Source organism: Dipodomys merriami, unplaced genomic scaffold (assembly GCF_024711535.1).
Source record: "Dipodomys merriami isolate MVZ:Mamm:240054 unplaced genomic scaffold, mDipMer1.0.p SCAF_7, whole genome shotgun sequence".
Taxonomy (NCBI): domain Eukaryota; kingdom Metazoa; phylum Chordata; class Mammalia; order Rodentia; family Heteromyidae; genus Dipodomys; species Dipodomys merriami.
Genome location: NW_027206290.1, coordinates 49,839,642 through 50,127,999, shown reverse-complemented (window position 1 = coordinate 50,127,999; position 288,358 = coordinate 49,839,642). Strand labels below are relative to the sequence as shown.

Genomic DNA, 288,358 nt, shown 5'->3' with positions numbered 1-288,358 from the left:
GGCTGATGTGAAGTTTTCTCTGAGTCAAATAGGATTTCATAATAATAAAAATACTTAGATGAGGTCAGGCATGGCAGCTTGTGCCTGTAATACCAGTTGCTTGAAAGGTAGAAATCAGGATTTCAGTTCAAGGCAAAAAAAAATTAGGAAGATCCCATATCAACCAAAAGCTGGGCATGATGGCAGGTGCCCGTGGTCCCAGCTACTCAGGAGGCCATAGGTAGAAGGACTGGAGAAGCAGTTAGACCCTAGGAAAAACTCAAGACTCAACCTGAAAAATTACTACAGCAAAAATGGTTGGAAGCATATATAGCTGTAGTGGCAGTGCACCTACCTAGCGACTATAAGGCTGTGAGTTCAAACCCTAGTAACACCAAGAAAAGGAAGGAGGAGGAAAGCCCATGAGTGAATAAATTAAGCCTTGAATGAATAAACTAAGGGATAGCACCCAAGCCTACTACGGGAAGAAAGGAAAAAAGAAGAGAGAGAGAGAGAGAGAGAGAGAAGGGGGGAGGGAAAGACGGAGGGAGAGAGAGACAGAGACAGAGACAAAGAAAGAATAAAGACAGGGAGGAAGGGAGAGAAGGAAGGAGGGAAGGAGGCTCAGTCACATACCTGTCCCTCACTGACAAGCTCAGAGAATTGCTTGTCTAATGTGTATCTGTTCTTTGATGATCATGGTATTAAATATTTTTTAAATCCTCCTATTTTAAACAATAGAATTTCAGAGTGTTACAACATCTCATCCATTAACTCACTTAGGAAAACCATTCTTACTTGATAAATGGGGAGAATGAGGCACAGACATCTGAACTCCAAAGTCACTTCAAGAAATGAGTAGCACTCGGAAGTGGCGCTGTGGCTCAAGTGGTAGAGAGCTTGCCTTGAGCTGAAGAGCTGAGGGATAGCGCCCAGGCCCAGGCCCCACAACCAACAAAAGAAAGAAAGGAAAGAAAGAAAGAAAGAAAGAAAGAAAGAAAGAAAGAAAGAAAGAAAGAAAGAAAGAAAGAAAGAAAGAAAGAAAGGAAGGAAGGAAGGAAGGAAGGAAGGAAGGAAGGAAGGAAGGAAGGAAGGAAGGAAGGAAGGAAGGAAGGAAAGAAGGAAGGAAGGTGTAGCACTAAAACTAGTCTACTGCATAAGGTTAAAACAAACTATATACGTGAGTGGCTGCATAAGATTACATCACTCATAGGCATCTTACTTTATGCAAAAATATTCTCTGTGGTTAGGCAGTGGTGGTTCACACCTGTAATTTTAGCTACTCAGGAAGCTGAATTTCAGAGGATCACAGTTTGAAGCCAGCCTGGGCAAAAAGTTTACAAGATTTTATCTCCATATAACCAGCAAAAACAGAGACTAAAGTTACCACCCAAGTCAAAATGTATTTCCCTCATTTAGCATCATATGATTATGTATACAGAGAGCCTCATACCTACCTCACATACTACACAAAGGTTTAATCTCCTGGTCTACCTTCCAGCATAGGGAAGATTCTCCCTTCAGGCATTCTGGGGCTAGCACTACTGAAAACTCAGCTGTCTCATTCCTGAGGCAGCAAACAGAAGAAAAATGGATTGGGACATAGAGGAAATCCAGTCTGAAGTGCCTGCTATATCAGATGAGGGGGTGAATATAATCAAAAGCCGATTGTCAGGCTGGGAAGGTAGCTCAGTGGTAGAGTGCTTGCCTTGCATGCATGAGGCCTTGGGTTCAATTCCTCAGCACCACATAAACAGAAAAAGCCAGAAGTAGTGCTGTGGCTCAAGTGGTAGGGCACTAGCCTTGAGCTGAAAAGCTGAGGGACAGTGCCCAGGCCCAGTGTTCAGGCCCCATGACCAAAAAAAAAAAAAATCTGATTGTCTTGCTTAGGGTATTAATGTAGGCATCAGAAACAGAAAAATCCTTATGTATAAAACTACTAAAGGGGATGGGAATATGGCTTAGTAGTAGAGTTCTTGCTAGCATGCATGAAGCCCTATGGGTTCGATTCCTCTGTACCACATGAACAGAAAAAGCCTGAAGTGGTGCTGTGGCTCAAATGGTAGAGTGCTAGCCTTGAGAAAAGAAGCTCAGGGACAGTGCCAAGGCCCTGAGTTCAAGCCCCAGGAAAAGAAAAAAAAACTCTCTACTAGAAGTATTGTCATTTTTTTCCTTCTTGTTTAGATAATGCAGGCAGGAAAATCATCTTATTTCATTAAATCCAAGATGCCACTGATTTAAGACATATGACAAGGAAAGAAAATCAGCTGTCAAAATCTTAACCCAAGCCCACATACTGGTGGCTTACATCTGTAATCCAAGATGCTCAAGAAGCTGAGATCTTAGGATCACAGTTCTAAATAAGCCCAGGTAGAAAAGTTCATAAGACTCTTATATACATTTAGCTACCAAAAAAGTCAGAAGTGGAGCTGTGGCTAAAGTGGTAGAGTGCTAGCCTTGAACAAAAAAGTTCAGGGACAGTTCCCAGGCCCTGAGTTCAAGCCCCAGAACTGGTACACACACACACACACACACACACACACACACACACACACTGAACTCAGTGCCAAGATAGCATTAATTTTAAAATGTACCCTGAGTTCAAAAATTTTATAATGGAAAAAACAGTGTAACATAGAATAATATGCAATACAATAAGCCATTTAAAAAAATGTTTAAATCCATTGTTAGGGGCACAGCTCAAGTGGTACAGTGTCTGTCCTAGCAAGCACAAGGACCTGAGTTCAAACCCCAATACCTCCAAAAATAAAAACTAAAAGGAAGCATTCACCAATCAGAATCTAAAGCTATTCACCATAAAAGGGAAGGTCTGTATTCTTACAGTTAGAACTTTGTGGAATATTCAAAGGGATGTCCCATATAGGACAAACTAATCCTAAGGGATTTACAACATAATTTTAACAAATGACCAGATCAGCTTACCTACCTCAACCCTGTAAATGTACAGAACAAAATATGAGTTACAGAAAATCAGTTTTCTATTAAACTTCATATAAACTCAATTAAAAGTCATTTAAAACCAAATGTTCTTTATACAATTTTCTCCTTTTAATTTGATGTTATTAAATACTATCTAAAGTTCTTTGGAGAAGGCTTGCTATTTTCTCATTGTGGAAAACAAAACACTATAACCCTCTAAATTTTATTGAATTTAAATTTTATGTAGACAGATTCATTTTGTGTGTGTACATCCATCTTGGGGCTTGAACACAGGGTACTGTTACTGAGCTTTTGTGCTCGTGGCTAGCACTCGACCACTTGAGCCACAGCTCTCCTTCCAGTTTTTTTGGTGCTTAACTAGAGATAAGAGTCTTACAGACTTTCCTGCCCAGGCTGGGTTCGAACTTGAATCCTCAGATCTCAGCCTCCTAAGTAGTTAGGATTATCATCGTAAGCCACCAGCACCCAGCCAGATTCAAATTTTATTTGCCAATATACAGTTAAGTGTACAGACAGAACTACATTCTGACAGATGAATTGTCAGGTAATTCTGTCATTGTGTAAACATCAGAGTGTGCTCATATTAACCTAGATGGTGTAGGCTCATCACTTAAAATGGATTTTTAATGCAGTCAAGAGATGTATAGGGCTGCTGATACAATTCAGCATACTTTTTTACACTACACTTTTAAGTAAGTAGTACAAGTATACTCTAACATAATAAAACATTTAATATGCAGGCACCAGGGGTTCACAGCTGTAATCCTAGCTATTTGGGAAGATGAGATCAGAGGATGCTGGTTCAAAGCCAGCCCAGGGCTGGGTGCCTGTGGCTCACGCCTGTAATCCTAGCTACTCAGGAGGCTGAGACCTGAGGATCACGGTTCAAAGCCAGCCCCAGCAGAAAAGTCTGTGAGACTCTGATCTCCAAAAACAAAACAAAAAAAACACTAGAAAACTGGAAGTGGGGCTCAAGAGGTAGAGCACTTACCTTAAGCTGAAGAGCATAGGGACAGCGACCAAGGCCCCAAGTTCAAGCCCCACAACCAACAAAAACAAAAAAAACAAAAGCCAGTCCAAGCAGAAAAGTTCAAGAGATTCCATCTCCAATTAACCAGCAAAGAGCTGAGCTGGAGGTATGGCTCAAGTGGTAGAGTACCAGCTGAGCAAGCAAACCTAAGCAAGTGTAAGGCACTGAGTTCAAATTCTACTAATGGCACGCTCACAAAAAGTACAGAATAAATTCATGAACCAGTAACGTAGTTGTTTATTGTCACTATTAAGTATTATGGGGCTTAAGATTCCTAATACCATCACAAAAAACATATTATACACTATACACAACTGTATATGCTAATTCTTATAAGACTGATAGAAAAGTACTTTTATTTACTTCAGTTATCACCACAAAGGTATAGGGATTCCTTGAACTAAGATGTTACAATCACTACAAGGTGATGTATAGTGGCTACATCACTAGCTGATGAAGATTTTTCTGTTCCATTATAAGCTTATAGGATTACCCTTAAACATATGGGTAGTTGAACAAATATCAATCAGTGGCAAATGACTACAAACTAACAAGATCTGTAATAGTTTAAGTCACTAACAGATATGTAGGTCACACAAGAAAGGACAGCAGGTGAAAACAGACTGCTGCTCTAATCACCTGAGCATTGTGTTCTAATGTACACTCTTGCACTCAGTTCATAAAACTGCTTGGCTGAGTGTTCTGAACAGACCAATTTTAATCTTTTCAGTTTTTGGTTGTTTTTTTTGTTTTTGTTTTTTAGTTTTTCTGTTTTAAAAGTTGCCTAAGTCCATTTGTGAAGCCTCTGGAAATCACAGCAAGGGCCTCTAAGGAGAAACTCAGCATCCTTTATAGTCCCTCCCAGCCAGAGAGCATCTCTATACCTTCCTCAATTCTCTGGTCCAAAACTTGATCCAAGTCCTGTTGAGGGGGTGGGGGGCGACACGACACAGGACAGGACCATCCTCCTTCACTTCTATGTTGTGCAAACCCAGGATCTTACAAGGAGCTAGTGGAAGTGCTATTAATACAAAGGCACAGGGAATTAATGTCAAACACCCTAAGTGGCTTAGACAGACCCCTACTGGAATCTGATACTGCTGAAGGCGGAAAGGGGAAGTTCGGAAAGTCTTCAACTGACAAAATTCACAAGAGCCTTCTTTTAACCCCAATATCAACCATCTATCCACGTGCTAACTACTGAAAGAACCAAAGGAAAGCAGGTAGGTGGCTCAGAGTGGGGCATTTTACAGAAGAATGCTGTGCAACAGTTGGGCACCAGTAGATGCACTGGGGATCAGAGTCTTCCAGAGGAGGGGTAACGAGAAGGGTCTTTGGCAGGGATGCCCCCTCCCTCACCCCCGGTCTCGGCACACGGTCCTGCAGCTCGGGAGGATCTGGCACACCCTCAGGGCGCGGGAGGTACCAGGCCCCGCACGCCTCTACCCAGCCTTCAGTTTAACCCTTTCATGACGGAGAGCACAGCTTGTCTCACACACACACACACACACACACACACACACACACCTCCCCCGTGCCCCCCGACCACCCAGCGCACACCCCAGAGCGAAGACCACTGGGTAGGGACAGGACAGCGCGAAGCTCCTCCAGGACGCACGGGTTTCCATGGCCGCCTCGGGAAACCCTGGCGTGTCCAAGTTTGGTCCCCGAGGCCAGGCTTCCTCGAGGACCAAGGACCTGGAGGGTTAAGCGCCGCCCGGCCCCGCCTCGCCCGGGAGGATGACAGAAAACGCCGGGCACCACCACAGACTTACCGGAACCGGTGTCGGCACCCAGAGGAGTCCGCGCACCTGGACACGGCGCGGAGATGCGCACCCCGCGCGGGGCGGGACTGGGGGGACGCCGAGGGCCCGGGCCCGGCCGCCGGGACTCCCGACCGCCCCGGCGCCCCGCCCCGCTCACCTGGAGAGCGGGCGTCCCGGCTCGCCGCCCGCGCGCGGGTCGGAACCGCGGGTCCCGACTCGGGGGCCCTGCTCGCTCCCACCGGGTGTCCCGCCGGCCGCTCTTTGTGTCCCGCGCCCGCGGAGCCGCGCTCCTCAGGCCTCCCGGCGCCGACCCCTCCTCCTTCTACTCCTCCTCCCTCCCCTCCCTCTCCTTCTATTCCACCTCCTCCTCCTCCTCCTCCTCCTCAACCTCCTCCTCCTCGCAGCACCTCCCTGAGGGAGGGGGAGGAGCGAGGTCTGCCCGGGGGCGGGGCCTGATCCTGGGCGGGGCCTACATTTAGGGGCGGGGCCTGGTTTTAGAGGCGGGGCCCGGCCTCAGGGGAGGGGCTGGTCCCGGGAAGGGGCCCGGCCTCAGAGGAGGGGCTGGTCCCGGGGCGGGGCTGGTCCAGAGACGGGGCCTTGTCCAGGGGCCCAGCGAAGAGTCTAAGAAATGGTGATGGTGAAGTGAGACAACCACCACAGCCCTCTCCAAGTGCTGGGAAACTTTAGAGCCTCCAGGACTGGAGCTCATCTCTCTGATGTGCCCTGTGGTATTCAGCTATTCACAGCTCTTAGTCTAGCATCTTCTGGAAACAGTCAAGAAGTCACATCAGCAAGGGTAATATCCAGACTCGCAACTAAGAAAACTGGGAGCAAGAAGACTTAGTAACTTATATAAAATATTTAGCCAATCAAAGTGTTTTGCAGAAGTGAAGACACACACTCTCCAGATTACTAGACAGCAGTGACAATAGGGAGGCAAGGCGTTAGCCTTGAACGGAAAAAAGCCAAGCAAGAGCTCGAGAACCTGAGTTGAAGCCCCAGTACCCAGCAAAAAAAAAAAAAAAAAAAAAAAAAGACTAAGAAAAATCTGTCTCATCTGGGCATCTGGGGGCTCACAACTGTATTCCTAGCTATTCAGGGTGCTGAGATCCAGGGAAAAGTGGCAATGGGAGGCCAATCCAGAGAGAAAGTCCAAAAACTCCATCTCCAAAAATAACCAGCAAAATGTCAGGCTGGAGATGTGGCTCCAGTGGTAGATTATATGTCTGGCAAACACAAGGCCCTGAGTTCATCTCCATTACTATCAATTAAAAAAACATAGAATAATATTATATTATTATAAATGCTGAGGGAAAACAGGAAAGAAGGTTAAGATGTACAGGATTTTTGCCAGAACATTAAAGAGAGAATGGCCTTTATGTGAAAGTAGAAAGGAGATGAACAGGCCTAGGTAACAAGGGCAGGCCTCAGGTTGAAGCTGCAGGTGAGTTCAGGACTCTAAGGACTGCCCTGTGTAAGCTCCAGTGGGGGGAAGAGAGGGAAAGCCCTTACAGAGCCTTCTGCCCCAGTGAGGACATGGCTTCTACTCTGAGGGTGTAAAGAAGAAGAATCTTGTTTGTTGATTAGTGTAAGGGGGAGGGAGGGTTGTGGACTATTGGCTAATGTAATAATTGAATATAGTTATGGGGTTAGATGTAGTAATACACCTGTATTCACATGCAATATCAAATCAGGGGTAATTAGTATTTCCATGTCTTTATCATTTCTTATGCTTGGAGACCTTGAGTTATTTATAGAACATATAATAGTTTACTGCAAATTTAGGTTTGGCAAGATCACTCTAGCCACAGGTGAGACTAGGTAGAGGAGGAAGAACACAGGTAGGACTAAGGAGAACACTAAGAAGCTACAACAAGCCAGGGCCAGGGGCTCACGCTTATAATCCTAGCTACTCAGGAGGCTGAGATCTGAGGATCTCGCTTCAAAGCCAGCCTGGGCAGGAAAGTCCATGAGAGTCTTTTTTTTTTTTTTTTTTGTCAGTCGTGGGGCTTGAACTCTGGGCCTGGGCTCTGTCCCTCAGCTCTTCAGCTCAAGGCTAGCACTCTATCACTTGAGCGTCAGCCCCACTTCCGGCTTTTTCTGCTTTTGTGGTGCTGAGGAATTGAACCCAGGGTTTCATGCATGCAAGGCAAGAACTCTACCACTGAGCCACCTCCCCAGCCCCATATCTCCAATAATCCACCAGAAAACTAGAAGTGGTGCTGTGGCTCAAGTGGTAGAGTGCTAGCCTTGAGCTGGAGAGCTGAAGAAGCACCAGGCCTAGAGTTCAGGCTGCGCAACTGGCAAAAAAACAAAAAAAGAAAAGAAAAGAAGAAAGAAATCAAAAGTAAATCCTAGATTTTGACCAGGGTAACCATAACTATTTTTTTCTGTTATTATAAAGATGATATACAGAGGGGTTACAGTTACATAAAGTATGTAAAGAGCACCTTTCTTTTTGGACAATGCCACCCCTTCCCACACTCTCACCCAGTTTTTTCCCTTCCATCCCCACCCACAAGCTGTGTAGTTCATTTTCAACATAGTGTCTAGTGCCCTTTATCCTCTCAAAGACAAATAAATGAACAAACAATACAAATAGAAAAGAAAAGAAAAACAGCAACAAAGAAAAAGTAACTCTCGTTTTCATTTCCTGGAGTTCATTTCCATAGATATGATTTTATATGACCAGATGCACATAGGCACTGTACCTTTGTGTTCTACTACTAAGAGTATCCTCCTTTCAGCCATAACTATTAATTTTGTGCTGGACTCTTTCTCTGGGTGGTCACCTCATTTTAATCTTCCCCAATCCCAGGTCCTAATGGGAGGAAAGCAAAGCATGAAAGATTAAATAGCAAGCAGGGATCCATTCAACTGTCAGCACTAAGGTCTGACCCCAAAACCTGCATTGGCATTGGCTGGTCACTGAGCCAATATCTTGAATGTCCTCCACCCATGCTTTCCATGCTGGGTGTCACTGAGGTGTTAGTCATCTGCTTCTCTCAGCCTATCACCATGGAGCCACCGCCACCAACACTAGCAACTCTGGCCCTCACAGGCTACTTCTTATTCTCCAAGTTGTGTATCCATATTCCCCATTGTCATCGATTTCCTCCTCCACCTCCCCTGAAACCGGAAGTCCTGGAGCCAGTGACCCCACTGATTTCCCTTTAGACAAACCAAGTTGTTGATCTTCATTCCTCCTCCTTACTCCTAATGGTCCTGACTCTAGGGTATGAGTGCCTTTCATGCCTGTCCTCTCCACTCAGTGACCTTCTTCCCTAATACTCCTCTGAGGGCCTCCTTTCCCTTTTCTTTTTTTTTTTTTTTTTGGGGGGGGGGGTCGGGTCGTGGGGCCTGAACTCTGGGCCTGGGCGCTGTCCTCAGCTCTTCAGCTCAAGGCTAGCGTTCTACCACTTGAGCCACAGCGCTACTTTTGGCTTTTTTCTTTTTGCTTATGTGGTGCTGAGGAATCGAACCCAGGGCCTCATGCATGCAAGGCAAGCGCTCTACCACTGAGCCACCTTCCCAGCCCCCTCCTTTCCCTTTTCTTTTTTTCATTTTCAGAGTTCTAAGCTTTGCTTCCTGATCTCTTTGGATAATAGGATTGTCAAGGTAATTTAATTCTGGTCCCCTCTCTAAAGTCACAAACTTTAGGACATCTCAGTGTGTGTGTGTGTGTGTGCGCGCGCTTGAACTTATTTTTGAACTTATTTTTGAGATAAGATCTCCCTTTTTGCTTGGGTTGGCCTGTACCAGATCCCTCTACTTATAATTCCCACTATAGTTAGGATAACAAACACTACGGTGTCTAATTATTGTTGAAATAAGTTCTTGAAAACTTTTTGCTCAGCTGGACTTAAACCATGATCTTGGGGCTGGGAAGGTGGCTCAGTGGTATAGCACTTGCCTTGCATGCATGAGGCCCTGGGTTCAATTCCTCAGCACCACAGAAGCAGAAAAAAAAAAGCCAGAAGTGGCATTGTGGCTCAAGTGGTAGAGCGCTAGCCTTGAGCTGAAGAGCTGAGGGACAGCGCCCAAGCCCAGAGTTCAGGCCCACAACCGGACTCCCCCCCCCAAAAAAAAAAAACAACTTGAATGTTAAACCATGGTCTTTCTGATCTCAGTCTCTTGAGTAGCTAGCATTACATATTAACATGTAAAGTACTTCCTCGTTCTTTTGTTTGTCAGTTGTTGATTTAGGTTACTTTTTTTTTTTTTTAATAACCCAGTTTTTGTAAACCAGATTGGCCTAGGCTACAAAATCCTTCCAAGTACTGGGATTTCAGGCTTGGACCACCATGCCTTACTTACAATTCAGTATCTTGATATACTTCTCTATAATAATAATTATATCATTAAGTGATACGACTATATACAATACTATTCAATTTCTGTTCATCAAAAATTAACCAGGTGTTGGTAGCTCATGCCTGAAATCCTAGCTACCTCAGAGGCTAAGAATGAGAGGATCTAAAGTTTATGGCCAACTGAGGTAGAAAAGTTCATGAGATCCTTTAAAAACTAATAGCAGGGGGCTGGGAAGGTGGCTCAGTGGTAGAGCGTTTGCCTTGCATGTCTGAGGCCCTGGGTTCGATTCCTCAGCACCACATAAGCAAAAAGAAAAAAACTGGAATTGGCACTGTGGCCCAAGTGGTAGAGCACTAGCCTTGAGCTGAAGAGCTGAGGGACAGTGCCCAAGCCCAGAGTTCAGGCCCCATGACCGGACCAAAAACAACAACAACAACAACAAAAAACTAATAGCAGTGGCAAATACCTGTCATCCCAACAAAAACAAGAATTTTTTTTTTTTTGTCAGTCATGGGGCGGGCCTGAATTCTGGGGCTGGTCTTCAGTTCAAGGCTAGCACTCTACCACTTGAGCCACAGCACCACTTCCGGCGTTTTTCTGTTTATGTGGTGCTGAGGAATGGAACCCAGGGCGTATGCATGCAAGGCAAGAACTCCACCACTGAGCCACCTTCCCAGCCCCAAAGACGAGAATTTCAAAAATAGGCATAGTCCAGGCATATACCTTGGCAGGCAACAAGATTCCATCTTAAAAATAATAAGCAAAAGGCTGGGAATGTGGCTTAGTGGTAGTGCTTGCCTAGCATGCATAAACCCTGGGTTGGATTCCTCAGTACCACACAAACAGAAAAAGCCAAAAGTGGCTCTGTGGCTCAAGTGGTAAAGCACTAGCCTTGAGCAAAAGAAGCTCAGGGACAGTGCCTAGGCCCTGAGTTCAAGCCCCATAACTGACGAAAGTAATAATAATAATAATAATAATAATAATAATAATAATAATAATAATAAAGGCTAGAGGCATGGTGCTGATGGCGCATGCCTATAATCATAGCAACTCAAAAGGCTGAGATCTGAGGCATTGAGGCTCAGAGACAGCTTGGGCAGACAAATCTGAGAGAGTCTTTTTCCCCAATTAAGCAGGGGACTGTAGGTGTGGCTCCAGTAGTACAGTCCCAGCTGTGAGTGAAAATGCTGAATACTCAGGACCTTGGGTTCCATGTAAATAGGCAGGAATGGGTGCATGCCTGTGATCACTCAGGAGTCTGAGACGGAAGAATGGGGAGTGCAGGCTAGTCTGGACTACAAAGCAAATTCCAGGCCAATCCTGGCTATAGGTGTTTTTCCCAGTGAGATGAGTTTGCTGTACACAGCAGAGTTGCAATTTTTTAATATTCATTTGAACAATCTGCATCTTTTAATTGTAAAGATTAAACCATTTCCCTTTAGGGTTATTATTGAGAGGTATGTGTCCCTTATTTATCCTAGAGTTTTGCTGGTTTACTGAATAAATGGTATTTGATTCGTTTCTACTTCACATTTGTTTAGTTATTTTCCTAGTGAGACTTATTTATTTTCTGAGCTGTCATGCTTTCTTATACTTTTCTTCTACGTGTAGTATTCCTTTAAGTATACTCTGCAATGCTGGCTTAGTGGTCATGAATTGTTCAGTTTCTGTTTGTCATGGAAGGTCTTTATTTCTCTTTCAATTTTAGTGGATACTTTTGCTAGATGTACAGCTTGACAGATATTTTGTTTCAGGGCTTGAACTGTTTTTTTTCCTGCCAGTCCTGGGACTTGAACTGAAGGCCTCACATTCCTACTCAGGTTTTTCATTAACAGCCTAACACTTTACCACTTGAGTTTCAGGACCTGGAATATATCAATCCTTTATCTCCTTCTCTAGGTTTCTGCTGTTATATTAATTAAGTTTGCCTTTGTGTGAGACTTGGTGCTCAGCTTTATGTATTCTTTCTTAGTGTGTTGTCTTGCCTCTTTAATTATATTAAGATGTTGAGATGTTTTTTCTAATCCCGTCTACATGGGATCCTAAATGGCTCATGTACTTGGAAGTCCATTTCTTTCCCTATAATTGGAATTTTTCTACTATGATTTTATTAAATGTTATGTCTTTAGTCTGTATCTCTTTCCTCTTCCTCTTCCTCTCTTCTCCTTCCTTTTCTCCTCATTCTTCTTCATTCTTTCTTCTTCCCCATCTTCTTCCTTCTTCTTCTTCCTTTTCCTCCCCCTTTTCCTCCTTCTCCTCCCTTTTCCTCCTCCTCTTTCTTCTTTGAATTCAGGGGCTGGACACTGTCCCTGAACTTTTGTTCTCAAGACTACCACTGTACCATTTGGACCACAGATCCACTCACAGCTTTTTGGTAGTTGATTAGAGATATAAGTCTCACAATCTTCCTGCCTGGCCTGGCTTTGAACCACAATCCTCAGATCTTGGCCTTCCTAGTAGCTAGGATTACAGGCATGATCCACAGCTACACAGCTCTAGTCTCAATCTCTTCTAGTCTCAATCACAGATTCATAGGTTTGGTGTTCCAGAGGTCTTGGATGTTGTCACAGTGGCTTCTCTTTTTTTCTCTCTCCTTTGTTGCTATCTGAATGTAGTGATTCCTCAGTCTTGTCTTTGGTTCTCTTATTGTTTCTTCTGCCTGGCCTATTCTATTGTTGCTGATTTCCATTGAGTTCCTTATTTGATTTACAGAGCTTTTTGTTTCCAAGAATTCCATTTATTTGCCCGTTTGTTTCAGAATCTCTATGTCTTCCCTGAATTTCTTGTCTACTTTGTTGAATTTTCCATCCAAGTTGTTGATTTTCTTGCTCATGTCTTGAACTGACTACTTTATCTGTTCATGTGAAGCCACTTTGAAGTCATTGATAACTTGTGTGTGTGCCAGTAGTAGAGCTTGAACTCAGGACCTTGTACGCTCACCTAGCTTTCTTGCTCATGGCTGGTACTTGAGCCACACTCCCATTTTGCTGGTTAATCAGAGGTGGAGTCTTCTGGACTCTTCTACCCAGGCTATCATGTATCTCAGTATTCCAGGTCTCCCCATCCTGAGAGCTATGATTACAGACAGGAGCCATCAGTGCTCAGCTGATTGTGTGTGTGTGTGTGTGTGTGTGTGTGTGTGTGTGTGTGTGTGTGTGTGTGTGTGTGTGTCTGTGTCTATGTGCACATGCATGCACATGCCATTTCTAGGGTTTGAACTTGGGGCTGGGCACTGTCTCTGAGCTCTTTTGCTCAAGGTGAGTGCTCTACCACTTGAGCCACAGCTCCACTTCCAGCTTTTTGGTTGTTAATTAGATAAATCTCACAGACTTTCCTGCTGAGACTGGCTTCAAACTGTGATACTCAGGTCTCAGCCTCCTGAGTAGCTAGGATTTCAGGCATGAGCTACTAATGCCTAACTTCATTGATCATTTGTTGTTGGTGGTGGTGGTGGTCGTGGGGCTTGAACTCTGGGCTTGATGCTGTCCTTCATCTCTTCAGTTCAAGGCGAGTGCTCTACCACTTGAGCCACAGCACCACTTCAGGTTGTCTGGTGGTTAATTGGAGATAAGAGTATCTTGGATTTTCCTGCCTGAGGTTGGCTTTGAACTGCAATTCTGGGGCTGGGAAGATGGCTCAGTGGTAGAGTGCTTGCCTCGCATGCATGAGGCCCTGGGTTCAATTCCTTAGCCCCACATAAACAGAAAAGGCAGGAAGTGGCACTGTAGCTCAAATGGTAGAGCGCTAGCCTTGAGCTGAAGAGCTGAGGGTCAGTGCCCAGGCCCAGAGTTCAGGCCCCATGACCAAAAAAAAGAACTGCAATCCTCAGATCTCAGCCTCCTGAGTAGCTAGGATTACAGGTGTGAGTCACCAGCGCCTGACTCATTGATCATTTTTAAAACTAGAATTTTTTGGCATTTCAGCTGTTACATTACCTTGCTTGTTTTCACATTTCTTGTTTCTAAATTGAAACTTGTACATCTGTGAGGTGGATATTGCTTTCGACTTTATTTGGGAGACTTTTTAGTGAGCAGCCTTCTCTCGAGGACTGTACGTGCCACTCAGAGAGGAGGAAAAAAAAAACCATGTAATGGCAAGAACACTGTTTAGCCTGGTGCAGAATGAGGGCTGGTCAAAGGACAGTTGTCAGTTTTGGAGCTGCATTCATTTTAGGAGTGTCCCTTCTTTTGTGTACTCAAACCAGTCACTGGCCCCAGTGAGTTTTGTGTCCTGTAGTCTGGGAAGTTTCCACTTATTCTAGAGACCCCCCCCCATTTGCACATCCAAGATGGCAAATGTCTAAACCTGGGAGTGCACTGAAGTGTACTCAAGAATAGAAGAAAGCACAACAAGCACCAAGGTCACATGGATAGAGAAAGGTGACAGAACCCTGCAATTTCTCTATTCTGGTCTCAGCACTTATAGTTCCCACCTCCTAATAAATCACCTTGAGGGAGGAAAGAGACTGGGGAAATTGAGAGATTCATTGATCTGCCTACCCTGGGCCCAATGCACCGAGAACCAATATGGCCAACCATATGCAATAGAAAGGCAGTTCTGGAGGCTGAGCAATCTGCTGGCCAAGAGGGCAGGCTCAGAGCTGTTTCATACAGCTGTTCAAGCTGTGTTTTTATATGCTTGGGGGAAAACAAAAGTTTCAAGATACAGCATATATCAAATGAAATAATTCAAAATTAAGTCAGGAGCCTGTGGCTATATTCCTAGCTACTTGGGAGGCTGAGATCTGAGGATCTCAGCTCAAAGCCAGCCTGGGTAGAAGAGTCCCCATAAGACTCTTATCTCCAATTAGCCACTCAAAAACCAGAAGTGGAGCTGTGGCTCAAAGTGGTAGCCTTGAACAAAAGATCTCAGGGACAGCAGCATCCAGTCCTGAGTTCAAGCCCCACAACCAAAAAAAAAAAAAAAAAATCAACAAAATTAATACGTATAGGGGCTGGGAAGGTGGCTCAGTGGTGGAGTGCTTGTCTTATATGCATGAGGCCCTGGGTTCGATTCCTCAGCACCACATAAGCAGAAAAAGCTGGAAGTGGGGCTGACGCTCAAGTGGTAGAGTGCTAGCCTTGAGCTGAAGAGCTGAGGGACAGCGCCCAGGCCCAGCTTTCAGGCCCCATGACTGACCAAAAAAAAAAAAAAATGAATACGTATATCATATGATTTGTTTTGAGGTTTTCATTTTCAAATGGTTTTGAATGATTTTTATTTTCAGATTTTGATATCAATGTCTATTTTACTGTTTGGGGATTTTTCATTTTTTTTAAATTGGTGTGGGCCTGAACTCTGGGCCTGGATGCTGTCCCTCAGCTCTTCAGTTCAAGGCTAGTGCTCTACCACTTAAGCCACAGAACCAGTTCCAGCCTTTTCTGTTTTATGTGGTGCTGAGGAATCGAACCCAGGGCCTCATGCATGCGAGGCAAGCATTCTACCACTGAGCCACCTTCCCAGCCCCTATTTTAATGTTTAAGTAACATGTATTTCTAAAGTTGGGTTTTAATTGCTAAGCATGTAGGACCATATATCATGAGTCGCATCAACACGAATTCCAAGAATTGGAAACAAGAGGTTCTTACTATGTCCTGTGTGTGGTTGGTTCTTTCTCTCTCTCTCTTTTTTTTTTTTTTGTTTCTCTTAGTTTTCTGTATCCTGTGTCTTGTATATAAGTTTATTTGATCTGTAGAAATGGAAAGGGAATCACAGAAACAGCAGGACAAAGGATGAACTAATGCAGCATTGATACTCACTTGACACTACATTGGAAATGTACTCTACAACTTGTGGGAAGGGGAGTAGCAAGGGAGTAAGTGGGAAAAAATGAGGGTTGTGATAACAATGTTTAAAAACAAATGTACTAGGATTGGGAAAGTAGCTCAGTGGTAGAGTGCTTGCCTCCCAGGCATGAGGCCCTGGGTTCAATTTCTCAGCACCACATTAACAGAAAAAGCCAGAAGTGGTGCTGTGCCTCAGGTGATAGAGCACTAGCCTTGAGCTGAAGAGCTGAGGTACAGTACCCAGGCCAGAGTTCATGCCCCACGACCGACAAAAAAAATGTACTCATTACCTTCACTACCTTACTTATAACTGTAACCCCCTGCTCATCAAAAAAAATTTTTTTTAAAGGATGAAAGAAAAAAAAGAAAAAAAAAACTCCAACAAAAACTCAAGTATTTATGTTGTAACTAGGATGTAGTCCTTTCTTTACTGCAAGACCACAGAAACATGAAGTATGCTGCTAGTTAATAATATCTTCCTTAGGAAGTGGTGCTGCAGCTCAAGTGGTAGAGTGCTAGCTTTGAGCTGAAGAGCAGAAGGATAGCACCCACTCCCAGAGTTCAAGCCCCACGACCGGCAAAAAAAAAAAAAAAGAAAGAAAAAAAATAATATCTTCCTTGATGATCTGATTAAATAAAAATTGAAGGTAAAAAAAAGTTTGGGTTTTTTAAAATTACAAACTCTAAGACATTTGCCTTTACCATTATCTTCAAAATAGTACTAGTCCTTCAGAAAGCAAGAAGATTGCCATACTTTTTCACTTTCTCAGAAAGTTCATCATCACTTGTCAGTTCTGTGGTATGAGTTGTGCACAGATGGCCAAATACCAGAAATCAAATTCAGTATGTTACCTATTCCTGCAGCTTCATTTCACCACTGAAAACACAACTCTGCAACCAATAGCATATTGTTGATCTTAGGGCTTTTGTCTTAGCCAAGAATCAGTAAGAGACTGAATCAGTGTGTGCATGGGAGCTTCAATAGCACAGGGAATCTTCTGAGAGGTCCCATGCAGCCTCCAGGTCCTGTAAGCTATGTAAGAGCTGTTACACTGCTGTGAATTCAGTGCCAAGCGCATCCTGCTATGCATATGCACAAATACACGTATGTATATCCTGCCTGAATATTTATTGACTGATAGAATAGACCAACCCCTGCAAAGGCATTCCTATTATTGTCTCCTGTGTTAGTAAGTGCAAGCCACCATGACAACACACACAGGCTGGGTCATTTCAGCATCTGTGAGAGACTGGCTTTCTCACAATTCTGGAGGCTAGAAGTCCAAGATCAAGGTGCGGCCTCTCCTGGACTTGCAAAGGACTGCCTTCTCACTGTTTACTCACACAGCAGAGATGGCTGAATAAGAGCAATGATTCCCTGGCTAGTATCTTAAAGGAGATTCGCAGCCTCTCTCTGGCTATTTCTCTCTCTCTCATGTGGACATGTTTTAGCCCATCTGTTCTTCATGATGTTCTTACTCAGTCACCACTATATAACACATAACCACTGTCACTCACCCTTATTAACATGGTATCCTTACAGACACCCAACCACACACACACACATATACATATTACAATAACACACACCAGTCACATACCCTAATTAACATGGTATCACTATACACAGATAGCCAAGCACTCACATACACACACACTAACACACATATCACACAGGCTTATTAACATGGTAGACTGTACCCAGACACTCAAGTATACACACACATATACATGTAAACATGTATACACAGCCTACTACTTCACATTCCCCTTCACTCTGAGCCACACAACTCTAGACTTGTTCCTCACCACTCACTCACATACACCTACCACACACAGACCTCACTAGCATATACATACAGACCACAACTATCGCTGTGTGCACATATATTACATATAATCAACTCAACACTTACACCTCTGCACACACACATGTGCTCACATATCCCAAATCACATATGCACACAGCTTTCCTAAGTCAGTGAATTTTCTCTGGTCAATTGGGCCTTATGTTCACAGCCTTCTGTTCCTAGCCTTCTATCGACACAGCTGTGAATGGTCCATCTTAGCTGTCCTCATTTCATTTCTTTTTTTCTTAACATAGCAAATGACAATTTGTTTTAATTAATGTAAACAAAGGGAGAAAAGCACCATAGCCCATTCAAGTATTTTATATCCGTATGTAATTATTGTAAACAATTAGCCAGGTGCTGGTGGTTCACACCTGTAAACCTAGCTACTCAGGAGATCTGAGGATCATGGTTCAAAGCCAGCCAATATAGGAAAGCCTATCAGACTCTTATCTCTAGTCACAGAAAAACCCAGAAGCAGTGCTGTGGCTCAAGAGTACTAGCTATACTTGAACAAAAAGAGCTCAGAGGCTGCAATGCTTGGTAAGAAATGTATGCATTATCCTGCCAATGTAATTGTAACCCCTCTGTACAGTATGTTCTCAAATAAAATAAAATAAAATTTAAAAAAAAAAAAAGGAGCTCAGAGACAGTGCCCAGGTCTAGAGTTCAAGCCCCAGAACTAGCCCTCCCCACCAAATAACACAAAATAACAATTAGTGGACAAGAAAGATGTTTCCATAACTATCTTCCAAATGAAAAACAAGTAAAAAAAAAAAAAAGTCAAGCCAGGCCTTGGTGGCTTGCACCTGTAATCCTAGCTACTCAGGAGCCTGAGAGATCTGAGCATCTTGGGTCAAAGTCAGCCAGGGCAGAAAAGTCTGTGAGACTCTTCTTTATAATTAACCTTTGAGCTGTGGCTCAAAGTGGTAGAGTAACTAGCCTTGAGCAGAAAAGCTCATGGACAATGCCCAGGGTCTGAGTTCAAGCTCCACAACCAAAGAAGAAGGAGGAGGAGGAGGAGGAGGAGGAGGAGGAGGAGGAGGAGGAGGAGGAGGAGGAGGAGGAGGAGGAGGAGGAGGAGGAGGAGGACAAGGAGGATGAGGAGGACGAGGAGGACGAGGAGGAGGAGGAGGAGGAGAAGGCGGAGGAGGAAGAAAGGAAAGAAGGAAGGAAGGAAGGAAGGAAGGAAGAAGAAAGAAAGAAAGAAAGAAAGAAAGAAAGAAAGAAAGAAAGAAAGAAAGAAAGAAAGAAAGAAAGAAAGAGAAAAGACAAGAGTCATGTTGGCCTGGATCCTAGACACATTCACACACACCGTGGGTGATTCAAAAAAACACTGAAGTGAACTTTGGGGGTGTTGTGCTTGGATTCTGTAGCATCTCTCCATCATAGGCTTCCTAGGGAAGGGGCACCTTTCTGATGTGCACCCCTGGCTTGCTTAGGAGCCCAGCAGAGATATACATGCATTAAATGCACATATACTATTCATTTAGAACTGGTCCTCCATTTGAAAAAAAGTCTGTCTTGCTGGGTGCTGGTATCTTATACCTGTAATTGTAGCTACTCAGGAGGCTGAGATCTGAGACTTGTGGATCAAAGTCAGCCCAGACAAGAAAGTTCCTGACACTCTTATCTCCAATTAACTACCAAAAAGCTGGAAGTGGAGCTGTGGCTCAAGTAGTAGAGTGTGAGCTTTGAGCAAAAAAAGCTCAGGGACAGTTCCAGGCCAGGACTGGGTGTGAGCAGTGTGAATGCATGTGCACACGCGTGCACACATGCACACACACTAATCGAAATCTAAGTCTTGCATACACTCATTCAAATAAGAACAGATTAGATCTGACCTAAGAAGAGACTTTGCTGTATGGTGAGAAGGGGCTACTATTGCAATTGGGGAGGAGTCCTGCAATAGAGCAAACACTCAGACCATAAAATCTGCAGGGGCAGAAAAGAGGTTTTCTTTTATAGGTGAAGTCAACAGGCCAAAAGGAATGGCAAGCAGGTAATAGCCACTTGGAGCAAGGGCCCCAAGCTAAACCTGCTACAGAGAGACAGGCAGGGGTGCTACCTCCCTGAGGTTCACATTTCAGAGACAAGCTCTAGGGTTGTAAAACTGGCAGGAGGCTAATTTAGCTACTAAAAGGATTTATATCCTCCTCTGAGTAGAGTCCTTGTTGACTCAGTAGACGAAATTCAGTTAAGTTTCCGTCCACCAACCTCGATCTGGAGCTTTGATTTACCCCCTAGCTAGCACACAGCCCCTTCCCAAAGTGATTGAACCCTGAACCATCCCCTGAACACAATTATTTTTAGTCATGATTACATCTTCCAATAAAAGAAAATGCCTTTTGTGGCCAACCTTTGGGATGTCTGCACATTTGGGCTAGGCTGACCTGAACATTCTTCCTATATTAAAAGGCCACTCGGGGCTGGGAAGATGGCTCAGTAGTAGAGCGTTTGCCTTGCAATGCATGAGGCCCTGGGTTCGATTCCTCAGCACCACATAAGCAAAAAGAAAAAAAGCCAGAAGTGGCGCTGTGGCTCAAGTGGTAGAGTGCTAGCCTTGAGCTGAAGAGCTGAGGGACAGCGCCCAGGCCCAGAGTTCAGGCCCCACAACCGGACCCCCCCCCAAAAAAGGCCACTCTTCTCCTATGAATAATGACAGAACTCTTACTCATGGTCTTATGATGATCCTTTAAATAAAGTCTCTCCTTCCCCAAGCCCCGATGTACTTGTATGTGAATGCACAGAAACACACTGAGTAGAGGAGGGAAAGGGGTGCACAATGGAGCTCTCCCCCACAAGCCACCAATGGGGAACAGCACCCAGCTCCCTAAACAGAATCAGGAGTTGGTAAATTGAACCACCTACCAAAGGTATCAATCAAATTTGAAAAATTCTACAAGCTTTCAGTTCACAGTATAATTTTATGGGACTAGAGATGGTATTACAATAACAGGGTCAGGGAGAGGGGAAGCAAAGAAATGACCACCTGGGGGCTGGGAAGGTGGCTCAGTGGTAGAGCACTTGCCTTGCATGCTCGAGGCCCTGGGTTCGATTCCTCAGCACCACATAAGAAAAAAGCCGGAAGTGGTGCTGTGGCTCAAGTGGTAGAGTGCTAGCCTTGAGCTGAAGAGCTGAGGGACAGCGCCTAGGCCCAGAGTTCAGGCCCCACGACCGGACCAAAAAATAAAAAAATAAAAATAAAAAATGAAATGACCACCTGGATTCTTTACAGCTCCAGGGACAGTGGATTTCAGGTTCAAAGGCATCGTGAGGTCTGATCACTATAATCCTCATTAAACAGGAGTTTGAGGTCCAGAATGGCTAGAACAGCTACTGTACAGAAAAGCCCTCAAGATTCCATCTCCAATCAACCAGCAAGAAGTCAGATTGGAGATGTGGCTCAAGTGGTAGGGACCTCAGCATCAGCAAGCAGGCCCAGTGAATGTAAGACCTTGAATTCATACCCTAGGACTGGGGGGTAGGGGAGGGGAAGGAAGTGCTATGAAGTCAACCATGGCTGTGGTACTGTCCCTCAGAGCTGGCCAGTCTCCTCACGTGAGGAAGAAAGGCTGCCCAGTCCACTTAAGCAAGTTTGCTTGTTTGTTTGGACTATAGAGGACCCTTTATTTCTGGGACCTAGACTCTAGCATGTGGCATTTTGGTGTAGTACTTCCAGCTTTCTGCTGGAATCAATCAGCAAGAAGAAAAAATAATGATTATGAGGCCACAAAGTCTATGTTAGGGGTATAGTATGGCCACCCCAAAGCATTATCTTGGTCCTTCCAACTCCATCCCATGTTTGTGGCCATATATATATCCCACACCTCCCACCTATCTACAAATCCAAGAGCATCAATTTGGTGCTACCTTTTGCAGAGAACCAAAGAACCACCACTCACCTCACACTGAGGTTCCCAAAAGCAAACAACTGCTCACTGCAGGAGGTAGGGAAGCCCTGGCTATTAGGCCAATCAGCATCTTTTGAGGGTATGAGCTGGCCTTTCCCAGCTGCCTTGCCTAGCAGAGCAAGCCTCTGTTCTAGACCTCAGGAAGACTAGGACTTGTCAGAATGCAGTCCCTATCTGCTCAGGAGGGATGGTCAGGTAAGGACTGTGGCAAGTTGGAGCAATGAAAGGAAGTAGATGGTTTAAAAAAAAATAGCTTGACTGGGGGGCAAAAAGGGGCCCACTGAGTTTCTGTTCACTATGGCCTTTGATGGCTGCCTTCTCTAGGGACTTGTATGGCTACACAGTTAGAAATAGGTCTACTGTCTGTTCACAGATCAACAGTCCCATCTCAAGCCAGTAAGCAGACCAGGAGGGATGCACAGCTTCCCTTGTGTGTACTTTTTGATGGCTGGAGTTCCTTGGCTATCCACTCCCTTTACTACAACTGCCACCATCCTTGGGGGACCACCCCTAAATGTAGGATAGTGGAGGAAGACTCTTACTTTGCTGATGTCACAAAATACAAAGATAGACAAAGCTATAATCCCCATGGCCACACCCTGAATCAACTCAGCAATGCTTTCAAGATCACTTCAGGAAATCTAGGGGTCACCCTATAAGGCAGGACTCTGCGGATGACAAGCACCTGATTATCAGTAAGTCAGGAGTGCTGAGGGTTTACTCCAAATCAGTATGAGGGTCAGAAGGAACAGAGACAGTAAAGCACAAAGCAGTGGGAAAGTACAAGAAAAAACACCCTAGCTATACTTAGGAGGCTGTGATCTGATAATTGAGGTTCAAAGCCACCCTGGCAGGAAAGTCCATGAGATTTTTATGTCTAAAGAAATACTTAAAAAGCTGAAGTGGAGCTGTGGGTGATGGTAGTATGCTAGCCTTGAGCAAAGGAAGCTTAGGAATAGTACCCAGGCCCTCAGTTCAAATCCTATGACCAGCACAAAAAAAGGAAGGAAAGAAGGGAGGGAGGAAAGAGAGGGGAGGGAAGGAAAGAAGGAAGAAGGAAGGGAGGGAGGGAGGCAGGCAGGCAGGCAAAGGGTAATGGATAATTGCAGAAATTAACAGAAATTATTAAGTAGCAAACCTCTGGTATTGGCTCAGAAGAAACCCAGGCTCCCCCTGCTGTTGGCACTGCTTACAAATAGTTACTGTCTAAGTCAGAGTAACACTGGAGAACTAGGGGACACTGGAGAGGATGAGTGGAGAAGGGATACAGCTTGTCACAGTCGACATGCGGTCATACAGCCAGGAGCTGTCACCTTGTCCAAGCTTTGACAAGAGACTCAATGGTGATCGATTTAATCCCTTCTCAATCCCCAAAACATAAGCAGGATATGGAAGGGCCAGCCTTGTCCAGCCTGAGACCGCTGAAGGAGACAAGCAACAGAAGCTCTCATGTATATCTCCACCATAGGATCTCCAAGTCCAGCTAGAAGGGTTGAGCAGGCTTGCCAAGCTCAAACAGCCTTAACCATATTCATGGGCACTTCTGCTCTAGGAGGTCAAATGGAGGAGCAACCACTGACCTTAGTACTCACCATCCTGCCTTGGCTGCTTATTACACAAAACAACACTTAAAAGCTTATCAGATGGTAGATCCTCTCCTCTTGGACTCCAAAGAAGCTAGGGAAATCTGAGTCCAGAAGGATTCCAGAGATGTGGTTCCAGGAGTCAAGGAGAGCTCCAAGGTACAGACACACAGACCTCTTCCAGATCCCTTATCCCTGGATCTTCTGTGGCATTGAGCATCCTCGAGAAACTACTAAATGGGTCTAGATCTGAGAGCACCTCCAAACCTCTGTAATTTATACTCTGGAAACATTGGGCAGGACCTGCCAGAGGCTAAGACTGCTGAGGGCCAGCAGGAAGGGGCTGCAGCATGGAAGCACCACCTAGCCTGGGGGGACGGTCCTGTGGCCTGGCACAGGGTTGATCGGGAAAGGAGGGTGTGTGTGTGTGTGTGTGTGTGTGTGTGTGTGTGTGTGTGTGTGTGTGTGTGTGTGTGTGTGTGTGTGTGTGTGTGTGTGTGTGTGTGTGTGGACGGTCCTGTGGCCTGGCACAGGGTTGATCGGGAAAGGAGGGTGTGTGTGTGTGTGTGTGTGTGTGTGTGTGTGTGTGTGTGCGTGCGTGCGTGCGTGCGTGTGTGTGTGTGTGTGTGTGTGCTGAGGATGAATCCCAGGACCATGGACATGCTAGTGATCTACTACTGAGCTGCCCTAGGGGATTCCTTTCTTTTTCTTCAGGTGTGTGTGTGTGTGTGTGTGTGTGTGTGTGTGTGTGTGTGTGTGTGTGTGTGTGTGTGTGTGTGTGTGTGTGTGTGTGTGTGTGTGTGTGTGTGTGTGTGTGTGTGTGTGCTGAGGATGAATCCCAGGACCATGGACATGCTAGTGATCTACTACTGAGCTGCCCTAGGGGATTCCTTTCTTTTTCTTCAGGTCTTGGAGCTTGAACTGATGGCCTGGCCGCTGTCCCTGAGCCTCTTTGTGCTCAAAGCTAGCACTCTGCCACTTGAGCCACAGCATCCCTTTCATTTTTTGAGTTGTTAATTGGAGATCAGAGTCTCACCAACTTTCTTGCCCTGGCTTGGCTTCGAACCATGACCCTCAGATCCTCCTAAGTAGCTAAGATTACAGGCGTGAGCCACCAGTGCCCAGCTGCCCCAGGGGATATCTATGGAGAGCTACTGTAATCTGCAAGTCCTCTCTCTCAGAGTAGAAGAGGAAGTGCTTTTTGTGTGTATTTGTGCCAGTTCTTGAACTCAGGGCCTGGGCACTGCCCATGAACTTTTGTGCTCAAGACTTGCACTCTACCACTTGAGCCACAGCTTTCCTTCTGGCATTTTAGTGTTTGAGATAAGTCTCAAACACATGAACTTTCCTTCCTGGACTGGCTTCAAATCAAAATCCGCAGATTTCAGCCTCCTGAGTAGCTAGGATTATAGACATGAGCCATTGGTGCTCATCTGAGGAAGTGCCTCCCTAGAGTGTGAAATCCCATGATAAAATTCAGAGCAGGTTGGCATGTGTCTCTCGCTGAGCATGAGCATTCAAGGGAGCTGTGGCAAGAGTGCAAAGACATGGGTAGTTTGTACCTAGTAGTCATTGATAGGACAAGAAGTTGGCTTAGAGCCATTTAAATACCTTTTCCAAAAAACATCCTGAGAGAAAAAAGGGTGAGGGCCAGTGGTGCTGGGGCCAGCCTGAGAGCCAGAGTCAGTTAGAAATCCCTTGGAGAACAAGAACAAAAGAAGCTGAATCAGGAGGTTCAGAAAGAACCACTAGAGAGCTCCTTCCAGAATAGGATACAAAGCCATAGGCCAGACTGGAGATTGTGTAGCCAATTCATGACAGAAGCAGACTCCAGTCAAGTGAGTTTCCCAGTGACCTTTATCATCTTTCCCTGAAGTTAAAAGGAGGGGGCAAATATGGAAGGAAAGATGCAACCTCCATACAGGAAAGCTCTCATCAGTGATGGCTTTGAGGGGACCAGGCAAGATGCCAGTCATTGGAGTATGGGACATGGAATCAGCCAGAACACAGGCTCTGTTTTGGTGTGTTTTTTTTTTTTCTTTTTTTGGGTCTGGTCATGGGCCTTAACTGTGGGCCTGGGTGCTGTCCCTCAGCTCTTCAGCTCAAGGCTAGCACTCTACCACTTGAGCCACAGTGCCACTTCCGGCTTTTTTTTTTTTTTTGCTTATGTGGTGCTGAGGAATCGAACCCAGGGTCTCATGCATGCAAGGCAAGCGCTCTACCACTGAGCCACCTTCCCAGCCCCACAGGCTCTGTTATTTTAAAATACATATTAATTGTGCACATTAGTGAGTTTCACGGTGACATTTCCATATATGCACATACTGTGCTTGGATCAAATACACTCAATTACTCCCCCTCCACTTACACAACCCTAAGATCAGAACCTCTGCTTTGATTCCCACCTCCATAACTATTAAATAAAAATTTCAGGGGGCCAGAAGTAGAGTACGTTTTTCCATCTGTATAGAGTTTAAAAATTAGAGTTGCTGAGCTATTTGCAGAAGCTGGTATAGCAAATTAACCAAGTAGTACACTATAATTGCCTACATGATCCCCATTTTCTATACCTGCTGTGAGGTTATGTTGTTAGTTAGAACTCTCAGAATCTGGTTGATACTGAGAGCTTTTAGATTTGTGATGTGGGGTATGTGTGTGTGCGCATGCATGCACAATATTTGAATTTAGGGCCCTATAACTGCTTGGCTTACTGCTAGGCTGGCATCATATCACTTGGCCATGCCTCCAGTTTTTCTTCTTGCTGGTTAGTTTGGAGATGGAGTCTCTCCACTTTTCCTGTCCATGTTGGCCTAAAAACAAGGTTTTTCTGCTCTCAGTCCCTACCCCTGAGTATTTAGGATTACAGGTATGAGCCATTGACATCCAGCTTGTGTTTTAAATTTTTTATTGCTTAAATACTGCACTGAATTTTAAAATAGATTGGCATATGAGCCAATCCAGTGGGCTGGACACTTTGCTTTTTTTCTTGAGAACCAAGACTCTATCTTGGTTCTATTTTGCAGTAATCACATGGCAAATTTCAGTAAATGAGCAGAAAAGGTTAGTTTCGAAGGAAGCTTCCCTCACTGAATAGGTGGTAAAGGAATAGCATACAACCAAAGAGTTGATTAAATCTAAGTGCCATCTTTGGTTAACACTGCAGTTACATCAATGTTTCCTGTGAAGTTGTTCTCTGGTTTGTGTATCTGCCAACTTAGTGTTCCAAATATGATCCTTGGATATGAATTTGCTACATATACTCAAGTATCAAAGTCCCAGTGAGTCAAATGAAAATTACTGGCAGGGTTCAGTGGCTCACGTGTATAGTCTTATAGCAACTGAGAAGGCTGAAATTGTGAAATCATGGTTCAAGGCCAGACGAGACAAAAAGCAAAAAGGAAAAAATAACCTAAAGCAAAAATGGTATGACTCAAGTGGTAGATAGCCTGCCTATCAAGTGCAGGCTCTAAGTTGAGCTGAAACCAGAGTGCCATAAATAAATACCACTTTTATAAAAATGAAGTAACTAAAACAGAGCTACTTGTTGAATATGCCAGACATTGCAGTAATTAGATTTTTTTAAAGTACAGTGGTTTATTTTACTAACATAAATAAGAGAAATGATAAAGGGATATGTTAGCTGGGCACTGGTAGCTCACACCTGTAATCCTAGCTACTCAGGAGGCTGAGATCTGAGGATCACAGTTCAAAGCCAGCCTGGGCAAGAAAGTCCATGAGACCTATCTCCAATTAACCACCAGAAAACCAGAAGTGGTGTTGTGGCTCAAGTGGTAGAGTGCTGGCCTTGAGCTGAAGAGTTCAGGGACAGCGCCCAAGCCCTGCAACAACAAAAAAGGATATTGTTACTATGTAGCACAGTTTAGCTTGTTTCTTGGCTTTGAGAAAACACCTCTCTTCTTACCTTTGCTCTTACCTCTCCTGGGCTTTGTCTGCTGACAGTTGGGTGGACAAAGCAGTCACCTGCCCCATTGACAGGGATGATACTTACACTCTTTGGATAGCTCTTGCCAGTGAGATGAGAGGGCATAAAGCAGACTGAAGTAAATTGGAGATTGCTTCCTAAAGTTTCTATGGCAGAACACATACCCTTGCTATGTGGGACACCAAAATAAAACCTTTGAGTAACTAGCATACACTAACAATAAATAAATATCAGGAATGTAAAATAGGTCCTGTCGGGTAGGGTGAACCAAGAAGGTAAAAGAGGGTGAATATGGTCAAATACTTCATGTACATGTGTGAAAATGGAACAATGAAGCTAGTTGAGATTAGTTTAGGAAGGGGAAGAATGAAGATGAGTGACAGATGGGTCTGATCAAGGTAAATTATATGTATGTAAGGACATGTCAGAATGAAACCAACCACTTTTTTTTTTTTTTTTGTCGGTCAAGAGGCTTGAACTCTGGCTTGGGTGCTGTCCCTCAGCTCTTCAGCTCAAAGGCGAGTGCTCTACCACTTGAGCTACAGCGCCACTTCCGGTTTTCTAGTGGTTTATTGGAGATAGGAGGCTCATGGTCTTTTCTGCCCGGGCTGGCTTTGAACCGAGATCCTCAGATCTCAGCCTCCTGAGTAGCTAGGATTACAGGCATGAGCCACCAGTGCCCGGCCCAACCACCTTGTACAACTAATTGATGCTACTAAAAATGTGGGAGCAAAAACATTACTACTGCAATTCATTTTTTTCTTTTTGGCTGTGGCAAGGATCAAATCCAAAGCCTCACACATGCTAGACAAGTACATTAACACTGAGATTAGTCCCCAGCTGTACATAGAATTTTTCTTGCTCTCTTCTAGTTTCTATTTAAATTACTGCAGCTACTTTTGCGTTTTACTTTTATTCTTTGCAGTGCTGGGGATTATAATCAGGACCTTGTGCTTGTATCATTGAATTTCACCCCCCAGCCTACCTTGCCCTCTTTCTTTTTGTGGTAGATACTTTCAGCACTACACTCAGTAAGTAGCCTGCAGCATTTCTTACAAACTCCTTTGAAATAAAGGCACATTCCAAATTGTTCTATTTTTCATCCTATGGATAGTTACTGCTGGGGTTTTAAATGTACTCATGAGGGGCTGGGAAGGTGGCTCAGTGGTAGAGCGCTTGCCTTGCATGCTCGAAGCCCTGGGTTCAATTCCTCAGCACCACATAAGCAAAAAGAAAAAAAAAAAGCCAGAAGTGGTGCTGTGGCTCAAGTGGTAGAGTGCTAGCCTTGAGCTGAAGAGCTGAGGGACAGCGCCCAGGCCCAGAGTTCAGGCCCCACAACTGGACCCAAAAAAAATAAATGTACTCATGAAATATTTTTTGCTGGGCACCAAAGACTCACAGCTGCAATCCTAGCTATTCAGAAGGCTGACACCTAAATCTAAGGATTATGATTCAAAGCCAGCCTGGCTAGGAGTGTCTTTAAAACTCTTATCGACTACCAGCAAAAAGCTTCAAGTACAGCCATGGCTCAAGTGGCTGAGTGCCAGCCTTGAGTAAAAAAGCCCCCAGTTCAAGCCCCAATACCAGCACACCACACACAGAGAAGGGGGGTCGGGGGAGAGAGAGAGACAGGTTTTCTTTTCTCAGGGCCTCAAACTTTTGGTTAGCTTTTTTCTGCATGGACCAGCTTAGCTTTTTTTGTATGTGTTCTCAGAATTTGCTCACTGTGCAACAGCCTAGGTGTTTACCATGTCCACAAGGACCCCCAAGAGTCTTAACTGCAATGTTTGGAAAACCAAACATGCTTTCTATGGCCCTGACACGAGGGGAAAGCAGATGACAAAACATGATTGTTGTATCATTGTTTAGTTAAAAACGACTGTAACCAGGGCTGGGAAGGTGGCTCAAGTGGTAGAGCACTTGCCTTGCAATGCTTGAGGCCCTGGGTTCGATTCCCCAGCACCACATAAGCAAAAAGAAAAAAGCCAGAAGTGGCACTGTGGCTCAAGTGGTAGAGCGCTAGCCTTGAGCTGAAGAGCTGAGGGACAGCGCCCAGGCCCAGAGTTCAGGCCCCACAACCGGACCCAAAAAAAAAAAAAAAAAAAGGACTGTAACCAAAACCAGTGTTAGTAAGATCATAGTTCTATTCTAACATTTTCTCTCTTTTTTTTTTGGCCAATACTGGGGCTTGAACTCAGGGCCTATGCACTGTCCCTGAGCTTCTTTTGCTCAAGGCTAGCACTCACTTGAGCCACAGCACCACTTCTGGCTTTTTCTGTTCATGTGGTACTGAGGAATAGAACCCAGGGTTTCATGCGTGCTAGGCAAGCACTGTACCACTAGGCCACATTCCCAGCCCTATTCCAAACTTCCTAATATCCTCTTTAACATTCTGTTCAGGTTAGAAGCCACACAGTTCCTCCCTGAGGAAGAGTACAAACTGAATGGATTGCAATGCTGTTCTGTATATAATGCAAACTGTGAAGACAAGTCAATTTCTTCTAATTTTTTTTTTCTTTTTTTTGGTTGGTTGTGGGCTTGAACTTGGGGCCTGGGTGTTGTCCCTGAGCTCTTGTTGTTTTTCCTATTGGTTCTGGGGCATGAACTCAGGGCCAGGGCGCTTAGTGAGCATCTTCACTCAAGGCTACTTACTGCTCTCTACCACTTTGAGCCACAGTGTCACTTCTGGTTTTCTGGTAGTTAATTGGAGATGAGTCACATGGACTTTCCTGCTTGGGGTTGGCTTTGGACTGTGATCCTCAGACCTCAGCCTTATATATAGCTAGGATTACAGGCATAAGCCTCCAATGCCTGGCTTTTTTTTTGCCAAAGAAATCTCATTTAATACTCTCAAAGTGATAAAACCCCACACTTAGCACAAAGACTGTGATGCTACACACCTACATCATCCACCCAGTAGAACAGCTAAGACAACAAACATGTCAACTGCTCTGTTAGGAACATCATGAACACAGTTCTTGCCCAAATCCTCCAACTTTTTTTTTTTCTGTCAGTGGTGGGGCTTGAACTCTGGGCCTGAGCACTGTCCCTCAGCTCTTCAGCTCAAGGCTAGCGCTCTACCATTTGAGCTACAGCACCACTTCCTCAACAAATTTTAAATAGGCAAAATTTCCTACAGGGATTGTACCTGGAACTCTAAACACCAAGTATTCAGCTTCTTAGCAACAGCTTCTTGGATCACAATCATCATGCTCAATCAAATCAGAAGAAAACACAAAACAGACATGTGCATAAGGCAGAAAATCTGGTTCTTAGCTGTAGAAGACAAATAGTTTTAGGTTTACAGATTACCTTGAATTTCAGAATCTCAGCTATACATTTCCAAATAATTTATCTTATGTATGTACTTGGGCATTCATTTTTCTTTTGTTGAGAAAGGGTTTTGCTAAGCAGTCCATGCTGGCCTCAAACTCTGAAACTTTCTGCCCTCCACAACCCAAGGATTGAATTACAGATGTGTGTCACTGTACCTGGTCACTAATACTTTTTTTTTTTTTAATACAGCCTACCAAAAACAATGCAAGCAATAGTTCCCTTAGTCACTTTTAACCTTTATTAGCTACTCCACTTCAAGTTGTATCAGTGGAATTATAAGCCTATGTAGCCTAATTGTATTTGGAAATTGTTCTAGTTGTGAACTAATGCCTTGCTACAGAGCCATTAATTAATAAGCTGTAAGTGAGCCTTGAAGCAGATATAAAAGTCTGTAAAATAATTACTTGGTTCTGAAAAAAAAAAAAAAACTTTAAGGCAGATGGTAACTCTAAGAAGTACTCAAGTGTTAAAATGGTACCCTGAAACTAAGTTAATAATATCTGATTTTTTATTAGTTTCATCACATGGGAGGAACAACTCCATAAACAAAGATAGGGGTGGGGAGACTAGCTGGTTAGGCACACAGAGGCAACCTTCGTCTTACAAACCCACAGAAGGAAAATGACTTTTAGTCAAATGGCTTGTAGCAATTTTCTTTAGCAAACAGCCCAGTCCCTTTAACTCGATTATATGCCTTGGAAAAGATATCAAAAAATATTTCCATAGGACTTAAGAGACTATATGAAAGCCATGTGTTTGCTCTAGAAAGGTGTGAAAATGGCATGAAGAAGGAGTACCACATGTTGGTTTATTAGCTTTTTTTTTTCCTTTTTAAACTGGAAAAAATCTACTTGCCATATACACAGCACAGAAAGACATCCCACACTCCAAAGTCAGGCAGGAACATCAGATTCACAATAGAAAAGAATATACACACCCAGAGTAGCCAAAAATATGATTTATGTTTTAAAAATATTCAACGTTTCACTAGGAAACACCATGATTTCCTAAACTTAGCACTTATTTCAATATTAACTAGATTATGAATAACTATGTTTTAGAATATCTATTTATTTAAAAATATCTATTTCTAAGCCAAACACCTGCACTTGAATATACAGGGGTATGCTACCCTGCTTAGTATCCTGAAGCCAAGATACTAAAAAATTATTAAAATAATTTTATAAATCTCAAGTAATAGACTAACAAATACTACATTTCTTCAAGTTTGCTGGACCTCCTACTAAAAGTAACTTGTATTAATACAATCTGGATTTTCAGATATAAATACAAATCTTACAGTTGCATATCAAAAGCAAAGAGTTGGAGAACCTTTATAATATAGTCATTAAATCCGAAATCACACTATAATTAGAACTGGACCATAATACATAAAATGCCTTTCCTCAGTTCCAACCCTGTAAATTGACTGTAAACATTGTCATCAGCCTTTAAATGATTTAAACTGACAAGCTGACTTTGCAATCTATACTTTGTAAGAGGGTTGGTAATTCTAGCACAGAAGAAACCACATAGTGTGGAACAGGGGATGACATCACTGGCACACTTCCACTTCTGTTTATCCAGACTGTTGCTTTCAGCCCTGCATTGAGGCCTCCTTGAATATCCGTTTCTAATGTGTCACCAACCATCACACAGTCCCCAGGCTGTACTCCAAGAAGATCACAACAGTGATAAAATATGGAAGGTGCTGGCTTCTCCTCTTTCTGCTCTCCACCTACAACGATAGCATCAAAGTAGGATTGACAGGCACAAGCCTCTATCTTCTCTCTCTGTGTCTGCCTATCACCGTTTGTTAACAAGAGCAGGCGGACCTCTTTGCGCAGTTCAGTAAGCATGGCTTTGACATCTTCTGGTAGGGTCATATGCTGTAAACGTGTAGATTTCCAGAGAAAATAACATTCTTCCGCCAATTTCCTATTGTCAGCACCACCTTTTGTTTCCTGGATTGCCTCTTCCCAGTGTGAAGTCCTCAGATCTGTAATACATGTACTGTAAGGATGAAAACATTCTTTGCTGAGTTTAACTTGAACTTTATCACAGATGAGTTCAGCCTCTTCTTTAGAGTGGTATTTTGACTGTAAGAGCTTTATTACCTAAACAAAGAAAAAGAATTTGGTCAACACACTGTTTTTTGTTTTTCTTTTTAAAATTGTTATACAGGTGATATATGGAGAGGCTGCCATTTCATAAGTCAGGTAATGAATGAATGTATTTCTTTTTTGGACAAAACATACTGTTTATAACCATTACTTCCTGAGAAGCTGTGATGCTACAGTGGTTGACAGGCTCTGAAGCAGCTTCTAGTACCAGTACCACACCATTCCTCATGGGAACTGGCCTTGGCTTTAGAAACACCCAAACAAGGAGGTCTTGCCATCTCTAGACAACTCATTCCAGTAATTTTCTTCTTTTAACCAATTTCCAACCTAAGATGATCCTTCATACAGTTAATAACCAGACTTCAGTTATTTGACAGTTTTTGAGTCCACCACGTTTTTCTTTCCCTCCCTTCCTTCTTTCCTTTCCTCCTATCTCCTTCCTTCCCCCCTTCCCCTTTTCCCTCCCATTCTATTTTCTTCTTCTTCTTTTTTTTTTTTTTTGTTGGTCGTGGGGCTTGACCTCTGGGCCTGGGCGCTGTCCTTCAGCTCTTCAGCTCAAGGCGAGCACGCTACCACTTGAGCTACAGCGCCACTTCCGGTTTTCTGGTGGTTTACTGGAGATAGGAGTCTCACAGTCTTTCCTGCCCGAGCTGGCTTTGAACCATGATCCTCAGATCACAGCCTCCTGAGTAGCTAGGATTACAGGCGTGAGCCACCAGCGCCCGGCATATTTTCTTCTTTCTTTCTGTGTTGGTTGTGTCTCTGTTGAACTCAACTTGCAACTCTGGCTCTGCTTTCTTGCTCACTCTATGACTTGAGTCTTGAGTTCTCATCTTTTGCTGGCTAACTAGAGATAAGATTCTCTCAGATTTATCTTCCCAAACTGGCTTTGAACCATGACCCCCAGAACTCAGTGTCCAGAGTAGCTAGGATTATAGGTGTGAGCCACTGGCCCCTCCCTGCAAGTCTACTACCTTTCATCTTGATCATGAAGATATGACAGTAAAATTTGTGCTTATATTCAGTAAAAAACACTTGAAATTATTATTTAAAAACAATTGGTCATAAGCTTGAACTCAGGGCATGGGCGCTTTCCCTGAGCTCTTTTACTCAAGGCTAGCACTCTACCCTTTGAACCACAGTTCCACTTCTGGTTTTCTGGTAACTGGATATAGGAGTCTCATTGACTTTCTTGCCTGGGCTGGCTTTGAACTGCAATCCTCAGATCTCAGCCTCCTGAGTAGGTAGGATTACAGGAATGAGCCACCAATGCCTGGCTCACCTTAACTTTGGACAAACATTTAAATTCTTCCCCTCAAATAACATTAATCCATCTACTCTTTCCTTACCAACATTCATTTCACTGTTTTTCCTTTGAGTGCTAAAAACTGAAACTAGCACTTTGTGCATGTTGGTCAAGCACTCTATTGTTGAACTATATCCCCAGACCTATTTCACTAGTCTTAGCCATTTAGCCTGCCTTTTACATTTAACTAAAGACCCTAATATGGCATTGTTACTAAATGAACACATACTTTTAATCTTTGCTACAACTCTGCAGCAATAGAGGTTCAGAACTGTTAAAAACTTGCTAGAGCCATTAGAAGGGACAAAATAATGGCATTTACAGGGAAATGGATGAAACTAGAAAAAATCATTTTGAGGGGCTGGGAAGGTGGTTCAGTGGTAGAGCGCTTGCCTTGCATGCCTGAGGCCCTGGGTTCGATTCCTCAGCACCACATAAGCAAAAAGAAAAAAGCCGGAAGTGCCTCTGTGGCTCAAGTGGTAGAATGCTAGCCTTGAGCTGAAGAGCTGAAGGACAGCGCCCAGGCCCAGAGTTCAGGTCCCATGACCGGACCCAAAAAAAAAAAGAAGGAAAAAAAAATCATTTTGAATGAGGTAAACCAAGAGCAAAGAGACAAATGGCACATGATCTCCCTGATACGTGGATGTTAAATACAAAATGCAAGGAGATATGACAAAGTAAACAGGATTCAAGAAACTAAGGACCTCCACTCATTTTGTTGTATCATTACTAAATGACCCCATGTTGTTGGCCACATAAATGGTATATATGCACACATCTGAGGGAAACTAGGAGGAGGACACAGAATCAGAGGCAAACAGGGGAAAACATACAACAGAGGGGCCCATCAGCTGCACTGGGGAATTAAGCAACTCAAGGGCAGTGATAGGAGGGAGGGAATGAGAGGATAGCGGAAAGAAATGTACATACTCACCCAATGTGGAAGAAATAGCTGTATTGTCAAAGCTATAGAATTCACAAACTTTATAGACCAGGATAATGACAATTTGCTTCATGAAGGTTAGAATGTGTTTGTGACTTTACCTGAGTATCACAAACTCACAATACTGTGAAATTTATGTAATCACTTAACCACAATAAAAAATTATTTTAAAAAAGAAAATGGAGCTGGGCACTGATGGCTCACACCTGTAATCCTAGCTACTCAGGAGGCTGAGATCTGAGGATGGAGGTTCAAAGCCAGCCCGGGCAGGAGAGACCGTGAGACTCCTATCTCCAATAAACCACCAGAAAACCGGAAGTGGCGCTGTAGCTCAAGTGGTAGAGCGCTCGCCTTGAGCTGAAGAGCTGAGGGACAGCGCCCAGGCCCAGAGTTCAAGCCCACGACGGACAAAAAAAAAAAAAAAAAAAAAAAAAAAAAAAAGGCAGATCTGAAAGTTAAACCCATACACGCCTATTTCCAAAGCCCATACTGGGCCCTAGAGAATGCCCCCTTGTCTTTGGGGCATTATCTGGTAGAGAAGTCAGACATATAAACAGCACAAATGCTGGTTCAAGTCCTTAACAATGGAATGGATAAGAACTGAACTTATACCCAAAGGCATCTGGAAGAGTTACATAGGCAGAAAAAGTAAACCAGGGATCTGCCAACCAGAAATGGTGGGGATCAAATTGATCAACTCTACACAAAAGGCCAAAGGCCATGTGATGTAGATAAGGCAAGCTGAGCCAAGTCAAATGGAAGGTATATAAGGGAAGGTGCTAAGTAACAAAGCTGAGAAGACACCAGGAATCATCTTGTAAAGAGCCTTGCACCCTATCCTGTGATAGATCCTGCTTGAATTACCTTGGCAACTATTATTCCCAGATAAATCGATGGCTTTATACTGCAAGATCTTGGGGTTATGCTTTCAGGTTTATCCACAGAAGAATCCATGCACAAGACTGGGTAAATATCACAGCTTTCTTTTCCCTTTTTTTTTTTCTTGATGGTACTGGGGTTTGAACTCCAGGCCCTGGACTTGCTAGCCATGTACTCTACCACTTCCAGTCCTTTTTGCTTGATTATTGTTGGTCTTGCTTTTATAAATCAGTTTGAACCCTAATCCTTTCTTTTCCTTCCTTCTCTTTCTTCTTTCTTTCTTTCTCGGTCATGGGGCCTGAACGTTGTCCCTCAGCTCTTCAGCTCAAGGCTAGCACTCTACCACTTGGGCCAAAGCACCACTTCCAGCTTTTTCTGCTTATGTGGTGCTGAGGAATTGAACCCAGGGACTCATGCATGCAAGGCAAGTACTCTACCAATGAGCCACTTTCCCAGCCCCCAATCCTTTTATATGCTTCCCATATAGCTGAGATGACAGGCACTGTCATGCCCAGCTTGTGTGGGTAGTGTGTGTGCCCATGCTGGGGCTTGAACTCAGGCCCTGGATGTTATCCCTAAACTTCTTTTCCTCAATGCTAGCACACTATCACTTGAGCCACAGCTCCACATCCGGCAGTTTTTTGTAGTTTTAGTGGAATTAGAGTCTCATAGACTATTGGCTGGGGACGTGGCTTGGTGGTAGAATGCTTGCCTAGCATGCATGAAGCTCTGGGTTCCATTCCTCAGTGCTACATAAACAGAAAAAGCCAGAAGTGGCACTTGTAGCTCAAGTGGTAGAGTACTAACCTTGAGCAAAAGAAGCTCAGGGTCAGTGCCCAGGCTTGAGTTCAAGCCCCAGGACTGGCAAAAAAAAAAAGTCTCACAGACTTCCTGACAGAACTGGCTTAGATTTGCGACCCTCAGCCTCGATTACAGGCATGAATCAATGGTGCCTGGCTTATACCCAGCTTTTTACTGGTTGAGATTTTGCAAGCTTTTTGTCCAGGTTGGGCTAGTTTCAGCCTTCCAAGTATCTAAATCACAGGCACGAGCCAACCCTTCCTTCCTTCCTTCCCTTCCTTTTTTTGATACAGGTTCTTTCTATGGAATGAACAAGCCTCACCTCCTTAAGAAAGGTTTTTTTTGTTGTTTGTTGTTTTTTGTTGGTGGTGGTGGGGCTTGAACTCTGGGCCTGGGCACTGTCCCTCAGCTCTTCAGCTCAAGGCTAGCACTTTACCACTTGAGCCACTGCAGCCACTTCCAGCTTTTTCAGCTTATGTGGTGCTGAGGAATGGAACCTAGGGCCTCATGCATGCAAGGCAAACACTCTACCACTGAGCCACCTTCCCAGCCCGAAGGTATTTTTTTTTTTTTGGTCTGTCGTGGAGCTTGAACTCTGGGCCTGGGTGCTGTCCCTCAGCTCTTCAGCTCAAGGCGAGCGCTCTACCACTTGAACTACAGCGCCACTTCCGGTTTTCTGGTGGTTTTTATTGGAGATAAGAGTTTCACAGACTTTCCTGCCCAGGCTGGCTTTGAACCATGATCCTCAGATCTCAGCCTCCTGAGTAGCTAGGATTACAGGCATGAGCCACCAGTGCCCGGCTCGAAAGTATTTTTTTTAAACCTATTTGAACTAATCAGAAGATGCAATGGTTATTAGCTAAAGGAAAAGACATCAACCCTAAGAATCTTTAGATAATGGAAAAAATACTGATTTCTTTCAAATGAATAAACCATGTTTACAATTCCATGGTATGTCACTGACTTTGTTTTTAATTAGGGATTCGTGCTTGTTACAGGTGGCCCTACCTTCTGAGCCACTCCCCCTTTTCTATTACTTTAGTAAGGTTTTGCTTTTGCCTGTTGGCCTGGACCACAATCCTATTTATATTTCCCACATAGCAAAGGTTACTCAACTTTGTATTGGTTGAGATGGGGTCTCATATACTTTTTCCCATGGTCCTCAATTTTCACCCTCCCAAATAGCTAAGATTACAGGGAGCCACCACACCTGGCTGTCAGTCTTTTCTAACAGTATCAACTGAATTACTCTAAGCTATGACTGAAGGGCATTCTCAAGTTTCAGCAGCCCACTACTACACAGTAAAAGGACACAGGCCTCCAAGATACTGGATAGATAAACAGCGATCTTCCAATAATAACCCAATTTCCTGTTGTTATACTTGACAATATATTTACCACACTCTTGAGAAGCAGGATTAGCTTAAAGAAGAGATGTAAAGAGGTATGACATACTGCTCTCCAACTTTCAAAAATTTTTCCCTATTATATCCTTTCAATTAACTTTGCCATTAGTCTAATACCACTACTAATCACACAGCAACTAACTACAGATTGGTAATTAGATTTAATAGTAATACTTTTATGGAAAAGTTTATTGGTCATCCACATGTTAATGATCAGTTCAGAGACAGGAACTAAGTTGAATCAGTATACATTATTACAAACTCTCCTAGAACCTTCAATTGAGAGAATGGGCCTTTTTTTGGGGGGGTGGGGGCTAAGTTGTGGGGCTTGAACTCAGGGCTTGGGCACTGTCCCCTGAGCCTCTTTGTACTCAAGACTTACGTTCTAACACTTGAACCACAGGGTCACGTCTAGTATTTGAGTGGTTAAATGGAGATAAGAGTCTCACAGGGACTTTTCTGTCCAGGCTAGCTTCAAACTGTGATCCTTAGATCTCAGCCTCCTGGGTAGCTAAGATCACAGGTGTGAGCCACCAGCATCCAGCAAGAATGGGCCTTTTGATTGGATTGGATCTGGAGGAAAAAAAGATCTCTAACTTGGAGTTGTGAAGACATTTTTATAGTTGGGGCAAGAGGCTTAGAAAGGATTATGATAAATAGAGCCCATCAGGTACCAGAAAGCCTTTATAAACAATATAGGGCTTATAGGCTATGATTACAAGCACCAGCCACAGGCACCCTGCTTATGAAGATTTGAGACTTAGAATGTTTAAGGAACATAGTAGGGTACTTTTGGCTAGGTGTTGAGAAAGCTGTTACTTGAATTCAAATGGCTGATTTTTTTTTGGGGGGGGGGGGCGGGGGTCAGTCCTGGAGCCTGAAACTCTGGGCCTAGGTGCTGTCCCTCAGCTCTTCAGCTCAAGGCTAGCACTCTACCACTTGAGCCACAGCGCCACTTCAGGCTTTTCCGCTTATGTGGTGCTAAGGAAGTGAACCCAGGACCTCATGCATGCAAAGCAAGCACTGTACCACTGAGCCACCTTCCCAGCCCCTCATTTGGCTGATTTTAAAGCTTCTCTCAAGTCCTGGCCTACAGGAAGAACTGGCTTAGAACTACAATTCAATTCTAACACATTGGGCTTAGCTAGCTAAAAACACACTGGTAAATAGGTATTTTGGCAGCTAGAGATAGAAGAGGTAGTATATAACTCAGAAGTACCCTTAAGAACAAGGTTTAGAGTAAGAAAATGGAAGCAACAATCAGGAATATAGAAGGACTCAGGGAATTAAGACAGATTCAAAGTGCTGGGGGTGTAGCTGAGTGGTAGAGCCCTTTCATAGCATGGTAATGCCGTGTTCAAACCCCAGCATATACATACATACATACACACACACACACACACATACATACACACATCAGATTCAGATTCAAAGTATCCACTGACAGGGGCTGGGAAGGTGGCTCAATGGTAGAGTGCTTGCCTTGCATGCATGAGGCCTTGGGTTCGATTCCTCAGCACCACATAAGCAGAAAAAACTTGGGGTGGGACTGAGGCTCAAGTGGTAGAGGGCTAGTCTACAGCTGAAGAGCTGAAGGACAGCGCCCAGGCCCAGAGTTCAGGCACCACGACCGACAAAAAAAAATAGAAAAAAATAAAATCAAAGTATCCACTGACTTTAGCACTTTGGTTGGAAAGGGCCTAATAAATTCCAAGTCTACTGCATTCTAATGCTGATGACAGAAACTATCTGGCAATGAGCTGAAGAATAATAAACAAACATGGAGAAAATGGGTATTGATTTCTTCTAAAAACATGGCTGTGTAAAAGAGGTAAGTGATATCTACTGCAGGAAGCAAAGTACAAGAGAGGTGTCTGGGATTTTGTTTGCTTTTTGTGGCACTGGGGTTTGATCTTAGGACCTTACACTTGATAGGCAGGAATTCTTGAGCTGTGCCTCCAGCTCCATTTGCTTTCACATTAGGATCTTCCCAATTTTTTTCCTGATTGGCCTGGCCAAGAATCCTACTTTTGTACCTTATGTAGATGGAATGACAAATGTGTACCATGGTTCTCAGCCTCTTTTTTGTTGTTGTTGGTGGTGGTCATGGGTCTTGAACTCAGGGCCTGGGCACCATCCTTGAGCTTTTTTATTCAATGCTAGTGTTCTACCATTTTGAGCCACAGCTCCACTTCTGGCTTTTTTTGCCCTTGCTGGCTTTAAACCATAATCCTCAGATCTCAGCCTCCTGTGTAGCTAGGATTACAGGTGGTCTGGTCGTGGGGCCTGAACTCTGGGCCTGGGTGCTGTCCCTCAGCTCTTCAGCTCAAGGATAGTGCTCTACCACTTGAGCCACAGCGCCACTTCTGGCTTTTTCTGTTTATGTGGCACTGAGGAATCAAACCCAGGGCCTCATGCATCAAGGCAAGCACTCTGTCACTAAGCCACCTTCCCAGCCCCCGTTTTTTTTTTCTGTACAGGAGTTTGAACTCGGGGCCTTGTGCTTGCTAAGCAGCTCTCTTTTTGGGGAAGGGGAGGGGAGGCAGTGAGTGCCAGTACTGGAGCTGGAACTCAGAGAATCATATACTCTTGGCTTAGCTTTTTTTAATCAAGGCTTATCATCTATCACTTGAGCCATATGTCCACTTCTAGCTTTTTTTTTTGCCAGTCCTGGGGCCTGAACTCAGAGCCTGTCCACGAGTTTCTTCTGTTCAAGGCTAGCATTCTACCAGTTGAGTAACAGTGCTACTTCTGGCTTTTCCTGTTTATGTGGAATTCTGGAATCAAATCCAGGACTTCATGTTTGCAAGGCAAGCACTCTACCACTAAGCCACATTCCCAGCCCTGCATCTCCACTTCTGGCTTTTTTACTGGTTAACAGAAGTTAAGAGTCTCAGGGACTTTTCTGCTTGGGCTGGCTTTGATTAGCCATCCTCAGATCTCAGCCTGAATAGCTAGGATTACAGGCATGTGCTACCAGTGCTCAATTTAAGAAGATCTTAACACCTGAACCAAGCTGCCAGCCTTATTTTGCTATTTTTATACTCTACCATTTGTGGTTTTTTTTTTTTTTTTTGGAGGGGGGTCCGGTCGTGGGGCCTGAACTCTGGGCCTGGGTGCTGTCCCTCAGCTCTTCAGCTCAGGCTAGCGCTCTACCATTTGAGCCACAGCGCCACTTCCAGCTTTTTTCTTTTTGCTTATGTGGTGCTGAGGAATCGAACCCAGGGCCTCAGGCATGCAAGGCAAGAGCTCTACCACTGAGCCACCTTCCCAGCCCTTGTGGTTATTTTTGAAATAGGGTCTTGCTTTGTGCCCAGGCAGGCCTGCACTTGAATACTCCTCTCTAATTCCCAGAGTAGCTGGGATGACAAAACAAAACCATCTTGTTCAGCTATTGATTGAAATGGAATCTTGAGAACTTGTCTGGCCAGGCTGGCCTTGAACTTGAACGATCTCCACCTCTGCTTCCAAAGAAAATAGCTAGGATTATAGACCTGAACAACTTTTTTTTTTTTTTTTCCAGTCCTGGGGCTTGAACTCAGAGCCTGAGTACTGTTCATGAGTTTCTTTCGCTCAAGGCTAGCAGTCTACCACAGGGCCACTTCCGGCTTTTTCTGTTATGTGGTACTGAGGAATCAAACCCAGAGCTTCATGAAAGCTATGCCAGCACTCTACCACTAAGCCACATTCCCAGTCTAAAACTTTTTATTGGTTGAAATGGACAGCTCCTGGGCTGGCCTTGATCATTGATCCCTATCTAAGCCTCCAAAATAGCTAGGATTACTGTTGTGCCCACATTAATTTTTTTTAAATGTATGAGAATGCACCAAGAAAGGATGAAAGGACTGAAAATACTGGAATATAAAAATTACCTGATGAAGCATGAAGAATGGGACAGAGCTGGAAAGATTGGCTTTTGAAAGTGAGATTTTTCAGTGCTGGGTGTGTGGCTCAAGTGGTTGAGGACTTGCCTAGCAAACACAACACCCTGAGTTCAAACCCCAGTACTGCCAAACAAAACAACAAAACGAAATAAGACATCTGATAATCCTTTGAATTCTCCTTTAAGCTGAAGGCAGAGGAAGGAAAACGAGTGGATTAGGTGCTGGAGAGAATGGGGATATAAAGGAAGGTCTCCGGTAACACTGGAAAATACAGGAAAGAGGTTGCTGCTTAGCAAGAAATCTACCAAAGGTCTGACCACAGAAGGTACTGGAGGCAGAAACAAAAGAAACAGCTCTGGCTGGGAATGTGGCTTAGTGGTAGAGTGCTTGCGTAGCATGCACGAACCCTGAGTTCGATTCCTCAGTACCACACACACAGAAAAAGCCGGAAGTGGTGCTGTGGTTCAAGTGGTAGAGTGCTAGCCTTGAATAAATGTAGCTCAGGGACAGAGCCCAGGCTCTGAGTTCAAACCCAGGACTAGGGGAAAAAAAAAAAAAAGGAAGGAAGGAAATCAAGAAAGGAAGGAAGGAAGGGAGGGAGGGAGGGAGGGAAGGAGGGGAGGAGGGAGGGAGTGAAAAACGGCTCTGATACAGGGTTTTTAAGTCCAGGCTCGCTTTTCTGTTCTGTCATTTATTGTGTGAAAAATGGGTGCCTTGTCTAAATCTCCTCAGAGATCCACTCACGACCACGTGGTGGGGGACTCCATTCTCCCCCACTAGGTCCATCACTAAGCAGCGTGTGCGCACAGGCCCAGCAGGGGTCCAAGCCCACGGGTGCCCGACCGAGCGCCAACCACGGCGGGCCACCGTCTCCCAGCGTCTGGGGGCTGTGTCAGTCTGTGGACGGTGCCAGCGTGGCAGTTTTAAGGACATCCTTCCGGGTCCCCGGCACTGGATCGACCTTGACCCGCACCCTGGCTGGGCCTGGGCTCGGCGGCTGGGGAAGGCAAGCTCCTCGCCGGTCTGAGCCCCCACCCCGACCCCGCTCGCCCCTTGCCGGCGGGGCCTTCCTGGCACCGGCTAAGCTTCCGAGGGGTCCCAGGCCGAGGGCTGGAGCCGGGGCGCGCGCGGGCAGGGGACGGTTAGGAGTGAGCCGCAGGGCCGGAGGGCCCGAGGGCGCGGGGACGTTACCTCCAACATGCCTCTCCGGCTGGCCCCGGCCGTGTCGATGAGCGTGTTGTCCAGGTCAAAGAAAACGGCACGCACCCGGTTTAACCCCATCGCGCCGGGCCCCTCCCCGGGCCCCTCCCCGCCCCCCCGCCCCCGGCAAAGCAAAGAAGACGGGGGCGGAGCCGCAGCCAGACCCAGACCCGAACCTCCCGCCTCAGCAGCCGCCGGCACGGCGAAAACCGGAGGGGAGGAAAAAATAATCCGTGCAACTCTCGCGAGACGCGTCGATTCCTGATCGGTGGAGAGCAGACCTCTCGCGAGATTCTGGAACTCCCTGAAGTTCGTGGGAAGAGCGTGCCTACGTCACCAGCGGAGTTGCGCGCGGGGTTGACGTTGGGGTTTACGCTCTTTGGAGCTTTGGTCTCGTGGCCGTCGGCGGGCGAGGAGTTCGTCGGACTGCGTGCTGTCTGGAGAATGGCGGCGGCTGAGAAGCTGGCTTTTCAAATGCTCCTGAACAGCGGGCTACAGAGCTCTGTTTGCTAGGGTCGGAACTCTGCCTCCTTGTGTCTGGATATCTTCACTGCAGAAGAGCAGGCGTAAAACAACTGGCGCCCTACCAGTACTGTTTTACTTTCCTAGAGGGAGATAATTTTGTGTGTGTGTGTGTGTGTGTGTGTGTGTGTGTGTGTGTGTGTGTGTGTGTGTGTGTGTGTGTGTGTGTGTGTGTGTGTGTGTGTGTGTGTGTGTGTGTGTGTGTGTGTGTGTGTGTGTGTGTGTGTGTGTTATTATCCTGGGCCTTGAACTCAGGATCTGGCACTATCCCTGAGCGCCACCTACCTACCTTTTTTCCTTTCTTCCTTATTTCCTTCCTCCCTTCCTTCCTCCCTCCCTTCCTTCCTTCCTTTCTTCCTTCCTTCCTCTTTCCTTTCTTCCCTGAATCTCAAAGTGTCTGTTGGCTTCATCTTTTACCGGTTTTATTGGTTTTCTTGAAACCTTGCACCCAGATTTCGGCATCCATTTAATTGGATGTTTTTCTGCAAATAACATAGTAAGGGACCTAGACAGTGTATTGCACCCTCTCCCCCAGAACAGCAATAACAAGTTTTAGCTTCTGTTACTAGAGCAAGAATCTTGAAACTTGTCTTTTATGATCCCTATTGTGTAACTTAGGAAATTTTGGGTAGGTGGTTATCGGTAATCAGAAATGGTGGAAACTGGTAGATCAAGGTCGCAGGACAAATGAGGCTTATCACTTGAGCCTGTGACTTGAGGATTTGTCCCTTCTCTCCCCTCCCCTTCTTTCTCCCTTCCTTTTTGTGCCTGTTTTGGGGCTTAAACTCTGGGCCTTGCACTTTCCCTTAGGGTTTTTTGTTTGTTTGTTTTGGTCTGTTTGTGAGCTTGAACTCAGGGCCTGGGCACTGTTCTTGAGCTCCGTAGGGACTTTTCTGCTCATGCTGGTTTCAAACCCGTGATCTTCAGATCTCAGCCTCCTGAGTAGCTAGGGAGTTAAATTTTATTTCAGCATGGAAAAGGTTCTGTAACAGCCCCTAAGTTCAGAGTCTAGTTGGCTCACATGCTCCTTCTCACCACATGTATATAATACAGCTGAAAGCTATATTGATGCCAGTGCAAAGAAAATGAGAAACAAAAACCACTTGATTCTCTGCAGTCCACATTTACCTTATATGGTCATATTTTTGGCAGCTTTCAGAATCTGAATAGCTGGAGGTTCAGCCATGAGTAGCTGAGAATCAGTTGCTTGATTATACTTTGTTTACATTATATAGAGGTAGATCAAAAGCCACTTTGGGGCTGTCATTCAAGCATGGAGACAGCTTTGTATCAGACGTAACACACTAAAAGTATGGACAGTAAAACTTGTATCTTGGGCTGGGAAGGTGGCGCAGTGGTAGAGTGCTTGCCTCACATGCATGAGGCCCTAGGTTTGATTCCTCAGCACCACATAAGCAGAAAAAGCTGGAAGTGGCACTGTGGCTTTAGTGGTAGAGCACTAGCCTTAAGCTGAAGAACTGAGGGACAGTGCCCAGGCCCAGAGTTCAGGCCCCACAACCTGCCAAAAAAAACCCCAAAAAACAAAAAAAAAAAACCCCTCAAACAAGTTTAATTGTATCATGAAATACTCATTATCCTTATAGTCAATTTCAAAGTAACTAAAACTTCCAACCCAGAAACAAACCAAAACAGAAGAAAAAAATCCATAAAAAATTCTGTAAATAATGACAATCAAAAGCTTTCTGCTGATACACAGCAAATCAATTGTCACACATTATTTAGAATGAGATAAACTATCTTCAAACAGCATTTTTGAATAGGAAACCCCACTTTGAATTAAAACTCACTTTGAAATACACAAAATTAGATACAAGCCTCAAGCACAGTAACATTTTTTTATTAATTTATTGTTATAGAGGTGACATACAGAGGGATTACAATTACATGAGTCAGGTAATGAGTACATTTCCTTTTGGACAGAGTCTTTCTTCTGTTTCCTTACTCTCTCCCAGTCCCTCCCTGCCACCTCCATCCATGAGTTGTATAGTTCACTTTCATCAGTATTCTGTGAGTTACACTGCTATAATCTTCCCCTTCAAGTTCTGTACCCTCCCCCTAGCCCTTCTGAAGATACACACTTGAATAAACCATACATAAGGAAAAGAAGACAGAATCATAAAAAAAATAAAGACTATAAACTAAAAAAAGGGGAAAAAAAGAGAGGTCACTTGTTTTTATATCTTGGAGTTCGTTTCAATATGTATATTTTATGTACTATGCGGCACTTAGGCATTGCACCTTTGTGAGTAATTAAGTTTTACAAGTTATAAAATGCATAAGTAGATTATCTGATGATACTTTTGGTAGGTCATTAATTTCTAGGGGCTGAGGCTGTAGCTCATTGATAAAGTGCTTGCTTAGTAGGTATGAGATCCTGGATTCCATCACATAACAACACAAAAGGTAACAACCCAAGAGAACTAGGCTAAAGAACAAAGTTTTATCATAATATGTTAGTGACCAACAAAGACTAGGCACAACTTCAGTTGATTAAATGGAAATCTCTACGAAAAAAGACTTTATAATCACTGATGAAGCAATTGTCTTTTTTTTCCTTTGGTAGTACTGTATTTGAGTTCCTAACTTCATCCTGACAAGGAAGTTGCTGTCCCACTTGAGGCACAACCCAAGGTGAAGTCTGCCATTTCTAAAAAGTAGTAAAGATAGAGAGTATAAATCAGAGTATCTTTATTTTTAACATTTGAGCTATATTCCTAACCCTATTGTGTTTTATATTTCATTCTCGAGACACTATCTACCTAACTTGGCCTAGTTCAGCCTCAGACTTAAAATCTTCCTCTTGGGCTGGGAAGTTGGCTCAGTGGTAGAGCGCTTGCCTTGCATGCATGAGGCCCTGGGTTCGATTCCTCAGCACCACATAAGCAAAAAGCAAAAAACCGGAAGTGGCGCTGTGGCTCAAGTGGTAGAGCGCTAGCCTTGAGCTGAAGAGCTGAGGGACAACACTCAGGCCCAGAGTTCAGACCCCACGACCAGATCCCCCCCCAAAAAATAATAAAATAAAAAAAAATCTTTCTCTTTGCCTCCCATGTACCTGAGATTACAAATATTTTTGTGTTTTCTGTAATGGTCATGCATACTGCCTACTTAATTCCTGGGCTCCAGACTGTCTGCTTATTTTAGACTTATGTTTCTGTTAAAGGATGACTGACTGTGTGTGTGTGTGTGTGTGTGTGTGTGTGTGTGTGTGTGTGTGTGTGTGTGTGTGTGTGTGTGTGTGTGTGTGTGTGTGTGTGTGTGTGTGTGTGTGTGTGTGTGTCATGCATGTGAGGCAAGCACTCTACCACTGAGCCACTTTCCGTGTGTGTGTGTGTGTGTGTGTGTGTGTGTGTGTGTGTGTGTGTGCGTGTGCCTCATGCATGTGAGGCAAGCACTCTACCACTGAGCCACTTTTCCAGCCAGGATGACTGGCTCTTGAGCCTTGGCCTCAGGTCTATTTCTTGACTCTCTCTTAAAGCTGTCTCTGAGATACTGAGAGGAGAGCAACAGAATAGAACTTATCAGTAGACTAGTCACCAGATGGGAGGAATAAAGAAGTCACCATTGAGATACTCCCATCCAGGCTATGAATCAGAGCAAAGAACACAGGATTGGACAGTATCGTCTGTAATATTTAGAGGGAACTTGGGTAACTAGGAATAGGCCCCAAATGCTGACATAAAGTTTTAAATGAATACAAGTGCTTTTGTTTTCACTATAGCATAATTATTGATGGAAGACAACTATATTGGGAGCAATTTCATATGAAAAGCATCTTGGGGTATTGATTAACTTAACCCGTTATGCTTCAGGGTTCATATTAGCATAATCTAAACCAAATTATTAATCTTAAACTGAGAGTAGGATATAGTGGCTCTTTTGAATTTATATATTAGACCGTGTCTGGGCTCTGGCTATGTGGTCCCTGGTCAGGGTATAATGACTATGATGTGACATTAGAAGAAAGTATTTCTAGGACACTAAATTCCCATATCCTGTGATCACTGGCTGCCAATACTCTTGAGACTTGCCCCTGCTCAAAGGGGAAACCTTTTCACTCAGGAAGGTTATCCTTAACTCCCAATGATTGCCTCAATACTGCACTAATAATTGCCTCAATAGAATATAAAATATTGAACCCTGATGGGACTTGGCCTCAACTGCATTCTCTAGTGTGCTCTTCCCCCCCCCCCCTCTCCTTTTGTCAGTAATGGAATTCAGGGTCTTGAATTAAAAATTCAGGGCCTTGAGCTTGTTAGATAGGTGCTCTACTGCTTGTACTATCCCTAAGACCACATTTTTTTTTTTAAGCTCTGCCTCTGCCTGATTCTACTTCCCCTTACCCCTCTACAGGTTTTTCCTGAGGCCACTCCTCAGTAAATCATTTATACCAGGATTCCCATTTCATACTCTAGATGAGGGTTCTGGAAATCATAAGGAAAGATGAGGACTGATTTAATCTAGAGGAAAAGAATTTGGAGGAAATAGGATTTTTAAAAAACTGTCTTGGCTGGGAATGTAACTTAGCGGTAGAGTGCTTGCCTAGCAAGCATGAAGCCCTGGGTTCAGTTCCTAAGTACCACATACACAGAAAAAGCTGGAAGTGGAGCTGTGGCTCAAGTGGTAGAATGCCAGCCTTGAGCACAAAGAGACTCAGGGACAATGCCCAGGCCCTGAGTTCAAGTCCCAGAACTGGCAAAAAATAAAAATAAAAAACAAAAAAAAAATTAAGAGAGTTAGCCAGGTGCCAGTGGCTCATGACTAATCCTAGCTACTCAGGAGGCTGATATCTGAGGATTGCTGTTCAAAGCCAGCTGGGGCAGGAAAGGCTGTGAGACTCTTATTTCCAATTAACAATTAGAAAACCAGAAATAGTGCTGTGGCTCAAGAGGTAGAGCACTAGCCTTGAGCTGAAGAGCTGAGGGCCAGCACCCAGGCTCAGAGTTCAAACCCCACGACCAACACAACAAAAAAAGAGAGGATGAGATTTAAGTATCACGGTTCAAAGCCAGCCTAGGCAGAAAGGTTTGTGATATATTGTGACAAGTCTCATCTCCTATCAAAAAAGCTGGAGGAGCTATAGCTCAAGTAGTAGAGTGCTAGCCTTGAGCAAAAGGAGCTCAGGGACCTCGCCTATGCCCAGAGTTCAAGCCCCATGTGTGTGAGAGGTGTGGGGTATCCAGAAACAGGCTTACCTGGCGAGAGGGTGACTCATGATCAGCTTTTGTCCTGTAACCTCCAGCAGGCACTGTAAGGAGAACCTGGGAGCTGGGAAATTGTGGAATGTTTTAAGACTTAGAACATTAAGGAGGTTGGGAAGATGGCTCAGCGGTAGAGTGCTTGCCTTAGATGCATCAAGCCTGGGTTTGATTCCTCAGAAAAAAGCCTGATGTGGCCCTGTGGCTCAGGTGGTAGAGTGCTAGCCTTGAGCTGAAGAGCTGATGAGCTGAGGGATAGCACCCAGGGCCCCCCCCCCCAAAAAAAAGGGAGAGAGAGAACATTAAGGAGATAGCTATGTAATTCACTTTGGAGGAGTGGGCTTTTTGGGTTCTCTATCAGAGGAATCTCTAAAGCAATGTGATGCTGAAACCTACAACTTCATTTATATGGGAAATAATAGCAAGTCCAGACCATGGATGATCAGCACAAAAATTCTTAGAGAAATACAATAAAGTATAAGATAGAGAGACTATGAGAATAAAGGAGGGGGGTCAGTGTGGCAAAACCCTTCACTCAGATTCCAAATCTTAATATGAGCAAAAAAAAAATTATATTGGAGTAAAACCATGTGAATACAGTGTGAGTAGGAAACTTACCATGTGTCCTCATCTTTTAATAGGCACCACTTATCTTGATACAAATCATAGGAGAAGTCATATAAATGTAAATGATGTGGGAAAACTATTAGTCTCACAAGTGTTCAAAGCCAACATGACATCCTATGATGTAAATGGACCTTGTGAATGTAAGGTATATGCAAAAGCCTTTGATTTTCTCAGTTCCTTTTGAAACTCAGAAAGTAGAAAACCCTATGAAATAAAAGCAACGTGGAAAGGCTTTTATTTGTCCTAGGTCATTTCAAACACATGGAAGGACTTACATTGTAGAGAAATCTTACAAATTAAATAATGTGGTGAAGCTCTCATTGAAGACATGAGAACTTACTGGAGGGAAAAATTCAAGGAATGTATGAAAATCATAGTTTTTCCAATTCTCTTCAAAACCGTGAAAAAAATGTGGTAAAGCCTTCAGATATCGTCTCCCTTCAAGAAAATAGAAGAAATTATATGGAGAAAAATCCCGTCAAGGTCAATAATGTAAGGCCTTCAGATTTTTCATTTCACTTCAAATGCAGGTGAGAAGTCATGAATTAAAAACCCATGTAAAGCCTTCAGCTTTTTCAGTTGTTTTCAAAACATGAAAGGACTCACCCTGGAGAAACTTATGACTGTAATAAATGTATTAATACCTTCATAGAAAAACCTTGAAGGCACAGCCTACCACACACCTAGAATACATGATACAGAACATGGCTTCTGATATGTGATATAAAAATACATGGGATAATTCTATGCCTCCATCAGAAAGAATGACATTGCCCCATTTGTTAGGAAATTGAAAGACTTGGAAAAAATTATATTAAGTGAAGTAAGCCAGGCCCAAAGAAACATAGGTCCCATGGTTTCCCTTATTTGCAATAACTAGTATATGTCTGAGTCAAGCAGAAAAGGTCAGATAAGTTGATATTAAGGAAATGAACCCTAAAATATGTATTCAAATGTTTTTTTCTTTCTTGTGATTGTTTCTAACATATTTATAAGATGATTTTTTTGTTGCTTTGTATGTCCCTCCCCCACGGTATAACCCCTGCTTTCACTGTATTTGATGTTATAATTTGTGGAGGGGAAGGGAAAAAACAAAATATTTTAAATAGGGATACAGGTGGACCCATTGCAACAATGAGACGTACAAGTCATTATGTTGAAAATGAACTTTACAACTTTGGTGGTGGTGGGGGGATGGGATGGGAAGGGGAAACAAAGGAGGAGGCTATAATGCTTGATAAGAAATGTACTCATTATCTTGCCCATGTAATTGTAACCCCTCTGTACAGTATTTTCACAATAAAAAAATAATAAATACATGGGATAGCACATTCCTTCTGTCCTTCAAATCTTTTTAGCCATTTACTGTACTGTACTTCAGGCAGTGTATTTTTGTGTCAAATATAAAGATGGTATAGTTGGGCTGGGAAGTTGGCTCAGTGGTAGAGTGCTTTCCTTGCATGCATGAGGCCTGGGGTTCAATTCCTCAGCAACACATAAGCAGAAAAAACCAGAAGTGGCCTTAAGCTGAAGAGCTGAGGGACAGTACCCAGGCCCAAAGTTCAGCCTCCACGACCAAAAAAAAAAAAAAAAAGATGGTACAGTTAAGGATATAGTAAAAGAAAAAAGACGTAAGAAATGATATACCTGTGACAAGTCATGTATTTGTGATTTTGTGTGGAGTATATACATAGTAGAATGGATTCTACTAACTTTGTGAAACCATTTCCTTTCCTTGAGAATAAGTTAGCTTACTATTAGCTTTTTACTTTATATACTTTAGTTTTTAAATTTTTCATTTTTAAATAAACCAAGCAGTCGTAGAGAGGGGATTCAACAAGTCAGTTAATGAGTTCAGTGCTTCTTGATCAATGTCACCTCTTTCATAATTCTTACCTCATCTCTTTGGACTCCACCCATCCTCTCAATTTTCTTAAACTTTATTGTTTTTTTTTTTCAAGGGGGGCAGGGATTGAAACTCAAGGCCTGGGCATTGTCCCTGAGCTTTTGTGCTCAAGGCTAGTCCTTGGAGCTGGGAAGGTGGCTCAGTGGTAGAGCGCTTGCCTTGCAAGCCTGAGGCCCTGGGTTCGATTCCTCAGCACCATATAAGCAAGAAGAAAAAAGCCGGGAGTGGCACTGTGGCTCAAGTGGTAGAGCGCCAGCCCTGAGCTGAAGAGCTGAGGGACAGCGCCCAGGCCCAGAGTTCAGGCCCCACAACCGGACCAAAAAAAAAAAAAGAAAAAAGCCGAAAGTGGCGCTCTGGCTCAAGTGGTAGAGCACTAGCCTTGAGCTGAAGAACTGAGGGTGACAGCACTCAGGCCCAGAGTTCACGCCCCACACGACCAGCCCCACCCCCCCCCCCAAAAAAAGGCTAGTCCTCTACCATGTGAGCCACACCTCTACTTCCTGCTTTTCCTGCCCTGGATGGATTTGAACCAGTCGTCAGACCGCAGCCTCCTGACTAGCTAGGATTACAGCATGAGCCACTGGCACCCTTTGCTATTCTAGATTTTGCTTTAAGAATCTTTTAAGTATGCTATCATGGTTTGTACCATATCACAAAGAGTAGATAGCAATGAGTTAATCCCCTCTCCCATTTGGGGCCATAGAGAAACATTGCCTGGGTTATGCTGGAATGAACAGGGTTATTAGGTTTATCATGAACTTCTACTACCAAAGCAGTATTGTTTTATCTGAGTAATGAATGCCCCACCCTGTTGTAGGTTTAGCATGCTGTAGGTTATGTAGGTTATGTCATACCTCTTCTTAACTTTAGAGTAAGGCTTATTGCACAACATAGACTGTATATACTAATAGGCAGCAAAAAAAAATTTTTTTTGGGTCCAGTCGTGGGGCCTGAACTCTGGGCCTGGGCGCTGTCCCTCAGCTCTTCAGCTCAAGGCCAGTGCTCTACCACTTGAGCCACAGCACCACTCCTGGCTTTTTTCTTTTGCTTATGTGGTGCTGAGGAATCGAACCCAGGGCCTCATGAATGCAAGGCAAGCACTCTACCACTGAGCCACCTTCCCAGCCCCTAGGCAGCCAAATTTTTGCATTGAGATTAGTTTTAGAATTTTATACTATTTGAGGAACTCAAAATGCTCAAGAATTTTGGAAAGCAAACATGGTTCATTATTATTTTAGGTACTTCAGGAAAGTTGATTTTGAAATACTTATTGGTTGAGGTTACTGGTAAGTTAGAAACATAGTTTCAGACTGTAATTTATTTTCAGCAGAATAACTGATGATTTATTAATGAGGACTTAAAAGTTTACTTTTTTTTTTTTGGTCACAGGGGCTGAACTCTGGGCCTGAGCACTGTCCCTCAGCTCTTCAGCTCAAGGCTAGCACTCTACCACTTGAGCCACAGTGCCACTTCTGGCTTTTTCTTCCTGCTTATGTGGTGCCGAGGAATCGAACCCAGGGCCTCATGCATGTGAGGCAGGCAGGCACTCTACCACTGAGCCACCTTCCCAGCACCCAGTTTACCTCTGAATTCTATGAAATTTATTTTGAGTACTTTAATCTTTAGTTTTAGAGTTAAAGTACTTTAATCTTTTTTTGGGAGGGAGAGCTGGGCGCTGTCCCTGAGCTCATCAGCTCCCAGCAAGTGTTTTACCACTTGAGCCAAGCACCACTTCTGGTTTTCTAGTGGTTCACTGGAGATAAGAGTCTCATGGACTTTCCTGCCCAGGCTGGCTTTGAACCACAATCCCTATATCTCAGCCTCCTGAGTAGTTAAGATTACAGGCCTGAGCCACTGGGGCCAGCTAAGTACTTTAATCTTGAGCTTTTAGAATTATTGCTTAGGAAATACCATGAGGTCATTTATGAATATATTTGCTAAAGCTTTTAGAATTATTGCTTAGGAAATACCATGAGGTCATTTATGAATATATTTGCTAAAGCTTTTAGAATTATTGCTTAGGAAATACCATGAGGTCATTTATGAATATATTTGCTAAACAATGGTTAATAGATTCAGCAGCATTTTCTTTAGACTTTGTCTTTAGTTTTGCATATTAAAGCCTATTTGATTCAAAATGGAAATATAATTCATACTTTTCACATTTTTTTAATTTTTCTTTTTTCTTTTTGCCAGTTCTCGGCAAAAAGTTCTACCACCAAAGCTGTATTGTTTTATCTGAGTAATGAATGCCCCACCCTGTTGTAGGTTTAGCATGTTGTAGGTTATGTAGGTTATGTCATATCATACCTCTTCTTAACTTTAGAGTAAGGCTTATTGCATAACATAGACTGTATATACTAATAGGCAGACAAAATTTTTTTTTGGGGGGGGGCTGTCATGGGGCTTGAACTCTGGGCCTGGGCGCTGTTCGTCAGCTTTTCAGCTCAAGGCTAGTGTTCTACCACTTGAGCCACAGGGCCACTTCTGGCTTTTTCTGCTTATGTGGTGCTGAGGAATCTAACCCACAGCTTCTTGCATTCAAGGCAAGCACTCTCTCACTGAGCCACCTTCCCAGCCCTTATTTTATTTTTTAGTTATTACAAAGGTGATGTACACAGAGGTTATCATTTTGTAAGTTACATAATGCGTATATGTCTTGACAATGTCACCCTTCCTTCATTCTCTCCCAGTTTTTCCCTCCTGTCCCCCATGGTGTATATTTTCAACATAGTTTGTACTGAGTATCACTGCTACATTTGTAATCTCTATGTCCCTCCATTTTTGTGTCCCCTTTCCCTTCCTAAAAAAAAAAAAAAATGAATGAGACAAAAAAAAGAAAAAGAAAAAAACTTTCGTTTCCATTTTCTGTAATTAATTTCAATAAATATTATTTTATTTCCTTCTCATGCTGGCTTTGAATCCTGATCCTCAGATCTCAGCCTCCTGATTAGCTAGGACTACAGGTGTGAGCCACTTGTAGTCAGCTATTTTTACATCTTTTAAGCTTGAACAAGAAATTTGTATGTTTGTGGACAATTAGGAAAGTATTTGATGCGGGGTGCCACTGGCTCATGCCTGTAATCTTAGCTACTCAGGAGGCTGAGGTCTGGGGATTGCAGTTCAAAGCCAGCCTGGGCAGGAAAGTCCATGAGACTCTTATCTCAATAAACCACCAGAAAATGGGACGTGGTGCTGTGGCTCAAGTGGTAGAGTGCTAGCCTTAAGCTGAAAAGCTCAGGGACAGCAACCAGGCCCAGAATTTAAGCCCCACAACTGACCAAAAAAAAAGTATTTGGCTAAACTGGTTGCACAGAGTCTGAGACTGGTTCTTTTGGATAGAACTACATTGGATAAATCTACATAAAATTGTAGGATAAAGAAATACATTGGCCAGGTGCCAGTGGCTCATGCCTGTAATCAATCCTACCTATTCAGGAGGCTGAGATCTGAGGATTGCTGTTCAAAGCCACAGATACAGTCTTGCAGAATAATTGGCAACCAGACACTGGAGGTATTCAGCCAGAATCCAGTGAACAACCCTATTACATTCTCTAGTGATTCACTGAACCAAAGCTAAACACTACAGTTGTTGTTACGCTAAGTGGCCACAAGATGGAAGCAGCAGAGAATTTCTCCAACAGGCAGTTGAACAGAAAGTTCTAGTCCTATCTATTGTATATATGTTTGGAAATTTCACAATGAAATTCACCCTTGTATAGCTAATACCTGCTAATAAAAAATGAAAGAGAATTCTAGTCATTTCTACGGCTGTAATTCACACCTTTAGGTGTTATAAATAACTATATAGGGCTGGGAAGGTGGCTCAGTGGTAGAGTGCTTGCCTTGCATGCATGAGTCCTCAGCACCACATAAGCAGAAAAAGCCAGAAGTGGCGCTGTGGCTCAAGTGGTAGAGCGCTAGCCTTGAGCTGAAGAGTTGAGGGACAGCGTCCAGGCCCAGAGTTCAGGCCCCATGACCGGACCCCCCCCCAAAAAAAAGAGAGAAACAGAGGTCTGGGAATGTGCCTTAGTGGTAGAGTGCTTGTCTAGCATGCATGAAGCCCTAGTTTGACTTCCTCAGTACCACATAAACAGAAAAATCCACAAGTGGCACTGCGGCTCTAGTGGTAGAGTGCCAATATTGAGCACAGAGAGGCTCAGGGACAGTGCCCAGGCCCTGAGTTCAAGCCTCAGGATTTGCAAAAAGAAAAAACCAACAACAACAAAAAAGACACACACACACACACACACACACACACGCAAAAAGAAAAAACCAACAAAAAAAAGACACACACACACACACACACACACACACACACACACACACACACACACACACACACACACACACACACACACACACACACACACACACACAAAACCAACCAAACGGAGAAAGGGAGAGAGTAGAGAGGATAGGAGGGAAGGAATAGAGAAAGGAAGACAGGAAGACAAGACAGGAAGAAAGGAAGGAGGACGGAAGGAGTTTTAATAGGCCGTCTGTGGATTCTAAGACTTCTAACTCCAAGACCATAAAATATAATTAAAAATTTAGGTCCAGTTTCTTGTTTGAGTAGAATAAATAGCATGGGTGGCATATGTATCCATATCCCAAAGACCCTCTCAGACAAAAGGCAAGCCCAGGTTACTGTCCCAACTTTGCAAGTCACTAGAGTCTTCTCTTTTCATAGCTCTGTGCCTTAGAGCACATTTTGCTCTTAACATAATAGTAGAAGTTTATGACTGTTGGAGCCTTGCTTTATACCTTACTGGCTTTGTCTTAGTTTTATTAGTCTGTGGTTTCAGGCTGTGCCCTGGGGGCACTTCTGAAATATAATTGTGTGCTTGGGTGTATGTGGGTGTGAGTCTGCATTTTAATTGGTAATAATAACAGTTGATAATGATTATGATTGATATAACTGAGGTTGGTTTGAGGGTAAGGAAGTCAAATCACATGCTGTCAATGATGGAGCCATTTTAAAATATAGGAAAAGTGATTCAAAAGTCTATTCTGTTCTTTCTTTTTTTTTGGGGGGGGGGGTGGTCCGGTCGTGTGCCCTGAACTCAGGGCCTGGGCCCTGTCCATCAGCTCTTCAGCTCAAGGCTAGCACTCTACCACTTGAGCCACAGCGCCACTTCCGGCTTTTTTTCTTTTTGCTTATGTGGTGCTGGGGAATCGAACCCAGGGCCTCAGGCATGCAAGGCAAGCGCTCTACCACTGAGCCACTTTCCCAGCCCCTATTCTGTTCTTTATAATTACTACATTCTCATATTTTCCTTTTCTCCAAAACTTACTTCTCTTTTCTTCAACTCCTGCCCAACTCCTGCCTCTTACCCTTACCCTAGACATGCAAGTTTTTTTTTTTTTGTTTTTTTGTGGGTAGTGAGGCCTGAACTCTGGACCTGGGCGCTGTCCCTCAGCTCTTCAGCTCAAGGTTAGCGCTCTACCACCTGAGCCACAGCGCCACTTCTGGCTTTTTCTGCTTATGTGGAATCGGGCCTCATGCATGCAAGACAAGCACTCTACCACTGAACAACCTTCCCAGCCCAAGTTTTTAATTTGTAATCTACTTTGTTCTTTATAATTACTACATTCTCATATTCTCCCTTTCTCTAAAACTTACATCTCTTTTCTTCAACTCGTGCCCAACTCCTGCCTCTTATGCTAGGCATGTAATTTTTTAAGTGTCTTGTCTGATTCTCTGTTGCCTAGTTTCAACTCCACCCACAGCTCTCACTGAGGAGGGCCTACTACTGTATCCAACAACATGGTGGGAACCTCTGCTTAGGAGAAAATCCTAAGAAAACACTTCAAATAGGTGGGAAGGACTTTCCCATTTGCTTTCCTCTCCCTACATCTCCCACCTGATTCCTCTTGAAGTCTTCCCTTGAGCTAGGCTGAACAAAGTTGTGGAGGAGCTTTGTTGGTGACACTCTCCTCACCTAAGCTAAGCCTCAGGTCATTTTGGTGACTTTTATCAGCTCACATCCTACATTTTCCAGGACCCCTTTTTAAAGTAGGCTCTGTTCTGAGGTTGCTAGCAAGACCTTAAACAACTTTCTTGGAATGATATGGTAAAGACCATAGAATTTACATAATTTGAACCAGCAGGCTCATGGAAGAAGAGGAATTAGGATATTTGGAAAATCCAAATAGCAGAAGCTAATGGGAAATCTCTTTATGGTGCTTACAACCAGGATAGATTTTCTACTCTTATTCCTGGGCTCAAAATTCAAATCTAGTCAGTGTATTCTAAGCTCCTTAGAGGCTAAGGTAGGAGATTTACTTGAGATCAGTTTGCACAAAATAGTAAAACTCTATGTGTGTATGAGAGACACAAAAAGAGAGAAATTTGAATATACATATAATCTTTGTCATGACACTTTAGACTGTCATCAATGGTGAAAAGATGCCAAACAGACCAGACACTAGGCTACAACCTTCTATCTTCTCAAGCCTTTGCTGTTTTCCCTTGTAAAAGGCTCCCATCCACCTCCCCTGCCTAGGAATATTATTTAAGTGTGTACATCGAAGTCACTATCACAGTCATCATAGTATACCTTCTCCCAAAGTCTGACAACTCCTTGAAGTCAGAAGCCAGGATTATTAACTCCCTTTGTGTACTAGTGAGCTCCTGAATGACTGCTGATTATTGGGTAGAAGAAAGGATAAAAAGAGGGTGTGGGACTCTAGGTAAGTAGGAAATCTTTAATTATCAGGACTTACTTATTCTCAGATGAGAACAAGTAGCTCAAGAGGTAGTAAGAAAAAAATTTAGTATTATTTTTTATTGTAAAGATACTGTATAGAGGGGTTATAGTTACATGAGTACATTTTCTATTGAGCACTGTTACTTCCTCCTTTCTTTTCTTCCTGCCATCACTTCCCTCCCCATTGCCCCAACTCCTCCCTCCAACCCCCCAAGTTGTGAAGTTAGTTTTCAACATAGTGTCTTGTACATTTCATTGTTACAATGGGGCAACCTATATCCTTATTTCAGCATTTTGTTATTTCCCTTTCCCTCCCCAAATTAGAAAAATATATATACATGATGCAGGTTACCAGAATCAAATATAGTGAAAACAGGGGTTGTACCACAGGGGAAGAACATACAAAAGAAACAAAAAAATCACATAGTATATCATAAATAATTAGAAACAACAGCAAGAAAGAGAAAACCTCTTGTGTCCCTATTTTGGGGTTAATTTCTCTTAGCATCATCTTATATGGTCATAGCTTTTGGCCTTTTCTGCTTGTCTCAGACATATACTAGTTACTGCAGATAAGGAAACCATGGGACCTATGTTTCTTTGGGTCTGGTTTACTTCTCTTAATATAATTTTTTTCCAAGTCTTTCCACTTCCTAACAAATGGGGCAGTATCATTCTTTCTGATGGAGGCATAGAATTCCATTGTGGTGTATGTATGTATGTATGTATGTATGTATGTATGTATGTATGTATGTATGTATGTATGTATGTATGTATGTATATGTACACACACACACATACACACACACACACACACACACACACACACACACACACCACATTTTATCTACTGAGGGGCATATGGGTTGGTTCCATATCTTAGCTATAGTGAGTATGCTGCGATAAATATAGTTGTGCTGGTAGTTTTAGTATGGCCTTGTTTGTGATCATTGGGTAAATGCCCAAAAGTGGGACTGCTGGGTCATAGGAGCGCTAAAGGTAGTAGGAAAATTTTTTTTATCAGAGTAGCTGCTCAAGGCTGATTCCACTAGATCGGCTCAGACTTCTACATGACCATATGCGGCTTTCAAAATGATCTCTATCACCAAATTTCCTTCACCTTTTTTTTCTCCTGTTAGTTAAATGCCCTTAAGAAAATCACTGACATCTGCTCTGTTAATATGTCATTTGGGAAAGAGGTTGGATAGGGATTTTGGACCTGTGGCATCTCGGATCAACTCTGCTCCTATTTAGCTGGTCTTTCGTTCTTCTGTTCAACAAAGAAGCATTTGGGACTTACTAAATGTTATACATTTCAAAACACTGCAGAGGATACAGCAGTGAGCCAAAGACTGTGTCCTTTCCCTGCATGAGATTACATTCTAGCGAGGAATGACACATTAGTAGAATATGAGGCAAAGAGCAATTTACCCAGCCATCTGAATCTCTATTTCCAGTCTCTTTCTTAGCGGTAGAAGGTCTCCATCAGCTCTCATGGCATTTTTTTTAAAGCTTTCATTCTAGAATTATATTGATGAAGAGAAAATTATATATTCCATCTCATTCAAGGCAAAACAGTATTCAAAGTGCCCCAAGAGGTGCATGGTGGTAATGTTTGGATGGAACAAGTTCAGAATCTGCCCGGATAGATGGATGGAGAACATAATTAAAGTTCCACAAAATTGGTTCAGTGCTATGTACCAGACCCAGAATGATGCCTGACAACCACAAATGATTATTAAATACTGTCTGTTCAGTGTAGGAACCATTAGAGAAAGGGGAAGAGGACTAAATGGTGGCCAATGGGAAGTGAGCATTTCCTCACTGTGATTTAAGGCTTGAGTACAAAACTCTTTCCCTCTCTTCTGTTTTGGGAATACTGTTCTTTCTGTAATTCCCTCATCTTAGGGATTTGGATTCAGGCAAGATTTAGGCCTGGAGCCTAGAATAGAACTGTTGAATCATCTTTGTCCCACTTTCTTCTTCTTCTTCTTCTTTTTTTTTTTTTGGTTGTGGAGCTTGAACTCAGGACCTGGGCATTGTCCCATGCTTCTTTGTGCTCAATGTTAGCATTCTACCACTTGAACCACAGTGTCACTTCTGTTTTTTGAATGGTAAGTTGAAGATAAGCGTCTCATGGGGACATTTCTGCCTGGGCTGGCTTTGAACCCAAAGTCTCAGATCTCACCCTCCTGAGTAGCTAGGATTACATGTGAGACACCAGTGCCTGGCAAGACTTTCCTCTTTTAATCTCCCTTTTTCTTCCTCAGAGAGTAGAATATTTGCTTTGGGCACCCACCATGTCTTCCTTAATGCATTTGGGTCTAGGTTCAGAATTCAAAGGTACATAGCAACAGGCCATGACAATGTCAACTGCAAAAGACAGTAGAGATGTCTGGGGACTGTGGTGACCAAGAGAGTTGAGCCCTTTGGGGCCAAAGTCATGATTTACACGCAAGGACTGTGTGGGCAAAACAAACCTCATTTGTGGGTTCTCTAAACTAGTGGGCTGTCAGTATACAACATACATCATTGGAAACAAGAGAGAAAGACTTGTCAAGGCTGGGAAAGTGGCTCAATGGTATAGTGTTTGCCTTGCACGCATGAGGCTCTGGGTTTGATTCCTCAGCAATACATAAGCAGAAAAAGCCAGAAGTGGCACTGTGGCTGTAGTGGTAGCGTACTAGCCTTGAGCTGAAGAGCTGAGGGATAGCACCCAGGCCCAGAGTGCACGCCCCACGGCCAACCAAAAAAAAAGAAAGACTTGTCAACTTTTCACTCTTTTCTCTGCAGCTTCTCTTATAAGACCATATGACTGCTTAAATGGAAGGTAGGCAAGAAAGATCTGTCCAGTGGAAAACAGACTGTAGATTAATATCTAAGATAATATATTGTTATATTCACATTGAATTGGGTAGAAACTTTTCTTGGGCCAAATTCTGTAAAATTGCTGTTGCTGTAGAAGCACTATTAGAGGCTCATACAAAAGCTGTCTTTGTCTACTGTAAAGGGACAGTCTGGGTCAGGAAGATCAATTTCCTGATGAGTCAGTGAACAGTTCTGAGTGGAACTAATCAGGTTTGTGCTGTGTCATGCTTTCTTTATGATCCATAGTTCAGATATTTGACTTCTGACCCACTCGTCCTGACTTCCCCACCATTTTCTCCTCCCATTTTTCTGACATACATGTGCATATACACAGAGAACAATACATGGAAGAAGAAAACTACATTAAAGATAGGAAGGTTTAGAGCCTTCCTGGACAAGTCTGGAAATAGAGGAATATGTGAGAGGATGACAGCCTGGGAAAGGAATTTCATGCTCCCTGCCTGCAGAAAATCAAAGTCTCAAGAAAACAGCCCTAGGTAACAAACTAGCTCCCCAGCAGGGCAAATTCCTGCAGGATTAGAAGATAGGGAATATTCCCAGTACCCAATCTAGTTTTTGAGGCCCAAGACATAGGAAGGGTAACCAATCTGTATTTCTCTTAGGATCCCAATCATTGTTATTCCAGAAAGCACTGGGCCCTATTTCCAAACCTGTGTTAGGTCAGGCCTGTATTACCCATCATATATTAGTTAATGATATGCTGGTTTCAAGGGTTCAGAGAAATGAATTGTGATTTAGTCTGAGGCTAGTTACTCAAGAGGCTGAGATCTGAGGATTGCAGATTGAAGCCAGCTTCTGCAGGAAACCGCAAGACTCTTATCTCCAATAAATTATCAAAAATCTGGAAGTGGAGCTGTGGCTCAATTGGTAAAGTACTAGCCTTGAGGCCAAAAAAAAAAAAAAGAAGCTTAGGGATAGTGCCTAGGTCCTGAGTCAAGCCCCAGGACTCCCATAGACAGATAAGTAGGGGAGGGATTCTTAGGTACTAGTGCTCAAGCACAGCTTAAGACTTTGTGTTTTCACTCGTAGCTGCCACTCTATAGCTGGTATTTTACTTGAGCCATGCATGAAGCCCAGCTTCCCCCCCCCCCGAGTTATGGGGCTTGAATTCTGGGTCTGGGCACTATCCCTCAAACTCTTCAGCTCAAGGCAAGCGCTCTAGCACTTGAGCCACAGAGCCACTTCCAGTTTTCTGCTGGTTTATTGGAGATAAGAGTCTCATGGACTTGCCTGCACGGGCTGACTTTGAACCACGACCCTCAGATCTCAGCCTCCTGAGTAGCTAGGATTACAGGTGTGAGCCACTGGTGCCCAGCTGACAGCCCTTCTTTGTTTTTTTTTGCAGGCTAATTAGAGATGAAGTCTCTCAGCTTCAAACTGATTATCTGAGTCTAGGATGACTGATGTGAGCCACCAATATCCTGTTTCTTAGGGGCTTTTATGAAATTAAAGAGTGAAGTGAACAAACTACAGCTCAACTGTGAAATTCTTTCCACTTTTCTGGATGCTTGACACTTGCTGTTCTATAAAAAAGACTTTACGGAAACAACAGTGAGGACCCGAAGACCATTTTAGCTCTAAAGTAGCAATGGAATTAGTAAAATTAACTTTTCAGTAGAAAGCTAGCAGCAAGATTTGCTTGTAGGATGGATTTGAGGTAATAGAGTAATAGATAAAACTTGAGGTTTTACAGCGTGGTACTGGCACAAGAACAGGCCTGAGGATCAATGGAATAGGCTTGAAGGCCCAGAAATGAACCCACAGACCTACAGCCACCTAATCTTTGACAAGGGAGCTAAAAAATAGAAGAAAGACAGCCTCTTCAATAAATGGTGCTGGCAGAATTGGCTAAACACGGGTAGAAAACTAAAATTAAATCCCTATATATCACCCTGCACCAGAATCAACTCCAAATGGATCAAAGACCTCCAGGTAAAAGCAGATACCTTGAAAATATTACAAGAAGGAATAGGAGAAACACTAGGGCTTCTTGGTACAGGCTGAAACTTTCTTAATAAAGATCCAGAAGCACAACAAATCAAAGAAAGGCTGGACAAATGGGACTGCATTAAACTGCAGTGTTTCTTTCTTTTTTTTTTTTTTTTGGTCCGGCTGTGGGGCCTGAACTCTGGGCCCAGCTTTTCAGCTCAAGGCTAGCGCTCTACCACTTGAGCACAGCGCCACTTCCGGCTTTTTTCTTTTTTCTTATGTGGTGCTGAGGAATTGAACCCAAGGCCTCATGCATGTAAGGCAAGCGCTCTACCACTGAGCCACCTTCCCAGCCCCTAAACTGCAGAGCTTCTGCATGGCAAAGGACATAGCTAGCAAAATAAATCAAAACTCCATAGGTTAGGAGAAGATCTTCACCAGCCATAAAACTGACAATGGGGTCTATGAAGGTGGCTCAGTGGTAGAGTGTTTGCCTTGCATACATGAGGCCCTGGGTTCGATTCCTCAGTACCACATAAGCAGAAAAAGCTGGAAGTGGCGCTGTGACTCAAGTGGTAGAGCGCTAGTCTTGAGCTGAAGAGCTGAGGGACAGTGCCTAGGCCCAGAGTTCAGGCCCCACAACAAACAAAAAACAAAACGAAACAAAGCAAAACAAAAAACAGACAAGAGTCTTAGATCTAAAATATACCAACAGCTCAAGAAATTAAATTCCCCTAAAACAAACCCCCAAAGAAACAATCACCCCATTAAAATGTGGACTAAAGACCTTAAGAGAAACCTCTCTGAAGAGGGAATATGAATGGACAAGAGACACATGAAGAATTGCTCAACATCTCTGGTTATAAAAGAAACGAAAATCAAAACAACATTGAAATTCTACCTTCCACCAGTTAGAATGGCCATAATTAAGAAATCTAAAAATAACAGATACTGGTGGGGATGTGGCCAAAGGGGAACACTATTACACTGTTGGTGGGAGTGTAAACTTGTTCAAGTTCAACAACTCTGGAGGGGGTGTGGGGGTCCTCAAAAGACTATACATCTAAAGCTGTGCACCAGTAGCTCATACCTGTAATCCCAGCTACTTAGGAGGCTGAGATCTGAGAATTATGGTTCAAAGCCAGCCCGGCAGGAATGTCGGTGAGACTCTTATCTCTCCAATAAACTATTAGAAAACCGTAAGTGGCGCTGTGGCTCAAGTGGTAGAATGCTCACCTTGAGCTGAAGAGCTGAGGGATAGTGCCCAAGCCTAGAGTTCAAGCCCCACAACGGACAAAAAAAAAAAAAAAAAGACTACACATAGAGGTCCCCTATGACCCAGCAATCCCACTTCTGGGAATTTACCCAAATGACTAAAAACAAGGCCATACTAAAGCCACCAGTACGAGGATGTTCATTACAGCATTATTTACCATAGCCAAGACATGGAACCAACCCAAATGCCCCTCAGTAGCTGAATGGATCAAAAAAATGTGGTACATGGGCTGGGAAGGTGGCTCAGTGGTAGAGTGCTTGCCTTGCATGCATGAGGCCCTGGGTTCGATTCCTCAGCACCACATAAGCAGAAAAAAAAAGCCGGAAGTGGTGCTGTCACTCAAGTGGTAAAGCACTAGCCTTGAGCTGAAGGGCTGAGGGATAGTGCCCAGGCCCAGAGGTCAGGCCCCATGACTGGACCAAAAAAAAAAAAAATAAATAAATATGGGGGGTGGGGGAGGGGGAGGATGGGAAGGGATGGGAAGGGAAACAAAGGAGGAGGCTACAATGCTTGATAAGAAATGTACTCATTATCTTGCCCATGTAATTGTAACCCCTCTGTACAGTATTTTCACAATAAAAAAAGAAAATAAATAAAAAAGAAAATGTGGTACATGTACACAATGGAATTCTATGCTTCCATTAGAATAACATTGTTCCACTCATAAAGAAATGGAAAGACTTGGAAAAATTATATTAAGTGAAGTAAGCCAGACCCAAAGAAGAGTAGGTCACATTTGTAAGAACCAGAATATGTATATGATATTCTTTTTTTTTTTTTTTTGGTCATGGGGCTTGAACTCTGGGCCTGGGCGCTGTCCTTCAGCAATTCAGCTCAAGCGCTCTACCACTTGAGTCACAGCACCACTTTCAGTTTTCTGGTAGTTTTTATTGGAGATGAGAGTCTCACAGCCTTTCTTGCCTGGGCTAGCTTTGAACCACAATCCTCAGATCTCAGCCTCCTGAGTAGCTAGGATTACAGGTATGAGCCACCGGCACCAGCTGTATATGATATTCTTATCAGGGGTTCTCAATAACCCCTGCTTATTGCTTAGTGCATAGGACTATATATAATGAAGCACATTAACCTGAACTCCAACTTATGGAAACAAGAGGGTTCTTATTAAACCATATATGTAGTTTGTTCTTTTTTCTCTATTTTTTCTTCATGTCTCTTAGTTTTTTGTACCTTGTGTTTTGCATATTAGATAATACAATATGTAGAAGGGAAAGGGAATAATAGAAACAGCAGGACAATGGATGAACCACTGCAACATTTATACCTATTTAACACTATGTTGGATATGAACATACAACTTGGGGGGGGGTTGGGCAGGGTAGGTAAGTGAGAGATAATGAAGGATGGGGTAACAATGATTAAAAACAAATGTACTATTGCCTTACTTAAGTAATTGTAACCGCCCCCCCACCCCATTACCTTTTCAATTAAAAAAAAATTGATGTTTTAGACTTAAGCAACTTAGAAGGGCTGGGTTACCAGGTAAGGTCTGGAAGATTTGAAGGAATGCATTTTGGACACAATGAGTTTGAGATGCCTGTTAGACATTTAAGCAGAGAAGTCAAGTAGGCAATTGAATATGCAAGTCAGTATTTCCGAGGAAATATCTAGGTAGGAAATACAAATACATGAATATACCTAAAAATTAGGTTTAGAATACAATATTACTAACTTGAGATTTAAGTTGGAAATACGCAGTTGAATCGATAGCCTGTTATTCATGCTTTTGTTCAGGCTGGTTTTGTTTGTAGACAGCTACCAGTTACTTAATATACAGTCAGATCTTATGTAAACTTTACTGTTTACAGTTCATTTGTGTTCTAAAATGTTTTTTATATTTTAATTTTATTTTAAAGGGTACTATTTAACTCATCACTTTGCACTTACTAAAGCTCTTACTACTGGAGCTGCCTGCCACAAGAAGAAAAAAAAGTAGAAGGAGAAAGAGGAGGAGGAGGAGGAGAAGGAAGAAGAGGAAGTGGAGGAAGAAAAGGAAAATTATTATTTCAGTACAATTCCAATTCCATGTACAATACTAATTTTTTCTCCCCTAGAATCAGACTGCCAGAAATTTAGCTGTTATCATATATGAATGTCACCAAATGAAAATACATCAATATAAATGTTAACGAGCTGGAAAGATCAGTGCTTTAGCTCATCACTTTCCAGGACACTCCCACCAGGTATTGCAGGTTGTTTCTTGTTCTTGTAATTCTTTCCTACAGTCAGTTTTCCTGAAACCTATTCATTTGCCCCCAATGCCCGGGGGCAGGGTGGCTATAAGAGGCTTGGGAAACCACTACAGAAGCAAAACACAGTAAATCAGCTTCTGCTAGAACCCAGACACAGAGCCCAATCCTGAAAATGCACTTATAGATTTGTGTTTTCACTTGTTTCACTATTATCTTTTTATACTAATATGTTGTTTTCTTCACATATTAGACCTACCTCATATAGCATTATAGTTTAAAAATTTGCTGCAGGATGTATAACATATGTGTAAAGAGAATGCTGACTCTATTACTCTGGAATTTGGGATGGCTTTACTGCTTCCTTGGACACCAAACATAAAGGTTCTCTGTTCTAGGATATGCTTCAAATCATAAGTCATTTGACTGGCAGAATGTTAGGCCAAAATAAATAGTTGTTATAGTTACTCTCATGTCCTGGATCTGGACATGTCCTGGATATTTTCCATCGACAAGCACAATTCTGATCAGGATTACTGATTCTAGATCAGTTCACCAGAATTTGTGTTGTGGAACTTAGGTTTGGGTCTGTAAAATATATAAAATAGTGAAATAGGGCTGGGAAGATGGCTCAGTGGTAGAGCACTTGCCTTGCATGCCTGAGGCCCTGGGTTCGATTCCTCAGCACCACATAAGCAAAATGAAAAAAACCGGAAGTGGAGCTGTGACTCAAGTGGTAGAGCTCTAGTCTTGAGCTGAAAAGCTGAGGGACAGCGCCCAGGCCCAGAGTTCAGGCCCCACAACCGGACCCAAAAAAAAAAAAAAAAAAAAAGTGAAATAATCATTACGTTTTCTAGTATAGAAGAAAGTGACATGGGAAAGTTTACCATGTATTTAAATGTAAAAGGAAGGTTACTGAACAATGTGCTTTAGATGATCCCACTTTTTTTTTTTTTTGGCCATTCCTGGGGCTTGAACTCAGGGCCTGGGCACTGTCCCTGAGCTTCTTTTGCTCAAGTCTAGCACTCTACCACTTGCGCCACAGCACCACTTCTGGATTTTTCTGTTTATGTGATATTGAGAAGTCGAACCCAGGGCTTCATGCATGTTTAGGCAAACATTCTACCACTAAGCCACCTTCCCAGCCCTAATCCCAGCCAAAATGCTAAAATAAAAGATACCCAACTTGTTAAACTTAAAAATAGAATTTCCAGCAATTTTAATTGTCTAAATATTTCAAAATGAAATATGTCTATAATCAGATAGATTTGGTTTTTTTTTTTGTTTTTTTTTGGGTCCGGTCGTGGGGCCTGAACTCTGGGCCTGGATGCTGTCCCTCAGCTATTCAGCTCAAGGCTAGTGCTCTACCACTTGAGCCACAGTGCCACTTCCAGATTTTTTCTTTTTGCTTATGTGGTGCTAAGGAATCAAACCCAGGTCCTCAGGCATGTAAGGCAAGTGCTCTACTACTGAGCCACCTTCCCAGCCCAGATAAATTTGTTTTTAAAAATAAAATAGTTGATAGTGCAATAATGGTGTAAATATTTGTGGCCTTTCAAAACTCTTAGGTTGAAATCTTGATCCCCAAGGAGATGGTAATATACTATGGAACATCTGAAAGGAGATCATATCATGGGGGCAAATCATTTATTAAAAGATTTTAGCCAGGTGTTGGTGGCTCACGCCTGTAATCCCAGCTACTCAAGAGGATGAGATGTGAGGATCACGGTTCAAAGCCAGCCCATGCAGGAAAGTCTGTGAGACTCTTATTTCCAATTAGCTACCAGAAAACCAGAAGTGGTGTTGTGGCTCAAGTGGTAGAGTGCTCACCTTGAGCTGAAGAGCTGAGAGCCCAGGCTCAGAGTTCAAGACCCACGACCTACCAAAAAAAAAAAAAAAAAAAAAAAAAAAAAAAAAGCTTTTATAGTTGAGTGCCCATGGCTCACACCTGTAATCCTAGCTATTTAGGGGGCTGAGATTTGAGGATTATGGTTCAAAGCCAGCCTTGGCAGGAAAGTATGTGAGACTTTTATCTCCAATTAACCACCAGACCCTGAGTTCAGGCTCCATGACTGAAAAAAAAAAAAAAAAGTCTTTATAGAAGAGACCTAGGAAACACCTATTACCCTTCCACCAGGTAAGATTACAGTAAGGGAATAATGGGAAATGGATTCTTACCAGACACAAAATTCTACTGTGCCTTAGTCTGAGACTATTTAGCCTTTAGAATTTTGAGATTTATTTATTTTTTTTGTGGGGGAGGTCATTTGTGGGGCTTGAACTCAGGGCATGGGTGCCGCCCCTGAGCTCCTTTGCTCAAGGCTAGGTGCTCTACTACTTTGAAGCACAGTGCCACTTCCAGTTTCCTGGTGGTTAACTGGAGATCTCAGCTACTTGAATAGCTAGGATTACAGGCATGAGCCACTGGCGCCCGGCTGGGAGGTTAATTTTTTGAGCTCTAAGTATATTTTAGGTATGAGACCCTTGTCTGATGCATAGCTAGTAACAACCTTCTCCCAATTTGTGGGCTTTCTATTTATCTTGCTACCTACATCCTTTGCCAAGCAGAAACTCTTTCATGCAGTCCCATTTATCCAATCTTTGATTTGTTGGGATTCTAGATCTTTACTCAGGAAATTTTGACCTGTGCCTAGGAGCCCTAGTGTTTCCCCTACCCCTTCCTGTAATATTTTCATGGTATCTGGCCTTATATTGAGGTCTTTGATCCATTTAGGATTGATTCTGGTGCAGGGTGATATATAAGGATGTAGCTAAACATTCACATAGTGAGACCAAAGGAGTATATCCTTAGGAAAGGATCACAAAGGCTCAATAGCTATGTTCATATGATCATTTCCAATGATGTTTATTGAAACAGACTTCAAGAAATGGACACAAGAGGTCTTTTGTTACTTTGCTTTTATTTTCCTCCTTTGTTAATGTTACTGATTTCTGTGCCTTTTGTAAGTAAGTTTATCTTTTGAAGAAGGTAAGGGAGAACACAGAAATGGTGGGACAAAGGGTAAATAAATGCAGCAGTGATACTCACTAGACATGTTAACAATGAACTATACAACTTGTTGGGTGTGGGGGATTGGGAGGGAAAAACTGGGAGAAAATGAGGGAAGGGGTGATGTTCTAAAAGAAATACACACATTACACACATTACCTGACATATGTAACTGTAACCCCTCACCTTTCTAATAACAAAAAAAAATTCTCAGATCATAGGCCTCTTGAGTAGCTAGGATTACAGCACCACCAGGGCCCAGCTAGTAAATTTCTTTTATTTATAAGCCACACGGTCAATGGTATTTTGTTACAGTAGCTCAAAAACATGGAGACAAGGGGCTGGGAAGGTGGCTCAGTGGTAGAGCTCTTGCCTTGCATGCTCAAGGCCCTGGGTTCGATTCCTCAGCACCACATAAGTAGAAAAAAAAGCCGGAAGTGGCACTGTGGCTCAAGTGGTAGAGTGCTAGCCTTGAGCTGAAGAGCTGAGGGACAGTGCCCAGGCCCAGAGTTAGGCCCCACGACTGGACCCAAAAAAACAAAAAACAAAACATGGAGACAAAAAGCAATAGTACCAGAGTCAAAATAAGTTAAAAAAAAAGTCTAATTGTGATTTTCTTGTTTTTTTTTTTTTTTTGCATGCATTCCTCTCAGTTAAAATCATGTACTAGATGAGAGGAATAAATGAATATATATGACTCCTGACCTCTACAAACTAGCTAATATCTAATAAGCGGACAGAAACAATCCATCATGTCACAGTTGACAGCAGTTTCATTGATTCTCAATCAAGCACCTAAACCTTCTACACATGATGCTAGTAGCTTTGTGGGCCATACATGGATCACTTGTTGAACTCTTGCACAGTGGTGCTGGTTGTTAGGCATTGCCTTAGTTTTAGCAGCATCTCATTGCTGTTCACATAGTAGCCTTTAATTATCTGAGCAGTGTTTAAATATTTCTTTGCTCTTGAGTGATGAAAATACTTATATGAGGGGCTGGGAAGGTGGCTCAGTGGTAGAGCGCTTGCCTTGCATGCCTGAGGCCCTGGGTTCAATTCCTCAGCACCACATAAGCAAAAAGAAAAAAGCTGGAAGTGGCGCTGTGGCTCAAGTGGTAGAGCGCTAGCCTTGAGCTGAAGACCTGAGGGACAGCGCCCAGGCCCAGAGTTCAGGCCCCATGACCGGACCCAAAAAAAAAAGAAAATACTTATATGAGTTTCAGGAAAGATTAATCTCAATTTGAATAATATAGGATGGAAATCTTTACAGGGTGTGCCAGAAGGAGTGAATCTTTAGCCACAATCAGACAACCAGACATTTATGAAATGAAATCAAGGAAACTAAATGAAAAAAAAAAAAGAACAAGTACAGAACACTGGAAATACTAATTTTTAGAGGTCATGGCTTTAAAGTATAGGTATGTTTGAATTTTTGTTGTTGTTGGTCATGGGGCCTGAACTCTGTCTCTTAGCTCTTCAGCTCAAGGCTAGCACTCTACCACTTGAGCCACAGCATCATTTCCGGTTTTCTGGTGGATTATCGGCGATAAAGAGTTTCATGGACTTTCCTGCCGGGGCTGGCTTTGAACCTCGATCCTCAGATCTCAGCCTCCTGAGTAGCTAGGATTATAGGTGTGAGCCACCAGTGCCTGGCAAAGATGACTCTTTTTAAAAAAATTAATATATTGTTAGACTTTTAGACACAATTTTTAGGTACACTTTTTGAAATTTTGATGGTACTGGGGATTTGAAACAGATTTTCACATTTACCACTTAAACCACACCTCTAGTTCTTTTAGTTTGGTTTTCAGATACGGTCTATCTCTTTTGCCTAGGCCAACTTTATACCCTGATCTATCTGCCTCCATCTCCCAAGTATATAAGATAATAGGTATGTGCCATTACACACCTTGTTTTTTTCTTTTGTTTTGTGCCGCTACTGGGGCTTGACCTCTGAGACCTTAAAATCTCATGTGGCTTTTTCTATTCATGGCTGGTGCTCTAACACTTGAACCAAACTCTATTTCTGGCCTTTTTTGCTGGTTAATTGGAGACAAGAGTCTCTTAGATTTGTCTGCTTGGGCTATCTTCAAACCTCAACCCTCAGAACTTAGCCTCATAAATAACTAGGCTTACCAGTGTGAGCCACCAGCATTCAGATCAACATTTTTGTTGTTGTTGTTGTTTTTGCTATTGTATTGTTCCTTATTGTTGTTTCTGCAGCACTGGGGATTGCTAGACATGTACTCTACCACTTGAGGTACTCCTTCAGCTTCTGCCTTAGTTTTTGGAAAGGAATGTAATTGGAGTTTAAATTTAGTTTCCTGCTTGTTAGACAGGCACTCTAACTCTGCCTCCAATCCCATTTTTGCCAGTCTTTTTTTTTTTTAAAATTCAGTCTCATTTTGTGTCTAGGTGCACCTGGGCTGTGATCCTTCTGTCATAGGCTTCCTATTTTAACAGGGATGACAGGTAAGAACCACCTTGTGAAGCTACCTTCCATGCTGATATAATCTCTCTCTGACTTTTTGGCCTGGGCTGGCCTGGAACCACACTCTTCCAAATTTTAGCTTTCCACATAGCTTGTTGTACCTTCCCCTACATCCAGCTAATGGGTTGAAAAGAGGTCATGAGAACTTTTCTGCCTGGGATAGCCTCGAACTATGATTCTTCCATTCTCACCCTCTCAGGTGTGGGGACTGGTGCCTGGCTTACTTTATTTTTCAAATAGTCTTGTGGTCCCCCACCCCCGCAAAAAAAGGCTGGCATTGGCCCACTGGTTCCTACCTCTATATCTTTCATAGCTGGAATTATAGACAGTCATTATTAATGTCTAGCATTTATTTTTTTGTCAGTTGTGGGGCCTGAACTCTGGGCACTGTCCCTCAGCTCTTCAGCTCAAGGCTGGCACTCTACCACTTGAGCCACAGTACCACTTCTGCTTTTTCTGCTTCTGTGGTGCTGAGGAATCGAACCCAGGGCCTCAGGCATGCAAGGCAAGCACTCTACCTCTGAGCCACCTTCCCAGCCCCCGCCCCCTTTTTTTGGTCAATCGTGGGGCTTGAACTCTGGGCCTGAACGCTGTCTCTCAGCATGTCAGCTCAAGACTAGTACTCTACTACTTAAGCCACAGCACCACTTCTGGCTTTTTCCTGTTTATGTTGTACTAAGGAATAGAATCCAGGCCTCATGCATACGAGGCAAGCACTCTACCACTGAGCCACCTTCCCAGCCCTGGTTATATTTTCTAAAAGTTTGTAAATATATCCTGAATTAATTCTGAATTACTTAAGGATGGAATTATGTACATGACCTTTAGTATTTCCTTCAGAATATTTCACAATGGAGAGGGATGTGGTGGGCTTAAGAAGCTAGATTAAATGAGAGTTGGTAAGTAAAGGTATATACAGAGAGGAGATAAGTGGGGTATAAAATCATATTTTCTACTTTTTTGTATTCTTGAAAATGTCTATTAAGTACATAGTAAATTAAATTTTCATACAGTGCTCTGGGAAGAATCCAAGGGAATAAACTGGAAGAAGATAACACTGGAATCCCTGAGCTAGTGGGTCTTGAGTGTACTTGTCTAATTGTATAAGACTGAGCAAAGTTTAGGCATCTCTCTTTCTATTTTGCGGAACCGCTGAGGGGAATTGCACTAGATTATCCATGGTGAGGAAATAAAGCTCAATCCAATCCTGACTTTTCTGCATCACTTCCTACAAATAGACCGCAGCAAGTGAGTTATTCAAGTAGTGATAGCTGCAGCTTGGGTCAGAATTGGGCAGCAATTATTTCAGACTGAGGCATTATAAGATTTAAGATCACTAAGCTCAAATCCTGTGCGCAGCAGTGAAATTTGATAAGAGCATCTCATTTCTCAATGGCATAGCTTTGACAAGTGTATTGTTCTAGAATGTTCTGAACTCAGTAGTGACACCAGATTTCCAGCTTCTACAACATTTAGGATAATACCTTCTAGAGCAATCAACCAATCGTGGTTGAGATCACTCTGATTTGTAGATATATGGAGAAAGAAAAAGAGAAGAAAATATCTGGATTTCCCATAATTAGGTACATGGAGCTTGGCAGAGATGTCCCTAAGAGACATTGTGTGCTCCTCAACATTTTTTCACTTCTCCAGTTTTTGAATTGTTAACTGTCCCATATATATATACATATATATATTTATTTATTTTTGGTCAGTCATGGGGCTTGAACTCTGGACCTGGGCACTGTCCTTCAGCTCTTCAGCTCAAGGCTAGCACTCTTACCACTTGAGCCACAGAGGCACTTCCGGTTTTCTGGTGGTTTATTGGAGATAAGAGTCTCATGGGCTTTCCTGTCTAGGCTGGCTTTGAACCATGATCCTCAGATCTCAGCTTCCCGAGTAGCTAGGATTATAGGAGTGAGCCACTGGCACCCAGCTATACCATGTATTTTATGGAAACAACTCTATGATTCAGTGGTATTCCCACTGCCTTGTCCCTTGTGTAATCAATTGTGGGTAGGTTTCTTCTTGTTAAATTAAGATAATAATACCTTGCCTGTCTATCTCCCAGGTTGTTATAAAGATCCTGAGATAATATATGGAACTATAATTTTGTGAGCTATCAAAAGCTATGCAAAAATAAGGGATCATTATTACTGCAAGCAACTAAATTATGTGCATTATAAAGCCCCTTATTTTCCTTGATTGTATATTAACAATAAGTGTTCAATTAGAATTTAATAAAACTAGATAAGAAATGACTACAGAGAAGTTTAAGGTATAGTATATTATGAATTCTCTTGTTATATAGGAATTCCTGGGAATAAGAAAATCTTACCTACTTAATATTTGATAACTATATCCTTGGATGTATACTCATCAATTTAGGAGATAATACTTACTCTATACTCCATTAATGAAGTAGGAGAATCACAGTGCAAAGCCAACACATAAAGTACAAATGTGATCATTTATGTAAATCACTTAGTATAGTAAGAAGAACATAGTTAATGCTCTGCCCTGACAGAAAAATCTGAAATTCCTATTGTTGTACTCGGACTCGAGATCCCCCCCGAAGACCACCAGAGACCAAAATCAATGTAAGTGACAAGAGTCATTTATTACAAGCTTGAGCTTGGCGCACTCGGTAACTGGTGACTCTAAGAGGCCCTGAGCATAGAATCAGCACAGTTTTTATAGTATTGAACAAACAACTTTATTCTTTTAAAAATTTTTTATTTTATTGTAAAGATGCTGTACAGAGGGGTTAGTTACATGAGTAAGGTAATGAGTACATTACTTGTCAAACATTGGTACCTCCTCTTTTGTTTTACTCCTACTATCCCTTCCCTCCCCACTTCCTCCACCCCCACACCCCAAGTTGTAAAGTTCATTTCCAACATAATGTCTTTTTTTTTTTTGTCGGTCGTGGGACTTGATCCAACACAATGTCTTATGAGTATCGTTGTTGCAATGGGCCATCCTGTGTCCTTGTTTCATCATTTTGTTATCCCCCTTTCCTTCGCTAAATTAGATAAATGTGTATACAAAATGCAGGGTACCAAAATCAAATACAGTGACAACAGGGGATATATCATAGGGGCAAGAATGTATAAGAAACCAAAAGTATGTAAAAAATGAACTTTACAACTTTGGTGGGGGGGGGGGAGGATTGGGTGGGGGGCCAGGGAGGAGGATGGGATGGGAAGGGGAAACAAAGGAGGAGGCTACAATGCTTGGTAAGAAATGTACTCATTATCTTGCCCATGTAATTGTAACCCCTCTGTACAGTATTTTCACAATAAAAAAAAACCACATAAACACACACACACACACCACATACACAGATTTGGAATATTATATTAAACAGAGGAAATTATCACAAATAGTAAAAGTAGGTTAATATATTAAATCATAATATTGCTTGTACTATTTAAAAGTTTAGTCGAAATAAAATAGTCACGATATACTTGGATTTTTTTTTTTGGGGTCCGGTCGTGGGGCCTGAACTCTGGGCCTGGGCGCTGTCCCTCAGCTCTTCAGCTCAAGGCTAGTGCTCTACCACTTGAGCCACAGTGCCACTTCCGGCTTTTTGCTTATGTGGTGCTGAGGAATTGAACCCAGGGCCTCATGCATGCAAGACAAGTGCTCTACCACTGAGCCACTTTCCCAGCCCCTACTTGGATTCTTATAGATGAAGTAAATTGAAAATTAAGAAATAGAAGACATGAGAACCTTTGCAAGGAGTTTTACATAATAAACATTTTGAAACATGAAAAAAAAAGAAACCAAAAATATCACATACTACATTAAAAACAACAACGAAAAACCTCTTGTGTCCATATCTTAGGCTTCATTTTGCTTTTGTATGAAATTCTTACTGCTATTTAAAAAAATTTTTTTTTAATTGTGAAAATACCATAGACAACTGGGAAGGTGGCTCAGTGGTAGAGTGCTTGCCTTGCATGCCTGAGGGCCTGGGTTCGATTCCTCAGCACCACATAAGCAAAAAGAAAAAAGCTAGAAGTGGCGCTGTGGCTCAAGTGGTAGAGTGCTAGCCTTGAGCTGAAAAGCTGAGGGACAGCACCCAGGCCCAGAGTTCAGGCCCCATGACCGGACCCCCCCGCCCCCCCCAAAAAAGAAAATACTGTACAGAGTGGTTACAATTACATGGGCAAGGTAATAAGTACATTTTTTTTTTTTTTTTTTTGTCGGTCGTGGGGCTTGAACTATGGGCCTGGGCGCTGTCCCTCAGCTCTTCAGCTCAAGGAGAGCGCTCTACCACTTGAGCTACAGCGCCACTTCCGGTTTTCTGGTGGTTTATTGGAGATAGGAGTCTCACGGTCTCTCCTGCCCGGGCTGGCTTTGAACCGCGATCCTCAGATCTCAGCCTCCTGAGTAGCTAGGATTACAGGCGTGAGCCACCAGCGCCCAGCTATAAGTACATTTCTTACCAAGCATTGTTGCCTCCTCCTTTGTTTCCCCTTCCCATTTTCCCCCTCCCCCTCCCAAAGTTGTAAAGTTTGTTTTTCGACATAATGTCTTGTACATCTCATTGTTGCCATGGGTCCACCTGTATCCCTATTTAAACAATTTTGAACAAACAACTTTAAGGAACCTCTACATGAGAAATTATGATTGGTTAACACTGCTATTGATGTGCTATTGACGGGAATTGTCTGACTACTGGGGCACCATGTCCTGCATGGCCACCCAGTGTCTGATTGATGTATCTGTAGGAAATTCCTGAGGTTTTTCCAAGGATTATTTATGTCCCTAGTTGCCCGGGAATTGTTTTCCTTTTTGTCTCATTCTTAGGTCAGGCCCATGGTTATTTTCATGATTCATACCTCACAAGGTGGTTACTAGCTTGATATGGAGTCACTCAGGCCTTCGGCTCTTTATTCCTCCCTTTTTGACATGCACCTTAAGGGCCAATCATGGTCCTTATGAGCGCACAGCACATTTTCCATCGGGAACCAGTTGATACATTTTTTTTTTTTTTTTTTGGGTCCAGTTGTAGGGCCTGAACGCTGGGCCTGGGCGCTGTCCCTCAGCTCTTCAGCTCAAGGCTAGCGCTCTACCACTTGAGCCACAGCGCCACTTCCGGCTTTTTTCTTTTGCTTATGTGGTGCTGAGGAATCGAACCCAGGGCCTCATGCATACAAGGAAAGCACTCTACCACTGAGCTACCTTTCCCAGCCCTGATACTGAGTTTTTAAGACTATCAGCTGTACGGTGTTAATGCATTCTCTAACAAACATCACTAGCTGGTTTACAACACAAGGTCCGACTGTGAATACAAGCACCAGTATGATGATGGGGCCCAGTAAGGTGGATATTAAAGTGATTAACCAAGGAGAATAATTGAACCATGACTCAAACCAACCTTCCTGCTGTTTTTTGTTTTGCTAGTTCCTCTCTTACTTTAGCTAAGGATTCCTTTACCATTCCAGAATGATTAGCATAGAAGCAACATTCCCCAAGGGCAGCGCATAAGCTTCCTTGTAAGAATATTAGGTCTAGCCTGCGCCTGTTTTGTAATACTACCTCCACTAAGGAGTCATGCAACTTGTGAAGGTAGGCCATGGAGCTTTCTAAATTTCTGATATTCTCATCTATGGCAGCTCGGAGGCCAGGGTAAGAGGTCTTTTGGGTGATTAGGGACGCCACTCCAGTTCCCAATCTAACCAAGCCCACTAGGGCTCCAATTGTTACTGCTGTTATTATCTTTTAGTTTTTCAGGGTCAATAGATTGCTGCAGACATTTTTATCATCGTCTTCCTGTGAATGATAGATCAGTCGTGGGATAAGCTGTACCATAACACAAAAGCTGTTAGTCCTATTTAAGACTTCTAGATGGACACAGGGCGTGAGGCCAGTTGAGCATGCCCACCATGCATCTTGGGGAGGTAATAGATACCCTTCCTTTGAGGTCCACTCTTGGGTTTAGTTGCATAAGTGAATGTATTTAGTAGGTACTCGTCACACGCATAACCCTTGTCCTATAATTGCCTGTGGTGAGTTTTACTTCTTTTTGTTCCCATCTACATGATTTACTTGTTTTAGAGTTAGTCACATTCTGTACTACTGCAATTCCCTCATAAAATGGAGGCCTTATATCATAACACATCCAACAAGATTTTGTAATGTCAGGACGAGACTGATTGATCACATCATAAGTTTGGACTAACAACTGCCACAGGGAATCTTGTGGAAGGGGGATGCCTTCCCTGAGGGGGTCTGGCTCAGTTAATGGAGGAGAAATGGTTACTGTGTCCTCTGGCTGAAGAGGCTTTTCCTTCTTCTCTGCCTTGGGTTTTATGCTGGGGACTGGTTTTAAAAACGTGTTTGGGCCCACAGCTGAGGGAGCATAACTAGCGGTGGCCATTGTTGTAGAGTTAAGAGAATACCATCATGTGTCTCCCCCGGTCTGTGCAACCTCAGACCCCATGTTTTTCCCAATTCCCATCCCATAGCTTGTTTTCCCTTATCTGTGAACCGAACCTCCACTTGGGCCTCGGACTCCTGGGGTGCTCTAATTTCCCTTCGATGGACCAGTAGGCCCCTGACCAGTATGCCTCCCAATACTGGTTTTGTGAATGTAATAAGGTCTCCTCCTTTTCCTTCCCAATTCCCCGAGGTACTGGTTTCACAACCCCAATTTTTACAATAGAAATTTTCTGGTCCCCCACAGTTATGGATCCTTTCTTCCCCCGGGGCATACATACCAATGCCTCCATCTACATTCTACAAGCTTTTTTTTTTTTTTTTTTTTGGGGGGGGGTCTGGTCGTGGTGCCTGAACGCTGGGCCTGGGTGCTATCCCTCAGCTCTTCAGCTCAAGGCTAGCGCTCTACCACTTGAGCCATAGCACCACTTCTGGTTTTTTTCTTTTTGCTTATGTGGTGCTCAGGAATCGAACCCAGGCCCTCATGCATGCAAGGCAAGCACTCTACCACTGAGCCACCTTCCCAGCCCTACATTCTACAAGCTTTGAGCCTCCCCATACTCCGTCAGCCAAGCTGGCATAAGTTAAAAGTAAGTTTGCCTGGGAACCATAGGGACGGCCCCTCTTTCATGGCCAAGGAGAAACGTTTGCCCGTTACTTGATTGCTAACAGTCCAGGTCCAATTATATGGACCTATACTAACTACTATACTAATATAACTTCCAAGTAAGGCATGCAACCAATTCATAATTAAGTCTTTTTGCAGCTCAGTCTGAGCTTTAAAGGGCTGTCTCTGGAGTGAGACTTGCCACTCTGGGTCCTTGTTTGGTTCCACAAAGTTGCTATGGGGTCTGCAGGTTTTGCATGTGAATGGTGGATCCAAGTGATGATGCCGTCGATTTTGAGGGCAGTTGGAGTTGTCAAGATGACCACATAAGGTCCTTTCCACTGTGGCTCCAAGTTTTCCTGTTGGTGTCTTTTTACCAGGACCCAGTCCCCAGGGCACAAGTGATGTGGAATTGGTAGAGGGCTTGACTCGTACAGCACCCTCAGTCTAGGCCAGACAACAAGGTGGGCCCTCTGCAGGGCCCTGAGGGAGAACAAAAGTTCAGAACCATCATCCTCTCTTAAGTAATTGTTCTGACAGGTTAGGAATTATGGGTGGTGGCACGCCAAACATAATTTCATAAGGAGTGAGACCAATTTTAAAAGGGGAGTTGTGTACCCTATACAAGGCAAAGGGAAGGAGAGTTACCCAGTCACTGCCAGTCTCCATGGACAATTTGGTCAGGGTCTCTTTTAGAGTTCTATTCATTCTTTCTACCTGTCCTGAACTTTGGGGTCTATAAGCACAATGTAATTTCCAGTCTGCCCCAAGAACAGTTGCAAGTCCTTGACTCACCTTGGACACGAAGACTGGTTCATTATCAGATCCTATTATAATGGGAAAGCCAGATCTGGGTAAGATGTCCTCCAGTAACTTCTTAGCTACCACCTCTGCCATTTCACACTTTGTAGGAAAAGCTTCTACCCATCCTGAAAAGGTATCTATAAAAACTGGCAAATATTTATATCTGAACTTGCCAGGTTTTACTTCAGTAAAATCCACCTCCCAGTAGGCTCCTGGTCTATCCCCCTTACCTGACTGCCTGGTCCTATCTGGTTTTTTTCTGCATTGGTTAGCTGACATGCCTTACAGTCTCTGACAATCTGTTCTCTTTTAGCATGAGCATTTCTGATTTTGAGTCCGTATGTTTTACCAGATCTTGCATCTTCTTTGCACCCATGTGGTGCTCAGATGTAGCTTGAGCAATATTTTCTTCCCAATTGCTCTGGTAAGATTATGTTGCTCTTAGAGTCTTTCTACCAATCATCTAGGCACTGTGCCATTGGCAGTTGGTTGATCCACTTTAAGTCCTACTTGCTATACATAGGATTATCTGGGAGGGTTCTCACACAGCGGTCTGGGAGGTCAATCATTATCAGTTTCTTTGCAATGCTACTTCTCTGGTGGCCAGGATATTGCCTCGAGTCACTGCATCTTTAAGCTTTGATGTCCAGGGCAATGAACAATGACTAATTTCTTAGGCAACCAGGGCGGTGATCAAGGCCAAGATTTCATCCTTATTTTTAATAGTTTTTCCTTCAGCTGTCAACAGTCCCCCCTCCTTGTAAATAGCCCCCCCCTGCACATGAGCCATCGCAAATGCTATCAGTTATCGGTATACATGGTCAGCTTTTTTGTCCTTTCCCAGTGTTAGAGCTTGGGTCAGGGCAACTAATTTGGCTCTCTGGGCCGGCATACCTACTGGTAGAGGTTCGGCCTAGATTACATCAGTCTCAGTCACTACCGCCGCGCCCGCATACCTCTGTCCTTGGTGAACAAAGCTACTTCCACCTGTAAACCGCACAAGTTCGGCGTCCCGTAGTGGCTAGTCTTTTAAGTCCTCTCGGATACTATGGGCTTGTGCCAGAATCTCTGAACAATCATGCAGTGGTGTTTCCAGGTCCGGATCTGGTAGCAGGGTCGTGGGATTGAGAGCCGAAGGAGTCTGAAAGTTGATTCTAAGAGGGTTGAGTAGCAGGCCTTGGTAATGGGTAAGTTGGGCATTGCTGAGCCATCGATCTGGTGGTTAACACACCTTCAATAGTGTGAGGAGAGGTCACATACAGCTTCTAACCCACTGTCAGTTTGTCTGCATCTTTTACCATTAGGGCAGTGGCGGCTATCATTCTTAGGCACAGTGGCCATCCTGCTGCCACTGGGTTTAACTTTTTTGACAGATAGGGCACCGGCCTTCTCCATGGGTCCAAATATTGGGTTAGGACTCCTTTCACTACTCCCTTGTGCTCATCTACATACAGATATAAAGGTTTAGTGACATCAGGCAGTCCCAATGCTGGAGCTGTTAACAAGGCAGTTTTTATCTGGTGAATGCTCGCTCAGCTTCTTCTGTCCATAAGAATGGTTGTTTTTCCTTGGTGGCCTCATAAAGGGGTTTAGCCAACTCAGCAAACCCAGGGATCCACAGATGGCAAAAGCTGGCTGACCCCAAAAACTCCCTCACTTGATGCTGGGACTGGGGTCTCAGGATTTTGAAGACAGTTTCTTTTCTTGCCCTCGTGAGCCACCACTGCCCCCCTTTTTAGTAGATAGCCCAAATAGGTTACCTCTGATTTGCAGATTTGAGCTTTCTTGGCTGATGCTCGGTAGCCGAGGCTGCCTAAAGTCTGGAGCAAGTCCTCCATTCCTTGGATACATTCTTTTTTAGTTTTAGCTGCAATTAATAAGTCATCCACGTATTGTAACAGAGTCAAGCCAGGGTGGCTCCCCTAAACTCACCCAAGTCCTCATGGAGAGCTTCATCAAAGAATGTAGGTGAGTTTTTAAATCTTTGAGGAAGTCTTGTCCAGGTTAGCTGTCTGTTGATGCCCTTTTTGATGTCTGTCCATTCGAAGGCGAAGAGATTCTGACTCTTAGCACTAAGGGAAGGCTGAAGAAGACATCTTTTAAATCCAAGACTGTATACCACTGTCTATTGGGAGGTAGGGTGCTCAGGAGGGTGTAAGGGTTAGGTACGGTAGGATGAATATCCATTACTCTTTTGTTGACCTCCCTTAAGTCTTGTACTGGCCTATATTCATCGGAGTGGGTCTTGCGGACTGGTAGCAGGGGAGTGTTCCATGCCGACTGGCAAGGTCGCAGTATACCTAGTTCCAACAGGTGCCTGATGTGGGGTGTTATCTCCACCCGAGCTTCCATGGACATAGGGTACTGACGGACCCTGGCTGGGTCAGCCCCTGGCTTTACATCTGAGAAGAGGGCTCGTCAATGCTATGGTAGTCCCACTCCTCCAGTCTCCGCCCATGCCTCCGGATACCTTTCCAGCCAATATGTGATTTCTTGATCAGGGCTGGGGCTGTTGATGTAACCAACATTCTTCTTCCAAAGCCAAGGTCAGCACTTGTATCGGTTTTCCTTGGGTGTCCGACACCTGGGGACCTTCTGGGTAAAAGTGAATCTGGGCCCTGACCTTAGTTAACAAGTCTCTTCCCAATAGGGGGTAGGGGCTTTCTGGAATGACTAAGAATGAGTGAGACACTCGTCCTGTCCCAAGGTCCACTGTCCTTTCAGTAGTCCATAGGTATTGTTTGATCCCTGTGACCCCTTGTACCCAGGAGGTTTTGGCTGAAAGTTTTCCTTGAGGTTTCGTTAAGACCGAATACTGGGCCCCCGTATCCACCAGGAACTTTACTGGAATCCCCTCCACCTTAAGAGTTACCCTGGGTTCAGGGAGGGGAGCCAAACCCTGACATCCCTATTCATTACCAGTGGGACTACCAGCCATTAGTGTTGAGGACCTCCTGGACTGCCACTGCTTTGACTGTTGCTCCCTTCTCTTAGGGCGTTCCTTGGTCTAATGGCCTGCTTCTTGGCAGTAAGAACACTGATCTCTGCGTAGACCTCGATCATTGGGATGCCGTAAGGTTTTTCCTTTTCTTTCTAGTCCTGCCCCGCTTCCTTCCATGGCTACAGTCAACACCCTGGTCAGTTCCTTGGTTGCCCTCAGCTGCCTCTCCTCTGGGGCATCTCTGTTATTGTAGAGCTATTCTTAGTAACTCTTGAATATTTTCCTTTCCAAATCCTCTAACTTTTGTAACTTTTTCTTAATGTTGGGCGCTGCCTGATTTACAAAAGCCATTACTACTGTTGTCTGATTTTCTGGTGCTTCTGGATTCATAGGAGTATATTGTCTAAATGCTTAGTCTTTCTAAATAACTGGAGGGTGACTTATCCTTTCCTTGTAAGACCATTTATACCTTAGCCAAATTGGTAGGTTTGTGGGCTGCTGCCCTGAGACCTGCCAATAGAGTCTGGCAATAGAACTGTAGCCTCCCCCTACCTTCTGCTGTGTTGTAATCCCAGCCATCACCCAAAGGTCTGGTCAGTGGAAAACACGAATTAATTAAATCAGGATTAACAGTGGTCTGCCCATCGTCCCCCGGGACCAACTTTCTAGCCTCTGTATGAATCCTTTCTCTTTCTTCTGTGGTAAACAAGACCTGGAGTAACTGTTGACAGTCGTCCCAGGTTGGCTGGTGTGTGAACATCACACTGTCTAGGAGAGAAATCAAATCTTTGGAATTATCAGAAAACTTTGCATTTTGTGTTTTCCAATTATATAAGTCACTCGTGGAGAAGGGCCAAGACTGAAGTTGGGGGTCTCCTGTTTTATCCGGTGTCAGGGAGTTGCGCGCAGGCAGCTCTCTGAATACAGCCACGAGTTCTCCCTGCTGGTCCTTCCAAGTTATTGCTGAATACTCCAGGCTCCTTGTCCCCCTCCCCTCCACCGCTTCCCCTTCTTCTAGGTCCAGAGAGGGTGGAGGAGGTAGCAGTGAAGGGTAGGGAGGGAGGTCAGAGTCTAACGAAAGAAGGAGATTCTCATTCCCTTCCTGCAGAAAGGGGTACGGGGGAGCTGAGGGATCAGCCCACTTAGCCTTTCTTAATGCTAAAATCCTGTTTTTATAGACAGGAGGGGGCAAAAAAGGGGACAGCCAAATGGGGGTTCCTGCACCAAATTCTGCCATACCAGAATATAGGGAATCTGATCAGGGTGTCCTGCTCTGTCTGGGAGAAAGACACTATGTTTAATTTTCTAAATGGTATTTAAGTCAAAGGTTCCTTCGGGGGGCCATCCAACATGGAAAGTAGGCCACTCCGATCTGCAAAATGTAATTCGTTTTTCTTTTTAACATCAACACCTAAATTGTTTGCTCTTTCCTTAACATCATTGAAATTAGTTGTCAGAAGGGTAAGAGGGGTGCTCTGGGTCTGACCCATTTCGGCATACAACGATCCACACACGAAACAAAGAACAAGGAGAGAAACAATTACAAAAGTTACAGAATGAAGAAAACAAGACCCATCCATCTGTTGCCTTCAGGAGACCCACCTCTCAGCCAAACATACAAACAAACTCAGAGTGAAGGGGTGGAAAAGGATCTACCAATCAAACGCCCCCAGTAAGAAAGCAGGTGTAGCTATCCTGATATCTGACAAAATAAACTTTTCATTAAAATCAGTACAGAAAGACAAGGACGGACACTACATATTAATAAAGGGAACAATCCAAGAGGAGGATATAACCATCATCAACTTATATACCCCAAATATTGGTGCACCCAGATATGTCAAACAAATGCTCTCAAACTTACAGAATAAAATAGATCCCAATACGATAATACTAGGAGACTTTAACACACCACTCTCACCAAAGGACAGGTCTACCAACCAGAGGATTGGCAAAGAAGCTACCGAATTAAGAGAGGCCATACTTCAAGCGGAATTAACTGACATCTACCGAGTATTTCACCCTAAAACAACACAGTACACATTCTTCTCAGCAGCTCACGGAACTTTCTCCAAAATAGACCATATCATAGTTCATGCAAGGAACTTAAGCAAATACAAAGGGATCGACATAATCCCCTGTATCCTATCTGACCACAGTGGAATCAAGCTAGCTCTCAATAACAAAGCATACCGCAGAAATTTCTCCAATACATGGAAATTGAACAGCACACTCCTTAACAATGCCTGGATAACAGAAGAGATCAGAGAAGAAATAAAGCACTTCCTACAACTCAATGAAAATGAAAACACCTCACAAAGAAACTTGTGGGACACAGCAAAAGCAGTCCTGAGGGGCAAATTTATTGCCCTCAGTGCCCACATCAAGAGAATGGAGACAGACCAAGTAAATAACCTCATGTTGCAATTAAAACAGCTAGAAAAACAGGAAAAAATGGAACCTAAAGCTACTAGAAGAAGCCAGATAACCAAATTAAAAGCAGAGATTAACCAATTAGAAAATCAGAAAACCATAACCAAAATAAACCAAACAAAAAGCTGGTTCTTTGAAAAAATAAACAAAATTGATGGCCCATTGGCTAGATTAATTAAAAAAAGAAGAGAGGAAACCCATATTAATAGGATTAGGGATGCCACGGGAAACATCACCACACGTACCCAAGATATCCAAACAATTCTAACAGACTACTTTCAAAAGCTATACTCTCTAAAGGAAGAAAATCGGGCAGAAATGGATGCATTTTTAGAGAAATACAAGTTGCCCAAACTGAGCAAAGAAGAAGTTAACCAATTAAATAAGCCAATATCCTATAATGAGATACAGGAAGCTATCAAAAGTCTTCCAACAAAAAAAAGCCCAGGACCAGATGGATTCACAGCAGAATTCTATAAGACCTTTAAACAAGAACTAATACCCATACTCCTCAAGCTCTTCAGAGAAACAGAGAAGGAAGGAGCTATCCCAAACTCATTCTACGAAGCCAATATCACACTCATCCCCAAACCAGGCAAAGACCCAACCAAAAAGGAGAATTATAGGCCAATCTCCTTGATGAACACAGATGCAAAGATCCTTAACAAGATTCTAGCTAACAGAATCCAGAAACACATAAAAAAAATAATTCACTATGACCAGGTAGGCTTCATCCCAGAGACACAGGGATGGTTTAACATACGTAAGTCAATAAATGTAATCCAACATATCAACAGAGCCAAGGTCAAGAATCACATGATTATCGCTACAGATGCAGAAAAGGCCTTTGACAAAATTCAACATTCATTCATGCTAAAAGCTCTGGAGAAAATAGGAATAGAAGGAACATTTCTAAAAACAATAAAAGCCATTTATGACAGACCAATAGCCAATATTATACTTAATGGGGAAAAGCTACAACCAATTCTCCTAAAATCAGGAACAAGGCAAGGATGCCCACTGTCTCCACTCCTCTTCAATATAGTCCTAGAACCCTTAGCCAGGGCAATAAGGCAAGAAAAAGATATTAAAGGGATCCTCATAGGAAAAGAAGAAGTTAAACTATCCCTTTTTGCAGACGACATGATACTATACCTCCACGATCCCAAAAACTCCATCCCCAAACTCTTAGAAATCATAAATCACTTTGGCAAAATAGCAGGATACAAAATAAACCCACAAAAATCAGTTGCCTTCCTATACACTGATAATGTACAGGAAGAGAGGGAAATAAAGGGAGCAACCCCATTCACAATAACCTCCCGAAAAATAAAATATTTAGGAATTAACCTAACCAAAGATGTAAAAGAACTATTTAATGAGAACTATAAAAAGTTAAAGAAAGAAATTGCAGAAGACACTAGGAAATGGAAAGACCTCCCATGCTCCTGGATAGGCCGACTTAATATAGTAAAGATGGTAATACTTCCAAAACTAATATACAAATTCAACGCAATTCCTATTAAAATCCCAATGACGTACATCACTGAAATACAGAAAACAGTCCAAAAATTCATATGGAACAACAAAAGACCTAGAATAGCCAAAACAATTCTAGGGGATAAAGACAATATGGGAGGGCTATCCATGCCGAACTTCAAACTCTACTACAGAGCTATAATAACAAAGACAGCATGGTACTGGCACAAAAACAGACCCGAAGACCAATGGAACAGAATAGAAGATCCAGAAATAAATCCACAGGCCTACAGCCAGCTGATATTCGACAAAGGAGCCAAAGACATACAATGGAAGAAACACAGCCTCTTCAACCGCTGGTGCTGGGAAAACTGGGCAGCCACATGCAGAAAACTAAAAGTGGACCCCAGCCTATCACCATGCACCAACATCAACTCAAAATGGATTAAAGACCTTAACATTAAACCTGAATCTCTGAAACTACTGCAGGACAGAGTAGGAGAGACACTTGAACTAATAGGCACAGGAAGGAACTTCCTGAACAGAGTCCCAGGGTCACAACAAATTGGAGAGAGACTCGACAAATGGGACTACCTTAAAATAAAAAGCTTCTGCACAGATAAAGCTATCGCAACCAAGCTAGAAAGACAACCAACTAATTGGGAAAAAATATTTACCAGCAATATATCAGACAAGGGGTTAACATCCTGTATATACAGGGAACTCAAGAAACTAATCCCTCCCAAACCCAACACACCAATTACTAAATGGGCAAGGGAACTAAAGAGGGACTTCTCAAATGAAGAAATAAAAATGGCAAAGAAACACATGAGGAAATGTTCATCATCCCTGGTGGTGAAGGAAATGCAAATAAAGACAACCCTGAGATACCACCTTACCCCAGTCAGAATGTCCCACATCCACAAATCAGCCAACGACAAATGCTGGAGGGGATGTGGAGAACGAGGAACGCTATTACACTGCTGGTGGGAATGTACACTCATACAACCACTTTGGAAAGCAGTCTGGAGGGTCCTTAGAAAGCTAAAGATTGACCTCCCTTACGACCCAGTCATACCACTTCTAGGCATCTACCCTGAACAACAGGAACCAATATACAAGGACACGTGCACCTCCATGTTTATTGCAGCACTGTTCGCAATAGCTAGGATATGGAAACAACCTAGATGCCCCACCACAGATGAATGGATCCAAAAATTGTGGTATCTATACACAATGGAATATTATGCAGCCATTAGAAATGACAAAATAATGGCATTTGCAGGGAAATGGATGGAGCTAGAAGGAATCATGTTGAGCGAGGTAAGCCAAGAACGAAGAGACAAACAGTACATGGTCTCCCTGATAAGTGGATGATGAATCCAAAATGTTAGGTGATATGACAAAACTAACAGGACTTAAGAAACAAAGAACTCCCACTCATCTGGTTGAACCACTACTAAATATCCCCATGCTGCTGATCACATATATGGTATATAACATATGAGCACCGTTATATATTACAGACTGTGATAGACAATTTGCTCCAGGAAAGTTAGAATGAACTTGTGACTTTAAATGAGCATCATTATTCCACAATACTGTGAATTTCCGGAAATTAAGTAATCACTTAATCACGATCAAAAAAAAAAAAAAAAAAAGAACCTTGGGGAAGGGAGGGAGGGAGGGGATGGTAGGGGGAAAACAATGGAGGGGGTAACAATGTTCAAGAGGAAGTGGAAGTGTACTCATTACCTCACTCATGTAACTGTAACCCTCTGTATAGTATCTCTACAATAAAAAAAATTAAAAAAAAAAAAAAAAAAAAAAAAAGTTACAGAATGAAACAATCAGTGTTTTCAGGGATTAAGAATGCAACGACAACCTAGAGTGTTCCAAGGAGAAAAGTATGGGTTGGCGGCCTATCTAAAATCCCAAAGGGGTGAATGGAGACACATGGTGAAGGTGTTTTGGCAGTGTCATCCAGCAAAAGACTACCAGACTCCAGCTTTGCCGGAGTCCTAAATCAAATTTTGCCCAGGCGGCGGAAGACAAGAGCACCTAAGGAAAAAATAATTCTTGTTAGACAAAAATGGCAATTTTTAAAGTGAAAGTAAGGATTTAAAGGCCAGTTTCCTCCAGGCATTCGCATCAGGATGATTCTGAGAGGAGAAATGTTCCAAGAATTCCAAAATATATACACACACAAACACTGAGACCAAACACATTTACAGCATGCGCGCTGTAGACTGTTGGACAGAAAGTGCCGGACAGGTGTACAAGTGTGGAGACTGCATCTGTCGGAGATGGTTACAAGACTAAGCCTTTGTGTCTGTTTACAAAAATATCTGGTTAGTAAAAAAGTTGTCATTTTGGTAAACTGTCCTGGGCTATTGTCTAAATAGTCTTAAAAAACCAACGGGGCCAAAGCCTGCCAAGCCTATGTAATGTATCCTTAAAAAGTCTGTGCACGAGGTGTGACAGTCCCTTGGAACCACTGAAAAGACCCTGCTGCTGCCTTAGCCTGACAGTCACCTGGAGGAAGTCTACATCGTTACTCTGACCACCTCCACTGTGGAAAAAGTAGACCGAACTGCCTGATTCCATCACCTAAGACTGCTTCCCGGTGGAAAGCTGCTAAAACTAAGATCTTGTGGAACATTCTTTTGGTGATATCCAGTAACCCTCTCTACTTCCATAGTGGATATTGGGGGCAAAGATATCACTGGCCTGCCTTAGGCACTTCAGGGTCATAGGCTAGTTTGGCTCTGGTATGGTAACCACCTGCTTCCTCCCAGAGCAGGTTAAAGATAAAGGAGAGTTTTATTTATTTATTTATTTTAATCAATGGAAGTAGTAAGAGAAATGAGACCTACCCCTATTCTTTTTTTTTTTTTTTTTGGGTCCGGTTGTGGGGTCTGAACTCTGGGCCTGGGCACTGTCCCTCAGCTCTTCAGCTCAAGGCTAGTGCTCTACCACTTGAACCACAGCGCCACTTCCGGCTTTTTTCTTTTTGCTTATGTGGTGCTGTTCGAACCCAGGGCCTCATGCATGCAAGGCAAGTGCTCTACCACTGAACCACCTCAGCCCCCTAGCCCTACTCTTATCCTTAAAATCTAGCAAGCTTCTGCATCTCAGTGGTGCCTTGCGGCTGTTCTGAGATAACTTGGTTCTGCAAGCCAAAGGAAAAATGGACAGTTTTAAACTCTAGCCACAAAGAAGCTCAAGGAATTGTAAAGAGGAGGGTAGTAAAGAAAGCCTTGGGAAAGGAATTGGGGAAAAATTGGTATCCTCTGGATAAAAAATGATTTAAAAAGTAAGGATTGTCTTAAAATGTTTGTAAAGAAGACAAACCTCAGAAAGTTTAAGTATGTAGCAAATAGCATGAGTATGTCTTAAAATTGGAGCTTACGAGTACAGCTGGTATAAAATTAAGTTAGCTGTGATATATGGAGTCAGGACTGGTGGAGGAAAATATAAGGGCCTTTGGTACTGTTAAGTTTGTTACTCACAATCAGACCTTGTATACTCAACAGACTGGTGTCCTTCCTAAAAGAGAATCAACACAGTCCAACTATTAGTACAGAAATCCCAATACCAAACTATAAATATAGAAGACTGTGCTAATTAGGAACCATGATTGGTTCCTTAGTTACCAAAGAAAGGAGGGGAATGAGAGACCAAAAATAAGTTTAGCAGTAATTTCCGACAAAACTAAAACATCTGTCATCTGTTACTAGAAAGTAAGTGTTAGATCCTGCACCAAGGCAAGATAACAGTAAGAATTATCAAGGGATCAGTCTGCCTGGACCAGTCCAGGAATTTGGGCAGTCTCTCCCCCAAACTCTGTTGAGAAAACATTTAGGACAAGACATAATTCAGCATTCCTGTGGTTAGCCCCACTTATCCAACCAATGATGTATGATTTAACCTATCCTGTAACTGCTAAGCTAGAAAGTCCCTGCCCTTATTGGAAATGATCATACTTCTAACCAATGAGCTTGAGACATCCTTCCTCCCACTACATACTCAATAAAATCCCCGCTGGACAAGGGATCGGGGCTCACAACTCTGACTCACTGCATCGGTGACCATTGTGAGTCCAAGCTCGAGCTTACAAATAAATGACTCTTTTGCTGTTTACATTGGTCATGGTCTCTGGGGGTCGCTCGGGGGTCTCGAGTTCGACTCTGTAACACTATTTCCAATTAACAAGCAAAAAGCTAGAAGTAGAGGGATGGCTCAAGTGGTAGAGTCCCAGATATAAGCAGAAAAAGCTGAGCAAAACTGTGAGGCCCTCAGTTTAAACCTCAGTACTGGCACGCGTGCACGCGCAAGCACACACGCACACACGCACACACACACATCTTTTTATAATCTCAATTTCATAATAATAATAGAAATTCAGTTTAATGAAGCATAACTAATTGGAAGATTAGACAGAAGTCTGCATACTAAAGCCCACAGAACAAACCTCTACCACTTACTTTTTTCTGGCCTACAAACTAAGAATCATTTTGACATTTAAAATTTTTTTTAAGTGAAAAGGAGCTGGGAATATAGTTCAGGGGTAGAGCCCTTTCCTTACATGTGTGAGGCCCAAGATTCAATTACCAGCACCACAAATAATAAGGTAAGTTAACATAAAAAGAATATTTTATGATGTGATAATTACAGCATTCAAATTTCAGCATTCACTTATTGTAACACAGCCACACCTTTGTTTATGTTCTGTTATGGTTACAAAAGCAGTTGTGGGAGAGTCCATATAGTCAAAAAGAAAACTTTGCCTCACCCTAGGCTAGATGATTCAAAGGGATAGGAAAGGGCTGGGGAGGTGGCTCAGTGGTAGAATGCTTGCCTACCACATGCATGAGGCCTTGGGTTCAATTCCTCAGTACCATATAAGCAGAAAAAGCCACAAGTGGTACTGTGGCTCAAATGGTAGAGTGCTAGCCTTGAGCTGAAGTGCTGAGGGACAGCGCCCAGGCCCAGAGTTCAGACCTTCATGACTGACAAAAACAAAAACAAAAACAAAAAGAAAAAAAAGCGATAAGAAAACAAAAACTCTAATTTCTATCTATCTTTTAGGATAAATAAACCTGTATTATAGCCTCAAGTGATACAATATAATAAGAAAAAGTCAGGTAGGATTTTAGCATGCAATGACTTATTAAAATTAAAAGCTTATTTATAAAATAAATAAATTAGAAGATTAAAATAGAATAAACAGACCTGAATCCTTTACAAATGTTCCAGTTTGCTCAATGATGGCAGCAGGGAAAAGAGAATAGGGTATAAAATCTTTCTCTGGTTGACATACAATAGAAATTATCTCTGGGTAGAGGGGAAAAGGGAATTTATTGGAAAGAGGGTTTTTGAGGTGTTTCATAATTGAAGAACAAAGGATAGTGACCTTTTGAAATAAAAGAAAAGTGGGGAGCTTCTATCAGAAGGAGATTCTTAGCTTTCTTTCAGGATACTGCAAGACAGTAGTAGTCTTCCATTTGTTTCCAATTTTGGACCAAAAAAAAAATGGATAGACTCAGTACTGTGACCAGAATCCCACCATTGAAATAGAAAAGGAACAAAAAACAGATAAGAAGGAAGAGAGTAGGACACTGTTGGCTCATGTCTGTAATCTTAGCTACTCAAGAGGCTGAGATCTGAGGATCATGATTCGAAGCCAGCCTGGGCAGGAAAGTCTTTTATCTCCAATTAACTATCAAAAAGCTGGAAGTGGAGCTGTGGCTCAAGTGGTAGAGCACTAGCCTTGAGCAAAAAAGTTCAGGGATAACACGACGATGGCTGGGAAGGTGGCTCAGTGGTAGAACGCTTGCCTTGCATGCCTGAGGCCCTGGGTTCGATTCCTCAGTACCATATAAGCAAAAAGAAAAAAAGCCGGAAGTGGCGCTGTGGCTCAAGTGGTAGAGTGCTAGCCTTGAGCTGAAGAGCTGAGGGACAGCGCCTAGGCTCAGAGTCACACACACACACACACACACACACACACACACACACACACACACACACACACACGCACACACGATTCAAGGATATCAGGCAAACAAAAACCAATAGATGTGTTCACAGGGATCTTGTCCAGAAAAATGGGCTAAAATTCCAATTTCAGCACCAGATGGTTGAATGTCAATGCACTGTGCTTCATTTAGAGATACTTCCTCTGCATATTACATAAAAGAACAATTAGCTCCATCTGCCATGAAATTATTCACTGATGTACAGTGCTTAAGCTTTACTTCCTGAATGACTGTGTGTGTTGGTATTAGTGTTTGAATTCAGGGCCTAGATGCTGTGTCTGAGCTCTTTAACTCAAGGCTAGAACTTTACCACTTGAGCTACATCTTCACTTCTAGCTTTTTTTTTGTTTTTTTTTGTTTTTGGAGTAGTTTATTAGAGACAAGAGTCTCACAGAGTTTCCTGCCCAAGCTGGCTTTGAACTGTTATCCTCAGATCTCAGACAAAAAGGAAAAAAAAAGAAAAAAGAAAAAGAAAGAAAAATTAAAGATACAGGTTTAAACCGTAGTACCACCAAATAAGCTGATGAAAGAACTGCATCCACTGGATGAGGGGTTTGCAATATATAATCCAGGTGGGTACTATGGACATTATTGGCATAGCTTCTCTGTCACTGTTTTGTTTACTTGACAGCTTGTGCTGTCATGTCTGGAGTTAAAGGCTCTGCCACTCTCTCTCAATGGCTATTTGTGTTTGGACACCTTAGCCAAGCCATGTGCAGCAGGTGTGGCTGGAGTTCTGCCTGTATCTCCTTGACTACTACTATCAGTGTTGACTGCTAAAGTGACAAAATACTGAAGAACTTATGCCCTCCCCCTAAAGGCGGCCTCCAGCCACTACTGATTGATGAATATGGGGATACATCATTGCTTCTTGGGGGATGGCAGATAACTCCATAGGCCTCTTACTTGGCATATCCTACCAGGGGACCACACTGAAAGTAGGCTTGCTTAGCTCTGTCTCCTGCTCCACCTTGTTTCTCTTGTTCCCTTACAGATTTCTTCTGAGAGCACAACTCTAATAAATTGCTTGAACCAGAATCTATCCATAAAATCCTCTTATCCAAATTGGAGAGCTTAGTCACACTGAAACAGAATCATGTCTGTGATACTACTACTATGAACTTAAGTACCACTTAATATTTTACCATTGTTCAAAACCTGAAATGGCTTAGATTATTCAAAGAGGAAAAGCCAGTTTCTTGTTTTGTGGTCAGTACTGGGGTATGATCTGAGAGCCTCCCATTTGACCACTTTGACAGCTCATTTCCCCCCAAACCCCCACCTCCCAATCCTGGGGCTTGAACTCATGGCCTAAGTGCTGTTCCAGAGCTTTTTTTTTTGTTGGTTGTGGGGCTTGAACTCTGGGCCTGGGTGCTGTTCCTCAGCTATTCAGCTCAAGGTAGCGCTCTACTACTTGAGCCACATCACTACTTCTGGTTTTCTAGTGGTTTATTAGAGATAAGAGTCTCATAGACTTTCTGCCCAGGCTGGCAATCCTCCTGAGTAGCCTCCTGAGTAGCTAGAATTACAGGTGTGAGCCACTGGTGCCTGGCTTCCCTGAGGTTTTTTGCTCAAGGCTAGCACTCTACCATTTGAACCACAATTCTACTTTCAGACTTATGGTCATTAATTGGAGATGAGTATCACAAACTTCTTGGTTTGGCTGGGTTAAAACTGTGATCTTCAGATCTTAGTCTCCTGAGTAGGTAGGCTTATAGGCATGAGTCACTGAGGCCCAGCTAGGGGTTTCATTTTGTTTTGCTCAAAGTTGGTCTGATGCCTACACTTGAATTGTAATTCTCTGATCACTGTTGCTCAAGTAGCCAGAAATACAGCTTGAACCACTATACCTCCCATGGAAAAGTTAACTTCTTATTATGGTCTACAGTACATAGTACAGTCTCTCATTCTTTCCTTTGTCCTTTATCATTTTATTTTGTGTGTAATTGCCACATTGATCTCCTTGAATGACCTGCCTTAGGGCCTTCACACTTGCTGTTGCTATGTTTGGGATAATCTTCCTCCTGGTAATCATGTCTTCTTTCTTTAAATCACCTCCCTAGGGGTCTTCTATGACTCTTCTAAGTAGTAAGTAGTACGTGTTATGTGACCTCATGTCACGCAATGAGTTCAATAATATAAATCTAATGTCATAAATAAGCTGGGCACAGTGACATGCACCTGTAGTCCCAACTACTTGGGAAGCTGAGGCAGAAGGATTACTTAAGCCCAGGTATTTGAGATCAGTTGGGGCAACACAGTGAGACCTTGTTTCAAAAACAAACAAAAAATAAGTAATTTCATGTTAATCAAGCTGATGAAATAGCAAGCCCAAAGCTGGGCTCTGGTGGCTCACACTTGTAATCCTAGCTATTCAGGAGGCTGAGATCTGAGGATTGTGGTTCAAAGCCAGCCCAGGCAGAAAAGTCCATGAGACTCTGATCTCCAATAAAACCACTAGAAAACCGGAAGTGGCACTGTGGATCAAGAGGTAGAGCGCTTACCTTGAGCTGAAGAGAGCAGGGACAGCACCCAGGCCCAGAGTTCAAGCCCCACAACCAACAAAAAAACCCCCAAAAAACAAACCTCCCCCCCCAAAAAAACACAATAGCAAGCCCACTCCACTTTCATTCTTATGCTGTTCCAACTTTCTTTTTAGTACTATTATGTACACTTCCTATAGCATCTGTATACTGATGCTTCAAAAGTAAGAAATTCATTGTATACTAATGTGTTAAGAACAGAACTTGTTCCATAGTAGGTCCTCAGGAAATATTTAAAAATTGAATTCTTTGCACTGAAGCCAGTGATATTTTGAAACACACATCTGGCCAGATCACTCGTTTAAAACTCTTAAATTGTTGATTTGCATTATTTTCATAAGTTAAGAATCTTAGCTGGGTGCTGCTGGCTCCGGCTTGTAATCCTCAGGAGGCTGATACTTGGGGATCATGATTCAAAGCCATCCCAAGCAAGAAACTCTGTGTGAGAACTACCAAAACGCCAGAAATGGAGCTGTGGCTCAAAGTGGCAGAGTGCTAGCCTTGAATACAAAAGCTCAGGGACAGTGCCTAGACCCTTAGTTCAAGCCCCAGGACTGGCAAGAAAAAAAAAAAATCCTTACCACAGCCTCTAACACCATGCTTGGTGGGTTCTGATTTAGCTCTTTAGACTTATCTCATAGTTCCTTCTTGTTTCAGTCCCTAGGATTCTGTTAGTTCCATCTCAAGGTCTGTATATGCTCTGCCTTGCTTTTCTCTCATTTCTGGGACTTTCCTGCCTGGCTGGCTTTAAACTGCAATCCTCAGACCTTAGCCGCCTGAGTAGCTAGGATTATAGGCATGAGCTACCAGGGTTCAGCCATTTTTTAATCTTGGTACCTGTATTAGGTTAGGTCTCATATATTTTGTGCTTTTATGGTAGAACTTTGGTATCATCAGTAATACTTTTTGGATCATGAAATTATTTTTTTGTGATTGTCTCCCTAACCAGACAGTCTCATAAAACAAAATGAACCCCTCAACTCTCTAATTTTTTTCCCATTAAATCCCTAGCACTTAAGATTCTGGCATACAGGGCTGGGAAGGCGGCTCAGTGGTAGAGTGCTCTTTTCCCTACTGGGGCTTAGGACTTTTGGCTTTTTTAAAAATCTGTTTTGCTCCAGATTGGCACTCTACCACTTAAGCCATGCCTCCACTTCCAGCTTTTTGCTGGTTAATTGGAGGTAAGTCTTGAGGATTTATCTGGCCTGAGCTGGATCCAAATTAAGAGTCTCAGATCTCAGTTTCCTGAATAGCTAGGAGTATAGCTGCAAGTAACTAGAGTCTCGCTAATTTCCTAGTTTTAATTATTCATTATAAGTAAAATGATAGCAATCGGTAAAAGCAAGTGATTGATAATACAGAAGAAAAATAACATATTACAATATATTTAACACATCATATGTATAATATAAAATAAATACATATGTAGCCTAATGCAAAAAGCAAGTGATTGATAATACAGGAGAAGAAAAATAATATATATTACAATATATTTAACACATCATATGTATAATATAAAATAAATATATATGTAGCCTAATGCAAAAAGCAAGTGATTGATAATACAGGAGAAGAAAAATAATATATATTACAATATATTTAACACATCATATGTATAATATAAAATAAATATATGTAGCCTAATGCAATTATATATGCATAACATATATTCATACGCATATATACTTATTCTACATGGGCACATTTCTATAGGTTTGAAAGGAGTTCACCAAAAATTAAAAAAATGCTAACATCACACACACACACACACACACACACACACACACACACACACACACACACACACACACACACACACACACACCACCCCATTACTAATAAAACTATTTGACTGGAAAGTAATAGCCTATTTTAAATGGTTGAACTAATATTTCCAGAGATCTGTAGAAAATGAAACAAAGACAACTGGATTTTGTATAAACCAAAGCAATGAGTCTTAGCTATTAACAATTTTTTAATTTATTAATACCATTAAACTATGAAAGATTTGTTATGAAAAGACCAAAGATGTAGAAATCTACCTCATTTCCCTAACTGAGTAAATATTTACAAAATTTTCATTCAGCTATTAATATGTCCCCAGAGTTGCCAATGCACAGACCTGGGCGCATCCACGTGTCAGAATATTCCATAAAGATCTGAGAACACAAATTTTTGACAAGAAGAAACTTTTAATAAGCAGGGAAAGATTGCTCACAAGATAAGTCAGGGTGACTTTTTTTTTTTTTTTTTTTTTTTTGGCTATGGGGCTTGAACTCTGGGCTTGGGTGCTGTCCCTGCACTCTTCAGCTCAAGTCGAGCACTCTATCGCTTGAGCCACTGTGCCATTTCTGGTTTTCTAGTGGTTTTATTGGAGATAAGAGTCTCACGGACTTTCCTGTCCGGGCAGGCTTTGAAGCTCGATCCTCAGATCTCAGCCTCCTGAGTAGCTAGGATTACAGACGTGAGCCACCGGCACCCAGCTATCAGGGTGACATCTTAAGTTAGGAACTCTTTGTAATGACAAATGTCATGACATACTTTGCGACATTCTTGGCAGCATTCAAATCACCTATGACATTATGGACAAGTGGAATAGTTCCTCCCCACCCCCAAAGAGATGACAAATTATGAGAGGAAGTTAAATTCAGAGTTCTAAAATGGTTCTATACTGCTCTATGTTAAAGTATATCTTCATACTAAAAACCCCAAAGCCAATATAGAAATTGGCTTGGTTGGATACTGGACACTTCACCTATACTTTTCTTGAAATATCAAAGGAAGCTGGGTGTAGTGGGTCTTGTGTAAAGTTTCAACACTAGGCTGAGGCATGATGGTTATTTGAGCTCACTTTGAGCCAGCCTGAGCCCCATCCTCAAAAAAGAAAAAAAAAAAAAGTAAAGCAGCCTGGTATTAACAAAATGTAGAATTCAGGGTCAGAAAAATCTGAGGTCAGGTTTTAGTTTCTCCAGCTACTAGTTTTATTACCTTGGGCAGGTCACACTCTTCATGAACTTCAATGCCTTTTTCAGGTAAATAGGCATAATAATATCTGGTAAGTCTAATAATATCTGCTGTGTAAAAAGCAGATAATAACTGTTAGTTTCCTTACATTCCCCCCACCCCAAATAAATACTGCAAAATATGTTTAGCTGCATGAGCCAAAATAATTTAGTTAAGTAGTAAACTGAAAAGGGCAAGAGAGTCTAGTATTTTTCAGATAATCTTACATATTAAACAATTAGTATGTAATAACCATTGGGTTTACTAGCATAATTCAGGCACCACATTAATAGCTAAACAGATCCTCTCTTCAAATAGGTCTTTAATTTTGTCTTGAGTTGATTGAGCAGAATATGTCGTTAATTCTTGTCTTCAGATCATAACATAGTATAATCTGTTAGGAAGATCAAGCTTTTCCTGGGCTCAAGTAAAAGTGTTAATGCTTACTCTGGGTCCAGGAAAAACCAGTGATATAGGCAGAGATATAGTGAAAGGTTAAAGAATGTCTCTTAAGGCTGATGAGTATACTTCTTGTCTCTTGAACAACCAGTATTAGTGCCAAATCACCGCTCCCCATGAACTAGTAATATTGAGCACGTCTTTGATATCTTCGAGGGTGTGTGCATCGTGCTAACTACCATAGAAGACTTTAAAGATAGGATCTTAACGTGGAATCTGTGGGCTTCATCAGAGGTTTCCGGAACCTACAGTCTGTATATGGAATTGCGTTTAAGTGCATCTTGTGCGTTTTTCTCAAGAGGCTGCTTAATTTTCTCTCATTAGTCTTCTCTAGCCTTGTTATGCAGTTTTGAGGTCTAGCCTACAAAATACGTATCTACCACTGTTTCCTGTAGAGCCTTACTTCAATCTTTCATTACCTGGTGTCTATTTGAGTCCATCTACTGCACTAAGAAGGCAAGACAGCTTGGCAAGAGCAGGCTTTGGAATTTTCCAGCGCCTCGAACCTGGTGGGTCTGGGACAGATACTTTGGGATGATACTGCCCATCGGTCTTCAATTTTTTTTTTTAATTTAAATTAAAGTTTGAGACAGGTGTCTGTGTTGTGCAGGCTTGGAACCCTGGGGCTCTGGCGATCCCCCTGACTCACCCAGCCGAGTGGCGGGGATTCCACTGTGCGCGACCACCTGCCAGATAAAACCCTTTCGTCCCACCCAAGTATCCCCAGGAAGTCACTTCCAAGGTCCGACTTGGGGCAACTCACTCGGGCCCACCTTTTCCCCCACAGCCGGCGCGAACCCTAGCCCACTCACCCAAGACCACCCGCAGGACGCTCCCAGACACCCTGCGGGGGAAGCCACCAAGGCCTCGCGCACGGAACTCACCGTTCCTGCTCGACCAGGAAAGGAAGGGCGAGGCGGGTCCGAGCGCCGGAGCTGGCCGTCTCGGGCTAGCCGGGGTAGGGCAAGCCTGGCCGAACGTCTCGCAGGGAAGCCCGCCAGAGTGCGGCCGCAGCTCGCGCGGCAGCCCCGCCGGCGGCCACAACTGCTTCCGGGTGAGGGGTCACCGGCCCGGGGCCCCGCCCCCTCACCCTCCGCCCCTGTGCCGCCGCCGCCCGGACTGAGGCTCATCCCGGGTAGCGTTTGTGCGGTCTCGCCCGCGCCGCGGAGAGCAGACCGGTGTGACTGCCTAGCCCTCTGAGGGTGCGGGGACTCACTGTCTCCATTCAGCACCCCCTGGTTGGCGGCCTGGAACCGCGTCTGCCCGACGCCGCGCCCCTCTTCCGAAGCTTCCCCTCCCGGCGGGCCGGCGGCGGTCCGGCCCTTCCCGGGCGGCGCTGCTGCCACCGACCGCCTCAGAGACAGGTGAGGGCCGCGCCTCGGTCTGCCGGCGGGAGTCGGGAACTGGGGCCTCGGCTCAGCCTGCGCGGTCCGGGAGACCCCTGCGGTCTCCGACCTGGCTGCGCTGGGGTTGCCCCGAGCCGGATCACCCCCCCCCCCTCCCCCGACCCCCGGCGGACTCCTGGCCCGGGTCGCCTCGGCCTGCTGCATTCTCGGACCTCTTCTGTCCGCACTCGTCCTCCGCCCAGGGGAAGGTGTTGCTCCCGTTGTGGGGCACCTAGTTGTCCCTCGGTCCCCGAGTCTCGCGGTATTCCTGGCAGCACCCTCCTTGGGTTTGGGAGGAGCACCCCGGGGGATAGAGTGAGACCCGTGGAAGGAGTAGCTGGGGAATCCCCCGCCTCGTCCCCCGGTCTCGCTGCCTTCTGCACCCAAACTGAAGCGCGGGCTTCACCCGCTTGCTTGGAAGGTCGGGTTCATCCTTGACTAACACGGAGCTTTATTCCCACCCTTGTCAGGCCTGCTCTCCCTTTGCTCTGTGTACCCAGCAGGAAACAGGAGGATCTAAGGAGGACCCGAGGGAAAAAAAAAGTTTGCTTTATTTGATGTCCATCGTAGGAGATGCTTGCTAAGACCCTGCCTGGTTAGGGTAACACTCTCTATCCTGCACTTTTATCTGTTTGTATAATTCCCTTTCTTTGCTTTTCTTCCCATTTAGTGACTCAGCGTTTCTGTCATAAACAGAAAAAGTGTAGATTGTTGGACTTAAAACACTATGTAAGGATAACAGAGTGGCTAGAGTGGGAAGAGATGTAATATAGAATGAGGAGATGGAGAGCAAGGTATAGATAAGTAAATTCTTAAATTGTGTTTAGTATTCTTTTCAACGTAACGTCTTATATATTTGAATGGGAATGTGCAAATTTTTTTTTTGAGAAAGCAATGTGTGGCAGGTAGAGTTTACTCTACCTAGACTCAAGTATTGAGGAATTCTACCTATTTAATCAACATCATGCTTATTTTAACAAATACAGACATGATGACCTAGTGTTATACAAAGTAAGAAATTTGGAAAGTGTGATTCATTTAGGAAGTTAGATCATTCACTTTGTGAATCATTGATTTGGATCTTTAAAACTGTGGTAATGAAAGCTGTTTCTGTCTGTATAATTAAATGCCCATACTCATATAAGTGGTGCAAGTTTTGTTGTATTTGTTGCTTGAAGGTTAAGTATGGTAAAGAAATAAAAATTGACAATTTTAATACTGATTGGGTTTATAATAGTTACAAGTGGATTGTTGTGATTTTAACCACCCCTTTTTGTTACTAGATGTTGGAGATTAGAAGCAAAATAAATGTCAGTGGAAAAGGAGAACTACCATCACTAAGGTATGAAAAAGCTTACTGAAAGAATTGGTCCTATAAAAAAAGTCTTCATAATTTTGCCTGTCTATCCTTAAAAATGTAGAATGAGGTTGGGAGAGGTAGAAAATGCCAGTCTGTAATTCTAGCTTCTTGGGAGGCTGGGATTGCAGTTCAAGGCCAGTCTAGACCAAAAATTCCCAAGACTCCATCTCAGACAGTAAAAGCTGGGCACTGTGGTATGCACCTGTTGTCCCAGCTATGTGGGAAGCGTAAATAGCAGGATCATGGTGCAGGTGGGCCTGAGCCTACATTTGAAACCCTTTTAGAAAAAGTTGGAAAAAAAAAGTTTCTGGTGTGGCTCAAGTAGTAGAACACCTGCCTAGCAAGTGTAAAGGCCTCAAGTTCAAATGGAACGATACTTCTATGGAGGTTATGATTTACTTTTGCAATGGGCTAATTTTAAACTAGTAATATTTTTTTATTGCTAAAATATAATTCGATCACTTTTGGCTTTCAAAATGCTAGGCAAAATGATTTTGAAACAGAGTTCTTTATACTCAGTTTGATTTTTTTCTTTCAGTATCTAGCTTGTTTTATCTTGATTTATAGTCATAAAGCACTTTAGTTGATAGCAAATTTATCCTATATATCTTGTTTATGATATTCCTTTGATTCTTTGACTAAATTTTGGGATTTCTTTTTTTTACTTTGCATATTCCCTTTTTTTTTTTTTTTTTTTTTTAAAGTTGGTTATGGCACTTGAACTCTGGGCCTGAGTGCTTTCCCTGCGCTCTTCAGCTCCTAAGGCTAGTACTCTACCTCTTGAGCCACAGCACCACTTCCAGCTTTTTCTGTTTATGTGGTATTGAGGAATCGAACCTGGGGCTTTTGCATGCTAGGCAAGCACTCCACCACTAAGCCACATTTGCAGCCCTGCATATCCGCTTTAATATTCAGAGTGTTCCCTAATGTTTCTTTTGATTTTAGTCCCGCTGATAGGAAACTTAAGAAACTTGATCCAGGCACTTGTGGCTCTTGCCTGTAATTCTAGCTACTCAGGAAGCTGAGATCTGAGGATCTCCGTTCAAAGCCAGCCCTGTCAGGAAAGTCTGTGAGACTCTAATCTCTAATGAACCACCAGAAGAATGGAAGTGGCGCTGTGGCTCAAGTGGTAGAGTGCTAGCCTTGAGCTGAAGAGCTGAGGGACAGCACCCAGGCCCAGAGTTCAAACCTCACGATCAGGGAGGGGAAAAAAAAAGAAACTTGAGGTTTAGTTTTCTGTGAACAGAGATCCCTTTTGGAAAATCCTGTATGGAAAACACCATGACTGATAGTCTTAATAGGTAAATATGCAAGGGAAACCTTAGGCCAGCACTTAATCATTTCCATACAAAGAAAAAAAGAGATGCAGAAAATATATTTGGCACAGTATCTCTTTACAAGCAAAAACAAGTTTTTTACTAGAAATGAATTTAGTAGGAGAGGAAGCAATTTCTTGCAAAGCTGTAGGTGAATTGTTTACCTTGTTCCTAAGAGTGAAAAAACAGAGTTGATGAGGTATAAGAAAAAAAAGTTCTCCTTGCTGCCTTTTGGGAATGTTGATGAAGATTAACTTAAAAGAAAAGAAAATTCTTCTTTTTCTTTTTATCTAAGGAGCACTATCCATTGCACCTACAAAAGAGAGGCCATTTCATAGTCTTTTCCTTTTAGGTAGTTGCTTTCTCTCTGGAAAATCTGAAAAAAGAAATGATCTTAACTGGGGAAATGTACTACCTTATCCAGTTTGCAAATAACCTTTATTTAAAACCCAGTATTTCAAATTTCAAAAGAATTGAGCAAAATTTAACTTGAGAGTAAAATAATTTAGTACTTCTCTTCATTTTTCCTTCTAAGACAATAGCTAGATATCTTTGGACTTTGAGCACTGTTTGGAGGGTCTAGCCAAGGAACACAGCTCTTCTAAGAACTTTAAAGAACCATTCTCCACTATTTGAGAAGGTTGTTCTTTTTTACTGAGTTTGCAGTTTTAGGAGGGACATACGTCGAATGGTGAGAGGACACCCACTTAGCCAGCCAGATCAGCTGAATCAACTTTGGTGGTGGTCAAGAGGGTTACAGATGTCACAGCTGGATCACCCTCACATCTTTGTGAAGAAATATTTTGGAGGTTCTTTTTTTTTTTGTCTTGGCATGGTCCTTTGCATTTTGTCTTTTAAAACCTTTTGCCTACAATGAATTAAACTAGATTTGGAAGGAGTCAGACATTAGACTAAAAACTGAGTTCATCATACGCTGTTTTCAATAGATATTTGTGAGACTTTTTTTTTTGCTTAGTTGTAGGGTTTGAACTCAGGGCCAGGGCACTATCCCTGAGCTCTTTTGTTCAAGGCTGGTGCTCTACCACTTAGAGCTACAGCTCCATTTCTAGTTTTCTGGTGGTTAATTGGAGATAAGAGTCTCATGGACTTTCCTACCCAGGCTGATTTTGAACCATGATCCTTAGATCTCAGCTTCCTATTGAATAGCTAGGATTACAAGCATGAGCCACTAGTGTCTGGTATTTGTGGGACATTTTAAGATGTTAAAGCACTGAAAAAGAGAATAATATATGAAGAAAGATCTTTCCATCACAAACTTGTAGCTTTCTTTACCCCCCAGCTCCTAATTCAGTCAATCATTATTATTTCTTGTGTGTCTTTCTCCAGTTATTGTACAGTCGTATCTGTTTAGAAGTATCCCTTACCTTTCATTCTTTATTTATTTTATTTTATTTTATTTTTGGTTGGTCATGGGGCTTGAACTCGGTTTGGGTGCTGTCCCTGCGCTCTTCAGCTCAAGGCGAGCTCTCTACTGCCTGAGCCACAGCGCCTCTTCCGGTTTTCTATTGGTTTATTGGAGATAAGAGTCTCACAGACTTGGCTTCGAGGTCTAGCTTTGAACCTCAATTCTCAGATCTCTGCCTCCTGAGTAACTAGGATTACAGGTGTGCGCCACCAGTGCCCGGCTCATTTTTTTTGTTGTTGTTGGTTCTAGGATTTGAACTCAGTATGTTGAGTGTTAGGTTGACTTATTTGTTCTGGGCTGACCTGTATTACTTTAGCAATGCCTCCAGCCCAGATGCTACTACTTAGACACTAGCCTAGTTGGAGTTGCTAGTTAATTGGAGTCTCCTCAACTTTTTGCCTTGGCTGTCTTTAGATCTCAGCCTCCAAAGTACCTAGGATTACAGGCTTGAGCCTCTGAGAGATATTTCTATTATTAGTGTTTGTTTTTTTTTAAACAGTCTGGATATTCTACCTGGTGTAAAATATTTATTTTTCATGATCTACCATTCTGTATTAACAGACATTTAGATTATTTCCAGCTTTCTTCAAATGCTGTTTGCATTGAATACAAAACTTGTCTACAGTAGTTTATAAGAATGTATATGGAGTGTGTGTGTGTGTGTGTGTGTGTGTATGTATATGGAGTGTGTGTGTGTGTGTGTGTGTATGCGCGCGCGCGCGTGCGCGCGCGCGCACTGGTCCTGGGGCTTGACTCAGGGCCTAGGTGCTGTCCTTGACCTTTTTTTGCTTAAAGCTAGCACTCTACCACTTGAGTCACAGCTCCACTTGCAGCTTTTGTGGTGCTTAATTGGAGATAAGAGGGTCATAGACTTTCCTGCTTGGGCTACTTTCTCAGCCTTCTGAATAGCTAGGATTATAGGCATGAGCCACCAATGACCAGCCTGGAGTTGGTTTTTGAATATGTGACTCAGATGGAATATAAGTTGAGATAACTATAAAGATTTATTTCAGTTCTATAAAGAACTTTATTTTATAATAGAAGCTAACTTTCTTAGGCTTATATAACAATAAATTCTATTTATTTATTTGTTTGTTTGTTTATTTATAATACTGGCTTTGACCTCAGCCTGTGCCTCCTAGCCAGGTGCTCTCTCATTTGAGCTACTTCTTCTCAGCTTAATTGCCTTAGTTTTTTTTCCAAGTAGGGATCTCCTTTTTGCCTGGGCCAGTTTAGACCTTGATCCTCTCATTTTTACATCTTGTGTAGCTAAAATGACAGGTTTGTACCACCACACCATATTTTTATTGGTTGAGATGACAAGTTTCTGTCTGAACTGGCCCCTAACCACAATCCTCCCAATTTTACCTTCCCATCCAGCTAGGATTGCAAATGTAAGCCATTGTGTCCCCACTTATTTTTGTCTGTCTATTCATCTTTTTATTAAAAATATTGTGAGTTGGATGTGGAGGTATATAGCTGTAATCCCAGTACTTGGGAGGCTTTAGGATAGAGAATTCAAGGCCAGTTTGGGCTATATAGCACATAGTGCTATGAGCATGAGCCACTAAATTTTAATTTTGATGTTACAGAGATTCATCATGGCCGAGAGGAGGTTTGGGATTATTCTTTCTTTTGAAATGAGAGACTAGAAAAAATAAATGCTGACAGGCTCAAGTATGATGAAGCTGTAACTGTGAGTGGCAGTTTCCCTGGCTGGTGCCCACGATCTATTTTGAGTCCTTGTCAGAAGCTTGCCTTACAAAACCTACCACATAACCATAATCTGGCCTGGCCCTGCTGGAAGTCAGGAAGCTCTGTGGTTTAGGGAAAGTGGCAGCCACAGAAGAGGGAATTTATAAAGACCATTTGCCTTCAGAAAATTAAGTTTTTAGAAGAAAAAAAAATCTGTTTAGTGTGTTTATATCCTGGCATCCAGGTCGTCTTATTTGTTTAATATTGAGGCTTTTGTTTTCCTTTAGCAGGATAATTAAGACAAACTTAGAAGGAAAGTTGTTGTTGTTTTTTTTTTTGAAAATGCCAACAAGGAGTATCATAGGATTGTGCCAATATTGATACTGTGTTCTGGTTACATGAAGGTGCTTGGCAAGAGTCAAACATTTATTTTTCACTGTTTGCCAGTGGCTCATGCCTGTAATCCTACCTACTCAGGAGGCTGAGATCTGAGGATTGCAGTTCAAAGCCAGCCTGGGCAGGAAAGTATGGCGCTGTGGCTGAGCTGAAGAGCTCAGGGACAGTGCCCAGGCCCAGAGTTCAAGCCCCATGACCAACAAACAACAACAACAACAACACCCCCCGAAAAAAAACCAACAAAAAACAAACATTTATTTTTCAATGGGGGAAAACATTCCTGTTGTCATAGGGAGGTCATGCTTATAGTTGATATAATGCAATTGAGAGACCTTCATACTTACACTGAGATCTTGAAATGATAGGCTCTTTTTCAGAATTATTTGGAATTTGGAAAAAAATAATTTAAAGCTAGTGGAGTTGTTGAAGTAGTAGCATGTCTACCTAGGAAGCACAAGGCCTTGAGTTCAAATTCCAGTACTGCCCCTAAAAAGATAATTTCATTTCCTCCCAAATTCTCATTCTGCTTTTCCCATAGAAGTATGGAGTATCATGTACAGTGTCGTGAAGTTATATCTTTAAACTGTTGGGTTATTATCAGCTGCTATCTCCCAGCATTGTCATCTCCCTGTATCATGTGGAGCCTCATGAAAACCATGTTTTCTATATTTAGTGAATGAAACACTTGAGTTTAAAGTTCTTTGGCTTATCTCTTAGGCTAGAAAGCTGTTAAAGAATTTAGTGTCTTTCCCTTTGACCAAGGTTCATGTCACCTCATTTAATTACAGCTGTGTGTTATAGTTCTGTTTTTTCTTTGCCTTTCTTTTCTTTTCTTCTTTAATTCAGCATGCAGAGTTAACTTATAGACACAAGCCTGCAGATAGTTTTTCTGTCTTTTGGTTTAGAAGAGTTTGTTATCCCAGAGAATTTAGTTGTCTTTGACTTCCTTAGAAAGTGGGATTGTTATTTTATGATGCTAACAATATGAGGAGAATTTTTTCTCCTCATGCTAGGAGTCAATGTGAGGAGAAAAACAGTATTTTTAAAATTTCTTCTTGCATGTCTTTATCTATTTATTCCTATTATACCTTAGCAATCTCAGCTTTTCCCTCCTAGAAAAACAAAACAAAAACAAGGGTAGTCAGGGAATGGTTAAAAGGTTAGGAAGAACTTTATAATACATATCAAGTTGTTTCTGTTTTCTGAAAAGTAGAATATTAAGCCTTCTGTTAAAGGATTATAAATTATCTTTTTCTTTTTTCCTCTTAGAATCCTGTATGTAGCTTGGTGCTGCTTTATTATAAACACCAAATTTTTAAGTAGTATTAATGTAACATACTTTACTGTTTAGGAAACATAATTAAAAAATTTATTGAGATTTAGTGATTATATAAGTTTCACAATATTGTGGAATAGTGATCCTTAGCTAAAGTCACAAAAACACTTTAACCTTCACAAGGCGAATTGTCATTATCATGGTCTATAAAGCTTGTGAACTCTACAAACTTTGACAGTACAACTGTTTTTTCCAAATTGGGTGATACATACATTTCTTTCCTTTTGCTTAGTGTAAGCTGTTTCCTCTTTCTCTCTCATTCCCTCCCTCCCATCGCTGCCCTTGAGTTGCTTAGTTCAGTTTCATCAATGTCCAGTGCAGCTGATGGACCCAACTTTTGTCCCTCTTCTGTATTTCATCACCTTAAGAAACATAATTTTTAATCTACTTGTTCTGAGCATTTTGTAATTCTACCTCACTTTTCAAGTAGGAACACTTTAATGGCTAGGGATTAGAGTATATTGTCTATAGAGGGTCAGGATCTTAATATGCTAATTTTCTTGTTAAATAATTTATTTCTAACAACAGAGTGAGTACAATAAGTAAGCATACATATTGTTGCTATTTTTATTCATTTATTTTAATTTTGTTTTATTATTGTTTGTTAACACTAGTGTTTTGAACTTAATCTCACGCTTGCTTCTTATTACTGGTCACTAGTGCTCAACCACTTGAGCCATGGCTCCAGCTTTGCTTTTTGTGAGATAATTGGAAATGGGAGCTTTTCCTCTAGAACTCAGCTTTCCTAATCGTTAGGATTATAGGCATGAGCCTGTGCATATGTCTGTACTATAGGGTTTGAACTCAGGGCTGATCTCTGTCTCTTAGCTTATTCTGATTCAAGACTGGCATTCTTCCACTTAAGCCATACCTCCACTTCTTTTTGGTGTTTAATTGGAGCTAAGAGTCTCACAGACTTTTTTGCCTGGGCTGGCTTTGAACTGCCAACCTCAGATTTCAGCCTCCTAAGTAATTAAAATTATAGGTGTCAGCTATTGGTACCCAGCTATTCATTTAGTTAAATTAAGAAGGCCAGATAAATGGCTGGGAATGTGACTTAGTAGCAGAGTGCTTGCCTAGCATGTATGAAGCTCTGGGTTCGATTCCTCAGTACCACATAAACAGAAAAAGCTGGAAATGGCGCTGTGGCTAAAGTGGTAGAGTGCTAGCCTTGAGCAAAAGACACTCAGGCTGCTTAGGCCCTGAGTTCAAGTTCCAGGACTGGAAAAAAAAATCCAGATAACTGACCCAAAGATTGTAAGACTAAAATGATACAAACGTGTGTGTGTGTGTGTGTGTGTGTGTGTGTGTGTGTGTGTGTGTGTGTGTGTGTGTGTGTGTGTGTGTGTGTGTGTGTGTGTGTGTGTGTGTGTGTGTGTGTGTGTGTGTGTGTGTGTGTGTGTGTGTGTGTGTGTGTGTGCCAGTCCTGGAGCTTGAACTCAGGGTCTGGTGCTGTCCCTGTGCTAGATTGTAAGACTAAAATGATACAAACGTGTGTGTGTGTGTGTGTGTGTGTGTGTGTGTGTGTGTGTGTGTGTGTGTGTGTGTGTGTGTGTGTGTGTGTGTGTGTGTGTGTGTGCCAGTCCTGGAGCTTGAACTCAGGGTCTGGTGCTGTCCCTGTGCTTTTTTGCTTGTACTCTACCACTTGAGCCACAATTCCAGTTTTGGCTTTTTGGCAATTAATTGGAGATAGGAGTTTTCATGGGCTTTCCTGCCCAGGCTGGTTTTGAACTGAAATACTCAAATGACAGTCTCCTGAGTAGCTAGGATTATATGTATGAGCCACCAACAACCTGCACGAATTTCAGTTTAAATTAGATTCTCTCTCCTCCTCCTCTTGGTGATGTTACATGTAAATGGTTAAAGAGGTCATTATCTTGTTGTTTTGCTAAATTCACCTTTTGCAGTCCACTCAAAGGTGTGTGTGTGTGTGTGTGTGTGTGTGTGTGTGTGTGTGTGTGTGTGTGTGTGTGTGTGGTGTTGGGGATTTATAACTTGGGAGCCTTGTGTTTCTAGGCAAGTGCTCTCCTTTGAGACATACCTCCATGACCCCTTGGCAGTACCAGAGTTTGAACTCAGAGTCTTGAGTCTTCAGCTTGCTACACAGGCATTCTACCTCTTGAGCCATTCCCCTAACCCCTTTTACTTTATTTGTTAGATAGAGTCTTCTGGTTTTTGCCTGGGTAAGTCTTGGACTGTGATTCTTTTGTCTACAACTTCTTTGTAGTTGAGATTACAAGTATGACCACCATCCTTAGCTTGTGATTGAGATGGATTACCACTAACTTTTTGCTGATGCTGTCTGCAAACCAAAATCCTCCTGATCTCTACCTACTAAATAGCTGGGATTATAGAAATGAGCATTGTGTGTAGTTGCCTACCACTTAACTTTTTAAATTCTGGTAAAATTTAGACATTTACCATGTTGACTTTTTTTTTTTCTTTTTTAGATATATACCCAGACTGACTTTGAACTTGCAATCTTCCTTCTTCAACCTCCCTAGTGCTGGGGTTACTGGTGTCACATGTGTATTACCCTGCCCAGCTATTTTTTTAACTGTGATAAAATTTATACAAATAAAATTATAATTTAAATCCTTTTTATTTATATCTGATGCTGGAGTTCAACCTGGGGCCTGGTACATCCTAGGCAAGCCACTGTGCTATACTTTATTTTAACTAAGTTTAATAACAGTAAGTTTATTCACACTGTTCTGCTGGGCAACTTTTACTACCATCTAACTCCAGAATTTTTTTTGTGTATATTCTGGTGTTGGGGCTTGAACTCAGGGCCTTGAACTCTCACTTGACTTTCTATTGCCTACCTGTGGGCCTCCCCCTTGCTCAGGTGTTTTTCCACTTGAGCCATACCTGTAGTTCTGCTTTTATGTTGTTTTATTGGAATCTCTTGGATTTGTCTGCCTGGACTGGCTTTGAACTGTTGATCCTCAGAGCTCAGCCTCCTAAGATTATAGATATGAACCACTGGTGCTTAGCTTTCAGAACTTTTTCATCCCTTCAAATTGAAACTGCCAATTGAACAATAACTCTTCCTAAGTCCTTGATAGTCACTTAATTTTGTTTTTAAATTTTGTCTCTCTGACTTTTAACTATTCTAGATACTGCATTTGGAAATTTTAATTAAGCAATTGGTGTTTTCTTTCTTTTTTTTGCAGTCATGGGGCTTGAACTCAGGGCCTGGACTCTGTCCCTGAGCTCTTCAGCTCAAGACTACTACCAGTTGAGCCACAGTGCCACTTCTGGTTTTCTGGTGGTTTATTTGAGATAAGAGTCTCACAGACTTTCCTGCCCAGGTTGGCTTTGAACTTCTATCCTCACATCTCAGCCTCCTGAGTAGCTAGGATTACAGGCCTGAATCACTGGCGCTGGGCTTAGTTCTGGCTTTTTCTTTGTTAACTGTTGGTAAGTTACTCAGATTTGTCTACACTGGCTGGCTTTGAACCTCAGTCCTCAGATGTCATCCTCCTGAGTAGCTGTAGATATGAGCCACTGACTTTTTTTGGGGGTGTGTATGTGTGAAACTTAGCACTTAGTAAACAGATGTTCTTTTGCTTGAGCCATACTGTCCATTTTACTCTGGTTATATTTAAGGTAGGTTCTCAGTATTTGCCTGGGTCATTATGGATCATGATCCTCCTATTTATGCTTCCCACTGTAGCTAGGATGCTACATCCAGCCTTTAATGTTGAGATAGGGCTTTTGTACATTTGTGAAGTCTGGCTTCAAATCACAATCCTCACAATCTCTGCTTCCCTCAGTAGCTAGGATTACAGGTATAAGGCAGTACTACCTGGTTCCAGAGATTTTTCAAGTTCTTTTTTTTCAGATTTTTATTTTTAACCAATTCATAATATAAATTAACATGTCAGTTAGCTTATTTTGAGCAAAATAGTTTGTGAGATATAGAAAAACATAAAAATAGTTGTGAGAGGGCTGGGAAGGTGGCTCAGTGGTAGAGCGCTTGCCTTGCATGCTCAAGGCCCTGGGTTCGATTCCTCAGCACCACATAAGCAAAAAGAAAAAAGCTGGAAGTGGCGCTGTGGCTCAAGTGGTAGAGCGCTAGCCTTGAGCTGAAGAGCTGAGGGACAGGGCCCAGGCCCAGAGTTCAGGCCCCATGACCAGACACACACACACACAAAAAAATAGTTGTGAGAATAAAATGAGCCCCAGTATTCTCTCTACTAGGCCAGGAAGTTGCTCATTGCAGTTACAAGTTTCCTCAAAAAAATCCTTTAGTGACAATTCCTCTCCTCTAGATAATCATATTTCCAAGTTACATACTACTCTCATTTGGAGCCATTCCCCTCATAATCAGTGTAAGTCTTCTTTTTTCTTTTCTTTTCTTTTATTTTTTTGCCAGTCCTGGTGCCTCAACTCAGGACCTGGGCACTGTCCTTGAGCTTCTTTTGCTCAAGGCTAGCACTCTACCACTTGGGCTGCTGTACCACTTCTGGCTTTTTCCGTTTATGTGGTACTGAGGAATCAAATCCAGGGCTTCATGCATGCTAGGCAAACACTCTACCACTAAACTGCATTCCTAGCCCAATGTAAGTATTCTTAATCAATATGTTGTTTACTTTTGAAAAAATAGCACTATCAACTTTTTGTGTTAGGATTGGTTTATATTTGTGTCTATATCATACATACATTATTTTTATTTTTGTGATGCTTGGTGATTAAACCCTGGGTATGTGTATGCTAGGCAAGTACTGTACTGTTGAGCTACATCCCCAGCCTAGGCTATTATAAAAGAATTCCTACATCTCAGTAGTTTAATACAAGTGAAGTGTTGTTTTTTTTTTTTTTTTAACCCCTCACATTCATGTCTGCTGTGAATTGGAAAGCAGTGATGGAGACTGGTCTGTTCCATAGGACTCCAGTTTCTTTCATCTAGTGATTCTGTCAGCCCCTGAATACTCAGTCTTTCACTGAGTCCTTTGTGTATAGCTGGTAGATGTTAGGGCACAGAGAGAATGTGGTAGATAGTTGGAAGATGTGATGACCACTTTTGCCCACATTCTTATGATCAGGACTCTAGTGAGATGGCCGCACTTAACTGCAAGGAAGGATGTGAAATAGAGTAGCTATGAGGTTTAGACAGAAAAGGGGAACATCTTGGTGAACTATAAGTCAGTCTCTGCCCAAGTTTGGGTAAATTCAGATTGAAACCTGAACAAGCACATCTCATGAAAGAAAGTCCCAAAGGCTTGGGGATTTTGGCAACAGAAAAATGTTTTTCCATTATGTTTTGAATTATAATTTACAGCTTCAAACCTATATCCTTCTCACAGTCTTGGAAATCAGCAGCTTGCTGGGAACTACTTTGCCCCCTTTTTGTGTTAGACTTAGTTTTTGTATGCTCAGTTCCTCTCTCCTTTGATTTTTTCCCCTTTATTTGATGAAGCATGTCTTCTGTTAGTGTATTGACAAAAGTTATAAAATTGGTAAAATTTTGAGGCATTTTATGCCTTGAAATGGTTTTAGTTGTCAAGTATGAAAATGGAATGGTTGATTGGGCATAGGTCACTTAAAAGTTATCAATAATTTTCCTTCATGAGTTTTCTTTCTGTTTTCAGAATTACTTCTGTTTCCAGCATTTTTGTAAATTTTTCTTTTTTTTTTTTTTTTTTTGTCGGTCATGGGGGCTGAACTCTGGGCCTAGGTGCTGTCCCTCAGCTCTTCAGCTCAAGGCTAGCGCTCTACCACTTGAGCCACAGCGCCACTTCCGGCTTTTTTCTTTTTGCTTATGTGGTGCTGAGGAATTGAACCCAGGGCCTCATGCATGCAAGACAAGCACTCCACCACTGAGCCACCTTCCCAGCCCCTGTAAATTCTTTTATGTGACTTAACTTTCTCACTTTTGGAAAATCCTCTTTGTTCCCAGTGTTTGAAATTCATTGTGTTAACTCAGTATGATATAGCTTGGTGTGAACTCAAGACTTGTTGAATACTTTGTGCCAATTCAGTCCAGCAATTCATTTCTTTAAGTTAAGATTTCTTTTTTTTTTTGTCGGTCATGGGGCTTGAACTCAGGGCCTGGGCACTATCCCTGCGTTCTTCAGCTCAAGGTGAGCGTTCTACCGCTTGAGCCACTGTGCCATTTCCAGTTTTCTAGTGGTTTATTGGAGATAAGAGTCTCACGGACTTTCCTGCCTGTGCTGGCTTTGAACCGTGATCCTCAGATCTCAGCCTCCTAAGTAGTTAGGATTATAGGTGTGAGCCACTGGTGCCTGGTTTTCTTTATCAAGAAGTTATTTGGATTTCCTTTTCTTCTCTCACCTTTCTTATACCTTCCTTTTTTTGAGAAAGGGTCCTGGGTAACCAAGGCCAGCTTCAAACTTGGAATTCTCTTGCTTCATCAGACTCTTGAGTTCTGGGATTATAGTCATGTGCCATTGTACCTTGCCCTGGATTTCTTTCTTTTTTTTTTTTTTTTTTTTAGTTACTGAATCTTTACCCAGTCTTGATCCTTCTAGACTGATAACTTTTGTTTTTGGTTTTTTTTTGGTCGGTTGTGGGGCTTGAACTCTGGGCCTGGGCGTTGTCCCTCAGCTCTTGTCCCTCAGCTCTTCAGCTCAAGGCCAGCACTCTACCACTTGAGCTACAGCGCCATTCCGGTTTTCTGGTGGTTTATTGGAGATATGAGTCTCACGGTCTCTCCTGCCCGGGCTGGCTTTGAACCGCGATCCTCAGATCTCAGCCTCCTGAGTAGCTAGGATTATAGGCATGAGCCACCAGCGCCCGACTTCTAGACTGATAACTTTTATACTTACCTTTCTGTCTTATTTCCATCTATATTTTTGTTTCTTCTGCTAAAATTGACTTGTATATGCTTGGCAAGTACTCTACTCATAGCCCCTTTTTGTTTTTTGTGTTCTATGGTATTTCAACTTTTCTGAGTTCCTTAAAATTACTTTTTAAGGGGGCTGGGAAGGTGGCTCAGTGGTAGAGTGCTTGCCTTGCATTTTTGAGGCCCTGGGTTCGATTCCTCAGCACCACATAAGCAAAAAGAAAAAAGCTGGAAGTGGCGCTGTGGCTCAAGTGGTAGGGTGCTAGCCTTGAGCTGAAGAGCTGAGGGACAGCGTCCAGGCCCAGAGTTCAGGCCCCATGACCGGACCCCCCAAAACAAAATTACTTTTTAAGACTTGAGGTAGAATTTACCTACCATGAAATTTACTCCTTTTAAGTCACAATTACTAATATGGTTTTTAGTATATTCACAAAGTTGTACATCCAATACCACTATCTAATTCCAGAACATTCTTATTGTTCCCGAAGAAACCTCAACGTTTTTTACCCTTTTCCTCTCCCTTCCTAGCCACTGGAAAGCACTAATTCACTTTCCTGTCTCTATGGATATTTCACATAAATGTAATTGCATGATATGTAGCCTTTGTTTCTGGCTCTATTTTGTTAACATAATATTTTCAAGGTTTATCTTTATGACATGAGATACTGTATTACTCCTTTTTTGGCTGAATGTATATTCCTTTGTCTAGATATAGTATGTCTGTTTATTTGCTCATCAGTTTGTGGACATTTGGATTGTTTCTACTTTTGGCTGTTTTGAGTAATGCTGCTGGGAACATTCATGTACAGATTTTAGTATGGACATAAGTTTTCATTTTTCCTGAGTTTATTCTTTGGAGTAGAATTCCTGAATTCTGTAATCCGAATGTTTATAAGCCTACCATTCTGTGTGTGTGTGTGTGTGTGTGTGTGTGTGTGTGTGTGTGTGTGTGTGTGTGTGTGTGTGTGTGTGTGTGTGTGTGTGTGTGTGCACGTGTGCACACGCTCTGGTGTGTGTGCGCTGGTGTGTGTGCGCTGGTACTGGGATTTGAACTCAGAGCCTGTATGCTGTCCTTGAGCTTCTTTTTGCTCAGTGCTAGTGCTCAACCACTTGAGCCACAGGTCCACTTTGCTTTTGGTGGTTAATTGGGGATAAGAGTCTCGTAGACTTTACTGCCCCAGCTGGCTTCAAATCTGGTGGTGCTTGTTTGGTTTATTCCAACTGTTTTGGTAGATCAAGGTCTAGTTGCATGCTAGGGCAGGAAGTCAGCCCTGTTTCAAAAATAACCAGCTCTAAAAAGGGCTGAAGGCACAGCTCAGTGGTAGAGCTCTTGCCTGTTAAGTGTGAGTTCAAACCCCAGTACTGCCAAAAACTTAAAAATATAAATAAATAATCTCATAGAGCTCCTTAGTGTTCATTTATGAAATAATTTAGTTAGCAAGGAGGGAAATACAAACATTGGCATACCATCTCATGAAGAAAGGAAATGGAAAGATGATCAGTTGTTCTGGGTATATTAGAATAGTGTGTTCAAAATATGAGGTTTTGTTTTTGTGTTGGTACTGGGTCTTGAACTCAGAGCCTTGTGCTCTTGCTTGGCTTTTTTGCTCAAGGCTCTTGTACCACACCTCCATTTCTAGTTTTTTTTTTTTCCTTCCTGCTAGTTAATTGGAGAGAAGAGTCTCAGATTTGTCTGCCTAGGCTGCTTTGAACTGCTATCCTCAGATGTCAGCCTTCTGAGTAGCTAGAATTATAGGTGTGAATCCCTAGTACCTGGCAATATGAGACTTTAAAAAGTTTTATCAGTTTTTAGGATAATAATGTGGAAGTAGAAGGATGATAATGTAGTAATATCTTTTATAGGCATTATACTTCATACAATATGAGTTGGTTAATAGACATTATAGGTTCTAACATTTTTCAATAAGGGTTTTGTGTCTACCTTTCAAAGACCTGCAGTTTTGTCTCATACATTTTTTTTTCATTTTAGAGTTTATGTCACTTCTTGTGTTCTTTTTGGTAGGTTTAAAAAAAAGAACGATTCATCCATTTTATGTAATAGTCTCATTTGCAGAGTTGATGTCTTCAGGTGTAAGCTATTCTTTCTCCCTTTTCACTTCTTTTCCTTTTTTTTTTTTTTGGTCAGTCATGGGGCTTGGGTGCTATCCCTTAGCTCTTCAGCTCAAGGTGAGCGCCACAGCACCACTTCTGGATTTCTAGTGGTTTATTGGAGATAAGAGTCTCATGGGCTGGCTTTGAATCGTGATCCTCAGATCTCAGCCTCCAGAGTAGCTAGTATTACAGGCGTGAGCCACCAGCACCTGGCTTTTTTTTTTTTTTTTGGTTGGTTGGTCATGGGGCTTGAACTTTGGCCTAAGTGCTGTTCCTCCGCTCTTCAGCTCAACACTAGCGCTTCACTTGAGCCACAGCGCCACTTCTGGTTTTCTGGTGGTTTATTGAAGATAAAGAGTTTCACGGCATTTCCTGCTTGGGCTGGCTCTGAACTGTGATCCTCTTATCTCAGCCTCTTGAGTGGCTAGGATTACAGGTGTGATCCACTGGCACATAGCTCCTTTTCCATTTTGACTCAGATTTGGGCCATTCTTTCTTTTGCCCACAATATTTGAATGTATACGTAAATTACATGTCTTAGTTGTGTGTGATTATTTGTGTGTGCATGTATGTATGTATGTATGTATGTATGTATGTATGTATGTATGTGTGCATTTTTATGGTGTTAGGGATCAAACCTAGGGCTTTAAATAATGCTAGGCAATCATTCTACCATTGAGCTGCATCCTCAGCCTTTTTTTTTTTCTTTTAGTATTGAGTTTTGTTTTTTTTTAGTATTGAGGTTTTGTAATTACAATTCCCATGCCTTTGTTCATCTACTCATCTATGTTTTTCATATTGTTACTTTTCCTCATATACAAGCTTTCAAACATAAAGAAAATTTTATTAAGTGAAGCTTTCAAATATATAGAAATATTTAAAGAGATGTACTGTTGTGAACACCTGTGAACCTTCTAGAATCCACATGGAATTTTATCTTCATTATTGCCTTTTTTTTTGGTGGGGGCAGGGAGTAGGTGGTCCATCATGGAGCTTGAACTCAGGGCCTGGCACTGTCCCTGAGTTCTTTTGCTCAAGGTTAGTGCACTACCATTTTGAGCCACTTTTGATTTCTCTGGTGGTTAGTTGGAAATAAGAATCTTAAGGACTTACCTGCCCAGGCGGGCTTCAGGTCTCAGTCTCCTGAGTATCTGGGATTATAGGCGTAAGCCACTGGCGCCTGGCTCACTTGGAATTTTTGGTAGTTAATTGAAGAGTCTCAGAGACTTTCCTGACTGGACTGGCTTTTAACTTCAGCCTCAGATCTCAGACCCCTGAGATTACTTGCATGTGCTACTGGCACTCACCTTGTTGCTTTCTTGTGTTTTTATTTTTGTTATTGTTGTTTTTTGGTGTTAGTCCTTGTACTTGAACTCAGAACCTAGGCACTGTCCCCGAGCTTTTGTGCTTAAGGCTAGTGCTTTATTACTTCGAGCCATAGCTCCATTTGCCTTTTTGCTGTTAATTGGAAGTAAGAGACTTTCTTGTTTGGGCTGGCTTTGAACCACAATCCTGAGATCTCAGTCAATTAATAGGATTACAGGTATAATTGTTACTGCATTTCTAAGCTTTTTTTTTTTTTTTGTGGGGGGAGGGGGTCAGTTGTGGACTTGAAATTGGGCCTGGGCACTGTCTGTGAGCTTTTTTTTTCAAGGTTAGCACTCTACTACTTTGAGCCACAGCACCACTTCTGGTTTTCTGGTGATTAATTGGAGATAAAGAGTCTCATGGACTTTCCATTCTGGGCTGGCTTCAAACTTTAACCTTCAGATATCTCAGCCTTGTGAGTAGCTAGTAGTATAGGTGTGAGCCACCAGCACCCAACTGGTTACTGCATTTTTAGTAGCAAGTATCAGTAATTCCTGCCTTAAGTGTTTCAGCATGCACATCATTGAGTAGAATTTAATGTTTATGTAGATAACTTTTTTCTTTGGGGAAAAATTCACATTGTAGACAGATTTCTTTGAACTGTTTTTCCTTCAGACTCAGTTGTGTTCTCTTGAGGGGACTGAAAACCATGGTTAGATTACAGTCTTTAAACTTGTTTATTTATTTGTATTTTCTTTGAATGCCATAAATAGCTTATAGATTACCCCCCCCTTTTTTTTTTCCAGAGGAGAGAGCATTACTGGAGTTTGTACTCAATTTCTTGAATGTGGTGGCTAAACATCCACTCTACCCATATGCCGTACCTCCAGCTCTAAATCTTTGCTTTCTGTTTTTGTATTTATTATGTAAATCCTTTATAGTAAGATGATGATCATCAAAAACATTTTAATTTTTTCCAGATTGTTTCAGGCTTCAGTAAAAATTCTCAGCATGTCTAGTGATAACATGCAGTACATGTAGAAGGAAGTAATCTGAAGATATGTTTGTTTAGTTAAAAAACATTAAATTGTTTCTGGGGTCGGTTGTGATGGTATATAACTATAATCCCAGCTACTTGAAAGGTAGAGACTAAAGGATCATGATTCAAGGCCAGTCTGGTTAAAAAATAGGTTAGCAAGATGTTATCTCAAAAAATCAAATCGGAGGCAAAAGTAGAAGATGCATGGTTCAAGGTCATCCAGTAAGAGTGCACAATCCTACCTAAATAAACCCCTAAAACAATAAGAAATGTAGCTCAAATTTGGCTCTGATTTAAATCGCAGTAAATGTGTCCACCCCCCATTTTTTTTCTTCTTCTGGGCATGGTGGTATAAATGGCTCTAAAATAGAATGAAAGAAAAAGGAAAGAAAGAAAGGACTAGGCATGTAGCTCAGTGATAAGCCCTTGCTTTCCTTAGCTGCCAAAATCCTGGGTTCAATAAGTAAGACGGTGTTACTTCTCCATAGATGAAAAAACTAAGGCTTGTGGGAAGGGCAACACAGCAAGATATATGTAATTAATTGAACTAAAATCTTTTCATTTTAAATTTTGCCCAGTGATGACAACTTCAGTCACATTAAGCCTACAGTTAGGTGCCATTCTAGATGCTGGGATTTGTTTATGAGTACTTATCAAATGTTTATTATACAGACCAGCATTAACTATATTAACAGCTTTAATGCAAAAACACAGTATTTTGGACTCTCCATGATATAAAGGACCTGTGTCTGTCAGAGTTCAGGGTAAGCAAAGAAGTACGTGTGTTATATTTAGAATATGACATACTGATAACTACATGCACATTCAGTTCTTAAAAAGTGAACAGTATGGTAATGTCACTTTCAATGTGGAAAGGGCTTATATACCATATGAGGAGCTCATTGTAGAAGAGAAAGCCGTGTGTGTGTGTGTGTGTGTGTGTGTATGTGTGTGTGTGTGTGTGTGTGTGTGTGTGTATGTGTGTATGTGTGTATGTTTGTATATATTATAGAAGGCTTATTTATGTTCCATACAATCCTGAAAGTACTTCCTGTTTTTTCTTAAGTAGGCAATTAATAACAAAAACATCTGGAAAAATTAGCTTGTTACTAAGCTTTTGGACTTGATGAAAAAAATGCAGGCAGTTTTCCCCCCTTTTGAAGTGATTGGATTTATTACTTAGTTATGCCAGTGTTGGGCTTGGCCACTTTCTGAATGCAAGCAGTTATGTTTTCGTCAGTTCATGTACAGTTTAGCTCTTGATTGTTTCTACTAAGGAATAGATAAGAGAGAGTAAGATATTCCTGAAGAACATATTGGTGAGGAAACCTCTATGAGGCAGAAACTTACTATAAGTCCTTTATGACCAGAAACTGGGAATAATCTATTCAGTGTTGCCTTTGAGTGTCTCTGTCTTTGTTTTTTGTTATTTTGTTGAAAAGTGGTTTTCATTTGGCTGTGCTAGGAATCTTATATGCTTTAAGTTTCTCCTGGCACTGCTAGAAAATGTTCTGGTTACTAGAAAATAGATTACCTAGAAACTGGAAATATTTTCTAATATTGAAAAAAATGACTGCCTATAGAGTGCAAATAATTATTTTTAAAAGCACTGTATTGTTCTTTGGGTGCTGGTAGCTCACGCCTGTGATCCTAGAGCTACTTGGGAGGCTGCATTCTGAGGAACATTGTTCTAAGCCAGCCCAGGCATGAATGTCTGTGAGACTTTTTTTTTTTTTTTGCCAGTCATGGGGCCTGAACTCTAGGTCTGGGTGTTGTCCCTCATCTCTTCAGCTCAAGGCTAGTGCTCTACCACTTGAGCCACAGCGCCCACTTCCAGCTTTTTCTGCTTATGTGGTGCTGAGGAATTGAACCCAGGGCCTCATGTATGCAAAGCAAGCACTCTACCACTGAGCCACCTTCACAGCCTGAGACTCTTACTTTTAATTAACCACTGAAAAGTCAGAAGAGAAGCTGTGACTCAACTGGTAGAACACTATCCTTGAGCACAAAAGCTCAAGGACAATAATTGGCTCTGTGGCTCAAGTGGTAGAGCATTTACCTTGAGCTGAAGAGCTGAGGGACAGCGCCCAGGCCCAGAGTTCAAGCCCCACGACTGGCAAAAAAAAAAAAAAAAAAAAAAAAAAAAAAAGGTCAAGGACAGCACCCAAACTCTGAGTTCAACCCCAGGACTAGCACCAAAGGAAAACAAAAGCATAACAACAACAAAATTGGTATTGTTCTTTGGATATTCTTCATATGCCACTGGGGAAGGGGAAGGACATGACCAGTCTATCATGTAAATACCTCAGTGTCTTTGTAGGTTGGGCAGAAAGGACAAGGAAGAGGTACAGGAAAGTTTTCCTCTGTCCTTTTCCTATCACCATTCTGTTAAGGGTGACTACTCTAGAGCTTGTTGGAATGGTTTTGTTTTAAGGCAGTTTTAAGAGAGGCTAATTTTTTTTACATATATTTGTTCGCTTGGGGTATCCTGTAAAGTCTAAGGCTTAGGTAGTGTTAGTTGAGGAAGAAGGGGAATGAATTATGGGGTAAAGAGAAAAAGAAAAGAATTGCATTCAGAAGAATGTCATCAGCAGTGATTTCAGATAGCATTTCCTATTTGAGTAGCATATGTTCATAATTGAATGTGATTCACTTTAAGTCCTGTTTTTTTGTGTTAGATCTGATATTTTTTGCATTTTAAAATTTCTCTTAATGAAGGAACTATGAAAGGAAGTGTACCTACATGATGTAAATCAAGAAGAAACAAATCTTATCCTATCAAAACACTATTTTAACTACTGACATTTTTCTAGCCAAATCTGTTTTTTTTTTCCTTTGTTTTTGCATGACCACAATTTTGTCTTCTATTTCTGTGAAATGTCTTTCAGCATGTTCTTTTTTTTGGGGGGGGGGCGGTCTGGTCTAGGGGCCTGAACTCTGGGCCTGGGCGCTATCCCTCAGCTCTTCAGCTCAAGGCTAGCGCTCTACCACTTGAGCCACAGTGCCACTTCCGGCTTTTTTCTTTTTGCTTATGTGGTGCTAAGGAATCGAACCCAGGGCCTCAGGCATGCAAGGCAAGTGCTCTACCACTGAGCCATCTTCCCAGCCCTTCAGCATGTTCTTAAAAAGCCAAAGGACAAATACTGGATGACATCACATTTCATTGACTAATTTAACACTCTAGTCCAAAAAGGAATTTTGTATCACATGTTGTTCTTTTTCTCAATGTATGGCTAATATTTGTATACATCATTACTATTAAGAAAGCGAATAATTTAATAGTTGTACAGAAGCCCAGGAGTATTCAAGACTTCTGAGAAACCTCTTCTGTACTTTTGGAGAAACTGAGCTGATTTGTGATAGGGACTTAGAAGTTGATGCTTTTACATGTGCATTTTCATTTGTTTGCTTCCATTTAAATGAGTTCATTAAAATTTTAAAATTATTATAAAGGTGATGTACAGAGGGGTTAGTTATAGTTACATAAGTCAGGTAAAGAGTACCTTTTTCATGTTTTTTTTGTACTTTTTTATTGTAAAAATACTGTACAGAGGGGTTACAGTTACATGAGCAAGGTAATGAGTACATTTCCTATCAAGCATTGTTGCCTCCTCCTTCGTTTTCCTCCTACCATCCCTTCCCTCACCACCCTTCCCCCGCCCCACCAAAGTTGTAAAGTTCATTTTAAACATAGTGTCTTGTACATCTCATTGTTACAATGGGTCAACCTGTATCCCTATTTAAGGATTTTGTTTTTCCTTTTCCCCTCCCCAAATTAGAGAAGTGTATATACAAGATGCAGGGCACTGACATCAAATACAGTGAAAAATGGGTTATACTGTGGGAGAGAAACATACAAAGAAACAAAAAAAAATCACATGGTACATTATAAATACGTTAGAAACAATAGCAAGAAAGAAAAAAATATTTGTGACCCTATTTTGGTGTTCATTTCACTTAACATCATCTTATATGGTCATATGTACATAGCTTTTGACCTTTGCTGCTTGTCCTAGACATGTACTAGTTATTGCAAATAAGGGAAACCATGGGACCTATGTTTCTTTGGGCCTGGCTTACTTCACTTAATATAATTTTTTCCAAGTCTTTCCATTTCCTAACAAATGTGATGTCATTCTTTCTGATGGAGGCATAGAATTCCATTGTATATAGATATGCCAGATTTTCTTGATCCATTCATCTACTGAGGGGCATCTGGGTTGGTTCCATATCTTAGCTATGGTGAATAATGCTGTGATAAACATAGTTGTGCTGGAAACTCTAGTATGGTCTTTTTGTGATCATTCGGGTAAATGCCCAAAAGTGGGATTGCTGGGTCATAAATCTTTTGAGGAACCTCCATACTTTCCAAAGTGGTTGAACAAGTTTATACTCCCACCAACAATGCAGTAGGGTTCCCTTTTGGCCACACCCCCTTCAGTATCTAAGGGTACCTTTTTTTTTTTTTTGGACAATGTCACCCCAAATAGGTTCTTTTTTTTTTTTTGGGTCCGGTCGTGGGGCCTGAACTCTGGGCCTGGGCACTGTCCCTCAGCTCTTCAGCTCAAGGCTAGCGCTCTACACTTGAGCCACAGCGCCACTTCTGGCTTTTTTTTCTTTTTGCTTATGTGGTACTGAGGAATCGAACCCAGGGCCTCAGGCATGCAAGGCAAGCGCTCTACCCCTGAGCCACCTTCCCAGCCCCAAATAGGTTCATTTTTAAATGATGGTATCCAAATATATTTTCTGAGGTGAAAAGTGATAAACCATGGTTAATAAACGTAATAAACTATCTCTGGGTAATTAAGAAATGTTGGGTAGATGGGAATGACCTGAATTTTCACTGGATTAAAAAACATTTTGGTGGAGTGATGATTTTATTTGCTTGAACTGAATAAATTCCAGTACAGAAAATCACTTATAGTTTTAATGTACTTTTAAAGTTTTAATATACTTTTAAAGTTTTACAGTTTTAATATACCATTTAGCAATATTCCAGCCCAGTTATAGGAATCTTTAATCTCAGGTACCATATGTTGTCACATAATCTTTTATCATCCTCTTTGTTTTATCGTCACAAACGAGTTTGTCCTCTTTTATAAAAATGTATCATTTTGATAAAATAGTAGTTATTGTAATAGATCCACACAGAGATGTTCTTTTTGTTGTTGGTGGTGGTGGTCATGGGGCTTGAACTCTGGTCCTGGGTGCTGTCCTTCAGCTCAAGGCTAGCATTCTACCACTTGAACCAAAGTGCCACCTCTGGTTTTCTGGTGGTTAATTGGAGACAAGAGTCTCATAGACTTTCCTGCCCGGGCTGGCCTTTAACTGTGATCCTCAGCTCTCAGCCTCCTGAGTATCGAGGCTTACAGGTGTGAGCCACCGGTGCTGGCTTACAGATATGTTCTTAATCATTTGATTAAATCACTTTTGTTCATCCCTCTATCTGGTAATAGCAGGCACTCACATTTATTACATAGACATGATTGGTTATTATTAGGCATTGAATAACAAACTTTTATTTTTTTTTATGTGGTTGTGATTTATTTATTTTGTTGCTTGTCCTGGCCACTGTTCCTGAGCTTTTTTTGCTTAAGGCTAGCACTCTACCATTTGAGCCACAGTTCCACTTTTAGCATTTTGATAGTTTATTGGAGACAAGAGTCTTACAGAGGGGCTGGGAAGGTGGCTCAATGGTAGAGTGCTTGCTTTACACGCATGAGGCCCTGGTTTCAATTCTTCAGCACCACCACATAAGCAGAAAAAGCCGGAAGTGGCACCGTGGCTCAAGTGGGAGAGCGCTAGCCTTGAGCTGAAGAGCTGAGGGACAGCGCCCAGGCCCAGAGTTCAGGCCCCACGGACCCGTTAAAAAAAAAAAAAAGTCTTACAGACTTTCTGCCAGAGCTGGCTTCAAACTGAGATTCTCAGATGTCAGCTTCCTGAGCAGTTAGGATTACAGTCACTGGAGCCTTTGTAGAGTAGTTTTTTTAAGATGACACCAAAAATCAATTAGCATGTTTAATTTTAAAGCTCAGTATTAAAAAATGAATATGTTTTTCTAAAACTTTAGGCTAAGTAACTTTTTTGATGTTTCTTTCACTCAAATTGAAATAGATTTTAGAAATAACTATTAATTTTAGTTATTGACTACAATAACTGCTAACTTCAGTTTTCTAAGGCTAATATACTCATAGATTGCTGTGGATGAAATAATGAAGTTTTTAGGAGGCGTACTAATTATTGTAGTTAAATATTAATTTTGTTGTTGTTGTTGGTTGTAGGGCTAGAAATCAGGGCTTAAGTGCTGAGCTCTTTTGCTCAAGACTAGTGCTTTCCCACTTTGAACCATAGCTCTACTTCCAGTTTTTTGAATGGTTAATTAGAGGTAAGAGTCTCTTGGGGTCTTTTCTGCCCAGGCTGGCTTTGAGCCATGATCCTCAGATCCCAGCCTCCTGAGTAGGTAGGATTAGAGGCATGAGCCACCAGTGCCTGACAATATTTAAAAATTTACTGGAAAATTTGATAGTGGGAAATGATATTTGGTCACTAATTTCTCTAAGGAAAAATATAGGTGAATGTATAAAAAAGCCTTAAAATGCTACAAAAACAGCTGGGCACCTATAATCTTTCCTACTCAGGAGGCTGAGATCTGAGGATCATAATTTGAAGCTAGCCTAGGTAGTAAAGTCCATGAGATACTTACATCTCCAATTAACCTCTGAAATACCCAGAAATGGAGCTGTGACTTTAGTGGTAGAGCAGTGGCCTAGAGCACAAAAGCTCAGGTTCAGCTCTCAAGGCCCGAGTTTAAGCCCCAGTGTGAGTACACACAAAAAAAGCCAAAAAGAGAAACATCCTAAATTACAGTATTTCTTTTCATTTCAGGGCTGAACACAGAGTGAAATCATTTTCAGAGGTAAAAGACTGTTAAGAATACAAGATGGGGACTCCTGGTTCTGGAAGGAAAAGAACACCCATGAAAGATCGATTTTCTGCAGAAGATGAAGCTTTGAGTAACATTGCCAGAGAGGTATGTCTGGTAAACTCCCTATCATTGCACAGTAAGATTATCATATAAATGTGAGAGTGGCAGAGATAGATATTCATACATTTTGAGCTAGCTTTAGAATGCTTACTGTGAACCAGATGCTAGGGCTGACCTCTTTCATACTGTGTTAAAATAAAATACATAGTTAGATATTGAACTAAGCTGAAATTAATTTGCATTACATTTTTGTCCATTCAGTTCAAGTATTGTTCATATGTACTGAAATGTCTAATTCCTCTTCAAAATTTAAGTGTAAGATAATTAGAATGTTGGAGATACAATAAACTATATTGCAGAAACGGTCATTTTATAATTTGAAGTCCCCTGAGGATCTGTGTAAATATTGACAGTCTTACTTTGTTCAGCCTGACTTTGCTCATGGCTCTTTTGTTCCTTGCTGGCACTTTACCACTTGAGTAGTATTACCAGTTCTGATTTTTTGTTGTGTAATTAGAGATGAGGATTTGTCTTCCCCAGGCTTACTTCAAACCTAGAACCTCATGTCTTACCTCTTGATTAGGTAGGATGATAGTTTTGAGCCACCAGATTTTTGTTGTTGTTGTTGTCAGTCATGGAGCTTGAATTCTAGTCCTGGGCACTGTAGCACCTGATTTTTTTTTTTTTTTTGGGTCAGGTCGTGGGGCCTGAACTCTGGGCCTGGGAGCCCAGATTTTTTTTTTTTTTTTTTTTTTTTTTTTTTTTTTTAGGAAAAAAAATGCTAGCATCTCCTAGGCTCGTTTTGTACTGTCATTAAGTATGTAGTTCTTCCCCCTTTTAATATAATGCTTCTTTTACAAAACTGGATAGGATTCCAACCTGCTGTTTCATTGAGTATTTACTTGTGCATGCTAAGCAAGAACTCTTTTGATACTGAGCTATCTCTCCAGCCTATTGTTCTAAACATTTTACCTAAGGTAATTTAGTCTTGTAAAATTCTGAGATTTATTTTATTATTATCTCTGTCTCACAGATGAAGCAACTGTTACACAGACAACTTCCCCTAGGTTACTTAATGAGGAAGTATCAAAGCTTGGGTTCAAACACATAAAGTCTGGCTCTAGAGAATGTGCCACACTGTTTAAACACTCAGTCTTCTATAACTCAAGTCCTCCAATAGTTTGCTTTTTGGTAATTTTTCATGACTTTTTCCATCTTCATTCTAACAAGAATCTTGAGTTAGGTAGAGCAGATATTATTAACCTTATGTACAGTTGAGAGAGAACAAATGAAGCTAAGACATAATTATCTACAAGGTATCAGAACCCAGACTCAAAGTCAGCCATTTTTGACACACACACACACACACACACACACACACACACACACACACACACACTCACACAGACAGAGACACACACACACACAGACACACACACACATGCACACACACACACATTTTTTTTTGGTACCAGTTTTGGTGCTTCAACTCAGGGCCTGGGGACTGTCTCTGAATTTTTTTTGCTCAAGGCTAGTGTTCTACCACTTGAGCTACAGCTCCACCTTTTTTTTTTGTCATAATGTTTGAACTCTGTCTGGGAGCACTGTCCCTGAACACTTTTTGCTCAAGGCTAGATCTCTACCACTTTGATCCACAGCTCTACATCTGGTTTTCTGGTGGTTAGTTAGAGATAAGAGTCTCACAGACTTTCTTAAGACCCTTCTGGCTTTGAACCGTGGTCCTCTTATCTCAGATTCCTGAGTAGCTAGGATTATAGTGTGAGCCACCAGCACCTAGCTAACACTATTTTTATCCCACTTTTCCATAGTGCTTCCAGACCCTTTGGACTCTGGAGATAAACAAGTATGATTTGAATTACAGCTCTGCTAGTTACTAGTAGAGTAATTTTGTTAAGTGATTTTTCTGGATTTCAGTATCTATATCTGTAAATCTCCCTACCTCACAAGCTTATTTGATGATTAAAGGGTGGTAATGCAAGTGGGTCTCTACAGTTAGGTTTACAGCAGACTGTTTATTGCTTATTAAAAAGTAAACATGGAAGATGGGTATGAGGCACATAAACTTTGGAGGCTAAGGGAGGAGATTTTGAGTTTGAGGACAACCTGGGTTACAACCTGTGTCAAAACAAAAACCAGAAAGTAGAAATAGAAAGAGGTGGTGGAAAGGTAACTAGATCTTTTCTTTTCTTTCTTTCTTTCTTTTTTAATTTTTTGTTGGTCGTGGGGCCTGAACTCAGGGCTTTGGCACTATCCCTCAGCTCTTCAGCTGAAGGCTAGTGCTCTACCACTTGAGCTACAGCACTACTTCCGGCTTTTTCTGCTTTTGTGGTGCTGAGGAATTGAACCCAGGGCCTCATGCATGCAAGGCAAGCACTGTACCACTGAGCCACCTTCCCAGCCCCTAACTAGATCTTTTCTTTTCTTTTTTTTTAAACTAGATCTTTTCTAAAATAAGTTTTTTCTTTTCTTTTTCTCCCTTCCTTCCTTCCTTCCTTCCTTCCTTCCTTCCTTCCTTCCTTCCTTCCTTCCTTCCTTCCTTCCTTTCTTTTTTCTTTCCTTCTTTCTTTCCTTCTTTCTTCCTTTTGTGCTTGGATTTGGACTCAGAGCTTTGCATTTCCTAGGTGTGTGCTTTAGCTCTTGAGCCATGCCTTTAACTCTTTGCTCTGCTTATTTTTGAGTTAGGGTCTTGCTTTTTGCCCAGGCTGGCCTGGACTGTGGTGTCCCCTATTTATGTTTCACATGTAGCTAAGATGACAAATGTGTGCTGTCACATGGGATATTGCAAACGTGTGTGTGTGTGTGTGTGTGTGTGTGTGTGTGTGTGTATTCTGGCACTGGGCTTGAACTTGGGGCCTTAGTGCTGACCTTGAGTCTTTTTTGTTAAGGCTAGTGCTTTAATATTTGAGGCATAGCTCTACTGGGGAATATTGCAAACTTTATGCCTGGGTTAATCTCTAATTGCAGTCCCCCTACTCTAGCTCCTAAGCTAGGATTCTAGGCTTAAGTCACCAGCACCAAGATTAAAAACCCAGTTTTTTAATATATATTGTTCTCAAACACCAAAATCTCTCAGGGATCTCAATCAATATACAAATTCTGAGATCTTATTCCATATTTGTATAACTGAATCTGGACTGAGCTCAGAAAATTAAATTTCCTTCTTTCACTCTTTCTTTCTGTCTCTTTCTAGGAATTTTGGTGGCCAGTCAGGTTTGGGAATCATAAATCAAAATATATAGATGATCCTATCCTGGATGGTAAATTTGAGGCCTCACACTTGCAAGGCAGGAACTTTTGCTGCTGATTCATGCCTCCACCCATATTTTTGCTGTTTTTTATTTGTTTGTTTGTTTTTTTGGGTCCAGTCATGGGGCCTGAACTCTGGGCCTGGGTGCTGTCCCTCAGCTCTTCAGCTAGCACTCTGCCACTTGAGCCACAGCGCCACTTCTGGCTTTTTTTTTCTTTCTTTTTTTCTGCTTACGTGGTGCTGAGGAATGAACTCAGGGCCTCATGCATGCAAGGCAAGCACTCTACCACTGAGCCACCTTCCCAGCCTTGCTGGTTGTTTTTGAGATAGGGTTTGATTCCTACCTGGGGTGTGTGTCTGGGTGTGATCACCTTCTGTCATAACTAGAATAACAGGTATGTGCCACTGCCTTGAACTGCCTTCCTCCAAATCTCAGCCACTAGTGCCTGATTATTGTTAGATTTCACTTTTTCTTTTCTTTTTTTTTTTTGTCGGTTGTAGGGTTTGAACTCTGGGCCTGGACACTGTCCCTCAACTCTTCAGCTCAAGGCTAGCACTCTACCATTTGAGCTATAGCGCCACTTCTGGTTTTCTGGTGGTTTATTGGAGATGAGAGTTTCGCAGACTTTTCTGCCTGGGCTGGCTTTGAACTGTGCTCCTCAGATCTCAGCTTCCTGAGTAGCTAGGATTACAGGCGTGAACCACTGGCGCCCGACTCTTTTTCAATAGTTTTAAAACATTAGAGGAAATAAGTTCAGTAATTTTAATTATTCTTTCTGATTCCTTCTCTTTTCTTTAATGTTTTTTAACCATTCACATACCATCTGGTGGGTTAGTTAATGTTTTCTTGATAATAGTAAATACTTGATAAATACTTAGGAGAAACAATTTAAAAGAGAAAGGATTTTGGCTTATGATTTCAGAAATCTTAGTCAGTGTTGTCAGGCTTCATTCCTTTTAGGCCCATGGCAAGGCAGAACTTTATGGATGAAGAGCATGGCTGAGGGAAGCTATTTACCTTGGTGGCAGCCACGAAGCCAGAGTGAGGATGGGGCCAGTGACAAACTGTATCTTTCCAGGGTGTAGCTTCTGTGATCCACTCCTCTTGACTAAACCATACCACCTAGCCTCTGCCACTTCCCAGTAATACCATCATATTACAGATCTGTTAAGGAATAATCTGTTGATTAAATTCCTACCCTCAGAATCAAATCACTTTGCAAAACCCAGTTGTTATGTGTTAGCCAAGCCTTCAATACAGCAGTCTTCTCAGAGTCAAACCATATACTGACCACTCACTGTATGGTAGGCATTCATTGTGGGGCCATCATTTTTGCCAAAACATACTGCTTTATGTCAGAAACAAAAATGGACAAAACCTCCTGTAATGATGAAGATGACAAACAGCTTAATATATAAAAACTTTTTTCTTTAGTTAAATCTCAAGAATTTTTTGGTCTTTCCTTACTTCATGTTGCTTTTTGAAGTGGACAAAATATACCAGTGTTTCTTTTGCTTTTTGTTGAGTGTTTGGTTTCCATGCTTTTCAAGTTAGCTCAAAAGGAAACAATCAGATGGGTGCTGGTGGCTCACCCGTAATCCTAACTATTTAGGAGACTGAGATCTGAGAATTGTGGTTTGAAGTCAGTTTGGGCAGACAAATTTGAGAGACTTTTGTGGAGGTATGGCTCAAATGATAGAGTGCCAGCTATCATGAGAAAACTGAGAGTAGGAAGCCTTGAGTTCAAGCCCCAGTATGGGCAAAACAAACAGAATAAGGAAAAGAAACAAAAGATAAATATATTCCACAAACTTGATAATTTGCATGCAAAATCATGGATTAGAGCGCATTTTTTAGATTGTTGTAGGATATACATAAAATTTGCCATCTTATGAATGAATTAAGAAAATAAGATGTATGTGTACCATGGAATATTACTCAGCCATAAGAATTAAATTATTAATTTGCAGAAAAATGAATGGAACTGGAGATCATCATGTTTAGCAAGATTAGCCAAGCTCAAAAAGGAAAATATGCATGTTTTTGCTAATCTGTGGAATCTAGAACTAACATAGCTATATTCATGTATGTATGTGTATATATATATGTATCAATATATATTTATGCTTATATATCAATAGATATATCTATAGAAAGCAGTCTTTAGAGATATATATCAATATATAAAGTATATTTATATCTCGATATATACTTAGGCTATAGATCTATAAATAGAAAGAAAAAGTGATTATAATAGAGATTGGAGGTCAAGGAGGAGAAGAGAAAGAATGATGGAGCATGTATATATAAAAATATATTCTGGCCGGGCGCCTGTAATCCTAGCTACTCAGGAGGCTGAGATCCAGCCTGGGCAGGAAAGTCCGTGAGACTCTTATCTCCAATAAACCACTAGAAAACTGGAAGTGGCGCTGTGGGTCAAGTGGTAGAGTGCTTGCCTTGAGCTGAAGAGCACAGGGACAGCGCCCAAGCCCAGAGTACAAGCCCCTCTACCGACCAAAAAAAAAAAAAAAAAATATATATATATATATATATATATGTATATATATATATATATTCTGTTTGAAAATGATATAAGGAAAAACTTTGAAGGATGTTAATATGAGTATGGGATAATAGGGAAAAAGCATGAGAGGATTTATAAGAATAAAAAAGAATATGCATTTGTGAAATATAATTGTGAAACCCCTTTGTAGAATTAATATAAACAAACAAACGGATAGGAAAGTAAAACAGGCCCAGTTCAGGGGCAGGTATGTGAGAGGGCCAATGGAGTGGATGAATAAGGGTAAATATGGTTGAAGAACTTTATATGCATGTATGAAAACAGAATAATGAAACATTTTGAAATTATTTATGATGGAGAAAGGGTCAATGAGGGAGAGTGGTGGAGGGAGTGAGATTGATTAAACATGTTATCCACACAAATGTAAAGGTCACAATGTAAACCCTTTGTACAACAAATATATGCTAATAAAAATGCTTAGAGAAAAAAATTACTATTTTAACCAGTAAGTAATACTGTTCTGTGGCATTTAGTTGTATATATGTTGTGCAACCATTACTACCATCCATCTCCAGAGTTCTTTTCATCTTGCAAAACTCTAGTGCATTTTTAAACAGTGTTGAAATATTTGAAGGATGCTTGGTGAAGGCTGGAATGTGGGTGGATTTAGAAACCCTCCACATCTGTAATAGGCATGCTGCTGCTTTGGTAGGAGTGCTGAAGGTTTCACAACTTTTGGAAGGGTAGTGGGTGTTAGAATTATCAGTAAGTACACTAGCATGTGAAAAGACCAGTTTGAAGACTCGTTGAATTTCAGTAAAAATTATCTGAAAATAAATATATGGTGTGTCAAATTGGGGACATTAAGGCAGTTAGCCTCTCTGTCAGAGAAGTAAGATGAGGAAGAATGAAAGCCAGTCATGCTGCCTTACCACAGTCACTTTGGTGAATATTATTTATGCTGAGTAGTCCTATGAAAAGAAATCAAACCTTTTGAAGGGCAAATGGTCTTCATTGAAGCCTGCATTATTACAGTTTTTTGTGTTAGAGCTGAAATTGGGAATAAACATGTTTTATGCACATTACTTCAAATGGAAGTCATTGAAATGTTGAGTTTGGACAATTATCTTAAATCTAAAGAATGAATGTCTGACATAAAACTGATCATCTTTTTTTTTGATTGGGGGGGTGGTCTGGTCGTGGGGCCTGAACTCTGGGCCTGGGCGCTGTCCCTCAGCTCTTCACCTCAAGGCTAGCGCTCTACCACTTGAGTCACAGTGCCACTTCCGGCTTTTTTTTTTCTGCTTATATGGTGCTGAGGAATTGAACCCAGGGCCTCATACATGCAAGGCAAGCGCTCTACCACTGAGCCACCTTCCCAGCCCCTGATCATCTTTTTTAAGTGTATAATTCATTGGCTTTAATTACATTCATATTGTTGTGTTATCATCATCACTGTTGGGTTCAAAAATCTTTTTATCTCACCCAGAAATTCCAGCCATTTAGCATAGCTTCTCCTTGTTCCCTCTCTCAGCCCCTTGTAAACTTTCATCTAGTATATCCTAGATGTTTAATGTAAATAATATTGCACAATATTTATCTTTCAAGTGAGGCTTATTTCACTTAGTGTAATGACTTCAAGAGTCATCCATACTGTACCATGAGTACTCCTTTGGCAGCATTGGGGTTTGAACTTAGGGCACAATGCTTGCTAGGCAGATATTCTACCACATGATGTGCTTCTAGTACTCTTTTTTTCTTTTAAATTATTATTTTTTATAGCTTAATGATATTCCATATTTGGGTATGTATATATGTGTGGCTTGAACTCAGGACCTTGAGTTCTTGCTCAGCCTTTTCCACTTGGATCTGGTGTTCTACCACTTAAGCCATACTTCTAGTTATGGTTTTTTTGCTTTGAGATTTGTCTACCCCAGTTGGTTTTGAACCTAGATTATCAGTTCTAGCCTTTGAGTAGCTAGGATTATAGATTTGAGCCATCAGCTAACAGTCCATTTTTTGTTGTTCATATGTCCATATATTAGTTCATACTTGGTAGATTTCAGTTTGTTTTCTCAGAAGATAATAGCCATTCTAGTAATCTAAGACAATCAAAATTTTAACAGGCTGAGGAGAGAATTGTACTTATTTTAAAAGATGTTTCCCCTTATATTACAGCTTTATGAAGCAATAATCATAAGTTTGTCAGGGCTAATGGTATTCCCATAGTAATTTCACTAGTCTGAATAGTTCACTTTTTAGGTTGTGATAAATTAAGAATAAAAATTTGACAAGGGTAAGAGTTTTTAAAAATACAAAGAATAAACAGCAATAATTATGAATATTAATACCATCTTTCATTTTAGAATATAGTTTTTTATAAAAAATTTAAATTTCATTAGCTCAACAACTACTGTTTTGTGCAGTGCTTTGCTACATTTGAAGGATACAGAGTGAACAAGATTAACATAGTCATTGTCTTTGTGGAACTTAGATTTCGAAGGGGAAATAGCCACCAAACAAATAATTACACAATGGACAAGTTCCTCAAATTTTGAATACATTTAATAAAGTAATTTCTTTTTGTTTTGAAAATGTCACAGTCACTAACATTCTTAGAATCGAGGAAATACAGATATGCTTATTTATAACTGTTAAGTATTTTGGGAGACGAGTACAAAGTTTTATTAAAGAGTATGCCACAGGAACTTGATATATTTGAGCGGTTTGGAAAGGCATCTTTGAGTACCCTTTGATGTGCTCTTGAAAGATGAATGAACTACTTAAGGAAATGGAGTTTATTAATATAGGGAAGAGCTTTCCAGCCAGGATAAAACTTTTTGAGAAGAGCTTTCCAGCTAGAGGATAAAAATTTTTGATAAGCTTTTGAGGCTGAAGAAGTATGGAAAGCTAAAGGACTAACAATAGCTAGTATTTTATATAGTTCTTACTATGTATCCACTTCAAATGAATTTAATCCTTATGTAGACTCTATTTAGGGTTTTGACCTGTGTACTGAAAGCAATGAGGAAACATTAAGGTTTTATGTAGGCGTGACGTGGTCTGATTTGTAGTTTAGAAGGAACTTAATATAGGTTGTATGAGTATATTGCATTAGTAGTTGCAAGGAAGTGAGTCATGGATCATAGATGATTGAGGCTTGTGTAGGGTGCTGGCAATAATGGTGATTAGATTAGAGAGGTAAGAAGTTGATAGTGGAGGGTTGATAGCAAAGGAGGGATGGCTTATACATCTAAATGAATAAGAGGGAACATTAGAATGGAGGAGGGAATACTATCAATGTATGTCGGCATATATCTATGTATGGTGCCTATGAGATATCTAAATGAAGATTTTGAAAATGAGGTTTGCGAGCTCAAAGGAAAAGTTTAGGCTGTAGGTAAGCATTTGAAACTTGTTAACATGTAAAAATAATGCAGCTCATTTTGGTAAGTATGGATGTAATCAACTAGAGAGGAAAATGATAGAGTTGGAGGAAATCATTTCTTGGAGGAGCCCTAAAGAGCTCCAGGATTTCAATGTCAAATCTAGAATATTTTGTACTTCTAACATTTTTTGAATATTTTACATATTTAGTTCAGTTTGTTCTGTGGACATTGGATTTGTCTATAAAAGTTAGTTCCACAAGAGACAGAATTACCCTTATTTAAAATTTAAAAGTGCTCTCCCTGCTGGTACTTTAAACTTCATTAACAGGAGACAGGAGTCATTGTTTTCAGTTATGAAAAAAATGTATGTAGCACTTGTGTGTATTTCTGCTTAACTTGTTGACAAGGTCTTATAGACCAGTGCAATAAAAAAGTCTTCTTTTGCAATCCAGAACTTATTGTGTGTATATATATATATATATATATATATATATATATATATATATAATTTGTTTATTTATTTATTTGTCTGTCATGGGGCTTGAACTCAGGGCTTGGGCGCTGTCCCTACGCTCTTCAGCTCAAGGCGAGTGCTCTACTGCTTGAGCCCCAGCGCCACTTCCTGTATTCTAGTGGTTTATTGGAGATAAGAGTCTCATAGACTTTCCTGCCCAGGCTGGCTTTGAACCACGATCCTCAGATCTCAACCTCCTGAGTAGCTAGGATTACAGGCGTGAAATATGTATATGTGTGTGTGTGTGTGTGTGTGTGTATATATATATATATATATATATATATATATATATATATAATTGTAAAGATACTATACAGAGGAGTTACAGTTACATGAGTACATTAATAAGTACATTTCCTATCGAGCATTGTTACCCCCTCCTTTGTTTCTCCCCCTACTATCCCTTCCCTCTCCACCTCCCCAACTCCTCCCTCCCCTGCCCCTGAAGTTGTAAAGTTCGTTTTCAACATAGTGACTTGTACTTCTCATTGTTAGTGGGTCAACCTGTATCCTGTTTCAGCATTTTGATATTTCAATATTTACTATCTGACTTTTTTTTTTTTTTTCCAATCCTGGGGCTTGAACACAGGGCCAGGGCTCTATTCCTGAGCCTCTCTGTGCTCAAGGTTAGCACAATCTTACCACTTGAGCCACAGTGCTACTTCTGGCTTTTTTGTATATATGTGGTACTGAGAAATCTAACCCAGGGTTTCCTGCATGCTAGGCAAGCATTCTACCACTAAGCCACATTCCCAGCCCTCCAGAACTTATTGTTCAGTATGAGTTTTGATAAATGAAGCCAGGAATATGGTGATACCTAAAATGGTTAAAGAGATGGGGATCATGATAGCCACTAGGTTTGTTTCTAGGAGTTGGTCAACTCTTTTAAAGACAAAAAAGAAAACAAAAAGATTTTTTCCATTTCTATCTAGTTAAATTTTTTTCCTCATGGTATTTATTAGCCAAATCCTCTGAAAGAAAATCTATATTTGTTCTAGTTTTAGTCACTTATATTTTCTTCAAATGTTATTAGTTTAGGACCTTAGCCAACTCCTGTTGAGTACAGGACTTTTCCTGACTTTTCCTTTTGCCCACTCAATCTAAGGTAGAGCAAGTGGGAGAGGTGGCTGAGACACAACTCCATCTCCAGTCCTCTGGAACCCTGAACAGCCTGGCTCTGGTCACTAGTTTGAGGTAGCCAAAGTGACTCCTGCTATTTCACTGTTTCTTGATTTTTTTTTTTGGAATGAAGGAAGGAATGTTGTGTTCCAAGACTTGGTTTTGTCTGTTTGACTAAAGCTTTTGCTGTTATGATTATTGCTATAACTATGACTGTTTGGAAAGGCATTCAGGTAGCAGATTATCTTTAACATAAATGTGATGTCATTGCTGACAGAGTCCTTTTGCTACCAAAAAAGACATTATTGTTATATTTATTTTACTAGAACTTTGACTTATATTTTCCCCTTTGGTTTGATATTATTTGCTTGTGTTCAGACCTCAGTTTTTAACTTTACATTTCCTTTCTCATCCCAAAAGAATATTTTTTTGCTGTCAAAAAGTCTTTGAATAGAAGGAAGATCTAATTGTCAGGCATCATGAAATGACTAGTCAAAATTTCTACATTTTATCTACTAACATGTTGGCATTTATGTTCAGAAAAATTTAAATATTTGTTTTCAAGTACTGAAAGCTTTAAACAAGTTACAAGATTTAATAAAAGAAAAATGGTATCTGAGATTTTTTTTATTAAAGGAAGTTGTTAGGAAATGAAGCAATAGTTTTTGTTAATTTGGAAATCATGGTAACAAAATAAATATTATGTTAGTCTTTCTCTTGGCCTGAGAGTTATAGAAAGATGAACAAAATTAAACATAGTAAATTCGGAGTCCTAGCTACTCGAATTAGTGTTTTTCTTGAGTGTTTCAGAGGGGGGAGAGGAAGCTGGGGCTTGAACTTGGGGCCTCATATTCTCACTTGGCTTATTTGCTCAAGGCTGACATTCTACCACTTGAGCCACACCTCCATTTATTAGTGATTCAGTTAAAAAATTTTTTGATTTCAAATTTCTTGATGTTAAAACATAGTCTAAGCTGGGCACTGGTGGCTCATGCCTGTAATTCTAGCTATTGCAGAATATTAAGAGATGAAAATCTAGAAGGAATGAGTGTTTAGTGATTTTAGAAATTCAGAAAAGAGAAAAGAGATAAATGTAGAATACGTGTTTTTTCTATCATGTGAGCTGCTTTGGAGCAGCGATATAATACCTTACTCTGTATTTTTAGCTCCTAAGTAATCAATTACATATATAGACTCTTGTAAACATTGCCTGATTCTTTTGTTATAAGATTTAGGCATAAATGTAACAATGTGGAAAAAAAGCAATATTGTTGTCATCAGAGGGTAATCTGAATTAGAGTTAGAAGATTTTTATGTTTTATGTGGTACATCATGTTATTTCCTCATTTTATTTATTTGATACTCTGCTCATGGCCTGAAATTCGTTTGTTGTTTTTTAGTACACACTAAAGCATGAAAGTTATTATGGCAGAAGGATTTTCTTTTTCTTTTTTCTTTTTGCCAGTCTTGGGGCTTGAACTCAGGGACTAGGCACTGTCCCTGAGCTTCTTTTGCTCAAAGCTAGCACTCTACCTCTTGAGCCACTGCACCACTTCTGGCTTTTTCTGTCTGTGTGGTACTGAGGAATCGAACCCAGGGCTTTAAGCATGTTAGGCAAGTACTCTACCACTAAGCCACATTCCCAGCCCAGGATATAGTTTTAATACAAAGTAAGAAACCTATGATAGAGGCATAGACATATACTATTACTAGCATTATTCTGTGAAAGAAGGGATGGGGAAAATCATCACAGGAGGTAACATTTCAGAGAAAGGAAGGGGAGCAATGGCTCAAGTCATAGATCACCAGCTTTGAATGGAAAATGCTAAGGAACAGTGTCCAGGCTCAGAGTTTAAGCCCCATCACTGACGACAAAAACAATTAAAAAAAAAAAGAAAGAAAAAAGAAAAGAATTGGAAAAAGCAGAGAAATCCTAGAATAAGTGGTGTTTGAGAAATACTCAAAAGAATTGACATTATATGGAGGCTGAATATTGGCAATACCCAAAATGAAATGCCAGCTGGTTCTAACATATATTTGATTGTTTTTTTTGTCCAGTCGTGGGGCCTGAACTCTGGGCCTGGACGTTGTCCCTCAGCTCTTCAGCTCAAGGCTAGCGCTCTACCACTTGAGCCACAGCACCACTTCTGTTTTTTTTCTTTTTTGCTTATGTGGTGCTGAGGAATCGAACCCAGGGCCTCATGCATGCAAGGCAAGTGCTCTACCACTGAGCCACCTTCCCAGCCCCTAACTTATATATTTGAATAGATTGGCAAAGAAATGCTGGAGAAAGAACAGTGTGTAATGAGCTAAGTAAATCTGTAACATGTATAGTTAAGGTAAGCAGTTAGAGATAATGGCTAGATTTGAGATTTTGTTGTAGAAGTTGGCTGACAAAGTCAGTCAAACTTAGTAATGTATGATATCTTTTCTCTTTATCCCCCTTTGGAAGTTATATTTTGTTTTCTTATCCTTAAATATAGTATATAGATTGTTTTGTTTTGTAAAGCTGAGTTTTATATTACTTTCAGGCGGAGGCAAGGCTAGCAGCAAAACGGGCTGCCCGAGCAGAAGCAAGAGATATACGTATGAGAGAACTGGAACGACAACAAAAAGAGGTAATGTGGAGGAATAACTGTGATCCCATATATGTCTCCCTCTAACCATACTGTCTACAATGTGAATCTGTGGAAACACCTTCATAGGTGGCTTTTAACAAGCCACTGTAGGAAAGCAAAGTAAATGTAATGCTTGTTTTTATTTTTTGTTTTTTTTTCTGAGTTGGGTTTGGGGCTTGAACTCAGGACCTGGGCACTGTCCCTGAGCTCTTTTTGCTCAAGGCTAGCGTTCTACCACTTTGAGCCACAGTGCTACTTCTGGTTTTCTGGGGGTTAATTAGAGATAAGAGTCTCAAGACTTTCCTGCCTGGACTGGCTTTTAACGGTGATCCTCAGATCTCAGCCTCCTGAGTAGCTAGGATTATAGGTGTGACCCACCAGTGCCTGGCGCATAATGCTTATTTTAAATAACAGTGAACACATATATAAAATTCTTCCTATATATTTTGTTATAAATTGTTACATTGTTATAAATGCTTTACTTATATTAGCTAAAGTAGTTTTAGAGACAGCAAAACTACTTAGCATAACCCTAAATTTCCTAGAATTTGGATTATACTACTGATATGGCAAAATATTGTAAAGATATATACTATATATATACATATATATGTATAGATACATATACATACATATATATACACATATATATCTATATCTCTCTATATATAATATAAGATATATACTATAAGGCTTTGGTGGCTCATGCCTGTTATCCTAGCTACTCAAGAAACAGATCTAAGGATTGTGGGTCGAAGCCAGACTAGGCAGAAAAGTCACTGTGAGACTCTTATGTCCAATTAACTACTTAAAAACTGGAAGTGGTGCTGTAGCTCAAAGTGGTAGAACCTTGAGCAAAAAGAGTTCAGGGGCAGAGCTGAGGCCCTGAGTTCAAGCCCCACAACTGACAAAAGAAAAAAGAAAAAAAAGCTCAAGGACAGTGCCCAGGGCCCGAGTTCAGGCCTCATGACTGGCACAAGAAATAAAAATAAAAATTAAAAAATGTATACTATATAGTTACATATAATATACACATGGAATATAAACTACATAAGTAGATATTTATATAATACGATATGCATTCTATATAAATTTATATTGAATACAGTTTATTGAATTTGTATGTATGTGTATGTATGTGTGCATCAGAGAGATAGACTGACAGACAATGGGAGTGGGAAGGAAATCCCCAGAATGAACTAAGTCTTTTTTTCAGTGCACCATCTATTTCTACTCTGAAAGCCATTGGATCTATATGGGATCCAGTATGTGCTTGCTCACTCGCCCTCCCTCCCTTCCTTCCTTCCTTCCTTCCTTCCGTCTCTTTTTTCTTTCTCTCTTTCTCTTTCTCTCTCTTTCTCTCTTTCTTTCTTGTTGGTTATGGGGCTTGAATTCTGGGCCTGGATGCTGTTCCTCAGCTCTTCAGCTCAAGGCTAGCACTCTACCACTTGAGCCACAGCACCACTTCTGGTTTTCTGGTGGTTTGTTGGAGGTAAGAGTCTCATGGACTTTCCTGCCTGGACTGGCTTTGAACTGCAATCCTCAGATCTCAGCCTCCTGAGTAGTTAGGATTACAGGTGTGAGCCATCAGCACCTGGCTGCTTTTTCTTTTTAAATATACTAGTTTTTATGAAGACAGGAGAGGAAGGAATTAAAAAATGGTATATGAAAAGAATGAAATATTAAATAATATAGAAAGATTGAACAAGGGCACAAAAACTAAAGTCCTCAACTTGTAATCTTGAGTTCCAGCTGTCCTCCTTCAAAATGATCAACTTGAGGTTATTTTTTTGTTTTGTTTTGTTTTGTTTTGTTTTTTTGCTGGTCTGGGCTGGAATTCAGGGCCTGGGCACTCTCCCTGAGTGTTTTCAGCTTGAGGCTAGTGCTCTACCACTGGAACCACAGCCCACTTCTGATATGCATATGTGTGCGTGTGTGCGTGCGTGCGTGCGTGTGTGTGTGTGTGTGTGTGTGTGTGTGTGTGTGTGAGAGAGAGAGAGGGTGGGGGAGAGAAGGGAGAGAGAGATTGAGATTACTTGGAGATTAAGATTATTTGGAGATAAGATTCTCACATACTTACCTGCCCAGGCTGGCTTTGAACCCCAATCGTCAGGTTCAGCCTCCTCAGTAGCTAGGATTACAGGTGTGAACCACTGGTGCCCAGGTTAACAATTTGGTAAGTGTTGTTGTGAATACTTTGTATACTGTCATGTTTATGATATGAAATGAATTCCACTTGCAATGTTACATTCCCCACTGTGAATCCTTCATTCCTGTGTGGCAATATATATTGTGACTTTTCTGGCTTGAGTGAAGCAGAACTGGATTTTTGAATGGGAAATCTTGATAGGATATGTTCAAATCAAGGCAGGAACATCACAATGAACTTCAGCTTAGCTGAAACTTATTATAATTTTGAAGCATATTTAGTAATGTAAAAAAATATTTATGTGGGCTGGGATATAGCTCAGTGGCAAAGCGCTTGCCTAGCAAGTGCAACGTCCTGGGTTCGATCCCCAGTACCGAAAAAAAAAAAAAAAAAGAAAAAAATATTTATGTAAGAAAATGGAAGACAAAACCCTATTTTATGTTTACAAATTTAAAAAAGGATCAAAAACTACTAGAAAGAAGTGATTACTACTAATACTTTTGTTGGTTTTAATTTCCTCATGCTTTTCTGTAGTTTATTGATTTTTATTATATTTTATTATCAGAAAGCAGCAAAAGTGTTTAAGTAGTAGATATATGGAAATTGGACTGATAAAAGTGAAATACTCTCTTTTTTCCCTTCTTTCCAACATTAACTTGGCCTGAAACTTCTCATTAAAGTATTTACCTTAAATATAGTTTCAGATATTTAATTTAGTTCTTGGCTTATAATGTAAATGTTGCCATCCATTGTCTTTAACTTATAAAAAGTAAATGAGATGGTTCTATTTGTGGTCTTCTAAATTTCAGAGAATAATGTATCTTTTTATTATTGAACATACTTAGCCCAGTCTTTCCCTACATTTTAGAAGTGTGGCTTTGAGTGACCTACCATTGTTCTCTAGAGCAAATGTGTATTACTAAATTTAAGAATTTTTTATAATATGTAATATGTTGAAAACCATTTTCTGAAACCTTTGCATTTATAGACCTCTCATCCTTCCTTTGACCGGAAATGGGGGCAGATTCAGAAGTGGCTGGTAGGCCAGGAATGCCTATCTTGCATGTTGTGATAAGTTGCTGAAATAATGTAATTTTGAAGTAAATATTGACTAACAGTTTGTGAACTAGGAGTGTTTGGCTTGTGTGAACTTAAAGTTCAGAGTGTATCTATCTTGTATTGTACAAATGTGTACTTGGAGTCCATCCATTTGGACTCCAAATTTGGATCCATCCCATCTGTTGGGATCAGAAGCCCTTGCTGATAGAGATTGAGTAAATAAATATGTTGTTTTCTTTTTATGGATTTATTCTTTTCTTCTTCAATTCCTACCTTCCCCTTCATCCTTCCTCCTTTGTATTTTTTTGGTAGTACTCGTGTTTGAACTCAGCCTTTTGTTTTTTGGAAAGATGTTCTACTGCTGAGTCAGAAGAGCCCTTTTTGTGCTGCTTATTTTTAAGATAGGTCTCACTTCCTGCCCGAGTGTGTGTCTGCCTATTTTTGGACTCATAGCTAGGATGACAGGCATGTTTCACCATGCCCCCTTGTAGATGGAATTACAGGCACATTTTACCTTTCCTGGTCTATTTTATTGAATTAACATCTTGTGGACTTTTCTCTGTGGGCTGGCCTAGAATCACAGTCCTCCAGTTCTCCACCTCTCACGAAGCACGGATAACAGGTTCATTTCCCTGTGGCTGGCTATGGGTTGAGAAGGCCTTAGGATCTTTTCTGCCCCATTAGGCTTCAAACTTGAATTCTTCTGTTCTTCAGAATTACAGTTGTGAGCCATAGGGTACCTGGCCTTTCTTTCCATTAAGAAAAAAAAGAGAGAGGGAAGGGGGAGGGAGAGGAGAGAGAGAGAGAGACCTCCAAGGAACAGAGACCATAGAGATGATCTAAGTTATCCATTTCTCTTACTATTTCAATTCTGTCAACTCCTTCATAAGTCCTTTACTAGCACAACCTAATTTTTAGCTATAAAAGCAAATTGTAAACTAATAGAATGTTATTGTGGATAAATCTTAAATTTGAATCAACTTATTTCAAAGTTGATAAGTTCTTTAACTTCCTAATTGCAGGATTTTTTTTAAAATTTATTTTATTTTATTTGTGAACATACTGTACAGAGGGGTTACAATTACATGGGCAGGATAATGGGTACATTTCTTACCTAATTGCAGGATTTTGAACTTAGTATGTGACTAGATGTAGGAAGTAGAGTATGAAACCTTAAAATCTGTGCAAACATTTGAAATTATCTATTTTTTAGGGGAAATCTCCACAAATATTTTTATTACCAGATTCCCAAAAGGTTAAGAACCATTTGTCTTAATTGCTGTTGAACAAGCAGCTCATGAGCTACTCTAGGAAGGGAATAACCAGGGTTAAGATATTTATGACAGTGGTAATGCTTAAATTTGAGATTTTGTCATAGTTGTCATAATGATAACATTTTAGGAAAGAGAAAAAGATGCTTGGTAACTTAAAATTAAGTGATTCTTCATGTAAATGTTGCTTTGGAGTAAAATTTGTTTTATGTAACAGGAGTATATTATTGATGATACATTAAGAGTATTTTCTGTAAGAGAAATCACTTGAAACCTAGTGGTGGTTCAGTCATTTCTCTTATTAGCCACATAGAAGGATTATATTGGGAGGATTGTAATTTGAGGCCAGCCTGGACAGAAATGAGACCCCCCTTTTCAACTAAAGGTATAGTAGTGCACATCCGTTATCCTAGAAATGATGGGAGCCTGAAATAGGCAGATAAGCAGCTTCAGCATGAACCCAGCTAGGACTGGAGACCTTTAATTAAATATTTTTTTGAGTGTTTCTAACATAATAAAAATTGGTTTTGAGCTTGATTTATTATTTTGCATGAACATGTATTTTTCAAATTTCTGTTCAGAATGATAGACATTAACATGTATAGATAATTAAATTAAAATTGACTAAAATTAAATATAATTTAGTTTCTCAGTTGCACTTCCAGCATTTCAAGTGCTCAATAGTCGTATGTAGTTAGTGGAGCACCATAGTAGAGAGAGCGCATATAAGGGATATTTCTGTTGTCACAGAAAGTGCTATTGGACAGCTTATTTATGACTTGTTTCAGCTAGGTGACTCACATGGAATTTACATTTTACTGCCGTAGTCTACTGAAGTCTTCTTAGGCCAAATACTCACATTGAAATTAAAAGCTGTTTAATGTATATCAGCATTTAATAAGGTATTTTAATTTAGAATTTTTTTTTAAACACAAGAATTTTTTTTAGTGGTATTGGGGCTTGAACTCAGGGTTTTGTACTTACTAGTTAAGCTCTCAGTCTTTTTTTTTTTTTTTTTGTCAGTCATAGAGCTTGAACTCTGGGCCGGGCCTGGGCCTGGGCCTGGGCACTGTCCCTGAGCTCTTCAGCTCAAGGTGAGCACTCTACCACGTGAGCCACAGTGCCACTTCTGGTTTTCTGGTGGTTTATTGGAGAGTTTCATGGACTTTCCTGCTGGGCCTGGCTTTGAACTGTGATCCTCAGATCTAGCCTCCTGAGTAGCTAGGATTTTAGGTGTCAGCCACCAGCACCCGGCTCAGTCTTTGTTTTTTAAACAAACTTACATAACTTTAAATATATATATATATATATATATATATATATATATATATAAAAATTATGTTCTTTTTCTTTTTTTTTCTTTTTGGCTTGAACTCAGGATCGGGGTGCTGTCCCTGAGCTTCTTTTGCTTAAGGCTAGCACTCTACCAGTTGAGCTACAGTGCCAGTTGGAGCTTTTTCTGAGTAGCTTATTGAAGATAAGAGTTTCACAGACTTTCCTGCCCAGGCTGGTTTTGAACTGCGATCCTCAGATCTCAGCCTCTTGAGTAGCTAGGATTACAAGTGTGAGCCACAGGTGCCCAACTCAAAATATGCATTCCCTCTTAGTAGTTGTATTATATTAACAACAGTTAAGTCTCATTCCTTAGTAGTTCTATTAACTTCCTAGAACGGTGGGACAAAAAAAGTTTTTTTTTTAATGAGCACAAAATTTTAACTTTTTTTGTAGCAATATATAATTTTCTTAAATACATCTATTACAATGTAACCATTTCCTGCCTTGCATAAATTAACATTCACAGAGAAAGGAAGACATATGCATCATAGCATGTTGCTAAGGGCTGTGGCTGGTTGTTGCCATGGGATCTCTAATGGCTTGTGAGAACAAAATTGAAGACTTTGACAGCTCAGATAAGCACAACACCTGAAGCAGCTAAACATGACTTTTCTATCATGTATTATTAGCACCTGGACTAGAAGCCTTTAGAGTACTGGTTTCTCTTAAGATTCCTGGTAGTGTGATAATAAAGAGTATCTGTGTGTGTCTGGAGCTTTATTTCAGACTAAGATCTAATATATATAACTGGTAAAACAGTCTTATCTAAGTATCAGTCTGTGGTGTTGGGAGAGAAGCATCACATGAAGGAAGAGGCAGGCAAAAAGACAAGTTATTTTAATTGAAAACAGCTGGGCAAGTAGAAACTTCTTTGCTAATGTTATATCTAGTGTTCAGCTATAATGATAAATAATCAATAAAAAGCTGAAAATGCTTTTTTTTTTTTTTTACAAAATAAGCATTTACCTTTTATTTTGGCTGTATTGGGGTTTGAACTTGGCCTTGTGTTTGCTAGACAGGCAGTCTACAAATGTACCAAGCATCTACATTTAATGCGGAGCTCAATATCTGTTAAGCATAATGGTTTATTTTTATCTTGGTATATTGTACCTTCTTGGATGGATATATATATATATATATATATATATATATATATATATATATATGTACACACACACACACACATAAAATACAATCATTGCTCAGCCATACATACAACTGGTAAAATAAAAACATTGTGAGGGGCTGGGAAGGTAGCTCAGTGGTAGAGTGCTTGCCTTGGATGCATGAGGTCCTGGGTTCGATTCCTCAGCACCACATAAGCAGAAAAAGCCGGAAGTGGTGCTGTGGCTCAAGTGGTAGAGCGCTAGTCTTGAGCTGTAGACCTGAGGGGTAGTGCCCAGACCCAGAGTTTAGGCCCCACAACCGGCAAAAAAACAAAACATTGTGAATTATTTCTACTTTCTTTCTAACCAAAGCATGCAAGTGCTTTTTGAAGCTGTCTGTACATACTTGTTCTAAAAAATGTATATTGCCATGCTGCTGAGTATTCTTGTTTCCTTGTTCAGAGGAGTAGCTGTCTGTTCATTGATTAACTTTGCGTGAATTTTCTCCTTTCTCAGGAAGAATCGGAAAGGGCCAGGTATTCCCACCGGTCTAGTCATCATCGTCCTTATCTGGTTTGTAATAACCTATAAACTTGCCCCTACTATTTTTCCTCATTGACTTGTGAAACCACTCACAAACTTTTACTATTGTTTTATTTTTATTTTTATCAGGGAGTTCAGGATACATTGTCCATTCGAAGTCTTGGCAGCCACTGGGTTGGTATTTGTTTAAAAACTTCAATAGCAAAGCTTATATGTGTGAGCTTTCTTCAGAATCAACAGTACCTGAACAATTGGACAGTGCTTATTTTTTGGCTTTATGAAAAATGTAGAAAATAGTCCCAAAGATATTTATTTGGGAAGTGATGATTTTCTCTAATTATTAAAATCTTGAATATTTTCATTTATTATGTTCATTCTCTTTTTATATTGAAGGACCTTTGATTTCAGAACAATCACAAAATAATAAGATTGATTTTATAGAATAACAGCTGCTTTGTTCTAATTTAGATTTACACTATATTAATATCTTTAAAAGCTTAATAAATAAGTAATTTGGGGGCTTTCTTGATGAATTACAATTTTATTATATGGAAAGATTGAATTATTGATTTGAAAAATTCTTTGCTTGTTATATGCATTGGAATTATGCTTTGATGTTTTGAGTAACATTTTATTGAATATTCTAGTTTTTAGCATAGCTTGTTATTTAAAGATAAAAGAGAATTTGCTTTTTAAAGGCTTACATATTGTGATTTCTCTCTGTCTCTTTCTCTCTCACACTGTCTTTCTCTCTCTCTCTTTTTCTCTTTTTGGTGCCAGTCCTGGGGTTTGAACTTAGGGGTTGAGCATTCTCCCTGAGCTTTTTTGCTCAAAATTAGCAGTCTACCATTTACCCCACTACTCCACTTCTAGCTTTTTGGTCCTTAATTGGAGATAAGAATCTCACAGACTTTACTGCTTAGGCTGGCTTCAAACCATGATTCTTAGAACTCAGCCTCGAGTAGCTAGGATTACAGAAGTGAGCCACTGCACTTGGTGATTTCTCATTTCTTAAAAAAATCATTCATTAAACTTTAAAGCAATATTTTTTTTCCGACCATGGGACTTGAATTCAGGGCTGGAGCATCGTCCCTGAGTTTTTTGCTCAAGGTTAGTACTCTACCACTATGAGCCATGACTCCACTTCCATTCTTTTTTTTTTTTTTTTTGGTCTGTCGGTCGTGGGGCTTGAACTCTGGGCTTGGGCACTATCCCTCAGCTCTTCAGCACAAGGCAAGCGCTCTACCACTTGAGCCACAGCGCCACTTCTGGTTTTCTGGTGGTTTATTGGAGGTAAGATTCTCACTTGACTTTCCTCCCAGGGCTGGCTTTGAACTGTAATCCTCAGATCTCAGCCACCTGAGTAGGTAGGATTAATTACAGGCGTGAGCCGCTGATGCCTGGCTGTGTGGAGTCTTTTGAGGAACCTCCATACTGCATTCCAGAGTGGTTGAACAAGTTTATAGTCCCACCAACAATGCAGTAGGGTTCCCTTTTGGCCACATCCCCTCCAACATCTATTGTTATTAGATTTCTTGATTATAGCGATTCTAACTGCTGGGGTGAGGTGGAATCTCAATGTTGTTTTGATTTCCATTTCTTTTATGGCTAGAGAAGTTGAGCATTTCTTCATGTGTCTATTGACCATTCTTATTTCCTCATCAAAGAAATTTCTCTTTAAGTCTTTAGCCCACTTATCAATCAGGCAGTTGTTTCTTTGAGGATTAACTAAAGAAGTGAAGGGCCTCTATGATGAAAACTTTAAAATCCTGAAAAAGGAAATTAAAGCAGAACTAAGGAAGTGGAAAACCTCCCAGGCTCCTGGATTAGGAGGATTAACATCGTGAAAATGGCAATATTGCCAAAGGCTATCTACAAATTCAATGTGATACCTATCAATATCCCAACCTCATTCTTCAATGAAATAGAAGAAGCAACCTCAAAATTCATATGGAACAATAAAAGGCCCCAAATAGCAAAAACAATTCTTAGCAGAAAGAACAGTGCTGGAGGAATATCAGTACCAAACTTCAAACTCTACTACAAAGCCATAGTAATCAAAACAGCTTGATACTGGTATAAGAGCAGACCTGAGGACCCAGAAATAAATCCACAGACCTATAGCCACCTAATCTTCGATAAGGGAGCCAAAAAAATAGAATGGAAGAAAGACAGCCTCTTCAGTAAATGGTGCTGGGAAAATTGGTTAACTACTTGTAGAAAACTAAAGCTAGATTCTTATATATCACCCTACACCAGAATCAACTCCAAATGGATCAAAGACCTCGAAGTCAAAGCAGACACCCTGAAAACATTATAAGGATTAGGAGAAATTCTAGAGCTCCTTGGCACAGGCCAGAATTTTCCAAATTTTCTTAATAAAGACCCAGAAACAAAAAATCAAAGAAAGGTTGGACAAATTGGATTGCATGAAACTGCAGAGCTTCTGCATGGCAAAGGACATAGCTAGCAAGATCAATAGAAAGCCTATGGATTGGGAGAGGATCTTCACTAGCCATACAATGGACAAGGGTCTCATCTAAAATATTCTTAGAACTCAAAAAATTAAATCCCCCATCTTTGCCTCTTAGCCTCCTGAGTATTGTGTTTCTCTTTCTGTCTCTCTCCCCATCTTTCTCCTCCCCCACTTCCCCTCCCTCTCCCCCTCTCCTCCTCTTTCCCTCTCCCTCTCTCCCTCTCCCTCCCTCTCTTCTTCTCTCCATCTCTCTCTCTCCCTCCCTCACCCTTCCCTCTCTCCTTTATTCTCCCCCCTCTCTCTACCCTCCTTCCCTTTTCCCCCTTTTCCTCTTACCCCTCTTACCCTGCTCTTGTTAGGGTGTGAAAGGCTTAAGATGTAGCCAGTATAGAACACTTGTCTTGTATGTGCCTGGCCCAGATTCCATCCCTGTACTACAAAAAGAAAAAGATGAGTATGAGAACTTGAAGATTAATAAGTTTTGCACCCTATAAGATAGTATTTTACTATCTGTGAGTTTATGTATTAAACATACTAAAGATGTTTAGGCTTTGCTAGAAGTAAAGCTAAAAGCTTACTGTTAACATTATTTCAAAGAAATACTGTTGTTAATTTTTAAGTACTTACCAAGACTCTTTGTTTGTGTACCAGGGTTTGGACTTGAATAGGCTAAACATACTCTACCACTGAATTATATCCTTAGCCCCTGATTAATTGCTTTTTGAAATAACATTATCCTTTCCATTAAGCTGAATTTTAAGTCAATTTATCCTCAGTAAAAATGATGGATTAATATATTGTTCTAAAATTTTTTACATTTAAACATGTAATTATAAGGTTCTATTATTTGCTAGTTACTTTTAATTTAATTTTTTTGTGCTCTTGGTTGGCTGTTTTTGCTCAAGGCTGGCACTCTACCACTTGAGCCATACTTTCACTTCCTGTCTTAAAATTTTTTTATGATCTATGTATTAAAAGTTATTAAACAAGCTGGGTGCTAGTGGCTTACGCCTGTAATCATAGCTATTCAGAAAGTTGAGATCTGAGGATCACAGTTTGAAGCCAGTCCTGGCAGGAAAGTCCATAAGACTCTTAACTCCAGTTAACCACCAGGAAACTGGAAATGGATCTGTAGCTCAAAGTGGTAGAGCATCAACTTTGAGCAAAAAGAAAAGCTCAGGGACAGCTCCCAGGCCCAGTTCAAGCCCCATGACTAACTAAAAAAAAGTCCTTCAACATTCAGAACATTTATTTGGTATATGAGCAATAGTGGTATCTGGCTATTAATCAAATACATTTATGGTTTTATGACTTATTTTTAGTGTGTTGGATTTTCCTTTTGTCTAGTTAGCATTTAGTATTACTTTGTTGAAAGTAACTTGCCAGACACTATTTGGGCTACAAACATTTCCTTAAAGAATAAAATGCTAAGTATATTTTAGATATGAGACCCTTGTCCATTGTATGGCTAGTGAAGATCTTCTCCCAATCCGTGGGCTTTCTATTGATCTTGCTAGCTATGTCCTTTGCCATGCAGAAGCTCTGCAACTTCATGCAATCCCATTTGTCCAACCTTTCTTTGATTTGTTGTGTTTCCGGGTCTCTATTAAGAAAATTTCAGCCTGCGCCAAGGAGACTTAGGGTTTCTCCTATTCCATCCTGTAATGTTTTCAGAGTGTCTGCTTTGACTCCGAGGTCTTTGATCCATTTGGAGTTGATTCTGGTGCAGGGTGATATATAAGGATCTAGCTTTAGTTTTCTACAAGTAGTTAACCAATTTTGCCAGCACCATTTACTGAAGAGACTGTCTTTCTTCCATGCTATTTTTTTAGCTCCCTTATCAAAGATTAGATGGCTATAGGTCTGTAGGTTCATTTCTGGGTTTTCAATTCTATTCCATTGGTCCTGAGGTCTGTTCTTGTGCCAGTACCAAGCTGTTTTGATTACTATGGCTTTATAGTAGAGTTTGAAAAAATTAAATCCCCCAACAACAAATCCTCAAAGAAACAACTGCCCAATAATAAGTGGGCTAAAGACTTAAAGAGAAACTTCTCTGAAGAAGAAAGAAGGATGGCCAATAGACACATGAAGAAATGCTCAACCTCCCTAGCCATAAAAGAAATGCAAATCAAAACAACATTGAGATACCACCTCACCCCAGTTAGAATGGCAAAAATCAAGAACTCTAATAACAACAGATGCTGGAGGGGATGTGGACAGAAGGGAACCTTACTTCATTGTTGGTGGGAGTGTAAACTTGTTCAACCACTTTGGAAAGTAGTATGGAGGTTCCTCAAAAGACTCCACATAGAGCTCCCCTATGACCCAGCAGTCCCACTTTTGGGCATTTACCCAAATGTTTACAAACAAGACCACACTAAAGCTACCAGCACAACTATGTTTATTGCAGCATTATTTACCATAGCTAAGATCTGGAACCAACCCAGATGCCCCTCAGTAGATGAATGGATCAAGAAAATGTGGTATATATACACAATGGAATTCTATGCCTCCATCAGAAAGAATGGCATTGCCCCATTTGTTAGGAAATGGAAAGACTTGGAAAAACTTATATTAAGTGAAGTAAGCCAAGCCCAAAGAAACATAGGTCCCATGATTTCCCTTATTTGCAATATCTAGTATATGTATGAGTCAAGCAGAAAAGGTCAGATAAGGTGATGTTAGGAAAATGAACCCTAAGATATATATTTTAAATGTTTTTTTTCTTTCATGCATTTGTTTCTAACGCAATTATAAGATTCTTTGTTGCTTTGTATGTCCCTCCCCCACAGTATAATCCCTGCTATCACTGTATTTGATGTCGGTATAATTTGTAGAGGGGAAGGGGAAAAACAAGTCCTTTAAATAAGGATACAGGTGGACCTGTTGCAACAATGAGAAGTACAAGTTGTCATGTCAAAAACAAACTTTACAACTGCGGGGCGGGGGTGGGGGTGGGGGGGGAGGATTAGGTGGGGGGGAAGGGAGGATGGGAAGGGTAAACAAAGGAGGAGGCTACAATCCTTCATAAGAAATGTACTCACTATCTTGCCCCTGTAATTGTAACCCCTCTGTACAGTATTTTCACAATAAAAAAAAAAAGAATAAAATGCTATACTTACCTCAAGTGATTTTTACAGCTGGGTAAGAAAAGAGTGAGGAGTAAAAGAAAAATCTCAAAGTCACTATCTGCCTATTTGCAGGTGACTATAGAGGTGAGATTGATCCCTGCTCTATTGACAAAGCCTCTTAACTCAAAAGAATATGATGAGCCGTGCACTCGTGGCTCATGCCTGTAATCCTAGCTATTCAGGAGACTGAGATCTAAAGATCACAATTTGAAGCCAGCCAGAAAAGTTTGTGAGACTTACTCCCGAAAAAGCTGGAAGTGGAGCTGTAGCTCAAATGGTAGAGTACCCAGCCTTAAGCTAAAACAAAACAAAACCACACAAAAAACTAAGAGACAGCACCCAGGCCCTGAGTTCAAGCCCCAGCACTAGTATTTTAAAAACAACAACAAAAGACTTATGAATTGGTATAAAGAATAAATTGATTTTCTGCGAGGAAAATGCAGCAATAATAACAGAATGGGGTCTTATCAATATCAAGTTTTAATACTTATATCGATTATGTGAATTTTTTGGGTAATTTTACCAGGAACTATATACACCAAGTAACTACACCAAGAAAATAAGAAGGTGGTGGTCGGGGATGCTCAGTGGGAATAAGTGAGGTGAATTTGATCAGAGTATATTATATGCATGTGTGGAACTATGATAATGTAACCCAGTTGTGCAGCAAATATATACAAATAAAAATGTACAACAAAAGAAATAGCTTTTTTTTTTTTAAAAAACATCTTACAAATGCTTGGTCACTGGCTTGTATACTGAAAGAGAAGACATTAAGGTAGAGTACTAAAATTAGAAAATAATGAAATGGTTTTGAATCACAGTGAGGACAATTTTTCTTTTTGGCCAGTCCTGGGGCTTGAATCCTGCCTGGGCTGAGGCACTATCCCTGAGCTTCATTTGCTCAAGGCAAGTACTCTACCACCTGAGGCACACTGCCACTTCTGGCTTTTTTTGAGTAGTTTATTGGAGATAAGAGTCTCATGGAGCTTCCTGCCCGGGTTGGCTTTGAACTGTGATCCTCAGATCTCAGCCTCCTGAGTAGCTAGGATAATAGGCATGAGCCACCAGCTGTTTCTTTTTGGCAGAGATTTTTAAAAAACTGATTATCTATCTATCTATCTATCTATCTATCTATCTATCTATCTATCTATCTATCTATCTATCTATCTATCTCTATTTTGTCTGTTTCCATCCATCAATCTAGTTGCTACTTATGTGGTATTTCTATCTATCTCCATCCATCAATCTAGTTGCTATTTATATGGTATTAATATAATGATATTAATATAATTTTGACATGTAATTTTTAAAACATACTTATAATTTTTATTTTGTTATCTACTATACTGTTTTAATTTCTGAAGAGCTCATCAAAGGATATTCCTGGGACACATTGGAGCAGAGCCAGTATACCCAAAAGGAGAGATGTGATGGTGTGTAGTGAAGAAAAATGTATTGAGTTTTACGCACTTATTGTTGATTTTCAGTGTCCTTGATGATTGTTTAACAGGCACAGTCTACTAAAAACTGACACTTTCTAGACTTTATGGCTTGCATGTTGTACTTTACTTTTTTTTCTTCATATTCTAGGGCTTTCACGGAAAGCTTCATGTTTGTTAGTTAGGTGCTCAACCACTTGAGCCATTCTGTCAACTACTTTTTTTTTTTTCCTGTTTTGTTTCCCTGTGAATACCTTTAGGCAAATTTGTTAGAGTTAATTTTTTTTTTCATGTCTTTCTTTTTTGTTGCCAGTATTGGGGCTTGAACTCAGGGCATGGGTGCTGGTCCCGAGCTTTTTTGCTCAAGACTGAGACTATACCACTGTGATCTTTCTACTTGTGTTTCCCTGTATTGCTGGGAATGACAGCTGTGTATCACTGTGCCTAGTCTTTGTGCTTCTTTAGTAGCTGTTCTACCATGCCTAGCCATTGAGCTAGATTGAGTTTTGTCCCATCACACCCCTTTACTAGCCTGCAATTCCTTTTCCTCTTCCAAGGAAGTGGCCCTATTTTGATTCTGCAATTATTCTCTTTAAAGTTTTATTGTGTTATTTGTTCTTGCCTCATTGGCTGTGTATTCTCTTTTTTCTAATTGTGGAAAGTGATGATGCAGAATAACATCTAGTGACATCTTTGATTATAGAATATTTAGAGTGTTTTGTGCTACAGTGTACTAAGATGTTACAGTAATCTTTTAATTTTTAAGTTTTTTTGTTGATACTACATTTGAACTCAGGGTCCACATTTAGTAGGCAAGCGTTTTACTACTTAGGCAGTACTTCCAGTTCATATTAATACTGGAAAAAAAAAAGGAGGGGTAAGATTGGAGACATACCAGTGTTTTTTAGAGGATTCTTGCTATGATGCTCAGGCTGGTCTCAAACTTGAAAATTCTTCTCTCAGCCTCCAGAGTAGCAGGAACTATAGGTATAGACCACCATGTCCGACACTCTATGTAAAGTTTTATTTATTCATCTCATTCATTCATTTCATTCATTCACTTATTCAGTATTGGGGCTCCAACCCAGGACCTATGCAGGTGCTTTACCACTTGAGCCATGCCCCCAGCCCTCCCATGCAGGTTTTTTTTTGTTGTTGTTGGTGGTGGTGGTCATGGGGCCTGAACTCTGGACCTGGGCACTGTCCCTCAGCTCTACAGCTCAAGGCTAGTGCTCTACCACTAGAGCCACAGCTCCACTTCCTGCTTTTTCTGCTTATGTGGTGCTGAGGAATCGAACCCAAGGCAAGCACTGAGCCACCTTCCCAGCCCCCTCACATGCAGTTTAAACATACAGTTTAGTAATAATTAATAATAGGAAGGAGTAGGAAGAAGCATTTTTATTTCAAATTTAATAGCTTTTGTGATTAATGGTTTTTGCATTTAAAGTAGTGCTATATTTTTAATAATTGCAAATGTTCTTTTTATTTGTATCCTGACTTTGGAAATAAAATCAACTTTTGCATTTTTCTGAATTCCAATATGATAATCTCAAGGATAGATCAAGAGTTTCATCATTTGTATGTAGTGCATGACTTTAAGCATGGACTTTTACCTATTGTTGCTAATCAGATTATGACTAACTTTATTCATGGGTTTTGTTACAGTTTTTGGAGGCAAATGTGTGGCTAATAAGGCAACAACTATTGTTTTGTAATTTTTTATTGTGATTAAGTGATTACATAAATTTGACAGTATTGTGAGATAGTGATACTTAAAGTCAAACACATTCGAACTTTCATGGGGCAGATTGTCTTTAATCGTGGTCTATAAAATTTGTGAATTCTGTGAGCTTTGACAATACAGTTATTTCTTCCACATAGGGTGGTGATATCTACAATTCTTTCCTTTTACTCAGTGTCAGCTGTACCCTCTTTTTCTCTCATTCTTGTTTTGCAATTTTGGCATAATTTATGATTTGGATAATTTCCCTTTAGAATTTTAGAATCAGAGCTGAAGATGTGGCTTAGTGGTAGAGTGCTTTACCTAACATGTGTGTGGCTGCAGATTTGATCCCCAGCACTAGTAGTGAAAATCCCCCCAAATCCCCAGCAAAACTTTAAAATGGAAAGAAGTCTAATGTAAGAGCTAGAACTTCAGGGTTAGATGAATTATTTGCTTACCTGGTAGAGTGCTTTACCTAACATGTGTGTGGCTGCAGGTTTGATCCCCAGCACTAGTAGTGAAAATCCCCAAAAATCCCCAGCAAAACTTTAAAATGGATAGAAGTCTAATGTAAGAGCTAGAACTTCAGGGTTAGATGAATTATTTGCTTACCTGTTTAAAAATAAGTTTGGTAGTAATATCTTTTCCTGTGGTGCTGAGCCACCCAGCTGACATATGCCCCTTCCCTCTCTTCTCTTCTCTTTCCCTATCTCTCTTGTCTCTCCCTTTTTCTTTTTGCTACTGTTGAGGTTGAACTCAGGGTATGGGTGCTGTCCCTAACCTTTTTGCTCAAGGCTGGTACTCAACCATTTGAGCTACAACTCCACTTCTAGGCTTTTGCTGTTTAATTGGAGAGTTGTCTTTTGGACTTTGCTGCCTGGGCTGGCTTCGAACTTCAATCTTCAGATCTCAGTTTCCTTGGTAGCTAGGATTAGAGTCATGAGTCACCAACATGTAGTTCTTTTCTTTTTTGAGAGCCATGTTTCTGCTACAGCAGCACATGTGGTTTCATGTTATATGTTACAAGCTAGCAGGTGTGAGGTGGCTAGACAAAATATGTATGGTGACATGTATAGCGATAGCTGACACTTGAGACATCATTGATGTCTCAACATTTTGGCTTGATTTGGCATGTTATATTTGTGAAGAAAGTTAAGCAGTAGCCTGTGGGGTTTTTTTGTGTGAATATTATATTAGTATATTGCCACTGTTTGTAAAATGTTTACAGTTATTTATGAAATGAAACACATATTAGACTAGGTGTAGTAGTGCACACATGTGTGTAATCAGGAGTGATAGAAGGGCCAGCCCTGAGGAAAAATATGAGACCTTATCTGAAAAAAACTAAAGCAAAAAGGAGGGTTGGAGGTGTAACTCAGTGGTAAAGTACCTGCCTAGTAAGTGCAGAGTCCTGAGTTCAAACTTCAATACTTAAAAAATATAAAAGGAAAAAAAGAAAAACAAATTTTAAGGAACAGCAAATGTTAATTTTCATGATTTAGCTATGCATGTGTAATGGTTTTTCTAGAACAGGGAGTCTGTTATTGCTTGGGCTATTGATAGGCTACTTTTATAGGTGTATATTCTCTTCAGGTGAGCATTACATACCCATTTTGGATCTCTTGCATACCAGTTAATCTGTTTAGCAGTATTACTACTTTTTGTCTTTTTATACACATGACTTTCTACTCCTAGAACTTAGGCATTTAGACAATCTTCCAAAGACCCTTCTAGAAGATATTATTCAGTAATTCTACTGCTACACTTGACAGACCATACCATGTCTTATGATTTCTTCCGCATCAGAACATACTGTAGGACCTCTAACTTGAGGAGTATCATCTTAGATAGTAAAATGCTCTATGTTCATGTTCTTTATTTTCTCAATCTTGCTTTTGACATGTAGATAAGAAGACTATAGGAGATACAGACTCACTTATCTGAAACTTCATAAAGGAGATAAGGGATTTTAGTAGGATATAGGGCAAAGGTCCACACAAACATCATCTGGTTCTAAGTCCAAATGAGTTTTTTTGTTTTGTTTTGTTTTTTGTTTTTAAGCTGTCCAGACACTAAGCTGGCATGGGAGAATGATGTGTAGAGAGCTCACATAAATTGACTATGCAAGTGCAATGAATTACTTACTAAACAGTGGGAAATGGATTGCATGTAGACTATCTCAAACAATCCTGTATGTGTAATTTTAAGATGAATTTTATTTTAAAAAATTGCACTGTGTGATCATTAACTTAAACTATTTACTTCTAGAATCATTCCTCTTACAGTTCCTCTTATGGGAAGAAGAGATATTCTGGTTCACCTAAAGACCCATTGGTTAGTTCTGTTGTGTCTTGTATCATGGTTGTTACTTTTAGTTAACTTAATAAATTATGACTGCTTCAGTGTACTTTTAAGGCATCATTGAAACTCTGTATGCTGAAAATGACTGATAAGAACCTTACTAAAATAATTTGGTTCTATTTGCAGATTCAGTAGCAAATTAACATATGCTAACCCTAAAAGCTAGTTAAATTAGTAAGGTCTCTTGAAAAGCTCATCATTTATGAACTGTCCTTGATTGAATAGATTCAGTGAAATTTTTTATTTAGGACCATGGAATGTATTTTCTGATAGAAACAATAAAGTATATAAGGGTAGAATTGTATGGGATAGTATACAGAGCCTTGTGCTTGCAAGGCAGCACTTTGCCATTTGAGATTCTCCCCTCCACCCCCAGCCCCTTAAACTCCTTAAACTCCTGGCTCTTCCTTCTGAGTTACAGCTGGGATTTCTGGTGTGAATCACCTCCACCACTGGCCACTTAACAGCAGACTCAATATAATGTAATGAACGGTTGAATAATATGCTTTTTATTCCAGTCACCTTGCTGTTTACTTCTGTGGGACACAAATGCTATGAAATACTGTGGACACTAGCAATACCTTCTTCCTGCTCTATTGCCACAGTACTGGCAGTATAGTCCCAAGGTCCCTATTAATTCAGGATTTCTGTGAGAGAAATGTGTAGGGGGTGGTGGAAGCGGGGGGTGACTGTTAGTAGAAGGGATGAGGGAAGAAGGGATATAACTGAGGGAAGAGATCTTGGCAGATGAGGTATTAGGAATTGTGAAGAAAGATGAATCATGGTGCCTAGCTGAGAGTGTGAATGGGCAATTCTGTAGGAAGTCAAGGCCAAGAGTAGTAGAAGGGTAGTAGTTAGGAGTATCCTTGATTACAGTGTCAGTAGTGGAGACTTACATTTTTAATCTTGAATGAAAAAAGGATGGCAGAGAAGCTGGGAAGAAGTTTTATAGGTGATTGCTTTTATTCAGGTAACCACATTTATTCAGGTAACCACATTTATTCAGGTAACCACATTTATATGGAATGGTCTGCCTTAGTTTATAGCTCAAACTGTATTTAATGCCTTCCTTTTTTCCTCTTCTCATAATCTAATTTGACCAATTTCTTTTGACAATAGTACTGAGAAATTTGGTAACAAATAATTCTAATCATTTTTGTAGCTTTGCCAAATGGATTATAAAAATAGTAATTCTTTAGTTGTCTTAGATTCTTAATTAGGGCATGAGAATAAATCACCTATTTCCATTTCATTTTATCTGAATGCTTGTCTTATTTATTTTTGTCAGTCGTGGGCTTGAACTGTGGGCCTGGGTGCTGTTCTTGAGCTCTTCAGCTCAAGGCAAGTACTCTACCACTTGAGCCATAGCTCCACTTTTGATTTTCTGGTGGTTAATTGGAGATAAGAGTCTCACAGACTTTCCTGCACGGGCTGGTTTTGAACCGTGATCATCAGATCTCAGCCTCCTGAGTAGCTAGGGTTATAGGTATGAATCCTCAGTGCCTGGTTGGCTTGTCTTTTTTTTTTTTTTTTTTGGTCCGGTCGTGGGGCCTGAACTCTGGGCCTGGGTGCTGTCCCTCAGCTCTTCAGCTCAAGGCTAGCGCTCTACCACTTGAGCTACAGCGCCACTTCCGGCTTTTTTCTTTTTGCTTATGTGGTGCTGAGGAATCGAACCCAGGGCCTTGAGCATGCAAGGCAAGCGCTCTACCACTGAGCCACCTTCCCAGCCCGGTTTGTCTTATTTTTTAAAGTAGTAAAAGTTAGTAATGACTTGATTTGAATCAGTTTAATTTTAATTCAAGTCTTTCTTAACTTGAAAGAGTGGTTACTTTTAACTTTTTGTTTAGTATGATCCCATTGCTTTAAAAACATTGTTTTGAAGTTCAAGGTCCTTGGTCATTGTAATATTTGAATTAGTATATTCAAATTTCACTTTGTATGCTGCTAGGTCAAAACCATTTAATCTGAGAAAACTATTTATTTTTGCTTTTTGCAGAGTGGCCTCTACTATGACCAGAGAAACTATAGCAGTCTTAAACATAGTAAACCTACCTCTACCTACTTCACTCGGGTTTGTCAGAAGTTTTTTGACTTCATGTGTCTTACCCACTTTTTAGCACATTTCTAATCCCTCGTTTTACATTTTGACTGCTTGTAACTAATCTGTGAATGATGGTGTGTATGTTGGTTTTAGGTAACTGAATTCATGTAGTCTATGTGAGTATGCCTCTAAACAGTGGCAACTATTGAATAACCATGTTTGTAAATGAGTACTTTAAAAACAAAATCTATTTTTTTGCCAGTCCCCGGGCTTGAACTCAGGGGCTGGGCACTGACCTGAGCTTCTTTTGCTCCAGGCAAGTACTCTACCACTTGAGCCACAGTGCCACTTGTGGCCTTTTCTGTTTATGTGGTGCTGAGGAATCAAACCCAAAGCTTAATGCATGCAAAGCAAACACTCTACCACATTCCCAGCCCCTAAAAACAAAATCTTAAAGAAAAGATTTAAGCATAAAAAACCTGGGGTTTGAGGTAGGGCTCGGGTTGTAGAACATCAGCCAATGAGTGGAAGTAAGCATTAGATACCCAGTTGAGTCCAGATTGGGACCAAAAAAACTCAGAAAACAAAAAACAAAACAAAAACCCAAAAAAACACTCAAAGAATTTCATAGTTAACATCATAACATCACATCTGCATTTTCTTTATCACATAATTTATTTGTCTGTTCCTTTAGCTATCAATCCATCTTTTAATTTAAAAAAAACCTAATTACTATTAGAGATGTTTTACTCTGTAGCCCAAGCTGGCCTCAAATTTGTGATCCTCCAGCCTCTGCCTCCCAAGTGCTGAGAGGCATGTGCCAACATACCTGGCTTTCATCTTTTTTTTTTTTTTAATGTATTTCAAAATAAGTTGTAGGAATCGAGCAATACACTTCATGACCAGTACCCTTTATTTAATTATAGAAACTTGTTTTTTCAAGGCATTTCACATACATTTGAAGCATAATTATAGTTATTTTAATTACTTAAAATAAGTTAGGGCTTAGGGTATAATACAAAGTGATAGTAATAGTACTTATGTACCTCATGTTAGGTCATGGGTTCAGTCTCCAGCACTGGAAATAAAGATTAATTTACACTTCTCTTTTTAATTTTTATTTTTCAAGGTTAGTGTTTTACTACTACCATACCTTTACTTTCAGCTTTTTTGGTGGTTAATTGGATATAAGTGTCTCATGGACGTTTCCTGTTTGGTCTGGTTTCTAACCATGAACCTGAGTAGTAGCTAGGGCTACAGATGTTAGCCTCCAATGCGCTAGGCTGCCATGGTGCTTTTTTATTTATTTATTTTTTGGGTCCGGTTGTGGGGCCTGAACTATGGGCCTGGGTGCTGTCCCTCAGCTCTTCAGCCCAAGACTAGCACTCTACCACTTGAGTCACAGCGCCACTTCCGGCTTTTTTCTTATGTGGTGCTGAGGAATCGAACCCAGGGCCTCGAGCATACAAGGCAAGTGCTCTACCACTGAGCCACCTTTCCAGCCCCCCATGTTGCTTTTTTAAAAACAAATATTTTTAGACAAAAAAAATACAGTTAAAGAAAACCCAAACAGGGCTGGGATGTAGCTCAGTGGCAAAGCGCTTGCCTAGCAAGTGCAACGTCCTGGGTTCGATCCCCAGTACCAAAAAAAAAGAAAAGACAAAAAAAAAATACAGTTAAAAAAAATAAAAAAATATATTAGGTTCACACTTCACATTCTAATAATAATCTTCAAGGACTAATAGACTATAGACACATTGTTAGAAGACTGTTCCAAATGTTTTTCTCCCTTACAGAAGTCATTTAAGAAAGTTTCTAATGACTTTTTAAAAAAAATTCCTGTGTTAACTACCTGAAGACTTAAAAACTACAGGAAGCCCTTAGAAGTTGCTGATGAATTATGGTCTTTCTTCATGATGAGACCAGGTTTTTTTTTTTTGTTTTTCTTTTTTTGCTTATTTATTTTGTTTTGCCTTTTTTCTTTCCAGTCTTCTTCCTTGTATAATGATCCTTTGGCGACATCTAAGAGTAACAGGGTTAGTATATTTTGAGAAGTTGGCTTCAGATTTGGCTTCAGAGTACCACTTTTTCTTAATAATTCACTTTTTTCATAGGCTTCCCCAACTACAAATTCTGGTCTGCTGAGAAGTACCAGTCTGGTTTGTATTTTCCTCTTTCAGTGTGTGTACTGCTGATGGGATAACTGTCATAGCGCTAATAACACTGTGGCTTGACAGCTTTCCTTCAGAATAGTCAAGGTCAGAGGCCTTTAATGTCATGTAAATTGCAGAATGTGCTACCTATATTCAAAATACAAAATTTCAGGGCATTAAAAATAAGCATGTTTTTTTGCACTAAGGCAGCAACTGCTGACTATTGATAGTCTTTGTTTAGAATCTATTTGGAAACCTACAGAAAAGGTAGAATGCCTTCACATTCACTTACTCACCATGAAGGAGATGGCATATTTTTTGGAGGGTCAGCTAATGATCTTGGTCATGTGCCGTCTAGAAAAGCAAAAGCAATAGCTTGTGCAATGTGTGAGTTGTTAGTTGCTTTCAAGGTCTTTGTTGTGTTGTATCTATGCCATTAGACTAGAACTCTGAAATTATATAACTTGATTTCATTGCAACAATGGGCAAAAAATGTGTTCTGTACCTGTTTCCATTCCTGTTCTTTTTCTTCTTTGAAAAGAATAAATTCTCCTAGTTTTATAACACAGTTTTATAACACAGTTTTCTGTAATAAGTAATGAGGCTGATACAGCAATTTGTGTCACTGTTACAGCCTTAGAATCTTTACTTTGGGAAACTTAAAAAATATAGCTCTTTCCTATCATCCTAGCTACTCAGGAGGCTGAGCTCTGAGGATTGAGATTCAAAGTCAGCCCAGGCAGAAAAATTTGAGAGACTTTTTTTTTTTTTTTTTTTTTGTGCTGTTTCTGAAGTATGAACTAGGGCTTTGTGCTCTCCCTTGACTTTTTCAGTCAAGGCTGGCGCTCTACCACTTGATCCATAGCCTCACTTTTGACTTGTTGCTTGTTAATTGGAGATAAGAGTCTCATAGACTTTCTGCCCTGGCTTAATTTGAACTTCAGTCCTCAGATTTTATCCTTTTGAATAGCTAGGATTAGAGGCACAAGTTACTGGTCCTTGGGGATTTTTTAAAAAAATGTAACTGTGTACTGCAAAAAAAAAAATGTTAAGGGTATTTTCCAAACACTCTTGATACTGAATAGGTAAATGGTATTTCTTTTGTTCTTCAGGCGTCATTGTATGATGGTGGATTATATAAACCTTATGGTTCTCGAACTGTAAGTCTACTTTGGGATGTTGCGAAAAGTGGGGAGATGTAAGGGTAACAGCTTACTTACAAAGATAAATGATAACCATGCTTCAGGGTATCCCCTTACTCTTGAGTGATATCAGGGAGATCATGTAGAGGTAGTTAACTACAGTTTGAGAGTTGGGGTCGTTAGGTGTGGAGTCATTAATGTGTTCCCAAAAAGGGAATTGTTATAAATCCTTTCTTCTTGGAAATTTTATAGCCATCTGAATACAGTTATTATTCATCAAGAACAAGTTCAGCACGAAGTAGTCCTGTGGTGAGCTGTCTACTTTCTTTGCATCCTTAATAGAAGCTTTTAGTTGTTCTCATTGATTTGTACTCACAGTTTAGAATATTCAAGATGTGGTGTTTTCTCACTGTATTGTGCATGGAGTATGATGCTTTTTAACGCACAAAATCAAGTACTAATTTGTTTTAACTGGTATTCTTGTATGAATGCAACTTAGTACATATTTTTTTCCTTGCTGGTCTTGGGATTTGAATTCAGGGCCTGAGTCCTGTTCCTGAGCTGCTTTTGCTCAGGGTTAACACAGTATTCTACCATTTGAGCCGCAGCTCCACTTCGTACTTTTGGTAGTTTATCGGAGATAAGAGTCTCATGGACTTGAATCCTGCCTGGGCTGGATTCAATCCATGATCTTCAGATCTCACCCTCCTAAGTAGCCAGGATTATAGGTAAGTCACTGGCCCTGGCTACATAATTTCTCAAATACATCTTGAGCCAAGTGATTAGACAATTTTTAAAATTTTCTGTTGTTACTTGTGTAAAATAGCTCATCTTTTCTGATGTTAAGGTTTGGTTGGCCATTGTGGGTTTGTCTCTTTATCTTCCTGATCTGTGCCAGTTCACCAGCCTACCAGCATTTCTATCAGTGAACTGGCAAAAGACATAAAACAAACTTTAAAAAAATGGTTATGTAGAAGATAGTACTGAGACAATTCTAATTTGGAGTATTAAAATACATTATTCAATTTTTAACAACTAATACAGTTCAAGGTAAAAATTCTCACATCAGTCCCAAAATGGAACTTCTGAACACAAGTGGGCTCATATTAGGTACATACTGCTCCTCAATATATGCTTTTTTCTTTTTCTTTTAATTTTGGGAGTACTAGGGTTCAAACTCAGGACCTTATGCTTTTTAGGCAGATGCTTTACTACTTGAGCCATGCTCTGAGTCTGTTTTGCTTTAGATTTTGAATAGAGGCTTGCATTTTTTGTCCAAATTGGTTTGGACTTTGATCCTCCTATTTATGCTTCCAAGGTAGCTGGGTTAACATGTACAAACCACTGCACCCAGCTGCTTTTTTTCTTTTTTAAAATTGGTACTGCAGGATCTCATCCTTGTTAGAAAAGTGTTCTAGTTTTGAGCTAGACCTTCAGTCCTTTTGGGGGCTGATTTATCTGTTTGTCTGTCCATCCTGAGACTTGACTTGTTGCTTGGGCACTGTGCCTTACCATTTTTGTGCAAGGCTGGTGCTTGAGCCACAGCTCTACTTCTGGCTTTTTGGTGGTTAATTGGTGATAAGAGCCTCATGCAGTTTCCTCCCCAGGCTGGCTTTGAACCTGGATCCTCAGATCTCAATCCTTTTAGTACTTAAGATTGAATGCATGAGTCACTGGCACCTGTTTAGGAAAGGTTCTTGCTTCCTACCTGATTCATGATCCTCTTACTTTTCACTTCTCTCTATATCTCGGATTACAGCGTGTGCCACCAAAACCATCATTTAAAAAAAAAAATATGGTTGTAGGTCTTCGGATTGGGCACTGTCCCTGAGCTCTTCATCTCAAGGCTAGTACTCTACCACTTGAGCCACAGTACCAGTTCTGGTTTTCTGGTGGTTAATTGGAGATAAGAGTCTCATGGATGTTTCTGTCCAGACTGGCTTTGAACCATGATCCTTGGGTCTCAGCATCCTGAGTAGCTAGGATTTCAGGCATGAGCCACTGGCACCTGGCAAAACTATCATATTTTGTTGAGATGGGTTGGGTGGACTTTGCGTGAGCTGGTGTGAAACTTTGATAACCTCAATCTCAGCCCCAGGCATAGCTGAAATGACAAGTGTGTACCCGTGTATCCAGCTATTGGTTAAGAAAGAATTCTCCCTAGGCTGACCTTGAAGTATGATTCTCCCAATCTCAACTTCTGAAGTAGCTAGATTTATAGGTACAAGCCACTGGCAACTAGCTCCAGCTTATTTTTTAATTAAGATGAGGGTCTCATGGGTGTCTTGATCACCACATCTATCAATTGTTTTTTCTGTATATCAGTACATGGAGATCTATTTCATTCTTTTTTTTTTTTTTTTTTTTACATTAAAGTAATTTTTTTTTGTTTGGTCGTGGGGCTTGAACTCTGGCCTGGGTGCTGTCCCTCAGCTCTTCAGCTCAAGGCTAGTGCTCTACCACTTGAGCCACAGCACCACTTTTGGCTTTTTTCCCCCTGCTTATGTGGTACTGAGGAATCGAACCCAAGGCCTCATGCATGCAAGGCAAGTACTCTACCACTAAGCCACCTTCCCAGCTCCTAAAATAATTTTTAACTCTTTCCTTCTTTCTTTCCTTCTTTCTTTCTTTCTTTCTTTCTTTCTTTCTTTCTTTCTTTCTTTCTTTCTTTCTTTCTTTCTTTCTTTCTTTTTCTTTCTTTCTTTCTTTCTTTTTCTTTCTTTCTCTTTCTTTCTTTCTTTCTTTCTTTCTTTCTTTCTTTCTTTCTTTCTTTCTTTCTTTCTTTCTTTCTTTCTTTCTTTTCTTCCTTCCTTCCTTCCTCCCTCTCTCTCTTTCTCTCTCCCTCTCCCTCCCCCCCCCCTCTCTCTCTCTCTCACACACACACACACACACACACACACACACACACACACACACATACATCTTTGGGAGGCTAGGCAGTACTGGGACTTAAATTCTGGGTCTTACTCTTGCTAGGCAGGAGCTCTAGCCACTTCAGTCACACCGTCAGGATTTTTTTTTAAATTTTAATTTTTTGCTTTTATTTTCAACTAGGGTGTTGTGCTTTTTGCCTATGCTGGTTTCAGTCTGAAACCTACCTCTGCTTTTCATTTAGGGATTACAGATGTATGCCATCACTCTTGACTAGTGATAAGTTTTTAGTCAAGTATAGTTCCTTGTTCTTTTGAACTAGCTAGATCCTATTTCATTTGCACATTGGGGCTACTGTCTCAGTGATGCCAGAATGGTTTCTTAGTGATGTCACAATGAAGATAAACTACATCTACCAAAGATGAGACTTCTGCTTGTAAAATAGGAAGAAATCTGCTCAATATAGGGTGATACTAGAAACATTTCCACTAGCTGCATAGGAATGAATAAAGGGATATCCAGATCATCACTTCAGTGTCTTTGCTGGTAGGAAATTCTATCTTTAATTCAAACTATTTCATTTAAATTTTTAAAGAAAAATATTTCCCCAAATAAAGCATTAAATGTATTTATTGACTCCTCATGGGATTCCGAAGATCTGGAGATCTGAAAAGCATAACCTTGATAGACAGTTTTGGTTTATTCATGCTCTCCCCTTGTATTTAACTTAAAAAATAAAGGTCTGCTTTATTCTTCGTGCATTTTGGAAGTGCCTTTTGATATTTAATGTTAGTTTGTTCTACTTTGTAGTAGCTTTTTAATTAATTAATTTTTTTGGGGTCCGGTGGTGGGGCCTGAACTCTGGGCCTGGGGGCTGTCCTTCAGCTCTTCACTCAAGGCTAGTGCTCTACCACTTGAGCCACAGCGCCGCCTCCAGCTTTTTTCTTTTTTCTTATGTGGTGCTGAGGAATTGGACCCAGGGCCTCATGCATGCAAGACAAGCACTCTACCACTGAGCCACCTTCCCAGCCCAGCTTTTTAATTTAATAGTACATAGCACATTGGGCCAATCATAATGCTTGTATAGAGTGTTTTGTTTTAGGTGCTTACAGTCAGATAAAACCTAAAGTGAAATTGAATCATTTTTTGTTATCTGCATTTAATATCTATAGTTTATCGACGATGACACCGAAAGCATTGTTTCTTCTGATCGTGCCAGCCATGGGCGAAGGGAGAGTGTGGTGAGCGTAGTTTGCATGCAAACAAATATGACAACTTTTAAAGTGACAACAATGAAATCTACTGGAAAATAAAATTTGTGCTTGATAAAATGAGCATTTTCCTTAAATTTATGTGAATACTTTGCTTTATAATGTTACGTTGAGACTATGGGTCTTATTCTTGTAGATGTCTCATATACAAGTCATTTATTGAAACTTGTCTATGTTTTATTCTCCATAGCTGTTATGCAATGCATTTTAGTGTGTATTTCATTAAACAAAAATATCTCAAGCAAAAATACTTTATCATTAATTCATAATTATGGAATACAAATCATGTTGCCAGATACTTCTGTATGTGGTATTTAATCATATATATATATATATATATATATATATATATATTTTTTTTTTTTTTGGGTCCGGTCGTGGGCCTGAACTCTGGGCCTGGGTGCTGTCCCTCAGCTCTTAAGCTTAAGACTAGCGCTCTACCACTTGAGCCACAGCGCCACTTCCGGCTTTTTTCTTCTTGCTTATGTGGTGCTGAGGAATCGAACCCAGGGCCTCAAGCATGCAAGGCAAGCGCTCTGCCACTGAGCCACCTTCCCAGCCCTTTAATCAATATTTAACTGTTAAGATCAGTGAACTTTTTAAGTTACTGAGGGCTCAGTTAAACAAATCTAGTTCATTCATCCAATTTTTATTCCTCATTTCTTTTATGAAGCTGGAACTTTCACATTGGCTTGATGACATCTATTATATTTAAGAAAATGATCTGAAAATAACATTGTAAAGCTTACATGTGTCAACTTGGAGCTAGACAAAGCATTCTTTCTGTGAGGTGGTAATTACATCCAGAAAAACGATCTATTTAATACAGTTCTTGTTACTAGGAAGATTGTAAAGAGAAATGGAACACCAAATGCTTGTGTGGGATTTATTGGCAAATTTCACTTATTTTATTAAAGCAGATGTGGTCCCTCAGTCAGACAATTGGTGTTCATGCTACTGAAGGAAAGAAAATAAGCCATAACACCTGAAAGCACTTTAGAAAAGTAAATTGGTGCTTGGGCTTGCATCCACTTCTATGGTGGTTCTTTTAATATTTACCATGGAGATATTAAGGCTGTCTAATTTATAGGTAGGCCTAATAGATGAATTCAGTGAATTATAGAAAATACCTAAAGCAGTTCTGACATATTAGCCCCATATACATGTGTATATATATATATATATTGGTATGTAAATATCTGTTATAGTATTATTGTGAATAAAAATGATTATTTGATTTTATTAGTCATTAACAAAACTTCATAGGTCTACTTTGTCTTTACTTATGAGTTTCTGAATCACCCTCTCCTCCAGGAGAAGCAAGGTAAACAGTCAACTGAGTGAAATAAAGAATAATTGGTTGATGAGATAAAATTTGCTTTATTAATTTGCTAGGTACTGTGTTTAGTATTTTGAGGCACTGAGTGCTAGGAATAGTGTGTTATACCACAGAGAGCAAACTGTTTGTGTGCGCATGTGCCCCTTTGGGTGGAGTAGTCGGGGCCAGAAATCTCTGAGCTGCTCCCTAAAATATGAGGAGCCAGCTGGTTTTTGTTGTTGTTGTTGTTATTTGTTTGTTTGTTTGGTAGTGGTGGAGGGGAAGGTATAAAGAAAGAGCTTTCCAGAGCAGTGTCCACGTCTGAGTCAGGAAATAGCTGGCAAGTTGGGTGAACCAAAAAGAGATGAGTGGGTTTTTTTTTTTCCTTTGTATTTTGTATATTTCCTGATCTTGAGGAATATAAAAAAGGGTGGAAATTAGCTATCACTAGAATTGATAGCTATAATGAATAAACTTTATGAAATATAGTAGAGGTATTAGGTAGCTACAATCTTGGAAACTGCCAGTTAAGAATGTGTGAGATTTGCTTGCCCTTAGCCAGTAAATTACCTCTATTGTGTGGAATTGTAGTTTACATAAACAAGTGCTTTAAGGGAGCTGTGATTTCACTTAAGAAACTTTTTTTTTTTTTTTGGTAACTTTTGAGTAGATTAATTATAAAGTTTCTTTGTTTCATAATACTTTTATCATACATGAAATTAAAACATTTTTTTCTGTTTGGGCCAATGTTCTTTTCTTCTGTCTTCTATTAACTTTTAAAGTGGTTTTTTGTTTTTGTTTTTTCTGACTAGAAGGTTTCTGCTGCTGACTATTTTAGTCGTTCGAATCGTAGGGGGAGTGTTGTCTCTGAGGTGGATGATGCCAGTATCCCAGACTTGACCAGTGTGAGTCCATTGCATGGAGTGATTATGTTGTCTTAGGCTGTGACTAACAACTAATAGAGTAGCTGTTAAAATTCAGGCACTGAATTTACTCCCTAGGAAAGTTGTTTTTCAAATCTAATATCTTGTCATGGATTGAATTAAGGGCTCTGTTTACTTATTAAATTGGAAGGCTGATTCTCTAATCATTCTTTTGAAATATTGTCTGTTTAGCCTGCTTATCTTCTTCTTAGCATGGATATAGACAATTGAATTTATTCTATATATCCAGCATATATATTATATAAATATATATAAGATTATGTGTTATATAAATACATATATTTATTCTATAAACATTCTCTATTTTAATATGTATGTTCTATCCATGATGTCTGAATTAATAGATGTTCTATTTATAATTATTTCTTGGAAATTAAGTAAGTTACACAGAAACTAAAATGTTGACAGTTCTTTTAGTTTCTTCTTGTCTCTACTAAGTAAATATAACTCTTTAGTGTAAGCAAAAGATGCTTTAGGACAGGGCTTCAAAATCTTCCTGTTATTTTATAGCCCGTATGACACTCACTGGCTTTTATATTTTTGGGGGGGTCTGGTTGTGGGGCCTGAACTCTGGGCCTGGGCGCTGTTCCTCAGCTCTTCAGCTCAAGGCTAGCACTCTACCACTTGAGCCACAATGCCACTTCCGGCTTTTTTTTTTTTTTTCTGCTTATATGGTGCTGAGGAATGGAACCCAGGGCCTCAAGCATGCAAGCACTGAACCACCTTCCCAGCCCCTGGCTTTTATATTTTTAAGTGGCTGTACAAGTGCATATGTAATATCCTTTTTTTTGCCTCTTGGCAAAGTTTAAAAATATTTGCTAGGCCCCTTTCTAAAGCAAATTAAAAAAAATAAAAAACAAACGTGTTTCTTGGGATTAGAGGCATGGCTCAGGTAGTAGAGTGCCAGCCAGTGAGTGAAACCATCATATACTGGTTCAAGTCCTGGTCTCGGACAAAAAAAAAAAACCCAAAACCCAGGTATATGTTTTGTAGAGTATGCTATAATTCAGCTCACTATAGACATGTTAAAAGGAGATGCGAGCCAGGCACTGGTAACTGACGCCTTCAATCCTAGCTACTTATGAAGCTGACATCTGAAGGTTGTGGTTCAAAGCCAGTCCAGGCAGGAAAGTTTGTGAAACTTTTACCCCCAGTTAACAACCAAAAAGCTGGAAGTGAAACTAGCTCAAGTAGTAGGGCCCCAACCTTGAGCAAAAACGTTCAAGGCCCAGGCCCTAAGTTCAAGCCCCAGGACTGGTACAAAAAATATTGGTAGAAGCCGGGTGCTGGTGGCTCACACCTGTAATCCTAGCTACTCAGGAGGCTGAGATCTGAGGATCTCGTTCAAAGCCAGGCTAGGCAAGAAAGTCTGTGAGACTCTTACTTCCAGTGGACCACCAGAAAACTGGAAGTGGCACTGTAGCTCAAAGTGGTAGAGTGCTAGTCTTGAACTGAAGAGCTGAGGAACAGAGCCCAGGCCCAGAGTTCAAGCCCCATGACCCATCTCTCTGTCTTAACAATTTTTAATTGTTATTTAAAAGGTGATGTACAGAAGGATCTCTATCTTTTAAACATATGTTAGAAATCTGTTTTTTTTTTATGTAAAACATTCTGATTTTAAATTACTGACAGTAAATTTCTTTTTGGTGGGGCACAGTTCTACTTCCTGCTTTTTTGGTCATTCAAAAGTCTCATAGAAGAGCCGGGCACAGGTAGCTTACAGCTGTAATACTAGCTACTCAGGAGGCTGAGATCTGAGGATCATAGTTCAAAGCCAGCCCAAGCAGGAGACTCTTATCTCCAATAAACCACTAGAAAACTGGAAGTTGCACTGTGGCTCAAGTGGTAGAATGCTGGCCTTGAGCTGAAGGGTGCAGGGACAGCACCCAAGCCCAGAGTTCAAGACCAACGACTGACCAAAAAAAAAAAAGTCTCATAGACTTTTTTGTCCTGGCTGGCTTCAAATCATGATCTTCAAATTTCAGCCTCCTAAGTAGGTAGGATTACAGGCCTAAACTAAAATTTAGAGTTTTTGTTCTACCACATTGTAGACCAAATATATATTTATAGTCTTGATAGTTAATAACTTCTGAGCTAGTAGGTGTTAAAAACGATGCTCTGATTCTGCAAACAGTCCAGAATTTATAGTTTTCTTTTTTTTTTTTTCCCTTTTTTGTCGGTCGCGGGGCTTGAAATCTGGGCCTGGGTGCTGTCCCTGCTCTCTTCAGCTCAAGGCAAGCACTCTACCACTTGAGCTACAACGCCAATTCCAGTTTTCTATTGGTTTATTGGAGAGAAGAATCTCACAGACTTTGCTGCCCAGATCCTCAGATCTCAGCCTCCTGAGTAGCTAGTATTACAGGCATGAGCCACCGGTACCCGGCTTATAATTTTCTTAGTCACTTAATTTTTTCTTTATTAGTTATATATGTATACTTTGTGTCCAACTAGAATAAAGAAAAAGAATGTAAGTATGCTAACAAAATTTGTTGATTAATAATAATTGATTTTTGGATAGACTCATCAACCAGTTTTTCTTTAGGCAGTTATTAAATTGATTATTCTCATCCCTCTGTGACTAGGTAATCAGATTTTCTATTTTTTCAAAAAATTGTTTTTGAATAACATTGCCATGCCATCACTGACTGAACATCCTTAATCAAAAAATCCAAAACCTGACATGATGTAAAATCTGGAAAATTTGAGTACTGACATGATGTCACAGTGGAAAATCCCAACAGTTGTCATGTGATAGGTTCCTGTAAAAACTCAGACACACTAAAAATTAACATAGAAAATTAACCTTTAGCCTGTGTGGATTGGATGTGTATATGAAATATAAATTTCATGTTAGACTTGAATCTCATTTGCAAGGTATTTTATTATGTATATTATAGTATCTTTAAATCTTAAAATGTCTGAAATCTGAAACTCATCTGGTCCCAAGCATTTCAGATAAGGGGTCTGTCTGTCTGTCTGTCTGTCTGTCTGTCTGTCATCTATCTATCTATCTATCTATCTATCTATCTATCTATCTATCTATCTATCTATCTATCTTTCTATCAAGTAATTGCTAGAATAGGATTTAATGACTGCCTTGAACAGACTGCATCACAAATACTACACTATAAATACTTTTGGTATACAAAAGTACACTTTTATACTCTAAACATAGTTGAATTTTAATAAGTTTTATCACAATCTCCCACAAACTTTTTCAGTCATTATGAACATTAGTTTGTTACCTTAATTCATCTTTGTCAATCTCTTGGATTCCTTGGACTGTTTACAGTATAGCGTTTTACTTTACAAAGCTGTTCAAAAGTGACAACTGAAGAAGTCTCTGGCCAAGTCACTGCAACCAAAATAACTGTACTGCGGCATACTGCTGCTGTAGGCTTTTTTTTTCCTCTCCTGTCTTAACAATCCCGAGGTTTGGCGCATGATCAGTTTGAGTTGCGACAATTGGGCCATGTCAAAATATAGTGAAACAAGATAGAATCAACATTGTTACGTCTGACTTCACTGGTGTAACCTTGGAAATACAAGATTATTCCATGGTGATGGTCTACTAGTAAGTGGGTGAGTTTGAAGTTCAGTTTTATAAGAGTCAGGTATGAAGAAAGATTTTAAATAGACTTAGAAGAATATTTTAACTTTGAATACTTCTTGCTTTTCTTTTTTAGGTTTTTAAATTTTATTTCTTATTTTTAATTATTATAAAGACTATAATTGTTGTTATAAATTTTATTATAAATAGTTGTTATAAATTTCATAATTGCTATTTTAAAAGGGTTCGTTTTCTTTTTAACACTTTGGCAGAAAAGACTTGAAAAATATGAGGAAAATAAGCCAGTTCATTAAGATACAGTATTTCTTTTATTATAAAATATAACAGATTACATAAAGACAATGCATTTTACTAGTAGAAATTTGAGGGAGAACTATTACCTTTTATAACAATAATTGCCATATTAAAACATATATTTGGTTGGTTGTTGTAAAACATTTCATATATTATTAAAAAATCCAAATAGAGCGATTTCTTTTAGGGAGGGTATAGCAAGAAAGCAAAAACAAAAGTTAAAATCTAAAATTAGTGTTTATATTACTGATATAGTATTTAACAGATGTTTTTAAAAAGATTATCTGGATGATGAATATGGGTAATAAGATCACTACAAAGTTTCAAATACAAGGAAGTTAGGATCAAGTGATGATCAGAACAGAGCCAGAAGTAATGACATTTCATGTTGTATCTATTAATTAAACATTTCCTCATCTCTTCTCTAGGTTGGGTTGGGAAAGCAGGTCTAGTAATTGGAACCTGGATATGTATTTTTATTTAGTTAAATCTCTTTATAGCTATTGAGATAGCTACACATACTAGAGTTCATAAAACTGATGTTTCGATTCATCTGAGGCATTTAGTAATTGTTCAACATTCAGCAAAGTCTTTTCACCTCTGAGTTTTCACCTTATTTATAATAAAGTCAGAAGAGTTTTGGAGCAAATTTTTAATATATCCTTTTCTTTCTTGATAAACTATCTGAAAAAAAAACAATTAAAAAAAAACCAAGACCTATTAGCAGGAGATAAATTAACTATAGCATGTCAAGATACCATGTTACTATGAAGCTATAAAAATAAATTAGGTAGCAGATTCATTTTTTCATTTATCTAATAGAGTTTTAAGTCCTATATGGTAGGTGTGCTATACTTGGCACTAGAAATATAGAAAAGAGCCCATATACATACATAGGGCTTATATTAGACCAGACAGTAAGCAAATGAATAAATACTATATTGTAAGGGAATAATACATGATAGGACCAAATCTCAAATGCTTTCTTAAAACTTTGAGACTTTGAATGTACGTAGGTTCCTAGTGTTTAGGATATTTTAAAGACTTTGGAGTTGGTTGCCTTTGGTAATCAGAGGAAACAGTATGGCATGGTAGGGAAAGAGGCCTATTTTTCATAACCTTTTTGTGTTGTTTGCATTTTTTTTTGTTCTTGGTAGGGAGACCATGTGTATGTACACCCCTTAACAAAAAACAAAAATCCTTTAATGACGTGAGGAAAAAATGATTTGTGTCTTGTAGTATAACCTGAACTTTTTTTGGCCATAAAAAGTACTAACTAGTTTTATTGATGTGTTTTATGTCCTAGTAATGTTAAAAATGTATTTTTTGGCTTTTGGTTTATTTTTATTAGATTTTTTCTTTGATATGTGCATGCTTTTTTGTATTGACATTTGCAGTGTTGAAACTGAAGCTTATATACAGTATTCTTTAATGTATAGAAATCTGAAAGTGCTTAGTGCTTATCTTCCTTTGAATATAAATTCCTGACATTTTCTCTTTGTGTCTTAACTTTTATTTCAGTTTTACTGTTTACTTTTAGGTTTCAAACATCATTGAACTTGGAGAACTCAAATGAGATTTTTTTCAACCCTTACAAAAAATGAACATGCTAATAAATATTTTTGCTAATTTTTAAAATCTCTATTCCTTTCTAGTTGGATGAAAAATCTGACAAACAGTATGCTGAAAATTACACAAGGGTGAGTATATAAATTCCTGAGGAAATTAAGTTCTTAAGGCCACTTAAGCTTACATTTTGTTCATTCTTTTATTTTACTGCAATTGGTCTGATACAGCTACTCTTCATCTATTTCCTGTCCTTGACCCCTCAAAATTCCTTGGAAGTTAAATCACATGAAGCCCTGGGAAGAGAAATGGTTGCATTTTATTTCACTGAATGTCACTTTTTTAGCTTTTGATTACTTTTTTTCTTTCATTTTCATTCCTCTAAAAGTTGATCTTGACAAGTCGTATGACACTGAAAATTAAATGTCTGTGATTACAATCTCAGGTGTTTGTTTTTCCTTTTATAAATAAATTATTTCTTGAGATCAAATGTCTCCTGGGAGTGACGTTATTTTATTGGCAGTACTTGAGTTTGAACTCAGAGCCTTGAGCTCAGGCAGGTGCTGTATTGCTCAGCCATGCCTCTGGCTAGGAATTGCTTTTATGGTAGTGGTCATTTTTTTTTTTTCTAAAAGTAGCCTTAGGGAAGTCAGGAAAATGATTTGTCTTAATTAGTTTTATACTCTAGAACATGCAACTAAAATATAATGCAAGACAACACTGTAAACATATGTAAGTTTAAATTTTCTGGTAGCAACACTAAAAGCTAAATTTAAATAATATTTTACCCAGATGTCCAAATATTTCAACATAAAACCAATGTGAGAAATTATTAGTGAGATTTTTCAATTTTTGTCCACACTAAGCCTTTGATATATATTTTATACTTAAATCTCAATTTGGACTAGCCACATTACAATTGTTCAGTAGCACTAGTTCATTGGACAGCACAGATCTCTGTTGTTTGTTAACAATTAGCATGATTTAGTGACGAGTAGTCTAAATTCACAGTGGTATGCAGAGTCGTTGCTCTTAGCTGCAACCAGAATCTCTAAAGGATTAAAAAAAGAATTTAGGAATTTTTATGAACTAGGGACATCTGATTTTAAAGTTGTAAAACTTTTCTAGGCTAATCTGATGTACTCATTAGAGTACTGTTGGAAATAGCAATGATAAACTTAGAAAATAAACTCCCACAGAAACTCCTTGGTTATTTTGAATTCTAGCTTCTAATAAAACATTTGAGTTAATGAAATTCTGCTTCCTTGCCATGGGCCTTTCTCTGAATGCTTCCGACCCCCAAACCAATCTAATTGTCCATCAATTGCATTTGGTGGCTTCTTGATCACACTGTTAATTAGTTTCTATATTGAAATTTTACATCTGGTCCTAACAACCTGCCCTTATTTTTAGTTTCATAGCAAACGTTTTTAATGAAACAAAAATCTCAGAAGTGTCTTATTTCTTCTAGCCATCATCTCGAAATTCTGCCTCAGCAACAACCCCGCTAAGTGGAAATTCATCCAGACGAGGAAGTGGGGATACCAGCAGCTTAATAGACCCAGACACCTCATTAAGTGAATTGCGGGTAAACCTGAGTTTTCATTTGTGTTTGAAAGTCTTTTGGTCTCTTTGTAGTTTATAAGGAGATTCTTAACAAATGAGACTTCCTAGGAACAAGGAGTATGATTTCTTCAAAGAAATGGTCAATGTAGCTCATCAATTACTCTCAGGTGTTTTAGAACCTGAAAGAAATTAAGTAATTCTTTTTATTTTCCCCTAAAAATATGATGGTATTGGAACAAGTTTTGCCAAAGCCAAAATGTTTTTGTTATGTATGTAAAAGTAACTCAGAATTAATTTGCTGTATTTTAAATGGAAAATACAGAGATTTACAAATAGAGACTGTAGGATTATTAGCCTTTGAGTCATTACAATATTATTTACCTGTATACAGTTATCAGTTTTTCATAATAATAGTAGAAGAATATTTGAGTTAAGAGAGACACCTTAGATAGTGAAAAGACTTATTAGTTTTAGTTGAGTCACTATCCTTCTTAACTCCTTCATCTGGGAGATAAAAATGTAAAAAATAGGGCTGGGAAGGTGGCTCAGTGGTAGAGTGCATGCCTTGCAAGCATGAGGCCCTGGGTTCGATTCCTCAGCACCACATAAACAGAAAAAGCCGGAAGTGGCACTGTGGCTCCAGTGGTAGAGCACTAGCCTTGAGCTGAAGAGCTGAGGGACAGCACCCAGACCCAGAGTTCAGGCCCCATGACCGGCAAAAAAAAAAAAAAAAAGTAAAAAATATTCTTTGATGTCTTTAATTGCTGAGCCTGCTAAGGAATTGGGTGAAGGGTAATAGAGAAACTGCATTCCTTTCTTCCTCTATTCTTGTTTATTGAAAACTTGCCATCTAGAGAGATAGGTAGCAAAACATACTCTGGCCTTTAGAAGACCACTATCTCATAGAAAATACATTGTTTCAGTATTAAAACCAAGTGATTTTATATGATGTTAGGACCAAGAATAAAACTGAGTTAATTGGATGAGGATTTGAAAAAGTGACAGAGAAGGAGAGTTGACTTAAGCCAGCATGGCCATAGCTTTGAAAATGTCACTTTAAGCCAGCATGGCCATAGCTTTGAAAATGTCAGTATCCATTGTGTTATTGTGTACCAGGCATAAGTGCTGGGGGTACAGAGTTGGGTAAGGCAAAATCTTGCCTTTAGGTGCTACATTCTTTTTTGGATTGGGGGGGGTGGCGGAGAGGGATCATGGGTTTTGAACTCAGGGCTTGGGCACTGTTCTTGAGCTCTTTTGTTGAAAGCTAGAGCTCTACCACTTTGAACGACAGTGCCACTCTGGTGGTTAGTTGGAGATAAGAGTCTCACACATACCTTCCTTCCTGGGCTGACTTTGAACCTTGATCCTCAGGTCTCAGCCTCCTGAGTAGCTAGGATTACAGGTGTGAGCTACCAGTGCCCACCTTAGGTGCTACATTCTTGTGGAACAAAAGGACATCATTCCTTGAAAGAAGTGAAGTTTTTGTGATCCAGCATCTGGCTCCTGATAGGTCCTTTGAAAATATCTTTTGCTGAAATGAATGTATAAAAGACAAATTTAACAGGGTGGGATAGGGAAGACACAGTGCCAAAAATATATGTGATTTACTTTTAATAATTGATCCTGCATATAATTGCAGAATCATATTCAGGGCCACATAGCAGTTACATTTCCACCTACAGTAAAGATCCAGAATTGACCTTCCATAACTGTGATGGACACCAGGGAAACAATATTTTCTATTTAAAATCTGATTTCTTCCACTTTTCTCCGAGAGGATTATGGTAAGATATGGTTTTATCACATTTAAATGGTGTCATCTGGATAAAATATCTTATTTGACATTATATTCAAAATTTTTGTATTTGGCTTCTCTTTCCCAAATTGTGGTCAGTAACAGAAGATTAACTTGCTGCATATATGTGTATTACAGCTTTTGCCACTTATATATGGATCAGCAAAATTTTCTTCTAACTTTCAATGTATTTTACTAGTTGTAGAGGGTGAAGTATTATGCTAGATTTTTAAAAAATTTTTCAAGTAATATGTTAAAATACGTTATTTACCATTTTTCAATATTTAGCCCTGCTCTCATTTGCTAATGTTGTTTTCAACAGAATTTAATGGCAAAAAAAAAATATTGACATTAGGTTGTTTACCTTCTTCAGTCCCATTATGATCTACTCTATTTGTTCCTTTCAGTGGTTTGGAGAGGTAGTTACATTTTGTACTTCGATGTATCATCAAGTCTGGAGTGTACGAAAGCATGTCTTTTCATCTGAATCTTTTAAGTCTTAACTTACATTTATGCATTGTTTATGCAATGGTTCGTTCCTATGTCCTGCAGGATATCTATGACCTGAAGGACCAGATACAGGATGTAGAAGGGAGATACATGCAGGGGCTTAAAGAATTAAAGGTACAGGGCCCATCTTGCAACTCACGCATGCTGTGTATGCAGAACGTTGGTAATGGTGGTTTCACGAGTTTTATTAATGTACTGCACATAGCTTTACTAACAGCATTTGTCTTTCAAGCATGTGCTTAACCTGCAAAACATAGGAAAGATGAACTTTCAATATCTGCTTATATTTAAATGTTTAGTATTATCCTTTTTTTTTTTTTTTTGTCCCTGTCCTGGGGCTTGAACTCAGGGACTGGACATTATCCCTTAGCTATTTTGCTCGATGCTAGTAGCACTCTACCACATGAGTCACAGCACCAACTTCTGGCTTTTTGGTAGTTAATTGGAGATAAATGTCTCATGGACTTTCCTGTCCAGGCTGGCTTTGAGCTGTAATTCTCAGATCTTAGCCTCCTCAGTAATTACAATTATAGGTGTGAGCCACCATTGTCTGGCTTTATTTTTAATGAAGAATTTTTAATGAGGGATGTTGATAACTTCTCTTTTTTATGCAAACCCAGGCTGAATTGGTTTTCTTTAGTACATACTCTGTTCTTTCTTCCCATCATTTAAAGAAAAGTTCATAGCGAAACATTAAGAATTTTTTAAGGACACTTTAGTACAGTCACTTAGAAACCAGAGATAGAATAAGGCTGAAATAATGGTGAAATTAATTGAGAAAAGACTAATAAAGAGATGTGTTAAAAGAATGCTACTTTCTTTGTTTTTTTCTTTTGTGCCAGTACTGGGGCTTGAACTCAGATACTCATACCCTTCCTTGGCTTTTTTACTCAAGGCTGGCACTCTTAACTCTTGAGCTGCACTTGAGCCACTTCCAGCCATTTCTAGTTAATTAGATATGAGTCTCATAGATTTGTTTTTCCTAGGCTGGCTTCAAACCACAGTCCTCAGTTCTCAGCTACTGAGTATAGGGTTACAGGCGTGAGCCACCAGTTCCCAGCATGATTTTTGTTTTTAATACTCAGTAGAACATAATGATAGGTTACCATCCTTCCTGTCCCTGAGTTGAAAGTAGCTCAGTTACCAGTCACTTGATGTACAGTGTAAGTGCTGGTATCTCATTCTTTACATGTACAGTTAACTCAGCTAGGTTTTGAGATGTTGAGAACAAGAACAATATTTTATCCATCTACAAAGTAAATGATCACAAAACTACAAAGTAGATGACTAGTTTTAGTCATCTACAAAGTCAGTTTTGTACTGACTAGTTTTAGTTAAAACCTTCCAGACAATGTTCTTTTTAAATATTGCTATTTCTTTAATTCTAGAACACTAGGAGTAAGAAAATGGCTTTAAGTAATCCCAGGAAGAATTGTTGAGAGAAGAGAAGAGGTTATGGACTATGAGTGTAAATCTTATGAGTTGTCTAATAGATGAAGTGACCGTGGTGTGTGTGTGTGTGTGTGTGTGTCTGTGTGTATGTGTGTGGACTATGAGTGTAAATCTTATGAGTTGTCTAATAGATGAAGTGACTGTGGTGTGTGTGTGTGTGTGTGTGTGTGTGTGTGTGTGTGTGTGTGTGTGTGTGTGGACTATGAGTGTAAATCTTATGAGTTGTCTAATAGATGAAGTGACCGTGGTGTGTGTGTGTGTGTGTGTGTGTGCGCGCGCGCATGCACGCGTGAGTGTGTGTGCCAGTCCTGGGCTTGAATTTAGGGCCTGACTGCTGTCCTGCAGCATATTTGCTCAAGGCTAGCACTCTGCCACTTGAGCCACAGCTTTACTTCCAGCTTTTTGATGGTTAGTTGGTGATAAAGAGGCTCAGTAGGCTTTCCTGCCTGGGCTAGCTTTGAATTGCAGTCCTCAGATTTCAGCCTCCTGAGTAGCTAGGATTATAGGTTTGGGTCAATGGTACCCAGTGAAGTATCTACCCTTTACAAAGTGCCAAGAATAAAGTAAGGATGCTTATGAGCTACTAGCTTATGAACTAAGAGAGAATTTCACCCCACTATTGTGAAGGTATTTTTTGAATATATGGCACTATACACAGCTTAAACTAACTCAGTGGTTTCAAAACTTTGGTGTGTACCAGGATCATTTGGAGCTTTTCAGAATAGAGATTACTGGGTTCTACCTCCAGATTTTCTGACTGAGGGAGTCATTGAGGGGATTGAATATTTGCATGTCTACCCAGTTCACAATTAATGTTCTTGGCTGCTGATCCATAACCCACACTGAAAATCAGTGCCTTACTAGAACTTAAATAAAATTGATTCCATATGGATATCAATACACGATCTTCCCACCTATAACCTTCTGTGAACTGTGAAGCTGATTACAGGTATGAGTCATTTGCACCCAGCTAATGTCTCCCTTAAAAAAAAAAAATCAATTGTGGGGCTTGAACTCAGGGCCTCAGCACTTTCTCTGAGCTTTTTGCTCAAGGCTAGCGCTCTACCACTTTGTGCCACAGCTCCATTTCTGGCATTCAAGTGGCTAATTATAGGTAAGAGTCTCATGGACTGTCCTGCCTGAGCTGACTTTGGACTAGCTAGGATTACAGTGTAAGCCAACCAGAACTTGACAGTAGCTCCCTTTTTTAATAGTTTTTTTTTTTTTGGGGGGGGGGGCCCGGTTGTGGGGCCTGAACTCTGGGCCTGGGCGCTGTCCCTCAGCTCTTCAGCTCAAGGCTAGCACTCTACCACTTGCGCCACAGCGCCACTTCCGGCTTTTTTCTTTTTGTTTATGTGGTGCTGAGGAATCGAACCCAGGGCCTCATGCATGCAAGACAAGCACTCTACCACTGAGCCACCTTCCCAGCCCTTTAATAGTCTTTTTAAAAAATTGCTTACTTTTTCTTTTCTTTTCTTTTTTTTGATGGTACTGGGTTTGAAACCACAGCCTTTCACTTATTAGGCATGTGCTCTACCATTTTAGCCCTTTTTGGTTTTGTTTTCTGTCTCTCTGTTTCTTTTTCTCTGTTTCTGTCTTTCTCCATTTCTGTCTCTCTTTCACACCCACACCAACACATTTGAACTTGTAGCCTTGCTTGGCTCTACCACTTTCAACTATGTTTATGCCCAGACTGGCCCAGAGCACAGCCCTCCTATTTCCCCTATGGCTGGGATGACAAAGTGTGTGCCAGCATGCCCATCTTTCCTTAAATTGGTTGAAATGGGGAACTTTGTGCCTGATGGTCTGGCTTCAAACCACAGTCCTCCCAATTTTTGCTTTCCAAATAGCTAGGATTATATAGGTGAGCCACCATGTCTTAACCTGTATTGATCACTTACTAAAAAATGGCTAAAATTTGAATAAAATTAGAAGACACGTTTACACATTGACATTAGCATATACTGAAAACAGAAACCTAGGAAGTGGCAAAATTCAAATGACTATTTTTGTGTAGTAAGAGGCCCCGTTTTGTTGCATCATTGCATAAAAACACCAGGTGTTTTGTTGTTACAAACAATGAATGTAGATTTTCTGACGCTTAGAAGTGGTTTTCTCTTCATCTCTCAGAGCTACATTACTGCTTGATTTTGTTTTCTTGGGAGCAAATAGGGAATGTATTTCGTCTCTCTGTTTTATGTGCATGTAACTAAACAAGGAATTCTTAAAACACCTATATTTTGTGAATGCAATATTAATGTGTTTGTGCCAATGCTATGATTTTCTGTTATATGTACACAATAAACATATCTTAGATTTCAAGCTAATGATTTTCTCATTTAGGAGTCCTTGTCTGAAGTGGAAGAGAAATACAAGAAAGCCATGGTTTCTAATGCACAGTTGGACAATGAAAAGAACAATCTGATCTACCAGGTAGACACCCTCAAGGATGTTATTGAAGAACAAGAGGAACAGATGGCAGAATTTTATAGAGAAAATGAGGAAAAATCAAAGGTAATTAATTGCTCATTATGTACCATGCCATTTTATTAGGTCAGAAAAATAAAAGCCTGCCATGTAAATAGTGATGTGGTTAATGAAGGATTGCTACTTTTGGAGGATATTCCAGTAAAATTTTTATTTTCTGAAGAAACCTTATATTCTTTTCACTTTTGGGGGGAGTAGAGTAGAGTGCAATTCAAGTTTTAGCTTTTATTTTCTGATCAAATTGGGATATTTTCCTTGAATAGCTTACCTTTTCTTCTTATAAGTGCATGGAGCTACAACACAACTCCAGAAATACTTAATGAGTCTAAGCTGATTTATTTTTTTCTGTGAACTTCTAAATGGTTCAAAAGACTCACTTTCTAAATAACTGGACAGAAGCTTTAAACATTTACTTAAAAATAACAGTTTATATTCATTGGTCAGAAATTGACAGATTTTCTTTAGAGGTTAAAAAGCTTTGTTAAAATGCACAGTTCAAAAATAAAAGCCACTGCTAAGGACCTGATTTTGCTATTGGACAACTGTAGAAAACAAACTGGGTTCTTAAAAGTTTCTTGAGGGCGGAAGTGGTGCTGTAGCTCAAGCGGTAGAGTGCTCGCCTTGAGCTGAAGAGCACAAGGACAGCGCCCAAGCCCAGAGTTCAAGCCCCAGGACAACAACAAAAAAAAAGTTTCTTGAGGGCTGCATATGTGGCTTAAGACATAAAGTACTAGTCCTAAGGGAAAAATCCACATGAGTGCATGAGGTCCTGTGTTCAAACCCTGACTCTGTTCCAAAAAAAAATAATTAAAATTGACAATTAAAATTGTTAATATCAGTCTAAAGAGAGGACAAATGTATTGCTTCTATAATGCCACTATACAAGCAAAAAAGAATTGAGGTACTATGTATTGATAAATTGCTAGAAACAATTGGCACTTGTACATAACAAAGGGAGAGAGATGTCATTTATACAATCTCCCTCAGGCATTAATACTCTTTAGTAGTCATAGTGATTTCTTTCTTTATGGACTAAATGGACTGAAATGCTCATTCTAGTTTTGATCATTCCAAGAAGTATTAGAAAGTATTTGATGGGAGTTTGGAGGAGGAATAAATAGGCAAAACATAGATAATCTTTAGCAAAGTAAAATTATTCTGTAGCATACAATAATGGAAGAAACATGTTATACATTTGTTGAAAACCTTAGAATATGCACAAGGAGAGTAAACCATAAGGTAAACTGTGACCTTTCGGTGATAATGATGTCACTGTAGCTTCACTGATTGAAACCAATGTACCACTCTGTTATGGGGTATTGGTAGTAGGAAAAACTGCATGTGTGGGAGTTCAGGAAGCATATGGGAACTCTGTACCATCTACCTAGTTTTTCAGTGAATTTAAAACTGCTTTTTATTTTATTTTATTTTTAAATTTTTTATTGAGATTAGGTGATTACATAAATTTCACATATTTCACAGTAGTGTGGAATAGTGATACTTAAAGTCACAAACATATTTTAACCTTCTAAAACTGCGTTTTGAAAAGCATATTTTTAAGTGTTAGGTTAAGAGGACTTGGGTCTAGATAGATAAAAACAAGGCCTCTTCAGTGTTTTTATGTTGGATCCTTAGTAATCCATTGAAGAAGGCCATGATTTTTGGTAAGTTATTCTTGCATTCCATCAGTAATTTTTGAGGATTTTGAGCCATTATACTTTGCTTCCTCTTAAGGATTTTTTTCTGTCTAGCCACACCATTTCATATCTATTTCAGAAAATGTCATGTTAATTTATGGTCAAAATTAAAATGAGTTATCTTCCTGCTTCTCAAATACCCTTTTTATTGTGCTGGAACTCAGGCTCTGGACACTATCCTTCAGTTTGTTTGCTAAAAGCTGTTGCTCTACTACTTGAGCCACAGTTCCATGTCTAGCTTTTTGGTGGTTAATTGGAAATAAAGAGTTTCATAGACTTTCTGCCTGAGCTGCCATTGAACCACTACTCTCAGAGTTAAGCCTCCTGAGTAGCTAGGATTACAGGCATGAGTGACCAGCACCTAGTTGCATTAAAAAAAAATAAATACCTTTGATTAGCTCTTTTACTGAATTAATTCTTCTTTTTATCATTTGCTAAAATATAGAGAAATATTAGTATGTCTAGGGATTTTTTTTCCTTTTCAGTAAGCTTTTAAAATTCTCTGGAAATGTAGTTCAGGTACTATATAGTACCTATTGATAAAATAGTGGGTCTAGCCAGCCTACTTTTACCTTGCAGTCTCTTGTTTGAAACTTCATGTTCATTGTCACAGATATACAAAGATGTCAGGCACTTGATGTTTTTCATTGTAGCAGTAGATGGTAAGAGTAGAGAACTAGGTCCATTCAGTAACATCAACAATACTAATTTTGTTCAAAATATCTTTAGTGCTTCTTACTGGAATTATAATAACTGCAATTTTGGGGGTGAGGGGAGCAGTCCTGGGGCTTGAACTCAGGGCCTGGGCACTGTCCTCTCTTTTGCTCAAGGCTAGTACTCTTATCACTTGAGTCATAGTACCACTTCTGGCTTTTTCTGTTTATGTGGTACTAAGGAATGGAACCCAGGGCTTCATGCATGCTAGGCAAGCACTCTACCACTAAGCCACATCCCCAGCCCTAATAATTGCATTTTTAAACATTGTTTTCCTATCTACTTCAGGGACTGGGAATGCCTTAAACATACTATTCTTTCTTAATAGTTACTTGTATGGGTAGGGAACTAGCTTATCTAGCATTTAAAATACTTTATTATGGGCTTTACACATACAAAAAATATACAAAGGAATATAATGGATCCTCATAAACTCATCACTTGCCTCCAACTGTTGTCAACCATAGTCAATTTTGAGATGACAACTGCATGCTGCCATACCTAGCCATTGATTGAGTTGGCCTCCAACAGTGATCCCCCAGTCTCTGCTTCTCAGATCGAAGCAGAGCCATTGTACCTGACTTCTCTTTTTAGAAGTTGAGTCAAATGATCATTTTACACCTGAAGAATTAGGACTGACTTCTTCATATTACATATTTAGTCACTGTTAAATTTCTGATAGCTTTGGAATGTTATAGACCAGTTTTCTTTTTGTATTTGTTTTTGTTTTTGCCAGTCTGGGGCTTGAACTCAGGACCTGGGCACTGTCTCTGAGCTTCTTTTGCTCAAGGCTAGCACTCTACCGTTTGAGCTGCAGCACCACTTCTGGCCTTTTCTGTTTATGTGGTACTGAGTAATTGAATCCAGGGCTTCATCCATGCTAAGCAAGCACTCCTTCCACTAAGCTACATTTCCATTCCTGTTTTGTTTTTTTAAAATGAAATCAGAACTTGTCCCGATGGCATATATTATAATCCTAGCACTCAGGATGGCAGAGGCAGGCAGATTATGAGTCTGAGGCCAGCCTGCGCTACACAGTGAGACCTTGTCTATAAATAAGCAAGTATAAGTATGTATCAAATAAGTAATCAAATCAGGTAAATTCCCTACGTTGAGATTAGATGCTATCTCTTTTAAGACCTCTCAATTGGCAGGTACTTTTTTGTCTTGCGATTTATATGTATTAATGATTCTGAATTACTTGTATCAACAGGTATACAGTCTTAGAGATTTTGTTATTTTCATCCCCATGACATCTTTCTGATGTTCCTTTGTCTTCTTTAGTTGCTGCAAATAGGCTATCATGTACAGAGGTTTGATCAAATGTTACCGTAGCCTTTTGGGCAAGTCTGCTTATGAGGAGCTGTCTTCTTTTGGGAGGCTCATGTGCCTGGCATTTCTTTATGTTTCAGTATCTGGATAGGTCCTGTAATTGGTTAGAGATCACAGAATAGGATGTTCTGATTTTTACTATTACTGATTTATTTAACCTTATTTTAATATCTTAAAGTGTTTATTAAGATGCAGTTATATATCATACAACTGAGCCATTTAGTTTTAGCATATTCACTGAAGTGCCCATCTTTCACCACCACAGACACCTTTAGAATATTTTCCTTACCTCAGAAGGGAAACCAAATACTCTTTAGCTAGCATATTCCTATCCTTTTGTCTCTTATTCACAAGTAACCACTGATCTATTGTGACTGAGTAGATTTCCTTATTCTAGACATCCGTATCAATGGAATTATATGTAGTCTTTTGTGATCACTGTGTTTCACTTAACGTAGTGATTTCAAAGTTCATAATATGCTCGGACTATCAGTACTACATTCCCTCTTGTAATGTATTAATATACTATGGTTTAGATCTCCATATTTGTACTGATGGGCATCTGGTTTATGTCTTCCTTTTGGCTACTATGAATATTGCCATAAACAGGTGCACAATTTTTTAATATAAATACAGTGTTGTCCTTTTTCTTAAGTATGTACTTGTTACAAGTTCATATATTTAACACATGTTAGGTTTAGGTCAGATGTTTAAGGTTTAGATTGTGTTTAGGTCACATGTTTAACTTTGTTTCTAGTAGTGTATGTAGGTTCTGATTTCTCCATACTTAATTCTACTCATTCTAGTGGATGTGGTTTTGATATTTGCATCTTACTGATAAACTAATGATTTTGAGTATCTTTTGGGCTTTTGGGTAAAATTTGTGCAACATCTATTTGGATCTTTTGCCTATTATTAATTGGATTATTTGTCTTCATTATTGAGTAGTAAGACTTTATATATTCTATATGTAAGTCCCTTATTAAATACATAATTTACAATATTTTTCCATCTTCTAGGTTGTCTTTCTTACCTTCCTATGCTTTGTTTTTTTAGTCCATCTTTATTGAGAAACTTGCTCATCTCTTATTACTCACATAGTTTACATAGAAAAGGCAAAATAAAGACTTGATTCTTTGATTTTAAGTTTCAAAATAAGGAATTGTTTAGTATCCTTTCATAATGACTAATTATTTTATTCTCTTATACATACATGGAATTGTAGCCTCTTTGTACAACTACTTAGTAGTAATAATTTTTAAAATGTGCTGAAACACCAAATGTTTGAATCCATGTGTCAGGTAATGAGTACAGTGCATCTTGATCAATGCCATACCTTCTGTTGTTCTCCCTCAGTTTCCCTCTTTCATCCCAACCCACAGGCTCAGTGCATTTTTAATGCTCAAATTGTCTCATATCTGTCAAATTTGAGCCTCTTTAGGATGATTCTCAATTATTTTGGACCAGTAATTAATAGCTTTCTTATAGAAAGGAATTTTCTGCTTCAGACCTTTAATTGGTCATTTGTACAAGGAAGCCCTTTCTCTTAGTAAGGCATTGTGTGTGCCAGGGATGTTCTTTGTTGCTGAGTTGGTCATGTTATAGATCTTTCCAGTGGATATACCTAGGAAACACATATTTTTAATGACAAAATATTACGATAGTTGCAGTTCCTGTTAGGACTCTAGGGATTTTACTTAACCTCCTCTGTGTTAAATCTGTATATTTTTTCCCACACTGTAATTCTTAGTTCTCAGAGTCAGTAGGGATGATAGCAATTACATTCTATTCTCACTGCTTTTTTCTACAGCACTTAAAATAACAATACCAGGATTGGCATCGATATAATTACTGAACATAATTGAAAGGGTTTGGTTTGGCTTATTTTTTTCTTTCACCAGTGGCTCTGTATAGCCAAACTATTGTTTAAAAAAGTTACTTGAAATAGTTTCTTTGTGTTTATGCCACTAACTGGATATATAGCTAGCTTCACTGCATTTTACCTCCAATATGTAGGAATTACTTTTAAATTTTTTTGTTTTTATTTTTTATTGTGGTAAAGATTGTACAATATAAAATTTACATTTTAAAGGGAACAGTTCAGTAGTGATAATCTGTGTCTTTGTGTTATTTTGCATCAAATCTCTAGAACTTTTTATTTTGCAAAACGAAGCTTTAAGCTGTGCACTGGTGATTTATGCCTATAATCCTAGGTACTAAGGAGAATGAGATCTGAGGATCACAGTTCAAAGCCAGCCCAGGCAGGAAAGTCCATGAGACTCTAAATCTCCAATTTACCACCAAAAAGCTGGAAGTGGAACTGTTGCTCATGTGGCATAGCACAAGCCTTGAGCAAAGAAGCTCAAGGATGGTACCCAGGCCCTGAATTGAAGCCCTAGTACTGGGACCAAAAACAAACAAAATGAAAACTAGTTTCTATTAAAATGTTCACTGTTTGTCTCTTTCCTTCTTCCCAGTACCCTGTTCTAGATATTCTACTTTTTGTCTGAATTTGTCTACTACAAGTACTTAATAAGTAGAATTACATAATATTTGTCATTTTGTCACTGGCTCATGTTACTTAGCATAATATCCTTAAGCATGGTCATCCACGGGGAAGCATGTGACAAGCTAGGATCACAGGTATAAGCCACATGGCTATTTGTTTTGTTGAGAGTCTCTTGTTCTGTATCTCACTTGGGCTTTAGTCTTCAGAGAGCTAGGATTACAGGTGTGTACCATCATACTCTGCACTCCATTCTTTTTTTAAATTTTAAATATAGGTTCTCATTCTATAGCCCTAGCTGGACTTGAACTCACTCAAGAGGCCTTTTTTGTTGTTGTTGTTGTTGTGGGGCTTGAACTCTGGACCTGCGCACTGTCCCTCAGCTCTTCAGCTCAAGGCGAGTGCTCTACCACTTTGAGCCACAGCACCACGTTTGTTTTTCTGGTGGTTAATTGGAGATAAGAGTCTCACAGACATTCCTGCCCAGGCTGGTTTTGAACAGCGATCCTCAACTTCCTAAGTAGTTAGGATTGCAGGCGTGAGCCACTGGCACCCAGCCCTTTCTTTTGATAGACATTAGATTTGTTTTAAAATCTAACTTTGTCTTGAAATTATGTAAAGTAGGTAGATCTTAAATCAGCAGAGAAATATATGAAAAATCCTTATTTCTTCCTTTCTTCTAGAAAATGATCTTTTAGTTGTACAAAGATGTCATTTACCAAAGCAGTTTATGAATATAGTACATATTGATCAATGTCACCCCCTTCAATATTCTCACACTCCTTTGACCCACTCCTTCCATTACTTCTCTCAATTTTGTGAATTCTAGACAATTCTTCCCCACCTCTTCCCTTCATTTATCTGCCCCTCTCTCCTTGTCCCCACTCCCCTTCTTGCATCTACGCATTTCTTGATGTTGATTTTGTTGAGCTTTAACCTAGTCCTTCTAAAGGATGATACTATTTGAGCTTTCCATAGTCTATTATACTTCAGTTAATTCATTTGTAACAATTTGATTACCGCCTAACGTTTTCGTGTATAATAGGTACATTTCATCTACCACAAATGAGGGAAACCATGCAGCCTTTATTTCTGTGGGTCTGGCTATATTTTTTTTCTATTTTTTAAATCTAAGAAGATGTATTAGCCATCTTAATTAACATGTAGAGAGCACTTAATGTACATCTATAGTATTTATAGCTCTCCTTTCTTAGAAAATAGTAGTCCTGGGGCTTGAACTCAGGGTTTGGTGCTGTCCCTGAGCTGCTTTCACTTAAGGCAAGTGTTCTTTCATTTGAGCCACAGCACTACTTCCAGCTTTTTTGAATAGTTTATTGGAGACAAGAATCTCACAGAGTTTCTTGCCCAAGCTGGGACCCAGCTTTCCACCTTGATTTTTATTATCTTCAGATTGTATAGTACATCTGATGTAAGACATTTTTGTCATTTCTTTTTTTTTTGGGGGGGGGGTCCAGCCGTGGGGCCTGAACTCTGGGCCTGGGCGCTGTCTCTCAGCTCTTCAGCTCACGCCTAGCGCTCTACCACCTGAGCCACAGCGTCACTTCCAGCTTTTTTCTTTTTGCTTATGTGGTGCTGAGGAATCGAACCCAGGGCCTCATGCATGGAAGGCAAGCGCTCTACCACTGAGCCACCGTCCCAGCCCCTTTTGTCATTTCTTTTAACCACTGCATAGTTAATCACTGTCATCTTGTGGACGCTTTGTTGTTCTAATTTCAATTCATAAACATTAAAATAATTTGTTTTTTATTTTTATTTTTATTGTGAAAATACTGTACAGAGGGGTTACAATTACATGGGCAAGATAATGAGTACATTTCTTATCAAGCATTGTAGCCTCCTCCTTTGTTTCCATCCTCCCCCACCCAACCCTCCTCCCCCTCGCCCCACCAAAGTTGTAAAGTTCGTTTTCAACATACGACTTGTATGTCTTATTGTTGCAATGGGTCCACCTGTATCCCTATTTAAACGATTTGTTTTTTCCCTTCCCCCTTAAAAGTACTTTTAACAATAAATTCTAGCTACTTGGCAGGTGGATATGGGAGTATCACAGTTCAAGACCAAACTGTACTTAAAAGTTTATGAGATTCCTTCTCAACCAGTGTCCTATCCTGGTCTCATGTGCCTACGTTTTCAGATACTGGAGAGGCACAATGGTTATGTGCAGTAGTTCATAGCTGTCATTCCCAGCAACACAGCAAAGCACACTGGGAAGGTCATACATAGCTCAGGCTGGCCCAGGCATAAAACAGGATCCTACCTTGCAAGTAACCATTACATTTTTCATTACATTTTTCTGTTAACTGTCTATTTCTTTAGGTGGTTTTTTCATGTAGCATATTTTTTTTTGTTTCCAATTTTAAAGGATTCTCTATATGGATAAGTAGTGACATTTTGTTTATGAAAATAAATTTAAATTTTTTGCAAATTGTCATCTCTATTTTTACTTTGTGCTGTCTTTTGCTATTCAAAAGCTTTAATTTTTATGTAGTTTAACTATTGCCTCAATTCTTTGTCTTGCTTGTAGAGTTTTGAGTCATTTCAAATACCTCCCCCTACTCTTTGGCTACTCTTTTTTTTTTTTAAGTGCCTGTAGAGTTTGTTTTCCCTTCCCTTGCAGTTTCTTATCTTCACCATATGAGATGAAACCTTTAAAGCTTTTTTGTTTTTTGTTTTGTTTTTGGTCATGGGGCTTGAACTCTGGGCCTGAGTGTTGTCCCTCAGCTCTTCAGCTCAAGGTGAATGCTCTACCACTTGAGCCACAGCACTACTTCTGGTTTTCTGGTCGTTTATTGAAGATAAAAGTCCCACAGACTTTCCTGCCCAGGCTGGCTTTGAGCTGTGATCTCAGATCTCAGCCTCCTGAGTAGCTAGGATTACAGGCATGAGCCACTGGTTCCCTATGAAAACTTTATATAAAGTTTTTTAATCTTCCTATTGGATGTTTAGTTTTAGGTTATTCTAAGTCAGCAGTCTAGGCATATTTCTGAAAGTCATTCTTGATCTCTGTGTTTTATTGCAAATACTCAAATTTGTTGTATGCTGTGAACTGTATAAAAGATGTCATTTCTTTAACAGGAGTTGGAAAGGCAGAAACACATGTGTAGTGTGCTGCAGCACAAGATGGATGAACTTAAAGAAGGCCTTCGGCAAAGAGACGAACTTATTGAGGTATGTGAGCTGAAGGAATACTTAGTTCTGAAAATAAATGAGTTGGATAGGATGAAGGCATATGTCTTAGGAGAAGAAAGCTGAAGTGCTGCAAAGGGATTGCTTATGTTCACATTTGGCTGCCTCCTAAAATTTTTCCAACAAATCTAAAGTCAGATTTTAAAAATTTATTCTTATACAAAGCCAGAAGTGGTGCTGTGGCTCAAGTGATAGAGCGCTTGCCTTGAGCTGAACAGCTGAAGGATAGCACCCAGGCCCAGAGTTCAGGCCCCACAACCGACAAAAAAATAAATGAATAAATAAAATAAAAATAAAAATTTATACTTATAAACCCTATGAACAGTTCTTCCTTTAATAGTAGAAATAAGTCCACTCTTTCTGAAAGAAATCTTAAAATGTAGACAAATGGAAAATGCCAGAAAAGCATTCTTCAGAACCTAATGAATTCTATTTTTGGGGAGAATTCTGCAGAAGTAAGAATTCTGATCTTCTCAGGAAAAAACATTTCTGAAGTCAAGGGAGAGATCCTGAGTTAAAACTGTGATACTGGTATAAACACATGCATGCACACACGTACACACACACATTCTTCCAAAAAAGAAACATTTCTGAGGTAGCTAATCTATAAAAGAAGAAATTGTCCAGGTCCATCCCTTGTATATAGAAGTTGCAAGTTTCTACTATGGAGGAACTCCATGTGGGACAATATTGGCAACATCTTAGTAGGTAGAGGCACAGTCCAGCAAGAACTTTGAAAACACTTGTCCTTTCAGACTTACCACTTTCTGTGTATGTGTTCTTTAAATGTGGCTTTTCCTCTTGAAGTGTTTTATAGATAAGAGGTCCAGGGGTATCCTGCCCGTATTTAATGTTGATTATAGGTTAGTAATATCAGCAAGATCAGCTCTTAATGATCCAGGAGAGATACCACACTTACTACACTTGTTCTCATTTCTGGTGATTTAGACTCTTGGCTTTCCTTCTCTCCATCCTATTCCCTTCTCTTCCTCTTTCTTTCTTTCCCCTTAGACTTTCCTTAATCTGTGTGTGTAAATGACTTTGAGAATTACTTAGTAGAGGAAAAGAAATAGAAGGCCATCTTCTTTTGTGGATTTTTCTCCTCTTCTTCTTCCTCTTTGTTTTTTTGGCAGTACCAAGGTTTGAACTCAGCCTATGCTTTCTAAGCAGGTGCTGTATCATGTGAGTCACGCCTTCAACCCTTTTTCTTTATTTTATATATTTCAGTTGGACCTGTACCATGATCTCCCTATTTATATTTCTAGTGTAGCTGGGGTAACAGATGTGTACCACTATACCCATACTTTATTGTTGAAATATGGGGTCTTGTAAACATCTTGCCTGAATTGGTTTGGAACTACAGTCTTTGCCCCCTGAGTAGCTAAGATAACAGGCATGAACCATTTGTGCCATTTTTAAAAGGAATTAGCTACAATTTGTGGATTCTAAATGCAGATGTAGATAAGATTATGGATTTGTGAGATTATAAATGAATTAGTTCTCCTAGTTTTTGCATGTTGTTTGGGAGCATATTATCCAGATAAATTCTGTATTCTGTTGCTATTTTTTTTTTTTTTTTTGGGTCCGGTCGGGGGGCCTGAACTCTGGGCCTGGGCGCTGTCCCTCAGCTCTTCAGCTCAAGGCTAGCGCTCTACCACTTGAGCCACAGCACCACTTCCAGCTTTTTTCTTATGTGGTGCTGAGGAATCGAACCCAGGGCCTCGAGCATGCAAGGCAAGTGCTCTACCACTGAGCCACCTTCCCAGCCCCTTCTGTTGCTATTTAATAACAATGTGAAATACTTTTTTTTGTCCTTTAATCTTTTTTGTGTCAATTTCCAATCAGAATTAAGGTATATACCTTCCCACTTTTATGATTTCAAAAATAATAAAAATGCTCTGGGAGCTGCTTCTCAATTTCAATAGCCTATTTCAAGCTGGTTAGCTGTTTTTAATTGCATATTACATTTAGAGGATAATAATGTTGTTTTCTATAATTTATTTTTCTTTTTTGCCAATCCTGGGGCATGGCCTGTCCCTGAGCCTCTCTGTGCTCAAGGCTAGCACTCTACCATTTGAGCCATAGTACCACTTCTGGCTATTTATGTTTATGTGGTACGGAGGAATTGAACCCAGGGCTTCATGCAGGCTAGGCAAGCACTCTGCCACTAAGCCACATTCCCAGCCCTGTTTTCTATAATTTGTCACTGTGGTTTCTGTGGTTTCTGTGGTTTTAGGCCTTTTTTGGCCTGAATTTGCAACGAATATCTTTTCAGATGTTATTATCTGTAAAACCTTGAGTATGACAAGTAATGCTTTTGGTCTCTAGAAGATTTGTGTGGGAAGGCAGACAAAGTAATGTATTGGGAGGGAACCTATTACACAGGTATAAATTAATCAGCATTACTTCATCAGAAGAGTTGAGAATTACTGAAAATTAAGTTCTGGTTTTTCTAAAAAGTGATGTTTCCTTTATAATTCATGATGTTCTAGCTTCTGTTAACAAAATCAAAAGTTCTCAAGCTGAGTTGTATCTATTTTATTTCTGATTTAGAGAAATAAAATAAAAACTATTACTACTTCACTGTGGTAAAAGGTAATTTGTTTATATATTTAGAAAGAAAAAAAAAATCAACCATTGGGTTGGAGACAAGGTTCAGCCAGTGAGCAGAAGTTTCAGGTATCTAATTCAAGACCTGGTCTCAGACATAAAAAGGAAAGAAAACAAAGTTATCTGGCTGCCTTGTTGCCACATAACTGTGATTGGAGCAATCATTTATTCCCAACTTTCTGCCCTGCCCTCGCCTCCCTTCCACTCCTCCCTTTCTCCCTTTCTTCCCCTCCTCTCTTACCTCCTTTTTAGTTTTAGTTTTTTTTAAATTTTGTTGTGATGCTGAGGATCAAACTCAAGGCCTTTCATATACCTAGCACACATTCTGCAAATGCACCATGTCTCCTGGCCCACCTTCCACCTTTGACTACTTTTATGCTGGGGCAAATGAAGAAGATTCAAATAGATAATATCTTTCCTTTAGCATACCACTCTTACCCTTTCTGTTTGTCAATGATTTTTCCCTTTTTTAAGAGTTTATCACCTTTATTTTTGCTCTGTTTTCCTCACTCTAACTTCCTCCCTGTTTTCTTTTGCTTTCAATTACTTTTCCTCCCGTCTTCTGCAGGAGAATCAGCATATGCAGCAGAAAATAGACACCATGACAAAAGAGGTGTTTGACCTCCAGGAGACACTTCTTTGGAAAGATAAAAAAATTGGGGTATGAGATAAATTGAGCTTTTGAAGCTTATTAATGAGGAATAAGGAATAGACCAATAAAATTTGACTCACAGATTCCCAAAAATTTGTTCTTGAGTAGACAATGTAAATATGACCAAAAGCAAAGATAATTTGATGGGAAAACCAGACATCATGCTGGGAAATAGTTTTTCTTTCTATCTGACAGGGCTTGTGAAACCAACAAGTAGGAACTTTTAAAAGAAGTTGTTTTTTCTTTATGACATTGACTTAAAAAAGCAGCTTCAGGCATCTAATTCAAACTCTTTGGGTTTGATATTCTTATAAGAATTTGGATAAAAAGCAAGAAAATTATGAAATAGAGATGGAGAAAGTGTTATTAGCATCCTGAGAATCCTTGGTGAAGGGATTAAAAATCAGTTAATTATGGAAGTGGTTAGGAAAGGAAGACTACTAAATTTCCAAACCGTTTTGTAATCTAATTACAACTCCAGACTCCTCAAATCAGGGGCCTAGATTAGGACAAATTCTATTGCTATTTTGCTTAGCCTTGCAGGTAGATTCCAAGTAAACTGGAAGCTGAAAAATATCCACCAATTCAACTTAAGTGGCCTGTGGCTGGTAGTCCCTTCTCTTGGCATGAGCTCTTTTCCATAGTAGGGGAACCACTTAAATGAAGCTACCAAGACAGTATCAGGGAAGGGGTGTGGCTTATTTAGTTCAATGTTGTGTGGAGTAGAGAATTACAGGCATTTTTTTTTTTTTTTTGTGGTGCTGAGGAATCGAACCCAGGGCCTCAGGCATGCAAGGCAAGCACTCTGCCACTGAGCCACCTTCCCAGCCATTTAGAATTACAGGCAAAGCTCCCTCAGACCACCTGTGAGAGACAGATGGCTGAATGTGAACCCTAAGTCATATCCTCCAGTATAAGTAATGTTGCAAAGCCCATGCTGTCAGCAATGTCTATTACCTTATTTATTTATTTATTTATTTATTTAATTTTATTTTATTTAGTCGGTCATGAGGCTTGAACTCTGGGCCTGGGCACTGGCCCTCAGCTCTTCAGCTCAAAGCTAGCACTCTGCCACTTGAGCCACAGCACTACTTCTGGTTTTCTGGTAGTTTATTGGAGCTAAGAGTCTCATGGACTTTCCTGTCCGGGCTGGCTTTGAACCGTGATCCTCAGATCTCAGCCTCCTGAGTAGCTAGGATTACAGGTGTGAGCCACTGGCGCCTAGCTCTAATATTTTCTATCCTATAAACCCCCATTACTAAAATATCAGGAGACCCCATTGCTTCCAAGATAGACCAAAAAATTAAAGAACCAAAGGTAATTTTGCATAATTTTCTGATGCTTCTCTCTGGGAGATAATTTAACAACTTCATTAAGTCTTTTAATCATAATTGTGAATTACTGGTTTTATTCGATTTTTTTACTTGGAAATCTTAAAATGAAAAATGTGTCCAATGAAATAAGCAATGTATAGTTAAAAATTTAATCACTATCTAGAATGAGCTTTTTTTAAGACCTTAGATAATTTCCCTCAGCACAAATCTGTGGGTCCAGGGTTTCTAATTTGTATAGTTGTCTCTATATTTCAAACAGATTGTCTTAGCCTAGCTGTAACTGTATTAAACCAGGACACTGTACATGCTGTATGTGATACAATCAATATATAGAACATTTCTTTCACCATAAGGAATTTTTCTCCATCCCCCTGTTTCCTCCCTCTCCCTGTCTCTCATCCTCTCTCCTCCCTCCTTCCCTTCCTTCCTCCTTTCTCTCTCTTCCCTCGCTTCTCCTTCCCTCCTTTCTCTCCATTCTCCCCTTTGTCTCCTTCCCCCTTCTTTTTCCCTCTTTCTTCTCCCCCCTCCCTTTCTCCTTACTCTCTTCCCCCTCCTCCTCTTTCTCCTCCCTCCATCCTTCTCTGTTCCCCTCCCCTCCCTTTCCTCCTCTGTCCATCCCTTTCCCTCTCTCGTCTTTCCCTCTTCCTCTTTACTCTCTCTGGTGGCATAAAGTTTCAACTCAGGCATTCCCCCAATGAATCACAGCCCTTGCCCTTTTTAGTTGGTCATCTCACATTTATACCCCAGCTGGTTTAGATGACATGATCACCCTGTTTATGCTTCCTGTGTCTGAAATGTTGGAGAATACCACTACACTCAGTCTTTTTGCTTAAGATGGGAGTTCAAGAACTTTTTGCCTATGGGCTGGGAAGGTGGCTCAGTGGTAGAGCACTTGCCTTGCATGCCTGAAGCCCTGGGTTCAATTCCTCAGCACCACATAAGCAAAAAGAAAAAAAGCCTGAAGTGGCGCTGTGGCTCAGGTGGTAGAGCGCTAGCCTTGAGCTGAAGAGCTGAGGGATAGTGCCCAGGCCCCAGAGTTCAGGACCCACGACCGGACCCCCCCCCCCAAAAAAAAAGAACTTTTTGCCTAGGTTAAGTTTAACTGTAATCTTCCTAATCTCAGCATCCTGAGTAGCTATTTTATTTTATTTTTTTATTTTTTTTTGCCAGTTGTGGGGCCTGAACTCTGGGCCTGGACACTGTCCCTCAGCTCTTCAGCTCAAGGCTAGTGCTCTAGGCACTTGAGCCACAGTGCCACTTCCGGCTTTTTTCTTTTTGCTTATGTGGTGCTGAGGAATTGAACCCAGGGCCTCATGCATGCAAGGCAAGTGCTCTACCACTGAGCCACCTTCCCAGCCCATGAGTAGCTAATATTGTAAGCATAAGATAACATGTCCAACCATACTTGTCTGGTTTTATAATTTTGCCATTTAAAAAATGCTATATCCAAGAATCTGTGGCTCATGACTATAATTCTAGCAATTCAGAAGGTTGAGATCTGAGGATCTTAGTTTGCAACCAGCCTAGGAAAGGAAAGTCTCTACCCAAAAGCTAGAAGTATAACTGTGGCTCAAGTTGGTAGAGCACTAACCTTGAGGAAGGGGAAAAAAAAGCTCAGGGATGGTCCCAGGCCCTTTAGTTCAAACTCCTGGACCAGCACATACACAATAAAGTTAAAATACAAATACAGTTCGTTATTGTAGCTATTTTAAGGGCACAGTTAGTTAATGGAGTTAAGTCAGTTTCCATTGCTGTACTAGCTGTTACCATCACCATCCATCTTAGGATGTTTTCATTTCTAGTTAATACTCTATACCCACTGAACATATTACCCACCTCATTTCCTACCCCAGCAGCCTTCTTTCTTCTGTCTAAATCGATGTGTCTAATTATTCTAAGTATCTGATATTAATGGAATCAAACAGTATTTCTTTTTTTGTGCAGCATATGACAGACTGAATGTCCTTTTTTTTTTTTTTTTGAGTTAAGATCTTGCTTTTTAGCATAGGCCATAGCCTGCCTCTACCTCCCAAGTGCTGTGATTACAGAAAAGTGCCCCAATATCTAGTAGCGGCTCTTGATTTTTGTTGTTTTTTGCCAATCCTGGGGCTTGAACTCAGGGCCTGACCACTGTCCTTGATTCTCTGTGTTCAAGGCTATTACTCTACTACTGGAGCCACAGTGCCACTTCTGGCCTTTTCTGTTTATGTGGTACTGAGGAATTGAGCTCAGGGCTTCATGCATGCTAGGCAAGCACTCTACCACTAAGCTATGTTCCCAGCCCTTCTCCCGACTTTTAAGTCGAGAGATACCTAATGTATCACAAGCTTCATTTTCAAGAATTATATTAGTAACTTAATGAAGAAACATGTCAATATTACCCAAGTAGAACTTTTTCCCATTCTTTTTCATTGAGATTAGTCATTTTACTTTTGGTTCCACTGCTATTCTTCTCAAGTGCCATGTGTAACATAGGTATATACAAAGGCCAAGATCTCCATTCTGGCTAGATCTGTTTATGCTATAGTGCAATTGCATCTGTTACTCAAAAGTTCAGCCCAGTAGTTCAGCCTAATATGTTTGGCTTTGTACTGGTGGGGAAGCAGTATGGGATTTGAACTCAGCTATCTCCCCAGCCCTTTTGCTTTACCTTTTTTTTTTTTTTTTTTTTTTTGCTTTAGTTATTTTTAAAAATATGGTCTGGTATTTATGCTTGGTGTTTCTTGACAGAATTGTGCTACTGAGTCCAGCTTTATGGTGGGGAGGAGGTCTTAGAAACTTTTTATCTATTCTTGAGAACAGCCCTGATCCTTCTGAAATCTGCTTCTTACTAGGGTAACAGGGGTGAGCCATCATGCCCAGCCGTATTTGGCTTCTTGATTGTACAATTTGAGGTTAGCTCAGGAAAAAGGAATTGTTTATATTTCTACAAATGTATACTTTTACTCTAAAAAAAATCTGTGGAAACAATTATTGGTACATGGAAACCCAAGGATGGTGATTATATGGTCAGGTAATACAGAGGATTTCAAATTCAGCATGACTATATTTGGTTTAAATATAAGGTATTTCAGTAGTTTCTGAAGTTTTTGGTCAAATGGGAAAATATAAAAGATGTATTTTATTTTCCCATATATAATTGTGAGAAGATAAAATTAAAAACTGAAAGAAAAATAAAACCTAGTACTTAAAATGTGGAATGAGGAGCAAATGTCAAACATTTGCTAGAATTCCTAGTTTCAAATTGGTCTGTTCCTAAGAGGTCTTTTCTGTTTATTAGTATTCCTGTGGAGCATGTTGTAAAGGTGATCACTCAGTTATATGTCGTGATGCATGGCACATGTATGCATGTAGATATACCTGTAACCAAGATTTCTAACCCAACATCAGTTAAAGGGATGGTGTTGCTTGCAAATATAGCTTAATTCTTTTAATGTTTCATTTGTTATTAATGAAATAGAATGTCAGTACTAGCTTCAAGCGTTATAGGCCCTGTGGTGCTAGAAACTCAAAGTGATTAATTTGCAGACTAACTTGAGACACACCACTTCTTTTGAATTTCCAAAGTTTGTGGAAAGGAAATTAGATATTGACAACTGCAATTTGGATAAGTAAAGAGAAGACTTACTCTATAGAATTCTTTTTCAGACATTACATGAACAGAATGCTGTCTAGGTTGTGATACTCATTTTCAGGCCTTGCTACTTACTGTGATTTGGACAAAAATAAAATAAACCACTCCTCTGTGGACCTTAATTTTCTGATCTTTAAAATGAGGCAAAGACAAATAGTATGTTTCAGAATATGTAAGGGAGACATTTTACATATAAAATAACGTATAATGGGGAAATTATATAAATTAGTAACTTTTGTTCTGATATGTAATGGTAGTGGCTACCATTGTGTGGTGCCGACCATTGCTTTTTAACAATTTGGTTGCAAAATAGGATTGTAATGAAATTTTAAAGTTGCCCAATATGCAGCCATCAATAACTAAGCAGTTGACCCACTTTCAGAGTTCACAAATTGCAGTAAAAGTTACCTGTTGTAATTTTTTTGGGTTATGGGAATGCTGTTAGAAAAATATGTAGAGAAACAATATGTAGAGAAAGCCTTTTTTAAGTAGTTCAACTGGTACATACTACTTATTGTAGTAGTGCTTTAAAGTTTGATTTATTTTATTACATAATATAACTATGTTCCTGCTTCTGCACTATCCTCCCAAGTTGACAGTTATGATTTAAGAAAAAGTGGGAAATGCTCAGTAAAGACATAAGACTGCTTTTCCTGAACCTCTGTTGTCTGACACTGCCACTGAGCCTCTACCTGGGGGGGTGTGGGAACTGCAATTATCCCTTCTTATTTTCACATGAGAAGATTGAGGCTTAGGTATGTGCCAGAACCTCTAAGCTTGATTTTGAAACTCCTACCCTGCTATACATTGCTTTTTTTTTTTTTTTAATAATATTTTTTGGTTGGTTGTGGGGCTTGAACTCAGGGTCTAGACACTGTCCCTGTTTTTTGTTGTTGTTGTTGTTGTTGGTCATGGGACTTGAACTCTGGACCTGGGTGCCTGTTGTCCCTACACTCTTCAGCTCAAGGAGAGTGCTCTACTTTGAACCACAGCGCCACTTCTGGTTTTCTAGTGGTTTATTGGAGATAAGAGTCTCAAGACTTTTCTGGCCTGGCTGGCTTTGCATCGTTATCCTCAGATCTCAGCCTCCTGAGTAGCTAGGATTACAGGCATGAGCCACCACTGCCAGCCTTGTTTTTTATATTTTGAAAGTATTCAGAAAACCAATGAGTCTTATTTGTACTTGTTAAATTAAAGAAAAAAAGATCTTTTAGAATCCTTTTGAATGTTTTGTCATAAAGATCACATGGCTAATTTTTTAAATAAAATAAGTTACATATACAAATTGTTTTTCAAGCCTTTTTTTAGTTAAAAAAACTGTATTTAAAAAAATATAAACTGTTTTAATTAAACATAAGAAGTATTACTTTACCAAATGAAAATGTACCGAGGAGGTCAGTAAGGAAAATTTAACTTGTGCTGCTGTCTTCATCTTCTGTTTCTTGTTTTCTTGACCATTGACTGTAAAAGAAAGATTTGTTTTGATGTTTGATGTGAGAAGCATGTTTTGCCAAATTTATGCATGAGAACTAGTTTCTACTAGTACTCTGTGGAAACTTTGTATCTGGACACTATTCTTCCTCTGTCTGCTTGTTCCCAAACTCCTTAACTGCTCTTTTGCTTCATAGGCCTTTAACTTTGCTTATTTGAATTAGTTACCTTTCACTTGCTCTTTATCTATGCTATTCTTTCCATTGCTACCTTGCCTAAAACCAGGCCCTAGAGAAACAGAGAGAACATATTGCCTGCCTTAGGAATGAGCGAGATGTGCTTAGAGAGGAGCTTGCTGACTTGCAGAAGACAGCGAATACAACAGAGGTATGTTTAACTCGGGCCTAGGGCTCCGGCTCTCACTGCTATGCTGTTTTCTTTCCCTCCTTCCCAATATCTTTGTTCACCTGAATGCAAAAGCAATTTCAATTTAGAGGAATAAATCATTTCCTCTACAGAGGCATAATCCATGTAACTAATTCTAAATAGGTTTTACCTATGTCACTCATACATTCTTACAGTGTTACCTCTCAGAGCTTGCTGCTTCAGTGTGGACCATCTTTGCTGATGATTATTTTCTTCCCCACAGAAACATGGCTTAGTTATAATTCCTGATGGTACTCCCAATGGTGATGTTAATCATGAACCCATGGTTGGAGCCATTGCTGTTGTGTCTCAGGAAGCTGCTCAGGTCTTGGAATCAGCAGGAGAAGGACCACTAGGTAAGATACTGTTTTTGCTTTGTTTTGGATTAATGTTGTTAGGCTTCCAGCTTGTTCATATCCCATCTTGGAAAATAAAAACCATTTGAGACTTGTCTAGATCCTCTAACAAGATCAGAATCTGGACATTTCTAATAGACATTCTTGACCTTGGGAAAATAGCATTTAAGTCATTGTCAGGTTTTAGTTTAGCCACAAAAGTCCCTGGATAGAAGTGCCCCAGATAAAAACACATTACCTTTCATTTAAAGCAGAGTCAGCATGCGAATTGCAAGGACATTGGGTGGGCAGGAGACTTATCAGTATGTTTTTCGTTTCTTCTTCCTGGAACATCTGGTTTTGTGTTCTACTGTTTAGTTGTTCAGCCTTTTGCCTACCACCCACCCTTCCTTTAGTTTTAGTTTTACTTTTCCTTCCTTCCTTCCTTCCTTCCTTCCTTCCTTCCTTCCTTCCTTCCTTCCTTCCTTCCTTCCTTCCTTCCATCATTCCTACCCTCCCTCCCTCCCTCCCTCCCTCCCTCCCTCCCTCCTCATCCTGGTACTTGAACTCCGGGTCAGGGCAATTGTCCCTGAGTTCTTTTGCTCAAGGCTAATACTCTACCACTTTGAGCTACAGCTCCATTTCTGGTTTTCTGGTGGTTAATAAGAGTCTAGTGGTGAGATAAGAGTCTCATAACTTTCTTGCCAGGGCTGTCTTTGAACCATAATCCTCTGATCTCAGCCTCCTTAGTAACTAGGATTACAGGCATGTAGAGCCAGCCTGGCTCTACTGCAGAAATAGATCATTGAGAAGACAGGTATTAGAAGACGTGACATGTAAATCAGGGTTTTCAAGCCTCTTAAAACCTAAGCATCTGAAGTGTGATCCTTTGCTGGGTGCTGCTGGCTCACATTTGTAACTACTGAGATCAGATCACTGTTTGTAGCCAGCTCAGGCAGGAGAGTCCATGAGACTCTTATCTCCTACCAACCACCAAAAAAGCTGGAGTAACTATGGCTCAAGTGGTAGAGTGCTAGCATTGATCAGAAAAGCTCAGGAGCAGCACCTAGGCCCCGAGTTCAAGCCTCAGTACTGGAACAAAAACAAAAAAATGTGATTTCTTCAAGAATCTAATGACATGTCTCTCCAGGAAAACACAAAGAGACCTGTTCATTACACCTACTAAGAATCCTACTCTAGAGGAAGAAAAATAGCTCAGATAGATAGTGTACTATGAGCTTACTTTCATTTATTGGGGGGAAAGTCTTTTTGCCCCTTTTCCATCATCTTATTTTAGTTATTCACAGGTTTTCTGCAGGAATGGGAGGTACTGTTAAGGTACAGTAGCACAGTTGAAAGCATTTTAAAAGTTAGTTAAGCTGGGTACTGGTGGCACATGCCTATAATCCTAGCTACTCAGGATGCTGAGATCTGAGGATCACGGTTCAAAGCCAGCCCGGGCAGGAAAGTCCAATTAACCAATCTCTAATTAACCACCAAAAAACTGTAAGTGGTTCAAGTGCTAGCCTTGAGCCGAAGAGCTGAGGGACACTGGCCAGGCCCAGAATTCAAGCCCCACGACTGATCCCCCACCCCCCCAAAAAAGTTAAGCATATCCTGTAATGTACAGGATTCCAGAAATTTAATCAATTGTAGAGCAGGTTGATAAGGCAGAGAAAGGTAGCCCATGAGCAAGAGGGAAGAGATAGAGAGTTGAAGGTATCGATGGCAACAGACAGCTCAAGTGTCTGCCTACCTGTCTGGAGGGCTGAGGAAATCAGAACATAGGCTATCGCCAGGTTGACCAGGTTCAAATAAACTATAAGTCTTTCCTCATCTCCAGAGGGGAAAAGCAATCCTGTCTACCAGCTGTAGGTGGGCCCTGGTGACTGCATCCCAGTCTCAGACTTGCCGTAGGGTGTCCCATCTTAAGAGTGTGTGTCCTTCCCTCTGCCCACCAGTTTTTGTGGGGCTTTGCTTTCTTCCACCATTGTGCTCCTCTGTTACCTTTCCTCAAGCTTGCCTCACAGTCCCACTCTCACATCATCACCTCTCCCATAGTTGGTTATCTCTCTTGCTATAGACTTAAGCCTTCAACGCCATAGGTGTTGGAGTTGTCTAGATCCTGATGAAAGCTCGTCAGTTTTTGAAACAAGTAAATGGTTCCTTTTTGTACTTCAGTTTGGTTCTATTCTGGGAACAAGTGTATTTTTTGCCCTGATGAAAAGCAGTGTATGGCAATATATTTAGTATAATTAAATGCTCTTCTATAATATGATTAAAGCCTTTGTTTCTTTTCATGTTCAGATCTGTAATGATCAGATTATGTTTGCTATGTATGAACTTGGAAGAATGTCTAGTTGTTCACAGATTTCACCATTACAAATTTAGTTTAAAGCCCTTTCTATTTGTTTTAGATGTAAGGCTACGAAAACTTGCTGGAGAAAAGGAAGAGTTACTATCACAGGTAAAATATTCTCCTCAATGGAGGTATTGATTTCATTTTAGTTTTTTATATAGTAAAATATTAAAATGTGCATTAGAAATTGGAAAATTTAAACCAATAAGATTATTTTAAACTTACTACATGTATTTAAATTTTAGAATGGTTTTAAGGATAAAAAGATGATTCATATTTTTATGTCTTTATTCTTTTAAAAAACATTGTAGGTACACACACTTTAATGAGTCATTTTGTTCTCCAAATCTTGTGAAGATGACCATCTTCTGTCTGACCCTCCTGTCCTCCCTCTTTTTCCTTGTCTGTCTCTCTGTGTTTCTTCGTGTGTGTGTTTCTGTCACTCTTGATACAAGGGCTTGAACTTAGTCCTTACTCGTAGGCAGGAGTTATGCCTCTTTAGTCATAGCCCTTATTCTTATGTCATCATTTCTTTCAAATGAGGTTGTATATGTGTGTCCAGAATTTGGCCTGGACTGCAGTGTGCCTATTTATACTTCCCATGTAGCCAATATAAAAGATGTATGCTGGGGCTGGGAAGGTGGCTCAGTGGTAGCGCGCTTACCTTGCATGCATGAGGCCCTGGGTTTGATTCCTCAGCACCACATAAACAAAAAGAAAAAAGACGGAAGTATTGCTGTGGCTCAAGTGGTAGAGCACTAGCCTTGAGCTGAAGAGCTGAGGGACAGCGCCCAGGCCCTGAGTTCAAGCCCCACGACCGGACTCCCCCCCCCCCAAAAAAAAAAAAAAGATGTATGCTACTGCGTTCAGCTACTGATTGAGATAGTTGTGTTTATGCTTGGGATGGCCAAGAACTGCAATCCTCCTAGTCTCCCCCTCCCAAATAGCTGGAGTTTACAGGCATAAGCCACCACTCTTGGCTTCTCTGTGACCATTTCTATCCAGTTCTTTTTCTGACTCTGGTATGCACTCTCTCCATGTAACATGTTTGCATTACTTCATGGTTGTTTGGTTTTAAACAATCTCTGTTGAAATTCCTCTGTGACAGATGAGTCTCTGCTATACACATGCACATATCCCATTCCCATAGCCTCTTAACATTTAATCTATTTATGTCATCAGGGCTCTGCTCACTGCTCACTGGGGAGATGTGTTACATTCTAGGACTGCCTTTCATCTCCTTTACAACTATTTGTTCCACTGCAGTTAATATTACAATTTTTTCTCTTCATATCATGTGTCTGATTTTTGTGTTTTTCAATAATTTAGTCACAGTTTTAAACTGTAGCTTAAAGGCAGGGTTTCTTGATATAGCATATTTCTTTCAAAAGACCATCTTGATAAATGTTAGAGCATCTGATTCAACACATTCTGAACTAATGGCTCATCCTTTCCATTCAGGGATATCATCCTTCATAAGCATGTGGGGACTTCGTCTGCCTGTGATTTGGGTTGGGATTCCTTTTCCTAGTCTCTCCTACCTTCTTACTTCTTCCTTTTATTTTGATTTAAACTTAAGTAACTTCTTGAGGAAAGTGTTTGTAGGCTGTTCATTATACATGATCTTTGAGGCCTGAAAGTGTCTTTCCTTCTTACTTAATTACTACTTTGGATGAATATCTATTTCTGGGTTGCAATAATTTTGCTTCAGATTTTTAAAAAAGGCATTCTTCATTGTCTTTTGTCTTTCAGTGTGGTTGTTGAGAATTCTGAGGACACTTGGACTTTTAATCTTTATATGTGGCATATTTTCCCCCTACTTCTGAAAGCTTATATCCTATTCTCTTTATTCTTAGTGTTTTGTAATTTCAAGTTGATGTATTTTGATGGGCTCCTGTCAATTCTAGAAACTCCTTTAGTTCTGAGGCAATTTCTTGGAAACTTCATTGATTTTCTCCATTATTCCTGTTCAGCCATTCAACAAATATTGTCATATTTCACTGTTTAGCAGATACTATTCTTGTCATTGGGATATTTAAGTGAATAAATAAGTTAAAAGCATTCCTGTCCCAGTAGACCTTATATTCTAGTGGAAAGAGACTTGTGACAATAAACAACAATAATTAAGTAGTAAATCATAATGTTAAAAAGGTTGTAAATACATTTCTTCTCTGGCTACATTTAGTTGTATAGGTATGGGGATACAGTAAATACTTATTACGCATGTATTATGAGGTAGGAGAATGAGGACTATATAGGAGAGTGATGATAATGATGGACCTAGAAATTATACTGGGTAAGGATTGAGAAGACATCTGGGAAGACATCAAGACACTGTGGAAAGAAGATGGATTAGTGGGTTAGAAGTGCTACTGCGTTTGAAGGATGTTAAGAGTTAGAATCTAGAGTGAATGAGCTGGAAGGATTGTGGTTCAATAGAGGATAGATGGACCTAATTAGATGCAGAGAGTATGGCTATCTAATGTTGAGCTCTAATATATGACTATGGGCAGGAGAGGCTGAGATCAAGAATTGATAGAGATGGTAAGAAATGTGTTGAGGAGATATTCCAGAAACTGAGAGGTTAGTTCTGGAAGAAAGCTTCCACTCAGGTGTAAATTGAAATTTCTAGGAATTAAGATAAGTGTTGAGGGCATGTAAATCAAGAAAGAGTAGGGTAACAAAGGTGTGGGATGATGGCAATATGAGAGGATTTGTGTGATTTGAAGAGATGAGATTTGAAGAAATATGAGTTGAAGAGATGAAATTAAGAACAGGGACTTCTCAGGAGAATGGAGGGAGAATATTGTTCAGCAGCAGCAAGGGGAGCCTCCATTTCTAGGAAGATGTACAAGATGAAAACAGCAGTGTGTGGTAAGGTTTCAGGAGTAACAGGTTTCTGTGAGTGTGTAATGTTAGAGGGTACTCAAACAAGAGGCTGAGGAAGGGGTTTGCTGATGGAGGGCTAATTCTAGAAGGCACAGTGGAAGCATGTCTGACATGGTGAAAAGTTAGGAAATGAATGTTATGCATGTTAAAGGGCCTTGTGAGGAAGATGGAGAGGATGGATGACCCTTTTAGAGATGGACATAAGTAGGAATGATGGGGATGATAACCCATAATTCCCTCAAGACAGATAGCAATGACAACCCATGCATGTTGAAAGGGCAAGAGGTCTCTGAGAAGTATGAACTTTAGTTCCAGTTTAGTGCAAACCTGATGCCTAGTTTCCTCTTGATCCCTGTTAATAGAGTTAAGGACAGTTTAGAAAGCCACTTATATATTTCCAGTTATCTTTGTATATAGAAAGTTTTCTAAAAGAGTATTTAACTTTTCTAAAAGTAAACAAAATTGCTTGTTTGCTTATTAAATTTTCTATTTTTAATAAAAGTTATAGGAATTACCCAAATGATGGACTATTTCATAAACACATAATATCTGGAAAACCTGGCCTTTGGGGATTACTTCTCTTCCTATTTGTTCAAATGATCTTGAATACTTAGATCCATGTATCCCATTGTTGGGACCCAAGAAAGTAGTTTTTAAATTAGCATATATTGTACAAATTCATTGTGTACATAATGCACATACATATAATACGTACTTTGGTCAAATTTACCTTTCCTGTTACTTATCCTTCTTTCCTGCCCCTTTTAAACATTTTTAATAGGCTTACTTCATTTCTTTAACTCAGAGCCTTGACCTTCTTTGACTTTCATGCTCACAGCTAGCACTTTGCCCCTTGAGCCATGCCTCTAGCCTGACCTTTTTATGGTTAGTTAGAGATGGAGGCTCATGGACTTGTATGCCCAGGCTGGCTTCAAACCATGAATCTCTAGGTGCAGGCCTTCTGAATAACTAGGATTATAAGATGAGCCACCAGTGCCTAGATCATTATATTCATACATGCTTGTAAAGTACGTTGGCCATATTTATCTTCCCTCATTCTCTTTCTTCCTCTATCCTCTCACTTGTTCCCACCCTCAGTGTACCTGTTTTATACTTCTGACTTTTTTTTAAGACTCAGATGTAACATATGAGAAATGACATGTACCATTACTTTGTCCATCTATTGTGACTGAGATTGTTTTCCTGATCTTTCTCAGAATATTTATTATTGGTATATTGAAAAACTACTGATTCTTGAATGTTGGTTTTGTAACGTGATACTTTCCTGAAAAGTACTTTTCAGATCTAAGAAATTTTTATGTTTAGAAATTTTTGTTAAAATGCCGGGCACTGGTGGCTCACGCTTGTAATCCTAGCTACTCAGTAGGCCAAGATCTGAGGATCGCGGTTCAAAGCCAGCCCAGGCAGGAAAGTCCGTTGAGACTCTTATCTCCAATAAACCACTAGAAAACCGGAAGTGGCACTGTGGCTCAAGCAGTAGAGCACTGGCCTTGAGCTGAAGAGCGCAGGGACAGCGCCCAAGCCCCATGACTGACCAAAAAAATAAATAAAAACAATTTTTTTGTTAAAATCTTCAATGTTTAGGATGATTACCCAATAATGTAATTTCTTCCTTTCCTCTATATCCATTTCTCTCTCTCTCTCTCTCTCTCTCTCTCTCTCTCTCTCTCTCTCTCTCTCTCTCTCTCCCTTTTTCTAGTTTATTGCTCTGGCTAGTAATTGCTTGGATCATATATCAAGTAAAAGTGAAGGAAATGAACATCCTTATCTCAGTTCCTGACTTCAAAGGAAATATTTTGTTTTTTTACCATTTAGGGTTATATTGGCTCTATGTTTATCATATAGAGCCTTTATATTGAAGTACATTCCTTATTATTCCTAATTTCTTCATGGCTTTGTTTGGGGAGAGGGGATAGAAATACTTGGGTTTGAATTTTGAGCCTTGTACTTACTAAACAGACACTCTACCACTTGAATTATGCCCCTACTCCTTTTTTTGCTTTTGTTCTTTTTTAGATAGTATCTTGTGCTTTGCCTTGATCCTTCTACTTATGCCTCCTGAGTAGCTGGGTTCATATGTTTGTACCACTATAGCTAGCTTGTTAATTCACATTGGTGTTCACTAACGTTTTGCTGGCTCAAACTGCTATCCTACTGTTTTCTCTGCCTCTTGAATAACTGGGATTACATGCTTGGTTTCTCCAGGGCTTTTATCTTGAAGAGATAATGGATTTTTATCCAAAGCTTTTTCTGCATCGAGATGATGGTGTGATTTTTGCCCTTTATTATATTTATGCACTGTACCAGATTTATTTACTTATAAATATTTAACTGTCTTTGCACCCCTGGAATGAAACCAACTCAGTATGGTATATGATCTTTTTAATATATTGTTGTATTTAGTATTCACATATTACTGAAAATTTTTATGTCAGTGTTCATTAAGGTAATTAAATCTATAATTTCCTTTTTTTGTATGTTGTTGTGTCCTGTAGTTTTGTTTTTTTTTTTTTTGTTGGTCATGGGGCTTGAACTCTGGGCCTGGGCGTTGTCCCTCAGCTCTTCAGCTCACGGCGAGCGCTCTACCACTTGAGCTACAGCGCCACTTCCGGTTTTCTGGTGGTTTTATTGGAGATAGGAGTCTCACGGTCTTTCGTGCCCGGGCTGGCTTTGAACCGCGATCCTCAGATCTCAGCCTCCTGAGTAGCTAGGATTACAGGCGTGAGCCACCAGCGCCCGGCCTGTAGTTTTTATAGCAGGGTAATACTGTTTATAAAATAAGTTTGGTTAGTATTCCTTTCACTTTTTTCTATTTTATGGAATAGTTTGAGGAGCATTGGTATTCTTAAAAAGTATGGTAAAATTTGTCAGTGAATCAATCCAATTATGAACTTTTCTTTGCTGGGAGACTATTACCACTTTAGTTTCATTACTTGTTAAAGTTTAGAAGGTGTGTGTGTGCGTGTGTGTGTGTGTGTGTGTGTGTGTGTGTGTGTGTTTGAGAGAGAATGTGAGTGTGAGTGTGTGCACACATGCCATCAAGGGCTTGAACTCAGGGCTGAGCATTGTTCCTGAGTTTTTGTGTTCAAGTCTAGGGCTGCTTGATTGGAGATAAGATTCTCAAAGACTTCCCTACCTTGGCTGGCTTCAAACTATGATCCTCAGATCTCACCCTTCTGAATAGCTAGATGTGAACTACTGGTGTCTACAAGAATACATATTTTGAAGTATTCTCTAATACTCTTCTGAATTTTCATTATTTGTTGAGATCCCCTTTCATAAAATCTCCATTTTATTCAGTGTTCTCCTTTCTTTGGTTTGGATAAGAGTTTGTCAATTTTGTTTATCTTTTCAAAGAATCAGGTTTTTTCTTTGATTCTTTGTGTGTGTGTGTGTGTGTGTGTGTGTTATTGTGGGCTGAACTTGGGGCCTTGACCTTGTTAGGCAAGCTCTGCGTCACTTTAATCCCATTTCTTCCTCTTAGTTATTTTGGGGATGGGAGTCTCTCTCATTTTTGCCCAGGTTGGCATGGACCACATCTTATTTATGAGCTCCGCATAACTGGGGCGACAGGCACATGCCCAGGCCCTGCTGTTAGCTCAATCCTTCCTATCTACCTCCTGATTAGCTGATTAGACATCTATCACTGTGACTAGCTTTTTACTATATCCTTCCTTGTATTGCTTTTTGATTTGTCTTGTTTCCCTAATAGCTTACGGTACATAGATTATTCACTTGAGATCTGAGTTCATAATGTAGACATTCAGCTATAACCTTTCCTCTTTGCTCTGCACCAAAAGTTCTGGTAGGTTGTATTTTCATTTGACACTACAGATTTTTATTTCAGTGACTCGTTAATCCTTCAAAAGTTAATTGTTCATTTTCTTTATAGTTGAATTTTTTTTTTATGGTTTCTTGTGTTTCCACAGTGGTGAGTAGAGGATACATTGTGCTGTGTGACAGGTCTAGGGATATAGCTGGTATCCTCAAGCCCACCTTTTATTGTGGACAAGTGATCTAAGTGTCTGCTGGAACAAGGCTCAAGGCCCTGATCAGTCTGTCTTACAGAGACATGAAGTTTTATATACATATATATGCTGGCTTCAACAGCAGGTTTAAGGATATTGTTGGCTGCTGAGATAATTCTTCAGGGCTTCCTAGCTAAGATGGAATACACACATAATTGCTGGGTAGCTTTCATCAGGCTGGATATAAGGCTTCACAGTATACACTTAGGTGGCTCTTGCCACAAATACAATGTTAAGGGTGGAACAGACTGGATCCTACTTGAGGTCACTCTGAACTCTTTCTGAGCTGTTTTCTTTTTTAAAGTAGATCTGCAGTTTCTTTTTTTTTTCATTTAAAAAATTATTATAAAGGTGAAGTACAGAGGGGTTACAGTTACATAAGACAGGTAATGAATACATTTCTTAATTTCCTTTATTTACTAGCTGTCTATTCTTTTACTTGTGCCCTCGCTTGGTTTACTAAACTGCTCACTTTTCCTTGTAGCTACATACCTTAAGTTTTATTTCTGGTTCATGGAAATACAGGAGTGTGGTGGGTATCTACTCTATCTTCTTGAGACCAGGAGAAAATAGTTCTAATATGAATAATCTGTATGATCTGTTGATACAGTGTTCTACAGTGTGGCCACTGGGCTATTAAGAGACTGATCTGACTGGTGCCTTTTATTTCCATCTCAGATTAGAAAACTGAAGCTACAGTTAGAGGAAGAACGGCAAAAATGCTCCAGGAATGATGGCATAGCTGGTGACTTGGTAGGACTGCAGAACGGCTCAGACTTGCAGTTTATCGAGATGCAGAGTAAGTACCAGGGGATATCAGTCTCTGTTAGTATGTAAGCCTTGTCTTTGGGGCAGGATTATGAGTAATCTGCTTTCATAGTATGCTTATCTCTGCAAAAATTCTGTTTACAATGGTTGGTACAGACAAATACAGGAGTCAAATAGAGGCTCTTCTCTATTTCAATGTAAAAGGGTAAGTTATTTTTCTTTCCTGGACACTGTCCTTTTCTATACCTGCATGTCATCTTTGAGCTACCATTTATGTGCAGTTTATCTTGGATAATTGAGATTTGAGACTAACACAATGTTGAGTAGCTTCAGAATTTTCCTAGAAGTTTGTAACACAAACCTGATTCTTTCCACATAACCAAGATCAGAACTACCTGTATAACCTCAATGTAAAGTTTTGTTGGTCAATTACCTATACTCTGGAACTTAAGCATGGTAGTAAACATTTGCAACCCCAGCATTCTAAAGGCTTAAGCAGGAGGAGCCAGCCTGCACTACAGATGGAATTTAGAAACAGCCACATAATAGTCTAGTATTCTCAAGTTTATACAAATAGGTTTTTTTTTCTTCCCTTTTCTACTTTTGGCTCCTGATTATTTTTAAGTGTCTACATAAAAAAATTTCCAGATAACTCCAATTTATGGTCTTTTCATTTGGGCCAAATTTTGTAGGCCTTTATGAATTAAGGGATATTATTACTGACTTACTTTGGGTAGTACTGAGGTATGAACTCGGGGCCTTGCCAGGCAAGTACTCATTCTACCACTTGAGCCAAGCCTCCAGCCCATTTGGCTCTTTTATTGGTTAGGGTCTTTTTGCTTGGGGCTGACACTACAGCCATGCTTCCTGCCATAGCTGAGATGACAGATTCATGCCACCATACCTAGCATTTTTTGTTGGGCTCTCATGAACTTTTTGCCTAGGTTGGTCTCAAATCATGATCCTCTCAATTTCAGCCTTTTAAGTAGCTAGGATTATGGGTACCCAGCTAGTCTTTTTTTTTTTTTTTTTTTTTTTCCAGTACTGGGGCTTGAGCTTTTCTGTGCTCAAGGCTAGCACTCTATCACTTGAGCCACTGCACCACTTCCGGCCTTTTCTGTTTATGTGGTACTGAGGAATTGAACCCAGAGTTTTATGCATGCTAGGCAAGCACTCTACCACAAGCCACATTCCCAGCCCTAGTCCTAATTTTTGAGGGCAGCATTACTTCCTTTTTTGGGTGTCAGCTTGCAGCCTCCTGATGTTTCCTGTTAAATAATCTGTCATTTTGGTGTGGAGAGTTGTGACTGCAGGAACGTTGTAGAAAGATCAGCCAGTTAGGATGCTATGATGGAATGGTACAATGGCTGCTGCAGTCCTAGAAAGGCAGGGCCCAGTTTAGAGAGATTGGCTCAAAGGAACAAATTCAAAAGAAATCAAATAGAAGAGGGATGGGCTGGCATTTATGTGTGAATTCTTACTAGAGCCAGCGTTGTAGGTGAGGGAAAGTACACAAGTATAGGTATAAAATAAAGTGAGCTGAGGAACACTAGGAAGGCTTGGTCTACTGGTGAAGATAAAATACATAGCTCTGCTGGACCAGAAGGCCAGGAACGGGCCTGAGCCATTCCTGATTGTAGATAGTGTCTTGGGTGTGTTTCATACAAGATGGTTTGAGACAAGGGGCTTTTAAAAACAGGAAGAAATGAGTGACTTGCAGTGAGAAAGAAGGAAGCCATACATTTTGATAATTAGTAGACTACTGGAGGTAAGAATTTTAAAACAAGACCTTCTAGCTTCTGTTTTAGGGCTGATGACTGGAATGTTCGTTCCACTACCCAGAGGTAGCCTTGGAGGAGGTCACGTATTACCACCTTGTAGCTCCAGCTAGCCTTGAACTCAGGATCTTCCTGCTTGAACCGCTTTAGTGCTGGGATTACAGATGTTTACCACCATCCTGGCTCCCATTACTTCCAGAGTATCAGTAACTGACCAATAAATAATACAACATTTTACATTGAGTTATATAGCTAATTCCAATCTTGGTAATATGGAAATGTAGAAAAGTTATTGTTAGGTTGTTGAGTATTTCCTTAGTAGGTTAGAGTTGACATAAATCTTTTGTAATCCTTAGGAGTATACTCATTTCAGAGGATGATTTGTGTTCCCAGAATGAAATTTTACCTAGTGCCTGCGCACATCCCCCATCTCCACCCGAATTTCTTAACTTACTACTTTAAGTAGTTTCTTAGGTCAAGTAAATTATCTTAACAGCTCTATCCATAACATTACAACCTGTTATTGGAAGCATTTGTTTTCAGTTTACTAAAGCATACATTATTTTCAAAGCATTTGCTCAGGTATAAACACAGATTTAGTAAGAAAGCAAAGCTCCACTTTTTATACACTCATTGTATTTAGAAGAACACAGATATATGTCATAAAAAGGATGCAAGTAAAATGCAACAAGGGAAGGAGAAGTTAGTCATTTATGGAGGGTAAAAGAGATGAAAATGAGCATGGTCTTGAAAGTTGAGATTTGAATCAGAGGTGGGGGAACAGGACCCTAGTGGTATGGGAGAGCAGAAACAAACTTTAGAGGTAGAGGTTGCAGGGCTGCTTCCGAGAACCAGAAGACCCAGTCCAGGGAATACAGAGGCATTTTGGGCCACAGGGTTGCAGTTAAAGATCAGGCATGGACAACTGCTTCCTTGGCAAGGATCCTTTTCTCGGAGCTTGCTCACGTATGAGAGATAAAGGAGGATCTGTCTGCTAATTCTTGCTTCTAGGAATACTGATACAGTGTAAGTAATAGTTTCTTGCATTATAGGCAGTCTAGAATCTGGACTGTTGTAGAATCTCTGTGCATGTATGTGCTCTGATGCCTGATACTTCCATCTCTGGGAGATGAAGTTAATTCATTATTATCTTCTGTTCTAGGAGATGCTAATAGACAAATTAGTGAGTACAAATTTAAGCTTTCAAAAGCAGAACAGGACATAACCACATTGGAACAAAGTGTAAGTACTTCTTTGAGGTACTAAATGAGTTAAATGTTTATTATTTTTTTTGTCGGTTGTGGGGCTTGAACTCTGGGCCTGGGAGCTGTCCCTCAGCTCTTCAGCTCAAGGTGAGCGCTCTACCACTTGAGCTACAGCGCCACTTCCGGTTTTCTGGTGGTTTATTGGAGATAGGAGTCTCACGGTCTCTCCTGCCCGGGCTGGCTTTGAACCGCGATCCTCAGATCTCAGCCTCCTGATAGCTAGTTTTACAGGCGTGAGCCACCAGCGCCCGGCTTATTATTTTTTTTAATTTAAATTTTATTGTAAAGGTGATGAAAGAGGTAACCCCTCAGTTACATAAGTCAAGTAATGAGTACATTTCTTTTTGAAGTGTCCTTCCTCATTTTCTTCCATCCCCCCGCACTCCACTCTCTCCAAGTTGTAAAATTCATTTCTAACATTGTGTCTAGTGAGTATCACTGTTGAAATGGTTCACCCTTTGTCCCACTATTTCTGTGACTCCCTTTCCCTTCCCAAATCAGATAAACTTATATATAAGACAAAGGGTACAAAAATAAAAAAGAGTGACATAAAGGAATAAACCAAACAAGAAAAAAGAAATAATTTTTAAAATAAAACCTTGGGTTGGGAATGTGGCTTAGTGGTAGAGTGCTTGCCTAGCATGCATGAAGCCCTGGGTTTGATTTCTCAGTACCACATAAACAAAAAAAGCCAGAAGTGGTGCTTTGTGGTAGGGTGCTAGGCTTGAGCAAAAGAAGCTCAGGGACAGTGCTCAGGCCCTGAATTCAAGCCCCAGGACTGGCAAAACAAAACAAAACAATCTCATTTCCTTTTCTTGGAGTTCATTTTGATAAGTATCATTTTGTATGTGCTTCTTGCATTTTAAGTGGATAATCCTGGGAGTTCTATGGCAGCCTTTGCAGCCTATATTCTATATTTATTATATATAGTATTAGTATAAAAATATATATTTATGGAAGTGGCACTGTAGCTCAAGTGGTAGAGCGCTCACCTTGAGCTGAAGAGCTGAGGGACAGCGCTCAGGCCCAGAGTTCAAGCCCCATGACCGACAAAAAAAAAAATATATATATATATATATATATATATATATATATATATATATATATACTATAAAAATATATTATATATTCTAAAAAATATTCTATATTCTTTATACTATAATAGAAAACTAGCAGAGAAAGTAATAGGGCACTTCAATTTCTTTTTTTTTTTGGTCCGGTCGTGGAGCCTGAACTCTGGGCCTGGGCGCTGTCCCTCAGTTCTTCAGCTCAAGGCTAGCGCTCTACCACGTGAGCCAGAGCTCCACTTCCGGCTTTTTTCTTATATGGTGCTCAGGAATCAAACCCAGGGCCTCAGGCATGCAAGGCAAGCACTCTACCACTGAGCCACCTTCCCAGCCCCTCAACTTCATATTTTCTTAAAAATATAGAAATATGGCCACGTGCCAGTGGCTCATGCCTATAATGCTAGCTACTCAGAAGGCTGAGATCCGAGGATCGCAGTTCAAAGCTAGCCCCAGGCAGGAAAAGTCTGTGAGACTATAACTCCAATTAACTACCAGAAAACCAAAAGTGGCACTGTGACTCAAGTGGTAGAGTGTGAGCCTTGAGCAAGCTCAGGGTCCCCATGACTGACCGCCCCCCCCAAAAAAAAATTACACACACACACACACACACACACACACACACACACACACACGTGCGCGCGTGCACACGAACTTGTAATTCTTTTTGTAGCTGCTTCAAGAGATTCAAGATCAGAGCTTTTTTTTTTTCTCTCTCTCCTAGTGCGCGCGTGCACACGAACTTGTAATTCTTTTTGTAGCTGCTTCAAGAGATTCAAGATCAGAGCTTTTTTTTTTTCTCTCTCTCCTAGTCCTGGGGCTTGAACTCAGAGCCGGGGCACTATCCCTGAGCTTTTTTTGCTTAAGGCTAGCACTCTACCATCTGTACCACAACAACACTTCTGGCCTTTTCTGATTATGTGGTGCTGAGGAACCAAACCCATGCTGCATGCTAGGCAGCACTCTTAACACTAAGCCACATCCCCAGCCCAAGATCAGTGCTTTTTTTAACAGATTATTTTATTTACAGATTAGCCGGCTTGAAGGCCAGGTGCTAATTATTTCATAGAAATTATATTTCTTATATTCTCATATTTCCTGTATTTCTTAAAAATATATAGGAATATGAACTTGTAATTCTTTTTGTAGCTGCTTCAAGAAAATTCAAGACTGGAGCTTTTAACAGATTATCATATTTACAGATTAACCGTCTTGAAGGCCAGGTGCTAAGATATAAAACTGCTGCCGAGAATGCTGAGAAAGTTGAAGATGAACTCAAAGCAGAAAAGAGGAAGCTACAACGAGAGGTACGTATGGTACTAGAGAACTCATTCCTAAACAGAAAAAAAGTTATTGAAATTCTTCACTGTTTAAGAAATTTAATTTAAATTTAAATTTAAAACAAGTGGAGTCACTTGTTTTTGTATTGGCTTTATATAGCTGCACAGTGATGGCCGCCTTACTTGTAGGTTTTAATTTTTACTTTACAGATCAAGTCTGTTTCTGCAAATTCTTTTTTTTTTTAATTTTTATTTTTGGGTCCGGTTGTGGGGCCTGAACTCTGGGCCTGGGCGCTGTCCCTCAGCTCTTCAGCTCAAGGCTAGCGCTCTACCACTTGAGCCACAGTGCCACTTCTGACTTTTTTTTTTTTTGCTTATGTGGTGCTGAGGAATCGAACCCAGGGCCTCAGGCATGCAAGGCAAGCACTCTACCACTGAGCCACCTTCCCAGCCCTGTTTCTGTAAATTCTGTGTATCTTCTCTGTGATGTCAATAATGACATGATGTTTAATACCTCTAACGCTTAGGGGGAAAAAAAGGAGGTTGGCCTTCAGTTTACTAGAAGGAACTAACTGCTGTTTCTGATCACCTAAAGTGACTATGCTCTCTCTGTCTCCAGTTACGAACAGCACTGGACAAGATTGAGGAGATGGAGATGACTAATAGCCATCTGGCCAAGAGGCTGGAGAAGATGAAGGCCAACAGGACAGCACTTCTGGCCCAGCAGTAGAGAAGCTACTCTTCAAACTGGGTGTTGCTCTGAGAGCTCTGCCTAGAAGGACTTTTTGTATATTGACACAAACCCCTTTCAGTACTGTTTTGAGTCATTATTAAAACAGCCACCTGTATTTTATAATTTATGAGAGTGAAGCAGGTTTGAATCTTCATGAATTATTACTCTGGATTTTGTTTATAGCTTGATTCTAGACTCAAGAAATTGTCTGTGCTGTTTTTATTTCCATAATTTCTGAAAATCAAGTATAGTCATCATTTTTCCCCAGCTGCCTCAGACTGAACACTGTAGGACAGCGATTCTGAGCTCACTGACACTTGCTGGAGTTATCACAAAACACAAGTGCCTTCTCCACAGTACAGTTCAGACTTCAGGATCTCGAGTAGGCAAAAGATATTTACTCTTCCTATCAGATAGCATTTATATTTTAGTGAGGAAGTAAGTTCACAGGTTGGGAGTCTGTATTTCAATGTTTGGAAGAAAAAGCCTTTGTAAAATATTTAAATTTATATGAGAAAATGATAGGAAAAATGGGGAGTGTATATAAAACTTGCTTTATTGCATGGGGCAAGGGGAGTAAGGCCTGTATTCTTAAAGAATAGGGTCTTTATTCTTCCAAATCAACTGTGCTGTACCTTGTAAAGTATTTTCATCTGCTGCTTATTGGTGGAATTAAGCTTCAAACAAATCCAAAATGGGGAGGGAGGGCAGAGCAAGCAGGAGGGGAATCTGCCAAAGATTCTATTAAATACAACCTTCTGCCCAAACAACTGGCTACTGACATGTTCATTTTGATACAGAACAAACTGTGGTCACCATATCCATCTTGCCTTTTTTTTTTTCTTCCTTTTTTCTCCTCAAGGACAAATAATCTGGAATACAGATTTTCATCATTAACGTTCAAGTTGCTTAAAATCAAGTGTAGCCACTTTGCAGCAGTTGGGACTCTTGTCAGAATCGATCCTGTAGAAATGGAAATGATTACACTAGCTTCAAAGTGTTCATGCAGAAAATATACTGGGAAAAAAATCTAATGAATAAAGGCCATATATACTTGAAACTAGATAATAAAGTTAACCAAGAAGTGAATAAAATCTCTAATAGTTGTTCCCTTTTTTAGAGCCATTCAGTTTTTTTAAGGTTTTAGTTTCCAATCTGGAAACTGAAAATGAATTGGGGAACTAACATATTCTAATTATAATAGCTGTGTAGTTGATGGTGGGAAGGATATTCTGAAATGCAATTTCTTCTATAATGCATAGAATGGTCCAGCCTGACACCAGGGTGACACCTTTCCCTCCTCTCTCAAAATCGTTTGGCCTGTGTGTCCCTCCTGCTTCATTGAAGGAACCTTACCTCGGAGATGCCCCAGTTGGTCTGCTGCTTAGAGTTTGAAACTATCAGGAGCTGATTTTGCTCCTTTTATGGTTTAACAAATGTGTCCTCCATTGTGTTGTCCCTAGGTATTTGGTACTTTCCCACTGAACTTCACTGAGGTCCTCTGTTATATGGATTTTACCTTAACATCACAGGTTAATTTCTGTGCTGACTGGTCTGTTTCTTACAGTTTATATTTTTGTTACCAGAGTCTTAGAACAAAAGCCTGGCTCCAGAAGTCTCAAGGGACTATGCTTGACCACCTCTTGCAATATGCTCATCAAAGAGATGAGTAGTAAGTGATGAAGGACAGAAAGGAAATTTAATCAATGTGGCCATATTGGGTCTAGTGACTTCCAACAATATAGTGAAGGGCTAACAGGAACTCTGGTATTTTCTAGAACAGGAAAATGAAGGAAGGGGGATGTGGTAAGTATAGCCAACAGAGCAAGTAATCTTGATCTGAGTGATCATCTCAGTTCTGGTTTCCATAAGGTGATCTCCCTTTCTGGGGTGCCCCTTCAACATCATAGGTCCTCATCTAGGAGTAGGTCTATCCTTTTAAGATTTTCTCTTCCTTGAGAATAGTTTTTTTCCCATTCCTGAAATTAAAGGTTTTAACTACAATAGGGTAATTCAATAGGGCAATTCTGAAGGAAAAAAGTTAAAGAGGTTAAACATGACACAAACAGAAGTTAGGCCAGTGAATATGGCACCTTTTTTTACAATGGCACCTCATTTTTACATTATACTTCAAATAAGAATACTTAGAAGCTTCAGTTACAAACTTCAGTGACAAGTACTCATGGCCACTAGCAACACGGATTTACGTTACAACTCATGCCTGTTAAACACTGGATAAGAACTGATTTCTTCCCTCAAGTTTTTCCCTTAAGAAAAAATGAGATTGGCTTACTGAAAATATTAAGATTTTTACTTCAAGGCCTTCTTTTTTTTGGGGGGGGGTCCGGTTGTGGGGCCTGAACTCTGGGCCTGGGCACAGTCCCTCAGCTCTTCAGCTCAAGGCTAGCACTCTACCACTTGAGCCAGAGCGCCACTTCCAGCTTTTTTCTTTTTGCTTATGTGGTGCTGAGGAATTGAACCCAGGGCCTCATGCATGCAAGGCAAGCGCTCTACCACTGAGCCACCTTCCCAGCCCCTTCAAGGCCTTCTTTATGGTCAATATCAGCAGTCTCTTACATGTTCAAGATTCTTTCAAAATACATCTGAACTGACATATAGTACATGAAACCTGATAAATTTCCCAGAGCGGAAAAATCTGGAAAATCCTCAAAACCTTAGGATTCTTTATTGTGTTTGCTAGAACACCTTGTCAGATACCAAACTTCTTTGGGATTTTTTTTTTTAACCCTTATAACAGTTTTTTTTTTATTGTAAAGATACTATACAGAGGGTTACAGTTACATGAGTGAGGTAATGAGTATACTTCCTCTTGAACATTGTTATCCCCTCCATTGTTTTCCCCCTCCCATCCCCTCCCTCCCTCCCTTCCCCGAGGTTTTTTTTTTTTTTAAATTGTGATTAAGTAATTACATAATTTCTGGAATTTCACAGTATTGTGGAATAATGATGCTCACTTAAAGTCACAAGTTCATTCTAACTTTCCTGGAGCAAATTGTCTATCACAGTCTGTAACATATAACGGTGTTCACATGTTATACACCATATATGTGAGCAGCAGCGTGGGGCTATTTAGTAGTGGTTCGACCAGATGAGTGGGAGTTCTTTGTTTCTTAAGTCCTGTTTTGTCGTATCACCTAACATTTTGGATTTAGCATCCACTTATCAGGGAGACCATGTACCGTTTGTCCCTTCGTTCTTGGCTTACCTCGCTCAACATGATTCCTTCTAGCTCCATCCATTTCCCTGCAAATGCCATTTTGTCATTTCTAATGGCTGCATAATATTCCATTGTGTATAGATACAATTTTTGGATCCATTCATCTGTGGTGGGGCATCTGGGTTGTTTCCATATCCTAGCTTTTGTGAACAGTGCTGCAATAAACATGGAGGTGCACGTGTCCTTGTATATTGGTTCCTGTTGTTCAGGGTAGATGCTTAGAAGTGGTATGACTGTGGGCCGTAAGGGAGGTCAATCTTTAGCTTTCTAAGGACCCTCCAGACTGCTTTCCAAAGTGGTTGTATGAGTGTACATTCCCACCAGCAGTGTAATAGGGTTCCTCTTTCTCCACATCCCCTCCAGCATTTGTCGTTGGCTTAATTTGTGGATGTGGGACATTCTGACTGGGGTAAGGTGGTATCTCAGGGTTGTCTTTATTTGCATTTCCTTCACCACCAGGGATGATGAACATTTCCTCATGTGTTTGCCATTTTTATTTCTTCATTTGAGAAGTCCCTCTTTAGTTCCCTTGCCCATTTAGTAATTGGTTTGTTAGGTTTGGGAGGGATTAGTTAACCCCTTGTCTGATATACTGCTGGTAAATATTTTTTCCCAATTGGTTGTCTTTCTAGCTTAGTTGCGATAGATTTAGCTGTGCAGAAGCTTTTTATTTTAAGGTAGTCCCATTTGTCGAGTCTCTCTCCAACTTGTTGTGATCCTGGGACTCTGTTCAGGAAGTTCCTTCCTGTGCCTATTAGTTCAAGTGTCTCTCCTACTCTGTCCTGCAGTAGTTTCAGAGATTCAGGTTTAATGTTAAGGTCTTTAATCCATTTTGAGTTGATGTTGGTGCAAGGTGATATGCTGGGGTCCACTTTTAGTTTTCTGCATGTGGCTGCCCAGTTTTCCCAGCACCAGCGGTTGAAGAGGCTGTGTTTCTTCCATTGTATGTCTTTGGCTCCTTTGTCGAATATCAGCTGGCTGTAGGCCTGTGGATTTATTTCTGGATCTTCTATTCTGTTCCATTGGTCTTCGGGTCTGTTTTTGTGCCAGTACCATGCTGTCTTTGTTATTACAGCTCTGTAGTAGAGTTTGAAGTTTGGCATGGATAGCCCTCCCATATTGTCTTTATCCCCTAGAATTGTTTTGGCTATTCTAGGCCTTTTGTTGTTCCATATGAATTTTTGGACTGTTTTCTGTATTTCAGTGATGTACGTCATTGGGATTTTAATAGGAATTGCATTGAATTTGTGTATTAATTTTGGAAGTATTACCATCTTTACTATATTAAGTCGGCCTATCCAGGAGCATGGGAGGTCTTTCCATTTCCTAGTGTCTTCTGCAATTTCTTTCTTTAACTTTTTATAGTTCTCATTAAATAGTTCTTTTACATAAAATACCAGATTTTCTATTTTTCAAGTTAAAGAATCCTTAAAAAGTCATTTAAAACACTATGAAGATTCTTTAAAAAATTTTTTAATGTCCAAACCTCATAACCTTTTGAATTTTAAATTTAAACTCACCCAATTGTTACAGCATGCTGACAATTCTTATCTTTGAACATGTTCACAGACACACAAACACTCACACAGATCTTAAAGCGCGCAAAAATCAAAATTAGTCGTACATACACCTTCTAAAGTTTTTAAACAAAAATTGAAGACAGTATTTCTTTTAAACTAGGTACCTTTGTTGGGCTTCATTTTCCCAGAGCTTGCTTGTCTAGCAAGGCAATTCACTAATTAGTCTTTTGAAGCCCTTCTGTTGGAGGAGGGCTGGGGAGGGGGTCACCTAAAACTAAACTGGCCAGATTTTTTTTTATCCAATTTTAGACAAGAGCACTTTACAAATTGTTACATTGTCAGGACTAGCTGAAAAAAGTCCAAACCAGGCACACAGCCTTCTACACCCTCCCTGTTGGCAGCCTCCACAAGGAGAAAATGCAGCCTGAGGCTTGAAGGGAACCAAACTAGCCCAGTAACCTTCCATGCCTCACAGGGAGGGTGGGCATAGCAGGTCTGTGACCCAGCCCAGCTGGAACTTTTATTCCCCCAGAGATGTTCAAATAAATAACAAAAACACAGATAAACACAAAAACCAAGGATCCACATTTAAAATTGGTACCAATTCTAAAACAGAACTAGACAAGAACTAGACAAGAACTGAAGGCTGAGTTGGGGACTAATGGGCCCCAATTTATCCCTACCGGAACTCTGTGCTGCTCCCACTCAACAAGCTGAATCCAGAGTCTGCTGAGTGAGCCTGCCATGCTCACCCAAAACTTCCCTACCTCTGGAAACAGAACAGAAAACACACCGAAGTAAACAAGACAGACAAGTGGCCACAAAGACAAAATCAGGTCTCAGTGAATGGGGTGACATCTCACCACTTAGCAGGGGACTCGAACCCCCTCTACTCATTCCAGAGAATTTTTCTTTTTAGATTCTTGCAAACGTTGACTCAGGGGCCTTCCAAGGCGGAGGAGAATTCCCAGTCATCTTGGGGCTAGGGAAAAAAAAGTCCCTAGCGGCCGTCCCCTCAGACTGACAGGTTCTCCCCCAAGCTCAGACCCCCTGAGCCAAGGCCTGAGGCTGAGATCTAACTGGGGCCACTTGCAGGTGGTCAGTGGCAATTTCATAATTGACAAGCAAGTTAAAAAAGCAGAACCAGCAGTTTTTGTTTTAAACGAACTAGGACAAGATCTAGGGGTGTCCCGGGAGTGGACTCACTTTGCCCCATATTTTTCCTGTAAAGTAAATCCAATTACAAACAAGGCAAGCAAAAGCAAAAGCACAATGAGACACAGGCAGACACCATTATACACAACGTGGAGGGATCCCAAAACCAAAAGTTACTTTTTTTTCTCAACCTATTTTCTCCACAAGCAAGCCCCCCGTCCAACTAGGACTGCTAGGACTGGTGGAATTGAGGGGTCCAGGCGTCCCTGGACCTCCTCGGCCGTAGGGGACTCTGCTGCGTCCAGCCTCACCCTACTTTTGGCCTCACTCTGGCGCCTTCTCTAACCTAGGTCAACCGCGCTTACCTCGAGGCTTTCCTCGGAACTTCTCTCCAACAGCCGAGTGCCCGCACACTGTCCTCCCGGCTGGGGATCCCAGTCCCCCTCAGGTTGGAGCGGCTAAGAGCTCTATCCCAGACGAGCCCCCACTAATGTAGTAGGAAGACCCCCTACTCAGGCAGACAAGCCCACCTAGTCGTCCGGAGTGACAGAGCCCACCGCAACAAAGTTGTTATTAAAGAAGCAACTTTATTGAGAAGGTTCCTACACTGACCGGCCAGGGCCGCAGCACAGGCTCGGGAGCTGATACTGCGACTTTGGGATTTTTTTTTTAACATGAGTAAATTAGGGAAAATTGATGTAGAAGTTTTCAATTGTGAAGTAAATAAGAAATTACATTAAAACACATTTGACAATTTATTTGTAGTCAATTAAGACATGAAAGGGTGCTAGAAGGCAATTGAAAATCTTGTACCTTAAGTCTCTTCACCAACAACATTGGGATACAGAGGAAGAATAAAAGACCCTAGAGTCCATTAATGAACCACACTTAACACCTCTCAAAGACTTTGTATAGATCTGGCAGGTTGGCAAGCTGCAGGACATTACCATCTTCTGTGAAATGCTTAGGTGGCAGAAGGTGTGAGCGGAGAGCTTTATAGACAATGTGTTCTACAGTCCACTTCCAGGATTTTGGGATGGAGCCAGGCACTTCACTCTGGGAAACACAAGCAATATATGTCATCTTCCTATACAAACTGGCTTCCTGTATACTGAGCTGGGCACTTGGCTTACAGTGGGTTATGTTGCTGTAAGCTAGTCTTGAGATTCAATAGGCTTAAGCACAGGAGATGACAAATAGAGGGAGAAAAGCCAGTGTTCTGTAGGACTGTCTCCAACTGAACTTTCATATAAGGAGGTTGTGATTCTTGTAGCAGGATCTATCAATGTCTGATCACAACATCTGGATGGCAACAGTTGGAAGTACCTACTCCAAATTTGGGAGCCTAAAAGCGGCTGGGAAGGTGGCTTAGTGGTAGAGTGCTTGCCTAGCATGCATGAAGCCCTGGGTTCGATTCCTCAGTACCACATACACAGGGGGAAAAAAGTGAATAAATGAAAGAAATAAAAGAGAAAAAAATATTTAAAAAAATGAAAATAAAAAATGTTGCTGGGTGCTGTGGCTCACGCTTGTAATCCTAGCTACTACTCAGGAGGCTGAGATCTGAGGACTGCAGTTCTAACACAGCCTGGGCAGAAAAGTCCATGAGACTTTTATACTTTACCATGTATACCTCCAGTATACATACTACCAGAAAACTAGAAGTGGAGCTGTGGCTCAAAATGATACAGCACTAGCCTTGAGCGAAAGAGCTCAGATACAGTGCCTAGGCCCTGAGTTCAAGCCCCATGACTGGCAAAAAAGAAAAAGATATATATCATTATCATTCCTCTGCTACTTCTAAGCCTTAGTTGTCTTGTGTACAAGATGCTCTTTTTTTTTTTTTTTAATCTATCCTTCCTGTTATTGAAGTAGATTTTCCCAACCAGGAAGTTCAGCTTAGTTAACTGCCGAATATGTCTCCTGCCTTCTCAAAGTACTGGAGTGAAAATTTCCTAGGGGTTTGAGCAAACAGGACCTACAACTAAATCTCTGCTCTACCATCTAAAGGCTCTGGGAGTCCTAGTGAGCACACCCAATTGTCCTTACTACTGCTGAAACAGGAATACCACCACCTATGGGGGTGGATGGGCCAATCATTTTAAGGTGGTTAGAAATCATAGTGGCTATCCTTTGATTCCCATCCTACTTTGGCCCCTTCTTTCCTCTCCCCACATTAGGAACCCAGGGCTCTCTGTGTCCAGATGATCTGTAAAAGGAATTGTAGAGCTTGCTTCCTGGCTAAGCAGTTAAGAGAGAAAGAACTAAGAGTCACTGTGGAAACTGATCCAAAATGTGAAGACTTAAGTGGGAGATGTGAGAGGTAACAGACCCACCGGTGTAGGGCAGTCTTAAACTGCACCCCCGTCACTGTGATGCCTTGTACTTGTTTCTACACTTGATAGTTTCTGAGATCACTGGAAGTACCTAGTCTAGAATAGAAGGAAATAAAACTCAAGAGGATCCTGCCTATAATCCTAGCTACTCAGAGAACTGCAGTTGGGGGCCGAAAAGTTCTCTAGATGCCATCTCCAAATAATCAGCAAGCAGGTGTGGCCTAAGTATTAAAGTACCAGGCCAGCAAGTGCAAGGCCTTGAGGTCAAACCCCACTCACGAATAAACCAGAAGAGGTGGTACATACCTGTAATCCCAGCACTCAGGATTCACAGAGAGAAGGACCTTAAGTTTGAGGGAAGCCTCAGCTAATCCTAAGGTCTACTAGAAAAACTGACCTCTATTTGAATCCTACTCCACACAGTAGCGTCTTAGAGACTGACAAGTCTCACCGTCTAAAGGTGTGTGAAAGCCCGTCCCAAGGGGTCCACCACCATAGTACCTGCTGGCCTGAGAGGACTGTCTCTTCCGATATATACTGCTTCCGGATGGAGTAAAATACAGCGCATTCTTTACTGAGGCTTTCAAAACATTCTTTTTCTTCATCCCAATTCACCTGGTTCAAAAAATTCAATACCTCAAGATGAGTACATGCTTTAAGCACTGTCATTTCTAAATGGAGATTGTAAATCATAGATTAAAACTGTCAGTTGGCCTGCTAAGCACTCTGGGATGAATATTGGGGGGAGAGGGTGGCCCTTGGTGGTTTTATTTAGTTATCTTTACAATTCCAAATGAAGTATGGGTGGTATGTTCTTTCCCTCCCAAACATGCGAGAACAAACCCCCATGCTTAGCACCTGCCTGACCACTTACCTCTGTAGCCAGTCGAAGAATGAAGATAGGCAGTCCTTCCAAAGGGGGCACATAGTTGTCGATCAGAAGGGGTAATCCAATCAGGTTCCCTTCCTGATTGTGAGAAAAAGGCCAAAAAAATTGGGTAAGAAATAATGTTGATAAATTTCAAAAATATTTCATTTCTCTTAAGTGCTTCTCTAAGTCTTGTTCTCACACCTGCCATGTTGGGTGACCAGGTACTGAGCAGGACTTGGGGACAAGTTAAAAGAATTTTAATCTTGACATGTAGTAGAACCACCTTTTCTTGGGTCTGCTCACTGATGAAAGAACACATCAAAATAGAGCACCAAACACTAACGGGTAAGAGGGAGAGAAAGGAGCAAGTGGCAGAGCCTCCCTTCTGTCTTGATCCTTCACTCCTGGGAAGAGAAGTGGCAAGAATGGATGACAACACAGCTAAAATAACATATAAATAACAACCTAGAAATGCAAATAAGGAGTGGTGAGGATATCACATGTAATGAATGAAACTTTTAATTCTTATCTGAAGAATGTAAGAATCTAATACCTCAAGAATAGCCACCCCACCTTATCAATTTCCAAAGAGAAGTAGTCTGCAAGCATCTCTGCCTTCTTCTTCAAAAACTCAACAATGTATTCAGCAAGTCCTTCCTTGGGGCCATCTTCCTCTGTCCAGCCACTCTCAGGACTGTCTAAGGCAAGCATAGCGAGGTCAAAGAGTGGGGCTGGTTCCTAGGAAGAACAAAACATCAGGGAACAGGTGTAAAGCCCGAGCCCCATAAACCACCATCGGTTCAGGCACAAAAGCATCAATCCACAAATTCAACACTTACTCCTGATTACTTCCAAAGGAAATCCTAAATAACTACACAAATCCTCCTGTCCTGTCAGTGGGCATCTCCACAGACAAGACTGAGCAAAGTCTCTCTCTATAGCTAGGAAGGCTGAGGTCTCTAGGTTACTTTCTTCTCAGCAGTCTTAGGAGTCAAACCTGTTTTCACATTTCGCAGGCAGAACATTTCTTTCTATTGCCTAAAAACTAAAGCAGGAAGGAGGAAGAATAAGTTGATGTTTCAGATAAACTGGTGAGGAACAAGGCTGAAATCTCTAGTTTATAAGATATCTATCTTGCATTTCCCTTCTGAAAATGTTCCTGTTGAGCTTTTTTGTGTTACAAACCCTCAATATGCTGTTACTATATATATATATATATATATATATATTTTTTTTTTATGATAGTAGTCAAATCAGAAGGACATAACATAGTTACGTGGGAGGGAGAGAGAGCAGGAGACAACAATGGCAGGAAGCATAGATAGGAAGATCATGGCCCAGTCCTTCGCTGGGCAAAAAGTGAGAGGCTGTTTCAAAAGCAACCAGAGTAAAAAGTGCCATGGGGGCTGGGAAGGTGGCTCAGTGGTAGAGCGCTTGCCTTGCATGCTCGAGGCCCTGGGTTCAATTCTTCAGCACCACATAAGAAAAAAGCCGGAAGTGGCGCTGTGGCTCAGGTGGTAGAGCGCTAGCCTTGAGCTGAAGAGCTGAGGGACAGCGCCCAGGCCCAGAGTTCAGGCCCCATGACTGGACCCCAAAAAAAAAAAAAAAAAAAGTGCCAGAGGTGTGGTTCAACCAGTAGAGCACAAGAGCAGAGCTGAGTTCAAATCCCAATATTGCAAAAACCCAAAAATGTCTACTTCATTCCTCTCTCCCTCTTTTGGCCAGTACTAGGGTTTGAACACAGGTCTTGCATTTGCTAAGTAGGCACTCTACCACTTGAGCCACATCCCTATTTCTCAAGTACAGCCTTGCCTTTTTTTTTTTTTTTTTCTTTCCTTCCTTGGCCTTGGCTAGCCTGGCCTGAAATCCCGTTTATGCTTCTGGCATGGTAGGCATATCCAGCTTTTCATTTGTTGAGATTGAGATCTGTGGAATTTTCTACCCAGGCTGTCTTTGTACTGCAATCCTCCCGATCTTCACTTAGTCTCTCAAGTAGCTAGGATAACAGGAGTGCACCATAACACCAGGCTAATGAAATAATCTTAAAATATTTATACATCCAACAAAAGAACTTTAAATAAGTAAAATAAATACAAATAAGAGAAATTCACAACTATGGCTAAGGGTTTCAATACTCTCAACTAATATAACAAGTAGAAAAATAATTAAGGATATACAAAAGATTTGGGCATCAATATCAATTTAAATTTAATATACATGATATTAATTAACCAGCAAAAAGCCAAAGTAGAGCTATGGCTCAGGTGCTAGCTTTGAGTGAAAAAGCTATGGGATGATGTCCAGGTCCTGAGTTCAAGCCCTAGTACTGGCGCACACACAGAGAAAAAAAAAATCAATGAAATAATAAACATAGTTCTTTGAGAAATCAGTAACACTGATAAATCTGTAGTCGCTGGGGAGGTAGTACTACACGGTACATGGTATGTCATGTATGGAAGTTTATTGCATTACGTGTTTATGGTATACACATGGAATGACAACATTTTGGGGTGTACTATTTGAAAAAAATGAAACAAAAAAATAATAGACTGATGAAGTTAAAAAGAGAAGGCAGCCAGGCATCATAGATCAGGCCTGATTTCCTTTCATAAATATGGAAATTAGCTCTAAAATACAAGCATACAGGGTTTTATGTACATACACAAACTGACTAAAGAATGGTATACTCAGGGGAGGAGCCCAAAGCTATAACTACTCTGAACAATTAATGAACTGCTTTAAAAAATGATCATGTGACATGTTCTGGGAAGGGGGAGTAATGAGGAGGCAGGGTGAGCAATGCGGTCATTATAGTGGAACATTATTTAAGAAGAAAACTATGTAACTTGAGGGGAGGGACAGGGAGGAGGAGAAATGGGGGGAGTGATGGAAGGGGTGACACTGATCAAGATACATTATACTCATAACCCAAACATAAGGAATTGTAATCTCTTTGTACAACTACTTAAAAGATTATAGCTCATTAAAAATTCAAAAAAGAAATGTGAAATGCTAATGATTAACCTGACAAAAACTTCTCTCCCCAAATTGATGTGTAGACTCAATGCATTTCTAATCAAAATAACTGCACAATTTTTGTAGAACCCATCAAATATAAAATGAACTACATAGATAGTATGATTTTAAATCTAAATTAAAATTAGGCACTGACAAAGTCTTGGTATAAGTTGACTAAATTGTTAGTGAGGGGACAGTGACACAGCTCTTCTCTCCGTGGTGGTGCACTTGCTTGGCCTGCATGAGGCCCGGCAATGAACCACCAGCATATTTTAAAAAGGGGTTACCAGAGGTTATATTTTGATCATGGTTTCAAAGAATATTTCTATTTTTTTTCTCTTGCCAGTTTTCCTGAGTGGATACATGTTAATATCTCTCCTACCTCCTTCCCCCTTTCTCCCTCCCTCCCCTCCCCCTTTCTCCCTTCCTTCCTTCCTTCCTTCCTTCCTTCCTTCCTTCCTTCCTTCCTACCTTCCTTCCTTCCTTCCTTCTTTCCTCCCTTCCTTTCTTTTTTGCCAGTCCTGGGGCTTGAACTCAGGGCCTGAGCACATCCCTGCGCTTCTTTGGCCCAAGGCTAGTACTCTACCACTTGAACCACAGCACCACTTCTGGCCTTTTCTTTTTTTTTTTTTTTGGGGGGGGGGGGGGTTCGGTCGTGGGGCCTGAACTCTGGGCCTGGGTGCTGTCCTCAGTTTTTCAGCTCAAGGCTAGCGCTCTACCACTTGAGCCACAGTGCCACTTCCGACTTTTTTCTTTTTGCTTATGTGGTGCTGAGGAATTGAACCCAGGGCCTCAGGCATGCAAGGCAAGCACTCTGCCACTGAGCCAACTTCCCAGCCCTGGCCTTTTCTTTTTATGTGGTACTGAGGAATTGAATCCAGGGCTTTACTCAAGCTAGGCAAGCACTCTAGTGCTAAGCCACATTCCTAGCTAACATATTAATTTCTACACTAATAGTTGTTTAAGTTGGCAACTCCAAATGACTATTCAGCTAATGAGCATAAAACTACTGAGATTAGATGCCCCTACATGCAACATACAATTCAGAAACTACTAAGTACACTTAAGAAAACAATTAAACTACAAGTAAGATAATGTAGAGCTCCTATTTTAGAAATGACCAGTTTCATTTCAGAAATGAGGATAAAAACTTACCGATAACCTTAGAACACCAAAGTTGGCAAAGTCATAGATAAGAATCTGGTAGAATAGCTCCTCGCTGGAAAGAAAAATGCAGTGATATTAGGGAAAAGCTAAGTCTGCTTGAGAGTCAAGCAGCGGGTACAACATGGAAGAAGTCCTGAAACAATTGGGAACAAAAAGACTGGTGGAGGGCCTGGGTTAATAGTCAACAACATCTCTATCCTTCAAAGAGCTGGAATATTTACTCCAGAGCTGAATCTTTGGCTGGCCAGCCCCCCAAACAGGCTGTCTTTACCCCCTTGGTGCTATAAATGGTTTCTGGCATCTTCAGTGAAATTTAATAAAAGTTTTGTTTGCATACTTTCCCCTGCTTAACAAAGAATGCTATAAATCTGACAACTAACATTAAAAACTATATGGAAGTTGGGTGAAGGTAGTTCACACCTATGTCCTAGCTACTCAAGAGGTTGAGATCTGAGAACCAAAGTTTGAAGCTGACTGAGACAGAAAAAAAACCTGTAGGACTCCAATTAACCAGTGAAACGCCAGACTGGAGGTGTGGCTCAATTGGTAGAGCTCCAGAAGTGAGTGAAAAAGCTGTGGGAAAGTGCAAGGCCCTGATTGAAAGACACAGTACACACACACACACACACACACACACACACACACACACACACACACACACACACACACACACACACACACACACACACACACACACACACACACACACACACACACACACACACACCTGCAAGACCCTGATTGAAAGACACAGTACTGACCACACACACACAAGACACAGTACTGGCACACACACACACACACACGACACAGTACTGGCACACACACACACACACACACACCAAAAAACTGTGGGAGAGTCTACACACACACACACACATGACACAGTACTGGCACGCGCGCACACACACACACACCAAAAAACTATGTGGGAGAGTCTGGGTGTCACTAAGTGGTAGAGAGCTTGTCTAACATAGGTGAAGCCTTGAGCTCAATCCCCACCTGAGAAAAAAATTACATAGGGAGGAAGTCTTTCTAAATAATCAAAAGTAAACAAAAGACAGAATTATACCATACTGATAAGTTTTAACTTTTGAGACAGTGTCTTGCTCTAGCCTCAGCTTCCTGAGTCTGGGATTATAGACATGTGACTCATAGATACTTGGTTTAAGATGATATACTGCTAACAACAATCCAAAAGCAGCTGTTAAGTATACAATCAATTATTTATAAAGACACAGAATTATAATAAATGCCACATTTATATGGTATTTTACAGTTTTTCAATTGAACCTTATTGGTCTTGCTTAAACACATTATTATCAAACATGTAGTACATGCCTATAATCTCAAATAGTTGGCCCGCAAAATAGGAGGATTATCTTTAAGGTAAAAGCTAGTGAGACCCTATCTCAAAAACAAACTGAGTAGAGTGGTTCCTCCTATAACACCAGCTACTCGGGATGTGGAAATGTAGGAGGTCTATTGTCTGAAACTAGCCTGGACCAAAGTGTGAGTTCCTATGCTATATAACAAAGGCTTAGTCCAGGCCAGGCCCTGAATTCAAGTCCCAAGACCGGCACCAATAAACACACAAATAATAGTATTATCCTAATTTACAGACGAAAAAACTGAGACATATTTAGGGAAGTAACGGATGGTCACAGGAATAGTAAATGGTCCCATCTATCTGACTCGAGCCTGTGTCAGCCACCTTTCCTGCTCTCAACCTCTGTGCCCACGACCCCTGGACCATTCCAGTGGCTCACTGCTTTCCACACACTGATTTACCTAAGTTTGGTGGTGTTGAGAAGATACAGCTTGGTCTGATGCTGAGCCAACGCCCACTGAGGATTCACACAACCCACAAAGGAGTGGTTACAGAGCATTTCTCGTAGAGCTGGAAAACAAAAACAAACACAGTGTTTGTTAATGGAATCCTAAATACCTCTTCTCACTGGCAATGATCTGGCGTAAGAACTAGCAACATCAAGCAAAGATACCTGAACTGAACCAAACCTCCTGAAAACAAACTGCATGAGGCAAGAGAATCCCTTGAGTCCAGTCCAGAAGTTCAAGATCAGCCTCAGCAACATAGTAAGATCCATCTCATTAAAAAAAAAAATCCAGAAGGCCAGACTGTAAAGAACAACCAATAAATGTGTCTACAGTAAACAAAAGAATTTCTATTTCTATTAAAAACAAGTGTTCCAAACAAGAAGTTACCAGATAAGCTCTAAACTAGAGCAAGATATTTTCATCTAAATGATCACCACTTAGAATATATAAAGAACTTCTAAAATTAGAAAAAAATGAAAAGATTAACATTAGTTAGGGGCTGGGAAGGTGGCTCGATGGTAGTGCTTGCCTCGAGGCCCTGGGTTCGATTCCTCAGCACCACGTAAGCAGAAAAAGCCGGAAGTGGCGCTGTGGCTCTAGTGATAGAGTGCTAGCCTGGAGCTGAAGAGCTGAGGGACAGTGCCCAGGCCCAGAGTTCAGGCCCCAGGACCGACCAAAAAAAAAAAAAAAAAAAAAGAAAACCTGACAGAAAAATGGACAAAAAAGTTGAACAGACACTTAACAAATGAGGAAATATACTTCCTAAAATGTATTAGTCAGCAAGGAAGTACAAATAAAAACCATCAGATATGGTTTAGTATTCATCAAACTAGCAAAATGTTGGATAATATCAGCAGTAGAAAGAAAGGGTCCATTGCTGGTCGGAGTGTAAGTAAACACAGCCCCTCTGAAAAGCAGCACGCCATTCTGTGACCTAGCAGTAACGTTCCTAAGCAAATATCTCCATAGATCTTCATATCTAGTGTGCCACGCTGGCTGGAAAGCAGGATGAGATGCAACGAGACATGCCCTTCAACAGAATGAGTCAACTTATGAGTGCTTATGAAATGGAATCCATTACATACAAAAGGTAAACCACAGCCGTATGTGTGAAGATGGTTGCACCTAAAGAGCATAAATTCATATAAAATCATTACATTTATAACGTTCAAAGTTTACAAAGGTAAATGGTTTTTATTACACATACAGGCAGTAATATATAACAAGGAAGAAAATATAAAGCACACTTAGCAGGGGAGCAAGCAACTGTAGGAAGGAAAGAAGGTATCAGGACGGGAAAGATGCACGTTAAGAACTTCGCTGGTGGTGCCAATGCTCTTGAGATTCTCATAGGCATTCACTCTCCTTTCTGTAGAGTTTACACAGATTTGAAAAATACAGTTTTATATTTACTGATACAACTGGTAGAGCGCCTGCCTCCCAAGCATGGGCCCTGAGTTCAAACTCCACTATTATTGAAGCGGAAAAAAGTATATACTCCTATTTTGGCAATGCTTCAGACTGAATCTAGGGCCTCACAAGTAGCAAGCAAAAATTCTACCACTAAACTTTCTCTCCCAGGCCCCCAAAATTATTTTTAATGGAAGAAGAAAATGCACCACTACCAAAGAGGAGAAAGCGGATGCAGAGTTGAAGGAAACAAGAAAGGGTGTGGGCACAGTCACCAGCCTGTGTGTCATGTTTTACAGGACCTTTTCCTTAAGCTCGGACATTACAAGTTGATTCTCGTTGTTACATAAATTTTGCGATGAATCCTCCATCCCCTCCCCCACCAAGAGGCTTATTTCCTTCATTTTTAGACCTCGGTTCCCACTGGAAACATCCTACAGGATGTTATGCGTGGGTAGAAAATAATTATTTTAAAAGCTGGAGAACATCAAGTAATCATGAATAATGAGACACTGGAGGAAAGGGAAAGCAGTGCAATACAATAAATCAGGGCCAGAAGTTTCCATGCAGAGTGTTCATGGAGATATACTGACACATTCCTAGCTACTGAGGTAGCCTGCCCTCCTCAGCCCCCGACACAAGGCTCTGCTCAACTAGGCCTCGGCATGGATTTTTCAGGATTTAAAGGGCATATACTTCGTTCCCACCCTAAATTTCCCTACAGCCCCTACACGTCTGTATTCATTTCCTGAAATTCTACAAAAAGCAAAATGGGAGTCCTTCTGGGTTCCCAAAGCCCAAATACACATCCTGTTTCACAGCAGGCCTTCTTTGACTTGGCCTGATGTTCTCAGCAGCAGCAAGCAAAGCTACACCTAAGGAGAGGTCCTGAGACCAGCGCTCTGATTTCTAATGTCTTCTTGAAGGGCAGAGGCCCCGTTCCCTGATGGACGCCTTCCAGGGCCTCTGTCTGCCAATGACTCTGTTGTTGAGATGATCAAGAGGCCCTCCCTGCACTCTCCTGGGGATTTCAGTGCAGTTCCTGCTGACCTGGCCTCTTCTCTGGTACAATTCATTTAATTCTAATTCTATAGCCGGTTGTCTACTTAATAATCTATGTACACCACCACAGTATCCTTGAAGGCCAGGGTCATATCTTATTCATCTGACCTACCCCAAGTATGGCAGTGTGGCACATTTTATAAGATATTTCTCAAATGTTGGCTTCATTAAGTTCATGTATCAAAACAGTTTCCTGGAAGTGGCGCTGTGGCTCAAGTGGTAGAGCACTAGCCTTGAGCTGAAGAGCTGAGGGATAGTGCCCAGGCCCAGAGTTCAAACCCCACAACCAACCAAAAAAAAAAAGAAAAGTTTCCTGTGACAAATCATGTTAAGAGTATGTCCATTTAGACCCAAGAATGCTACCAAAAGATCAAAAAACTATGAATTTTATAATGGTTATCTGGAGGCAAAAAAAAAAGATGCTAACATTTTCACATTCAAATCATCACAAATAATTTATGACATTCCTTATTCCAGTTTAATCAGGTCACAAAGAAGGGACCAGTAGTAAGTTCAGTCATTACTTGTCCCTAACTCTATAGTGTGACAAGACACTGAGCCTTCCAAAATTAGCCCCATTTGAAGACGGGTCAGTACATATCTATCAGGCCCAAGAGAGTTGCTTAACTGAGTGTTCAGCTTTGACACCGATTCTAGGGCTTCCGCTGCCAGGCTGCTCCCTACCACAGTAGTCACGTGCCAGGCTCCATGCTGGGCAACCTCCACAGACACCTCCCAGCACAGGTGGCACCTGAGGAAGGAACCACAGGTGCAAGTGAGCGTAAGGGAAGTGCAAGTAAGGGAGGTGGGTCTCACGTCTTTCCAGGTGCAGGAAAACAACATCAGGGAGCGGAAGGCTGGTGCTCGCAAGTTTCCTCACTCAGTCTGAGCCTGAGAACCCCAACATGGCCTTCAACTCAAAGACAGTTTTCTTGAGCTTGTGTGGACAAGATGCCAGCATAATAGGGCTCATGGCAGAGGTCACGGACAGGAACAGAGCCTTGGAGTTTACTAAACATTTACATGGTACGTAAAGTGCTATGAGAGTCCAGTGAGGGCTTCGGGAGTGAGCACATTTTACGAGCAGGGCAGTCATAAGCTTCGGCAGAATCCTTCTTAAGCTGCACTCTTCCCATCACAGTGGCCCCTCTGTGTGACTGTTAAGTGCCACAGACTTCCCCTGTCTAAAGGCAGTACTGGCCTAAGCAGAGGTGGGGAATGTCTGGCTTGCCGCACACATAAGGCCCCTCAATTATCATTTGATCTGATCCTGCCTAAGGATTGGCAGGTGGGACTGGAAATTCAACAAACGAGGACAACACAAACATCAACACCAGCTGAAGGTGCCCCCCCCCCCCCCCCGCCCCGGCTAAGGGATCAGAATCATGTACATACTCGCCTGACAATAATAACTGCCATCTACAAAGCCTCTCCTGGACCTGGCTTTTCTTTATCTGTTTTCTTTTTCTTTGTTTTAGTTTGAGACGTAGTCTTATTAAGTTGTGCAAAGTGGCCTGGAACTTTTTTTTGTCAGTCGTGGGGCTTGAACTCAGGGCCTGGGCGCTGTCCCTACGCTCTTCAGCTAGTGCTCTACCTCTTTGAGCCACAGCACCACTTCTAGTTTTCTGGTGATAAGAGTCTCACAGACTTTCCTGCCAGGGCTGGCTTTGAACCAGGATCCTAAAATCTCAGCCTCCTGAGTAGCTAGGATTATACGTGTGAGCTACTGGCACTCGGCTAGCCTGCAACTTTTGAACTCAAGTCATCTTCCTGACTCCACCCCAAGAAGCTGGCATTGTGTTGTGTGCCACAGTGCCCGGCTCTGGGCTTGTTCTGGGATGTACCATCTAATCTGATTTCTCCACCTTCTGTTACCTTGTTTTTAAAAAAGGATAGCAGCATGTAGTCTGCCTTTCACAAGACTGCTTGGGAATGATGTGAGATAGTTCACAGGAATTTACCATTTTAAGCCACTTAAGACTCATCATTTTGGCTTCAGTAAAACTCCAAACCTGTAAACACCTGATACAGGTGTTTGTTTCACTTCACTGAAAACAGTTTGATATTACTGAAAAAAAAGTGATCTTTAATAGATTGCCTCATGCATTTCAAGTCTAGGGGAAGTCTGTCATTTAAAACTATCGAGATGGTCGGGTGCTGGTGGCTCACGCCTGTCATCCTAGCTACTCAGGAGGCTGAGATCTGAGGATTGCGGTTCAAAGCCAGCCCCGGCAGGAAAGTCCGTGAAACTCTAATCTCCAATAAACCACCAGAAAACCGGAAGTGGAGCTGTAGCTCAAACGGTAGAGCACTAGCCTTGAGCGAAAGAGCTCAGATACAGTGCCTAGGCTTTGAGTTCAAGCTCCATGACTGGCAAAAAAGAAAAATAAAGATGTATCATTATCATTCCTCTGCTACTTCTAAGCCTTTCTTGTGTACAAGATGCTTTTTTTTTTTTTAAGCTATCCTTCCTGTTATTGAAGTAGATTTTCCCAACCAGGAAGTTCAGCTTAGTTAATTGCCGAGTACGTCTTCTGCCTTCTCAAAGTACTGGAGTGAAAATTTCCTAGGGGCTTGAGCAAACAGGACCTACAACTAAATCTCTGCTCTACCATCTAAAGGCTCTGGGAGTCCTTGTGAGCACACCCAATTGTCCTTACTACTGCTGAAACAGGAATACCACCACCTGTGGGGGTGGATGGGCCAATCATTTTAAGGTGGTTAGAAATCATAGTGGCTATCCTTTGATTCCCATCCTACTTTGGCCCCTTCTTTCCTCTCCCCACGTTAGGAACCCAGGGCTCTCTGTGTCCAGATGATCTGTAAAAGGAATTGTAGAGCTTGCTTCCTGGCTAAGCAGTTAAGAGAGAAAGAACTAAGAGTCACTGTGGAAACTGATCCAGAATGTGAAGACTTAAGTGGGAGATGTGAGAGGTAACAGACCCACCGGTGTAGGGCAGTCTTAAACTGCACCCCTGTCACTGTGATGCCTCACAACTGACAAAAAAAAAAAAAAGCTACCGAGATGAAGACTGCTAAGTAAATCACACATTAGCCTACCTTTCTTTTTTTTTTTTGTCAGTCATGGGGTTTGAACTCTGGGCTTGAGCACTGTCCCTCAGCTTTTCAGTTCAAGGTGAGCACTCTACCACTTGAGCTACAGCGCCACTTCTAGCTTTCTGGTGGTTTATTGGAGATGAGAGTTTCATGGACTTTCCTGCCCAGGCTGGCTTTGAGCCTCAGATCTTAGCCTCCTGAGTAGTTAGGATTACAGGCGTGAGCCAGGGGCGCCAGGCTAGCCTATCTGTCTTATATGACTGAAAATTGCTTTCAGAGGTCCCATCTTGAATGCTAATGATAAAGTGAAAAAGTAACTGGAGCAAGTCTTCATGGAAATAATTGGAAACCAGACAGTAACTACTTGTATAACTGGCAAAGTTCAGTCACAGAAAGTTTACTCAAGGTAAGGTTTTTACCTTGAGTTAAAAACACAAACCCAGAGTGCTAAGAGTGAATAGAGAAAGGAAAACTGAGGTCTTCCTGCATTGGTTTAAATACATGACTAAGGAAAACTTAAGAGGTCCAGTCTTAGCAACTGTTTTAAAAGGTTTAGGATGAGTGGGAAAGGTACTGACTTGTTCCTGATCTACTCATCATTTTTAAAAATACAGATGGGTCATATTTTAAGATGCATTTTTAAAGATAATACTATTGAAATGTTTGAAAAATGGAAAGATCTTAGCTAATCCATGTGTGCAGACCTGCCACCCTGAGCCCTGCCCAGTGAAGTCTATTTAGAGTGTTAGTGACTCACTCATAAGGTGGGGTCAGAATGGCTGGTGACACTGATTGCTATCACATACCTAATCCCTGGGTCCCCTCCATGTAAACCATGTAACACCTTCTGAAGTAAGAGGGAGCAGGATGGAGTTCTACAGTCAGTATTCTCAAAAGCTATTTTTGAGGACGACAGAGATGACTTTTGTTTCTACAATATAAAAGTATGTAGTCTTTCATGAATGTGTCACAGTTGGTCGCTAATTAGGGTAAAAGTCCAGGGCAAAATTAATCTCAGGTTTTAGATGAGGAACAGGCACAGAAAGGTTAAGTCCCAAGTGTGGTGACACAACTGAAGTGATTGGCAGCCAGGATCCGAGGCCAGGCTATCTCCAAAGCCCATGAACGTTCAGCAATAGCACATCGCATTTAGGCTGTAAGAGTTTTGTTGATCATCATGATGCTTTTAGCAAAGTAGAAATTACGGCAATAAATGTTTTTACCTGGCTCCTATGATTTAATAATACAACAAATGCTAATTAAAATGGACTAATACTCTTTTTTTTCCTCTTGCGAATTGTTATCTGATGTCTCTGTGGGTTACTTTGGGAAGCCAGGCTTGTCCAGTGGACAACAAAATGCTTTCTGCATTTCTAAAACATTACTGGAAACAGTTTAGGCCCTCTGAGTCCTAAGCAGTTCTCTGCACTTACTCTCATGTCCCCGATCACTAATTTCTTCTTGGAGACTTAAAATACTGGTGAGGTTAATGATCCTTCTCCGAGGGGTAGAAGCTGCTGTCATGTCCTTCTGGGAATCATCTTCCATCATTTCCACATCAGAATCTTCCCGATGCCTCTTTCTGCAATTAAGAAAAAGAATGGAAGGCTAGAAGCGTGGCTCAATTGGCAGAGTGTTATCCAATGAGCAAAAGTGGCAGGTATCAAGTTTGACTCCCAGTCTTGGATTTAAAAAAGAAATACAAGAAGAAAGGAAGGAAGGAAGGAAGGAAGCAAGGAAGCAAGGAAGCAAGGAAATAAAGAAAGGGAGGAAGGACGGACGGAAAGAAGGAAAGAAAGGAAGGAAAGAAAGAAGGAAAAAGAAAGGAAGGAAGGAAAGAAAGAAGAAAACAAAAGAAGAATGTGCATATTGCAACTTTCCCCTAGCTTTTTTGCTTAAGGCTAGCAAAAGGTAGTAGCTATAGCTACCACTTGAGCTCTAGCTCTACTTCCAACATTTTGGTGGTTCATTAGTTAAGAGTCTCTTGGATTTACCTGCCTGGGCTAGTTTTGAATCTCCATCCTCATATCTCAGCCTCCAGAGCAGCTAGAAGTACAGGCATGAGCCACCAATGCCCAACTCCTTTTTATTTTTAAACTCCACCAAACTTTATGTTACAGGGAGAAGGGAACGGCTTCTCCATGCTGACGGCCACTTCTGTCATATAGCTGCATAAAGACTCCTGCGCTACGACAGGTCAGCAAGCTGTTCTCTAGCACGTCGCTCACCCCAGAGCCCTCAGAAGCCAGCAGCCAGGACCAAACTCTCTAGCTTTGCCCATAGAGTTGCAGGTCCTTGACTTTATCAAGCTTTTTTATTATTCACTTCTCCGTCTATCCATCAACAGTAATGACTGTATGGGACCCAGGATTATTACTTTCTAGGAGAGTCAAACTGCAGCAGAAAATTTTTTTTTTGAATATGAAAAAGTTTATTTGAAAGCAAAAAAAAAAAAGTAGCAAAAACTCTCCATCTGGAGAGGAGACTCAAGGAATCACAAGATAGTTTGTTTTTGTGGGTTGTGGGTACTGTCCCTGAGCTCAAGGCTAGCTCTCTACCACTTTGAACCACAGCTCTACTTCCTGTTTTTTCTTCTTTTTTTGGTCCGGTTGTGGGGCCTGAACTCTGGGCCTGGGCGCTGTCCCTCAGCTCTTCAGCTCAAGGCTAGCACTACCGCTTGAGCCACAGCACAACTTCTGTTTTTTTTCTTTTTGCTTATACGGTACTGAGGAATTGAACCCAGGGGCTCAGGCTTGCAAGGCAAGCACTCTACCACTGAGCCACCTTCCCAGCCCCTACTTCCTGTTTTCTAACGGTTAATTGGAGATAAGTCTCATGGGCTTTTCTGCCTGGGCTGGCTTCAAACTGCAATCCTTAGATTTCAGCCTCCTGAGAAGTGAAGAGTATAGGAATGAGCAACCAGCACCCAGCCGAAGATGGGTTTTTTTAATACCAATAAATGTTAGTTAAAAAGTCCTATGACAGAATGATAGGAGGTGAAAGGAGAGAGAACTTTAGTCTAAATGGGAAAGAAGGCCTCTAGCAAGACCTGACATCTGAGCTGAGACCCAAGTGACAAGAAGCCAGAGCTTTCTAGGCTGAAGTAAGAACAAGGGTTAAGAATTAGCCCAGGCAAGCCAGGTCAGCCACCTGGCTAAAGCAACATGAACAGGAGGAAAGGTAGAAGGCTCGAGGAAGACTGGTGAGAGATTTAGGTTTATTTGGTTCCCCAATAGATAAAACTTCCCTAGAAGTTAAAAGCATTAAATGAAATATGATAAAGTATCTGACACAAGTAGATACTTAATACCAGCATCCTTTATATTCTTCACTGGGAAAAAATCCTTAAAAGCTGTCTTACTAGGATGACTTGGGAATAAGAAATTAGAGTTAAATGTCTCATCCAAGGTCAGATGGCCATTTCAGCACCAGGACTCTATGTGGCCAGCCATAAAGTGAATCTGCAGCCTTGGGCAAGTAACTTTAGCTTGCCTTCCAAGTATATTTACTAAAGAAGAAATGTCTGGGCTGGGAAGGTGGCTCAGTGGTAGAGCACTTGCCTTGCATGCCCGAGGCCCTGGGTTCGATTCCTCAGCATCACATAAGCAAAAAGAAAAAAGCCGGAAGTGGTGCTGTGGCTCAAGTGGTAGAGTGCTAGCCTTGAGCTGAAGAGCTGAGGGACAGCGCCCAGGCCCAGAGTTCAGGCCCCACGACCGGACCCAAAAAAAAAAAAAAGAAGAAATGTCTACCTCATAGACTTCAGGGAGACACAAACTTTAAGAACAAATCTGCAACAAATCTGCAGAATAGAATCTGAAATGTTCAAAACTAAATGACATTCTTTTTTTATTTTTGGAGTTGCTAAATGACATTCTTTGTTACTATCATTCCTGCTCCTTTTCTAGCTCTCTTTTTTTTTTTTTTTGCTTATGTGGTGTTGAGGAATTGAACTCAGGGCCTCATGCATGCAAGGCAAGCACTCTACCACTGAGCCACCTTCCCAGCCCTATTCCTTTTCTAGCTCTCTTACCACATACTTCAGAACTGGACTGACAAAATGCTTCTTTGAAATGAGTTATAGTATCTTTGGGTAACATAGAAGAGCCATTTTAGGTTTCTTTTCCTACACACTTATAATGTTGAAGCTTTATCAAAATACTTCATTAAAATAAAAGGATTCAAGCCAGGTGCCACTGGCTCATGCCTGTAATCCTAGCTAATCAGAAGGCTGAGATCTGAGGGTTGCAGTTCAAAACCAGCCCAGGCAGAAAAGTCCATGAGACTCTTATCTCCAATTAAACACCAAAACAAGTTGTAAGTGGAGCTTTGGCTCAAGTGGTAGAGCATAGCCTTGAGCAAAAAAGTTCAGGGGCAGTGCCTAGGCCTTGAGTTCAAGCCTTAGGACCAGTACAAAAACAACAACAAACAAAACAAAACCACCAAAGGATTCACCTGCTTTCTTTCTGATGTTTGGGTTGTGTGTGTGCACACACACACACTCATGCACACACACTTGTCAGTTCTGGGGCTTGAACTCAGAGCCTGGGTACTGTCTCTGTCTAGACTGGGCTTCTATCTGTGATCCTCAGATCTTAACATTCTGAGTAGTGAGGATTACAAGCATGAGCCACGAGTGCCTGGCTTCTTTCTAATGTACTTTAAACTTATATTTGGAATCATGGGTATTTAATATGTTTAGAAGAAACTATGGTGGTTGGCTTTTAAGCCATGGTTAAAGGCAGACAGTGGATGAAGCCACAAACTGTCCCTACTGGAGGCAGAGAGCAAGTCAGGTAAGAAAAAGGGCAAACATTACTTTAAAGAACAAAGAGAGTAAGAGTACTTCACACAGCTCATACCTGGGGTTGCCTGGGCTGGTTGGTGGTACTCCTTTTTGTGCTGTATCTGAAGAAGCCCCCTCTAGTGCTTTACCCTCCAAGTTCTGATTCTTGGCAGCCACTTCAGCAGGGGCTGGGAGTTCAAGCATCTCCTCGTCTTGCTGCCTGGCCTCACCACTACAGCTGTTCTTCCTATCCCCTGCAACAGTGGCCAGGGGCTGACTGGCCTGGGCCTTGCTCACAGGCTGCAGAAAGGCATCCAGCTTCTGTTCCCGGGAATCTGTACGGACCATCTGGTAAGCATGGACCTTGTCACCACTTCCAGATGTAGATGAAGAGGTCACACCAGATGTGCACTTAACTACCTCCCCAGAAGGGCCAGCAAGTCCCGGTAGCAAAGTCTGTTTCAAAAGAGAAGATATCACAAGACTCAGAATGTGAAGAGTGTAAGTCCAGGTCTCAAAATGGAGCAGTATTAGAGAAAGGAGGTACAAGCAGGCAATAATTACCATTACAAAACTACATAATAGGAAATTAGACCAAAATTTGGAGTATCAGGTCTATAATTTTAAAATTTAAGAATTAAGCAAAGTCTGTATAATCTTAAAATTATCTTGAAATGGAAATTGTATAAAGTTCTCATATTTTGTCTAATTTTTCCTGCAATAAGCATTTTCTTTTTGTGGTAAAATATGTATAGCACAACTTTTTACTATTTTAATCATTTTTAGTGATAATTTCATGGCATTAAGTGCATTTCCACTGTTGTGTAACCATCTGTACCACCCAGAACATTCTCATCCTTCTAAACTGAAACTCTGCACCTACTAAACAATAATTTCCCATTCCCTCCTCCTCCTAGCTTACCTAATAACTACCTCACTACTATTTTTTCCCCCCAATCCTAGGGCTTGATCTCAGGGCCTGGGCACTGTCCCTGAGCCTCTTTGTGTTCAAGGATAGTGCCCTAACACTTGAGCCACAAGCGCCACTTCTGGTCTTTTCTCAGCCTTCTGAGTACCTAGGATTACAGGCCTGAGCCACCAGTACCTGGCATTACTGTGTATTTATAAATGTACATGTTTCTAAGCTCTGACCATTGCAAGGCCTAAAAGCAATGATGACCCATAAGCAAAAAGAATCTTAGATCCTAGATTATAGTCATTAATTATGAACCCCAACTGAAAGGAACCAGGGCTCCTTAGAAAAGGCCAATCAATCCAGGGCTTGGGTTAAGTAAGCTGACAGTGCCTGCAGTATCTTTTTTTTTTTTTAATTGTAAAGGGGTTACAGTTACATAAGTCAGGTAATGAGTACATTTCTTGTTGACAGTGTCACTTTTTCCCTCATTTTCTCTTGTCTTTATAGACACAGAGGAATTATAAAAGGTGGCTAGAATGGGGTAAAAAAATGAACATACCACATGGAAGGGATTTCCACTGGACTAAGATGGCTAACTTGTGCATCAAAAAGATAAATGGAACTAAGTGCCAATGGCTTGTCTATGTAATCCTAGCTACTTGGAGGCTGAGATCTGAAGGTTGTGGTTGAAGCCAGCCCAGGCAAGAAAGTCTGTGAGACTCTTATTTCCAATTAACCACCAAAAAGCTGAAAGTGAAACTGTAGCTTAAGTGGTAAGATGCCAGTCTTGAGCAAAAAAACTGAGGGACAGTGCTCTGGCTCTGAGTTCAAGCCTCAGTACTGGCACCAGTGTGTACGTGTACACACACACACACACACACACACACGCACGCACGCACGCACGCACGCACGCACGCACGCACGCACGCACGCACGTGATTAAAATGGTTTATCTGTGAAGGGGGGTGAGAGAGAGAAAAACAGAGAAAGTGAAGGATAAGGGAGAGACAGAAGGATGGGAAAAACTGTGAAATCCTATTAGAAGTCCTGGAGACATAGCTTATTCCTTTGAAAACTGATCATTAATGGGGCAGAATTCCAATTTTGGCCTTGCTTTCTGGTATAAACTTTATTTCAGAATAACCAAATAGCTCTAATAAATGAGAAAGTTTGTTTACACAGATTTATGGCTAATTAACATGGAAAAATAATACAAAGGAGAAAATCACCATCTTACAATCTAATGACATAACTGATGAGTATTTGGCCATCAATAGATGGTAAAACTGAAGTAAAATGATGAAGAGCAACCTTACCACTTACTTCAGATAAACCTACTGAATGATCTGACAAGTCACTATGTCCCTTCCTGCTGAGATGCACTAGGAAGTATAAGGCACCAGTTATCCAAAATCCTTAACAAAAGGCTCTTCTCTACTCCCTACTCTTGGGCCACAACTTCCAAACTCTAGAGGGATATGTGAGAAACGATCAGGGGTAAAAATCATTCTCCTACTTTTCCTGCCTGAGAAACTCCACTGAAGTCTCTGAGAACCACTGTCATGGATGCTGACATCTTATTTGATATTTTTCCTGGGGAAGGTTAATCAAAGGGGAAAGCGCTACAGATTCTCTTGGTATCATGGAGTTCACAGTTCAAATACAGGAGTGGAGTAACAAGACCAAGGTCTTGCAAGAGATGGTTTTGATCCAACCACCCAGATTACACCCCAGCACACTCCTACTGCAGCACTACTGGACATGTGAGATTTGTCATTTATCTTCATTTTACTATGTGTTCACTTCTCACTTCTCCACTTGCTTCCCACAGAAAACTCTCAGCCTCATTCCACACAGCCACAGTAAGCAGTCATGTGTATTCTTACTACAAAAAAGATGGACTAACATGAATGAACCCCACAAGAGGACATCTTCAAATGAATGGCTGGTGTGACCAATGAAAGGGAGGATAGGGTGGGTGTGACTATCATTTGGTAAACTATGACTCTAGATTATAATTCAGGGTTGTTTTGAAAACCAGACTAAGAGTAAACATGACAATCGTGTAAATGTATTTAAATGGTATGGAACTGCATGATCAAAAACACTTCAAACAAAATTTCATCGTGAGAGGCACTGGTAGCTCGTGCCTATAATCCTAGATACTCAGGAGGCTGAGATCTGAAGATCATGGTTCCAAGACAGCCCACTCAAGACTTTCCTGACTGTTCCTGCCCCAGCCTGCCATCCAAGCCAGCATACTCAGAGGAAGTAACCAGGAGCTATTGGGAGATAGATTTAACTGAAGTCAGGCCTCCCCGCCCTACCCCCACACTCCTCCACCCCTGCCTTAGGTTACTTAATAATGTTTCCACACTTAAGTCTCTGCAGAACTTACAGGGAATTTAGCAGGAGGCATATAAACAGGCCCAGCTCAGATCAAACCCACCCCTTCCAACCTGGAGATTCTGTTTAAGAACTTCATCAAATGGAACTAGAAGAAATCATGTTGAGAGAGGTAAGCCAAGAGCAAAGAGACAAATGGCACATGGTCTCCCTGATAAGTGGATGTTAAATCCAAAACGTAAGGTGATACGACAAAGTAAACAAGACTCAAGAAACAAAGGACCTCCATTCATCTGGTCGAATCACTACTAAATAACCCTATGCTGCTGATCACATAAATGGTATATAACTGTATTGTCAAAGCTTATAAAAACTTTATAGACAATTTGCCCCATGAAAGTTAGAATGTCTTTGTGACTTTAAGCATCACTATCCCACAGTACTGTGAAATTATGTAATCACTCAATCATAATAAAGAATTTGCAAGGCGCCCCCCTCCCCCGCCAAAAAAAAAGAAGTTCATCAAAGATGGTTTCACTGCACCTGAAAGGGAGTCTACATCATCTACCTGACCAACCCCACTGTGGTAAAAACCAGCCGGGACCTGGCCTGGCTCTATCACAGGCAGCTAAAATGTGCTGATTCCGGATGGAAGGCACATGCCATTTCAGATCTGCTGAAGCTAAGCCTTTGTGTCACCCTGTCAACTCCTTTCCCAGAGCCTTCTTTGTGGGATACTCTTTCTGTGTTACATAGATTTGTAAACCATACCCAGCTTGACCTGGGAACAGATTGCTGGTTATTTTTAAGTTCAAAGCCTCCTGACTATAAGGGCATCAGTTATACTGAGCCAACTTTAAAAAAAAATTATTTTATTATAAAGATGCTGTACAGAGGGCTTACAGTTACATGAGTAAGGCAATGAGAACATTACTTGTCGACCATTGTTACCCCCTCCTTTGTTGTTGTTCCACTATCCCTTCCCCCCCACCTCCTACACTCCTCCCCACCCCTCCAACACCCCCTCCCCCGAAGTTGTAAAGTTCATTTCCAATATACTGTCCTGTGGGTATCCTTGTTGCAATGGGTCATCCTGTGTCCTTGTTTCAGCGTTTTGTTATTCCCCTTCCCTTCCCAAATTAGACAAATGTATATACAAGATGCAGGGTACCAAAATCAAGTACAGTGATAACAGGGGATGTACCACATACAAAGGAAACAAAAAAATTACATAGTACATTAAAACAACAACAAAGAAAGACCTCTGTGTCTATCTCTTGGGGTTCATTTCACTTAGCATCACCTTATATGCTTATATGTACATAGATTTTGAGCTTCTGCTCATCTGATAAATTATCCTAGATGTCTACTAATATAGCAAATGAGGGAAACCATGGGACCTACATTTCTTTGGGTGTGCCTTACTTCACTTTTTTCCAAGTCTTTCCATTTCCTAACAAATGGGGCAGTCTCATTCTTTCTGATGGAGGCATAGAATTCCTATATATATATATATATATATATATATATATTTTTTTTTTCTTGATCCATTCATCTACTGAGGGCATCTGGGTTGGTCCTTATCTTAGCTATGGTAAATACACTGAACCAGCTTTGAGTGCTGGAGGGTCCTTAGATTGCAGTTGGGAACAGCCCAGGCAAAAACCTAAGGGGAACTGTGCAACCTTAGAAAAAACATGTTATTTTTATGCTAATGAAAGAAGTCTAGTACAGGATAGCCTCTTTTGTAAACCTTGTTTAAAGTAACTTGGTTAAGCTCATTGGGCCCTGACGCCCTCTCACTAAAAATCAATGATTTGATTTCATATACATACAACCAGTGGGGAAATGAAATAAGGATAGCGTGTCTAAGTAACAGTGTCTTGTCCTCACTGCCATCTTGGCTCTTAATGGGTGGTGGGGGCTTTTCACCCAGTTCCAAAAAGCCTAGAGGTGAAACAAATCATTCTTTGAATTTTGATCTATCATGTTGTTTAGCCCCAGGAAAGGTTTACTCCAGAGAATGCTTGCCCACGATTGTTCCCCTACTTGGTTTGCTTTGCTTGACTCTTTTGTTGGGTTTGGAACCTATCCCATCATGTGGTTTTTGCCTTTATAAGCTTTGTGCTAACAGCATTTGAGGCTGCAGATCTTTGAGACTGGAGTCTACCTGCAGTGCCAACTTTCTAAGAAGGACTCCCAATCTGACCTCTCAAAAAAAAAAAAAAAAAGAGAGAGAGAGGGGATGAAATTGATTAGAACCTATTGCAAACATGGGTGGGAATGAAAGAATAAAATCTCTCTCTGCATAACTTTGTTCTTTTGTCAGTCATAGGATTTGAACTCAGGGCCTGGGTACTGTCCCTGAGCTCTTTTGCTCAAGGCTAGCACTCTACCACTTTGAGCCGCAGAGCCACTTCGGGTTTTCTGATGGTTAACTGGAGATAAGAGTCTAATGGACTTTCCTAAATGGGCTGGCTTTGAACAGATCCTCAGATCTCAGTGTAAGTAACCAGGATTACAGGCATGAGCTACTGGCGCTCAGCTCCCTCTGTATAACTAATGCAAACTAAACAAAAGGAAAAAAAAAAACCTTTGTAATACCTTCACTTAATATACATAGGTAATATCCACAGGTAGCCTTCAGGAAGTAGAAATCAACATACATACTTTACAGATAGTAATTTTAAAGTCTAAACCTACAAGAGACCCCAGAGATCCAAATTCATAAATCAAAAGGCTTCTGCAAACCAGAGCTTTTGATGTACTGGCCCTGGGAATGGTAGAGGCACAGGGGGCACCAGAAGTATGGTGGCTACCCAGCCAAAAAGTCAAAAGCCAGTGTGTGCTGCTATTGGCAGAAAAGGTCTCCTGCCCACCCATGAGTAATGGAGACTCCATATTCCATGGTGAGGAGCTCAAAAGGTTGGTATACTGTAACACCAGAGACAAGCTCTCTGATCCAGTCTTTTTCTGAAGACATACTACTCGGGACTCTGGAGAGTTTTACCCCAAAATGAAATGAAAGCTGACTAAATACATTAGACTGATCCAGGATGAGACAAAAGAAGCAAGCTGAGAAGTTCTTTTCCCTGTGGAGCTATAGAACTCACTTCATTTCTCTGGCAAGTGTCTTCCTTATCTGTCTCTCAAACATGGCAATGGACAACCAATCACCCTATGAAAAAATATACTCTGCATCTTCCACTCTCTTCTTACCAACCAACCTACTTCAAGGTCTGGCAATCTGAAACCCTCATCTATTAGTGAATAAAACCACTTCCTATATCCACTTGTCACTTCCTCAAATCACTGTGGGTTTCTGTTACTCCTCTTCAACCTATTTCCGACACTGTGGTCAGAGAGCTCTTTATAAAATGCAAATCAGAATCTACAATTCCCCATCATGTTGAAATCTGAACTCTTTATCCTGATGGAAGTCACTCAATTTGGCCTCAATATCAACAGGCCCATACCCACACCCACACTGCTGTCCCTGGATGCATATGATGGTGATTTGGAAAGTTTTAGATGCCCAGATCTCACCACTCAAGAATGACATCCTGCTTTGAGGAGGACTCATATACAGGAAATTCTATGGCAACTGTGCTGAACCCCAGACCTACTACACTCAACTCTCAGATCCTCAAACATGTTTTTGTGTGTTTGTTTGCTTGTACCCCAAGCCTTTTTCGTGGCTGGTCCCCTGCTGGAAACACTATTCCATCAGTCCTGCACCTTTGGCCCAGGTAATTCCTGGTAAGTCTTTAGGCCCTATCCTCTATGTCCCTTCTCTCTCTTCCCTGACTGCCCAAGTTCAGGACAAGATTCCTATATGCTCCCAAATCTGTTTTCTCTCCATTAGGATGTGCTCTCTAGGTGACTATGAGCATTTCTGAGAAGGCAGGAACCCATGTGGGGGGCAGTTAACGCACTCATTAAATAATACCTTTCACATAGAGGAGTCTTAATGCATATTTGAGACAGAGGCAGAGTAAGAAGAAAGGGACAGACACGGAGACAAAGTGAGCAATAACAGCAACAAGTAGAAAACCAAATGACAGTGGGTGCTTCTGACCTAAAAGATACTGCTCTAAGAGCTTGCTCTTACTAGACACATTGGCCATCCTAAGGGAATGGGTGTCCTGTCTCATCTATACATACTGTAAAATTTGTGCATTTATTACCTCTACAATACCTTAGGGTCATGATACTATCAGAGGCCCAGCCAAAATAACAAGAAATGAGTACTGGTGTCCCAGATAGAACTTTCTTCTGACTGCTTCCTGCTTGTCCCTTTCAGGTGTTACCAGCAGCAACATGTGAACGTCCACGCCTTCTATGCTCCAATCATCTCTAGGTTTATGAGTCTCAGAATGATATAGCTGCACCCACCCAGATGACTTCCAGGTAGATAACTATGAATGTTCTTAAAGGGGGATGGAGGCATGGTTCAAATAATAGAGTACCTATCTAGAATGTGTTAAGGCTTAGTAGTAGAGTGCTTACCTACTATTCATGAAGCCCTGAGGTTGATTCCTCAGTACCACATAAACAGAAAAAGCCAGAGGTGGTGCTGTGCCTCTAGTGGTACATTGCTAGCCTTGAGCAAAAGAAGTTCAGGGACAGTGCCCAGGCCCTGAGTTCAAGTCCCAGAACTGGCAAAAAAAAAAAAAAGAAAAAGAAAAAGAAAGCCTCACAAAAGCCCACTTCTATCTGTAGAAATAGTGCACTTTATTGGGGACAATATTTCCATTTTTATAGCTCCAGTGTTTGCTGTGCCTTTTTAATTTTAATTTTTGGTAGTACTAGGCCTCACACTTAGAAGCACTCTACCACTGAGCCACATCTCTAGCTCTGTCTCACAATGGTTATTTTTGAGACATCTTGCTTCCTATTCAGGCTTATGTCTGGACTATAATCTAGCTATTTTAGGCTTCCAGATGTAGCTAGGATGACAGGTTACACCACTAGGCTCAGTTTCTTTCACTAAGATGTAGTCTTGTGAACTTTTCTATACAAGCTAGCCTTTAACTGTAGTGCCATTTTTAATGACAGTATCTTCTCACTGTGGATGAGCTTCCCAGAATCACAGGATCCCAGAACTGGAATGGACACTAGGGAACATGTTCTTCAACTTGCTTACTTTACAGATGAAAAAAAAAAACTATCAAAGTAATACAAAGAAAGCTCTAAAGCACAAAACAAAGGTCTGGGCTGTCATGTCTGATAGGGCACATTTCCAAGTGGCAAAAGTCCAGAGAGAAAGCAGAGATTATGTGCTCTTACCTGGGTGAAGTACATCCTGGAAGAGTTGGAACCCAAGAGTTTTCCTTCAATGTGCTGCTGTACCCGCTCCAAGATGCTCTCCTCATGTAGGAAGTGAACTTCATGCTTTGTGGGGTGCACATTGACATCCACATTCTGGGGGCTAATTTCTAAACTGCAGGAATAAAGGGAAAAGGTAATTCCTCAGATCACGAAGGATGGGAGGAAAAAAACCCCACAAACCTCCATTTGGGGAGGGGCCAAGTGCCAGTGGGTAAAACACAAGTTGGGAAGTAAGTAACATCACTTTTCTTTGCTTCATGTGTATTGTAAAGTGGACATAATACACTATCTACTTCACAGATTTATAATGGGATTAAACTCTGTAAAGTACTTACCATGCACGTGGCACACTTATTGTGTGGTAGTTGTTAGTATCATCACTCGACAATTTCTTATGATGTAACCTCAAGCAAGTCACTTAACTTCTTTGGATGCTTTCTCATCTCTCATGATTAGGTAACCATGATTCTATCCCCTACTTACTTTTCAGAATTATACAAGGCCCAAAACAAAAATAAATACAAATATCTTTCCTCCATTTAAATATGAGTCAATTCAGAACCCATACTAGTTATCAGCTTATTGCCCCCCCCCCCCCCCACCAAGTTCATCTTTCATTCCTTGTTCTACAGTAAAGGAATTTTGTGATGTGAAACTAAGCCAGCAGAGGGCGCAGGAGGGACAAAAAGAAGGAAGAGGTTTTTATGCCATTTTTGGTACATGTGGGTCACATTTTTTGCGCAGCCCGCCAGCATTTGGGGCTTCATTATGGATGGCTGTCCCCTAAAGGTAGTAGTTCTGGGGACATTTTGTCCATTTTTATCTATGCAGTGAGCTAGAGAATGAGCTTCATTTATTCTCTTTACCAAGGGCTACAACTGTTTTTTTTTTCTTTTTTGTGGGGGAGGGGGGAGGTTCCAATCGTGGGGCCTGAACACTGGGCCTGGGCCCTGTCCCTCAGCTCTTCAGCTCAAGGCAAGCTCTCTACCACTGAGCCACCTTCCCAGCCCCTACAATTTTTTTTTTTTAAACTGTATTTTTTTTGTCTTTTCTTTTTTGGTACTGGGGATCGAACCCAGGACGTTGCACTTGCTAGGCAAGCGCTTTGCCACTGAGCTACATCCCAGCCCCCTACAATTTTTTTTTAAATAAGTTTTTTATTGTGAAAATACTGTACAGAGGGGTTACAGTTACATGAGCAAGGTAATGAGGACATTTCTTATCAAGCATTGTTGCCTCCTCCTTTGTTTTTCCCCTACCATCCCTTCCCTTCCACCTCAACCTCCTCAACTACACTCCCCCCTCCTCCTGCCCCCCCACCCCATGCCCCCTACCCCCCACCTAATTTGTAAAGTTCGTTTTTCAACATAGCATCTTGTACATCTCATTGCTGCAATGGGTCAACCTGTATCCCTATTTAAACAATTTGTTTTTTCCCTTCCCCAGCCCAAATTATAGCAACATCAAATACAGTGAAAACAGGGGTTATACTGTGGGGAAGGGACATACAAAGCAACAAAAAAAAATCACATGGTACCTTATAAATATGTTATAAACAGTAGCAAGAAAGAAAAAACCACTTGTGTCCCTATCTTGGGATTCATTTAGCTTAACATCATCTTATCAAACTTTTCTGCTTGTCCCAGACATATAGTAGTTATTGCAAATAAGGGAACCATGGGACCTATGTTTCTTTGGGTCTGGCTTACTTCACTTAATATAATTTTAGCCTGGGGATGAGGTGGACAGTAGAGTGGCAAGGGATTGCTCCCACACCTGTTCTTCCTATCACTTACCTCTTACTATACAATTCCCTATTAATCAAATGTTTGTTTACAATTCTTTTATTAAACTTCTCTTGTTCTAACTGTGGTCTTCTATCTCCTATTTAGATCTTAACTAGTACAAACTGGAATGAGATAATGTGACCAGTTTACTACCCAAGGGAATACATAAGGGAGTCAATAATTCTATTAGAATCTGAAAACTACTCTGAGCCATGTTTTTTACCCATCCTCCCATTTCAATCAAAACTGGAGCAAAAAGAAATTAACTTTCTTTCTGACACAGTTTCTGCTGAGAGGGCTAAGGTTTCAGTGGAAGGAGGGCTAAGGTTTCAGTGGAAGGAGGGCTAAGGTTTCAGCGGAAGGAGAGCTAAGGTTTCAGCATAAGGCATTTTTGTATGAACCATGCCTTGCACAAGTAAATATAGCTCTGTTACTAAGAGAATGGTATTTTGTTATGCTGTGATAACAAAAGTGAAGGTTTTTTAAAGACAAGCTAGTAGCAGAATAAGCAACAATGGAAAGAGACTTCCTATAAATCGATCCCTAGATTGAAATTCTTTTAGGGCAGGGCATCTTAATTTTTTTTTAAACACCTCCTATGGTTATTTATGACTACTAAATTATTTAAAACAAACTACTGAGCAATCAGTGACCAGGCTAAGACACGGAACGAAAGACTTCATGCTGGGAAAACGGTAGCTGTTCCAGCCTTCTCACTGGCTCCAGCAGAAAGAATATTCAGAGCCTTCTGAGCACATCTCTCTACTATACCCACAAGCTGTTCTGAAGAGGCGGGGCATGTTATTCACTTTCCTATCATCCACATAGTGGAGGCTCTCTGTGAAGTTTTACTAAGTTAGTGAGTAAATGAAGGGAAATTGTGCTTTTTACCTGTGAGAAGAGACAGAATATTCCTTTGCCAGTAATGCATAGGATTCCCTCTGACTGGGTTATTAGCAAGCCCATCTCTTTCATGGAGGAGAGACTGACATAATTTCTGTTTTGTGCATCTTCTTTCCTCCCTCCTCTTTTCCCTCTTCTTCCTTTCTCTTTCCTTCTTTTTTTTTTTTTGGTCAGTCTTGGAGCTCAAACTAAGGAATAAGGCATTGTCCTTGAGCTTCTTGTACCCAAGGCTAGTGCTCTACCGCTTGAGCCACAGCTCCACTTCTAGCTTTTTCTGAGTAGTTTGACATAAGTAAGAGTCTCACAGGCTTTCCTGTCCAGGCTGGCTTCAAACCTTGATCCTCAGATCTCAACTTCCTGCCAGCACCCAGACTATTTTCTTTTGTTCTTTCTTTTTAAATAAACAATGGTAAAAGGGGCTTATTCAAATTAAGAAAATAACAGAATTTTATTAACATCTAGAATTTGTTTTTGCATTTAGTGATTTTTTATACAATCACAAAATATAATTTAAAAATGGAAATTAAAAAGCCAACAAGTTATTCTTTAAATTTCATATTCAGCCCAATTTTTCTGAATCACTCTAATTAGGGTTCTTAATAAAATCAAAGCAGCCTGTAAGGTCTCAGAAGACATTACAAAGAAGGAAGGAGAGCTGAGAACTAGCTAGAGGAATAAATCTTTTTTCTTTCTTTCTTTTGTTGGTCATGGGGCTTGAACTCTGGGCCTGGGCACTGTCCCTTAGCTCTTAAGCTCAAGCCAAGTACTCTACCACTTGAACCACAATGTCACACTACAGGTTTTCAGGTAGCTAATTGGAGATAAGAGTTTCATGGACTTTTCTGCCTGTGCTGGCTTTATGTCTTAAATAATTTAAGAAATGACAGCTGGTCAACTGTCCAGCCCAGAGTGTGAAGTAGGCAGGAAGAATCAGTCTTGTGCTGCTCCACCTCTTTCCAGAGGATTGTATTGCTATTGTACTTTGTAACTGTGTCCTGACTATATAGACTGGCACAAGTATAAGTACCTGACAAGACAGCTGGCTTTGAACTGCAATCCTCAGACCCCAGTCTCCTGAGGTAGCTAGGATTACAGGCCTGAGCCATGGGCATCATAGGAATAAATCTTTCATGCATTTAAAACAGAGACACTGGGCTGGGAAGGTGGCTCAGTGGTAGAGTACTAGTCTTGAGCTGAAGAGCTGAGGGACAGCACCCAGGCCTAGAGTTCAAGCTCCATGACCAACAACAACAACAAAAAAAAAACAGAGACATTCAAAGATGTCAACTTTGGAAGCAACTATGTTAGTAGGGAGGAGGAATCTACTACACTTAAGCAACTAATAACTTATAAGATGCTATGGGGGGAGGGGGGAGGCTGGGAAGGGATGTGAAGGGTAAACAAAGGAGGAGGCTGCAATGCTTGGTAAGAAATGTACGCATTATCCTGCCCATGTAATTGTAACTCCTCTGTACAGTATGTTCACAAATAAAATTAAATTAAATTAAAAAAAAAAAAAAGATGCTATGGGAACTTGAAAAGCATTATGTACCTCTACAGATGGAGAGAAGAAAGAGTCCTATCTTATGAGTCTTAGAGGGTAAACAGTTTGATGGTACATTACCTGAGGTACAGGAATGGGTGTGTGTTTTTGGGCAAATATGCTGCATATACTGTTTCTATGGCCTTTTTCAAGGAAGTTGATTCTACCAGACGATCTAAAAAAAAGCAAAGTAATCAGCTCAAAACTATTGTTAGGGGTGAGGTCACAGGTGCATACCAAGCCATGACATCATCTATGGAAGAATTCCTCCAGAGGGACTGCCTCAGAGCTCTGAGGATAAACATCCTCTTCACTTAATACCATGGTTCAGCATCTCTTATAACTGTGGAACTCTTATCACACAAGAAGAAAAGGGGCAGCCGGGCGCTGGTGGCTCACGCCTGTAATCCTAGCTACTCAGGAGGCTGAGATCTGAGGATTGCGGTTCAAAGCCAGCCCGGGCAAGAAAGACCATGAGACTCCTATCTCCAATAAACCACCAGAAAACCGGAAGTGGCACTGTAGCTCAAGTGGTAGAGCGCTCGCCTTGAGCTGAAGAGCTGAGGGACAGTGCTCAGGCCCAGAGTTCAAGCCCCACGACCGACAAAAAAAAAAAAAAAAAAAAAGAAGAAAAGGGGCAATAATTTCTATCCTTCAAGTAGCCCAAATGGATTAGTTTTATCTTCACCAAGCTCCAAGTATGACCTCAGCTCTCAAATTTTTCATTCTGAAGAGACACATTGGATGCCTACCATACATGCCAATTGCTAGAAGATACCATGAGGGTGAATAAACGGATTCCAGCCCCAAGTGGTTGGCACTATTACAGAAATGTGTGTGTGTTAAACTGGCAGAGAAGAGAGCAGTTAACTTTGCTCAGGGAGTTGCAACAAGAGGGTACCATAGAGTAATGAAGGGTAGGAGTGAGATTTCCAGAATTTAGGGCAGTATAAATATCTGAATTTTATGTCTTAGATAATTTAGGAAATGGCCCAGTTGGTCAACTGTCCAGCCCAGAGTGTGAAGTAGGCAGGAAGAATCAGGCTTGTGCTGCCCCACCTCTTTCCAGAGGATTGTATTGCTGTTGTACTCTCTAACTGTGTCCTGACTACATAGACTGGCACAAGTATAAGTACCCGCAAGACAGCCTAAGTCTGCCTCTGCTAAGTCGTTTATGGGCCCTACACCTAGGTGAGCCTACACTTTGTGTAACTGAGTAGCATACATAAGAATCTGGTTATTCTGTGCTACTGGGAAGTTGGCATTGTGAATAAGAATTTGTACTATACAGCTCCACCAAAAAGAGATATAGGCCAGTCAGATGACATGCTGATTTTTGCTTGTCTGCTCTGTCAGCCAAAATGTGTGTTTCAAAGCAGTTATCTTTCACAGTTAGGAAAAAAGTAATGAAAAACCATTTTTTTCTTTTCCCTACCTCCTTCCCACACTCCCTTAAACTCCCTTTACTCTCCCTCCCTCCTTCCCTTCCCTTCCTTTTCTCCTTCCCTCCCTTTCTCTCTTGTTCTTCCTTTCCTTTTTTTCCTTTCTTTTTCTTCTAGCATCTTGCTCAGTTTGCCCTGAACTGGTGCTCTACCACTGAGCCATGACTCAGGTCTGGTGTGCTGCTGGTTAACTGGAAATGGGAATCTTGAGGACTTTTCTACTCTGGCTGGCTTCGAGTCCCTATAATTCTATCTCAGCCTTTTGAGTAGCTGGGATTATAGGTGTGAGTCACCAGCACCATACTATAAAAACATTTTCTGAGAGGCTGAGAAGGTGGTTCAGTGGCATAGTGCTTGCCTTGCATGCATGAAGCCTGGGTTTGATTCCTCAGCATCACATAAGCAGAAAAAAAAAAAAAACCAAACATTTTCTGAGTCATGTATGAAACAAGTTTTATTTTATATTAGCTATAAATCATTCCTAATAGAGCAGAAAAAAAAGCTCTGCTAAGATAAGTAAAATGAACAGAACCATGCTCTTTCCTTACAATTCTTGTATTACTTTGAACATCTGCTCTAAAACATGTGTAATCTGAGATACTTAAAGTCACTTATTGCTATAAATGGAAGAGCAGAATATGCCATTTTCAATAGCAAACAAAACAAAAACCATAAAATTATTATGACATGCTCGAAAGCAATAAAGATAAAGAACATATAAGACAAAGATGAAGCCAGGTACTCATGGCTCATGCCTGCAATCCTAGCTACTCAGGAGGCTGAGATCTGAGAATTGTAGTGCAAAGCCAGCCCAGGCAATTAAACATCAGAAAACTGGATGTGGAGCTGTGGCTCAAGCGGTAGGGAGCTCGCCTTGAGCTGAAGAGTGCAGGGACAGCACCCAGGCCCAGAGTTCAAGCCCCACGACCAACCAAAATTAAATAAATAAATAAAAATTTAAAAAATTAAAAAAGGAAAATCTCAAGGGCCTCAGTATTCAATTTCTTTAATGACAATGCCTAATGCCAACGATCTCTTCCTGTATATCCTGTTGTGCAATGTCCAAGGGTAGTTCTTGATCTCTGAAGACCTGCTTAGGCCCTGCTTGTAAAGACTCTAATGCCAACAGGTACCCTTTTCTGAGATCCCTCTTAAATTTAAGAATCAGACTGTAAAAGGATAAGCACACATTTTAGGGCTGAAATAGAGATTTAGAACAAAAATTATAGATGCTTCCAAATCAAACTTTGGCAAAAGTTTCAATGTGTGTAATCAACCTGTGAATTAGAAGTGGGGTACAATGACTTCTATCTTTAATCTCACTTACTTTGGAGGCAAAGATCAGGAGTATAGAAATTTGAGGCCAGCCTGTACAAAAAGTTAGCAAGACATCATCCTGACAAAAAAAAAATGGGCATGGTGGTATGCATCTGTCACCCTAGTTATGCAGGAGGATCACAGTCCAAAGCCAATCCCATAAAAAGCAGGAGACTAACTGAAAACAAATAAGGCTAAAAAGGGTGAAGGCCATGGCTCAAGTGGTAGACAACCTGTGAGGCCCTGAGTTCAAACCTCAGTATTATCCAAACCAAATCTCTCAATTAGAAATTTTTCCAGGGTACTATAAAATTCTCTATGTATATACTTCTCTACCTAATTTGTTTTCACTTACGGTTGATGAAGAGTAAGAAAATGCACTTCTTCACAGAGTAATTTGCATTGGATATGTAGCCATTCATCTTGAAAGCTAGAGTTTTATCCTCACACTCAACTTCTATCAGCTCTCTGGTTAGAAAAAAGAAATTTTGCGGTTTTTGAGAGCATAGGAAAATTCAAATGATATGAGAATAAGAGCATAAGGAGCTCTTTCTTCTAAACTAACTTTGGCAATCAAGAAACACAACAATTAGGTTCATTGAGATCCTCTGAATGTATTCATCCGTCTGTCTGTCTATCCAACTGTCCATCCATCCATCCACTCATCCACTCAGCCTCCCACCTCCCTTCCCATTCAGTCAGTATTTGCCAAAGTTAGCCTAAGCTCTGAAACCTTACTCTTGTGAAAGTTTTGTATATTTCTACTAATTAAATCCCAAAGATTTAATTCCTTACTATACTGAATAGCACCACAGTTGGGGTCCAGTATAGTGTTCCCTAGAGTATGTTTATGGGGGAGGAAGAGTTAATAAAGAACTAATTCTCAGATGAGCCACAATTATTTCTGCCTGAAGGTGGCAGAATAAATTTATTGGCAGTAAGTTAATCCCTATTTATCTTAAACATGTCAAGGGTTTCATTCTTCAAAGAACCTTTTCTGAATATCCCTTTCTTTGACCCTAGAGTTTCTCCCATCACACCCGTTATTTTCCTTTTGAGGCATCAATCATCATCTGCTAATAAATGGGGTTTCACTTTTCTTGCCCAGGCAGACTGGAGCTGGGACACAGGTATATACCACTAAGACTAGTTTGTTTTCATTGAGATGGGGGTTAGTTTGCCTAGGTTTGTCTTTCTCCGAGTAGCTATGATTACAGGAGTGGGCCTCTGGCTGATAACTAATTTTGAGTCTAAAAATTTTAGTTAAAAAAACGCTTAAAGTTACTAGGTAAAATGGACCTCCAATTAACTACCAAAAAAAGCCAGAAGTGGATCTATGATTAAAATGGTAAACATTGAGCAAAAAGCTCAGGGGTAGTGCCTAGGCCTTAAGTTCAAACCCCAGGCATAATGTGTGTGCGTGCGCTTGCGCGTGCACATGCACACACACACTCCCCAAAAATCTGATACATGAAAACAAGCCCACATATTGAACTAAAACAATCTCTTAAGTACTATTTTGATAGATTCCAAAGCAATGCAATGGGATGATAAATCAAGGCAGGCAATACAAAAAATCTTTTTTGTATGTAGGTTATCAACATACCGACTAACTGCATTCCCAAAGATGGAGCGAATGTTGTCCACAGTTGTGGCATTGGGTAGTGTTCTGATGTCAGCTACTGTTTCACCTTGCTGATAAAGGGAAAAGAAGACACAGTGACTTACTGTCTCACAGCCATGACAATAGGCAAACCATTCATGTCCTTCTTTTTTCGTTTAATAGTACAAAAACATCCCCCATAAGTCAAGAACTTACTTTTTTAACTGAAAAGCTAATGCCTGAATTGTGTATTGAATATCTGAAAAAAAAAAAGAGGTAAGCAAATGAGCAGTAGTCTCAGACTTCCCCTTTTAGTTTAATAAACTAGTGAACTTATATACAAACAAAAACATCTTGGCACAAAAACATCTTGACACATTCTATTTTACCTATGGAAAGACATGTGGATGTATCAGTGTTAAATGTGACTTGGTCAAAGCACAGGTTCCTCTCTGCCTAACAGGCTGATGACTAGACTCAAGTCTCTCACCATCATCTGTTTTTTTCATGGTGTTTCAAATAGCCCAAGCAGACCTAACCTCTGCACTGTTCTACTTTCTCTTAGAGCCATCACTATACACTCTTCCTTCCTGCTTTTCCCTAACCCCAATGTCCTGTTCCAGTATCTCAAGTTTTTTCATGGTTGGTAATTTATGTATTACTCCTTTGTCTACCAAATGTATTTATTAAATAATTTACCACTTACCACACTTAGAACCAAAATAGCCACCTCAAACTTGATACATAAACCTGTGACATATTACTATGGGCAAATGTGGAAAGGTTAATATGTTCTCATTAAAATTCAAAACTGGGGGCTAGGGATGTGGCTTATTGGTAGAGTCCTTGCCTAGCATTCATGAAGCCCCAAGTTCGATTTCTCAGTACCATATAAACAGAAAAAGCCAGAAGTAGCACTATGGCTCAAGTGATAGTGCTAGTCTTGAGCAAAAGAAGCTCAGACACAAGGTCCAGGCTGAATTTAAGCCCCAGGACTGGCATAAAAAAAAAAATTTCAAAACTGTGGGTTCAGAGTCCATGTTGAAGCCATTCATAGGAATAAATTCAGTCTACTCCGGCCATAATAATGCTGCTTTTATCTGCTATGAATCCTCTTTCCTTCCAGTAGTAACCTCTAAGCTTCTGGGAAAATACATTTATCCCATCTGACATGTACTTTAAGTCTGACATCCAGGAAATCTCCCAGAGCTCCTAACACATGATCTTATGACACAAGCACACAAGCTAGACCAATTAGATACTCTCTCCAGAGCAGTCAGGAAAAAATAAAAACAGTAAGTGTCATGAACTTAAATCTTGGAAGTCACCCTAGTTTTTGCAATTATTCATACTTCCTCCTTGGGAACTCTTACCCTTCCAATAAATTTCCTTTCCATTCAAGATCAGTTTATTGCTTGTTACCAAAGAACCTTGCTGATGACTGACTGTTCCTTCCTAGGGATGAGAACAATTCAGGATTGATGACTGAACCTTGAATGGATCAGTATATATAAAGCTAGTTTTGCTATCTGAATCTAGGTCACAACCTTATGTGTGTGTGTGTGTGTGTGTGTGTGTGTGCGCGCGCGCGCGCGTGGGTGCGCGTGTGTGTGGTGGTACTGAGACTTGGAATCAGGACCTAGACTAAAGGCATGCTCCATTTTGGCTTTTTGATGATTAATGGGAGATTAAAAGTTTCACAGACTTTTCGGCTCTGGCTGCTTCAAACCACAATCCTCAGATCTCAGCCTCCTGAGCGGTTAGGATTATAGGTAGAAGGCACTGCTGCCTAGCTTTTCTTAATTCTTAAGTGCTGGAATACTTTCCTTTGGTAACAGAGCTCAGAGGCCCACTCCCAGAGTTTAAACAGTACCTGCCAACAACTTCCAAAATTTTGCCGTATTCTTCACTTGGATTTTTTAAAGCTTTCCTTCTTGTGGTTATGTTGTAAAACAGATCTTCCACCTGAAGAGAAGATTGATTTTCTTGTAAACCTATGGCTCATGCTATCCGCCCACTGTTGGTCTAGTTGTAAATCTAACACAGCTAAGTACTTACACTTTTAAGTACTAAATGGAGGAGGGGCAAAAGACAGAGCAGCATTAACAAATGAGTTGAAAGATACTGCCTCTTCTAGTCATTCACTGATTTCTCAAACAGGTAACAGGCTAGCTTTTGTGTCATGCTCTCTGCTTTGTGTTAAGAATATGAGGATAGATGTTAAGACATAATCTTGCAAGACAATTACAGTTTAATGAGACACTAAAACTAATAGTAATAAAGTACTAATTACAATGTTACCTGGCATTCAAAGATTTTGGGGGGATTTATTTTTTTTTTTGGTTTTAATTCAGGGCCTCATGCTTGCTATACAGTTGTTCTACCAATTAAGCTACTCCACTAGTCCCGTTCTGGGTTTGTTTATTTCCAATACAGAGTTCTGCATTATGCTTAGTCTGCCTGGACTGGAGCAAGGCACTACACCCAGCCACTGTGCTTCCTCTGTAACTTGGAAATAACAACTGTGTGCCACCACAACGAGCCACTGGATGAGGTGGAATCTTTCAAACTTTTATGCCTAGGCTGGTCTCTAATAGCAATCTCCTTATTTCCACTCTCTAAGTAGCGAGGATTACAGACTTCAGCCTTTGTGCTCTACTCAAAAATACGTGTGCATGCATGCATATCTGTGTATATGTACATATTTTTTTGGGGTCCGGTCGTGGGGCCTGAATTCTGGGCCTGGGCGCTGTCCCTCAACTCTTCAGCCCAAGGCTAGCGCTCTACCACTTGAGCCACAGTGCCATTTCCGACTTTTTTCTTTTTGCTTATGTGGTGCTGAGGAATCGAACCTAGGGCCTCATGCATGCAAGGCAAGCACTCTACCACTGGGCCACCTTCCCAGCCCCATGCATATTTTTTAATCTAAGGATAAAATAAGGACAACTGTAAAATACAAAATAATTTGGACTTCTTAGAAATTACACTGTGGTCACCCTGAGGTGACCCTAAGGTTCCCTCCCAACAAGCACTGGGAAATACACAGGTATTGCTATCTCTTGCTTACCTAGCATGCCTGGGTCTTAAAAAGGTTAAAGTGGGGCCAGACACAGTGAGTTCAATCTCTAGCAACCCCTGCCCCCCAAAAAGAAAACAAGCTAAACTACGCTAAGCTAAGCTAGTTTGTATTCCAGCTGGGGTAGAGGAGGGCAGGGTCCAAAATGTGACACTAGAGCACTTTGTGGGATAACAGAATGTAAAGATAACAAGGCACTATAGAAATAAAGTAGCATAAGAGCGTTCCTACAGCTAATGAATGATATACTCCATACCCTTTGGGGTAGGTGAATAGGTTGTCTTTGTTCCATTTAGATGGGAAAACTGCCCTGGACATACAACTACTGAGTGAAAAGACTGGGACTCCACTACTCCTCTGGATCAATCTTGTTTTTGTAGTGCCACCAACTATTCTGCCAGTAATTAGCCACACCAGTAAAGAATCTTTCAGCCCCTTATAAAACACAAGGAGCTGGACAGGCTACCATACCACAAAACACAATCATCACTTTTCTTGCTCACAGGCTGGTGTCTTAGGGCTTCTATTAACTAGTAAAAATTCTTTGTGTGTGACTGTGTATGTGTGTGCATGCACATATTTGTACTGGGGCTTGAACACAGGGCCTAAGTTCTGGCCCTTAGCTGTTTTGCTCAAGGATAATGTGCTACCACCATTTAAGCCATAACTTCACTTCCAGCTTTCTGGTAGCTAACTGGAGATTAAAAATCTCATGGATTTTTCTTTCCAGGCTGGCTTCAAGCCATAACCCTCAGATTTTAGCTTCCTGAGTAGCTAAGATTACAGGTATAAGCCACCAGTACCTGGCAAAAGCTAATTTTATTAATACCCCAGAGCTAATTTTGTTTTTCTGTTTTAATATTTATACAAAGCTCCTTTTCAAGTTTCACATTCCCATGTGCTCCTCTTACCGTGATCTGGGTACCCTGGTTGCCTGCACATGGTTTAGGAGGCGCCTGCAGCTTTCCATCTGAGTAACTTGCTCTAGTCAGAAAACATACAAGGATTTATTAATAACAGGAACAGATATACACTTATCAAAAAATAAATAAGAAGACTATACCATTATTGGCCCAACTGAAATAAACCATTATAGATAGTCTTATTTATCATTTTACTTTTCTACTACACTTCCATAATCATCCTATTTGGACTAAAGTAAAAAAATAACAATTTAAACAACAAAATTAAAAAAAAAACTGCTCTTCTAGCAAATCTTGCTTTTTAGTTGCTGATTTCTGAGCTAATAAACAAGTTTTGCCATTGCCTGATATAACAGTAAATGTTTCTATAATTCTGCAATAATTTGTTGAGGTGTTACCACATACCAGGCCTATAGAGGCTCTGGTAATAAAGAATGGTATTAGAAAGCTCTTGACATGGCTAGGGAATAAAATGTTATCTACAGTGTAATGTGCCAAGTATTCTAGTAAAGAAACCCGTTCAACTTGTGTTTGTGACTGGGGCTTTGGGGAGTTTCTGGTAGAGACAGCAGGAAGGACCATTTAATAATGAAAGAAAACAGTGTTGGACAACAAGGCTTGGAATGTGTAGAGAAGGGGATGGGAGGACTGGGGCACATGGAGAGGTCCCGGTATTCCAAGATGATGGCTCTAGACTTTACCCTGCCACTCAGGCAGTCGGAGAGCATGACCCCCAAAGCCACAAGATATCCCAGGCTATCTTGGACGCCATTAGCTCACAACTGTTTGCTTGGTTGTGGCCCCTAGTCTCGGGATCGGTGGGGCGTACTCTGAAGTGGCCCCCTGAATTCGGCCACTTCCTCGAGCCTGAGGGCTGGGCAGGCGGAACTGAACTTACAATACATATGGTAACGAACTGTTCTCTAGGAGCCCGCCGTCCCCGGCGGCGGCGGGACCGGCAGCGGTAGGAGAAGCGGCGGCGGTAGGACCTGCGGCGGTAGGACCTGCGGTAGCTGCACTGCAGGGAAGGGTCGGGGGCCGGGGCCGGGGCTGGGCACGGGGCTGGGGTACGGGCCCGGGCCCGGGCTCGGGACGGGGCTCGGCATGGGGCAGGGGCTGGGCATGGGGCCGGGGCTGGGCACGGGGCCGGGCACGGGGCCGGGTCTGGGCACGGGTCTGGGCACGGGGCCCGGCACGGGGCCGGGGCTGGGCATGGGGCTGGGCACGGGGCCCGGCACGGGGCCGGGGCTGGGCACGGGGCTGGGCACGGGGCTGGGCATGGGGCCGGGCATGGGGCTGGGCACGGGGCCGGGGCTGGGCACGGGGCTGGGCACGGGGCCGGGCACGGGGCTGGGCACGGGGCCGGGCACGGGGCGGGGGCGGGAGCAGGGGCAGGAGCAGGAGCATGGCCAGGACATGGCGTCCACTGCAAGGTGAGAACCCGGTGGCAGCAGGTTATGTCACAGGCCGGCAGCCCAAACTCGGGCTCCGGTGGCTCCAATGGTGGCTCCAACGCGGCCCCTCGCCCGACACCTGGGCGGTAGAGGCCGGGGGGCGGCCCGGCGGCCCGGAGGTGGCGGGCACTAAGCAAGCTCTGGGGGGGTAGTTCCCGCGCGGGGTCACCCTTGGTATCCCGTTCTATGACGAAATGGGGATCTGGGTCATGAGTTCTATGAGGACACAATCCTCACCAAGAATGCGCAGCCAAGCTGAGGTAAGATCCCTCCGCCTTCCCTCGAACCTTCCTGGAGGCTGGTGGGTGGCAGACACCAGCACCCACTGTCCCAGCAAGGCAGCCCAGGCTCCAGGCCTGGCTTCCACTGAGGAGGTCCAGGCTGTGGCCACAATCCTGAATAAATTCGCTTGGCCTAGAACCTTCAGCTGTGAGCCAGGCAGTCCTCTGGTGTTAACAGGGCAATGGGCTATTTGTAGGCAAGGAGTGGGTTGGTGGCTGTGGAAGGTTAATCAGAGTTACCAATCCACCCTCCCAGCTACTTCTGCAAGAAGCATGGCAGGCCATATGTTGCTCAGGAATGCCTGGTCCTTGCCTGGTTTGCATTCTTCCAAGCCTGCCGGGGGCCCTGCCCCATTAGCAACTACTGGGAGAGCGAGAGAAGCTGAACTCAGTGGAAACCTTTCCCTCACTTCTCTTACTCCCCTAAGTGGGAGCATTTCAGCTGTTTGCTACTGGATTCCTCCTGTATAGGACAGAAGTGGGGCCAGCATCAGCTTGATTCTTCCTGCCTACTTGCCATTTGTTCACATTCTGGGCTGAACAGCTGACCAGCTGTTAAAAGGAATGAAGACTGGTGTGAGAAGCTTCTCCCTTCAGGCAGGGCTGGGCTGATCCGTTCCCACCACAACCATTTGTTGACCTCCCCTCAAATAAGAGAGGACAGGCCAGGCCAGGACAGGATGTGGATGCCTGTGCCCAAGGTAGAGGTGTCTCAAGCCACCTATTCTGTTTTGGTTTTTTTTGAGTCCGGTCATGGGGCCTGAACTCTGGGCCTGGGTGCTGTCCCTCAGCTCTTCAGCTCAAGGCTAGCACTCTACCACTTGAGCCACAGCGCCACTTCCAGCTCTTTTTCTTTTTGCTTATGTGGTGCTGAGGAATCGAACCCAGGGCTTCAGGCGTGCAAGGCAAGCGCTCTACCACTGAGCCACCTTCCCAGCCCCACCTATTCTAATTCTTACATTTGCACCAGCCCCTTCTCTCCAGTTTGGGAAGGACCATTTAATGGTAAGAAACCACACACTAGAACTGCAGTCTTGAGAAGTAAGGAATCAATCACCTTTCCCTAATAGTATTCTCCCCCTGCAGGATTGGTCAAGGAAAAGCACTAGAGCTCCCCACTTGGCAGAGAAGAAAGGAGGAAAAAAAACAATAAAAGAATTATTTTCGGGCTGGGAAGGTGGCTCAGCGGTAGAGCGCTCGCCTTGCATGCTTGAGGCCCTGGGTTCGATTCCTCAGCACCACATAAGCAAAAAGAAAAAAGCCGGAAGTGGTGCTGTGGCTCAAGTGGTAGAGCGCTAGCCTTGAGCTGAAGAGCTGAGGGACAGTGCCCTGGCCCTGAGTTCAGGCCCCACAACCGGACCCAAAAAAAAAGAATTATTTTCTTCTTTTAATTACTGTGCAAGCTTTGTGCTTCTAGATAGTGGGAAATGGATTGAGGAGGGTGGGCCTGAGTATAGAAATACATTATTAGTTACTCAATTTCAATAAAATCATTTGCAAAAAAAAAAAAAAAAAAGCCAGGCGCCAGTGGGTCACACCTGTAATACTAACTACTCAGGGGCCGAGTCTAAAGCCAGCCAGGGGAGAAGTCTGCAAAAATCTTATCTCCAATAAACTCAGAAAAAGCTGGAAGTGGTGCTGTGGCTCAAGAGGTAGAGTGCTAGCCTTGAGCGCAAAGAGCCCCAGGAACAGTACCTAGACCATTAGTTTAAGCCCCAGGACTGGCAAAAATAAAATTTAATTTTAAAAAATCCTTTGTATGCTTGTGTGTGTGCTTTTTTTTTCTTTTTGTTCTTGTTTTGTTTTGGCCTGAATTAGGTATTACCCCACTTCAACTAGTGAATAGCCAATGCTTATAAAAACAAAGGTATGATTTTGACTTTAAATCTTATTTTTGCTCCACTCTAAGGCTATTCATCAGTCTCTAGAAAAAGTGCCAGCACAGCTGCCAGCGAGCAGCCATTTACTGAAAAGCAAGCAGCCCAGATATGCAGAAGCTGGGGTAGGAGTTGGAGGGGACTGGTAGCTTAGGGGACAGTTGATGGTGAGTCTTCAGTGAATTACTCATAGTTCTATAATCAGCCCAGGGATAACCTACTGAAGGGCAAAGGGGTAGAAGTAACAACAGTTGTTACCATTTACTCAGACTACCTACATATAATAAGCACCTGGCTAGATTCTAGGCATGTTGCATTCTATCATTTCAGAAGCCATGAAGTAAAAGTACCACCTAATAGTCATCCCTGTGGATTATCAATTTATCTATAGGAAGGAAAGAGAACTCCATCAAAATCTCAACCAAAAACAGATTACACCAATATTTAGGTAGGATTACATTGAGAACAAGCATAGATACCTTTCAGAAGTACTATACCTGTATGCACACTTCCCATCAGCTGTTTTGGTTGTAATTGTAACATGTGCTACATGGCTTATGCTGGCCAATGCCTGGGATAAAAACGGAAATGGGATGAAAGAAAATTATGGGTTGGGTCCCCCACTGTCGTCATCTCATCAATGGGTTATCCAAACTACCTCTCTCTCTATGTTAACCTGTGTCAACAACGAGCACTTAGATGATCTGTAGCATCAACATGAATAAGATCAAAATATACATAAAAATATCAAAGGGGGGCTGGGAAGGTAGCTCAGTGGTAGAGCGCTTGCCTTGCATGCATGAGGTCCTGGGTTCGATTCCTCAGCACCACATAAGCAGAAAAAAAGAGCCGGAAGTGGCGCTGTGGCTCAAGTGGTAGAGTGCTAGCCTTGAGCTGAAGAGCTGAGGGACAGCACCCAGGCCCAAAGTTCAGGCCCCAGGACCGGACCCCAAAAAATAAATAAATAAATAAATAAAAATATCAAAGGAAGCACACCAAACAGTGTGTTAACAGCAACTCTAATTCATGTGGTAGAAAGGAAGAATACTGTATTAGGGAGCTTTCCTTTACTATAACAAATACCTAAAATGATAAACTTACTACAACAACAAAAAGTTTATTTTGGCTTCTCTCTAAAAAAAAAAAAATAATAATTAGATAGGGCAAGTGAGACACCTTTATTTCAAATCTCAGTAAAATATTTCCAAACCAGTGACTATATTTTCAGTTTACCACTGAAACTGGTTTTCTTTGGGATCTGTTATGTCTTTCATCTCACACAAAGGATACTACACATAGTATGCAAAGATGCAACTTTACAGCTGAGCTAGGATGCCATCTGTGTGGCAGCATACTGCAAAGATGCAATCCTACAGCTGAGCTAGAATGCCATCTGTGTGATGGTATGCAAACACCAAGGCAGGTTCACTATATAAAAAAGGAACATTGCTATTTGGGAGGCAGAATTGCCTGAACCTAGGAATTTGAAATCAGCCTGCACTATATAGTAAGATCCTGTCTCAAACAAAAAAAGGAATGACTTGGGTTTAGAGATTACTTGCTCATAGCTCAATTTCCTCCAGTTATATAATTTTCATCATTGAAATATAAATAATCTGGGTGTTGGTGGCTCATGCCTGTAATCCTAGCTACGCAAGAGGTTGAGATTGGGGGACTGCAGTTAGAAGCCAGCCTAGGCAGCCTAGGTAGTTTATCTCCAATAAACTACTCAGAAAAAGCTGGAAATGGCGCCATGGCTCAAGTGGTAGAGTGCTAGCTTTGAGTTAAAGAAGCTCAGGCCCTGAGTTCAAGCCCCAGGACTGCCTCCCCCCACCCCACCCCACCAAATATACATGTCTTAGCAACTCATATGAGGAAGAACATAAAGTATGCAGAGGACAATACTACACCATGGCAGGAGGAGAGAATATCATATCACATGGCACAGCAGATGGTCCTACTGCTTCAGGGATGATTTCACTGGTAGAATAAGTATAAAGGAACACAGACTTTTGAGTAAAAGTGCCTGGGTTCATTTCCTTCTGCCCATTATCACATTTCTCCCTCTCCCTCCCTCCCTCCCTCCCTCCCCCCCCCCCTCTCTCTCTCAGTTGTGGGGCTTGAACTCTGGGCCTGGGTGCTGTCTTTTAGCTCTTCAGCTCAAGGCGAGTGCTGTACTTCTGATTTTGTGGTGGTTAATTGGAAATAAAAGTCTCATGGACTTTCCTGCCCAGGCTGGTGGTGAGTTGCAATCCTCAGCTCTCAGCCTTCTGAGTATCTAGGATTATAGGCATGAGCCACTTGTGCCCAGCTATTGCCTGCCTGCCTGCCCGCCCGCCCGCTATAACCAAAAGAAAGAACTAATATACAGTGCTGAGAACTCTAGCTAGCACAAAGAAAGCTCTTAATAAATCTTCCTTGTCAAGCTGGGTGATATTCTCTTTATCTATAGGTCCTATTCCCTTCCCTTGCAGCTTACATGTTCAAAGCCTTGTCAGGTAGTTTTTGTTTTTGTTTTTTAAACCAGGGCTTGACTTGGCTGCTTTGACCTCTCTGGGCTTTTTTCTCTCAGCTGGTGCTCTACCACTCCAGCTGGCATTTTGCTGGTTATTTTGCTGATGGAGCATCACCAACTTTTCTGCCTGAACTGGCTTTGAACCTTGATCCTCTGAGATCCTCAGCCCTCTGAGATAGCTAGTATTATAGCCACCTGGCTTGTCATATAGTTTTTTAATCTCTGTATCATTTACTATGCTTTCCTGTCCTTTGTATTTTCTATAATTAAGACTTAATCTAATCATATTTGATTTTTCTCTTCTTCTTTTTTTTTTTGTCAGTTGTGGGGCTTGAACTCTGGGCCCGGGCGCTGTCCCTCAGCTCTTCAGCTCAAGGCAAGCACACTACCACTTGAGTCACAGCACCACTTCCCATATTTGACTTTTTATAAGAAAGCTTCATAGTTGATTTTCAGTACTTCTATCAAGAGACACATAATACCCAAAATCTCATAGTTTATGATAACGCATAAAGAATTTATGAACAATTCTCAGTTTATTAACTAGAAAGCTAAATTTAATGAAGTTCATTCAAATCTGGATATATTTAGCAAGTAAAGAATGGCTAATCTCATTTACCTCTGTTGAGAAATACATGCTAACAAATGATAGTGTAATCGCAATGTTTATACATTCCTTTAAGCTTTAGCTTACCTCACCCCGGAAACCATAGGTAGAAATAGTAGCTAAATCCTCAAAGGACTGTAGTTTACTTGTTGTGAATCTCTCACACACAATGTCCAGATCTTCTTTCTATAGGGTACAAAAAAAGAGTAATAACTATGTTATTCATTTCACTAAATCTTTCTGAATTTCCATTTCACTGATTTAATCTAGCATGAAATTCTCCTTTGGAGAAGGATTTACAAATTAGTAGTAATTTCTCACTTGGTATCCAGAATTACTACACTGTCACACTGTCCTTGTTTTCTTCCTTTACCAAAAAAGAAAAAAAGAAAATTGGCTTATATTAGTTATGAGGGGGGAGTGTTTCATTGTTACATCTCTACATATTTATACTATATTCTAATCAATTTCACTCCCTCTATCACATTCTCTTGTCCACACCCCACCACAAAAAATAGTATCTTCAACAAATTTCCTTGTTTTGTTTTCATAGTTGCAAATAATCTATTTCAACAGTATTTAACCTCCTTTTCCCTTTTACTAGCAACACCCTTCCTGCTATTCTCTACCTACCTACAAAGTCTATTTTCCCTGCTTCTCCTTTGGTCGTAAGCTTTGGTTGTTTTTCTATGCTGCCTTCATATAGACTTACCATGTGTTACAAAGTTATTCACTCTCTTTCTTTTTCCATTCTCTCCTCTTCTTTCCTTCCTTTTACTGAGGCGTGAACTGAGGGCCAGCCCCCTATTCTCACTCAATTTTTTCACTCATAGCTGGCACTCTACCCCTTGAGCCACACCTCCAGTTCCAGGTCTTCCCTTTCCTTTCCAGTGCCATTTGCTGTTTCTACCTCATATCTCCACTCCTGACGCTGGAGTAACTCAGGACTTCATCCTTACACCTTTTCTCTGTCCACATTCTCTTCAACATCTCATTTAGCCATATGCAAGGCCTGGCTTAATGGCCTTTTCTAAAATTAGAAAACCTGGGCTGGGGGCTAAAGGTGAGGCTCAGTAATATCACATCAGCCTAGCAAGTGGGAGGCCCTGATATCAACTGCTAGTACTGCCAAAACAAAAAACCTGGGCTGGGGCATGACTCAAGTAGTAGAACACCTGCCTAGCAAGCACAAGGCCATGAGTTTAAACCCCAGCCTCTCCAAAACAAACAAAACAAAAAAATGCAAAGCCAGTCCAGGCAGACAAATCTTAGTTCCTGAAGTAGAGCTGGAAGATCAAGTGGGAGAGGGCCAGCCTGGAGTGAAAAAGCTGAGGGGGGGAGGGGGGGAGAGGCAGGGTATAAAAAAAAATAGCTGAGGGGAAGCATGATGCCTGAGTTCAAAGCTCAGTACCAGCTCGCACGCGCACACACACACACAATCTCCAGGTAACTTTTTAAAGTTTAGTAAAATTTATGAAACAAAACTTGCATCTTAACCCACATTGAATTTTTGTACTCATTACACAATAACTCTAGACACTGAATTTTTGAACTTATTATACAATAACTCTAGATTCTCCCTCTTTCCCCCCACTCCATGACAGTCTACTTTTTGTCTCTGAATTTGGCTACTTTAGGAGCTTCGTATAGTATTTGTACTTTTGTGACTGATTTATTTCACTTAGTATGTCTTCAAAGTTAAACCATGTTGAAGCAAGTATCAAAATTTCATTCTTGGGCTGGGAAGGTGGCTCAGTGGTAGAGTGCTTGCCTTATGTGCACTGGGTTCAATTCCTCAGCACCACATAAGCAGAAAAAGCTAGAACCAGCCTTGAGCTGAAGAGCTCAGGGACAGTGCCCAGGCCCAGAGTTCAGGCCCCATGACTGACAAAAAAAAAAAAAAAAAAGAAGAGGAAAAATTTTATTCTTACTTAAGGCTCAATATTGTTCTGTGTGTGTGTGTATATATATCACATTTTGTTTATTCATCCACTGATTGACCATGGTTGCTTTTACCTTTAGACTACTATTCGTAATACTGTTATGAATATGAAGCACAAATGTCCACTTAAGTCTCTTCTTCCATTTTTTGGCACTGATAGAAATGGAATTGTTGGACTATATAATAATTCTAAATTTTGAGGCATCCCCATACTATTTGCTATAATAGTTAACTCTATTTTACATTGCCATCAGTTCTTTACTTTCTCAACACCACCTGTTATTTTATTTTATTGATAACAGCTATCTTTTTTTCTGGAAGAATCATAAAAGATTTTATTGGGCTGGGAAGGTGGCTCAGTGGTAGAGCGCTTGCCTTGCATGCATGAGGCCCTGGGTTCGATTCCTCAGCACCACATAAGCAAAAAGAAAAAAGCCGGGAGTGGCACTGTGGCTCAAGTGGCAGAGCGCTAGCCTTGAGCTGAAGAGCTGAGGGACAGCACCCAGGCCCAGAGTTCAGGCCCCATTACCGGACCCCCCAAAAAAAAAAAAAAAAGAAAAGAAAGAAGAAAGAAGAAAAAGAAAAAAAAAAGAAAAAAAAGAAGAGAAAAAAAGATTTTATTAAATGAATGGTTTCCAATAAATGAGATTTTAACAAAAATTTGAAAATTATATAGCACTATATCATGTCGAGATGTTTTTCTCTTAGTAGTTTTTGATAACAGCTATTTTAATGGATGTGAAGTAGTATCTTATTGTGGCTTATATTTGCATTTCCCATGATTTTTTATAGTATTAAAATGTGGTAAGTCTGAGATTTTTGCCTATAAGTCGCTCCACTGCACTCCAGACTCAAGCACATCTTAAAAGGCATCTTAGATTTACATACCCATACATACCCACAAATAAACTTCTCACTCTTCCACTAAACTGATTTCTTCCATAGTATTTCCCATCTTGGCAAATGGCAATTCTTTTCATAATTTACATAGGGGAAAAGTTTGAAATCATTGATTTCTCCTTTCATACCCTACACCAGCAAATTCTGAAAAGTACTCGCTGCCTTCAGATTTAACTCAGAGTCGCAGTGCTTATTGCATCTATACTGCAATCAAACTAGTCCTAGGCATCATCATCATCTACTCTGACCTTTGGGAGTCTATTTTTCACATAGAAGACAAAAGGTCACTTTATAAAACTCACCCAATATGTACTATTTTGCTTAAAACACTCTAGTTGACCAAGGGCCAGTGGCTTGGGAGACTGAGCTTGGAAGGACTGTGGTTTGAGCCAGCCTGGGTAGAAAAGACCCTCTTCTCAATTGAGTGTTGAGTACAATGCCATGCACCTGTTATCTCATGACAGGAAGTCTAAAATAGGCAAATCACTTCTGGGCACACACCTGGCCAGAAGAGAGAACCTACACCTAGGCCAGAAGCAAGAATTTATCTAAAAAATAACCAGTCAAAAAAAGCTAGAAGTGTGGCTCAGCAGTAGAGTACCTCCCTAGCCAGCACAAGGCCCAAACTTCCACATCCTAGAGATGGGAGGGGAAAAAAAGCCCTCTAGCAGTATCCTCAAGTGGTACAATCTCAGTACAATCACAGTTAAAGCTACAGATTTTACTAATTCCAAAGATTATCCATGAGGTCTAATATGTTCTCTCAGACTTTATCTTGTTACTCTTTTTTTGCTCTTCCCGCTGGCCTCCTTGCTGATCTTTAAACATTTTAGATATGATTCTATTTCATGGCTTTTGCCTTTATTGTTCTCCCTGCCTGGGACACTCTTCCTTTAACAGTCTCATGACTGGCTCCTTCTCTCCATCAGTACTCCCCTTAAATAACATATCCATATTAAAGCATTCCAAGCATTGAGACTGCATCCCACCCCACTCCCCATGCTATTTGACATGCTATTTATCTTCTGCCTGTTTATTGCTTTTATCCCATTATTAAAATGGAAGCACCATCCATTTTATTTACTACTATCCCATAAAATGTCCAGCATAGAATATGTACACAATATATAATGACTGTTGGTGTTGAATTTTTCAGTCAGCAATTCCCATATACAAAAATCTACAGTTATCAGAATAGTAAAAGGTCTGCCTTTTCCTACAGAACACACAAACATCGTACTTTCTTCCTGAAGCACACAAATATCCTGTTTCTCTGAGGTTTTACTTACCCTAATACCAGTGCCATTGTCTTGGATCTGAATCAACTTCAGGCCTCCTTCTTTAACAACCACTTGAATATTTGTGGATTTTGCATCTAAACTAGAAAATAGAGAAAATATTTTATCAGTCTATACCTATTCTAGTATATACAGTTAATTAATAAAGAGCCAAGGAGTAATAACAAACTACACATGGATGAGTTTATGATTAATTTGTGCTCCTTTTTCTTATAGGCTCAATGTCGTAATTGTATGAATTTAAATATTATATGAGAGGGGCAGAACAATGATCATTTCCAGCAGGACACTCAGCATTATTTCTGTTCTAGTAGGCTGGGCATTGATAGCTCATGCCTCTACTCCTCGTTATTCAGAAGGTTGAGAACAGAGGATGGAGGTTTGAAGGCAGCCCAGGCAGTAGTCTGTGAGACTCTTATTTCCAATTAAGGACCAAAACAAAGACAGAATTTGGAGCTCAAGCACTAGCCTTGAGCACCAAAGCTCAGGGACAACGCTCAGGCTCTGAGTTCAAGCCCCAGAACTGCACCCCCCAAAAAAACTAAAGTTAGAGTAGGATCTAAGCCAGAGGCTGGTGGCTTGCACCTGTAATCCTAGGAACTCAAAAGACTGAGATCTGAGGATTTTGGTTTGAGGCCAGCCTCATCTCTAATTTGGTAGCAAAAAGCTAGAAGTGGTCAGGTGCAGGTGGCACAGGCCTGTAATTCTAGCTAACTACTCAGGAGGTTGAGAACTAAGGATTGGGGCTCAAAGCCAGCCTGGGCAGGAAAGTCTGTGAGACTTATCTCCAAGAAACTACTCAGGAGAAGCTGGAAGTGGAACTGTGGCTCAAGTGGTAGAGCACTAGCCTTGAGCACAGAGAGGCTCAGGGACAGAGCCCAGGCCCTGAGTTCAAGCCCCAGGACCAGGGGGGAAAAAAAGTTACAAGTGGCTCAAGCGCAGCTCAAGTGGTAGGGCACCAGTCTTGAGCAAAAAAGCGAAGCAAGAGCATGAGAACCTGAGTTCAAGGCCATGTATTGGCACCAAAAAAAAATAAATAAATAAAAGGAAGTAGGAAGTAGGTTCCTTTGTCCTTTTAGCACACCTCTTTATTACCATTTTTCAAACTAATTTTACTATAATTTCAACTTTATTCAGCCTCTGTTTTCTAAGTGACTCTGATAAATGTACTTTTAAAAAATCATTATTACCTTTTCTTTAAATGATGAAGGAAAGAAAAAACATCAGTGCAAAAAGTTTGTTAGGAGACCAATAAGTCTTTTGTGATTTCCTGGAATACTATAAGCATAGTGCATATTCTGGAGAGAACAAATTCAGCCTGGGCCTGCATGAAAAAGAGAAGTTATGGACATTCCTCACAGAAAATTCTTATAAGACAAGGGGCTGGAATCGTACTGTGATCCTTAGATCTCAGCCTCCTGAGTAACTAGTATTACAGGCGTGAGCCACCGGCGCCCAGTCTAACTAGCTCTTTAGATTCATGTTCTGTTTATCCGTATGTGAGTGTTAAGAGTTATTGTCAAGTTAATTCTAAATACTGTATACACAGAAGCCAGCCTATGACAGTTACATCAAATCAAATGGAGAAAAATGTCCCTCAGGTTCCCTGCTTCTTCTTTTGTCTACGCTTTAAATCATTTTCTGTCCATCTGTGGTCTTTCTGACACACGGTTCTTTCAATCCTATTACTCTGAATGGCTTGTTTTCCCAACAAACCTCTAAACCTGAAACTCTTCTATGGGAAGGTTTTTTTTTTTTCTTCTAACAATGTACCGACTACCTTAACATAAACCAATTTTAATCCAAAAAAACGGACATACTTTTTAGGCATCTGGGTATTTTCCCCCCCTGAGGTTTGCAATCCACACTCTTTTTTTCTTTTCACTTCACCCTTTTTTTTTTTCTTTTCACGTTTCTGCGTTCCTCCACGTGACAGTCCTAAGCTTCAGAATCACGCAGGCCCCATGACGTCAGGGGCGTTTCAGTGCCCCAAAGTAAGGGGCCTGAAAAAACTGAGTCACTAATTTGGCCTTAATGGGCATCAGAAATTAAATCCCCAATACCTATTATTCACCTGTCTTAAAACTCAAACGATTTATTTAAATAAAAGGAACTGTGCCTTTATGCGTGGATTATTTCTGGAGCGAATAAGCGAGGACCTGATTAGCATGGTATTCGCTGAAAAAGATGGTTCCCCACACACACCAACGTTTATACGTGCTTCATCTCACATCTTCCGCAGTTTTTAAGTTAAAAAGCTGCCTTCGCTAAGGGCACCATTCAAGCAATACCAAGCCCACCCTTCTACGTGCACTCGGACCTCGGAATAATCTAGAAAGTGCGCGGAAAATCGGCACAGGGAAGGGAAAGGGTGCGGGGAGGAGGACGCCCGGAGTCCCTGCGGCCTCCGCCCCTGCGAGCATGCGCCGTACCCGCCGGCAAGGGGGCGTGGTCGCGCCACGCCGAGCAGCGGCCCGTTAAGTCGTAGCCTTTAAAGCGATCCTCAGCTCTATTCTCTCCGTACCAGTTTTCAATCATCTCCTTTATGGCATTAGCCGGCCGCTGGATAACTTCCCCCGCCGCAATGCGGTTTACCACAGTCTCGTCCAAACGCCGGATAATTCCCGTAACAAGCGCCATTTTGGCGCGGGAGGCGCTGAAGTCACGGCTGCTTTTCGCCAGGAAGGCTGTCAGCCAATCATTTCAGTTGTTCGTGCTCACGTTCTTCCTTCAGTCCTGGTTTACGCTATCCTGCGCCACCCTCCAGTGGCAGCTATTGATTGGATGACTGGAATATCACTCAAGTTTCTGGGCTTTTACGACAACCGACTTCCTGGGGTTCCTTGTCCCGCCTTAAAGGGGCTGCAGTCCACTAAGTTATAAGACTGTGCGCTTGCGCGGTACAGTTCGCCGATCGCTCTTTCTATTGGCTTACGCCTACGAGTTTCAGTGAATACGAAATCTCCAGCCAATAGGAAGGGAGTTGCTGTGGCAGGGGCTGGTGTTCGGAGCTCGGGTGATCTGGCGCAGAGCAGAGGAGGTGCTTGGCGCTGGTCCGGCTCCTCCCTTCGTCTTGCGGCCTGCTCGAGGTCGGTCTGCTGTTGTGGCCTCCCGCAGAATGTGGATGACGCCCAAAAGGGTTAGAATGGAAGTCGACGAAGCTCTCGTTTTCCGGCCCGAGTGGACCCAGCGTTACTTGGTGGTGGAACCCCCGGAGGGAGACGGAGCCCTGTGCCTGGTATGTCACCGCCTTGTCGCTTCCACCCGAGAACGCGACGTCAGGCGCCACTACGAGGCCGAGCACGAATTCTACGAGCGGTTTGTGGGGGAGGAGGAGCGTGCGGCCCTGGTGGAGCGTCTGCGTCAGGGTGATTTGTCGGTGGCAGCTGCGTTCACTGCCGAGGAGAGAGCTATACGTGCAGGCCTCGGGCTCTGCCGCCTGCTAGCCTTGAGGGGTCGCGGCTGGACGGAGGGAGACTTTGTATACCAGTGCATGGAGGTGTTGCTGAGAGAGATGCTGCCGGATCACATAGGCGTTCTGGAAGGCATTGATTTGTCTCCGGAGATTACCAGGCAGAGGATTCTGAGCATTGACAGCAACCTACGCAGTCAGCTTTATAGCCGAGCCAGAAACTTCAAAGCCTATTCTCTTGCACTGGACGATCAGGCTTTTGTGGCCTATGAGAATTACCTCCTGGTCTTTATTCGTGGTGTGGACCACGACTTGGAGGTGCAAGAAGATCTTCTGACCATGATCAATCTGACTCATCACTTCAGTGTTGGGGCGCTCATGGCGGCAATTCTAGAGGCCCTGCAGACAGCAGGGCTCAGCTTGCAGCGAATGGTTGGACTGACCACCACCCATACCTTAAGAATGATTGGTGAGAACTCAGGACTGGTCTCATACATGAGAGAAAAGGCTGTAAGCCCCAACTGTTGGAATGTTATCCACTATTCAGGATTTCTTCACTTGGAACTGTTGAGTTCTTACGATGTAGATGTTAATCAGATCATAAATACCATATCTGAGTGGATAGTGATGATCAAGACCAGAGGAGTGAGGCGACCCGAGTTTCAGCCTTTACTAACTGAGTCTGAATCTGAGCATGGCGAAAGGGTTAATGGACGATGTCTGAACAATTGGCTCAGAAGAGGGAAAACTTTAAAACTAGTATTTGCACTGAGAAGAGAAATAGAAGCATTCTTGGTTTCAGTCGGAGCCACAACAGTCCATTTCTCAGACAAGCAGTGGCTTTGTGACTTTGGCTTCTTGGTGGATATTATGGACTACCTTCGAGAACTGAGTGAAGAATTGCAACTTACTAAAGTCTTTGCTGCTGCTGCCTTTGACCGCATTTGTGCATTTGAGGGTAAGCTGAATTTATTGCACCGGCATATGGAGGAAGATAATCTAACAGACTTTCCTGCCTTCAGCAAAGTTGTTGATGAGCTTAGACATCAGTTCAAGGAAGATCACAGAATATTTGACCCCGACCGGTATCAAATGGTGATTTGCCGCCTACAAAAAGATTTTGAGAGACATTTTAAGGACCTCAGATTCATTAAAAAGGACTTAGAACTGTTTTCAAATCCATTTAACTTCAAGCCTGAATATGCACCTATTTCAGTAAGAGTGGAGTTAACCAAGCTTCAGGCAAACACTGATCTTTGGAATGAATACAGAGTCAAAGACTTGGGGCAGTTCTATGCGGGACTGTCTGCTGAATCTTACCCAATTATCAAAGGCGTTGCCTATAAGGTGGCATCCTTGTTTGACAGTAGCCAAATATGTGAAAAGGCTTTCTCATATTTGACGAGAAACCAACACACACTGAGCCAGCCATTGACAGATGAGCATCTCCAAGCCCTGTTTCGAGTCGCCACAACTGAAATGGATCCCGGCTGGGATGACCTTGTGAGAGAAAGAAGTGAAGCAAGTCCATAAACCTTTGTAGTACAACAGTGAAACAAGAATTCAATTTTAAAAGCAAAAATTTGATTTTTTTTCAAGTTACTAATTTGGACTGTTGGAAAACACTGAGTTTACTACAAGATGTCCAAATAGATCACAATTCAAGTCCTTCTGAAAGTTGCCTTTTTCCATCTTATCTGGCAGCGTGGGACTGAAACATGAGAATTCCACCTTTTTTAAAAACTTAGTTTAATGGCAAAGTCCTTGTTTTTATGGTATAATTGATTTTCAGTAAGTTTAGTATTGATACTGTGAGTTAGAAGCGTAGTTTTAAGGTGTTCAGAAGATACATGCCAAAAATTTTAGCTCTTAACAAAGTGTTAAAAATTCTGATATAGTCTGAAACGATCAACTCCATAAGTGTGTGTTTGAACCAATTTGCAGATATTCATGTAGCAAGTTCGTGTGTTTTCTGAAAAGGAACAACTTAGATACAGTGGAGGTATTTTAACAAAATGTTTTGAGACTATTTTTTTAAAACATATATATCTGAGTCTGAGGTAAATACTGACCAGTTTTCTCCCTCTTAGCTTCTCCCATCCCAGTGATATTACTAATGGAGGAGGTAATCAAAACTTAGCCAGGGGAGCAAGAATTATTTTTAAATTGCAGATTTAGGAGGCTTCCTACAATTTGGAGATAAGAATAACCAACTATTGGGGCTTTCCCCTGGATTTTTCACAACTGGAGGCTGTTTTATCAGCCAATATATTATCAAAGAACTATGGTAAGTATAGAATCTTGATTGGCAGTTAGTAATTCTTTTTCTTCATTCTAGACAGAAGATTGGCCTAATCAAAGGGTGAGGAAAAGATTGTTGTACTTCAGGAGTTGTGAGATACTTTCCTATTTGTTTTATCTGCATGAGTGTTAATACTTTATTTAAAAAATGTGTTTAATGGAAACCATTTATTTTAAAATGATACAATGTCAGATTTTGTTAGCTGCTGGAAATGGATTTATTCTAGAATTTAGAACTTTGCTACACATTCAGTAATTAAGACAGTGCAACAAGTATGAATATTCACATCCCAAGATGCAGCCTTATTCACAGATTTCAGTAATTCTTTAGCAAGATATCTACAACAGTACTTCTCAGATTTATTCTGTGAAAAGGCAGTCTTACAGTAAAGCCCAATATCTAAAACTGATGTAAAAAACAGACCCAATCTGTAACTCAAAGATCCTCATGCACAATTTGAAACTCTTGTGCTACTAAATTCTATCTTGAGTAGTACAGCTTATTCTGTTTTCACATATCCAGCAAATTCAAGGAACCAGGATACAAACAGGAATTTAGAAGGAACTGGCATGTCTTAAGTAGACTAAGTAAATGCTGTCTGTAAGAACCTAAGCCAAAGTTGGATCAGTGGTTCTCAACCAGAAACAGTACCCTTCCAGAGAATTCTGGAAAATGTATAGGGTCACCTTTTTGGTTGTCATATTTACTAGAGGGTTCTGCTGGCACTTAAGATCCTTTCCTACTGCAGTGCACAGGATATCCTGGTACTATGAAGAATTATCCCTCCCAAAGTGCCAGTAGACTCCCTCCATTGTACATTATCTTATTTCAAGGGACAGGGCAAATTACCGGTAGAAGCTGATGGTATATTTGGTAGGCATTCCCCATTTGGCTGATGGAGTGCATTAAAGATATTTATAAGTTCCAGTAGCTCACAAAAGCATTAATAAGTCAGTAATTAATACTGAATCAGATTAAAAGGTTCTGTCCTGTTCAACATAATTAAGGCAGAAAAAGAAGTGGTTTTGACCAGCTATCATGGTTAGCAAAGAGTAAACTTAAATGTCTGCACAGTGAAAACTGAACAGAAAAGTCTACCGGTAATTTTCCAATAGCTTTGTGTATTGTCTTTTGCAGCAAATGCTTTATTACTTGAGAGAAAAATTGGAAGAACTGAAAGCTGCTTCTGCTTTCTAATCTTAGTTCCCCAAATACTGAAATTGTGTATATTTTGTGAAGTTGTAGTATGTTTTGCTTAAGGTGATAATAAAATTAGTTCGCATTATATAGTCACTGAGTGAGGTGGGGGAAGATATAAACCAAGGATTTTAAAAACTGACCCTCAGTAATTGAGAATTTGCTATAACTAGTCTTGTTTGTAAAAAAAAAAAAAAAAAAGTGTTTTACTGTTTCCTGTATTAAGTAATTCTGTAGCTGCATGGCAGTCTCTTTTTCTTTTTCTTTTTTATAAATATATAGTTGTTACTGGTCCTGTGGTATTGGTGAATATAGTTAAGTGCCACTTTTTAAAATCTGTGTCCTTACAGTTACTTTCCTGTATCTCCCATTCTCATCAGTTTTCTTGAAAAATGGCTTTCTCACTCTTCCATAGTGCCATTACACTGTTCTACCAAGCTCATACGATTTTGTCAATATTCTTATGCTTCTTCAAATACTTGATTACTTTAGCTTCGAGGATATTCTTGCTGCAGTTAGACTTTCTCAGTCTTATTTTCTGGAACCTCTTATGTATATCTTAGAAGAGTTGTTTTAACTTTTCTCTTTTTTTTTCTGGGTGCCTGATTAATCTTCCTTGCTTTGTCTCCCATTGCCTCTCTAGCTGATCTCTTCTCCTTCCACGGCTTGAGTTACTGTCTGTATGAAGATGCTCCCAAATTCATATCTCCTTTTAAGATTTTTGCTAAATCCTATGTCTAATTGCTAACATAAATCCACTTTGTTGTCTTATACTCACCATAACACATCAATATCTTGTCCCCAAAACTACTCTCCCTCTAATTTTCCTTTTCTTCAGTAAAATGGCATCACTGCCAGCCATCTAGTTGCCCTGACCCAAGCTAAAAATTTGAGTCACTCTGGTCATACTACCGTGCTGCTTTCACCATTATCTTAGAATACAGTGCAAATTTCTGTTCATCTTTCAGATCTCAGTTTACATTCTATTTGATCACAGAAGCTTCTAGGTTACATGCCCTGACCATACACTCCCTAAGTCCCCTGTGCTTCCCCAGCCATACTTTTAACACTTGTTACTGCTAATTGATTACTGTTAGGTGTAAGCTTTATAAGAGCAGGGGACCAATGTAAGCCTTGCTCACTATTATATATCTAGTGCTTAGCACAGTGCCTGGCATTCCAGTAAATGTTTGGGCAGATAAATATTTGTGTAGTGTTTTCTAATCTTTGAATCTCTTTTCACAGACTCATTTGACCTTCACAGTCATTCTGCCTGTTGGCTGATAGATGTTAGCTACATATTTGCAATTAAAAATGAAGCTTCTTTGTGACTAGGGACCTCATTGTTGTATTTCCAGAATTTTGTGCAGTACTTAGCATGTGGTTTAAATATGTGAACGTTGTTAAGAAACAAACTGAGATTGCAATTTTCCCTAGTAACCATAATGAGTAGTCAGCATTCAAACCAGGTGTACTCACATAAATCTACACTGTAATATTAAGTATATCCATGACATAAAGTCTTAATTTTTTTCCAAAGGCACCTACGTATAGAGGTGAAACACTGGACAACTACTTAGATTGAACTAAGAAAATACTTGAGTATTAGAAAAAGACAATACCTCATAAGAGCTAACATCCGTTTTTCCTTTTGTAGGCATCAACCCTAGGAGAAAATGCCTTGCTATTTACTTTCTACTTTCCTTTACAGATGATTTTTGGCTCTTCTGGAATTTAAAAGTAAGTAAATTTAACAAAATAATTAGAAGAACAACAGCCCTTCTGGTCAGTTCTCTTATTTTCATACCTGCAGAATGCCCTCATCACCTCGCACAGGAGACAACCCCAAAATAGTATCTATTTAACATGCATTTTTAGATTTGCTTATTTCTTTGCTTTTTTTGTTCCCATGTCTCTCTGAACTTAATCTCTGGGTCAGTGGAAACTTTCAGTCTTAAGTAGGAGAACCAGACTCTGTTTCTTTCCTGAAGCCTTTTTCCCCACTTTACGGGATTTAACTGGTGTCACAGCCTTAACTCAGAGATCTTGACAGAGGTATCTTAGTCATCCATTGATTTTATTCTTGTTGCAAAGCTAGGTTTTAGTGAACCTTGGAGTTAAAGGATTTCTCATTTTTGTCTTGTAAGTGAAAAGTTGCCTCCTTTTGAGTAGTACTTGACTTTATAAATTCTCTATTCTTTTTTGTTTCTATTTGTAAACTGGCCCATTACTGTCTGGGTTCATCTCTTCATATTATCTAATGCAGCCAACAGCAAAATTGATTTTCTTTCATAAAGGGTAGATTACCTGCTTTCATCATCTCAAGTAACAGTTTAACCTCTCCTTAATGAATTACCCTATGTAAGTTATTTCCTTATCCTCCAGTGGCATTTTCATGAATGCCTGTCAGCTGATCACTGAGACAGTAGATTCTGTTATTTTACTTCTTTTATGGATGGAAAACTAATTTATCATGTTGTGATGGGATAACAACTACAAATTTTTAGTGTGCAAACACTTTGCAGCTTGACTACAGATTTTGTTCTAGGAAGGGGTTGCCTGACAACTCCATCCTGCTTCACATTTCTCCAAATCAAGTTCACTATTGTGTATTTATGAACTGTTTTTGGCTGCTTTTGCCCCATAGTGGCAAAGTTGATTAGTTTTGACAGTGTTTTGTCCCACCTAAAATTTACTTTGTGACCCTTCTGCAGAAAAAAGACTTCACTAATCTAAATTGTCCTTCTGGGGCTCAGGCTGACAAGCAGATACCATCAAAGTATGCTGCTTACCTTGAGAAATAAAAAAATTAGGGAAATAACTTCTAGACCCTTAAAGCACATGGCCACACCCAAAGTTCAAGGGCAGAAAAACCCAGACAATACTGATTGACATGATTTTATCGCCCTAGTTATATAATTTCCTTATATTTAATTTTGGTTTGTTTTTCCATTGAGATTAAAGTTTAGAGACATTGCATGTGTACTCTGGATTTTTATGTACACCCATGAATGCATCAACCAGACCAAGGTAGAAGATAATTCTGTTGCCCCAGTAGGTGCCCTTACACCTCTCATACAAAGATAACTGCTATTCTGACTTCTATCACCATAAGTTTTGCCTGTTTTAAAACTGTAAGTAAAATAATTACATGCACTCTTTTGTGTCTTGTTCAACATATGTCTACAAGAGTAATCCATGTTGTAGCAGCAGTTCATTTTTTGACTCTGTGTCATATTCCATTGTATGACTGTACCACAGTTTATCCATTCTAATGTTGATGGAAATTTGGATTGTTTCCAGTTTGTGGTCATTATGAATAAAGTTACTATAAAAAGTTTTGTGTCTGTCTTTTAGTAAACACATGTACCTCCCTTCTGTTAAACTGTGTTTCCATGTTTATTCCTATGGCTTATTCACAGAACAACCAGAGGGATCCTTATTTTAAAATATGTTAGATAATACAGCCTCTCTTTTTAAAACTAATGACTTTGTTCATGACCTTCAAGAGCCTGCATAATCTGCACCCATACATACTCTGTTTCTCCCTACTTCATCATATGTTCTTTATCTCTTTCCCTCTCCCTTCTAAGTTCTGTGATGATTGTAAATTTGAAAAATCAGATAGATAATTTAGCCCTATCCTTAAAAAGAGGTGGTAATCTAAGTGGATGTAAGTTGTTTTTTTTTTTTCGGGGGCGGGGGGAGCATGAGCAGGGGGGCTGGGGATAAATCTAAACATTCAGGCATGCAAAATACATGCTATACCACTGAACACCTCTAGACCTAGTGATTTTATCCTTTAAGGGGTAACTTGGCCAGGTGCAAATGGTTCCTTTTTTATAATCCTAGCTACTTGGGAGGTTGAGACTGGGAGGATTGCAGTGTGAGGGCAGTCTGGGCATACATGCAAAAGTTTCTCAACCAACAGCTGAGTTACAGTAGCTTCAACCTGTCATGTCAGTCATGTAGAAGGCTTAGATTTGGAGGATCACAGTTCCAAGCCAACCAGTCCACAAGATTCTATCTCTAAGGAAGAAAGTGGGCATAGTGATGCATACTTGTCCTCACAACTGCCATTTTTAGCAAAAAAAAAAAAAAAAAAAATAGCCTGATTCTAGTCCAGAAGCATGTCTAAGTCAGGAAATGAGACTATCTCAAACAACTGGCTGGAGTCATGGCATGGTAGATCAACTGCCTAGAAAGGCCCTCAGGATTGTCCCAAAAGAGGAGGGGGACTTTTATTGAAAGAAAGTGTCTTAGTTCAGATCTAATAGTTTCTATTGACTGTGTGGCTTAGAAATGTATTTCTCACACTTCTATAGACTAGAAGTTCAAGATCAAAGGCCTTTAGGGTCTTCTGGTTTAAGGTGGCCATCATATCTTCACATGGTAAACAGCAGGAAGAGAAAAAATAGCTCTTTAAAAAAAAACAAGGCCATCATTAAAAAATTTCTACCTCTAAAGCCTAACTGCTCTGTGTGTGTGTGTGTGCGTGTGTTTGCTCATCCTGTGTGTGTGTGTGTGTGTGTGTGCGCACGTGTGTTTGCTCATCCTGGAGCTTGAACTCAGGGCTTGGGCACTGCTCCTGAGTTTTTTTTTCTCACAGCTAGCACTCTACCATTTGAGCTACAGCTCCACTTGGCTTTGTGTGTGTGTGTGGTTAATTGGAGATAAGAGTCCACCTTTCCTACCTGAACTGGCTTCAAACTGTGATCCTCAGATCTCAAGTTTTCTGAAGAGCTAGGGTTACAAGTGTGAGCCACTGGCACCTGACTAAGACCCTACTTCTTAATAACACATTGAAGATAAGGATTTCAACATGTTGGTGAGGGACATACACTGTCCATAGCAACAAGGATATTTCAGAGCCATTGCCTGCTTCCTTCTCTGCATCTGTTTTTCTCCAACCATTCTGCCTTTGTATTCCTCTCTGGCTTCTACCACCAATCCACTCCAGTGCCACTGACTCATTCCCATGTGTCAGTCTTATGAGGGAATTCAGCAATCAACAATCATTTACTGAAGGTCTACTAGAGCTAGGCACTCAATCTTGTCGGTGACCTCTGCATATCTGCATGTTTCCTCTGACCACTAGTTTCAGCTGCCAATTTTTCTTCATAGGGGAATGCAGTTGTAAC

The 288,358-nt window shown here is 40.8% G+C and overlaps 5 protein-coding genes and 1 non-coding gene across 34 annotated transcripts in view; 3 read left to right on the top strand and 3 right to left on the bottom strand.

Moving 5' to 3' along the window:
* The window catches only part of Ninl (ninein like), a 129,645-nt gene extending 123,666 nt beyond the window's left edge, over window positions 1–5,979 (bottom strand). For 4 of the 5 annotated variants that reach the window (XM_070006618.1, XM_070006621.1, XM_070006622.1 and 1 more), the window contains exon 1: window positions 5,746–5,830. The gene's annotated coding sequence lies outside the window, so the exon portion shown is untranslated. Of the gene's footprint in view, window positions 1–5,745; window positions 5,831–5,893 lie in introns of those variants that run through there. The other variant, XM_070006620.1, reaches the window with a different exon arrangement.
* Window positions 5,980–31,405: 25,426 nt separating this feature from the next.
* Nanp (N-acetylneuraminic acid phosphatase) lies at window positions 31,406–43,203 on the bottom strand. The gene is made up of 2 exons (XM_070006617.1): window positions 42,996–43,203; window positions 31,406–32,579 (listed from the first exon to the last, which is right to left on the bottom strand). The coding sequence occupies exons 1-2, from the start codon at window positions 43,083–43,085 to the stop codon at window positions 31,923–31,925; spliced, it is 747 nt and encodes a 248-aa protein (XP_069862718.1). The 5' UTR covers window positions 43,086–43,203; the 3' UTR covers window positions 31,406–31,922.
* A 56,428-nt stretch (window positions 43,204–99,631) lies between these two features.
* Window positions 99,632–218,916, top strand: Lrrfip2 (LRR binding FLII interacting protein 2). Of its 17 annotated transcripts, none has more exons than XM_070006600.1 (29): window positions 99,632–99,911; window positions 101,216–101,274; window positions 125,617–125,761; window positions 139,063–139,149; window positions 142,287–142,337; window positions 146,586–146,642; window positions 146,742–146,786; window positions 153,587–153,655; window positions 157,653–157,718; window positions 159,742–159,816; window positions 161,775–161,822; window positions 161,901–161,945; window positions 163,052–163,099; window positions 163,334–163,390; window positions 167,125–167,193; window positions 169,357–169,446; window positions 175,006–175,050; window positions 176,388–176,504; window positions 178,830–178,901; window positions 182,583–182,753; window positions 192,072–192,164; window positions 195,361–195,453; window positions 202,129–202,230; window positions 202,493–202,625; window positions 205,022–205,071; window positions 212,580–212,700; window positions 215,610–215,689; window positions 217,979–218,083; window positions 218,676–218,916. In XM_070006600.1, exons 3-29 carry the CDS (start codon window positions 125,672–125,674, stop codon window positions 218,784–218,786), a joined length of 2,190 nt encoding a protein of 729 aa, XP_069862701.1. In that variant the 5' UTR covers window positions 99,632–99,911; window positions 101,216–101,274; window positions 125,617–125,671; the 3' UTR covers window positions 218,787–218,916. The 17 variants fall into 17 exon arrangements, with proteins under 17 accessions (XP_069862701.1, XP_069862700.1, XP_069862703.1 ...); XM_070006599.1 differs by having other exon boundaries at window positions 169,354–169,446; XM_070006602.1 differs by lacking the exon at window positions 142,287–142,337 and having other exon boundaries at window positions 169,354–169,446.
* Window positions 145,452–145,583, top strand: LOC138817375 (small nucleolar RNA SNORA44). The gene has a single exon (XR_011368832.1). It is a non-coding gene; the product is annotated as a small nucleolar RNA SNORA44 (small nucleolar RNA).
* Window positions 218,917–225,444: 6,528 nt separating the features above from the next.
* On the bottom strand, window positions 225,445–279,238 carry Mlh1 (mutL homolog 1). 9 transcript variants are annotated; one of them, XM_070006589.1, is made up of 19 exons: window positions 278,831–279,238; window positions 276,298–276,388; window positions 272,254–272,352; window positions 269,524–269,615; window positions 265,421–265,493; window positions 263,307–263,398; window positions 261,650–261,692; window positions 261,437–261,525; window positions 260,186–260,298; window positions 257,153–257,246; window positions 252,797–252,950; window positions 244,322–244,701; window positions 240,896–241,044; window positions 233,886–233,994; window positions 232,083–232,146; window positions 228,483–228,647; window positions 227,913–228,005; window positions 227,540–227,653; window positions 225,445–225,758 (listed from the first exon to the last, which is right to left on the bottom strand). In XM_070006589.1, the coding sequence occupies exons 1-19, from the start codon at window positions 278,944–278,946 to the stop codon at window positions 225,591–225,593; spliced, it is 2,298 nt and encodes a 765-aa protein (XP_069862690.1). In that variant the 5' UTR covers window positions 278,947–279,238; the 3' UTR covers window positions 225,445–225,590. The 9 variants fall into 9 exon arrangements, with proteins under 9 accessions (XP_069862690.1, XP_069862691.1, XP_069862692.1 ...); XM_070006590.1 differs by having other exon boundaries at window positions 269,542–269,615; window positions 278,831–279,237; XM_070006591.1 differs by lacking the exon at window positions 278,831–279,238 and adding an exon at window positions 278,127–278,297.
* Window positions 279,239–279,330: 92 nt separating this feature from the next.
* Window positions 279,331–286,571, top strand: Epm2aip1 (EPM2A interacting protein 1). The gene has a single exon (XM_070006598.1). The coding sequence runs from the start codon at window positions 279,425–279,427 to the stop codon at window positions 281,249–281,251; it is 1,827 nt and encodes a 608-aa protein (XP_069862699.1). The 5' UTR covers window positions 279,331–279,424; the 3' UTR covers window positions 281,252–286,571.
* Window positions 286,572–288,358: the final 1,787 nt, after the last annotated feature.

Bases quoted from the DNA above. Each gene is read 5' to 3' on its own strand.
- Nanp (XM_070006617.1), bottom strand. From the start codon at position 43,085: ATGGGGTTAAACCGGGTGCGTGCCGTTTTCTTTGACCTGGACAACACG. The intron at 32,580-42,995 runs GTAACGTCCCCG...TTCTTTGTTTAG, and splicing joins GCCGGAGAGGCATGTTGGAG to GTAATAAAGCTCTTACAGTC.
- Lrrfip2 (XM_070006599.1), top strand. From the start codon at position 125,672: ATGGGGACTCCTGGTTCTGGAAGGAAAAGAACACCCATGAAAGATCGA. The intron at 163,391-167,124 runs GTGAGCTGTCTA...TAATATCTATAG, and splicing joins CAGCACGAAGTAGTCCTGTG to TTTATCGACGATGACACCGA. The intron at 202,626-205,021 runs GTAAGATACTGT...TATTTGTTTTAG, and splicing joins AGCAGGAGAAGGACCACTAG to ATGTAAGGCTACGAAAACTT.
- Mlh1 (XM_070006588.1), bottom strand. From the start codon at position 266,839: ATGCTCCTGCTCCTGCCCCTGCTCCCGCCCCCGCCCCGTGCCCGGCCC. The intron at 261,526-261,649 runs GTAAGTTCTTGA...TCCCTTTATCAG, and splicing joins TTAGCTTTTCAGTTAAAAAA to CAAGGTGAAACAGTAGCTGA. The intron at 244,702-252,796 runs GTAAGAGCACAT...CTTTTGAAACAG, and splicing joins CCAGGATGTACTTCACCCAG to ACTTTGCTACCGGGACTTGC.
- Epm2aip1 (XM_070006598.1), top strand. From the start codon at position 279,425: ATGTGGATGACGCCCAAAAGGGTTAGAATGGAAGTCGACGAAGCTCTC.